The sequence below is a fragment of the Anomaloglossus baeobatrachus genome, chromosome 1 (genome assembly GCF_048569485.1).
Source record: "Anomaloglossus baeobatrachus isolate aAnoBae1 chromosome 1, aAnoBae1.hap1, whole genome shotgun sequence".
NCBI lineage: Eukaryota > Metazoa > Chordata > Amphibia > Anura > Aromobatidae > Anomaloglossus > Anomaloglossus baeobatrachus.
Genome location: NC_134353.1, coordinates 386,344,391 through 386,632,748, shown reverse-complemented (window position 1 = coordinate 386,632,748; position 288,358 = coordinate 386,344,391).

Genomic DNA, 288,358 nt, shown 5'->3' with positions numbered 1-288,358 from the left:
CTTTCCCTGCACCTTGATATTCTCTTTCTGACTACTATGGATTCCCAACAGTAGTCCGCTCCCCGGTGTATGGGTACCGGAAGAGCCCGTTTGCCCGCAGACACTGGCCCTTGGGTCTCTAGCCTTAGGCGGTAGCTGTATACCCTCACGGTGTGGGCTGTTGCCTTCAATCGGGACTTTTGCTGTTGTGAAACCCCTGGGGTTCCCATCACATTCGGATCTGACTATTGTCAGCGGCTCCAAGCCTGGTCGGGGTCCGATGGCCCTGCCTGTGTGTGCTGGCTTCACTTCGCTCCCCGGACGGTACCGGCGGGCCGTCGCCCGTCCCCGGTCCTACGGTTCCACGTTGCTCCACCATTCCTGCAGATGGCCACCACCGTCTGCCAACCTTGCTGTCAGTGCCTGGGCCACAAACCCAGACACCCAAGTGTTCACTCTTCTCACTTCAAACTCCTACATTGAACTACTGTCCCTTTTCCCGCCTCCAGGCCTGTGAACTCCTCAGTGGGTGGAGCCAACCGCTTTGCTCCGCCCCACCTGGTGTGGACATCAGACACTGGATGGACACAAGGATTTTGTGTTTGGCTGGTGTCCCTGTCTAGTGGGGGTGGGGGTGTTTAAATGTTATCTGTGACGCCCTGGCTAGGCCAGGGCGCCACACTTTTTTTAATACATCCCAGAACTCTTAACTGTGCTTGCCATTTTGCAGCTGCATCACACTTTTGACTCATGTGCAGTCTAGAACAGTACAGTATATAGGTAATGCAAAATGCTAGTTATAAAAAAAATGATCAAATAGAAATTAAGATAAAATAAATATAAACATACAGGTAACAGTCTTTATAACCATAGAGATCAATGAGTGGGTATGGAAAAACCAGGCACCCAATTACTAACTACAGATAGCCTCATTGAAATTCTATGGGTGTGTGATGCCCTGGACTAGCCAGGTAGTCACAGATAGCGCCCCGCACAACACCAGTCACACACAAGGTAACACCAGCCAAACCATAACCCCTAGTCACCTCCCGCAGAGCTTGATGGACACACCAGGGGGGCGGAGCCAGGCGGTTGGCCATGCCCACCGAGGAGTTCAGAGAGTCTCAGGCAGGAAACACAGTCAGTTCAGTTGAAAATCAGATTAGTGACAGGAGTGAAAGAGAGTGGAAGCAGGCCTGTAGCAGGTCTTCAGCAGTCTGACAGGTGACGGCTTGGAGCCCGGGCATCTTTGGCTTGGAGGCATACGGTGGCCTAGCCGCAGGAGCCAGGAAGACCGCTCGGTGGAACCGTAGTGGACTGGGACAGGGTAGTGGCCCGACGGTACCGACCCGGGGAACCGACTCAGAAACCGGAGCACACAGGGGGGTACTGAGTTAGTTGACTGATTGCAGTCTGGACTATAGGTCCTTTCCCACCCAAGTCCCGACTGAAGACAACAGCCCACCGAGGGGGGATAGAAAGCCACCGAACAGGCAGAGAGATCCCAAGGGTCAGCGTCTGTGTGCAAACTGGCTCCTCCAACATATACAAAGCCGGGGAGCGGCCGGGGAGCAGACTCCCGTCGCTGAAGCACAGGAAGTCTACACATATACTACACAGTGCAGGAGAGAGGCAAAGACCACCGAACTGGGTGGGGGACCAGACGCAGCCGGCTGCGGGCACCGACCACCATCAACTTTGTTTACCAGAGACTTGTGTGTGTCAATAACAGTGAGTACAACAGTGCCATCCGGCCGCGCACTGCCCTGCACCACCCAGCTACTCTCCCCAACGGGTCCCAGGGCCATCATCCCTGCCCACGGAGGGGTTAACATCTTGCTGCATCACCATCTCCCCCAGGTGCCCAGTAACTGCAGCGGTGGTGTCTACACCTTCACCACATCCCGTGGGTGGCGTCACAAACTCATACACGGCTCTGGCCGTACACCTACCTACCACCCCCCGAAGTAGTTCCAGCACCCTTTCAGAGCGAAGTGACCCCGGGTCAGGAGGCGCTCGAGCCACCCACCAACGAGCCCGGATTTGAGCGGCTTGGCTGCAGCCAAGCACGGGGCGGTACAGGTGGACCCATAGAAGCGCCGATCGGCACAAAATGGCTGTCGTCCGGCTCATTGCTTTTGTTTGTGCCCTCTCTCCCTGGTTCCACGATTATCGTGGCTGCAGTTTTTTCACATACCTGGATTATTAAAAGAAGAAAACTTTCACAATTGAAGTGTGCCGCTGTTCTTCTGTATTCTTGGATTACAGCTTCACCCGTCACTGGGTTTTGACAAGCAGAGCACCTCCAGTCTCATCCAGCAAGTCCTGCAGAGCAGTCAGGATCGCAATGAGTGAAATCCACGGCAGCCTAGTGGTGCCGCATCTGTTGTGCTATTTCTTGTCAGACATTAAAGTGAAAGACTCACCAGTGAAGGAGCACATCACAGTGTATGTAAAGGCAGCGCTGTCCGGATAAGCTATTGGGCTATTACTGCGGTGGCTAGGGGGCATTTAAATAGTGCAACTCATAACGTCACTACTGGGAGTAGTGCGTTAGTGATGTAATAAAAGGGGGGGAAGGCAGGATGCCTGGCAGGACGGGAGTGCCAGCATCATTTCCCGTGTTAACATGGAAATGGCATCCCTGGATGGTAAACTCTGTTCATTTTGCTGTCTATGAAATTTTTTTTTTAATGTTTTATATTTTTCTTTTACTAAGATTTCCTCATCTGTGTTACTTTTACCTTATGTTCAATTTCCTTTATGTATTTTTATCCTATTTACCGTTTTATTTAATACAATTTTATGTATATTCCCCTTTTTTCCTTTGTTGTTTTATTATTTCTTTTGTTGCCTTTTTACTGTACATTTGAAAAAGGTCATCGACCGAAACATCACAAACATACACAGATGCTACATAACTATGAATACAGCCTTTTGTTTCCCCTTTTTAAATGCCGGATTTCTTCAATTTTCTATTTTTGACTACCAGTGCTCATAAACCAGCAGCTGTGGGCTGCAACCCTGAGCTGTCAGCTTTACCTTGGCTGGTTATTAAAAGTAGAGGGAATCCCACACCAATTTGTTTTAACTATTTAAACAAATAATTTGAAAAATGGTGTGGGCTCTGCCCTATTTTGATAACCAGCCAAGGTAAAGCAGAAAACTGGGTGCTAATGTCACGCCCTGGCCTAGCCAGGTAGTCACAGAAGAGTGCATCCTCCTTGGTAATTCCACACACACCCCCACATGGTGCATATGAGCAAACGCCCCCCCCCCCCAATCGATGGGAGGATGGGAAGAGAGCAGGAGGGGAGGAGTTGAGTTCAGTTGTAGGAGAGGGGCAGAGCAGAGAGGAGTGTGTCTCCTGGGCTGCTGGAGAGAAAGAAAAAGAGCAAGCTGGGTGCCGAAGGAGTCTGCAAAGAAAGGAGCAGAGCGGTCAGGGGTTGGAGCCCCTGGACTGTTAACCCCTACCCACGGAGGGGTTAACATCCACAACAGCAGCAGTGGTACCACATGCCGTGGGTGGCGTCACAGACAATCTCCCTTGTAAATATCCCCTTTTTCACTTGTGGGCGGCGGACTGCTGCTCGAGCCCAGGTTCGGTTCCCACTCGAGCCACAGAAAAGCCCCAGATCCGAGCAGCCACTTAGCTGCGGTCTGGCTCCCGCCTGCAACAATTTGGCATCACGAACAGGATTGTAACCCATCTACCTGCCTGGTGGAAGTGCGCTTTGATCTGGACTGTCAGCGGTGCTCCGCTGCAAAAATTTTGAAAAGCAACCATTTTGCCGCCATTTTGGGCGGGAAAAAACGACAACGACAAATCTTCCCCGAGAAAGGGCGCGAAGCTGAAGCCCCGCGCCCTGGGAACAGAGTCGGAAGGAAGTGACTCCTGAGGCCAAAAAGGAAACTAGAGAGCTGCGAGAGGAGACTGCTCGCGACAAACCAGGGGGGTGGGTGGAGAGACTGCAGCATGTCACCAGAACTGTAAAATGCAGGGACGCCAGGACTCTGCAAAATTCCGTTCCTGGACCCAAGAGTGGCAAGATGTCACAGCAGGCTGCAACCCCGATGACATCCCATCCGGCCCCGGCAGTCCGCCCGGCAGCAACAGAAATGACGTTGGCTCCGGCAGTCCGCCCGGCCGCAACGGTGATGACGTTGGCTCCGGCAGTCCGCCCGGCCACAACGAAGACAGCACCCATCCTGAAATCTCCCCCAGCTGCAGCACCAGCCACTCCCAAGTGTCCCGTGCCAGCTGTGGAGCAGCCGGAGTGCACCTGCGGGGCAGCAGAGCAGGCCACTGACCATTGGGGCTGTCGGAAATTAGCGAGGCCGGTTGTAGCCGGCGCCGAGGGCATCCGAGTGGGCCTGGCTCCTGAGCAGGAGGCGGAGCACGAAACCCATGCCCCGTATTGTGAGCGGCAGCAGTTGTAAAAAAATGTTGTTTTATGGACTGGCAGGAAGGACTCTTTGCAATGTTAAAAAAAATGTTTTACATGTTTTACTTGTTATGTTTTCCAATTTGCAGAAGCAGTTAAAAATTAAAAAAAGTCGGTGCCTGGACAGCCCGCTGACAGGCTGTGTTCAACCAAGGGGGAATGTGATGCCAGGTAGTCACAGAAGAGTACATCCTCCTTGGTAATTCCACCCCCCCCCACATGGTGCATATGAGCAGCCGCCCGTCCCCATCCCCCGAGGGGAGGAAGTGAAGAGAGCAGGAGGGGAGGAGTTGAGTTCAGTTGTAGGAGAGAGGAAGAGCAGTGAGGAGTGTGTCTCCTGGGCTGCTGGAGAGAAAGAAAAAAAGCAAGCTCTGTGCCACGGAGTCTGGAGAGAAAGGAGCAGAGCGGTCAGGGGTTGGAGCCCCTGGACTGTGGGAACAAGTCAGACATTAGGAGGGGACCCGAAGTGGAAAGGGGCAGGGTAGTGGCCCGCCGGCATCGTGAACGGGAACCCAGACTAGTGCAGAGGAGTGGACTCCCTGTTCCAACCAGAGGAGCTAAGCAGACTACGAAGTGCAGTGCAACAAAGAGGGCCCCTGCTCATCGCATGTGTGAAACCCGGACACTACTTGCACATGGGTCCCGGACACCGGCAGTTTGGTTTACAAAAGAACTCTGTGTCTACTGACCCTCCACATCAGTATAGCCTCATCCAGCACCACGACTACCAACTGTAAGTTCCCTATTTCCTGCCTCCTAAAGACTGCTCCCTGCAAACCCCCAAACCCCACAGAGACACTGGGCCCTGGGGCATCCATCCCTACCCACGGAGAGGTTAACATCCAGCTGCCATCCCATCGCCCCCGGGTGCCCCACAACAACAGCGGTGGTGCCACACCTCACCAAACACCGTGGGTGGCGTCACAAACAATCTCCCTTGTAAATATCCCCTTTTTCACTTGTGGGCGGCGGACCGCAACCCCTTAGCTACGGTCTGGCCCCCGCCCACAACACTGGTATTATCAGGGGGGAGGACCATGGTAAATTGGCCCCTTCCAGCGTGAAAATAACAGCTCATAGCCTCCCCAGAAGTGAAGCATCTATTAGACATGTAGACATTCCAAATCTGGCACTTTTTCTGGCTCCTCCTGATTTCCCTGTTGCAGTGGCAATTGGAGTAATACTTTTGGGATTGATGTCAGCTGTGAATTGACAGCTGGCATCAAGCATTTGAGTTAATAATGGAAAGACATGTATCATAGACTCCCATTACTAACCCAGCAAGTTTAGCTTTAAAATTAAGCATACACAGAAATAAAAGGTTATTTGAATAAACAATCCCCCACACTCCCTCGTTCACCAATTTATTAATAAATTAAATCCTGAAAAGTTTCAATGTAATGTCCCATGAAGCCCATCAATTCCTATGTAGCTGTGTTCTAGAAACTATTTCAGAATGCAGCTCTATTGGTTGCTGCTGGTCAGCGGCAGCCCGGACTTTCTTGCAATCTTGAGAAATTGTATACCTACCACTGACTGGCAGTAACCCCTATGCAGCCTCATTCTGAGAACCTTCTCAGAACAAGGTTACTGCCGGTCAGCAGCAGCCCGGAATTTCTCTAGCAGTGATGTCACTCACGGTCAATATTTTGTCCTGATCAACATCATTGTTCATCGCTTTGTAGCACATACCGTATATAACAGATACTGAACCAACATTTCAAGCGGGGCAATTGCGGTGTCTGTCAGCATGCTTAGATTGTACTATGACAGCAAATTCAACAGCAATGAGGCATTCACAATCATAATTAATATACTGTATATGGATATATGAATGTTCAGCATAAAATATCTAATTCAATAAACCTGGAGCATCAAGTTGAAAAATAAATACATAAAAAAATTGTCAAAATAGTATGGGATGAAATTTTTCTCACCAATTGTTCAGATAGAAGGTTTACATATTTGTCCTGTGTGTTAACAGGAATTTTGCTGTTTGGTACAGTACGTGTTTATTGCTATTCTTTGCAATACTTTATTCTTGATAACTTTTTTTGCCCTGATAATAAATCCCGACTTAACGTTTTTTTTACCTCTGTCTTTTAAAAGGAATCTTTTACCTCCAAAAATTATACTTACCAACAAATACAGTATGTTAATAATATACAAGTAAATCGTGTTTTAACCATGTTTTGCTGTGCTACTATGTTACTGAAATATTGGCTACATGGATTAATGTCCCCCAAACCAAAATAATGTTTCCCATACTGGTACCATCTTGTAATAATGTCCCCATCCTGTAATAATTTCCTTAATCCTGGCCTCTATCCTTTAATAAGGTCTCCCATCCTCTTCCATTGTCCCCCAATTTGGCCCACATTTTGTAATAATGTCCTCCATTCTGTAATAGTGTTCCCTATCCTTGCCCTACCTATAGTAATGTCCTCCATTCATAAATTAGGTCCCTCATCCTGTAATAATGACTCCCATTGTGCAATAATATTCCCTGTCCTCTTCTCCAACACATTTTAAAAAAGAAAAGAAATGATTCTTTTGACCTGTTTTTGCTCTCACAATGCACAGTGACCTCTTCATCCTCCATCGCCGACACATGATTGCAGGTGGCGCATGGCACCTACGTTTGCTGCTGACCTTGATTGGCTGGTGGCCTGTATAAAATTTGCAGTGCAGGAAGCCGTTGGCTTTTCAGCTGAATGTACGACTAAGGATGCATTGGCGGGTTCCTTCTTCCATGGACCTGGTGTCAGTTACACTCTCTGTGACCGCGATCGTTATACCCCTGTTGCAGAGTGATTACAGTGTGTACACTGTGTAGAGGGCATTAAATTTAACAGGTCCTTGCACTGTCCTAATGACTGAAGCGCGTGGCTGCAAAAAGGATATTGTTTCATTTTTTTCCTTATAGCTCAATTTTCAGTAGCACAGCAAAACATAGTTAAGATGCAGATTACCACTATATCTGCAGGTAAATTTAATTTTTGGAGGGGATTGGTTCCCTTTAAACTCCATTATCAATATTATAGCTGTGTCTAAGAAATTTCAATCAATTGGGTGGAGACTTTTCATTATAAGAAAGAAAAATAATCCAAGGAAACACCCTGATGTTCACCCGATGATCAGAATGATATCATGCTATAAAGCTTTGTTTATGTTGCTGCTAAAATTAGTGACATCACTTGCATAACTAACTTTCATCAATAAGTTGTTGGTATGAAATTAGTTGTTTGTACTTCACTAAGTTGTAGCAACCTGCGCCTCCAGGATCTGAGGCTTTTGTTGTTTTATTGTACTGTCATGGTTATGTTGATTCAAGACACGACAAAGCAACAGTTTGAAAGTCAAACATTGCCAGAAAACATAAGTACGCAAGTGTCTCTGAACTGACGTACAGGAGAGAATGAGAAATGTCAGCCAATTATTGTAATAGAAAAGAAGGAATAGAAAATCAGTTATGCTTTACGTCATTTTTTTACTTATTGGTGAAAATAATATCATTATACAGTATATGTATTTTCTGATAGAGGTGGAGCTAAGCTATTTCCTTTCTTTGATAGATTGCAAAGCTAAAATACGGTTACCCAAAAAACATACAGTAGGCTAGGACTACACAATAAAGTGTCTCATGATTTCCCAAGTTGCCATTTTGCAACTTGTGACTGTAACACATCTCGGGGCAGTAGCCATGGGCGAAGCGTTCATTTTCCATGTCCCAGCACACTACAGAAGAATGGGGGTCCTTGGTGTGTGTATGTGGTGGTAGTGTTGTTACTGTGAACACCTTCAGGTTCAGCCCACCACTATCTGAGTGATGCCAGAACCCTTTAACCCCAGGATGAGGAAGCCAGAAGTTTTTCCTGACAGCAGAACCCCGGCTCAAACAGCCAGGAATGGTACTTGAGCCATCCCTGGCTGTGCAACCCTCTAAATGCCGCAAACAATATCGATCACAGCATTTAGGGGTCTGGGATAGGGATCACAATACCTCTTCCCTCCGATTGATGCCCCCGTGATGTGATCACGTGTGCTGATTGTTAGCATAATGACCCGAGGTCATCGTGATGACTTCTAGGTCAAAAAGCCTCTGGAATTGTGTCAGGAGCATGATTCCAGAGGCTTTTGTGAGGGCAGCACTGACAGATCTAATGTATTGCAATGCTCATGTATTGAAATACATTAGATCAGCGATCAGGGCAATAAAAGGTAATGTCCTATATAGGGACTAAGTAAACAAAGTTAAAAAAATAGTCGAAAAAAATTATAAAAATATTTTTATAAAGATCAACAAAAATAGAAAAACAAAATATTCCAATAAATATGTATAATTATGTTAAAAAAAACCCCAAAAAACTACATATACTTGGTATCGCCACATCCGCAGCAAGCCAATTTATAAAACTGAAACACTAGTTAACCCTTTTAGTAAACATTGTAAAAATAATAAATAAAAGAGTAGGAAAAACTATGTCTTTGCATCATACAGCTGTCAAAAAGTGAAATAGAACACAATTAAAAAGTCACATGTAACTAAAAATGGAATCACTGAAAACGTTACCTTTTGTTTCTATAAAACTGTTTTTATGGTGTAAAAAATTTGAAGCATAAAAAAACAATAGAAATTTGGAAAAGCTGCAATCATATTCACCTGCAGACAGTGCCAGAAGTGAGGGCCTGTCAGGGACAGAGGCATCCTCCCATGTCTCAAAACCTCACCCTGAGGAGGGGCTATAGAGCGTCCTGAGATGGGTGGGACGTCGGATTATAAAGACAGCCGGCGGGACCCTGAATTGGTCGGGAGCTGCTACGTAATCAGAGGGCCTTAGTGAGACATGGTAGCCTCTAGGAAAGGTCCTGGGGGAGGAAGCATTTATTGGACTCAGCTGCTGGAATACAGTAACCCAGGGTGAGTGCTGGCAAGGTAGAAAATCCCCGAAAGAGCAGCGGCAGCACTAGCAGCCCTGTACTGTATGTCAGAAATTAGGATGAAGTAGTGATCTCCAATAAACCGGTTCCTGAATGGTTTTACAAGAGACTTGTGTGCGAATTGTGCGACTCTCCATGTCTACAACGAGGATCAACAGCTGAGCAGGAAAGAATATTGGACGTTATCGTGAGTGTTGCACTCCCCATCAGAAGCACATAAATTGAGTGAAGCAGAGGCGTGCACAACCCTCGGCCGGACCCGCAGTGAAGATGGAGATTACAGTGGACATTGCTATGAGTGCCGCACGCCCCAAAGAGAGCATCTTACGGACATAAACATTGAATGAAGCATGGAAGCCGGTGACCCTTGGCCGGGATAGGGTTCCCCGCTTCATTAATATGCTTACTGTATCCCTAGATAAATGCATTGAGGAGTGTAGTTTACAAAATGGGGCTACTTATGGGAAGAGATCTGCTGTTCTGGCACCTCAGGGCATCTGCCAATGGGACATGGCACCCGTAAACCTTTCCAGCAAAATTTTTACTGTAATATGGGGCTCCTTCCCTTGTGAGCTTTGTACTGTGTCTGAAAAATCATTTCTAGCCATATGGGTTATTGGCATACTCAGGAGAATTGACATGAATTTTGTGGTTCATTTCACCTAATAGCCCTTTTTAAAATTAAACATTTTCGGCTAAATTTACATTTTAGTGGAAAGAATTAAATATATCATTTCCATAACCCAATGTTACACAATTTTAAGGATAACCTTTGGGTTTAAAATGCTCACTACACCCTTAGATGAGGTGCGTAGTTTCCAAAATGGTGTCACCTGTGGAAGTTTCTGCTGTTTTGGCACCTTATGAGCTATGATGTCCTCTCCTAATATGACATGGTGTTCGCAAACTATTTTAGCAAAATGGCACTGCACAACTAGAAAGGTCAAAACAAGAATAGCAGAACATGTTGCTGACATAAAAAAAAACAAGAACAAAAAACATTAATACGTTTGGTTCTGCCAAACATGTTAACGAACATATATGAAGGTAATTTGAATCATTTTTCTTTCTTTGGTATAATCAAAGTATGCAAGCCCTGTAAAGCAGGGGATTAAAAAAGTTTTACTAAAGGAGGCAATGTGGATCATGAAATTAAATACAAGAAATCCTCTTGGTTGAAATTATAGAAATGATTTAATGATTTAATGTATATTTATTAGGAACCATCTGTTTTTTTAAAATTTTATATTTAATGATGTCAATGGTATCCATTTTTAGAGGTTTACAATAAGTCTTTCCATTAACACGTTTGTAATACAATTAAGTAAATGTTGTCACGGAGAGATGGAATTTATCATGTTTTTAAATGAGGTTTAGTATGTTGGATGTCAGTTACGATTAAGACTCATAGAGTTAAAACGCGTCAACGTCTGACCTGCATGTGACAACCTCTTTTATGGATTGAAATAAATAACTTTATTTTACTGACGGACCCAGTATTTGCACTTTCTTGAATGGACTATAGTCAGCCATGAGCTGGTGGGTCTAACTGTATTTCCTCCACTTTATTCACGGCTGATAATTATGCTTTTTGGTTGCGTGTGAATGTTTCTTTTGGACTTTATGCTCATCACACCCCTAGATAAATTCCTTGAACATTGCAGTTTCTAAAATCAGGTTTGGGTTTCCGCTTTTTTGGTACCTCGGGGCTTTTGAAAATGTGACGTGGTGACTTCAGTCTATTCCAGACAAATTTGCACTCCAAAAATGAAATAGCACTCATTCCCCTTTGAGTTCTGTACACTCCTGCCATGCCATGTTCCCAAATACTAGATTCTGACCTCACATGCAGTATCAGTGCACTCAGGAGAAATTAAGTAACTCATTTTGTGGTCCATTTTCTACTTTTACCCCTGTGAATATTTGACATTTTGAGCTAGTACAACATTTTTGTTGAAAAAGCATCATTTTTCATTTTCACAACTCAATCTTATAAAATTCTGCAAATTGCCTGCTCGATTAAAATGTTCACTATGCCCTGTAGGAAAGAAAGTGGTAAATTCCTGGACAGTAGGTATGTGTCACTGAGGTGACTAGGTTGGCAGTCTGGTTGCTAATCCAATGGAGACAGGAGCAAGGCCTCTGTCACTCTAAGGGTGAGAGATCATGTGCTTAATTTGCCTGTTTTGTTTCCCTTTGTCACTTTCTTTGAATAAAGTGAAGGTTTATGACATTTAATAAACCTCACCTTGTTTGACAAGAATTTGCTTTCCTGTGTTTTCCTAATTTGACTGTTTTGTTTTCCTTTGTCACTTTCGTTTGAATACTGTGAAAGTTTATGACATTTAACAAACCTCACCTTGTTTGACAAGAATCTGGTGCTTGTGTATACCTGAAGTGCTGTCAAAAAGCAAAGGGTCTCTTACAATCCCTAGATAAATTCCTTTAGTCATGCAGTTGTTTCCAAAATGGTGTAACTTATTATCTGCTCCAACATTCAAATCCTTCCCTTCTTAGTCTTGCTGCTGTGTTCCCAAACAGTAGTTTCTGACCACATGTGCGGTATCGTATTTAGGAGAAAGTGAGCTACACATTCTATTGTGAAATTTCTTATTGTACTCTTGTCAAAAAGAGAAATCTTGGACAAAAGCAACATTTTTATGTAAAAATGTATTATCTAATTATTACAACAGAATATTATACATTTCTGCAAAACTTCTATAGGTTCAAATGGCCATCACACTAATCTATGAATTTCTTGAGGGGTGTAGTTTCCAAAATGTAATCACTTTGGGGGGGGGGGGTCTCCTATTTAGCACTTCAGGGGCTCTGCAAATGTAACATGGTGACTGCAATATATTCCAGCCACATTAATGCTACAAAAATGGAATAGCGCTCCTTCTCTTCTGAGCCTTGCTGTGTCTCACTACATATGCTATGTTGGTGAGGTCAAGAGAAATTGAATAACAAATTGTTTTGTTCCTTTTCTCCTTTATCTCATGTTAAAATGAAAAGTTGTAGGACTAAACCAACATTTTAGTTAAAAAGAAAAAATGTAATTTTTCATTTGTTTTTTCAGTCTGCATTTATTGCTATGAAGCATCTAAAGAGTTAAACTTATGTGAGGGCTGCAGATTTTAAAGTGAGGTATTGTTTGTAATTTATCTGATATATATACCCCTCAAAGTCACTTCAAAAATGAAGTATTCCCTAAAAATATAGGCTTTGTAAATTTGATTGTAACAAAACATTGGTGATAAACTTTTAACCCTTCTAACAATCCAACAAAAAAAAAATACTTTCCCGAATAATGCTTATGTAAAGCAAATATTAATTATTAATGCTATATTAGAGAGAGTAATATATTAACTGATAACCAGCATAGATTCATGAAAGATAAGTCGTGTCTAACCAACCTGTTTGGGTTCTATGAGGAGGTAAGTGCAAACATAGATATTGGTAATGCAGCTGATGTGATTTATTTGATACTGTGCCACATAACATTCTTGTAATGAAGCTCCAGAAGCAAGGACTGGGGGAAACTATAAGCAGATGGGTAAGGAATTGGCTAAATGATAGGAAACAAAAAGTAGTCATAAATGGTACATTCTCTAAATGGGCTATAGTCAGCAGTGGGGTGCCGCAGGGATCTGTGCTAGGACCAATTCTTTTTAATCTCTTTATTAATGACCTTGTGGATGGGATTGATAGTAAAGTGTCAGTCTTTGCCGATGACACCAAACTATGTAGGATATTAAAAACTAACCTTGATAGTACAATATTCAAAACAATCTGAATAAAATGTCAGAATGGGCAGATACTTAGCAAATGAGATTTATTGTTGAGAAACGTAAAATAAAGGCACCTAGGACAGAGTAATCTTATAGCTGTGTATACATTAAATGGAAGTAAACTCGGGACTACAGAACAGAAGAAGGATGGGTATTCTGGTTACAAGTCAGCTAAGCAGCAGCACTCAATGTCAGGCAGCAGCTGCTAAAGCAAACAAGATATTAGGGTATATTAAAAGAGAGATTAGATCCTGTGATCCCAACGTATTGTTACCCCTCTATAAATCACTTGTAAGGCCACATCTGGAATATGGGATCCAGAGATTGAAAAAGTTGGATTTGTTTAGCTTAGAAAAACACTTCTCAGAGAAGATCTCATTTATATGTATAAATACATGTGTGGCCAATACAAAGGACTGGCTTATGACTTATTCCTTCCAAAGACAATACTAAGGGCAGGGGGCAGAGGGCACTCACTGTGAGTGGAAGAAAAGCTATTCCGGCAGCTAAATAGGAAAGGGTTCTTTACAGTTAGAGCGGTCAGACTGTGGAATGCCCTGCCACAAGAGGTAATAATTGCTGACACTATAACAACTTTTAAAAAAGGGCTGGATGATTTCCTCAGTACACACAACATTGTCGGTTATAAATATATATATATATATATATATATTTAGTGACAAAATGTATAATTGGTGGAGGAAGTTTAAACTAGATAGGTCTTTTTCAACCTATGAAATAATCCAGCACCAGAAAGATGACTTCATCAAAAAATAAAATTTAACTTTTATTGGATCCCATATTAAAATCCATAGACAGGCATATTAAAAATTCTGTAAACATGACATGTTTCGGATCTCACAAATTTGATCCTTACAGTACAGTACAGTATGTTGCCATATAAATTGGAGCTGGTCAGATTTGAAAAAATTGGCCTGGTCAGGAAGTGAGAACTCACTTTGGTGTTAAGGGGTTAAAATTACTCCAATAGTCTAATATTAGAAGCATAAACACGGTAACTGAACACAGCAGCTTGTTACACTTGCCTGCTTTCTAGATTTCCTGATCACATTCCATTTGGTAAAAGACACATGGACTTTTTTTCTATTATTTGATTTTTGTTGTTTTAGAGAAGAAACAATGTAACCTTGAAACTTAGTCCCTTAACTGTAGCGCCTGGTCCCACCAGATTCCGAGGGGGGCGCTCTTCCTCTCACCTTCCCAGCCCCAGCATGGCTCCCACACGCACTCCCGCTCCCAGCTTCCGGCAACGACGTCCTTCCTCTTACCTGTCCCATGGCTCTGCAGGCTCTGCTCCTGATTCAGGTCCTGCTGTGCTTCCTACTCACTCCCGGGTCATGCACTCTGCTCCAAAGGCTGCTGCAGCCTCTTCCTGCCTCCCGGCCACACACAGATCTGCAGTAAGGGATCTTAGGCTGCGTGTGAGGCCACGCCCCTTTCTTAAAGTGGTAGCATCCCATTATTGGGAAGTGACCTCAGAGGTCACCTGTTACCAAAAGGGTATTTAAGTTCGCCTTCCCTGACAGAAGGCGCCCGAGCAACGCTCCTAATTGTGCGTTGCTAGTATCTAGGCCCCTGTGTACTATTGTTTGTATCTGTGCACCAGCTACTAGTTTCTAACCCTTTGTCGCGCCATAGTGCTACTGTACCATACCTGTTGTGGACGTCACCTGTACCATACCTGCTGTGGACGTCACCTGTACCATACCTGCTGTGGATGCCACCTGTGCCATACCTGTTGTGGACGCCACCTGTGCCATACCTGTTGTGGACGTCACCTGTGCCATACCTGCTGTGGACGTCACCTGTGCCATACCTGCTGTGGACGTCACCTGTACCATACCTGCTGTTGAGGTCCCTTGTGCCATACCTGTTGTGGATGCCACCTGTGCCATCCCTGCTGTGGACATCACCGGTGCCATACCCGTGTGCAGCCTGCTGTGGACGTCACACCTGTGCTATACCTGGCCTTAAAGAGACTATTGCTACCGGTTCCTGGCTGCCGTGCATTAAGGCCCTTTGGGGAGGCACCACACAGTCCCTGTACAGGGGTTCTCTGCTGGACGCTTTCTCAAGGGAGTCCGGTGCACGGTCCAGTGGGGCCACCCCCAGACGCTCGCCGCCCCTCGGTGAGCGTAACATTATATATATTATATATATATACCTATTAGGTTTTTGGACCGTGAGGAAGGCGGACAACACCACCGAGACGCGTAGTCCTATCTGCGTTTAGTTCCTGCTAATACTCTTTGTACCTGAGTCCATTGGACCCTTGTATTTTAAGAATTTTCTAATAAAACTGAAGAATTTTTAATCAGCACCCTTATGTGCTGACATCTCTGCTGGATCCATTTCTTATGTTGCTCATACCTGTATGGATGGACTCCCAATCCTGATCCGGGCAGGACTAAGGTAATCAGCAAAGCTGTGGATCCAGGTGACTCATTGATGTGAGCTGGTCTGCATTCCGTTTGTTTCTTTATGTATGTATATACATATATATATATATATATATACAGTACAGATCAAAAGTTTGGACACACCTTCTCATTCAAAGAGTTTTCTTTATATTAATGACTGAAAATTGTAGATTCACATTGAAGGCATCAAAACTATGAATTAACACATGTGAAATGAAATACTTACCAAAAAAGTGTGAAACAACTGAAAATATGTCATACTCTAGGTTCCTCAAAGTAGCCACCTTTTGCTTTGATTACTGCTTTGCATACTCTTGGCATTCTCTTGATGAGCTTCAAGAGGTAGTCACCGGAAATGGTTTTCACTTCACAGGTGTGCCTTGTCAGGTTTAATAAGTATGATTTCTTGCCTTATAAATGGGGTTGGGACCATCATCTGTGCTGTGCAGAAGTCTGGTGGATACACAGCTGATAGTCCTACTGAATAGACTGTTAGAATTTGTAATATTGCAAGAAAAAAGCAGCTAAGTAAAGAAAAACGAGTGGCCATCATTACTTTAAGAAATGAAGGTCAGTCAGTCCGAAAAATTGGAAAAACTTTGAAAGTGTCCCCAAGTGCAGTGGCAAAAACCACAAAGAAAACTGTCTCACATGAGGACCGCCCAAGACAGGAAGACCAAGAGTCACCTCTGCTGCAGAGGATAGGTTTATCCGAGTCACCAGCCTCAGAATTCGCAGGTTAACAGCAGCTCAGATTAGAGACCAGGTCAATGCCACACAGAGTTCTAGCAGCAGACACATCTCTAGAACAACTATTAAGAGGAGGCTTTGTGCAGCAGGCCTTCATTGTAAAATAGCTGCTAGGAAACCACTCCTAAGGACAGGCAACAAGCAGAAGAGACTTGTTTGGGAGAAAGAATACAAGGAATGGACATTAGACCAGTGGAAATCTGTGCTTTGATGAGTCCAAATTTGAGATCTTTGGATCCAACCACCGTGTCTGTGTGACACAGAAAAGGTGAATGAATGGACTCTACATGCCTGGTGGAGGCAGGTGTGATGGTGTGGGGGTGCTTTGCTGGTGACACTGTTGGGGATTTTTTTCAAAATTGAAGGCATACTGAACCAGCATGGCTACCACAGCATCTTGCAGCAGCATGCTATTCCATCCGGTTTGCGTTTAGTTAAACCATCATTTATTTTTCACCAGGATAATGACCCAAAACACACCTCCAGGCTGTGTAAGGGCTATTTGACTAAGAAGGAGAATGATGGGGTGCTATGCCAGATGACCTGGCCTCCACAGTCACCAGATGTGAACCCAATCGAGATGGTTTGGGGTGAGCTAGACCGCAGAGTGAAGGCAAAAGGGCCAACAAGTGTTAAGCATCTCTGGGAACTCCTGCAAGACTGTTGAAAGACCATTTCTGGTGACTACCTCTTGAAGCTCATCAAGACAATGCCAAGAGTGTGCAAAGCAGTAATCATAGCAAAAGGTGGTTACTTTGAAGAACCTAGAATATAAGACATATTTTCAGTTGTTTCACGCTTGTTTGTTAAGTATTTCATTCCACGTGTGTTAATTCATAGTTTTGATGCCTTCAATGTGAATCTACAATTTTCAGAGTCATGAAAATAAAGAAAACTCTTTGAATGAGAATGCGTGTCCAAACGTTTGGTCTGTACTGTATATACATACAGGTGCATCTTAATAAATTATATTATCAAAAATTTTGTTTATTTCAGTAATTCAATACAAAAAGGAAATGCATATATTATATAGAGTCATTACACACAGAGTGATCCACTTCAAGTGTTTATTTCTTTTAATGTTGATGATTATGGCTTACAGCCAATGAACCCAAAAGTCATTATCTCAGAAAATTAGAATAATTACCACAAAATGCCTGCAAAGGCTTTCTAAGCATATAAAATGGTCCCTTGGTCTGGTTCAGTAGGCTACACAACCATGGGGAATACTGCTGACTTGACAGAAGTCTAGAAGGCAATCATTAACACACTCCACAAGGATGGTAAGCCACAAAAGGTCATTGCTAAAGAAGCTGGCTGTTCATAGAGTGCTGTTTCCATATTAATGGCATGTTGAGTGGAAGGAAAAAGTGTGGTAGAAAAAGGTGCACAGCAACTGGGATAACCGCAGTTAAGAAAAGGCCATTCAAACATTTCGGGGAGATTCACAAGGAGTGGACTGCTGCTGAAGTCAGTGCTTCAATAGCCACAAACATATCCAGAATATGGGCTACAACTGTCGCATTTCTTGTGTTAAGAAACTCATAACGAATTGATAATGCCAGAAGCACCTTACTTGGGCCAAGGAGAAAAAGAACTGGACTGTTGCTCAGTGATCCAAAGTATTGTTTTCAGATAAAAGTAAATTTTACATTTCATTTGGAAAAAAAGGTCCCAGAGTCTGGAGGAAGAGTGGAGAGACACACAATTCAAGCTGCTTGAAGTGAAGCACCCCAAGGGGCTGGGGTTTCTTTACTCATCACCGGGCCAGTGATGAAGGGAGGTTTTGGGGATGTCATGGAGGCCTGGCCCGGCTTCGTGGCCCCGAGGTGTCAACGAAGGGATGAAGGGGAAGATGGTGGGGATGTTAATGATGAAGGGGTTGAGGATGTTGGGAGTAGTTGTCTCGTGACACCACCTGTGGTATACGGCCAGGGATTAGCCGCCACTGCAGGTGATGTCCTCTGGGACAGATGGTAATGCAGCTCGGATGGTTCAGCTCCCCACAGGTTGAGCTAGGCCCCAGGGAAGATGATGGGGTTGGTAGTGGCCAGTGACGGCAGAGTGCGGGGCGACGCCGCCGGCAATGATGGTCTGACACAGTGGATGCGGTTCAAGGTCTTTTACTCACTGTTAAGTCGTCATTCTCAAAATGCCGGTTTCCGCCGTGATGGTCCCCAGCCGATCCCGGACAGCTTGGATACCACCACCGGTGTTGTGGAGTGTGAGACCTTCCTTTCTGCGCTCTTTAGTGTGGATCCCTGTGACTTGAAGTTACTTAGGGACCACAGTTCTGTGTTTAAGCTTCAATCCCGTTTGTAGGTAGCGCAAATCCTTTGTTGGGCCTGACCGTGATCACGACTCCGGACTCTATATGCCACTGTGCTCCGGGATCTTGTGGTGGCCAGAGGGATATGAAATCCCCCTGTCCGGAAGATGCTGATGGCACAATGTGAAGTGTATTCCACCCTAGGGCTCTGCACCCTGAACTGCGCCGATTTCAAGGTAGCAATTAAGCTCTCCCCTCAGCAACCATGATTGCTCCTGTGTCCCACAGCTCCCCTGGTAATTTCCTAATATTCTCCTCTCTCCCTAAAGGAGCTTTTAAGCACTCCTTTCAGCTAGTCCCGATAGAGCTCTTAAACACTCCTCTCGGTGACCGTGTCTGTAACTGTTCTCCCCTAAATGTCTGTGTGTTCTCTTACTTCCCCAATGCTGCCCCCACCGTCCTGATGACTCACTAGTGGTTGGGAAAGTCCCTTTGCTATGGTGACCACCTCTAGCCCAGTTCCAGTTGGAAAGTACCTAAAGTGTGTGTGTTGTGTAAGTGATAAACACCAGTGGTTAACCTCTTCCTTACCCAGGATGAGTACTGCACCTAAAGTGAGATGCAATACCCTGTGGTGACTGAAGCCTCAGGGGCACCACAGAAGTCTAGTGTGAAGTTTTCACAATCAGTAATAGTTTGGGGAGCCATGTCATCTGTTGGTGTAGATTCACTGTGTTTTATGAAGACCAAAGTCAGTGCAGCCAGGAAATTTTAGATCACTTCATGCTTTCCTCTGACGACAAGCATTTTGTAGATGGATATTTAATTTTCCAGCAGGACTTGACACCTGTCCACACTGCCAAAAGTACCTATAACTGGTTTAATAACCACAGTATCACTCTGCTTGATTGGCCAGCAAACTCACCTTACCTAAGTCCCATAGAGACTATATGGGGCATTGTCAAGAGGAAGATGAGAGACACCAGACCCAACAATTCAGACGAGCTGAAGGCTGCTTCTAAAGCATCTTGGACTTCCATAACAACTCAGCAGTGCCACAGGCTGATCGCCTCCATGCCACTCTGCATTGATGCAGTAATTCATACAAAAGGAGCCCCGACCAAGTATTGAGTGCATTTACTGAACAAACTTTTTAGTTGGCAAACTTTTCTGAGTTTAAAATAATTTTTTCCAGTTGGTCTTATTTAATATTCTAATTTTCTGAGATAATGACTTATGGGTTTTCATTGGCTGTAAGGCATAATCATCAACATTAACAGAAATAAACCACTATGTGTGTAATGACTATATATAATATATGTGTCTCCCTTTTGTATTCAATTACTGAAATAAATTAACATTTTGATGTTCTATTGAGATGCACCTGTATATACTGTATACTGTATATATATATATATATATATATATATCTATACATATACACACATATATATATATATATATATATACACACACACACACACATCCTAGGTCGCTTCCCTCCCTTTGATGTGAGCTCAGAAGGCAATCGCACATCTTTCCCAGCACATGTCTGCTGATCTGATCAGTTAACATGTGCAGCTAACAGGCATGTGTGGATTGGAGATCCACCCACGCCTGTTAACACCTTAGATTGAGCTGTCAAACACTGACAGTGCAATTTATTGCACTCCGGTGGGGATCTCACTTTATTCAGCCGCCACTGGCCGATGGGTTGTCATGACAATGTGGGATCAGGAGATGACCACTGTCGTTGTTATGACTCACTTCATGTGAATGGCGGCAGAGTGTTGGCACTCACAAGAGAACAGTACTTCTGCTTATCAAAGCTATGCTGAAGCAGTGCAATTATAAAGTAGTAGTAGTAATAGTAGTAGTAAAATCAATAAAAAATATTTTTAAAAAAATAAAAATTTTGAAACTATGAAAAAAAAAAGGAGAGGAGAGACTCACATTAAATTCTGTGATAATGTAAAAAATATATATCTTATCTGCCAACCAACCAACAACCGTTTGCTACTGTTCTGCCTTCAAGAGTATTGTCTTTCACCCCCCTGATAAGCTTGGTCTGGGGTATGAGCATTTTTGTTGTGCTCATGCAGCAGGCACAGTTTCACTGCCTAACTATCTTGACCTGTGCATACGGCATAAGAAGCACGTCCACTTCTCAATCCCCTACCAAATGACAAAAGCATATTAAATTAGGGAGGTAGCTAACAGCGGTATTAATAGGTTAACTTACAAAGTATCTGCAGTCAGTAAGGACTAAAATGACCAGGATGCATGGCAATACAGCCAGCATTAGACGTACTATCACGCAGTGACTACCAGGGTTCCACAAGGAATAAGGAAACCATTGGCATCTGCCACAACAAGATCAGGAACATGAAAAAAAGGAGAGCCATAGCACTATGGAGAGAATGTGTCACCTCCTACACTCACCTGAGGCTGATCCCTGTACTCCCTAATGTCCCTATATGAGTCTTTCTGCTCGTCGACGATTACATGCCTAGCCCATTGTTTGCCTTGACCTCACCCCGGCTAGTGATAAGGCATATGAGAGCACTAATCTCAACACTAAAATAATACAAGACAAGGGTAGGGAGACAGATAGGGGGAAAATAGACACAAACAGGAAAACACTTCAACCTCTTCTAATGCAGCCAACATCACACCTACAATTGTCATGACACCTCAGGTTCTTCTAGAGACTGGCTCCTTCCAAATGGACAGCAAAGGAATGAAAATGTTATAACCGGCATCAGATGGTAAGACACGTGACTATTTACAGCGAAAGGGAGTGGTCACAAAGAGCTGCACCTGAAATTAAGGCTCCAAAGGATCATCAGATACAGCATCAAAACAAAGCAGATTCGTTTAACCACAAGCTGCAGACCTGCAAATAATAAGGAATTGTGATCTTCTAGTCCCAGACTCACCATTGGTCTCCCCAGAGAGGGGCATACCCGTGACACGTACAGAAGACACTGATCCCAGTTTGCGCTCAATTTTGAAAGTACTGTTAATTCTTGACTCTCAAACTGCCAAATGATATGGAGACCGTGAGAGGCCTAACTAAAATGGGTAGAAGAAATTGTAATACAGCCGGCAATAGACATACAGAAAACACTCTGATCCCAATTTAGCATTAATTTTGAAAAAAACTGTTGTATTTTGACTCTCAGATGGCAAAGGAGATGCAAACAGTGTAATGCCTATCCAAAATGACCAGGAGGCATAGCAATGCAGCCAGCAACAGACTTAGAGGATAGATATATTTTGACTCTCAAACTGGCAAAGGATATGCAGACAGTGCAAGTGTTTGAGTAAAGCCCACTTTACACGTTGCAATTAGTTGTACAATCGCATTTGCGATGTGACACGCCCAGGTTGCATACGGGATCTATGAGATTTCACGTTGGTCGTTCATTTGCTGTCACACGAGCGTTAGTAGTCTATGTTAAATTGGTCAATTTTGTGTGCGATCCTTTAGATCATGTGTTCTGTGACGTATGCATTGAGCACCTTTTTTTTTTTTTTATTTATTGACTTGCCAAGCGTGTGTAATGTGTAGGGATGCGTTTTTACTATGTCATCTGCCATTCAGCTCTGCTACATGGCCGCTAACAGCAGACACAGACAGCCATGTAGCAGAGCTGAATGGCAGATGACAGCAGACACAGACAGAGCCGCACTGTCAGAATGAACTCGGGTGAACTTCACCCGACTTCATTGTGATGCTGCGGCTCTGTCTGTGTCGCGTCCTGATTAGCGGTCACCAGTGAAGACTCACCGGTGACCGCTAATCTCCTGAGTAACTGAAGTTAGCAGCCCTCTCTCATATACTCACCAATCCCCGATCCCCGACGCTGCACGGCATTCACACTGCTCCGGCGGCTTTTACTGTTTTGAAAAAGCCGGCCGCCCATTAAACAATTTCGTATTCCCTGCTTTCCCCGCCCACCAGCGCCTATGATTGGTTACAGTGAGACACGCCCCCACTCTGAGTGACAGGTGTCACACTGCACCCAATCACAGCAGCCGGTGGGCGTGTCTATACTGTGTAGGGAAATAAATAATTAAATAATTAAAAAAAACGGCGTGCGGTTCCCCCCATTTTTAAAACCAGCCAGATAAAGCCATACGGCTGAAGGCTGGTATTCTCAGGATGGGGAGCTCCACGTTATGGGGAGCCCCCCACCCTAACAATATCAGCCAACAGCCGCCCAGAATTGCCGCATACATTAGATGCGACAGTTCTGGGACTGTACCCGGCTCTTCCCGATTTGCCCTGGTGCGTTGGCAAATCGGGGTAATAAGGAGTTATTGGCAGCCCATAGCTGCCAATAAGTCCTAGATTAATCATGTCAGGCGTCTATGAGACACCCTCCATGATTAATCTGTAAGTTACAGTAAATAAACACACACCCGAAAAAATCCTTTATTAGAAATAAAAACACACACATATACCCTGGTTCACCACTTTAATCAGCCCCAAAAAGCCCTCCTTGTCCGGCGTACTCCAGGATGATGCAGCGTCGCTTCCACCGCAGCTGCATGGAGGTGACCGGAGCCGCAGCAGACACAGCCGCTCCGGTCACCTCCACACAGCAAATGAACACAGCCGCGCGATCAGCTGCTGTCACTGAGGTTACCCGCGGCCACCGCTGCATCCACCGGTGGCCGCGGGTAACCTCAGTGACAGCAACTGATCGCGCGGCTGTCTTCATTTGCTGTGTGGAGGTGACCGGAGCGGCTGTGTCTGCTGCGGCTCCGGTCACCTCCATGCAGCTGCGGTGGAAGCGACGCTGCATCATCCTGGAGTACGCCGGACATGGAGGGCTTTTTGGGGCTGATTAAAGTGGTGAACCAGGGTATATGTGTGTGTTTTTATTTCTAATAAAGGATTTTTTCTGGTGTGTGTGTGTTTATTTACTGTAACTTACATATTAATCATGGAGGGTGTCTCATAGACGCCTGACATGATTAATCTAGGACTTATTGGCAGCTATGGGCTGCCAATAACTCCTTATTACCCCGATTTGCCAACGCACCAGGGCAAATCGGGAAGAGCCGGGTACAGTCCCAGAACTGTCGCATATAATGTATGCGGCAATTCTGGGCGGCTGTTGGCTGATATTGTTAGGGTGGGGGGCTCCCCATAACGTGGAGCTCCCCATCCTGAGAATACCAGCCTTCAGCCGTATGGCTTTATCTGGCTGGTTTTAAAAATGGGGGGAACCGCACGCCGTTTTTTTTAATTATTTAATTATTTATTTCACTACACCGTATAGACACGCCCCCCCGGCTGCTGTGATTGGGTGCAGTGTGACACCTGTCACTTAGAGTGGGGGCGTGTCTCACTGTAACCAATCATAGGCGCTGGTGGGCGGGGAAAGCAGGGAATACGAAATTGTTTAATGGGCGGCCGGCTTTTTCAAAACAGTAAAAGCCACCGGAGCAGTGTGAATGCCGTGCAGCGCCGGGGATCGGGGATTGGTGAGTATATGAGAGAGGGGGATAGACTGACATGGACAGAGAGTGAGGGACAGAGATAGTGACGGACTGACAGAGATTAGTGCATGACAGACATTGTGAGGCGCTTCAGAACGCAGCTTTTCAGCTGCGCTCTGAAGCAGACCTTTTTTAAGCTGCGGTGCAGAGCGCACACCTGCGCACATAGCATCAGACAACAAAATCGTATGAGGGATGTCACACGTTTCAATTGACTAGGTTCGTGCAACAAAACGCTCAATTCTAGAGAATGATACGATGTGTTTGCGATCAACGGTTTTGCGTTCAATCCTGATCGCATGTAGCTGTCACACGCAGATACCTCACAAACGATGCCGGATGTGCGTCACTTACAACTTGACCCCAACGACGGATTGTGAGATATATTGAAGTGTGTGTAGCGGGCTTAAGAGAGGGATAGCACACCAGGAGAAATATTCATTGCTTGTGACCGAGTACCGAGGAACAGCTTCTATCAGGTTGCGGAAAGCCTCACAAGCCTAAATAGAAGCATGTCCAAGGCAAGCTGTTTGGAAATATGGCCATTTAGTGTTTAGGCCTGTGGGTGGCTGAGTATTCCCGCTTGCATTCCAAGCACTATGGTATAGACAGCTGAACGCTGCGCTGGGACAAGAAAACATACATGCTCTCTGATGGTATTTGCAAATATTGCAAAGACAGCTTGAGGGTGGAAGGCATCTGAGCCTGCATCATGGACAGGGAATTGACTGGCATGTAACACAGGGGACAAGGCAGTTGGGTCACCTGCAGACAATGATCGTGGACCCAAGCATTCGGCTCACCTAGTTGGGTATTTGGATAACATGTGCCTGAGCATTCTGGTGGTTGTCAGGATGGTAGTCTGGCTCCTATTGTGCTTTGTATGGCACAGATTGCAAATGACTGTTTTCTTGTCATGCCTCTTGAAATGTGCACATTGAGAGACAAGAAAAAACCATAAATGGAAAGGCAAAGAGCTCTTCAGAGTGTCCAAGTGTGGGGTCACTTGTCTCTTAAGGGTGCGTACCTGCAATCAGGGTTTGCAGTGTTTTTGGACGCAGCATGCTTCAGCTGCATCCAAAACGCTGCGTTGTACAGTACAAGCATAGTGGATGGTATTTCTGTGCTTTTTTTTTCCGCAGCAAACACTGACCTGCAGTGCGTCTTTCAAGTCTGCAGCATGTCAGTTATTTGCTGCAGAATTCCATGCATCCTCCGTAGGGAGAACACAAGTGAGAGAATGCAGCGCACTGAACCCAGATCATGGGTATGATCAGCTGCGGTCTCCTGCGTTCTCCTGCGGAGGAGATCCATGGCCCCACAGGTCAGGACCCGCTGCGTCCAGGATGCAGTGAGTCCTGATTGTGGACACATACCCTTAGGGGCACTTTGCACACTACGATATCGCAAGCCGATGCTTGCGATGCCGAGCGCGATAGTCTCCGCCCCCGTCGCAGCTGCGATATCATTGTGATAGCTGTGATATCACCATTGTGATAGCACTTCACGTGCACTCACCTGCCCTGCGATGTCACTCTGGCCGGCGAACCGCCTCCTTATTAAGGGGGCGGGTCGTGCGGCGTTAATGCGACGTCACACGGCAGGCGGCAAATAGCAGCGGAGGGGCGGAGCAGAGCGGGACTTAAACATCCCACCCACCTCCTTCCTTCAGCATAGTCGGCATGAACTGCGGTTAGTAGGTAAAGGGATGTTCCTCGCTCCAACGGCTTCACACACAGCGATGTGTGCTGCCGAAGGAGCGAGGAACAACATCGTACCGTCGCAGCAGCGTAATTATGGAATTCCCCGACACTACACCGATGATACGATTACGACGATTTTGCACTTGTTAATCGTATCATCTAGGATTTACACACTACGATGTCGAGAGCGACGCCGGAAGTGCGTCACTTTCGACATGACCCCACCGACATCGCACCTGCCATGTCGTAGTGTGCAAAGTGCCCCTTAGGCTTACTAAAGTAAGAGGAAGTAGCATCAGAGTGAAGATTATGTGGTTCTGACACCACTAATCAGACTGGACCATGTGAAAGACAGGGTTGTGGTGGCAAACAGACTTGAAGCATTATCTGTCATTCAGCCTGCAACCTGAAGCAGTGGTGTCTCATGCCCTCCTTCAAAGTGAGGCAGGAACCGAGATCTGGATGATGTGTCTTTGCTGAGCTCCTGCAGCATGCCTAGTTTGTCCTGTCTCATGGCCATGTGTGGCGCCCCTAAAGCCTGCTTTACACGTTGCAATTTCACATACGATTTCGTATACGATTTGCAACGCCCCCATCGTATGTGCGGCACGTTCAATTTGTTGAACGTGCCGCACATACGATTAACCCCCGTCACACATACTTACCTTCCATACGACCTCGATGTGGGCGGCGAACGTCCACTTCCTGGAGTGGGAGGGACGTTCGGCGTCACATCGATGTCACGCGGCAGCCGGCCAATAGAAGCGGAGGGACAGAGCTGAGCGGGACGTAAACATCCCGCCCACCTCCTTCCTTCCACATTACCGGCCGGGAGACGCAGGAGGCAGGTGAGATCTGTTCATCGTTCCCGGGGTGTCTCACGCTGCGATGTGTGCTACCCTGGGTACGATGAACAATCTGACGTGCAATTCTAGAGACAGGTACGATGTGTATGCGATGAACGTTTTACAGTTCAATCGCAATCACACGTACCTGTCACACACTGCAATGTACCTTACCATGCCGGATGTGCGTCACTTACGACGTGACCCCGCCGACACATTGTAAGATACATTGCAGCGGGTAAAGCAGGCTTAAGGCTCCAGTCGCCACAGAGTATTGCACCTTATTTAAGTTGCGATATTCGCCTCGGGTAAGGAGGGGGTTAATCACCGGTTTTCCACATTCACACTTTACATACAGCTTAGGAGCCTTCTCACTAGGGGATGGCTCAAGGTAGATAGGGGGTGGCCATCACGATGCATGGAACTTCCCCGGTCACTGAAGCCAGCCACCTGGGGGGCAGGTTCCACTTGGGGTAGAAGTAGGAGCAACACACAATCTTCAGTCAGTCTACCTGGGACATCAGTTCTGGGACACGATAGCACCATCTTGTCTTCATCTTTTTCTTTCACGGGGCCTAGGCTTGGAGCGGGATGCTCAGACCAGGTTCCTCATTGCTGGAGGGGCAACTCTTACAAAGAACATTTTCCAAACACCGGAGGCTTCTTCCAACTTATCCGAGGTCGACGGGGTCCATCACAGTGACCAGTGCTTCTGCAGTAGCAACCGGGCTACTAAAAGAACTGTGAGTAAAGACACCTCTAGAATTGCAGCAGCCGACTTGGACTCTTATTACCGGCGCCAATGCGCCCATGGCCACCACTACTAATACTCCCTCATCATCCTCTCTGGTGCCCGCTCCACCTGTGGGGAGTGACACCATCTCTGCTGCTATTACCATCCGTCCCGAAGGACAGCGAGAGCAGCGACGGCTAATCCCTGGCCGCGTACCACGGGTGGCATCACCACAAACTTCCACCTCATCATCTCCCTGTTTATTGTGGACACCTTTGGGCACGAAACCGGGCAGACCACCGCGACATCTCAGACCTCCACACTGGTCAGCCCGGCGACCAGTAAGGTTAACCCCCTGCCCCCTGGGTGCTACACATGGCCTTTATGTGAACCACCATCTGCAGGACATCCACTTCCAATTCCCTTACCACAGGCTTAGCACATTTTAAATTATGTATGCAGCTAAGAGCAGTATAATTAGAGAATAGAATGTATTTTTAGCTAGAAGCAGCATGCTGTGTAAGCCTTCAGTCCCTTACTAGATGACTGTAATACACAATGCTTACTTCAGAATGTCAACCAACACAAATTGCAAACTAAGAGCGGAATTATTAGTGATTAGAATTGATTTTTTTAACTAGCAGGAACAGCAGTTTGTAAGGTTATAATCCCTCCCTTCATGCCTCTAATACACCTCCCCTACTCCAGAAGATTTCCCTACACTAAATGCAGCTAAGAGTGGTATTATTAGAGAATAGAATATATTTTTGAGCTATCAGCAGCACGGTCTGTAAGGCTAGAATCACTGCCTACATACCTGCAATGCTCTAACCCTACTCCAGAAGTTTTTCCTACAATAAATGCACCTAAGAGTGATTTTGAGAATAGATTACATATTGTACGTATCAGCAGCACAGCCTGTAAAATGAGAGTCATTGCCTACAGGCATGTGTGACACCCTGGCAAAACCAGGTAGTCACAAACAGTACACATCCTCCTTGTCACCACCTCAAACCCACACTTAGGCATAACACACAGCCATTAAACCCTAGCCACCCCTTCATGATAATAGGGACACACCAGTGGGCGGGATCAGGACCCCACCTAGGGGTCCTGAGGTGTCAGAGGAGGGAACACGACAGTCGAGTTCCAGTTGAAGTGTGGAGAGCTGATGTGGCGCCCTGGACAAGCCAGGACGTCACAAGTACTGCAACAACACACCCCACACCCCGGCTAGGCACATCAAAGTCAGACAAAAATCCTTGTTGCCTCCCTCCAGGGGCTGATGTGCACACCAGGGGGTGGAGCCAGGCAGTTGGCCCCACCCACCGAGGAGTTCACAGTCCTGAAGGCGGAAAAAGGAAGTCAGAGTAGTGCAGAGTTGAGTTGAAGAGTGAAGTGGTAGTGGAGCAGACTGACCGTGTCCGGGTGCATGGCCCGGGCACATACAGCAAGGTTGGCAGACGGTGGTGACCGTCTGCAGGAGGGGCTGATTGACATGAACCGTAAGGACCGGGGACGGGCGGTGGCCCGCCGATACCGGATCGGGGAGCGAAGAGAAGGCAACCGCTCAAACCGTGAAGGGAAATACAGTCACCGCCAAGGCTACAGTTCCCAGGGCCAGAGCCTGCGGGCAAAAGGGGCTCCCTCAGCATCCATTCAAGCTGGGGAGTGGGTTACCGGTGGGAAGCCATCGGAACCGAGAACATAACACAGGTGCAGGGAAAGGCAGTCACCGCCAACCTACCGAGACAAGAACCACCGCAGCCATCTGTGGGACCCGTCCATCCAGCCGTTTGTTTTACCGGAGACTTTGCATTCATCATTGGCTGAGTGAGTACCACCGTGCCGTGCGGCACCGCGCTGCCCCCGCGACCCTGCACCTCACCAGGCCCCGTAACCCACCTGCCATTTCTCCCTCACCGGGCCCCGGGACAACCAACCCCCCTACCCACAGAGGGGAAAAACAACATCTAAGCTGCTCCCTGTCATTGCTCCCGGGATCCCCGTCCAGAGCAGCGGTGGTGTCACAACCTCACCACAACCGTGAGTGGCGTCACGGACAATAAATCCCCAAAACCATTCCCCTTTTCACTCACAGGCGAGGAGCGCCGCTCGAGTCCCCGGATCCGGCCCACCGCTCGAGCCACCAAGCAGAAAGCGAAGCAGCAGCAGTGCCGGACCCGAGCGTGGTGAGCGCAGCGTCCCCTCCCCGCCCGCGACACTGACAGCAGTGTAGTCAGGGGTCGTAGCCCCTGGATTACCTTGCTAGGTGGCAGATGGTGAGCAGAGCCCCAGGCGGTGGAAATCCGGTCGTGGGAGACCTAAAGTGGACAGGGGCAGGGTTGCAGCCCACCGGTACCGACAGCAGGAATCCGGTCCGGAGGCCGTGCACAGGCGGGGTATCTGGACCCTAGGGCGAGGAAGGTTGCAAGCCTCTCTCCAATTAACCAGCTGGGGACAAGGTTCCAGACGTTGTCCCAATTTACTGCCCAGATAGAGCGAAACGGAAGGCCAATGCGGGGGATAGGGTGTCCACCAAGAACCCACTGAAATCCCAAGGGTCAGCTTTCGCGGGCCACAGCTCCTAACACAAATAGAACCGTGAGTGGACTTCTCCGCTACATGCGAAGTCGTCCAAAAGAGAAGGAAACACAAAGTGCAGGAGGAAGGGATAGCTGCTTATCAACCTGGGTGCGGGATCTGAATGCACCCACCAAAGGCAGCCGGCCACTGGCAACTTGGTTTACTACTGGACTTTGTGTGAAATTATTGAACTGTGAGTACACCACTGTCCCCCGGTCCGGCGCAGCCATCACTCCCGTGTTTTATCCTCGGGCCCCGGGAGTACACCTCCCCTACCCATGGAGGGGATCTTACCTTGCTCCCCCGCTCCATCAGCCCCGGGCGCCCCATCAACAGGCAGCGGTGGTGCCACCATCCCTCACCGCAACCCATGGGTGGCGTCAGAGACACAACAACTCCCTTGTAAATATCCCCTTTCCGATGGTTGTGAGGACGGACGGCCGTGCGAGCCCGGGTCCGGTTACCACTCGAGCCGCAGCAGTAACCCGGATCCGAGCAGCCCCAGAAGTGGCAGCGGCTCCCGCCCGCAACACATGTAATACACGGTTCCTACTCCACCAGCTAGTACTACACTAGATACAGCTAAGAGTGGTATTATTAGAGAATAGATAACATTTTTGAGGTATCAGTAGCTTGGTCTGTAAGGCTAGAATCATTGCCTACATGCCTCTAGTACACTACCCTTACTCCAGAAGCTGCCCTAAACTAAATGCACCTAAGAGTGATATTATTAGAGAATTAATTCCATTTTTTAGGTATCCGCATTAAGCAGCACGCTATGTAAGGCTAGAATTACTGTCTACAGGCAGGGCCGTATTTACCATTAGGCACCCGTGGTCCGGTGCCTGGGGCGGCGGGTTTCGGGGGGGCGGCACCCTCTGGCTGCAAAAAAAATAATTTTATTTTACACCCCCCCTTCGTTAGACAGTCATTAAATGCACTGTGTTTTCAAAGGGGGGGTGGGGTGGGGTGAGAGGCGCACCTCCATCTATTTGTATCTGCGTCTTTAAGATGTGCATACAAATAGACTGCAGGCGCCGTACACAGGGGGCTGATTGACCCCGGAAGTGCCGGCGCCTGCACTTCCGTGGTCAGAGGCGCGCCAATCAGCTCCGTGCTGTGGCGGCCAAAGGTGTAGATGCCGCGGAGGAAGAGAACTCACCGGAGCCAGCAGCAGGAGGAGGATGACGGACACCGGAGGAGGAGCTGCAGCTCCAGCAAGAGGAGGAGGCAGGCGGCGGCACAGAAGTAGGTAATCACTCACAAAGTTCCTAATGCTGTGAAGTGAGCGGAGGGGGGGAGGCAGGCAGAGGCTATAAAGTTAGGATTGTGGGGGAGGGGAGGAAGGAACTATAAAGTTAGGATTGCGGGGGAGGGGCAGCAGAGGCTATAGTCTGTGGATTGCGGAGAGGGGCCGGCAGAGGCTATAGACTGGGGATTAGGAGGCCTATTTATTGTAGTCTGGAGGTTAGGGGGCCTATGACTCGACAGTGTTTAGGGGGGCTGGGGCTATTAGTATAGTCTTAGAGTTAGGGGGCCTATTAAAGAACATGGTGGTCTATTGCTGTAGAGGGGAAGGTTTAGGAAGCCTGTTGCTGTAGGAGGCGGGTGGGGGTTAATGGAGTCTGTTGCTGTTAGAGGGGGTTAATGGAGCCTGTTGCTGTAGGAAGGGGTTAATGGAGCCTGTTGCTGTAGGAGGAGGGTTAATAGAGCCTGTTGCTGTAGGAGGAGGGTTAATGGAGCCTGTTGCTGTTGGGGGGGTTAATGGAGCCTGTTGCTGTTGGGGGGGTAATGGAGCCTGTTTCTGTTGGGGGGGGTTAATGGAGCCTGTTGCTGTTGTGGGGGGGCTAATGGAGCCTGTTGCTGTTTTGGAGGGGGGGGGTTAATGGAGCCTGTTGCTGTTGGGGGGGTTAATGGAGCCTGTTTCTGTTGGGGGGGGTTAATGGAGCCTGTTGCTGTTGTGGGGGGGTAATGGAGCCTGTTGCTGTTGGGGGGGGTTAATGGAGCCTGTTGCTGTTGGGGGGGTTAATGGAGCCTGTTGCTGTAGGAGGGGGGGTTTAGGGGGCCTTTTGCTGTAGGAGGGGGGATTTAGAGGGACCTTTTGCTGTAGGAGGAGGGGTTTAGGGGGACCTTTTGCTGTAGGAGGGGGGGTTCAGGGGCACCTTTTGCTGTAGGAGGGGGGTTTAGGGGGACCTTTTGCTGTAGGAGGGGCGGTTTTAGCGGGACCTTTTGCTGTAGGAGGGGGGTTTAGGGGGACCTTTTGCTGTAGGAGGGGGGTGTTTAGGGAGACCTTTTGCTGTAGGAGGTGGGGTTTAGGGGGACCTTTTGCTGTAGGAGGGGGGTTTAGGGGGACCTTTTGCTTTAGGAGGGGGGTTTAGGGGGACCTTTTGCTGTAGGAAGGGGGTTATGGGGACCTTTTGCTGTAGGAAGGGGGGTTATGGGGACCTTTTGCTGTAGGAGAGGGGTTTAGGGAGACCTTTTGATGTGGGAGGGGGGTTTAGGGGACCTTTTGCTGTAGGAGGGGGGGTTTAGGGGGCCTATTGCTGTAGGAGGGGGGGTTTATGGGGCCTATTGCTGTAGGAGGGGGGGTTTAGGGGACCTATTGCTGTAGTGGGCCTAATGCTGTAGATGGGGGGTTTAGGGGGGCTTACAGTGGGAGAGCTAGTGCAAGGGACAAAATCGATGAGGAAAAGTATAAGGACTCGGTATGTTGGGGTCTCAGTATGGAGAAGGGTTGATGTAGAAACTTGGCACCCAAGATCAATGTGAGCAGTGGTTTTTATTGTGAAGAACTTGTACGACCAGCACAAGTGCAGATGTTTCGGTCAAAAGACCTTGATCAGTGCGTGCAGAGGGTCCTCAGAAGGTATAGTAGCGTGGTGGGCGGTGTAGCTGGGAATGACGTGGTGTCCTCCGCTGTCTATGTGGTAATGCTGTGCTTGTGCTGCTCCTACAAGTTCTTCACAATAAAAACCACTATTCACATTGATCGAGCACCAAGTTTCTACATCTACTTGAGGCGGTTTTGTCCCCTCCTTGTGCACCCCCCCAGAAGTGCCGAGTATCAATTCACTAAGTATGGAGGGGGAAGCATTGGGAGCTCATTAAGGAAAAGGGGTAGCATGGGGGTTCAGTATGGGGGGGGGGGTCATTATGGGGGGTTCAATATGGACAAGGGCAGTCTGAGGGCTCAGTATGGAGTGGAGCAATGTAGGGGATTCAGTATGAAATGTGAGGTAGTGTGGGAGGGGGCTCAGTATTAGATGTTAGGTAGCGCGGTGGTCTCTGTATGCTAAATGGGTCAGCATGGTGGTCTCTGTATGCTGAGTGGAGATAAGGTATGCACACCAATGACTATGTAAGGGGAATACATGAAATAGCAGAAACTGCTGTGTGAATACTGACTTGAAAAATCCAATAGCTATATGAAGAGTGAAAATGTGAAAAATGGAATCTGCATTACTGCCATGAACATATGAATCAAGAGAAATTTAGCTACTGAATTGATCAATGCAATAGAGCCCCAACACTACGCCAAAGTATTTCTCTACGTTGGGGTCCCTAGCTTGTGTGTGTCCTCTCATGCAGTTAAAAAAACTTACCGTGTATGGGAAGCTGAGACCCAGGCTATTTATGCGTATTGTATGGATTGGCAATAGGTGTGGTGGGGAGGGTTCACAAACGAAAAACTACTAACAATAACGAATAACGTTTGGAACACCATTCTAAGTCCGAACTGGGTGCAAAAACCTAAAAAAAATCACTATATGGAGATAAGGTATGCAACACCAGTGACTATGTAAGGGGAATACATGGAATAGCAGAAACTGCTGTGTGAATACTGACTTGAAAAATCCAATAGCTATAGGTTTTTGCACCCAGGTCAGACTTAGAATGGTGTTCCAAACGTTATTCCTTATTTGTATGCTGAGTGGGTCAGCATGGTGGTCTTTGTATGCTGAGTGGGGCAGCATGGTGGTCTCTGTATGCTGAGTGGGGCAGTATGGTTGTCTCTGTATGCTGAGTGGGGCAGCATGGTGGTCTCTGTATGCTGAGTGGGGCAGCATGGTGGTCTCTGTATGCTGAGTGGGGCAGCATGGTGGTCTCTGTATGCTGAGCTTGGCAGCATGGTGGTGTCTGTATGCTGAGCGGGGCAGCATGGTGGTGTCTGTATGCTGAGCGGGGCAGCATGGTGGTGTCTGTATGCTGAGCGGGGCCTGATGGTGGTGTCTGTATGTTGAGTGGGGCAGCATGGTGTTGTCTGTATGCTGAGTGGGGCAGCATGGTGGTGTCTGTATGATGAGTTGGGCAGCATGGTGGTCTCTGTATGCTGAGTGGGGCAGCATGGTGGTGTCTGTATGCTGAGCTGGGCAGCATGGTGGTGTCTGTATGCTGAGCTGGGCAGCATGGTGGTGTCTGTATGCTGAGCGGGGCCTGATGGTGGTGTCTGTATGTTGAGTGGGGCAGCATGGTGTTGTCTGTATGCTGAGTGGGGCAGCATGGTGGTGTCTGTATGATGAGTTGGGCAGCATGGTGGTCTCTGTATGCTGAGTGGGGCAGCATGGTGGTCTCTGTATGATGAGTGGGGCAGCATGGTGATGTCTGTATGCTGAGTGGGGCAGCATAATGGTGTCTGTATGCTGAGTGGGGGCAAAATGGTGTTGTCTGTATGCTGAGTGGGGCAGCATGGTGGTTTCTATATGATGAGTGGGGCAGCAGGGTGGTGTCTGTATGCTGAGTGGGGCAGCATGGTGGTGTCTGTATGCTGAGTGGGGCAGCATGGTCGTGTCTGTATGCTGAGTGGGGCAGCATGGTGGTGTCTGTATGCTGAGTGGGGAAGCATGGTGGTCTCATTATGGAAAAGGGGCAGGCAGCATTTGGAGTACATTAAAAAGGGGCAGCATGAGAGGCTCAGTATGGAGAGGGGCAGAATTATTTTTTTCACAGCATAGGGCTTATTTATAGCACAGCGTTTGTGGTTATTGTTATTCAGGAACGTTATAATGACATTATTTTTTACAGGGCACCATGGTGAGATGTGCTGCAGAAGACCAGAGAATAGGGAAGTTTGCAGAGATGAGCTGTGGATGTGAAGTCATTATGGAGTCGGGGACATGAGAAAACAGCGATCGGTGAGTGAATTATCACAGACCGTAAACTACACTAACATTTACACAGGTTTAGGGGAAAAAATGACCGGAGTGCTTCTTTAAAGTGAACCGGTCACCAGATTTGGTGACTATAAGTGACTCGCCCACCCCAGGGCTATGGGACACCCGGTGCCGGGCCGGACTAGTCCGGAGGTAGTCAGTGGTGGTGGGGCCCGACTCCGTGGCCTCCGGGGGGATGATATGGCAGCAATGGTTGTACTGCTCCCCACAGGTGGAGCGGTGCCCCGGGGACACTGTTGGTGCTCGTGAGAGTCTATGGTGTTGTGTGGAAAACACAGTGCAGGGCCGACAGGCAGACAGGCATGAAAGAAACAGGCACAAACAACAGTCTCTTTACCTTCTCCTCTTTTTCTCCACAAACGGTTAGTCCTGGGAGACCGTTACAGGTGGTAGAGGGCTCCGGCCGGCCTGGAAGTAACTGAGATGTCGTTTTGGCCAGATGAGTATAAGGCCTACTCCTGTTCCTTTTCTTTTCTGTGATAGGACCCTGCTCTCTGAACTTAGCAATGGCCCTCTTGCTGCTGGGACCGGTGGTACGTCCCTTTCCCTCTGTGGTAGGCTGCACAGGCCCTCTCTGGTGCTTCTCTGCTGGAGTCCACACCGGGCCCTGATGATGCAGCTGTACCTTCGGGCTGTTTATGGGCCAGGTGCTTGCAGCTCTCCTGCCCTCCGGATTCGGCTACCAGGGAGTATTTTAGGCCCTGGTGGCCACAGACTCCGATGTCCGAATCTCTTCTGTGCCTCTCTGCTCCCCCTGCTTCACTGGGCCAAGCTGTTCCAGCTCTAGGCCCCAGTTCCACAGGACAGCACACTCTGCGTCTGCTTACTATCACTTCTCTCTACAGACTGACTACTACTTCCTCCCTCAGGTCAGACTTAAGTAATGTTCCCTGCAATTCCAGGTACAGAGCTCCCCCTGCTGGCCGGAGGGAGAACTGCGTTGGTTGTTAAACTTACTGGCCAATAGACCTCCCAATTACCTCCAGGCTCAGCATTAACCCTTTGGGAGGGCAATGCTGTTGTGGCGACCAGGTCCTGGGGCGCCACACTCCCCCTTAGTTAAATTCAGTACTCCCAGACTGTAGAAACAAACATAACATGTTAGAACATTTCATCCCATTATAGGAGGCGCATTACTTAAACGTTACAAACTTAAACACTACTACAAGAGTCCAGTGTGGCTCCCTGCCGGGTGTCCATTACACTGCTCCATGGGGGACCCGCCGCGATCAAACCCCCAATGTAGGCTCTGGGCGTGCGTCAGAGCATTGCTGACCCCACTCTATTCTCGCCGGACGGGTTTTTCTTCAGGGGTGTTTAGCACACTGGTGCTAACTATGAACAATTAAAGTGTTGGCCACTCATAGTCCAGTGACCCAATTGTCCATTTACTTAGTCATAAAAAAAAAAAACCATTTTATACACAACATTACAGACATTTCACATAACTATTTACATTCTAATAAGTACTCTTTCTTTTTACTCTCTATACCTTGGAGGGGGCTGTCCCCGAGTGCTGCGTTGAGACCTGCGTAGCTCTGGTGTTTGTCCCTGACTGCTTGGGGTGTCTTCTACCTCAGCACTACAGGTAGGCCTAACCCTGATAGGTATGCGTGATGATCGCCTATGTGGTCTGAGATTCGCCAAGGGTATGACAGGTTCACCACTGACAGGGGGATGATTCTCCTGTTCCACTGCTGGCGTGTCATCTTGTGTTGGGGCGGACAGTTCCTTCGGTGGATCTGGAACCTCTTCTGTCTCTGGCTCGACCAACTGCGGGAACGTCAAGACTGGTACCACTATGGCATTATTTATTCGGGTCCAAGTTTTGGGGAATTTGCCAAGTATTGTTTGTATCATCTCTAGAGATGAGCGAACCGGTCCCGGTTCGGCTCGAGGCCGGTTCGCCGAACGGAGGTCCGGTTCGAGTTCGGCTCGTCGAACGTTCGACAAACCGAACTCGAACTGCATAGGAAACAATGGCAGGCAATCACAAACACAGAAAAACACCTAGAAAACACCCTCAAAGGTGTCCAAAAGGTGACAAACAACTCACAACACATGGGAAAGTGACAAGGACATATACTCATGCGAAAACAAAAGAGCTGGACAAGGAAAAAGAGGAGGACACACAGATATATGAGTATATGCAAGGAAACATCGATTCCATTATTGTGCAACTTGAGCCCTGCTCATTTTAGGCTTCCAATCTTGATAAATTGCCTGAGCTCGCCACGTACGCCTTGGGGATCTTGTCGTGTCCTGCAGCCAGCGTTCTCTCGGAACCTGTCTTCAGTGCTGCTGGGGGTCTGCTGGCAGATAAGCACACGTGTCTGTCCACTGACAATGTGGACATGGCTCTCAGAGGACTTTTCTTCCCCTGGGTCAGCCAGGGGACGTGAAAGGCACGCGTATTTTTGAGAGTGCTTCATGCAAAGCATCTTTTTCTTTTTCAAAAGGGGGGTCAACCGATGCCAGTCAAGTGGGGTGTGTGTGGCACAGTTAGTGTAAACGAGGGAGACTGTGGTTGGAGTCCCCTCGCTGTGTTTCTAAAAGAACCAAAATGAACAAATCATGGCTCTCAGAGGACTTTTCTTCCCCTGGGTCAGCCAGGGGACGTGAAAGGCACGCGCATTTTTGAGAGTGCTTCATGCAAAGCATCTTTTTCTTTTTCAAAAGGGGGGTCAACCGATGCCAGTCAAGTGGGGTGTGTGTATGTAGAAGAGAAAAAGAAGTAGGCAAAAAGCACTCAACTCACTGAATACTATACAAAATATAACATGGATTTTATTGAGGAAAAATACAGTGCAAACACCATAAAAACATGTAAAAACAGCAAGACACTCCTCCCATGGACCACAATTAAAGTGCTGAGGCAATATACAATACAGTGCAGATATATCAATATGGGAACCAAATATAGAAACTGACTGAGACACTATATATCAGTATACAAACCAAGATTGTCAGTCTAAATAGAACCAACAACAGTAGTGGCCCCAAAGGTACTGATACACCAATGCAAATATAACAGTGCAAGAAAGCAATGAGCACTGATAGCAGCAAGAAAAGGCCTGCAAGGAACCCAGAAAGGTTAGTCTAGGTAACCTAGAGGTAAAACAGGCATGATACCAAGTAAGGGAATAGTCACCCAGAGGGTCCAGGGAGATAACACCCGAGTCAGGGAACCATGTATGAGTGTCAGGGAGAGACACCGACCCGACGCGTGTCGCTCAAAGGAGCTTCATCAGGGGAGGGTAGTGAGGTGGAAAAACAGCACACATATAAATACAAAATCAAATCAATAAATTAAATACTGGTGTGGCAGTAATTCAGACCGTATGCTTTCGGCGTCCGGAAATGAAGGAGACCAGGAAGTAGATAGTTGTGCACCCATGAAGGGCTTCCCCCAGAACGCAGAGACCTAAGCGCAGCTGCGCATGCGCGAGTAACGGCAAATCCAGGCGCAACTGCAAAAGGTTTCCCCCAGCAAAACAGGGATAACGGACGCATATGCGCATGCGCGGTGGCCACCATGCGAAAAGAAAGGTGGAATGTCATACTGCGCAAGCGTCAAGATATTCACAGCGCAACCAAGCATATAAGGCGTCTGGACATTAGTATAATGCTGGAAATGCATCAATATAGCGGAGCACAGTTATTAATATCAAGGGCATAGAGTATTGTTTATTTAAATGGCTAAAACAAAGCCATATCCCCTTAATACCCTAGTGTCTATATAGGACATTTATAGACATGCAATAGTTATGGAATATATGTCTGAAAAATATTCTGATGATTTTGGAGCAATGTAAAATGTTAACATTAGGCGACAGGATGGATGGGAGAAAAGAGCATTGACATTGTCATTAGTCAAAAAAGGGGAGACAACAGTTTACAAAGAGCATCAATAATCTATATACAGAGGGGAAATAGTTCACACAATAGGCATAGAGGACCAAAAAGGTCACTACCCTCCCCTGAAAAAATATACACAGACGGGGTGGCACCCAGGAATGAGGCACAAAACCCACCAATAATTGCAAATGCCCACCAAATAGAGCGATAGATATTAATATAAAATATTTCAAACAACCATCTGATGTAAAAACGGATAATGCTGCACCAAATACAGCTCAAAAGAGCATGAAATATAAAAGAATATACAGGTACAGTATAATAGTCAAGAGGGCCAAGACACATCAATATATTACAGGAAAAAGTCCAATAAGGAAGATCACAAATAATCCAAAGAGAAGGGGTCCATCCATGAACGATACTTCCATATGTTCAAGAGAGGCCAGAAGAGACCATGGACACAGGATTCTTCCCTTCTTCTTTTCACATGAGAAGCCAGGTAACCTTGGAAAAGGTGAGGAGAAATCCAAAAAGCCTTCCGTTGGTCCCCAGCCGCCAAGTTGATAGTTGACACATGCTTTTGTATTCTTTTTCTGAGTTCCTGGGTGGTCTCTCCTACATAAAGCCAATTTATCGCTGAGACTTGGCGCCCTTTTGGCTGTGATTAAAGGTTTATCTCCGATCAGATCAGAGATCCTAGGATCAATTTTTAAGATACTCCAATGGCCTGATATTATTCTGCCAAATCCCTCCCACTGGTTGTGGAAATTGGTGGTCAGTCGAATTTGATGATCCTCAGGTCTCAATCTGCGTGTCAATAAGGAGTCTTGGGTCTGCAGACTAGCTCGCTTCAATGCTCTAGATAAGGGTTTTTTGGGGTATCCCCTTTGTATAAACCGTGTTGTGAGGTCTTCTGCCTGTGTCCGGAAATCTCCATCATTCGTGCAATTTCTCCTGACCCTCAAGTATTGACCGACAGGTATTCCTCGTTTAAGGTGTTGGGGATGAAAACTGGAAAATTGCAGAAGTCCATTTGTTGCAGTGGGCTTACGATAAAGATTGGTATGTAGATGTTGATCCACCACGGAAAGAGACAAATCCAGGAAGATACCGCCTGAGACAATAGGGCGTCCCGGCGGCTGGTGCAGGTTCTTATGAACTTTGGGCAATAGATAGAATGTTGCCACAGTAGGCTTAGGTACCCAAATGAAATCTTTCTCCTTTTTGGTTATAATGTTCAAGTCCAGGGCAGATCCAAGTAGACGGTCCAATTTGCTCAGAAAGATGGATGTAGGGTCCGAGGGCAGTCTACAGTAGATTCAGATTCATTTAATAAATCAAGAAGGTCCTGGAACACCTGTCGATCAGTGTCGTTGAGGGAATCAAACATGGCAGGTCTCCTATAGATGGCACGAAAGAGGAGTCTCCTGTAGAGTACCCAGTATGTTGGATGATGTAGTTGTTGCCAAGTCCAGTGTTGCATCTGGTGAGGAGGAAACACTTATTTGCGTCGAGATGGCCCCTTGTTGGCATCCCTCCAGACCGCATTCCTGTAACCCATTCCTGGTCTTTTTGGGTTTCTTCTGACCCCTCCTGGTGCGGTATCGCCGTCGCTGTTTTCGGACGTTAAAAAATCACTATCGCTAGTGCTATCTCCATTCCGAATGTTAGAGGAGCCACCTCCAGGTATGGGAATCCTAGTGTTCCCTCTGTGTCTCCACCTAAACATCGTCTGACTAGAAAAATCATTCCTGTCTCTAGCAAATTTCTTCTTTTTGCCCTCAATAATATTGCGTTCATATTTATCCAAATCAGTCCCTAAGCGTTCCTGAAATGGACGGACAAGAGTATCCATATCAAACCCAGAAAGTTTGGACTCAAGCAGCCTGATGTTAGCCTTAGTGCTTGCAAATAGAGTTTTGTCATGTTCAATTAGCATAGAAATGAGGATTTTAGAACATTGCAATAAGCCTTTCTCCCAAGTGGCCTTAAATTCACCCTGTGCTTCCCATGCCGGAAATATCTCCCATCCATCCTGTCGCCTAATGTTAACATTTTACATTGCTCCAAAATCATCAGAATATTTTTCAGACATATATTCCATAACTATTGCATGTCTATAAATGTCCTATATAGACACTAGGGTATTAAGGGGATATGGCTTTGTTTTAGCCATTTAAATAAACAATACTCTATGCCCTTGATATTAATAACTGTGCTCCGCTATATTGATGCATTTCCAGCATTATACTAATGTCCAGACGCCTTATATGCTTGGTTGCGCTGTGAATATCTTGACGCTTGCGCAGTATGACATTCCACCTTTCTTTTCGCATGGTGGCCACCGCGCATGCGCATATGCGTCCGTTATCCCTGTTTTGCTGGGGGAAACCTTTTGCAGTTGCGCCTGGATTTGCCGTTACTCGCGCATGCGCAGCTGCGCTTAGGTCTCTGCGTTCTGGGGGAAGCCCTTCATGGGTGCACAACTATCTACTTCCTGGTCTCCTTCATTTCCGGACGCCGAAAGCATACGGTCTGAATTACTGCCACACCAGTATTTAATTTATTGATTTGATTTTGTATTTATATGTGTGCTGTTTTTCCACCTCACTACCCTCCCCTGATGAAGCTCCTTTGAGCGACACGCGTCGGGTCGGTGTCTCTCCCTGACACTCATACATGGTTCCCTGACTCGGGTGTTATCTCCCTGGACCCTCTGGGTGACTATTCCCTTACTTGGTATCATGCCTGTTTTACCTCTAGGTTACCTAGACTAACCTTTCTGGGTTCCTTGCAGGCCTTTTCTTGCTGCTATCAGTGCTCATTGCTTTCTTGCACTGTTATATTTGCATTGGTGTATCAGTACCTTTGGGGCCACTACTGTTGTTGGTTCTATTTAGACTGACAATCTTGGTTTGTATACTGATATATAGTGTCTCAGTCAGTTTCTATATTTGGTTCCCATATTGATATATCTGCACTGTATTGTATATTGCCTCAGCACTTTAATTGTGGTCCATGGGAGGAGTGTCTTGCTGTTTTTACATGTTTTTATGGTGTTTGCACTGTATTTTTCCTCAATAAAATCCATGTTATATTTTGTATAGTATTCAGTGAGTTGAGTGCTTTTTGCCTACTTCTTTTTCTCTTCTACATATACAGTTTGGTAGGCTTGCACCCTCACTTTTTGTATATTTTTGTTATTATAGCTGTGCAGCTCTGTCTCTTGTTTAGTAAGTGGGGTGTGTGTGGCACAGTTAGTGTAAACGAGGGAGACTGTGGTTGGAGTCCCCTCGCTGTGTTTCTAAAAGAACCAAAATGAACAAATCATGGCTCTCAGAGGACTTTTCTTCCCCTGAGTCAGCCAGGGGACGTGAAAGGCACGCGTATTTTTGAGAGTGCTTCATGCAAAGCATCTTTTTCTTTTTCAAAAGGGGGGTCAACCGATGCCAGTCAAGTGGGGTGTGTGTGGCACAGTTAGTGTAAACGAGGGAGACTGTGGTTGGAGTCCCCTCGCTGTGTTTTACATGCTTTTAGAAGGGCATGACATGGCTTGGAGGTTGACTTTCAGCATCTGCAAACTGTTGCCTACCAAAATGCTGCCTTTCCAACACCTGTGGTTATAGACAATGAGGAACATACTGATGAAGATGAGACGCAGATACCCGATTGGGATGACAACTTAAATATTCGGTCAGGGCAAGAAGAGGCTCGGTCTGAGGGGGAGGGGAGTGCAAACACAACAATTGATGATGAAGTTCTAGATCCCACCTACTGTCAACCCACAGTCAGACACTCGAGGAGGTCAACAGAGGCGGTGGAGGAGAATGCAACCGACGACGAAGTTACCTTGCGCCTTCCTGGACACAGTCGGAGCACTGGTAGCACGTCTACAACTGCATCCTCAGCCACCACTCTGCCTCTGAGCATTATTCGGGGTGGATCAACAGGTCGCATGGCCTCTAAGCCTTGCCTAGCCTGGTCCTTTTTTTACATAGAAAAAGATCAACCAAATTATGTGATCTGTAAAATTTGTCATGGTTCTCTTAGTAGAGGTCAAAACCTCAGCAGTTTGACAACTTCTTCCATGAATCGTCACATGAATAAATATCATATGGCCCGGTGGGAAGCTTACCGTGCTGCAATGCGGGCGAGCGGAGCGAACCATCCACCGCCTGCCCCTTCCAGTGCATCCGCGCGCTCGTCATCTTCTAGGACTGTGGGGACAGCTGTCACACCTGTTTTTCCACCCACAACTTCCACCACTGTAACCGCAACAGGCAGTTTGCTTGGTAGGTCGTCAGTTGGTTTGGAAGGGGAAACAAGCAAGTGAGTGTGTACAGCTCTCTCAGACATCGATAGCACCAACGTTGGATGAAGGCAACATCATGTCTCCGCCTGCACTTTCCTCACAAACCTGCATTTTTCCAGGGACACCCTACTCAACACCGTCTACACACAGAAGCCAGATCTCTGTCCCTCAGATGTGGTCAAATAAAAGGCCACTTCCTGCGACCCATGACAAAGCGAAGAGGTTGACTCTATCCCTGTGTAAGCTGTTGGCTACCGAAATGCTGCCTTTCCACCTGGTGGACACACAGGATTTTAGAGACCTTATGTCTGTTGCTGTTATCCAGTACAAGATGCCCAATCACCACTGCTTCTCCAAGAACAGCATGCCCACGCTACACCAGCATGTCGCACACAACATCACCACTTCCTTGAGAAACTCTGTGTGCGACAGGGTGCATTTCAACACAGATACTTGGACCAGTAAGCATAGACAGGGTCATTACATGTCACTGACTGGGCACTGGCAAACTATGGTGAGAGATGGAGAAGGGTCTGCTGTCCAAGTCTTGCCGTCCCCACGAGTTTTTTCAATCCTTCTTCTGTATGTAGAAGTTAATACACTGCTTCGGCCTCTTCAACCTCGTGTGGGTCCTCCACCTTGGCGCAAACCCTGTGTGGTCAGGCCACCCTTCCTTGTAACTGCGCACAAGCACTACCACACACCTCCTTACTATGCTGGCAGCAGAGCTCAATGCCATCAGGTGGTCAAAGTTTTACTTTGAAATGTATGGGAAATGTGAGAAGTTGTGGACGGTTAGCTCTGGATACCGAGTTTCATCAATGGTTGTCTCCACTCAACCAGCAGCCAGGGAAGGCCGGGTGCGACAATGATGCAAACATGGGTGCGGGCCTTCGCTGTGACAATGTGACACACATGGCTTGTGTGTTTCACGTGTTGAACCTGGTTGTCCAGCAATTTTTAAAGCACTATCCTGGACCACATGGCCTTCTGCAGAGAGCACGGTGTAACGCCTTCCTTGATCCACACACTCAGATGGGCTGTTAATGATAGGCTAGAGGGAAGCCACTCACCAAGCAGGACCCCTAGAACCCTGAAACCCTTTAACCCCTATACAGGGATTAGGAATTGCACAGGGCCCAAGGTGATTAATACCTGTGGAAGGCTGCAGTTCCAGAGAATAGTAGTCAGGCAGGGTCAAAACATTAATTGAGGAACAGGAACAGAATGGGACGGCCAGGACTTAATCAGAAAACAAGCAGAGGTGAAATGCGGATCGGCCAACAAGGTACATAAACAGCAAGCAGGAAAAGTAGTCAGGTAACAAGCACACAAAATCATAAAACTGAACTGGGGGTAAAAGTAACCAGAGGTCATAGCTATGTCTGGCAGTGGTCTGCAGACAGGATGGGCATAAAAAAGGGTGTGGTGTCTTCCCATTGGTTGTAGCTGAATGATGGTATTTCATCTGTGAGATACCCACCAGCTACATTCAGCCAGAGATTCTGCATCTGTCAAGGTAATGCAGCCCAGTGGGTGAGCATAACCTGCGTCCACCTGCGCCGCTGGCATCGACTCCTCTCCCATCATCAGCACTATTCATGAAAGGAACACGTTGTCACCTGGCGACCGGAGTACAAATTGACGGAGCGGACTCCGTTGGTGACTTAACAGCCGTGTGCGGCAATGATGCAAACCTGGCTGCGGGCCATCCTCAGGGCAATGTGACACACGTGCCTTGTATGGCTCACGTGTTGAACCGAATTCTCCAGCAATTTTTAAAACACCAACACGGCCTACATGGCCTTGTGCAGCGGGCACGCTCGCTATGTGCTCACTTCCATCATGCGCACACAGCAGCTCAACAACTTTCATCACTCCGGAAGTCTTAGGGTCTGGCAGTTAAACGCCGGAAATGCGATGTTCCGACACGCAGGAATTGGAATCTGCACATGTTGCAGCGTGTGTGGCAGCACCGCAGAGCCCTGCTGAAATACGGTATGACATATAGCCTGGGATAACTTGATCAAGAGGTGGTGCAGATCACGCTGCTGGAGTGGTGTCAGATCAAGGACCTATGCACCCTGCTACACAGTTTACAAATGTCGACGAAGATGTTTAGCACTGGCAATGTCATTCTCAGCGTGACAATTCTGGTCATCTACATGATGGAGCACACTGTAATTATTATTCGGAGTCAGGTGTTGGGACAAGAGGAAGGGGAGGAAGTACAGGAGGAGTCATATGCGGAAGGGATAACAAGATCTACGAGGTCCAGATGGTCAGCGGCACCTATGCGGCATTCATGGTGAGGGAGAGGGATTAACAAGAGTGCATAATATCAGCAAAAAGTGTTGATGAAAGTGCAGGAGCCCATGAAGAAATGGAGGACGAACTGGCGATGGGCATGGAAGACTCAGCAGATGAGTGAGAGCTTGCTCACATTTCGGTTGTGCGAGGTTGTGGGGAGAGGGCAGAGGAAGGATGCACGATTCTCACCTCTCTGCCACCAACACACCAAGGACTTGGTCCTCCTGGATGCACAAGACACATGAGCGCCTTCTTGCTGCACTACCTACATTACCCTCGGATTGTATGAATTTGAAGTAATCCTGAATACTGGGTTGCCACACTGTTAGATCCCCGGTACAAGACAAAATTTGGCGAACTAATTCCTGCCATAGAAATGGACGCACGTATACAGGAGTATCTGCAGAATGTGGTACGCAATCTTAGATCTACTTTTCCACTAAACACCAGTGCTGCACAGAGTGAATCTCAACGCTTTGTCATGGATAGGAGGAAATGGTCTTTTACTTGTCCACATCTGAGGGACCGAGGGATGGCTGCTGTGCTGAGATGGCGTTGAGTACGGTGTCCCTGCACAGTTGCACTTTTGGTCATATACCAAAATGAGTTGAAAAAGGACAGATGCTGTTGGAAAGGGGAACAGGTGTGTTGGAAAGGGGAAAAAAGTTTTGGTCCGTGGATTTGGTGGTTAAGCAACTGTAACATTTGCTGAAGAAACACCATCTGTTACAGTGGGACTGGCAGATTTGGATAAAGTGGTATATAATCTGTGACCGCTATATAACGAAAATTAATAAGAAAAGAAAGAGAAAGGTATATATCCCCATCAGCAGTCAGTGTCCACCGTGCTCCCAGTTGGAAAAGGAGAGGTTGGCAACTGGAAGGTTTGGTGGAGGATACAGAGCTGTGTGGCTATGAAACTAATAGTAGCCTGAACCGAGTTAGACGCCATTCGGATCTGGAGACTGTGAGCCCTGTTAGCGTCACAGGGTCCACATGCCCACCCAGCCCAGGAACTCCCTGTTAACAACACAGGGGCCATTGAGTACGCTGACCGTGTGCGTAGGGGCACACCTGTGGACAGCAGGCGCATCAGCAGCAGCAGGCCTGTTAATGCCACTGGGCTGCACAAGCAGGACTGGTAGGAAAGGAGCTGGTCTTAACCGTTCTGCGTTACCAACTGTGGTGGTGGCCTGCATCGACACCCTATCCCTGCCTACCTCTGGCCTAAAGCTGCAATGGGTTCAACACATGGAGGTGTGCTCTTTCGGAGCATAATAGAAGACTGCGCACCTCCTTGTTGGCTCCAGCCCCTTTTATAACCTGGGTCCGCCCCAAACCAGGGTGAACCACAATGCACCTCCTGGAGACAAAAGTAGAGTGACACGTCATGAGTGGCATAACTAGCGTCCTATTTGGAACCGCAACTTCAATGATGACCTCATGGCTGCCATGACCCAAACACCTCACCAGTCATCGTCTGACCATCAATAATGCGGTGACAAGTCATAGGTGTGGGCCTCTGCAAGCCATTTGGGAGTACACCTGATGCCCTGTGGTCTATATGGGACCCCCACATCAGGGCCAGGGCCAAAGAGTTAATTACCGGACCTAGTCTCTGATGCAGGAAGTGCCTGAGCATGCTCAGTAGCATGAAATACAGTCTCTGAAAAAAGACTATCAGCTTTAGCATGGTGTCTAGGCACAAAACAGGACTTAGACCCGGCACGGAATGCAAGCACCTGTGCAAAGAGGCTTTTGACACTTAGTGTGGGAACATGCGCTGTATCCCGAAAAGAAGACTTAGCGTCAGGAATAACACAGTCAGGCTGAGCATACTCACTAGGCGAAACACTGTAATTATGCTGCAGCTGGGGTAAATCGGCACACGCATGCGCACTAGCTGCCTCTCCACACTTAGACGTGGAGGGGAAATTGATCTTGGAGATGCTGTCTATAAACAGAAGGAAAAGCTAAAGGAAGCCTGACTTTCTATCCCTCCGAATTATGAAATGCAGCAATGAATTCCATGAGTTTGCTATAACATTAGCGTAGCAAAATGTGCATGAGGGTGTCATGTAGAGGTGCTAGAAATAGCTTGTCACCAGTGGGGCACTAATGGAATACAACAGCCAGTTCTATGATGCCACTAAATGGCAGTATTTTGTGCTATAATTATAGCTTATTAAAAACAGAGCAGGAGGGTGTCATGCAGAGGTGCTGCACATAGATTTGCAGTAGTGTGAATAGACAAAAGTCCAATAGCCACGTTTAGGATGCCACTAGGTACACTGACTGTTTGCTAGTATAATGGCTTAGTTTAAAAAAGTTGGAGTGTGCAATGCAGGCACACGTGCTGCAAATATCTTTACAATAGTGTGAATAGACAAAAGTATAATAGCCACGTTTAGGATGCCACTAGGTACACTGAGTGTTTGCTAGTATAATGGCTTAGTTTAAAAAAGTTGGAGTGTGCAATGCAGGCAGACGTGCTGCAAATATCTTTACAATAGTGTGAATAGACAAAAGTACAATAGCCACGTTTAGGATGCCACTAGGTACACTGACTGTTTGCTAGTATAATGGCTTAGTTTAAAAAAGTTGGAGTGTGCAATGCAGGCAGACGTGCAGCAAATATCTTTACAATAGTGTGAATAGACAAAAGTACAATAGCCACGTTTAGGATGGCACTAGGTACACTGAGTGTTTGCTAGTATAATGGCTTAGTTTAAAAAAGTTGGAGTGTGCAATGCAGGCAGACGTGCTGCAAATATCTTTACAATAGTGTGAATAGACAAAAGTACAATAGCCACGTTTAGGATGCCACTAGGTACACTGAGTGTTTGCTAGTATAATGGCTTAGTTTAAAAAAGTTGGAGTGTGCAATGCAGGCAGACGTGCTGCAAATATCTTTACAATAGTGTGAATAGACAAAGGTACAATAGCCACGTTTAGGATGCCACTAGGTACACTGAGTGTTTGCTAGTATAATGGCTTAGTTTAAAAAAGTTGGAGTGTGCAATGCAGGCAGACGTGCTGCAAATATCTTTACAATAGTGTGAATAGACAAAAGTACAATAGCCACGTTTAGGATGGCACTAGGTACACTGAGTGTTTGCTATTATAATGGCTTAGTTTAAAAAAGTTGGAGTGTGCAATGCAGGCAGACGTGCTGCAAATATCTTTACAATAGTGTGAATAGACAAAAGTACAATAGCCACGTTTAGGATGCCACTAGGTACAATGAGTGTTTGCTAGTATAATGGCTTAGTTTAAAAAAGTTTGAGTGTACAATGCAGGCAGACGTGCTGCAAATATCTTTACAATAGTGTGAATAGACAAAAGTACAATAGCCACGTTTAGGATGCCACTAGGTACACTGAGTGTTTGCTAGTATAATGGCTTAGTTTAAAAAAGTTGGAGTGTGCAATGCAGGCAGACGTGCTGCAAATATCTTTACAATAGTGTGAATAGACAAAAGTCCAATAGCCACGTTTAGGATGCCACTAGGTACACTGAGTGTTTGCTAGTATAATGGCTTAGTTATAATGAGTTGGAGTGTGCAATGCATGCAGACGTGCTGCAAATATCTTTACAATAGTGTGAATAGACAAAAGTACAATAGCCACGTTTAGGATGCCACTAGGTTCACTGAGTGTTTGCTAGTATAATGGCTTAGTTATAATGAGTTGGAGTGTGCAATGCAGGCAGACGCGCTCTGCAAATGTCTTTGCACTAGTGGGACTATAGCAAAGTCCAATAGCCACGTTTAGGATGCCACTAGGTACACTGAGTGTTTGCTAGTATAATGGCTTAGTTATAATGAGTTGGAGTGTGCAATGCAGGCAGACGCGCTCTGCAAATGTCTTTGCACTAGTGGGACTATAGCAAAGTCCAATAGCCACGTTTAGGATGCCACTAGGTACACTGAGTGTTTGCTAGTATAATGGCTTAGTTTAAAAAAGTTGGAGTGTGCAATGCAGGCAGACGTGCTGCAAATATCTTTACAATAGTGTGACTAGACAAATGTACAATAGCCACGTTTAGGATGCCACTAGGTACACTGACTGTTTGCTAGTATAATGGCTTAGTTAAAAAGAGTTGTAGTGTGCAATGCAGGCAGACGTGCTCTGCAAATGTCTTTGCACTAGTGGGACAATAGCAAAGTCCAATAGCCACGTTTAGGATGCCACTATGTACACTGAGTGTTTGCTAGTATAATGGCTTAGTTATAATGAGTTGGAGTGTGCAATGCAGGCAGACGCGCTCTGCAAATGTCTTTGCACTAGTGGGACTATAGCAAAGTACAATAGCCACGTTTAGGATGCCACTAGGTACACTGAGTGTTTGCTAGTATAATGGCTTAGTTTAAAAAAGTTGGAGTGTGCAATGCAGGCAGACATGCTGCAAATATCTTTACAATAGTGTGAATAGACAAAAGTACAATAGCCACGTTTAGGATGCCACTAGGTACACTGAGTGTTTGCTAGTATAATGGCTTAGTTTAAAAAAGTTGGAGTGTGCAATGCAGGCAGACGTGCTGCAAATATCTTTACAATAGTGTGAATAGACAAAAGTACAATAGCCACGTTTAGGATGGCACTAGGTACACTGAGTGTTTGCTAGTATAATGGCTTAGTTTAAAAAAGTTGGAGTGTGCAATGCAGGCAGACGTGCTGCAAATATCTTTACAATAGTGTGAATAGACAAAAGTACAATAGCCTTGTTTAGGATGCCACTAGGTACACTGACTGTTTGCTAGTATAATGGCTTAGTTTAAAAAAGTTGGAGTGTGCAATGCAGGCAGACGTGCTGCAAATATCTTTACAATAGTGTGAATAGACAAAAGTACAATAGCCACGTTTAGGATGGCACTAGGTACACTGAGTGTTTGCTAGTATAATGGCTTAGTTTAAAAAAGTTGGAGTGTGCAATGCAGGCAGACGTGCTGCAAATATCTTTACAATAGTGTGAATAGACAAAAGTACAATAGCCACGTTTAGGATGCCACTAGGTACAATGAGTGTTTGCTAGTATAATGGCTTAGTTTAAAAAAGTTTGAGTGTACAATGCAGGCAGACGTGCTGCAAATATCTTTACAATAGTGTGAATAGACAAAAGTACAATAGCCACGTTTAGGATGCCACTAGGTACACTGACTGTTTGATAGTATAATGGCTTAGTTTAAAAAAGTTTGAGTGTGCAATGCAGGCAGACGTGCTGCAAATATCTTTACAATAGTGTGAATAGACAAAAGTACAATAGCCACGTTTAGGATGCCACTAGGTACACTGAGTGTTTGCTAGTATAATGGCTTAGTTTAAAAAAGTTGGAGTGTGCAATGCAGGCAGACGTGCTGCAAATATCTTTACAATAGTGTGAATAGACAAAAGTACAATAGCCACGTTTAGGATGGCACTAGGTACACTGAGTGTTTGCTAGTATAATGGCTTAGTTTAAAAAAGTTGGAGTGTGCAATGCAGGCAGACGTGCTGCAAATATCTTTACAATAGTGTGAATAGACAAAGGTACAATAGCCACGTTTAGGATGCCACTAGGTACACTGAGTGTTTGCTAGTATAATGGCTTAGTTTAAAAAAGTTGGAGTGTGCAATGCAGGCAGACGTGCTGCAAATATCTTTACAATAGTGTGAATAGACAAAAGTACAATAGCCACGTTTAGGATGGCACTAGGTACACTGAGTGTTTGCTAGTATAATGGCTTAGTTTAAAAAAGTTGGAGTGTGCAATGCAGGCAGACGTGCTGCAAATATCTTTACAATAGTGTGAATAGACAAAAGTACAATAGCCACGTTTAGGATGCCACTAGGTACAATGAGTGTTTGCTAGTATAATGGCTTAGTTTAAAAAAGTTTGAGTGTACAATGCAGGCAGACGTGCTGCAAATATCTTTACAATAGTGTGAATAGACAAAAGTACAATAGCCACGTTTAGGATGCCACTAGGTACACTGAGTGTTTGCTAGTATAATGGCTTAGTTTAAAAAAGTTGGAGTGTGCAATGCAGGCAGACGTGCTGCAAATATCTTTACAATAGTGTGAATAGACAAAAGTACAATAGCCACGTTTAGGATGCCACTAGGTACACTGAGTGTTTGCTAGTATAATGGCTTAGTTTAAAAAAGTTGGAGTGTGCAATGCAGGCAGACGTGCTGCAAATATCTTTACAATAGTGTGAATAGACAAAAGTCCAATAGCCACGTTTAGGATGCCACTAGGTACACTGACTGTTTGCTAGTATAATGGCTTAGTTAAAAAGAGTTGTAGTGTGCAATGCAGGCAGACGTGCTCTGCAAATGTCTTTGCACTAGTGGGACTATAGCAAAGTCCAATAGCCACGTATAGGATGCCACTAGGTACACTGAGTGTTTGCTAGTATAATGGCTTAGTTATAATGAGTTGGAGTGTGCAATGCATGCAGACGTGCTGCAAATATCTTTACAATAGTGTGAATAGACAAAAGTACAATAGCCACGTTTAGGATGCCACTAGGTTCACTGAGTGTTTGCTAGTATAATGGCTTAGTTATAATGAGTTGGAGTGTGCAATGCAGGCAGACGCGCTCTGCAAATGTCTTTGCACTAGTGGGACTATAGCAAAGTACAATAGCCACGTTTAGGATGCCACTAGGTACACTGAGTGTTTGCTAGTATAATGGCTTAGTTTAAAAAAGTTGGAGTGTGCAATGCAGGCAGACGTGCTGCAAATATCTTTACAATAGTGTGAATAGACAAAAGTACAATAGCCACGTTTAGGATGCCACTAGGTACACTGAGTGTTTGCTAGTATAATGGCTTAGTTTAAAAAAGTTGGAGTGTGCAATGCAGGCAGACGTGCTGCAAATATCTTTACAATAGTGTGAATAGACAAAAGTACAATAGCCACGTTTAGGATGCCACTAGGTACAATGAGTGTTTGCTAGTATAATGGCTTAGTTTAAAAAAGTTTGAGTGTACAATGCAGGCAGACGTGCTGCAAATATCTTTACAATAGTGTGAATAGACAAAAGTACAATAGCCACGTTTAGGATGCCACTAGGTACACTGAGTGTTTGCTAGTATAATGGCTTAGTTTAAAAAAGTTGGAGTGTGCAATGCAGGCAGACGTGCTGCAAATATCTTTACAATAGTGTGAATAGACAAAAGTACAATAGCCACGTTTAGGATGCCACTAGGTACACTGAGTGTTTGCTAGTATAATGGCTTAGTTTAAAAAAGTTGGAGTGTGCAATGCAGGCAGACGTGCTGCAAATATCTTTACAATAGTGTGAATAGACAAAAGTCCAATAGCCACGTTTAGGATGCCACTAGGTACACTGACTGTTTTCTAGTATAATGGCTTAGTTAAAAAGAGTTGTAGTGTGCAATGCAGGCAGACGTGCTCTGCAAATGTCTTTGCACTAGTGGGACTATAGCAAAGTCCAATAGCCACGTATAGGATGCCACTAGGTACACTGAGTGTTTGCTAGTATAATGGCTTAGTTATAATGAGTTGGAGTGTGCAATGCATGCAGACGTGCTGCAAATATCTTTACAATAGTGTGAATAGACAAAAGTACAATAGCCACGTTTAGGATGCCACTAGGTTCACTGAGTGTTTGCTAGTATAATGGCTTAGTTATAATGAGTTGGAGTGTGCAATGCAGGCAGACGCGCTCTGCAAATGTCTTTGCACTAGTGGGACTATAGCAAAGTCCAATAGCCACGTTTAGGATGCCACTAGGTACACTGAGTGTTTGCTAGTATAATGGCTTAGTTATAATGAGTTGGAGTGTGCAATGCAGGCAGACGCGCTCTGCAAATGTCTTTGCACTAGTGGGACTATAGCAAAGTCCAATAGCCACGTTTAGGATGCCACTAGGTACACTGAGTGTTTGCTAGTATAATGGCTTAGTTTAAAAAAGTTGGAGTGTGCAATGCAGGCAGACGTGCTGCAAATATCTTTACAATAGTGTGACTAGACAAATGTACAATAGCCACGTTTAGGATGCCACTAGGTACACTGACTGTTTGCTAGTATAATGGCTTAGTTAAAAAGAGTTGTAGTGTGCAATGCAGGCAGACGTGCTCTGCAAATGTCTTTGCACTAGTGGGACTATAGCAAAGTCCAATAGCCACGTTTAGGATGCCACTATGTACACTGAGTGTTTGCTAGTATAATGGCTTAGTTATAATGAGTTGGAGTGTGCAGAGGACAGGAGGGTACAGTGCCAGGATTGTGGGTATGGGTAGAGGAATGGAAGCCTGCCTTTCTATTCCCTCCTAATGGTGAAATGCAGGGAGGAAATCCCTGACCTTTGCTACACAGACGCTGTTGCGGTTTTCAGGACCTGTCACCTATGGCTCTCTGACCCTGCCGGTTTGAGCCCTTAAAAGGACTGCTAGAAAGTGCTCTCCCTAAGCTGTCTAACGCTGTGTATGCAGCGCATACAGCTGTATCGGCGATAGGACTCAGGAGGACAGAGCTGCGACAGTGATGTCTGACACCAAAGACGCAGAAGAGATAATGGCGTCCTGGAGGAAAATGTCCGGTTTTATAATGCAGGGACATGTGACATGGACATCCTATCACACATGCCGTTGCTTCTCTGGCTAAAAGTCCACTTAGCTGTGTGTGTGTCTGGGATTGGCTGACATGCTGGCCCGCCCCACTACACGCGCGCGCTTAGGGAAGGAAGACAAGGGAAAAAAAAAAAATGGCGATCGCCATTATAGAAACAGCAGTGATCTGAAGGCGCTGTTCACGCACACTATACACTGAAATGTCATAATAGTGTGATTCACAGAGTGACTTACACTATTACAGCAGAAACCAAGCTAGGATTTAGCTGTTTTTTTGCTGCTAGAACCGTTCTCGAACGTTTCTAGAACTATCGAGCTTTTGCAAAAAGCTCGAGTTCTAGTTCGATCTAGAACAGGCCCCAAAATCACTCGAGCCTAGAACTGGAGAACCTCGAACCACGAACCGCGCTCAACTCTAATCATCTCTTCCTCTTTTTCTTGAATTTCTTCCACTTCTTTTTGGATCTTGCACCGCTCAGGGCACGCTTTCAGGTGGTCTCTAGAAACTGTTTGATAGGTCTTGCCTTCATCTTTGCTTATGAGGCATACCTTACTATTGTCAAAGTTGGAGGGAATAATGGTGTAGGGTTCATTCTCCCACTGATCATCTAATTTATGCGCCCTCCGCTTTTTCTTGAGGACCTGTTCTCCAGGTGCTAAGGGAGTTGCTGGGGCCGTTTGATTGTAGTTCTGCTCTTGTCTCGTTCTTGCTTGGGACAGGCTCTTTTCTACGCATTCCTGGACTTTGCAGTACTGCTGTTGTCGCTCTGTATCCCAATCTTCTATCTCTTGAACTGCTTCAGGTGACACAGTTCCCATCTCAAAGTCTACAGGTAACTTGCCAGGTCTTGCTCGCATCAGGTAAGCAGGGCTGCAGTTGGTCGAGTTTACTGGGATATGGTTATACAGGTCTACCAGATCTGGTAACTTCTCTGGCCATTGGTTTCTTTCTTCCAGAGGCAAAGTCTTGAGCATATCAATAACCACATGGTTCATCTTCTCGCACAATCCATTGGTTTGGGGGTGGTACGGTGTTGTTCTGATTTTCTTACAACCGTACATGTTACAGAACTCTCGGAACACCTCTGCCTCGAATGCAGGACCTTGATCAGTCAGTACCCTTTCCGGATAACCGTGAGGTCGACAAAAGTATGCTTGAAATGCTCTAGCTGCTGTTCTGGCTGTCTGGTCTTTCACCGGCACTACTACCAGGAAACGAGAGTAATGGTCCACAATGGTGAGTGCGTACACATAGCCTGACCGGCTTGGTGTTAACTTCACGTGGTCCAGGGCCACCAACTCCAGGGGCTGCTTTGTGACAATTGGCTGTAGGGGAGACCTCTGGCTGGCACCATCTTTCTGCCTCAGGTTACACGGACCACAGTCTCGGCACCACTTCTCAACTGTCTTTCTCATGTGCATCCAGTAGAACCGATCACGGAGTAGGGTCTCCAACTTCTTCCACCCGGAGTGTCCTGCGTTATCATGGTAAGCTGCTAGGACCATTGGAGCATCCCTCTGTGGGACCACAATCTGCCAGACGAGTTCATACGTTCGCCAGTTGACATATCTCTTGCAGAGCTTGCCTTGGTAGGTGAACAGTCGTCCCCTCTCCTTCCACAACTGCTGGGCTTCTTCTGGAGCATCTGGGCCAAGATGGGTCTCAGCTTGTGCTAGCTTTTCTTTGACCAATTGCATGGCCGGGTCACCGTTCTGTGTCTCTTCCCAATTATGTTGGAGTATTGGGTTGACCGAGACCTCGTGCTGGCTCGAGCGCTTCTCTCCTACAGCATGCTCACACTGGGAAACACCTTGGTGATGGAAAGCCGATAACTCTATCTCTTCGAGTTCATCCAGGTCTTCTCCAGACTCGGGTAAGTGAGGCATTCTGGACAGCGCATCAGCATTGTTATTCTTCTTGCCAGCCCGGTACTTGATGGTAAAGTCAAAGTTAGACAGCCGGGCCATCCATCGCTGCTCCAACGCACCTAGCTTGGCTGTTGCCAGATGTGTCAACGGATTGTTGTCCGTGAAGATGGTGAACTTGGCCGACGCCAGATAGTGCTTGAAGCGTTCAGTCACTGCCCAAACAATAGCGAGGAACTCCAGCTTGAAGGAACTGTAGTTTTCTGGATTCCTTTCTGTGGGACGAAGCTTCCTGATGGCGCAAGCTATCACCTTCTCTCTGCCTCCCTGCACCTGGGACAGAACTGCTCCCAGGCCCACATTGCTGGCGTCTGTGTACAGTACAAACGGCTGGCTGTAGTCAGGGTAGGCCAGAATTTCTTCTCCCGTGAGAGCCCCTTTCAGCCGGACAAAAGACGTTTCTATTTGGCTGTTCCATTCAAATGGAGGGCTTTGCTTCTTAGCCTTCTTTGGCTGGCCCACCAGGAGATCTTGAAGAGGCGCTGCTATCTTGGTGAAAACATCAATGAATCTTCGGTAGTAGCCCACCAGCCCAAGGAACTGCCGCACCTCCTTTACCGTGGTGGGTCTCGGCCAGTCCTTGATCACTGTGACTTTCTCTGGATCAGGTGCCACGCCTTCTGCGCTGACCACATGACCCAAGTACTGTACCTTTGGCTTCAAGAGGTGACATTTGGACGGCTTTATCTTCAGGCCATACTCCGACAGGGACTCGAACACCTCTGCTAAGTGCCTCAGGTGGTCTTCATAAGTCTTGGCGTAGACTATGACGTCATCCAGGTACAACAGCACAGTTTCAAAGTTGTGATGGCCCAAACAGCACTCCATCAACCTTTGGAATGTCCCTGGGGCGTTGCAGAGCCCGAATGGCATACAGTTGAACTCGCAGAGGCCCCTTGGTGTCGTGAAGGCAGTCTTCTCCTTGTCCGCCTCTGTCACGGGAACCTGCCAATACCCACTGGTGAGATCCAGGGTGGAGAAATAGTTAGCTGATTTTAAGGCTGTTAGTGACTCTTCTATTCTGGGTAATGGATAAGCATCTTTATGTGTAATGCGGTTAATTTGTCTGTAATCTACGCACATTCTCATTGTATCATCTTTTTTCTTTACGAGCACTAGTGGAGCTGCCCAGGGGCTACAACTATCTCTGATAACCCCAGCCTCCTTCATTTCCTGTAACATTTCTTTGGCACGCTGATACTGTGCTGGGGGTACAGGGCGGTATCTCTCTTTAATAGGATGATGATCACCCGTGGGGATTTGATGTTTAACCCCTTTTACCTGCCCAAAATCTAGGGGGTGTACTCCTGTACCACTCGGTAAACCCCATGCTTTTGGTGTGAGGGGGTGGAGTCGGTGCCCACATGTAATTTTTGGCACCAGTCTTCCAGCTGTCCCTTGGAGCCATTGTCTTCCGCCTGGTGGGACGGGATCAAGGGTTCCACTGCTTTGATGGTATTGTTACTGAAAGTGTACAATTTTGCTACAGTGGCGTACCGGGGCAATTTGGCTTCCTCCTCCCCACAATTCAGGACCCGGACGGGCACTCTTCCCTTGCGGACGTCTGCTAAACCTCTGGCTATCAGGACTCCACGCCTGCTGTCTGAATACACCGGTTCTACCAAGGCCTGGTAATCCTGACCCTTGAGGCCTATTGCTGCCCGACACCATATCAACATTTCACTTCTTGGGGGTATTGCAATGGGGAGAGGGTCACTTACCCTTACACTGCCAATTTCTCCTCCGGCCAGCTCTACCTGCTGCCTCCTCATCAGGGCTCTGATCTCCCTCTGTAGGGCACGCCGCTGCCCGGAGCTGGCAGTTTCAGACTCCTGCTGCAACAAAATTATCACTTCGGCAAGACAATTTTCCATCACATTTGTACCAATGGTTAGCAGTGGGTTAGATTCTTTGCGATCAATATCTACAATTATCATCCCCTGACATGGCAATTCTACCCGCCCCACTTTAATGGTTACTTCCTTGTACCCAATTTGAGGCAAGGGCTGACCATTACTGGCCACAATTGTTAAATCATCATCTGGGCCATGGTCAATGTCTGAATCAGCCCAATATCTTTTGTACAGTTTATAAGGGATGGTTGTTACCTGGGACCCCGTATCCAGGAGGGCGTTCAAAGGGATCCCATCCAGCACAATAGGAAGGACCGGTCGTCCTCCCACATACTTGCTGCGGCTGGGGGTTGAGCCGGGCTTCTTTACACCTGGGGGTTGACTCCTGGCCCCAGGCTCAGCCCATTTAAAGGACAGTGCCTTGCAATGTGGCCCGCCTGGCTGCAGCGGCGGCAGATCGGTTGTCCAGTTGAATCATACCGGTCTGTGTCTTTTCCTCGGGTCGGCGGAATCCTCCTCTGTCGCATCCATGGGACGTCATCTGGGCTGGAGGCCAACTCGATTCTTGCAGGCGATGGGGTCACTTGTAGAGACTGCACGGTCTTGGCAAGGGCAGCTACAGACTTGGTCAGCTCCTGGACCTGCTGTCTGAGCTCTGCAGCGGGATCCTTATCCAGGGACTGCGCCTCAGCCCCTGCAGCGGCTCGTGTTACAGGCACCACCCCGGGGTACGTGATAGCAAGAGGCCGGAGGGGTACTGGGTCATTCGGTGTAGATTCTCTCAGTACCCGGATGGCCTGGTCCAGAGCAGTGTTCTGCAGGACCATGATACGCAGCTGTGTCCTGTGGGCATCTGACAGGAGCCCCTCTATGAACTGCTCAATTAGGAGTTTATCTTCTTCACGTACACTCTCTGGGTCCACCTGTTTAATTGCTCCCAGGGCCTCCTGCAGGTTTAAGGCATAGTCCTGTATGCTGTCTGTGGCCCGTTGTTTGCACCCAAAGAATCTCATCTTTATCTCTGCTGCGGTGCGGGTGTCAAAAGTACTCTTTAACTTGGCCAGTATCTGGGTTGCTGTCCCTTTATCTGTATCAGGCCAGGACTTCACTTCACGCTGGGCCGCGCCGGCTAGCTGCCTCATTAATATGCCCACCTTCTGGCTCTCAGTCAGAGGATACACTCTAAACAAGCTGTGCAGCCTTTCTCTGAAGTCGCTCAGGGTATGTGACTCCCCGGAGTACTGCGGCAGCCATTCTGCTCCCGGGATGTACGGCACTGTGATCGGCATTACCGGCGCTACAGCGGGGGCTGGGGCGACGGCGACTGGGATTACATCGGCCGGTGCTGCTGCGTCTTGAGCTGCTACAGCCACCTGCTCTCCCTCTGTGTCGGACATCTTCCTCCCCCTTAGTGAACCTCACCAGGCTCCGTTCACTTTTCAAATTCCCTTCTGGGTCGCGCGGGGTTAACGGCGCTCTGCTCTGATGGCGCGCTCCCTTCGCGCTCTTTGTCAAGCACACCCCCCTTCTTCCTGCGCTCAGCGAGGCTAATGGCGGCAGTTTGCAAACAGTAACACAGTCTTTTAAGCACAGTTTCTGCAGGCGCACAGTACCCGGTGGGACCGGGCACGAAATCCTGTTCGTGACGCCAAAGTTGACTCGCCCACCCCAGGGCTATGGGACACCCGGTGCCGGGCCGGACTAGTCCGGAGGTAGTCAGTGGTGGCGGGGCCCGACTCCGTGGCCCTGGTGGGTGTCAGTTAAATATGTGGCTGATGACTTGGTGATGAATAAAGTTTGTGACGCCACCTGTGGTATGCGGCTATTAAGCCGCCGCTGCTGTGTGAGGCCTCCGGGGTGATGATATGGCAGCAATGGTTGTACTGCTCCCCACAGGTGGAGCGGTGCCCCGGGGACACTGTTGGTGCTCGTGAGAGTCTATGGTGTTGTGTGGAAAACACAGTGCAGGGCCGACAGGCATGAAAGAAACAGGCACAAACAACAGTCTCTTTACCTTCTCCTCTTTTACTCCACAAACGGTTAGTCCTGGGAGACCGTTACAGGTGGTAGAGGGCTCCGACCGGCCTGGAAGTAACTGAGATGTCGTTTTGGCCAGATGAGTATGAGGCCTACTCCTGTTCCTTTTCTTTTCTGTGATAGGACCCTGCTCTCTGAACTTAGCAATGGCCCTCTTGCTGCTGGGACTGGTGGTACGTCCCTTTCCCTCTGTGGTAGGCTGCACAGGCCCTCTCTGGTGCTTCTCTGCTGGAGTCCACACCGGGCCCTGATGATGCAGCTGTACCTTCGGGCTGTTTATGGGCCAGGTGCTTGCAGCTCTCCTGCCCTCCGGATTCGGCTACCAGGGAGTATTTTAGGCCCTGGTGGCCACAGACTCCGATGTCCGAGTCTCTTCTGTGCCTCTCTGCTCCCCCTGCTTCACTGGGCCAAGCTGTTCCAGCTCTAGGCACCAGTTCCACAGGACAGCACACTCTGCGTCTGCTTGCTATCACTTCTCTCTACAGACTGACTACTACTTACTCCCTCAGGTCAGACTTAAGGAATGCTCCCTGCAATTCCAGGTTCAGAGCTCCCCCTGCTGGCCGGAGGGAGAACTGCATTGGTTGTTAAACTTACTGGCCAATAGACCTCCCAATTACCTCCAGGCTCAGCATTAACCCTTTGGAAAGGCAATGCTGTTGTGGCGACCAGGTCCTGGGGCGCCACATAAGCTGCGGCCACCACCAGTGGGCTCTTATATACAGCATTCTAACATACTGTATATAAGAGCCCAGGCTGCTGTGTAGAACATAAAAATCACTTTATACTCACCTAAAGGGCGTTGCGGTGCAGACTGGTCGGATGGGTGTCTCTGTTCTCCGGTACTGGCACCTCCTCTTTCGGCCATCTTTGTCCTTCTTCTTCTGAAGCGTGGCTTCATGACGTGTTCTACGTCATCCACACTAGCCGACATTGAGCTCCTGCACAGGTGCACTACAATGCATTCAGGGCAGATCAAAGTGCGACTGCACAGGACCACAATGCCGGCGAGTGTGGATGACGTAGGACTCGTCATGCACCCAGGCTTCAGAAGAAGGAGGACAAAGATGTTTGAAGGAGGGGGCGCCGGTACCGGAGAACGGAGACACACATTCGACCAGTCTGCACCGCCCCGCCCCCTAGGTGAGTAATATAAAGGGATTTTTATGTTCTACACAGTGTCCTGGGCTCTTGTATACAGCATGTTAGAATGCCATATATAAGAGCTCAGTGGTGGTGGCCGCAGCATATAGACTGAAAAACTGGTGACAGGTTCCCTTTAATATTTGCAGAAAAATCTACTTTTATTTAATATGCAAATGAGGGCGTTTTGGTGCACCATGGGTGTGGTCTTTGCTTTAGTGCACCAATGGGCTAGTTTTTGCTTTGGTGCACCGTTGGTGTGGTCTTTGTGTGGGTGCACTGTTGGTGTGGTCTTTGCTTTGGTGCACCGTTGGTGTGGTCTTTGTTGGGGTGGTGTTTACTTTGGTGCACCTTGGTGTGGTCTTTGTTGGGGTGGTGTTTACTTTGGTCTACACTTGGGGTGGTGTTTGCTTTGGTGCACCGTTGGGGTGGGCTTTGTGTCGGTGTACCGTTGGGGTGGGCTTTGCTTTGATGCACCATTGGGGTGGGCTTTGTCTCGGTGCACCGTTACGCTCCCATATTTGTATTTTAAAGTCTTTTGTATTTATTGACAGCGCTCCAATAGTAAAAGTGAGTGCTGTCTAATATCAGCTTGTATGTCTGATTTTTATTGCTCTTACTAAGTGAGCGCTGTCAATCAACACAAGGGACTGGCTTTCATATGCAAATATGAGTGCACCAAGGCATAGTCCACGCCAAGGGTGCACCGAAGCCCCTTATTTGCATTTTAAAAAATAGATTTTGAAGCAAATATTAAAAGGGTTGTCCAGTCTAGAATGACAAGTCTGCAGTCCCTCTGTGTGTCACTCTGTATGACTGCAGATTTGGGAATCCTCCGAGTGCACTCACTGTGCACTACGAGGATTCTCCGATGTCTGCAACGAGAACGAAAGTCAAGTATGCGATATGCAGAGTCCCAGCTAGAATCCGTCTAGGGGACGCCACCTCGCTCAATACAAGTGCATTATGCGAGGCCGTACCCACTAGACGAGTTCTCTCTAGGAGTCTGCATATCGCATACTTGACCATTGTGAGTGCGCTGGAGGATTCACAAGTCTGCAGTCATAGAGTAACACATAGACGCACTGCAGACTTATCATTCTAGATCGGACAACCCCTTTAAAACTAAACTGTGTGTGATTTTTGTAGAGGAATCGTCCCTTATATCAATCTTTATTTATGTAAATGGAAAAATCACTTCACCAAACAAACCTTTTGCTTGTGCATCGGGTGATCTGACAGCCGGTTTAGATAGATCAATCGGTTTCTGATTATTGGCAGCAGTGTAAATGCACCTCAAAGAGTAACTGCACTTTTTGTTTTTTTTTATATTTTATGCCCAATAATTCTGAGCAGATTGGTGAGAAATCTGGTCCGGAGACTCTCAACTACAACTGAAAAGCTCTTTTAGAAGAGGACACACAGCACAGAGCGGATCCTATAGAAAATCATTGTCCTGTCTCCTGAGCTGTGCACTTCTAAGAGGTCTTTTGAACAATTTACGGGGGTCTCCGGACCCAGACCCACACCAATGTGCTCAGAATTAATGGACCTAAAATATAGAAGATATATCCCAAAAAATAAGGTATTTTTTAAATGTTTAATATCTGCAGGTACAAAGTCCCATGGGCACATAGCCTAAAAGGCCCGTTACACGCTACGATGTATTTAACGATATGTCGTCGGGGTCACGTCGTTAGTGACGCACATTCGGCACCGTTTGACATATCGTAGAGTGTGACAGCTACGAGCGACTGTGATCGTGCAAAAATACCTTATCGTTGCTCGTTGACACGTTGTTCATTTTTTAAAAATGGAACGTCCTTCTGCGCGCTGGTTGTTCATTGTTCCCGAGGCAGCACTCATCTCTCCGTGTTAAAAACCCCGGGGACGATGAACTGCAGCTTACCTGGGTCCCGCCGGCAATGCGCAAAGAAGGAGGTGGGCGGGATGTTATGTCCTGCTCATCTCCGCCTCTCCGCTTCTATTGGGTGGCCGCTGCACGACGTCGCGGTGACGCCGAACGTCCCTCCCCCTTCAGAAAGTTGATGTTCGCCGCCCACAGCAAGGTCATTTGGGAGGTATGTGTGACGGGGGTTATCGACTTTGTCTGACACGGGCAACAAATTACCCGTGCCGCACAAACGATGGGGGCAGGTGCGATCGCACATGCGATCCCACGAGAAATCATAGCGTGTAAAGCAGCCTTTAGTGTCTTTGAAAATCTGAAGCTGTTACAATAAGCTAAATAAAACTTAACATGTGTGCAGCAATTGCAGATCTTCATTCTTATAGCGTTCAGCACTTTTTCAAGTGTGTTACAGAGCAGATCCACCTTAAATAGATGTTGTGTGCCCAAAATCATAGTTTTACATTGTCAGTAAGGGGCGCGACCACTTCAAGTGCCTAGGGCAGCACGAAGGCCAAATACAACCCTGACGACGTTAGAAATCCATCACACAGGCCGCAATATATAACTCTAACACAAGAAAAGACTCAGACCAAGTAAAAAAAGTTAAACTAAATTATATGATGAAGCAGTGCCCACAGTGGCAGTATTTACCTGGCGAAACGTACGTTGGAGGTTATAGGGGGCTTTCCTTTATGGGGGGTCTCCCTACCTGGGGAATTGGCTTTGCTTTGTTACCAGCATCTTTTGCAAGCAGCTTTCTGTGCATTGTTTAACAGGGCACTATGCTGATGGCAGGAAACACAGTGGATTCTATATATACATCGTGCTTTTTAGCAGCATGACCATTGTATGTTTGCATTTGGCACTTTATAAATTTTGCATGCTGCTATTTTTTGCACTGAATCCCCTTAAGCACTCAGCACTTTATGATTATTACATGCCGTCATGGTGGTGTTTTGTTCATAACAACAGCTATTCAGGTATATGCACTGATATTCTGTGATCATTTCTATACATGCTGCTGCCGCTGCCCCTGGGGCTATTTTCTATTCTTATATTCCCCCCATTCTATGTATTTTATTGTATTTATATGGCCATTTGTATTCATCCTTTTCCTTGCGTTTTGTTCACCCCCATATATTTGAATAAAAATTGTCACTATTTTTGCACCATTTATTACTCCATGGTTCTTCTGTTTTTGATGTTGTATAGGAGTATGTGCTAGGTACATGTTTTGCCCTACTAAGGGCAATTGTGCCTTATTATTTCTGTGATAGATGATGGTTATGAGGTACAGTTTTCTCATCATTTGGGAGGTATGTGTGACGGGGGTTATCGACTTTGTCTGACACGGGCAACAAATTACCCGTGCCGCACAAACGATGGGGGCAGGTGCGATCGCACATGCGATCCCACGAGAAATCATAGCGTGTAAAGCAGCCTTTAGTGTCTTTGAAAATCTGAAGCTGTTACAATAAGCTAAATAAAACTTAACATGTGTGCAGCAATTGCAGATCTTCATTCTTATAGCGTTCAGCACTTTTTCAAGTGTGTTACAGAGCAGATCCACCTTAAATAGATGTTGTGTGCCCAAAATCATAGTTTTACATTGTCAGTAAGGGGCGCGACCACTTCAAGTGCCTAGGGCAGCACGAAGGCCAAATACAACCCTGACGACGTTAGAAATCCATCACACAGGCCGCAATATATAACTCTAACACAAGAAAAGACTCAGACCAAGTAAAAAAAGTTAAACTAAATTATATTTATTATAGTTTAGTATGTGTTATATGTTTATGTTTGCTACCTCTCATCACTCACGAAGAGCGTACAGCGACACTCAGGTCAGGAAAAACCCCCAGTGGAGGAAACTTGCAGGGAATCCATGGCCCTGTACTGCCCTTCCTCCGGGCATACTAAGGGAGGTTAACACTATAAATCATTCAGTGTGTGTTTGTATGTATGTGCGGTATGTTAGTATTTGTGTATGTATTTTGATGTATTATGTGTGTTTTTCATGTGCATGCGTGCATTATACATTACCCGCTCCTTTTGTTGGTCATCTATCATGGTTTTTTACCTCTCGGGCAGCAGAATCTCCTAGTGAGAAATGAATGTACTAAAGATGTAAGAACCATAACTGTATTTTGTATTTACCTGACATACAGAATACTATTTCACAGTTTAGTTATATCTTTGATTTCCTACTTCTCTATGGCATTAATGATTACTTACCATTGGTGATATTAGTCAAGGATCTCAACTGATGTCCCAGGGTCCACTGTTGTGTCTTTCCGGCTGATGATGTTTCCATTCACTTCCCACTTGCATGGATGCAAAATGATGTTTCTGCAACGGGCACAGGACGGCGGCCTCCTCCATGGGCCATGGACTTCGAGCTCCCATGCATGCCTCTTCTCGTACCCAATAGCCCAGCTGTGATGGATTCGCCGGTTTCTCATCCACACCCAATGGGAAGAGTCTTGTGCCATGGTCTGAAATGACATCTTATATAATGAAATATATATATATATATATATATATATATATACTGTATTTTTCAGATTATAATACGCACTTTTCCTCCAAAAATTTGGGAGGAAAATGAGAGTGGGTGCTGTGCTGGCTGCTGGGCGCTGTTCTGGCTGCGGCGGGGACTGTGCTGGCTGCGGCGAGGACTGTGCTGGCTGCGGTGAGTGCTGTGCTGGCTGAGGTGAGCACTGTGCTGGCTGCTGTGGGGGCTGTGTGGAGCAGGGCGGTGTGGTGAATGAGATGCTCTGTCGGCGGTGCGGGCTTTAAATAATGGCACCCGCAGTTGGCGAGTGCACATATGGCGCTCTTGGCTCAGATCTGATCTGTGCACACGTGTCTTCGGTCCCTTGATCTCTCAGCAGTGGACTTAAGGAAAATAGTGCACGGAGGTGGCGCGTGCACAGATGAGATCTGGGCTTGTCATTGAGCCGAGAGCTCAATCTGTGCACGTGAAAACGCTGGACGCCATTTCTTTGAAACCCTCCAACAGAGCATCTGTGACATCCGCCACACCGCCCTGCTCCACACAGCCAGAACACCCTCCGCAGCCAGCACAGCCCCCACCGCAGCCAGCACAGTGCCCACCGCAGCCAGCACAGTCCCCACCGCAGCCAGCACAGTCTCCACTGAAGCGCCTGCAGCATCGCCTACTCCAGCACCACCCCTGCCTCCTGTGACACTGCTGCGGCCCCCGTCCGGTATGACACCACCGGAGTATAAGACGGATCCCATTTTTTTATTACCTTTTTTATCTTTAAATTTGGGGTTTGTCTTATAATATAGTGTGTCTTATAAAACAAAAAATACGGTATACTTACCAGATCACATGTGGCCCGGTCCACCCAAGCTCTGAAGTCCATCCGGAGGAGCAGCTAGTTGCGTTGGTAATGCAGCTCTTCTTTCCGCTGTTCCCAGGTTCTTCCTAACGCCCACGCATAGATTTCTTCACGGAAGTCAACGTCCTCTTCAAATTGGTTGGCTAAGAAGCTGAAAAAAAGACAAACGTTATGACCCATATATATTGTAAGTGCAAAAGGAAGGGGTGAATATAAATGATACAATGATGTAAAAAAAAACAGTCAATATGGATCCCAAGTAAGTCATAAGGCCGCATAGTATGGTTCTGATCACACGTTTTTCAGCGTTATTTTTTCAGTGTTTTTTCGTGTAAATTAGAAACTGCTTTTTATCAAGCTTTAAGATTTCAGAAATCTCATGCACGTGTTGTCTTTTCTTTTTGAATTTGAGAACTGCGGCATTTTGAAATCTGCAGCATCTCAGTTGTTGAAAAATGGGCATTTTGACCGCAGCAATTTACTTCCCAGAGAGCAGATTTTAGCTGCAGAAAACCCCCACAAGAATCATGTGTTTGAACACAGCCCAAGATATATAGGCTTCCTATTTTCTCTTTGCAGATACAATGATAGAATATTTTTTACTTTCCAATCAGATAATGCCCATAATTGCGTTTCCGTCTATAATTGATAAATCTAATATAAAATACCGGATCCACAATTATTGAGAGTTTTGCTAAAAATATGTTTTCATGAAAACACTTACAGGGATGGAAAGAAGTTCTCTCTATATTCCTCGGTGCTCAGTCCGGCTCTCTTGAAGTACACGAGGACCATGGCCAGGAGATACTAGAGGAAGAAGACAAAAAGTTATATTTTGGAAATGTTTTTACACAGTAGATAACTGTATGTCGCTGTATTTTATGATGAATAATGTCATTCTGTAATCTGAACAGAAAGGTCACAGATTATTGTGCACCTGTAATACCTCTCTACAAGTATGTGGATGTAAAATGTAAATTCCGGTAAAGGGAACCCGTCATCAGGAAACTAGACCTTAGAAAAGGCCTTTCACTGATGATTGCATCAATACTTTGCTTGTAGTGTTTCCTCACTCTTCTCTCAGTGACCATCCTTCCCTAGCTGAGATTCTGCACCAGGTGCCATCATTGCCCACAGCTGTCTCCTCAGAGGCAGTGGCGCATGCGCAGTAAGCTCCTGATGACGTTAGCTAATCTGCACATGCGTCTCCCCATCGGATGAGATGATCGCGGGCAATGATGGCACCTAAGGGGTATAACATCTTGATGACAGGTTCCATGTAAAGACATTGCCTGGCTTATTGTTCTTGTATTTTGTCTTTATAATAATAATAATAATAATAATAATCTTTATTTCTATAGCGCCAACATATTCCGCAGCGCTTTACAATTCAGGAGGAACATATACATATCATATACATAAACATATACAAACAAGTAACAATTATAGAGGCTACAATATTTAAAAGGAAAAATGGCAACCCTGCTCGTGAGAGCTTACAATCTACAATGAGATGGGGGGAGGGGCAAGGTACAAGTGTTTATTTAAAATGACAATCCAGCCAGCTCATGGGGGATAGATGATGGCTTCCTGGACCAGTTGGCAAGAGCCTTGAGATGCATTTGGGTGCCAAGGAGTTTGACGTGGGGTTATGTTCTGAGAAGTTGTAGAGGGATTATGTGAAATTAGTTTGGCTAGGGAGTGTGATAGGCCGCCCTAAAAAGATGCGTTTTTAGGGAGCGTCTGAAGCTGAGTAAGTTGTGATTTGTCCTAACTTCTTGGGGTAGAGCATTCCAGAGGTTTGGTGCAGCTCGGAAGAAGTCTTGGATTCGGGAGTGGGAGGTTCGAATTAGTGTGGATGTTAGTCGAAAGTCATTTGCAGAGCGTAGAGAACGGGTGGGATGATAGACAGAGAGGAGGGTGGAGATGTAGGAGGGTGCTGCACTGTGGAGAGCTTTGTGGGTGAGAACAAGCAGTTTGAATTGGATCCTGTGATATATGGGCAGCCAGTGCAATGACTGGCACAGCGCAGAGGCGTCCGAGTAGCGGTTAGCCAGATAGGTGACCCTAGCTGCTGCATTAAGGATGGACTGTAGAGGGGAGAGTCTAGTTAGGGGGAGACCAATTAATAGAGAGTTACAGTAGTCAAGGCGAGAGTGGATCAGGGCCACGGTGAGGGTTTTTGTCGTTTCCATTGTGAGAAAGGGGCGGATTCTAGAGATGTTCTTAAGGTGCAAGCGGCAGGTGCGGGCAAGAGATTGTATGTGGGAGGTGAAGGAGAGATCAGTGTCAAGTATAACCCCCAGACAGCGGGCCTGCAGCCTAGGACTTATCGCTGTGCCACACACAGAGAGGGAGATGTCAGGTTTAGGAAGGTTGGGAGATGGAGGGAAAAGAAGAAGTTCAGTTTTGGAAAGGTTAAGTTTCAGATAGAGAGCAGACATGATGTTGCAAACTGCAGTCAGGCAGTCACTTGTGTTCTGTAGTACAGCGGGGGTGAGCTCAGGGGATGAGGTGTATAGCTGTGTGTCATCAGCATAAAGATGGTACTGAAAGCCAAATCTGCTGATGGTCTGTCCAATTGGGGCAGTGTAGAGGGAGAACAGAAGAGGGCCAAGGACTGAACCTTGAGGGACCCCAACAGTGAGAGGAAGAGGAGAAGATGTGGAGCCAGCAAATGATACACTGAACGAGCGGCCAGAAAGATAGGAAGAGAACCAGGAAAGCACAGTGTCCTTTAGGCCAATAGAATGGAGCATAGAGAGAAGGAGATGGTGGTCAACAGTGTCGAAGGCTGCAGAAAGGTCAAGAAGAATAAGCAGCGAGTGGTCACCGTTACGTTTTGCTGTCAATAGGTCATTGGTCACTTTGACAAGAGCAGTTTCTGTTGAGTGTAAAGGGCGGAAGCCAGACTGTAAAGGATCTAGAAGAGAGTGAGAGGAGAGGTAGCGGGTGAGACGAGAGTAGACCAGGCGCTCCAAGAGTTTAGAGATGAAGGAGAGATTGGAGACTGGTCTGTAGTTGCTTGTGCAGGACGGATCGAGAGAAGGTTTTTTTAATAATGGAGTAATAATAGAGTGTTTGAGGGAGGAAGGGAAGATACCAGAAGAGAGAGAGAGATTGAAGATTTTAGTTAGGTGAGTGGTGACAACCGGAGAGAGTGTCTGGAGTAGGCGTGAGGGGAAGGGATCAGTAGGGCAAGTGGTAGGATGAGAAGAAGAGAGGAGCCTGGAGACTTCCTCCTCTGTGACTGGGTCAAATGTGGAAAGTGAGCTGGATGGGATGTGGCGAGGGATGGGATTCACAACGCTTAGTGACTGGGAGCTGATCTCTTGGCGGATGTTTTCTATTTTCTCTGTGAAATACGAGGCCAGGTCATCAGCATGAAGGTCTGTGATAGGGGTCTGTGCTTTGGGACTGAGGAGGGAGTGTAAGGTGTCAAAGAGCTTTTTTGGATTGTTGGCTAGTGAGGAGATAAGGGTGGTGAAGTAGGTCTGTTTGGCGAGGTGAAGGGAAGAGTTGTAGGTCCTTAACATGAACTTGTAGTGGATGAAGTTTTCTGGTGTGCGGGATTTCCTCCATAGGCGCTCGGCACTCCTAGAGCATCGCTGGAGAAATCGAGTTTGTGATGTGAGCCAAGGTTGTTTTACTCGGTGTTTGGAGGTTCTGAGGGTGAGAGGTGCTACTTGGTCCAGGGTGCTTCTGAGTGTGTCATTGTAGTGCTTTACAGCCAGATTAGGGCATGAAAGTGAGGAGATAGGGGATAGTGATAAGTGTAGAGAGTCTGCAAGTGTTTGAGAGTCAATGGCCTGTAGGTTTCTGAATGTGTGATAGGTGGGAGTGTGCTGGAGTGGACGACGGTTTGTAAGCTTGAAGGAGAGGATGTTGTGGTCAGAGAGGGGAAGAGGTGAGTTGTCAAAGTGAGAGATTGAGCAGAGGCGGAAAAAGACCAAGTCAAGGGTGTTACCATCTTCATGTGTCTCTGAGGATGAGAGTTGTGAGAGGCCAAGAGAGGTGGTGAGAGATAGAAGCTGGGATGCAGAAGGGGAGGAGGGGCTGTTCATGGGGATGTTAAAGTCTCCTAGGATCAGGGTTGGCAATTCAGAGGACATGAAGTGTGGCAGCCAGGCTGAAAAGTGGTCAACGAACTGGGTGGGTGAGCCTGGGGGACGGTATATGACAGCTACTCTGAGGGGAAGGGGATGGAAGAGCCTGATGGTGTGAACCTCAAAGGATGGGAATGAGAGTGATGGAGCTGGGGGGATGACCTGGAAAGTGCATTGTGGGGACAGGAGTAACCCAACTCCACCACCATGTCTGTTTCCAGGTCTTGGTGAATGGGTAAAGTGTAAACCACCATGAGAGATGGCAGCAGGGAAAGTAGTATCAGAATCCTGAATCCAGGTTTCAGTGAGGGCTAGTAAGTTAAGAGAGTTATTGAGAAAGAGGTTGTGGATGTAAGGAAGCTTGTTACATACAGACCGTGGATTCCATAGAGCACAATTAAAAGAGGGAAGTGAGGGTGTACAGGGAATGTTAATAATATTATCAGGGTTTCTATGGGAGGTGGGGAAGGGGGTAAAGTTAGCATGGGGTGGACCGGGATTAGGAGAGATATCACCTGATAGAAGTAGGAGTAGAAGGAGAAGGGTCAGATGGTTTTTGGACGTGTTTTTGTGTGATACCCTGGAGCATGAAGGATTGAGGTTAATCAGATAGGTGAAAAGGGCCTGGGAACTGTACATAGGAGAGGAGAGGAGAGAGGGACTAATGTGGATGAGTGGTGATGGAGGGGGGACAGGGCGGTGAAAGTGGACAGTAAAGGCACATAGGATGATAGAGAGAGAAATAATAGTCATGGTGGAAACAGAGTGTCAAAGATTAGTTTACCTGACTCCTGCCCTGACTAACTGCCATTGAATTAACTGCCCAGCACTTGGCAACGTTGGCACTTAGCAAAAGATGGCACGCATGCAGGCACCCCGCACGCGTGCACCCCTTAGAACAGCCCCAGATATATAGGGCTGACTAGAGGGGTAGGTGAGGGGGATTATGGGAGCTCAGCTTGTTAAGGAAAATTAACAAATGCTGATCACACCAGGGAATGTCTTTATACAGGTACCTTGTCAGAAATCCTTAAACAGATGTCTTTTGCTAAAAATAGCTGGATATCCTCATCTCCTGGGAGAAAAGTTAAAATAAGATTATTTAGATTTAAAATATTTAATAAATTACACGTCATTAAATCTGATACCTGTAATGTTAACCCCTTCCTAATATATAATGCAATGGTATGTCAGGTCCCAGATTGTGATACATTGTTGTTGATAAATACGGCTCTTCTGCGTGGTAGGTACTCAAGTAGGATCCAGTCCCGTAAGTAGCAAAGAGCAAATACTTGGCACTCAAATAGGTGGATAAACTGGTATTTTATTGAGTAATCTTGACCAGAGACAGCACAGACATTTCGGTATAACACATATCTTCATCAGTGTACAGTGTAGACGATCTGCTCCGCTGGTGAATGATAGTAGCGCTGGTGTAGATCACGGTGTCCTCTGCTGTGTGGCAAAAACGCCTGTGCTGTATCTGGTCAAGATTACTCATTACAATACCAGTTTCTTCAACTATTTGAGAGCCAAATATTTGCAAGTCCTCATATGGCTATGGGGATGGAAAAATTACAAAGTTATGGCTGTTGGAAGAAGGAAACATGAAAAGCCCAAAAACATAAAATCACCATGTTATGAAGAGGTTAATGTTGATGGACTATCCATAGCAGCATCCACTTCAATGGTTACCCAGACAGAACACTACATATACAGGTGTGGCTATACCCGTCCTGTCATCCATAAAGAAGAAGAATGAGACCGCACCAATGCTGATATCTTTTTCCGGAGATTTACCTGGATGCGGCCCCTCACTGTCCGCAGTGAGGGGCCGCATCCAGGTCTCCTCCACCTGCCTACTACTACACACCTTTTAACTTTGTGTATGGAATAAAGAATCTCCGGAAAAAGATATCAGCATTGGTGCGGTCTCATTCTTCTTCTTTATGGATGATTGGAACTGACTGTTTCTATTTGGACCTGCACGCTGATCCGGTTTTTACCAAGGACGACTGGTGCTGTATTCCTTCCCCTCCAGTGAGCCCAGGTGTAACAAGCATATACGGGTAGTGCAGGACTGCGCTCTTCCTTGGATCTATACCCGTCCTGTACTGCTGCTCACTCCTATTCACTTCAATGGGACTCAGATGTAGTGACATGCAATATCAGCCACGGCACAACCGTATGGTGTAAAGCCAAGGTAATCAGCGAAGAGGATATTCCTCTCACTAGATTACTGAATTATCAGCACCAAGCTGATAGATGGGGCTGCAGAAGTCAGATCCCACTAAACACGATAACCCAAGAGTTAGGAAATGTTACCGAGCAGATTAAAGAAAGCAGCCCGTTCTTCTGGACGCAGGTTAAGCTCCTTCATCTTCTTTTGGCAATTTTCTATAATGGTGGTCTGTGAACTGTGATATTACAGTAGATATTTCAATCAGATATTCCATTGTTATAATATACAAATACAGATCGGTATTAATTAATACATTTACAATTAACCCCTTTCATGACATCTGCCATATACACATGAGAGGCATGTTGGGTCCATAAGGGGAGTTAAAAATTATATAAAATTATTAAATAAAGAGAATATTCGAATCACTCCCATTTATGCTATTAAATAAAATTATTTACTGTATATATGTATATATATATATATATACACATATATATATATAGTAGGTGAAATAAGTATTGAACGCACCAAAAAATGTCAGTGTTTGTGTGAAAGAATTGGCCAAAATCACACTTGAGCAATGCATGTTACTAGTTTCATCATGCAGGAGGCGTTTTAAAGCTGATTAAGGCTTTAGCATTAAATTTCAACGAGCGTGTTCAATACTTTTTCCTGTGTGACTTCCCATTATTACACATTACTAAGTATATGGACATCTATGGTCTCTTTGCCTCCATGGGTTGGATGGCTTGTTACCTACATCTGGTGAAAAATTTTATTTTTACAAAAAAATATTTTTTCTGTATGGACTTCAGGTCTATTGCTTAGTGCAGTGTGATTTACACGGCTTTGACACATGAGGACCTGCTGTTCAGGTGTGATTTGAAAATCTACTTATACCATTGCATTGAGACTGATGTAGCTATTCTGCTCTGACATTTGGTCACTTCTAGTTATCTCTTATGGTTTTTGACACCTTAATATACAGTATAAACCCAAGCTGTAGCCTTGTAAATATACTGCCAATTGTTGTATGCAAATTATATATCACTGTTACATGGCATTATATATTTTACCCTAGATGGCCATTATTAATGGTGATTTACTTATTTTTTTGAGTAGTGCAATTCATATTGTCTCTGTTGGTATCATTGAATTTTTTTGTATTTTTCAAGTGGAATAATTTCCTGTTTCTATGTATCAGCAGCTATTTGTAAAAATGCTTTTTATCCTGACTTTAAAATATTTGTAATAAAAATATATTTTTAGGCTCAATATACTCAATGTTTTTGCTTCTTCTATGGATTTATACATATTAGAAAAATAGAAATCTGAAAATGGTGGCGTGCATTTGTAGTTCACTCCCATGTCACTACCTTGTAAGACCACCTTTCACAACAATTATTGCTGTGAGGATTTTGGGGTATGTCTCTTCCACCTTTGCAAATCTAGAGGCTGACATTTTTGTCCATTCTTCTTTTGTAAACTAGCTCTTGCTCAGTGAGATTGGATGGAGAGTGTCTGTGAACACAATTTTTCAAGTCTTGCCTCAGATTCTCAGTGGAATTTAGGTTTGGAGTTTAGGATCATTTTCCTGCTGGAAGGTGAACCCTTCTCCCCAGTCTCAAGTCTTTTTCAACCTGCAAAAGGTTTTCCTGTATTTAGCTCCATCCATCTTCCCATCAACTCTGACTAGCTTCCCTGTGCCTTCTGAAGTTGCTGAAGATGATGCTGCCTTCACCATGTTTGACGGTGAGGATGGTGTTTTCAGGATGACATTCAGTTTCAGTTTTCCACCACACATAGCATTTAGCATTTATCCCAAAAGGTTCTACTTTGGTGTCATTTGACCAGAGCATCCACTTCCACATGATAAGGCCAAGAAGCAAGAAGAAAGGGCAATAGTTTCAGCCTCTAGATGTGCAAAGCTGGCAGAGACATACCTCACAAGACTGGCAGCAGTAATTGCAGTGATAGGTGGTCCTACAAAGTATCAAACCACAAGGGGCTGAATACAAATGCACCTCACAATGTTCAGATTCCTAATTTTAAAATATTTAGAAAAACATATTTCATTTCCTTGACATGTCACAAATACTTGGTAGACTGTGTTGGTAAATCACAAAAAAATCCCAATAAATCACATTAGTGTAACGTGAAAAAAATGTGGAAAGGTTCAAAGGGTATGAATAGTTTTTAAAGGCACTGTAGATATATAAATAAATATGTGGTATTGCTGCATCCTTAAAAGTTGAATTCATCAAAATATAAAATATGTCATATGTAAAGTGAAATCAGTAAATCAAAAAATTTAAACATTGGAAATGTCATTTTTGGTTGTTGCATCTCTGCAAAAAAATGCAAGAAAAACTGATCAAAATATCATAAATCAACAAAACTAGTGTAATTAAAAAATCCATCAGCTTGGCTGCAAATAAGGAAAGAAACAAAACAGACCTCACAAGGCTCCATCCATGGAAAAATTACAAAGAAAATGACAGCAGAAAAAAAAATGTTTGCAAGTTATTGAAAAGTTTTTTACCAATTAAATAATAAAAAAATAATTGACCTTATTCTCTGTAATTGTGCTAAACTTGAGACTCATGTTGCCAGGACACTTTCACTATACAGATAACCGTAACACAAACCCAAAAATAATAGCAGAACTGTGATTACTTTTGTAATTTCCCCGCACTTGGACTTTTATTATACTGATTCTCCAGTACGTTGTAGGGACAAATGAATAAGGTCAATATAATTATATATGCTCCTGGAAAAAAATACGGACAGCGTATTTTCACCTGTGTGGATGGACGGAGAGAAAAACAAAAATGGCTGAATAAAAATTGTCTGCAGTGTGAAAGGGTTTATAAGAAATGACACATTGCAATGTAAGTAAGCTACATGACCCGACCTTAGCGCTGTCATCTTGGAAGAACGGGAAACGGCAATAAAACTTTTGAGTGTTGTGCCATAAATATCATATCAGATAACCTGTAATGAATAAGTTTGGACTCTATATGGGGGGATTATAACATTAATAAATCTCACGTCTCTTCTTCATAAAGAGCAATCAGCTCTCTCTTCCTCTTCTTGCTCATCTTTTCTTCCTGGGAGTCTTAGAGAGAAAAGAATATGACCATGAACATCTTCCAGAGACCTTACAGAGACCTATATTACCATGAGCTTGTAATATAAGAGCTGGACCTCTATTATATCATGGGCACACCTATAGGCAATACACAGGGTTGGTCTCACACCCCGCCCCGATGTCGGAGGGAGCCCAATAGCCACATGAAATGGCTCATGGTGTATGAGGGCCCTGCTACACTTGGTATTGAGGCCCTTGGGCTTCATACCTCAGCATTATAAAGGTATACATTATATTGGCTCATGGTGTATAAGGGCCCTGTTACACATAGTATTGAGGCCCATGGGCTTCATACCTTAGCATTATATAGGCATATATTGGTCTTTTTTGTGGCCTAGTCACTAAGACTAACATTGTGTTCTTAATTCCAGCGTACAGTCGTAATGAAGGGATCCCTGAATGTTGCCCTAAAATCATTAATCATTACACCTGATGTATTTGGCGCATCTCCTAAGTGGTGCGCTCCTCCCAAAAAATGCTGCTCCAATCAGAAACAGGAGTAGCATTCCTGGAGTATGAAACGCCGGCACTTTTGCTTAATTTGATAAGCGGGCACTGCATGCCCACTTTTGCCCTGTCTTCTCCCAGCTCTTCCCATTTTGGCAGGGCTTCTTTAAATCTGCATAAAAATGTGTAAATTCACAACATTATTGTGTAACTTTGTGTTTTTAATGTTTTATGCCAGATTTCTGGTGAAAACACTAAGAAATCTTATCCTTTGTGTTTCCCTATTAAGTAAAAATACATCTTTAGTAATTACACGAGATAATAAAAGTGCTATAATTGTATTTGTTCTGGAAGATCACAGTTCTGCCACCCTGGACCCTGTCATTTCACATAACCCCTATATATGTTCTGTCCCTCTCTAGTCCAATCCCCCCCAAAATGCTAATAACCATGAAATAATAATGAAGACTACCACCAAATTACTGGGTGATTCCCTATTGTCCTACATCTTGGATCCATCCATCAGACAGAATTGGGGAATGTTAATAACCAAAGGGGCGTACATCTTTGATCCTTTTTACATGATCAGCTGTGGTTAGTTTTTTGAAAATAGTTGCAATATGGGCACATGCACTTTATGGATTAGTGAGATATAGGAGTGAATTGTTTAATTCAAGGTAATAAATGATGGTAATTTACCACTGATGACTTGAAGACAGTTGGTGTTATCTTCCAGAAGATGTTGATGTGCAGTAGGGTGTCTTCCTCTTCCAAAAATGTAACAACATTCGCTAAATCACTTCTGAGAACAAAGTGAAGCCTGTGCTATCTCTATAAAAGCAATAGCAGACTGGCACCAACTGACATTTTTTTTCTATTTTTATAAAGAAATTCTGCGATTCTATTGGTTGAAGCTTGCGGCACCCTCCATGATGGTTTATTCTCTAGCAAATTTAAAGAGAAAGTACGATCAGATAATGTACAGTTATGTTGAATTTGCAATATGAGGTGTCCAATTAAGTAAATGAAAAATCTGCAGTTATCTTTATATTTTCAATCCTTCTTTTTATTGCCATTGGTCGGTGCCATGTTGTTATACAGTGGAAACCAGAAGTTTACACTATCTAAAATGACACATCTGCATGTTTTTCTCACTATCTGACATGAAATCAAAATAAACCTTTCCTGTTTTAGGTCAATTAGGAACCCAAATTATATATATTTGCCAAATGCCATAATAATGAGAGAGAGTGAGAATGTTTTAAGGCATTTTTATTACTGCAAAGTCAAATGTTTACATACATTTCATTAGTATTTGGTACAATTGCCCTTAAACAGTATGACTTGGGTCAAACATTTTGGATATCCTTCCACAAGCTTCTCACAAAAGTTGGTAGGATTTTGGGCCCATTCTTCCTGACAGAACTGGTGTAACTGAGCCATGTTTGTAGGTCGCCTTGCTCGCACCTGCCTTTTAAGCTTTGTCCATACATTTTCGATACGATTGAGATCAGGGCTTAATGATGGCAAAGCATTGACTTAATTATCCTTAGCCACTTTGTAACCAGTTTGGCAGTATGCTTTGAGTCATTGTCCATTTGAAAGACCTATTTCCACCCAAGTGTTAAGTTCTTGGCTGATGTCTTGAGATGTTGCTTTAGTATTGCCACATAATCTTCTTTCTTCATGATGCCATCTATTTTGTGAAGTGTACTTGTCCATCTTGAAGCAAAACAACCCCACAACATGATGCTGCCACACCTTTCTTTCACAGTTGGGATGGTGTTCTTAGGCTTCAAAGCTTCTCTCTTTTTCCTCCAAATGTAACTATGGTCATTATGGCCAAATAGTTAATTTTAGTTTTGTCAGACTACAGGACAAGTCTCAAAAGGTGTTTCTTCCTGTGTTTATTTGCAAATATTAATCTAACTTTTTTGTTTATTGTGGAGTAATGACTTCTTCCTGGCAGAATGGCCTTTCAGCCCATGTTGATAAAGTACATGCTTCACTGTGGATAATGATGCCACAATCTTACCAGCTTCCACCAGCATCTTCACAAGGTCTTTTGCTTTTGTTGTTGAGTTGATATGCACATGTCTGACCAAAGCACGTTCATCTCTGGTACACAGAACCAGTCTCCTCTCTGAGCATTATGATGGCTCAACATTCACATCTTGTTTGTACTTGCATACAATTGTTTGTACATTTCAGCGACGCACCTTAAAGTATCTGGAAATTGCCCCCCAAGGATGAACCAGACTTGTGCAGGTCAAAAGCTTCCAAAAACATGACATCATTTTATGTTTTTTCCCATATTTATTTTTTTAGGGTATGTAAACTTTTTACTTTTACGTTTGGCAAACATAAAAAATTTTGGCAATCCAAATTGACCTAAATTGGGAAAGGTTTATTTTGATTTCATGTCAGATAGTGAGAAACATGCAGATATGTCTTTTTAGATTGTGTATGTAAACTTCTGGTTTCAACTATATGTAATTTCTTTGGTTAATGTTCAATCAGCATTTGTATAAAAAGTTTTTGTTCCAAGTTTACCTAATTTGTGCCAGATTCTCAAAGTTGATGTATGGAAATATTAACTTGGTATGAATTAGTTTAGAAGGCCTTACCTGACGTTTGGAGTTGGATTACCAATCCTACATATTCCACTTATGTGGATGATAATTTCTGTGCAACCTCTGTGTTTTTCCACCTCCTCTTAGCCTTATTTTTTTTAAACAACCTCTGTGAGCGGTATGTCAGCATGACTGACAATGAGCAGGGTCTGAAGAGAAGAGCACTCCAGCTTGAACGACAGTATGCAGAGAGCTAGAGAAGAATGACGGCCAATAAGCAGGATCTGAAAAGAAGAGCACCCCATTATGGATGACTGTATGCAGAGAGCCTGAGAAAAAAGAGTTTGGTTGGCTTTGCTTTTATAAAACATATTTTGTTAAAGTATATCTGTTTTATTAAATACTTGTAGTCCATACTAATCTCCTCAACATTGAAATTGCAACACCAAGAAGAAAAAGTAATGGAATTATGGACATCTCAGGATTTATAGACATGATGGTGATTTGGAAATGATAAAAAATAGAAACAAAATATTAAAAATATTTTTTCTCACTATCGAGTATGAGCACCATACGCAAAAATAAATGCACTTGCATGCCTTACCATGCTGTCAGTGAGAGAATTAATAGTCATCTGAGGATTGTTCTACCATGATGAATGCACTAGGGCACACACATCATCACGATCTGCTGCTGGCAGCTCCCTTTGCAATTGCTGACTAATGATATATCAGATGTGCTTGAAAATAGACATGTCCAGAGATGCTACAGGCCATGGTAGCACGTTTAAGCCATGCAAGATGCTCATAAGCTCTTAGTAGAATGAAGAACATGTAGCCTTGCGTTGTCATGTTGAAAAACACTTTGGATAAATGGACTTTCCACCGGTTCCACAACCAGATTTATGTAATGACGAGACGTTATTTACCTGTAATGAAGACTAGACAAAGTTACAATCATAATTTTCAGAAATTCTGGAGCATCTACTTTTAAAACTCCATGTTGTGTTGTTTTTCTGCTATTAATCCTAGAAATGTATTAATGAATTGGGAACTTGGTGTTACCAATTGGGGGGGGGGTGTTCATGCAGAGTCCGTAACTTTCAGTGTCAGTAATATTGATGAAACTGGCCAAAGTCTTAATTCATTTAGACGGAAGCTACAATTTCTAAGCAAGCACGTTCTCCAGAAGAGACAGCCACACGTGTGTGCCCACCTCTCCATTTCTGGGAATGTAGAAAGGGGCCTTATTCTAATACTAAGTGTGAGCCCTGGGGGCAGCATATCCTGACAATATGTCATAAATGTATCGCGGGCGGCGGGGCGCTGCGCTCGCTAACGCTCGGGTCCGGCGCTGCTGCTGCTGCTCGGTGGCTCGAGCGGTGGGCCGGATCCGGGGACTCGAGCGGCGCTCCTCGCCCGTGAGGGAAAAGGGGGTGATTTGGTTGGGGATTTAGTCCGTGATGCCACCCACGGGTTGTGGTGAAGGTGGGCACCACCACTGCTGGTGACGGGGATCCCGGGAGCGATGGTAGGGATCAGCTGGGATGTTGTTTTCCCCTCCGTGGGTAGGGTTTGGTGGTCCCGGGGCCCGGTGGTGTGACAAGAAGGCAGGGTCGGTGAGGTGCAGGGCTGCAGGGACAGCGCGGCGCAGTGCCAGATGGCATGGGTGTACTCACTCAGCAAATGAGGCACAAAGTCTCTGGTAAACCAAACGGCTGGATGGACGGGTCCTGCAGCCGGCTGCTGTATTTCTCCCTGGACAGGTGATGGTGGCTGTCTCTCCCTGCACCTTTGTGTACTGTTTTAACTACTGTGCTTCCCAACGGCAGTCCGCTCCCCGGTGTATGGGTGCCGGAAGAGCCCATTTTGCCTGCAGGCGCTGGCCCTTGGGTCTCTAGCCGTTGGCGGTGGCTGTATACCCTCACTGTGCGGACGGTTGCCTTCAATAGGGACTTCGGCTGTTAGGAAACCCCTGGGGTTCCTGTCACACTCGGATTTGACTGTTGTCAGCGGCTCCAAGCCTGGTTGGGGTCCGATGGCCCTGCCTGTGTGTGCTAGCTTCACTTCGCTCCCCGGTCGGTACCGGCGGGCCACCGTCCAACCCCGGTCCTACGGTTCCGCGTTGATCCACCACTCCTGCAGACGTCCACCACCATCTGCCAACCTTGCTCTCAGTGCCTGGGCCACGAACCCAGACACTCCAGTGATCACTCCTCTCACTTTCACCTCCAAACTAGATCTGTCACTTTTCCCGCCTCCAGGCCTGTGAACTCCTCGGTGGGTGGGGCCAACCGGCTTGGCTCCACCCCACCTGGTGTGGACATCAGACACTGGAGGGAGGTAAAAAGGGTTTTGTGTTTGGCTAATGTAACTGTCCAGGGGTGGGGGTGTGTGTATGTGTTACCTGTGACGACCTGGATAGTCCAGGGCGCCACAGATGTCCCAGATGGAAGAACTCCTTTAGGGTTTCATTTCATGCCTGCATTGTTCAGGTTTAAGAATTTTGCTTGCGGATCTGATTTCAATCAAATATGTAAAACCAATCCAGCAGCCAAACAGAAACAACAGAAATGATTTGTTTCCAATATAAGACCACAATGACATTAAGCAGACCAATATGAACAGGTTGGGGGCCGCTCTGATTCCAGGTTGTTCTGGGCTGTTGGGTGACACAGGCTCCTTTGACATCTTTTTCATTTGGGGCCATTTCTATGACTTAGATGACATGATGATGGCATTGTTTCAAATTAGCCAGAAAAAGCCGGAAGGATCTTGACCTGGCAACTACTGTTTAATGATGACTTGGGAAACTGGACCAGTATTTCTTTATTTTGTAGGCCCTGTGGCTCTCTCCACTGCTGTATCACCTGAGTACCCTATGTTATTTACAAGTACTACTATTTATATCTTTACTTATGCAGGGTATTTGCTCATTGTTATTATTTTGGGGGTTTTTTTTGTTAATGGCCACAGTGTGAATTAGCACCTACACATTGCAATTATACCAACTGGTGTTGGTCCATTTTTTCAGTTTTACAAATATTGTTAGGTTTGTGCTTAACTAACCCTCCAGTGACAGCTGTCGGCACAGATCTTTCACTCTGTGTTTACACGCAATGACAGTTCAAAGCCATGACGTATATAGCACATCATTGTGGGGGAACTGACACACGATCATGATGTGCTATGTCCATCATTTTTCGTTAAGGAGTTAAAGGGGTTGTCAGGTTCTTATGCATTGATGACACTATCCATTGGAAAGGGTCATCAATGTCTAGCATTAGCTAGAAGTGCTCAGTTGTGGAGCCGGATACTCAGGGCCGTATTTGGCATTCATGCTGCCCTAGGCACTTTAAGTTGTAACGCCTCCTACTGGTAAGGCTGCTTTCCCACTTGCGTTGTTTTGCATCCATCACAATCAGTTGTGTGACTTATGCAACGGATGCGTTGCAGATAGTGGCACAACTGATGTGACTGATGCTGCAAAACAACGATCCGTTGGTTTTGTTTTTTTTTTACTGTTTTACCAGTGGCTAGCTATTGTGAACGATCAGTTGATCACCCGGCGGCCGGCCGCTGGGCGATCACCTGATTGTTCACGGTAGCCGAGCGATCAGATGATCGTTCTCAAAAGCCAGCTGATCGATCTCAAAATCCAGCCGCCGGGCAATCAGCTGATCGTTCGGCTGCTGAGAGAGAGAAAGAAACATTGATTTCAATTATTAAACACAAGAGCTGAGCATGCGCAGTAGAAAAAAAAAAAGGATTATGACGCTCAAAAAACGCTACATGCTGCGCTCCTACGTTCGTACATAACTACATCACAAGAACAACCATCAGTACATGAATACATCACCAGAACCACAGTCAGTACATGCCTACATCACCAGAACAATCATCAGCACAGAAATACAGCCCCAGAACCACTGTCAGTACATGACTGCATCACCAGAACAATTGTCAGTACAGAAATACAGCCTGAGAATAACCGTCAACACATCACCGTTATACAGCAATCACTTTCAATGTCAGGTTAGCCCCTATCATATAAACTTGTATACCTTAACAATGGTAAGGAGATGATTGAAATTGTACTTACCAACTATCATCAAACTAGGTACCACAGTACTGATTAGTTGCTAGTAGCTGCACTAGTAAACATTTAAAGAGTAACTTAAAGGTTTGGTCCGAAGGCAAAGTAATTTTCATTCTAAATCCCTATCTATTTAGTGCCAAAATATATTTTTTTTAATATACTTGCATTAATAATTTCCTATCCTACCCCTTGATGACGCTTCATTTCAGGGAGGGGCAGAGGCTGTGGCAATGACTGCAGCCTCCACCCCATGATAATGCTTCTTTTGAGTATCCCAGCATGCACCATGCTCTAGGATTCTCAAAAGAAGGGTCATCAAAAAGGTCCATTAATTCTTAGACTGGTGCACTAATGTGTCCTGAGACCCCCATAGCTGACGTGCATGGCTCAGGAGACAGGACTCTAATTTTCTACTGAATCCGCGCAGCTCTGTCTGCTCTCCTGCACTTTCCTAATAGGTCTTTGGAGCAATTGTGGGGGACTCGGGACCGGGTTCCCCTCAGGTCTGTTCAAAAATAATTACCCTAAAACATATAAAATAATTTCTAAAACATTAAGTCGCTCTTTAAGGTGTGTTTACACTGCTGCGGATTATTGATCTACCTCAACAAACTGTCAATCACCTGATGTAGGAGCAAAATATCTGTCACCCACAAAATGCCGATCACCCGGCACAAATATTCATAATAGGGAACGTCGCCCATAGAAAAATCATAGCAGGTGTATACAGCCCATACAGAAATCACACCAGGTGTATACAGCTCAGACAGAAATCACACCAGGTGTATACAGCTGAATACAGAAATCATACCAGATGTATACAGCCTATACAGAAATCATACCAGGTGTATACAGCCCATACAGAAATCATACCAGGTGTATATAGCCCATACAGAAATCATACCGGGTGTATACAGCCCATACAGAGATGACACCAGGTCTGTACAGCTCATACAGAAATCATAGCAGGTGTACACAGCCCATACAGAAATGACACCAGGAGTACACAGCCCATATAGAAATCATAACAGGTGTACACAGCCCATACAGAAATCACACCAGGTGTATACAGCTCATACAGAAATCACACCAGGTGTATACAGCTCATACAGAAATCACACCAGGTGTACACAGCCCATACAGAAATCACACCAGGTGTACACAGCCCATACAGAAATCACAACAGGTGTCTACAGCTGCATACAGAAATCACACCAGGCATATACAGCTCAACTTAACATTTGATAAAAGATTCACTTTTGTTTATGGCATAGGCCACTCCAAAAGTGCACAATGCCCCCTCACTGCAAAATAAATAAATAAAATAGAAGACTTTTTATTGTTAGGTTACACTGTTTCTACCTGGCATGATTTTTATATGGGCTGTGTTCCCTAAAAAATGTTTGTACAGTTTAATTGGCATTTGGGGGGGTGACAGACGCCTTTAAATATCTTTCTTGGCCGCACATTGTCCTGTGAACACATGCTGCCAAGAACAATGCTATTCTATGTGCACAGGACGATCATGGTAAAGATCGTACTGTGCACATGAAAGTGCGGTCACAGGCTCAGCAGCTGTTAAACTATTGCACATCTGCTGGATATAGATCAGTGATCGCTTAAAACCTGCATTAGCCAATGTGTTTAGCCATCACCTGCATTTATCCAGCCTCAAACCTTGGTACCTCACAGGTCCTGGCGCCATGATGACTTCACATCCACAGCTCGTCTCTGCAGACCTCCATCTTCTCTGTTCTTCTGCAGCACATCATGACACAGTGCCCTTAAAAATAACATGTCATAAAAATAATCAACCATGCTGTTCCCTAAATAAGCCCCCAAAATAAATAACTGTCCCTCACTTTAATCCCTGCACAAAAAAAATGACCCCCACACTGTCTGTATTATGGTGCATGGCTTCCACACTGCCCCCTTTATATACCACACCGTCTCCCCTCATGAGTTACACCCACTACACCCTCCTCACTTATGAGCTATGATCTCCAAACTGTCTGCACCACATGCTGCCCCCTATTCGAACTGTCTCCCACTCATTAGACTTCTACATACTGAGCCATGTTGCCCTTTCTCCATACTGAGCCCACCCCACGCTGCCCCCTTTTCCATACTGAGCCCACCCCACGTTGCCTCCTTTTCCATACTGAGCCCACCCCATGCTTCCCCCTTTTCCACAGTGATTCCACCTCGCAGGCTGCCCCCTGCCCCATACAGATCACACCCCATGCTGTGAGACCACACAGAGCCAACTTCATGCACCCCGTTTATCATACAGAGCGCTCCCTCTGCTACTGCCCCCTGCCCCATACAGATCCCCCTCCTAGCACCCCCTTTTCAAATACAGAGCGCTCCCTATACTGCTGCCCCTGCCCCATAGAGATCCCCCTCCATGCACCCCTTTTTCCCATATAGAGCGCTCCCTATGCTGCTGCCCCTGCCCCATAGAGATCACCCTACATGCACCCCCTTTCCTATACAGAGCGCTCCCTCTGCTACTGCCCCCTGCCCCATAGAGATCCCCCTCCATGCACCCCCTTTCCTATACAGCGCGACCCCTATGGCTGCTGCCCCTGCCCCATAGAGATCCCCCTTTCCTATACAGCGCGCCCCCTATGGCTGCTGCCCCTGTCCCATAGAGATCCCCCTCCATGCATCCCCTTTCCTATATAGAGTGCCCCCTATGGCTGCTGCCCCTCTCCCATAGAGATCCCCCTCCATGCACCCCCTTTCCTATACAGCGGGCCCCCTATGGCTGCTGCCCCTGTCCCATAGAGATCCCCCTCCATGCACCCCCTTTCATATACAGCGGGACCCTTATGGCTGCTGCCCCTGTCCCATAGAGATCCCCCTCCATGCATCCCCTTTCCTATATAGAGCGCCCCCTATGGCTGCTGCCCCTGTCCCATAGATATCCCCCTCCATGCACCCCCTTTCCTATACAGAGCGCCCACTATGGCTGCTGCCCCTGCCCCATAGAGATCCCCCTCCATGCACCTCCTTTTCTATATAGAGCGCCCCCTATGGCTGCTGCTCCTGCCCCATAGAGATCCCCCTCTATGCACCCCCTTTCCTATACAGAGTGCCCCCTATGGCTGCTGCCACTGCCCCACACAGATTACACCCCATGCACCTCCTTTTCCCATAGAGAGCGCTCCATATGGCTGCACGTGTCCCATGCAGATCACACCCCGCCAGCTGCCGCCGCTATCTTCAGCTCTATAGCGCCTACGTCCCGGCTCCGGTGACTTCTCTCCTCAGCGGCACTCAGTCTGCAGAGAGGACGGCAGCGGTGACTCATCGCACTGCCCGTGATGTCATCAGTGAGTGCGCCAGGCCAGGGAGCTAATTGCAGCTCCTGACCCCGGAAGTGCTGGTGCGCAGGAGCAGGTATGGAGGATGATTTGTATTAGCGTTTAAGACGCTAATACAAATTAAAAACGGGACCAACTAACTACCCTCCCACCCCCGCCCGCAAAGACTCCAGTTATAGTAATGAGTCTGGGGAGGAAAATTTAAAATTCTAATTTGATTCTAACAGGAGGCAGATGTGTAGTACCCGGCTGCAGCCACAATACAGTTCATGAAGTTGTGATGTGCAGCTGACCATTTCCGGCCCCCTGCACCACTGAGAACAGCTGATTGTGGGGTAAGTGTGTCCTGCGTGTTACACCCCCACCAATCAGATATTAATGACTTATGCTAAGGATAGGAAATTAATGTAAAAGGCCCTATAATTCTCAACTTTATCAACCGTATACCATACACCCCATAACTATACTGCATGCTGCATTTGTTAACTCCAGATGTTAAGCTACGTGTCGCTACTTCATAACATATCATCTTAGGGTTACGTAACTTACATTGCATTTTTGCTTAACCCCTTTATCCCCTTAACCTGTTTTCACCTTCATGACCAGGCCAATTTTTTCAATTCTGACCAGCGTCAATTTATGAGGTTATAATTCTGGAACGCTTCAACGGATCCCAGGGATTCTGGGAGTGTTTTTCGTGACACACTGTACTTCATGGTAATGGTAGAATTAATACGATAATTTTTGCGTTTATTTGTGAAAAAATCAGAAATTTGACAAAAATTGTAAATATTTTACAATTTTTAAACTTTGAACTTTTATACCATTAAACCAGAGAATTATGTCACACAAAGTAGTCACTAAATAACATTTCCCACATGTCTACTTTACATCAGCACAATTTTGGAAACATTATTTTTTTGTTAGGCATTTAGAAGGGTTAAAAGTTTATCAGAAATTAAAGCAATATAGAAAGGCACACGTGGGGCACACAGAAAGGCTCGGAGTAGAAGGAGAATCATTTAACTTAAGAATTGTCTGGAATCGATAGCGGACGCCATGTCGTGTTTGCAGAGCCCCTGACATGTCTAAACAGTGGAAACCCCCTCATAAGTGATCCCAGTTTGGTAACTGTACCCCTAAAAGAATTTATCTAGATGTTTGATGAAAACCTTGAATCCCCGGGTGCTTCACAGATCTTTATAACAATGAATTGAGAAAAGAGAAAAATTATATATGACATACGTTTCCCCAAAAAATGTTATTTTAGCCCCAAATTTTGCATTTTCACAAGAGTAACAAAAGAATATGCACTTTATAATTTGTTGTGCAATTTCTCCTGAGTACACAGATACACAGCAGGGCTCAGAAGGGAAGGAGCACCATTTGATATAAGGAAAGGAAAATTGACTTGAATTGATAGCGGACGCCATGTCGCATTTACAGAGCCCCTGATGTGCCTATACTGTGGAGCTCCCCCACAAGTTACTGTATTTTGTAAACTAGACTCTTCAAGGAATTTATCTAAACATCTTGAGTCCATCGGTTCTTCACAAAATTTTATAACATTGAGACAAGAAAATAAAAAATATTTTTCCCAACAAAACTGATGTTTTAATCCCAAATTTTGGTAACTGGAGAAAATGCACCATACAATTTATTGTACAATTTCTGCTGATTATGTGAATACTTTATATCTGGTCGGAAACAATTTTTCAGGCACTGTTCAAAGGAAGGAGCGTATATCAAGTGTTGTTTTGGCCTGAACGCTTTGCGGGTGCCATGTCATATTGGCAGAGCTTCTGAGGTGTCAGGACAGCAGAAACACCTATAAGTGACCTCATCTTACAAACTATACGTTTTAATGAAATCATTTAATGGTGCAGAGAGGATATTTATTACAACATATATTTCACAAAATGTTTTACCATTGGGCGGTGAAGAAAAAAATAATTACATTTTTACTACAAAAATGTTGTTTTAGCCACAGATTTTACATTTTCAAAAGGGAAATAGGTGAAAATTACCTCATAATTGTTACTCAACTTCTCATGAACTTGACAATACCCCATATGTGACTGTACAGTACTGTTTTCCACACAGCGATACCCAGGAGGAAAGGAGCACAGTTTGACTTTTGGAGCACAGAGTTTCCTAGAATAGTTTTCAGACTCCATATACAGAGCGCCTGAGTGCCAGAAGAGCAGAAACAATCCTCAGATGACCTAAAGTTGGAGATTATACACCTCTGGGAATTTATCTGTGAGTGTAGTGATGATTTTGATTCCATGACTATTTTCCAGAAACAAGCAGCAATGAATGTTGCAGTTTGAAAATGGAAATCTGTTATTGTAGTGCTCGTACATTATACTGCCCATACATTGTGCCCCGCTGGAGTTTCTGGAGACATGCACCTTGTAAATTAAGCAGGCTCTAGTCTCTCCAGTAATGCCAAACTTGTGGACTTGTGAGTGACTCTGGACCCGACGAAGAACCTGCTAGCGCGATACGGCCGCCGTAGTCTCTAACGTCTCGCACATTCCCCCTGATTCTACATGTCCTATATGTTTTAATAAATTAAGATGTCCATTTTGTAAGTGCCACTCTTTTTTTTCTTCTTTTGCTCCAAACTTGTGGCCGCTAACTATGGCTTAGGCACACTGTGGGGCTGAGAAGAGAGGGGGCATTTGGATTTGGGAGCACAGATTTCGCTGGATTACTTTTTGGGAAGGCCATAGCATTATTCCAGAGCCTTTCTGCTACCAGTAATGCGGAAGCCCCCTACATTTCTGTTAAGAGATGACAAACCTAAGTTGGGAGTTCTTTTTTTGTGTGATGAGTAGCAGCTTTTATTAGTGGCAATTTGGGTCTCACAACATTTTGAATCAGTTTACATGTATTCAGTTCTGTACACTGAACACATATCGGGATTTCCATTTAAATCTACAAAGTTCGTGATTCAGATGAAACCCCCAAGGGATCCATTCACTAATTCACTCATTGCATCACTGGCCAAAGAGAGCCCAAAATGTCTCCATCTACCACATTATAGGGAATCTTCAATTGGGAACTTCCGACCCGAGACTGACGTCACGGGCCGCTCGCGATACTTGGCTGTGAAGGCGGCGGTCATTGAAGTCAGTGACAGGTGCTGTCAGCAGTGCAGGAGATCAGCGCAGGTAATGTACCTCGCTGACAGCAGCACTTGTCATCCCCTGCAGTGACCTGGGCTGACCCATTGATGTTAGCTCAGGTCACTGCACTGCTCTCCCAGCCAATGGGGAACATCCTGCTCTTCATTGACTGGGACAGTGACTATGGTATGGATCGTCATGGGAACCCCTTGGATTACAGCAGACCTGGATTTGTTTTTCTTTCTAATAAATTGGTTAAAGAGGGAATGTATTGGGCAGTGTTTTTTCAAATAAAAATGTGTTTGTCGTCTATTTTTTTTTATTACTGACTGGGTTGGTGATGTCGGGTATCTGATAGACGCCTGACCTCACCAACCCCAGGGCTTGATGCTAGGTGACAATACACATCTGGTATTAACCCCATATATTACCCCGTTTGCCACCGCACCAGGGAACGGGATGAGCTGGGGCGAAGCTCCAGGATTGGCGCATCTAATGGATGCGCCACTTCTGGGGCGGCTGCGGCCTGCTATTTTTAGGCTGGGGAGAGTCCAATAACCATGGACCTCCCTAGTCTGAGAATATCAGACCCCAGCTGTCTGCTTTACCTTGGCTGGTGATCCAATTTTGGGGGGACCCCTACGTGGTTTTTTTTTTAATTATTTATTTAATTTAAAATAACAGCGTGGGGTGCCCTCAGTTTTGGATTACCAGCCAAGGTGAAGCTGCCAGCTGTGGTCTGCTGGCTGCAGCCATCTGCTTTACCCTAGCTGGCTACAAAAATAGGGGGAACCCCACGTCATTTTTTTTTTCATTTTTTTGGCTAAATACAAAGCTAAGCACCCCTTAGTGCCACATGAAAGGCACCAAAGGGTGCAAAATTACAGAATGCAGGAGAGTGGGACATTGTGTCTTTCTGCCATTATAATGACAGAAAAGACTGATATGACGTGTACAAGCACAAGAAAATCACCAGAGCGCTTTACGTTGTGAAAAGCAGTAGAAAATGGCACTGGAGTGAACATGTGACCACCTCATGTATGTTGAAGCTATGGATCCTGGGTAAATTTATGTATTTTCCCTCCTTCAGTTTTTTTGCAGTACGCAAAAAAAAAAACGGAAGGCACATGGATGACAAACAGATGACATACGGACCGTCTACGGAACGGAAACGGATGCCACACGGATGCACCCGTGAAAAAAACGAAGGGAATTTTGTTACTTACCGTAAATTCCTTTTCTTCTAGCTCTTATTGGGAGACCCAGACGATTGGGGTATAGCTACTGCCCTCCGGAGGCCACACAAAGCACTACACTAAAAAGTGCAAGGCCCCTCCCCTTCTGGCTATACCCCCCCGTGGTATCACGGGTTCTCCAGTTTTAGTGCCAAAGCAAGAAGGAGGAAGCCAATAACTGGTTTAAACAAATTAACTCCGAATAACGTCGGAGAACTGAAAAACCGTTCAACATGAACAACATGTGTACCCGCAAACAACAAAAAAATCCCGAAGGACAACAGGGCGGGTGCTGGGTCTCCCAATAAGAGCTAGAAGAAAAGGAATTTACGGTAAGTAACAAAATTCCCTTCTTCTTCAGCGCTCTATTGGGAGACCCAGACGATTGGGACGTCCAAAAGCTGTCCCTGGGTGGGTAAAGAGATACCTTATGTTAGAGCTGCAAAACAGCCCTCCCCTACGGGGATGTCACTGCCGCCTGCAGGACTCTTCTACCTAAGCTGGCATCCGCCGAAGCATAGGTATGCACCTGATAATGTTTGGTGAAAGTGTGCAGACTCGACCAGGTAGCTGCCTGGCACACCTGTTGAGCCGAAAACCTGGTGTCGTAATGCCCAGGACGCACCCACGGCTCTGGTTGAGTGGGCTTTTAGCCCTGAAGGAACCGGAAGCCCCGCAGAACGGTAGGCCTCTAGAATTGGTTCTTTGATCCATCGAGCCAGGGTGGCTTTAGAAGCCTGCAACCCCTTGCGCGGACCAGCGACAAGGACAAAAAGTGCATCGGAACGGCGCATGGGCGCCGTGCGGGAAATGTAGATTCTGAGTGCTCTCACCAGATCCAGCAAACGTAAGTCCTTTTCATACCGGTGAACCGGATGAGGACAAAAGGAAGGCAAGGATATATCCTGATTAAGATGAAACGAGGAGACGACCTTAGGGAGAAACTCCGGAATGGGGCGCAGCACTACCTTGTCCTGGTGGAACACCAGGAAGGGAGCCTTGGATGACAGAGCTGCCAGCTCCGACACTCGCCGAAGCGATGTGATCGCAACAAGAAACGCCACTTTCTGTGACAGGCGAGAAAAGGAAACTTCCTTCAGAGGCTCGAAAGGCGGCTTCTGGAGAGCAACTAGAACCCTGTTCAGATCCCATGGATCTAACGGCCGCTTGTACGGGGGCACAATATGACAGACCCCCTGCAGGAACGTGCGCACCTTAGGAAGACGTGCTAGACGCTTCTGAAAAAACACGGATAGTGCCGATACTTGCCCTTTAAGGGAGCTGAGCGACAAGCCCTTTTCTAACCCCGATTGCAGGAAAGAAAGAAAAGTGGGCAATGCAAATGGCCAGGGAGACACTCCCTGAGCGGAACACCAGGATAAGAAAATCTTCCACGTTCTGTGGTAGATCTTAGCAGAAGTCGACTTTCTAGCCTGTCTCATTGTGGCTACAACTCCTTGGGATAATCCTGCAGACGCTAGGATCCAGGACTCAATGGCCACACAGTCAGGTTCAGGGCCGCAGAATTCTGATGGAAAAACGGCCCTTGGGACAGTAAGTCTGGTCGGTCTGGCAGTGACCACGGTCGACCGACCGTGAGATGCCACAGATCCGGATACCACGATCTCCTCGGCCAGTCTGGGGCGACGAGTATGACGCGGCTGCAATCGGATCTGATCTTGCGTAACACTCTGGGCAAGAGTGCCAGAGGTGGGAAGACGTATGGGAGCCGGAACTGCGACCAATCTTGAACTAATGCGTCTGCCGCCAGAGCTCTTTGATCGCGCGACCTCGCCATGAATGCCGGGACCTTGTTGTTGTGCCGGGACGCCATTAGGTCGACGTCCGGCACTCCCCATCGGCGACAGATTTCCTGAAACACGTCCGGGTGAAGGGACCACTCCCCTGCGTCCATGCCCTGGCGACTGAGGAAGTCTGCTTCCCAATTTTCTACGCCTGGGATGTGAACCGCGGATATGGTGGATGCTGTGTCCTCCACCCACATTAGAATGCGCCGGACTTCTTGGAATGCTTGCCGACTGCGCGTCCCTCCTTGGTGGTTGATGTATGCCACCGCTGTGGAGTTGTCCGACTGGATTCGGATCTGCTTTCCTTCCAGCCACTGTTGGAAGGCCAGTAGGGCAAGATACACTGCCCTGATTTCCAGAACATTGATCTGAAGGGTGGACTCCTGCGGAGTCCACGTCCCCTGGGCCCTGTGGTGGAGAAACACTGCTCCCCACCCTGACAGACTCGCATCTGTCGTGACCACTGCCCAGGATGGGGGCAGGAAGGATCTTCCCTGAGACAATGAGGTGGGAAGGAGCCACCATTGTAGAGAGTCCTTGGCCGTCTGGGAAAGAGAGACTTTCCTGTCCAGGGACGTTGACTTCCCGTCCCATTGGCGGAGAATGTCCCATTGAAGTGGGCGCAGATGAAACTGCGCAAAGGGAACTGCTTCCATGGCTGCCACCATCTTCCCGAGGAAGTGCATGAGGCGCCGTAAGGGGTGCGACTGGCCTTGAAGGAGGGATTGCACCCCTGTCTGTAGGGACCGCTGCTTGTTCAGCGGAAGCTTCACTCTCGCTGCTCGAGTATGAAACTCCATGCCAAGATACGTTAGCGACTGTGACGGTGACAGATTCGACTTTGGAAAGTTGATGATCCATCCGAACGTCTGTAGAGTCTCCAGCGTAGCATGTAGACTGAGTTGGCATGCCTCTTGAGAGGGTGCCTTGACAAGTAGATCGTCTAGGTAAGGGATCACCGAGTGTCCCTGAGAGTGCAAGACTGCTACCACCGCCGCCATGACCTTGGTGAAGACCCGGGGGGCTGTCGCCAGACCGAATGGCAGAGCTACGAACTGAAGATGGTCGTTTCCTATCACAAAACGTAGAAAACGTTGATGTTCTGTAGCAATTGGCACGTGGAGATAAGCATCTTTGATGTCTATTGAGGCAAGGAAGTCTCCTTGAGACATTGAGGCAACGACAGAGCGGAGGGTTTCCATCCGGAACCGTCTGGCGTGCACATGTTTGTTGAGCAGCTTTAGATCCAGAACAGGACGGAACGAGCCGTCCTTTTTTGGAACCACAAAGAGATTGGAGTAAAACCCTCGCCCTTGTTCCTGAGGCGGTACAGGAACCACTACTCCTTCCGCTCTTAGGGAGTCCACCGCCTGCAGCAGGGCATCTGCTCGGTCTGGATGTGGGGAGGTTCTGAAGAACCGAGCTGGAGGACGAGAACTGAACTCGATTCTGTACCCGCGAGACAAAATGTTTGTCACCCACCGGTCTTTGACCTGTGACATCCAAATGTCGGAAAAGCGGGAGAGCCTGCCCCCGACCGGAGATGCGGAGGGGGGAGGCTGGAAGTCATGAGGTAGCCGCTTTGGAAGCGGTTCCTCCATTTGCTTTCTTGGGGCGTGCGTGAGCCCGCCAGGAATCTGAGACTCTTTGCGTCCTCTGAGTCCCTTTGGACGAGGAGAATTGTGTCTTGCCCGAACCTCGAAAGGACTGAAACCTCTGCTGCCATTTTTTCTGCTGAGGTTTGCTTGATCTGGGCTGGGGTAAGGAAGAGTCTTTACCCTTGGACTGTTTAATGATGTCAGCCAATGGCTCGCCAAACAGTCTATCTCTAGATAAAGGCAAGCTGGTTAAACATTTTTTGGAACCAGCATCTGCTTTCCAGTCCTTTAACCACAAGGCTCTGCGCAAAACTACCGAATTGGCGGACGCCATTGAGGTGCGGCTGGTAGATTCTAGGACCGCATTGATAGCGTAAGACGCAAACGCAGACATCTGCGAGGTAAGGGACGCCACTTGCGGCACCGCTGGATGTATGATAGCATCCACTTTTGCTAAACCAGCTGAAATAGCTTGGAGTGCCCATACGGCTGCGAATGCTGGAGCAAACGACGCGCCGATAGCTTCATAGACAGATTTTAACCAAAGGTCCATCTGTCTGTCATTGGCATCCTTAAGTGAAGCGCCATCCTCCACTGCAACTATGGATCTAGCTGCAAGTTTGGAAATCGGGGGGTCTACTTTTGGACACTGGGTCCAGCGCTTGACCACATCAGGGGGGAAAGGAAAACGTGTATCCTTAGAACGTTTAGAGAAACGCCTTTCTGGATGAGCGTCGTGTTTCTGGATTGACTCTGTGAAGTCAGAGTGATCCAACAAAGCACTCAATTTACGCTTGGGATAGAGGAAACGAAACTTCTCCTGCTCTGCAGCTGCCTCCTCTGCAGAAGGAGCTGGGGGAGAAATATCCAACAGTCTATTGATGGCTGAGATAAGCTCGTTTACCATGGCGTCCCCATCCGGGGTATCCAGATTGAGAGGGGTTCCAGGATAAGACTCCTGATCACTCTCTTCAGACGCATCACAGGGCGACTGATTGCGCTGAGACCCTGAGCAGTGTGATGACGTTGAGGGTCTTTCCCAGCGAGCTCGCTTAGGGTGGCTGGGGCTATCATCTGAGTCATAATACTCAGCCTGGGAAGCCGGGGACCCCCTTGCAGTCTGGATTAATTCCAACTGAGGGGGATTAGAGGACAGAGACCTCGCCGTGTCCATAGACTGAGCCCCAGTCATGGATTGCAAAGTTTCAAGGATTTTTGCCATAGTCACAGACATTCCATCAGCAAAAACTGCAAAGTCTGTCCCTGACACCGGGGCAGGACTTACAAGCGTCTCAGCCTGGGTCACTACCCCTCCGGACTCCGGCTGGCGAAGCAGCACCGGATCTGAGCATTGCACACAATGGGGGTCTTTGGAACCTGCTGGTAGAGCAGCCCCACATGCAGCACACGCAGTGTACACAGCCCTAGCCTTGGCAGCCTTGCGTTTTGTGGATGACATGTTGCTGCCTCCTCAGAGCGATCTGGGGTATCCAGCCAGGAAGCGACCTCACAGTGCAAGAAATAAATAAATATATATATCTGGTGACACAGTACACCAATACACACTGAGGCACTAGAGGGGCCAGCTGAAATGCCGCTTACCTCCCGCTTAAGAGCGGGTGTGTGGTCGCCAAAAGCCCCCTAGTCCAGGTCTCCCAGAGCCTTGCGTCCTTCCTCTAGCCAGACTGCATGTAATGGCTGCCGGCGTCCTGAGAGAGGAGGGGGGGCGGGCCCTGGGCGTTCCTGACTAAGAGCGGGAAGCCTGCTTCCCTCTGTGCCTAGTGAGAGGGCTGGAGCATGTAAATCAGGCTCCAGCCCTCGTCGCTGCTGCGAAACAGCGTCTCTCCCCTACCCTGATTGACAGGGTGGGGGCGGGAACGAAGCGGAGCTAGGCCGCAAAAGCCGGGGACTGGATTTATAAACGCCGCCGCCGTAAAAGCGCGGTCGGCGTGTCCCCGGCGCACTACAAGTCACAGCAGCGCCGCCGGTCCAGTGGGGGTCGGCGCTGCGTTCCCACAACACAAAAGTCCCCCAGTAAACTGCAGGAACACCAACTCAATCGTTACGGTCCCCGGCGCACTACAACACCCAGCCAGCCCGGAGTGTGTCTGTGCCTGCCGGGGACACAGAGTACCTGTATGATGCAGGGCCTTGTCCCTGATTGTACTCCTGCTCCGTATCCATCAGGTGCTATGGGTCTGTGGATGGAGCCCGGCGTCAGAGCTTAGAGGCCGGCAGGATCCCACTTCCACAGAGCCCTACAAGGGGATGTGGAAGGAAAACAGCATGTGGGGCTCCAGCCCCTGTACCAGCAATAGGTACCTCAACCTTACAACACCATCCACGGGTGAGAAGGGAGCATGCTGGGGGCCCTATATGGGCCCTCTTTTCTTCCATCCGAAATAGTCAGCAGCTACTGCTGACTAAAATCTGTGGAGCCATGCGTGGATGTCTGACCTCCTTCGCACAAAGCTTGAAAACTGGAGAACCCGTGATACCACGGGGGGGTATAGCCAGAAGGGGAGGGGCCTTGCACTTTTTAGTGTAGTGCTTTGTGTGGCCTCCGGAGGGCAGTAGCTATACCCCAATCGTCTGGGTCTCCCAATAGAGCGCTGAAGAAAGACTGTTTTTTGCAGACCACAAAAATGGATCGGTCGTGTTAATGTAGCCTTATTCTGATCTGCCGTTTATAAACAGCAGGCAAAAATAAGTGAATCGCGCCCCCCAGCGTCAGAAAATCTCTGGGGTTTCAGGGGTAGCTGAGACCCTGAAGATCATGATTCAGGACAGTTTTTCCAGTACCCGCTCACGTGTTCACAGGTATACACCGTATACCGATGATCACGTTATAGTAAATGACAGCGTCGGTAAAAAAATATTTATCTCCCATCTGGCATGAACAAACATGATAAATCTCCTCCCCGGTCCCCTCCGATCCCCCGGTGTCGCCAAAGTGCCCCCCCTAACCCACTCCCAGAAATCCAAGATGGCCGCGTGCACAGCTGCGCGCCAGCCGCATTCACCCTACTCCTCTGATTTCTGTCGCATGTGCTATGACACATGCGACAGAAAACTCCTCCCCGGGCCCTGCCAGGTCACCCCCTATAACGCCACCGGTGTTCTCCGGTGTCCCACGGTACCTGTGCAGCGTTGATCCCCCGCGGCCCTCTCCTTCACAATAGACGCTGCCGCATGCACAGAGCGGCTGTCAGCTCAGCTTCCTGTGTTCAGACACAGTGAGTGGTGGTTATGCACCTGTAAGCTAAATGGGTGGCACGGTGGCTCAGTGGTTAGCAATGCAGTCTTGCAGCGCTGAGGTCCTGGGTTCAATTCCCACCAAGGACACCATCTGCAAGGAGTTTGTATGTTCTCCGTGGGTTTCCTCTGGGTACTCCGGTTTCCTCCCACACTCCAAAGACATACAGATAGGGAATTTAGATTGTGAGCCCCAATGGGGACAGTGTTTCCAATGTATGCAAAGCGCTATGGAATTAATAACGCTATATAAATGAATAAATTATTATTATTACTGCAATGCCCTGCTCATGAGGTAAGGAACATAGTTGATCAGGAGAGCTATATACTACATTTCCAAATGGAGGTATTTGATTTTATAGTTGCCCTGCTGAACGACTACCAAACATGAGAGTCCGTTATACGCCACAAGAAAACACATCTAAATAGCGAGCTCTGTTGTTAAGTATTCATTCAGCTGGATAACTGGACTTAAAGGGGTATTCCATCTCCAAGATCCTATCCCCAATATATAGTAGGTGGAATATCAATAATATCAGCAAATACCAATATTTGGAAATGTAGAATAGTTCTCCTGATTAGGCATGCCCTTACCTCATGAGCAGGGCATTGCAGCTTTGGTAGCAACCGTTATGACATGGACTCTGCTGCTGTGGACCCAGGGAGAGTGAGTGCAGATTCATTGCACCCACACTCCTCACATGAAGGGTCTGCACTCCTAGAAAATGGGGGATACGTTCCCTGAGTGTCTCCCCCCATATTCTAGACGGTCCAGAGTCGTCGTGGGACCCCTTTATTGTTTTTCTTACAATAAATTGGTGAAAGAGGGAATGTTTTGGGGAGTGTTTTTTCAAATAAATTTTTTTTGTCGATTTTTTTTGTTAGTACTGACAGTTTATGATGTTGGGTATCTAATAGACGCCATGACATCACAAACATCTGGGCTTGATGTCAGGTGACTTTACAGCTAGTATCAACCCGATTTATTACCCCGTTTGCCACTGCACCAGGGCACGGGATGAGCTGGGGTGAAGCGCCAGGATTGGCGCATCTAGTGGATGCGCCACGTCTGGGGTGCCTGCGGCCTGCTATTTTTAGGCTGTGAAGGCCCAATAACTATGGACTTTCCCTCCCTGAGAATACCAGACCACAGCTTTCCGCTTTACCTTGGCTGGTGATCCAATTTGGGGGGGACCCTACTTTTTTTTTGTAATTATTAATATTTATAAAATAATTATAAAAAAAGAGCCTGGGGTGACCTCCACATTGGATCCCCAACCACGGTAAAGCTGCCAGATGTGGTTTTCAGGCTACAGCCATCTGCTTTACCCTAGCTGGCTATCAAAAATGGGGGGACCCAACGTCATTTTTTTTTAACTATTTTTTAAATAGAAAAAAATAATGGGCTTCCCTGTATTTTGATTGCCAGCCAAGGTAACGCCAGGCAGATGGGGGTGGCAACCCATAGCTGTCTGCTTTATCTGCGCTGAGAATCAAAAATACCGCGGAGCGCTACGTCATTTTTTTTAAAGATTTATTTTTACAGCACTGTGATGTCCAGCAATCAAAATACAGGGAAGCCCATTTTGTTTTTAGTTATTTAAATACATAATGAAAAACATATATATATATGGGCTCCCGCTGCATTTTTTGTATTGCTAGCTAAGGGTAATCCAAGCAGCTACTGGCTGCTAACCCCCACTGTTTGGTGTTACCTTCACTGGCAATGGAAAATCCAGGGAAGCATTTTTTATTTTTTTTGCCAAAAAAACTACAAAAAAATTGACGTGAGCTTCGCCATATTTTTGTATGCTAGCCAGGTACAGCAGGCAGGTACGGCTGCCCAAAACCCCCAGCTGCCTATTTGTACCCGGCTGGGAACTAAAAATATAGGGAAGCCCTTTTTTTTAATTATTTAATGACTTTCATGAAATAATTAAAAAAAAAAACAACGATGTAGGCTTCACCCCATTTTTGTGTCTAGCCGGGTACAACTAGGCAGCTGGGAATTGGATCCACAGCACAGGTTAGCCCGAGCTTTCTGGGCCCCTCTGCTGCGAATTGCAGTCCGCAGGCGCCCCAGAAAATGGCGCTCTCCTAGAAGCGCCATCATTTGGTGCTGTATTCAACTCTTCCAGCTGCCCTGATACCGGTGGCTCGCTGGGTATTAATGATTTCAGTTAATAATATACAGCTATCCCTAACCCCATTATTACCCAGCGAACCACCCTTCACCAGGTCAGCTGGAAGAGTTGGATACAGCGGCAGAAGATGGCGCTTCTATGAAAGTGCCATTTTCTGAGGCAGCTGCAGACTGCAATTCGCAGCAGAGGGGCCCAGAAAGCTCAGGCCAACCTGTGCTGAGGATTCCAATCCCCAGCTGCCTAGTTGTACCTGGCTGGACACAAAAATATGGCGAAGCCTACGTCATTTGTTTTCTAATTATTTCATGAAATTCATGAAATAACAAAAAAGGCTTCCCTTTATTTTTGTTTCCTAGCCGGGTACAAATAGGCAGTTGGGGGTTGGGGGCAGCCCGTAGCTGCCTGCTGTACCTGGCTAGCATACAAAAATATGGCGAAGCCCACATAATTTTTTCAGGGGGCAAAAAACTCCTGCATACAGTCCTTAATGGAGTATGCTGAGCCTTGTAGTTTTGCAGCTGCTGTCTGTCTGTATGGAGGAGAGCAGACAGCCGCTGCAGAACGACAAGACTCAGCATGCTCCATTCACTAGTGTATGCAGGAGAGCAGACAGCAGCTGCAGAACTACAAGGCTCAGCATACTCCACCCAGGACTGCATGCAGGAGTTTTTTGCCCACCAAAAAAATAACGTGGGCTTCGCCATATTTTTGTATGCTAGCCAGGTACAGCAGGCAGGTTCGGCTGCCCACAACCCCCAGCTGCCTATTTGTACCCGGCTGGGAATCAAAAATATAGGGAAGCACGTTTTTTTAATTATTTCAGTTATTTCATGAAATAATTAAAAAACAAATGATGTGGGCTTCGTCCCATTTTTGTATCCAGCCAGGTACAACTAGGCAGCTGGGTATTGGAATCCGCAGCACAGATTAGCCCGAGGTTTCTGGGCGCCTCTGCTGCGAATTGCAGTCCGCAGCCGCCCCAGAAAATGGCGCTTTCATAGAAGCGCCATCATCTGGCGCTGTATCCAACTCTTCCAACAGCCCTGAAGCCGGGTGGCTGGCTGGGTAATAATGAGTTAATACTAGCTTTGTTTTACTAGCTAGTATTAAGCCAGATTCTTAATGTCAGGCATGTTTGACCCGGCCATTAAGAATCTCCAATAAAGGGTTAAAAAAAGACACCACACAGAGAAAAAATACTTTAATAGAAATAAATACACAGACACATTAGAGACTCCATGTTTATTACTCACTGTCAGCCCTCCACGATCTATGGTCTTCTGTCTTTCTCGTTCACCAAATGCAGCTCTGCTCCATCACTGCTGCATGGGGGAAGACGCTGCTTCCCGTGCAGCCTTCACTCCGTGAGTGATCAGTGCTGCTGGCTGTTAGCGTTAACAGCGGTAACGCTGACAGATGCGTTACCATAGCAACGGTGCTCCGATCATGTGATTTCCGGAGCCGCAGTTAGCAGTGACGTCACCGCTAACTGCGTTGCTATGGCAACGGTGATCTCCGTTAATGACCGGCTGTGTCAGCCGGTCTTTAACGGAACGGGGAATCAGAATGGGGAGTCGACCGTGTACTAGAGCATGTCGCCGGTACACGGCAATACACAAACGTGTACCGGAGAGTGCAATGACAGGACCTAGGACAGGACATGACGTCAAAGCCATGTGACCAGTCTGTATCCAATGAGATAATAGCCACATGACTGGTCACATGGCTATTTTGACGACGTCACGGAAGGTCCTGTCAGTGCTGGTTATCGGGAGGACGCAGCGATCATCGGAAGGAATAGTGACAGGAGACAGAGTGCAGGACGCATCGCGGGCAGCGGTAAGTGTTATGGCAATGTTTATTAACTGTATGTGTACATTTATAATGCGTTTTTATGTGTTTGTGATTGCCTCCCATTGTTTCCTATTGGTTCGAGTGGTTCGCCGAACCGGTTCGCCGAACCAAACTCGAACGGGACCTCGGTTCGGCAAACCGAGCTCGAGCCGAACCGCGGCTTGTTCGCTCATCTCTAGTCAGCACACACCCAGCAGCACTGAAGACACGTTCAGAGACAACGCTGGCAGCTGGACACGACAAGATCTCCAAAGCGTAACTGGAGAGCTCTGGCCATTTTTCAAGATTTGAAGCCCAAAATGAGCAAGGCTCCATTTGCAAACTCATGGCATCGATGTTCATTTGGAGATACTTCTGTATCATCCTCTCCAGCCGTTGACTATGTGTCAGACTTGTTGTCTCTGGTGGCCTTGCAAAGGATGATCTAAAAAAATTATGAAAAGATTCAATAAAATTGCTGTTACCAGCACCAGATACGGTGCTGCTGGTACGGGTAGACTGTTGAAGATGACGAGACCGTCCCATGCTTGTCAAGTTACAACTGGGAGATTCACTCTGGGCACCACGGTTGTTTGGTGGAAAAGCCGAGTTAAGATCGAGTAACAGCTTTTTCTGATACTCCTGCATACGTGCGTCCCTTTCTATGGCTGGAATTATGTCACAAAATTTGGACTTGTACCGGGGATCTAATAGTGTGGCAAGCAAGTAGTCATCATCACTTCTAATTTTGACAATACGAGGGTCATGTTGGAGGTAGTGCAGCAAGAAGGCGCTCATGTGTCTTGCGCAGCCATGCGGACCAAGTCCACGCTGTGTTTGTGGCATAGAGGGGCTAACCGTTCTTTCTTCCTCTGACATCTCCCCCCAACCTCTTTCAACTGAAATTTGACCAAAGTCTCCCTCATCTGCTGAGTCTTCCATGTCCATGGACAGTTTGTCCTCCATTTCATCATGTTCTCCTGCACCTTCCTCAACATTTCGCCTGCTACCATGCGCCCTTGTTGATCCCTGTCCCCCATGGTCCCATGCCTGCCGCCTTGGTGATGATGAACGTCTGGACATTGGTGATGTTGTTGTCCCTTGCGCATTTGAATCCTCCTGTAGTTCCTCCCCTTCCTGTTGTCCCACCTCCTAACTCTGAATAGTGTTTAGCGTGTGCTCCAGCATGTAAATGACTGGAATTGTCATGCTGATAATGGCATTGTCAGCGCTAAACATATTCGTCGCCATGTCGAAACTGTGCAGAAGGGTGCATAGGTCCTTGATCTGATCTGAGACCACTCCATCAGGGTGATCTTCCCCACCTCTGCATCTCGTTGGCCCAGGCTATACGTCATGACATATTGCACCAGAGCTCGGCGGTGCTGCCACAGTCGCTGTAACATGTGGAGAGTCGAATTCCAGCGTGTCGGCACATCGCATTTCAGGCGATGAACTGGCAGGCCGAAAGACTTCTGGAGCGATGCAAGTCGCTCAGCTGCGGCGGTTGAACGGCGGAAGTGAGGAGACAGTTTTCGTGCCCTGTTCAGAAGGCCATCTAGGCCGGGATAGTGTGTTAAAAATTGCTGGACAACAAGGTTCAACACGTGAGCCATACAAGGCACGTGTGTCACCTTGCCCAGGCGAAGGGCCGCACCCAGGTTTGCAGCATTGTCGCACACGGCCTTACCAGGCTGCAGGTTGAGTGGAGACAACCATTTACCAAACTCAGTCTCCAGAGCTGCCCACAACTCAGCCACTGTGTGACTCTTATTTCCAAGACATTTCAAGATAAAGACCGCCTGATGCCATTGCGCTCTGCTGCCAGCATAGTAATGAGGGGTGCGTATTTCCTTCTGCGCAGTTACAACGCTGGTGGCCTGACCAGGCAGGCTTGGGGCGGAGGTGGAGGACCCAGATGAGGTTGAGGAGGCAGAAGCAGTGGAGGAACTTGGACAGACAGAGGATTGACGCCCAAGTCGTGGGGACGGCAAGAATTGTGCAGCAGACCCTTCACCATCTATCACCATAGTTACCCAGTGCCCAGTCAGCGACATGTAACGTCCCTGTCCATGCTTACTGGTCCAAGTATCGGTGGTGAAATGCACCCGTTCACACACAGAGTTTCTCAAGGAAACGGTGATGTTGTGTGCGACATACTTGTGTAGCGCAGGCACACCTTTCTTAGAGAAGTAGTGGCAACTGGGCATCTGGTACTGGGGCACATCGAGAGACATAAGGTCTCTAAAATCCTGTGTGTCCACCAGGCAGAAAGGCAGCATTTCAGTAGCCAAGAGCTTACAGAGGGATAAAGTCAACCTCTTAGCTTTGTCATGGGTCGCAGGACATGGCCTTTTATTTGTCCACATCTGAGGGACAGAGATCTGGCTGCTGTGTGTAGACGTTGGTGCATGCGTTAGTTGAGGTGGCGGAGAGGGCACTTTTTGGACCACTTGAGATCCATTCAAGCATTTTCTTTTTTTGGCCATCATCTACCTTTGTTCCAGTTGTTCGTGTCTGTAAAAAAGGGAGCACATCGGATTGTCCACGGTAAGTAGTAGACATCTTAATTTTGCTGGAAGATGGCCTATATTCAGCAGATGTTAATGGAGCTTTGCCACGTTCCCCACGGACAAACACTTTTTTTCCTTTTCCAACACGCCTGGTCCCCTTTCCACCAGCATCTAACATTTTGCCACTCATTTTGATAGCGACAAGATTGTGCACTTAAAATGTGGTAGTAAAAATTGAGAGGTGGTTAGATTGCGGCGGTGGTCTACCTTTACTGACAGCAGAATAAACAACAATAACTATCCCTGACAATGCAACTATGGCCCTTAAACTGGCAGCACAGTTTGCTATTCTAATAGCTTAGTAAAAATGAGTTTGACGGTGCAATGCAGAGGTGCTGCAAATTGCTTGGCACCAGTGGGACACTAATGAAGTCCAACAGCCACTTTTAGGATGCCACTAAGTTTCCTCAGTGTTTGCTATTATAATGGCTTAGTAACAATGAGCTTGAGGGTGCAATGCAGAGGTGCTGCAAATAGCTTGGCACCAGTGGGACACTAATGAAGTCCAACAGCCACTTTTAGGATGCCACTAAGTTTCCTCAGTGTTTGCTATTATTATGTCTTAGTAACAATAAGCTTGAGGGTGCAATGCAGAGGTGCTGCAAATAGCTTGGCACCTGTGGAACACTAATAAAGTCCAACAGTCACTTTTAGGATGCCACTAAGTTTCCTCAGTGTTTGCTATTATAATGGCTTAGTAACAATGAGCTTGAGGGTGCAATGCAGAGGTGCTGCAAATAGCTTGGCACCAGTGGGACACTAACGAAGTCCAACAGCCACTTTTAGGATGCCACTAACAGGCAGCACTCTGCAATTAAAATGGCTTTGCTAAAAAGGGCAGGAGGGTACAGTGGCCGGGTTGTGGGTCAGTGTAGAGGAAAGGAAGCCTCCCTTTCTATCCCTCCTAATGGTGAAATGCAGCAAGGAAGTCCCTGAGCTTAGCTACACAGACGCTGTTATCTGTAGCTGTTAAAAACTGTTTCCACGGACCTGACTGTCACCTATGGCTCTGAGCCTGCTGTAATTAGCCCTTAAAAGGGCTGAAAGAAACTTCTATCCCTATTCTGTATAGCGCTGTGTGTAGAGCGTACACAGCAGGATCGGCGACAGGAGCTGCGCCAGCGGTGACTGACACCTAGACGCAGAAGGCAGATAATGGCGTCCAGACGGGCAGATACCTGTTTTTATAATGCACGGACATGTGACATGGACAGCCTATGACACATGCCCTTGCTTGTCTGGCAAAAAGTCCACTTAGCTGTGTGTGTGTCTGTGATTGGCTGACATGCTGGCCCATCCCACTACACGCGCGCTTAGGGAAGGAAGAAAAGAAAAAAAAAAATGTCGATCGCCATTATCCCAGCAGCAGTGATCTGAACGCGCAGTCCCCGCACACTATACGCTGAAATTTCATAATACTGTGAGTCACAGAGTGACTTACACTATTACAGCGAAAAGCCAGCTACTAAATAGTTTACCTTTTGGCTGATAGAACCGTTCTCGAATGTAACTCGAGCTAACAAACTTTTAGCAAAAAGCTCGAGTTCTAGTTCTATCTAGAACACCCCCCAAATTCACTCGAACCGCGAACTGGAGAACCACGAACCACGAACCTCGCTCAACTCTAGTTACCATAGCTGGCTAAAAAACATCCCTGGGTTGTCCCATATTGTGACTGAGATAGGTGCTACATATTCGATAGAAATATACTGTCAGTCATCAAAGCTGGCAAAAATACATCCCTGGGTTGTTCCATATGGTGACTGAGATAGGTGATACATATTCGATAGCAATTTACAACGACTGTTGATGAACAACTAATGGCCCTCTGAAAACTTGAATTTAGGGCCACAACTACTACACTAGCCCTATGTAGATAATGTTTGTCATGGGAGGCCCTTGTCAATGGTGTCATCCTACATCTATGACACAGCCCCCAGGAGTAATTTTTAGAAATTCGATGCACATTCTGCACTGGACCAAGTACTAGAGTGTCAAAAAGTCTTCTCTTCCTATATAATCTGGGGAATATTGCCAATTAACATCTCTGAGCCATTTGGAGGAGCTTCTCCAACCCATCCTTTCTCCATTCACTTGCACAAGTGATAAATTTGAGCTCGTCAGCTAGTTGACTAGTGCAGCCAGCGTCGGAATGGCTGCCGGAGGAATTTCCAGTAATGCCAGGCCTTGATTCAGGTATCTGCATTGCACTCCAGAGCTTTCACCTGAGCTCCGTAGTGCAGCCTAGACTATGCCACGAGCGCCGAGTGATTGATTCCCCAGCTATTGCGGTTCAGTTCATGACAGCTGCAGACAAGCCGGGGTGATCTCCGGTGCTCTCCGGAGCTCAGGTTAGAGCACCGGAGTTGCGCACAAGTTTATGCTGATTTTTTTCCTTTTACTTTTGTAAAAAAAAAGCTATCTGGTTGAAGTAACAATTTTGTGGTAAAAATGTATTTTTTTTATTTTCACAGTTCAACATTATAAACTTCTGTGAAGCACCTGGGGGTTCAGGGTACTCACCAAACATCTAGATAAATTCCTTGAGGGGTCTATTTTCCAAAATGTGGCCACATGTTGAGATGCTTTCTGTTTAGGCATCTCAGGGGTTCTCCTAATGCAACATGGCATCCGCTATTGATTCCAGCCAATTTTGCAGTCAAATGGCAATCCTTCCCTTCCGAGCCCTGCCGTGTGCCCAAACAGTTGATTTCCACCACCTATTAAGTATTGCCAAACTCAGGAGAAATTCTACAAAAAATGTTATGCTGAATTTTTTCCTGCTACCCTTGTGAAAAAAAGCTACCTGGTTGAAGTAACAATTTTGTGGTAAAATTTTATTTTTTATTTTCATGGCTCAACTTTATAAACTTCTGTGAAGCACCTGGGGGTTCAGGGTACTCACCAAACATCTAGATAAATTCCTTGAGGGGGTCTATTTTCCAAAATGTGGCCATATGTTGAGGAGCTTCACTGTTTAGACACATCAGGGGCTCTCCTAATGCAACATGGTGCCCGCAATCTATTTCAGCCAAATTTGCTTTCAAAAACTCAAATATTGCTCCTTCTGTTCCGAGCCCTCCCATTTGTCCAAAGAGAGATTTCTGACCACATGTGGGGTATCGGCGCATTCATAAGAAAGTGGGTAACACGTTTTGGGGTCCATTTTGTAGTGTTATTTCTTCTAAAAATGAATAAATTTGGGTTAGAGGAACATTTTTAGGTAAAATTTAATTTTTTGCTTTTTTTCATTCCACATTGCATTAGTTCCTGTGAAGCACCTGAAGGGTTAATAAACTTCTTGAATGTGGTTTTGAGTAATTTGGGGGGTGCAGTTTTTAGAATGGTGTCACTTTTGGGTATTTTCTGTCACCTATGCCTTTTAAAGTCACTTCAAATGTGATGTGGTCCCTAAAAAAATGGTTTTGTAAATTTTGATGTAAAAATGAGAAATTGCTGATAAACTTTGAACTCTTCTAACTTCCTAACAAAAAACAAAAAAAAAATGTTGTTTCCAAAATTGTGCTTATGTAAAGTAGACATGTGGGAAATGTTATTTATTAACTATTTTGTGTCACAGAACTCTCTGGTTTAACGGTATAAAAATTCAAAAGTTGAAAATTGCTACATTTTCAAACGTTTTGCCAAAATTCAATATTTTTCATAAATAAAATATTGTCCAAAATGTGGTACTAACATGAAGTCCAATATGTAACGAAAAAAACAATCTCAGAATCACTGGGATCTGTTGAAGCATTCCAGAGTTATAACCTCATAAAGTGACGCTGGCCAGAATTACAAAATTTGGTCTGGTCATTAAGGTGAAAATTAGCTCCGGCACTAAGAGGTTAAATGTCGCAATCCTTGTTTATTTTTCCTTTCCTGGTATATATGTCCTTCTCCTGATATATATGTCCCCTTCCTCTGCCCCCCCCCCATATGTCTCTATCATGGCTTATTTGTCCTCATCCTGGTATATTTGTCATATCCTTGGCCCCTCTTGGTATATATATCCCCCTCCTGGGCACATTCTTGTATATATGTCCCCATCCTAGTTTTTGTCCCCTTCCTGGTATATATGTCCTCCTCCTGGCATATGTGTCTCCTTCCTAGGCCCCTTCTGGTATATTTGTCTGCCACAAAAAATAAACATTTTACTCACCCTCCCCAGCCCAGCTCCCATGTCACAAGGCATCCTCTCTGAGCTGCAAAGCATTTCAGCTGGATGTGTGCCCTCTGATGCACATCCAGCTGAAACAAGGCGGGGGCTGGGGTTGGTGAGCCCACCACCACCCCCAGCAATCGTCGTGCTCCTGTCTTCAGCTCATGGAGCACTTACATTTCCCTGACGGCTGCTGCATCCTCGCCACCTCCGCATATCTGTGTTGCCTGAAGCAGCGTGATTGAGATCACAGAGTGATGAACTTATCATGCTGCTACACACTGAGCTGCGGGATGATGCGCTGGCACCCTGCTCTGCCCCGCTGACCTTGCCTCCACCACATGGCTAATTTGCATGTGATGCACCTGAAGCGCTTTGCATGCAAATTAGCTATGTGTAGTGGCCAAAGCAACACAGCCAGCCCCCTTCCATGTGGCTGTGACTGGGGCTCGGTGAAGTGGGGGGCCCGCCCCTGGCCAGGGACTTAATAAAACTAATTAATTACCCTGGGCCCTGGCCAATCCCCCCTCTTCACAAAGCCCCATACACCAGTAGTGGTTGTCATGCCCTGATGGCGGCCCTGAGTGACTAATTTGTTAAGTCACACCTGCATGACTGAAACCTGGCAGTTTCCGATAGAAATAAGGTTAATTTTCTCCTGGATGCCAAACTTTCACTACTGCGTCCAAGCACTTTTGTAATGCTCTTAACCTGCAGAGTAAGACAATATCTGCAGGTTAAAAAAGTTGTTGAAACTTATAGATTTTCTTTAAGAAACCTAACAAGTCTGACACTGCAGTGTTATTAAATAACATTTTTTTTCTATAGGGAGTTTTTTTTTCAGCACAGAATGAATGCTCAAACCAAGTACAGGCGTTTCAATGCATGCTTTGCCTGGCCAAACATTGAAGTTCACCTTCTCACTTACTTGTTTCTCACCTATATCTGCCCTTTTCTGGCTATAAAACCAGAAATGTCAAAGGTGGGGGAGGTGGGGTTGTAGGGGTTGAAAATAGAAGAAAAACAAATATGTGGCAAGGTGCACTTAAAGGGGTCGTCCACTACTAAGACATCCCATTCTCAATCCTGATGTTTGCCCCCAGTGAAATGAAAGCAATTCTACTCTTTTCTGGTGCTGGTACCTTTCCAGTGGTATTGTCACTGGCTGTCTTGGGAATGGCAATTGATTGATTCTTTCCAGCTTTGGACAAATCGCTTACATTCAGAGGAAGTGAGAGAGCAGCAGTTCTTACTTCCTGCAGCTGTTTGCTTGTCCAAAGGCATGGAGAGTGAAACAGCAGCTGATTGGCCACAGGGACCACCTAACATACCAATCTCAAGCAATTGTGGTGCCCTGGACAAGCCAGGGGCCACAGAGAACAACACCCACACACCCCACACTCCCAGTCAGGCACACCGAAGTCAGACACAAAACCCTTGTTGCCTTCCTCCAGGGGCTGATGTCCACACCAGGGGGCGGGCCAGGCGGTTGGCCCCGCCCACCAAGGAGTTCACAGTCCTGGAGGCGGGAAAAGTAGGGCAGATGAGTTGAGGAGCGGAGAGAGATTAGAGTGGGAAGTGGAAGTGAGAGGAGAAAAGTGGCAGTTAAGCAGCCTGAAGTTGGTCCGGGTGTGTGGCCCGGACAGATCAGCAAGGTTGGCAGATGGTGGTGACCGTCTGCAAGAGTGGCCTATCGGAGTCTACCATAAAGACCGTGGACGGGCGGTGGCTCGGCGGTACCGGACCGGTACACAAAGAGAAGTCAGCACCAGCTGGCAGGGGCTTATGGACCCCGGCAAGGTTAGGAGTCGCCGTGAATTTGCCAAATCCGTTAGCGAAGGGAACTTCCTGGGTTTCCCAGCAGCCAAGTCCCAACAGAAGGCAACAGTCCAACCGTGAGAGGGAAACACAGCCACCACCAAGGCTACCGTTCCCAGGGCCAGAGCCTGCAGGCAAAAGGGGCTCCTTCGGCTCCCATCCAAGCTGGGGAGCGGGTTACCGGTGGGAACCCATTGGAACCGTTTACAGTACACAGGTGCAGGGAAAGGCAGTCACCATCAACCTGCCGGGAGAAACAACACCGCAGCCGTCTGTGGGACCCGTCCATCCAGCCATGTGTTTTACCGAGAACTGTGTCCTCATCATTGGCTGAGTGAGTATCACTGTGCCGTGCGGCACAGCGCTGCCCCCGCGACCCTGCACCTCACCAGGCCCCGTAACCCGCCTGCCATTCATTCCTACCCCATCACCGGGCCCAGGGACAACCAACCCCCTACCCACGGAGGGGAGAACTAACATCAAAACTGCTCCCTGTCACCGCTCCCGGGATCCCCGTCCAGAGCAGCGGTGGTGTCACCAACTTCACCACAACCGTGGGTGGCGTCACGGACAATCACCAAATCCCCACCATCCAATCAAATCCCCTTTTCACTCACGGGCGAGGAACGCCGCTCAAGTCCCCGGGATCCGGCCCACTGCTCGAGCCACCACCGAGCAGCAGCAGCCGGACCCGAGCAGTGGGAGAGCGCAGCGTCTCCTCCTCCGCCCGCGACAACTTGGCGTCATGAACAGGATCCTACCGTTCTACCAACTGGTGGAAGTGCACCTTGTGTAACCGCCGGAGGTGTCCGGCCAAAAAATTTGTGAAGCCGCCATCTTGGGCGTGAAGAATTCCCGCTCAAGCGTCTCCTCAAGTAGTGGAGGCGCGAAGGCCACAGCCCCGCCCCTGTAGAGGAGGAGCCGGAAAAAAACTAAGGGGGGCTGATGGTGTCTGGCCGCATGTAGCCCGCGGCTATGGAAGCAGGGACGCCAGGACTCTGCGGCCATTTACTGGTTCCTGGAAGAGGCCGCTGCTAAGAATGCTGAGTCCGACCGACAACACCGTGGTCCCCTCGCCTGGCACCGCAGCGTGGGTGGAAGTCCGGACCGTCCAGCTAAGCAGCCGTCTGCAGGTCCGCATGCAGCTCCTCCTGGAGGAGTGGGAGGCCGACATGGCGGAAGTGGTAGCGGCCATACGGAGACGCGAGGTGGAGGGAGTCTTGGAAGGGATGGTAAGTGACCCACGCCCCTGTACCCCTAGTGGGTCGGACATCGCGGCCGAGGGACCCGGTCCATACCCGCTCGCCCTGCTACCTCCCCCGCTACCCGTGTTGACTGCTGCTGCCCCGCCACTAGGCCCGCTACCACCACTACCGGTAGCGGTACCCTGCCAATCCGCCCCGGCGGACCGACCTGCAGCAGAAGCTCGTGACCGCCCTGATCCGCTTCCATGGGAGAAGCCGAAGGCTGAGCCCGTCAGCAAAGATGCACCGGAGGCACGGTGGGGATGCAGCTGCCAGGAGGCAGAGCAGGCCATGTCAAAGCGGGATCCCTCATTACCGAAGGTACCGGTCATAGCCGGCACGGTGGGACTCCGGCTGGGCCCGTCCCCCACACCGCCTGAACGGGAGCAAGCAGAAAGTGCTCCACACCGGGAGCGGCAGCAAAGGCAGCTGCGCCACGGGATTGCTGATTAAGAAAGAAAAGTTAGAACATGGTAGCGGTTCCCGGTTACCTTGCTGTTGGCCCCCATTGGGACTCTGCTGATGTTCCAGACGGCCCTCAAGGCTGAGGAGTCCGGTTGGAGGAGCAGTCGTACCCGCATCATCGGCAGCTGAAAATGGAGTCCTGTGGGACAGTGTCACCCCTGTGTGAGGGTGGCGTTGAGGGCTCGTGCTGTTCGATGGTGGACTGTCAGACCATCCATTTTCTTTGACACATGTTGACATCACTTGGACATTAAGGCTATGTTTACATTAAAGAGATTGTCCGGTCTAAAATAACAAATCTGCAGCACTGAGTGCTGTGAGGATTCTTTAGTATCAGTTGCAGGAATGGTGGTCATATGCAATATGCATACTCCTGGCCAGAATCCGACTAGACTGTTTCTGATCTCGCGCACTTTCATTGAATGCGCTGGAAACAGTCTAGTCAAATTCTGGCCAGGATTATGCATATAGCACACTTGGTACTGACTCCGGAAAATCCTCTTAGTGCTCAGTGTGTGCGATGTGAAGATTCACAAATCTCCAGTCATACAGTTTCACTCACTATGGGGAGATAAGGTATGCACACCAGTGACTATGTAAGGGGAATACATGAAATAGCAGAAACTGCTGTGTGAATACTGACTTGAAAAATCCAATAGCTATATGCAAGAGTGAATATGTGAAAAATGGAATCTGCATTACTGCCATGAACATATGAATCAAGAGAAATTTAGCTACTGAATTGATCAATGCAATAGAGCCCCAACACTACGCCAAAGTATTTCTCTACGTTGGGGTCCCTAGCTTGTGTGTGTCCTCTCATGCAGTTAAAAAACCTACCGTGTATGGGAAGCTGAGACCCAGGCTATTTATGCGTATTATATGAATTGGCAATAGGTGTGGTTGGAGGGTTCACAAACGAAAAAATACTAACAAATAGGAATAACGTTTGGAACACCATTCTAAGTCCGAACTGGGTGCAAAAACCTAAAAAAACATCACTATGGGGAGATAAGGTATGCACACCAGTGACTATGTAAGGGGAATATATGAAATTGCAGAAACTGCTGTGTGAATACTGACTTGAAAAATCCAATAGCTATATGCAAGAGTGAATATGTGAAAAATGGAATCTGCATTACTGCCATGAACATATGAATCAAGAGAAATTTAGCTACTGAATTGATCAATGCAATAGAGCCCCAACACTACGCCAAAGTATTTCTCTACGTTGGGGTCCCTAGCTTGTGTGTGTCCTCTTATGCAGTTAAAAAACCTACCGTGTATGGGAAGCTGAGACCCAGGCTATTTATGCGTATTATATGAATTGGCAATAGGTGTGGTTGGAGGGTTCACAAACGAAAAAATACTAACAAATAGGAATAACGTTTGGAACACCATTCTAAGTCCGAACTGGGTGCAAAAACCTAAAAAAACATCACTATGGGGAGATAAGGTATGCACACCAGTGACTATGTAAGGGGAATATATGAAATAGCAGAAACTGCTGTGTGAATACTGACTTGAAAAATCCAATAGCTATATGCAAGAGTGAATATGTGAAAAATGGAATCTGCATTACTGCCATGAACATATGAATCAAGATAAATTTAGCTACTGAATTGATCAATGCAATAGAGCCCCAACACTACGCCAAAGTATTTCTCTACGTTGGGGTCCCTAGCTTGTGTGTGTCCTCTCATGCAGTTAAAAAACCTACCGTGTATGGGAAGCTGAGACCCAGGCTATTTATGCGTATGATATGGATTGGCAATAGGTGTGGTTGGAGGGTTCACAAACGAAAAAATACTAACAAATAGGAATAACATTTGGAACACCATTCTAAGTCCGAACTGGGTGCAAAAACCTAAAAAAACATCACTATGGGGAGATAAGGTATGCACACCAGTGACTATGTAAGGGGAATACATGAAATAGGAGAAACTGCTGTGTGAATACTGACTTGAAAAATCCAATAGCTATATGCAAGAGTGAATATGTGAAAAATGGAATCTGCATTACTGCCATGAACATATTAGAATGGTGTTCCAAACGTTATTCCTATTTGTTAGTATTTTTTCGTTTGTGAACCCTCCAACCACACCTATTGCCAATCCATATCATAAGCATAAATAGCCTGGGTCTCAGCTTCCCATACATGGTAGGTTTTTTAACTGCATGAGAGGACACACACAAGCTAGGGACCCCAACGTAGAGAAATACTTTGGCGTAGTGTTGGGGCTCTATTGCATTGATCAATTCAGTAGCTAAATTTCTCTTGATTCATATGTTCATGGCAGTAATGCAGATTCCATTTTTCACATATTCACTCTTGCATATAGCTATTGGATTTTTCAAGTCAGTATTCACACAGCAGTTTCTGCTATTTCATGTATTCCCCTTACATAGTCACTGGTGTGCATACCTTATCTCCCCATAGTGATGTTTTTTTAGGTTTTTGCACCCAGTTCGGACTTAGAATGGTGTTCCAAACGTTATTCCTATACAGTTTCACTCAGACCTGTAATTTTAGACAGGACAATCCCTTTAATGTGCTCAAAATGGGTTTAATACAGTCCTAGGAGATCCCTGACTTATTTGCCTACTTTCAGGGCAATTACAGGCTTTGCAGTATTTTGATTTGTGGTGAATTAGTGACTAATCAAATTTTTGGAGGCAACTCAGTGTATCCAACAAGCTCAAAATTCAAACGGTTCTACCATCTCTAATACTGAGTCACTGGTATTACATGATGTGGATCAAGGTATAACCATAAATAATCTAATAAGGAATATCATCTTGCATTTCCACCGGCATAGGAGGCTTTAACACTAGAACTACTGGACTCGTGACACCTATATAGAAATACATGGTGCAAAGTAGTCAAAATGACTACCTCAGTAGTTCTAGTGTTAAGACACCGAAAGCAAATTTGGGAGGTAGCTATTGTGTACCTCTTGTGGCTGAAGGATCTCAGGTGATAAAGAAAAGTGATTCAGATAAACATAGATCCATCATAGTACATTCCTCTGATCATAGTCAGCAAATATTTATTTCAACTGGGCAATTGTTTCGGCAGATAAAAATGACTCAGTCAATGACCTTTTCCAAAATTCTTTACCTTGGACCTCTCAATAGAATGCATAATATGACATACTGTACTTGCTTCAGGCACAGGTGTGTCACTTGCCTTACTCCAAAAAAAAGGTTAACACAGGTGCTTAAGCAACAGCAACTTTTCAATATCATAAGTCTTTGAGGTAGAAAAGGGACACAACAAGGATTATTTTTCACAGCCTCTCATACGAAGCAGGAGGAATGGAGTGGTGCGGCCATGCATTTCCACTTAGACTATGGTGGACAGCTATAATGATGGTTCTTTTCAGCATGCAATTAGGTATGAGCTCAAAAGATTTATTTATCTATTATCTATTATTCATTGTTGAGTATGGATAGAACATATCTGTTTATATTTATATTCAATATCTTTAGAATCTCTGTCAATTTATGAATAGTAAAAAAAAATAATCGTGGTTTTCAATTAATCAGGATATTAGTGTTTAGAAAACGACCTTTTTTTAATAATTGTTATAAATAGGAAAAAATCTATCTTGTCATATCTAGGAAAATTCCTAAATAGTGTTTCTCCAGGATACATTAATGAATATACATTGTTATCTGCATTGGACTTATCCTGTAATATTTTTGTAAGCATTATATTATAATTATATTATTATTATTATATAATTTGCTTTGTTTCATTGTGATGATATTTAATTAGAGCATAAACCACACAAAGCAGTTGTTAGCATAGAGATTTATTTGGTATGATTTTGATGTAGAGGCTACACAAAAAGATATGCTTGCATTTCATTTACGGTACTTTATGAGGAAAACGTTCAATTTGATTTTAAAAAGTGTGTGGTCATTTCTGGACATGTTTTCCGGGCAGGCAATGCACCACATTTGGTTATGTATTGAAATAAAATAGCTTTTAAACAAAAAAAAAAACTAATTATCAATAGCCATGCCAATAATTTTTTGTTAAGTGAACTCAACATTACATTTAAAAAAATAAATAAATATATTAAAAAAAAAAATAAATATATATATATATATATATATATATATATACTACTCAAAAAAATAAAGGGAACACTAAAATGCCATTGTGCTGTTTAAGTGTTCCCTTTATTTTTTTATATATACATATATATATATATATATATATGTATATATATATATACACACACTGTATATATATATATATATATGTATATATAAATACATATGTATATATATATATATATATATATATATATATATATATATATATATATATATACATACATACACACCATATAAATAAATACCAACAACCAACTACACATGGTATATAATATGCTCCTACCCAGTACATAGATAGTACATAGGATTAGTGGATATATATACAAAAACTACCACTGTGCAGATCTGGACTAATAAGGGATAGTCGCAAAATTTAACAGGGTACATAGAGAGGACAAACGACCATATGCCCAGATAATTTCATAGAAAAATTTATATTATTAAAATGCCATTGTGCTGTTTAAGTGTTCCCTTTATTTTTTTATATATACACATATATATATTATATATATATATATATATATATATATGCATATATATATACACAGACACTGTATCTATCTATATATATATATATATAACAATACATATATATGTATATGTATATATATATATATATATATACACATACATACACAGTATATGTATATATATATAGAAATTAGATTGTGTGAATGGTGAGAATCTCTGTACATTGCTTTAGAATATGCTGGTATTGAAAAGCTAAAATAAATAACCTCTATGAAATATGGGCGTTATTCGGTTTCATCGGTAGTATTACTATTTGCTATCTCTTCAGATAATGCAGTTGAAAAATATTCCATTGCCTTGTTGTTGGATACATGCCAAATTCTTGATATGACACAATGTTCATTAAAATAATTGGGGTCCTCCAGAAAATATAATGATACATTAGTTTCCCATGAAATCATCTTTTGTGCGTTAATGTGTTTGTTTCTTAGAAGTATTAGATTGTGACTCTACTAGCAAATTATATGAACGGTGGCAGTCTGTTTATGGGTATCAAAAATTAATTACAGTCTAATAGCATGTGTTACTTATTTACAAATTCTAAAAAAAGAATAGAATATTCTAGTTGAATGACAATTTTTGTAGAGTAAAAATTAGAAAAGCTAATTATACCTATTGTAAAAATAAATTAAAAAAAATCTGTCTAGAAGAAAGTTTTTGAGTCAAATACAATCTTTGTGAGTTAAACAACTGTTATTTTACATGCAAATGGCTCTAGGGCCGGTTTTTGTGAGGCCTTGGGCAAAAGATAAAAGTGGGACCCGAAACACGCACATATTGAGCCATCACACCCAATTAGGATACATTTATATGTGCTAAGTAAAGTTGAGCGAGTACCTAACTATTTGTACTCGCGATACTCATAACGAATGCTGTCTAATATTCGTGTATTCGTTCTGAATAGTGTGTGCAATGCAAGTCAATGAAAAACTCGCAATGTAATGAGTAACCCGAATGCCGTACTATTCGTGCAAGTAGCAAATAGTGCGGAATTTGGGTTACTCGTTACATTACGAGTATTCCCCATTGATTTGCATTGTACACGCTATTCGGAATGAATACGCGAGTATTAGACAGTACTTGTTGAGTATAGCGATTTCGAATAGTTAAGTACTCGCTCAACGTAGCGCTGAGTTCAGACTGTTCAACGAGCACGATCGGCAATTTTCTCGTCTTTCAGTGCTTGTTTCCCTGCCTCTTTACACAATTGATGAAGAATAAGGGCACAGAATATTTAGTAGATCAGTCTGTCCCCTACAGTATCAAGTTATCAGCAGCAGATTTGCAGTTTTCACCGATCGACGTGCTGTTGAAGACAATACAATGGTTTTTGTTCTACCATAAACAATCCAATCACCTGATGAATGAGCAGCATTATGCTCTCTCGTTGGGCAATTGATGACATATTTACACCTATGAACACTTATCTGTTCATTCGGGATTTATAAATGGATCTTACAAGAACACAGTATGTCACGCAAACACGTCATACACAGATGTGTATACACCAAGCACATACACTCACACTTATATGTATCGCAATGCGCTATGAGCGTTATAGGGCGGCATGGCAGTGACATAGACAGAAACAGTCCATATAAAGTAAATGTGAGACTTTTATTTTCAGCCAAAGAATTGCAAACAATAATGCAGCAGAAAATAAACAATAAAAGCTTGCCCGTCTGGGCGCTTACTAACTTCTATTACCCCTGACTCACGCTACCAGGGATGCTTGCAGGGCTTGAATCTCCAGTCACAGGTCTTTCCATTTAGCCTCCAGGTCTAACCTTCAAATGAAGACACCATGTAAGGCTATGTGCGCACTAGGCGTTTTTGCCGCGTTTTTAGCGGCGTTTTTTACCGCGTTTTTGTGCTGAAAACGCAGTGACATTGCTTCCCCAGCAATGTCAATGGGTTTTCAGAAGTGCTGTCCTCACACAGCGTTTTTTTTTAGCTGCGTTTTTGTGGTGACCACAAAAACGCAGCATGTCAATTATTTCTGCGTTTTGCACTGCGTTTTTCACTCATTGAATTCAATGAGATGTTAAAAACGCAATGAATAACGCATATAGCCGCGTTTCTATGACTAAAAACGCAGCTATAAACGCAAGGGGTGGGCACTACAGTGACGTGTACAGGAAGAGGATTCCTTCTGTTGGTAAACACAGAAGCATGAATCCTCCCGGTACCGTCACCGCTGCCTCCACCTCCCGTCCTGTGCATGTCAGCTCCGTGCGGCGCCATGTCTGGGCGGGAGGTGGAGGCAGCGGCGAAAACCAAAGTGAACAGTAGAAAAATAAAAAAATGTCATATACTCACCTGTCCGCAGGGTCCCGGTGCCATGCCCGCTCCCAGCTCCTCCCGGTCCCGCCGCTCTGGCTGTGTGCAGTCTCCCCGGGGCAGGACCTTGCTTGCAGGACCTGGCGGTGGATCACCTGATGCAGTCACCTGACGCATCAGCTGATCGCGGTGTCGCCGGCTTTTTCGCGCCCGGCCGGCTATCAGCTGATCCTGCCGTCAGGGGACTTCATCAGCTGATTACCGGCAGCTCCGGCAGCGATCGTATAGGATCAGACTCCTGTCCAATCGATCGCTCCAGGAGCTGCCGGTAATCACCACAGCACATAAGTGAGTATTATTATTTTTTTTTTTCACTGATGCATCAGCTGATTGTATAATCGTCTTTTATACAATCAGCTGATGTGTGATGGGATTCAGGCACTTGATCCTGACACATCATCTGATCGCTTTGCCTTCCAGCAAACCGATCAGATGATATTGGATCCGGATTGGACGGCGCGGGACCCTAACCCAGGATTACTGCGGAGGGGGGTTTATTTCAATAAAGATGGAGTCACTAATTGTGTTGTGTTTTATTTCTAATAAAAATATTTTTCTGTGTGTTGTGTTTTTTTTTATCATTACTAGAAATTCATGGTGGCCATGTCTAATATTGGCGTGACACCATGAATTTCGGGCTTAGGGCTAGCTGATAATATACAGCTAGCCCTAACTCCATTATTACCTAGCTAGCCACCCGGCATCAGGGCAGCTAGAAGAGTTGGATACAGCGCCAGAAGATGGCGCTTCTATGAAAGCGCCATTTTCTGGGGTGGCTGCGGACTGCAATTCGCAGTGGGGGTGCCCAGAAAGCATGGGCACCCTGCACTGTGGATTCCAATCCCCAGCTGCCTAGTTGTACCCGGCTGGACTCAAAAATTAGGCGAAGCCCACGTCATTTTTTTTTTTTAATTATTTCATGAAATAATTAAAAAAAAGGGCTTCTCTATATTTTTGGTTCCCAGCCGGGTACAAATAGGCAGCTGGGGGTTGGGGGCAGCCCGTACCTGCCTGCTGTACCCGGCTAGCATACAAAAATATGGCGAAGCCCACGTCATTTTTTTTTTTTAATTATTTCATGAAATAATTAAAAAAAAAGGGCTTCTCTATATTTTTGGTTCCCAGCCGGGTACAAATAGGCAGCTGGGGGTTGGGGGCAGCCCGTACCTGCCTGCTGTACCCGGCTAGCATACAAAAATATGGCGAAGCCCATGTCATTTTTTTTTCTTTTTGGGCAAAAAACTGCATACAGTCCTGGATGGAGGCTGCTGAGCCTTGTAGTTCTGCAGCTTCTGTCTGCTCTCCTGCATACACTAGTGAATGGAGGATGCTGAGACTTGTAGTTCTGCAGCTGCTGCCTGCTCTCCTGCATACACTAGTGAATGGAGGATGCTGAGACTTGTAGTTCTGCAGCTGCTGTCTGCTCTCCTGCATACACTAGTGAATGGAGGATGCTGAGACTTGTAGTTCTGCAGCTGCTGTCTGCTCTCCTGCATACACTAGTGAATGGAGGATGCTGAGACTTGTAGTTGTGCAGCTGCTGTCTGCTCTCCTGCATACACTAGTGAATGGAGGATGCTGAGACTTGTAGTTCTACAGCTGCTGTCTGCTCTCCTGCATACACTAGTGAATGGAGGATGCTGAGACTTGTAGTTCTGCAGCTGCTGTCTGCTCTCCTGCATACAATGAACATTTTGAAGAAGGAAATGACATCAGACCTTTTTTTTTTTTTTTTTTCATCAACAAAATGGCATTGTGCACTGATTAAAAACGCAGTGAGCAAAAACGCAGCAAAAAACGCACCAAATCGCGGCAAAAACGCATGCGTTTTTGCCGCGTTTTTTTAGCCGCGGGTGCGTTTTTTAGACAAAGACGCACATAAAAACGCAGCGTGAAAAAAACGCCTAGTGCGCACATAGCCTTACTCACACAGCTCACCGCTCCCGTCTGATTTCTTTAACCTTTTATGTGCCTGTACTGAGGCAACCTTCCTCAGGTGAGATGTCTGAGCTTTCAGTCCCTCTGGACTAAGTGGAGCATCAGTGGTGAGTCCCACCACCAAATCCTACTCAACACTCCAATAAAAACTGGTCCACAATTACCATTAAATAAATAGCTCAGCAACCTAAGCTGCTGAAGAAACCAACACTACCTGGATTTACTATCTCGCCCAACTTTCTGGGAGAGATATACACTCCATCCAATATCTCTTCTGTCAGCCGCCTATAGTATACACTGATTACTTTCAAACAGATTTGTGCATACAAAGAGCAAATACAAGTGCTTCTCAATAAATTAGAATATCATCAAAAAGTTAATTTATTTCAGTAATTCAATACAAACAGGGAAACACATACTGTATATTATACAGTCATTACACACAGACTGATCTATTTCAAGTGTTTATTTCTGTTAATGTTGATGATTATGGCTTACAGCCAATGAAAACCCAAAAGTCATTATCTCAGAAAATTAGAATATTTTATAAGACCAAATGAAAAAATGATTTTACACTCAGAAATGTTGGCCTACTGAAACGTATGTACAGTAAATGCCTCAATACTTGGACGGGACTCCTTTTGCATGAATTACTGTATCAATGCAGCGTGGCATGGAGGCTATCAGCCTGTGGCACTGCTGAGGTGTTATGGAAGCCCAGGTTGCTTTGATAGCAGCCTTCAACTCGTCTGCATTGTTGGGTCTGGTGCCTCTCATCTTCCTTTTGACAGTACTCCATAGATTCTCTATGGGTTTTAGGTCAGGCGAGTTTGCTGGCTTATCAAGCACAGTGATACTGTGGTTATTACACCAGGTATTGGTACTTTTGGCAGTGTGGACTTGATAAAACACAGTGGACCTACACCAGCAGATGACATGGCTCCCCAAACCATCACTGATTGTGGAAACTTCACATTAGAATTCAAGCAGCTTGGATTGTGGTCTCTCCATTCTTACCCCAGACTTTGGGACCTTGATTTCCAAATTAAATGCAACATTTACTTTCATCTGAAAACAACACCTTGGACCACTGAGCAACAGTCCAGTTCTTTTTTTCCTTGGTCCAGGTATGACATTTCTGGTGCCTATTGGTTATGAGTGGCTTGACAGGAGGAATGTGACAGTTGTGGCCCATGTCCTGGGCTACGTCTATGTATGGTGGCTTTTGAAGCACTGACACCAGAAGCAGTTCACGTCTTGTGAATCTCCCCCAAATTTTTGAATGGCCTTTTCTTAACAATCCTATCAAGGCTGTTTATCCATGTTGCTTATGCTCCTTTTTCTACCACACTTATTCATTCCCCTCAACTTTTCATTAATATGCTTGTATACAGCACTCTGTAAACAGCCTGCTTCTTTAGCAATGACCTTTTGGGGCTTACCCTCCTTGTGGAGTGTGTCAGTGACTGCCTTCTGGATATCTGTCAAGTCAGCAGTCTTCCTCATGATTGTGTAGTCTACTGAACCAGACTAAGGGACCATTTTAAACTCTTAGGAAGCCTTTGTAGGTGTTTTGTGGTAATTATTCTAATTTTCTGAGATAATCATTTTGGGTTTTCATTGGCCATAAGCCATAATCATCAACATTAACAGAAGTAAACACTTGAAATAGATCACTCTGTATGTAATGAATCTATATGTGTTTCACTTTTTGCATTGAATTACTGAAATAATTTAACTTTCTGATACTATTCTAATTTATTGAGAAGCATTTGTACATACAGCCAAATATATACCACCAGGAGCCAATACATTCTGATGTCCTCATTAACCCTTCATGATGAGGACAACTTTCTTTTTTGCATTTTCGTTTTTAGTTCTCCCTTCTTCCAAGAGCCATAACATTTTTATTTTTTCTGTCCATATAGCCATACAAGGGCTTGTTTTTTGAGGAACAAGTTATAATTTTGAATGACATCATTTATTTTACCATTTAATATACTGGAAAACAGGGAAAATGCCAATTGGGAATAAATTGTGGAAAAAAAACCCAATTCTGATAGTTTTTTTGGTAATCATTTTTACGGTGTACATTTTTTGTTATAAATAACGAAGCAAAAAGATTCTTATCATCAGTGTGCTTATGGTGATAGCAAACATATGCAGTTTTTTCATTATTTTAGCAGAGAAAAAAAAATTCTGACATTTGCGGTCATTTTTCTTTTCTTCACCATCTTTCAAGACCCGTAATGTTTTCATTTTTCAGTTGATGGAGCTGTGTGATTGCTTATTTTTTGTGTCTAATTGTTTGTTCTATATACAGCAATACCACAGTACATACCACAGCAATGCTGCGTATAGTGAAAATCACAGTCTCCTTTGAAACTCGGCCTCAGGCAGGTTTCAAAGCAGCACTGATATTACGAGCACGAAGGTTTTCAGAAGACCCCCTACTGTTATAGCAAACATGATTACGTCACGGCTGCGCCAATGGGCACTTAGAGCAGCACGCCTCCATGCTGGCGCATGTGAAATGCTGCTGTAACAGGCTGACAGCGAATTTAACAGGTTTACAATTGCAGGTGGAGCGGAGCTCACCTTAGAATGTTAGAGGCAGGTCCGTGTTGTAATACAGAACCATAACCTGACAAATATGGAGCGAGGTCACTCTCTGACCCCGCTTGATAATAGCTGCTTCAAACTTGCACCGTCTTGTGACTATGTACGGCTGATGTTGTGAAGGGGTTAATATATACTGGTAGGACATTTTAGACATATATATTAGTAGGGGCCCATACATTCTAGACAAATGTGTATTTACCAGGTGTGGGGAACCTCCGGCTCGTGGGCCACAAACTTTTCCTGTGGCCCCTAGGCACATTCCCAGGGACCGCAGTGCTTGGGCGGGAGACGCGGTCTTACCGACTGCTGGCCCTTTAAATCCTAATGGTGATGTGAAGACGCGCACGCCACTGCATGCGCATACCATGAGGTGCTTCGCCGCTCAGGGCTTACCTTGTGGGCAGGGTAAGGAGCGCAAGTTGCCCTCCCATCCACAGAAGAACAATAGAAGAAGCAGCTTACCGGCTTCCCTGCTACACATTCATCCTGGACCTGTGAGTGACTCCTCCCCGCTGGGCTGTGAGGCCGCAACCAAGTGCTGTGTACCCCCTAGTAGTGTGTGTGCCAGCCCCCAGTGCTGTGTGCCATCCCCCAGTGCTGTGTGCCAGCCCTCAGTGCTGTGTACCCCCGAGAAGTGCTGTGTGCCAGCTCCCTTCACTGTGTGCCATCCCCCAGTGATGTGTACCCCGAGTAGTGTGTGTGCCAGCCCCCAGTGCTGTGTGCCAGCTCCCAGTGCTGTGTACCCCTGAGTAGTGCAGTGTGCCAGCTCCCAGTGCAGTGTGCCAGCCCCCAGTGCTGTGTGCCAGCTCCCAGTGCTGTGTGCCCCCGAGTAGTGCTGTGTGCCAGGTCCACGGGCAGTATGCCAGCCCCCAGTGCAGTGTGCCAAGTCCCAGTGCTATGTGCCAGATCCCAGTGCTGAGTGTCAGCCCCCATTTCTCCTGAGTACGAGGATACCTCATACGTAATGGAATTCTACTGTTTCGGCGCACGACACAGTTTGTAAAGGAAGGAGCACCATTTGAATTTTAGAGCGCAAAATTGTCTGGACTACATAGAGGACATGTTGCATTTGGAGAGCACCCGATATGCCTAAACAGTGGATCTCCTACACAAGGGACCAAATTTTGGAAACTAAACCCAAATCAAAGAATTTCTCTACATTTGTCCCACAAAACTGTTGCTTTAACACCAATTTTTTAATTTTCAAATGGATAACAGGAGAAAATGCACCATATTGTTGTACAATCATACCTCATATTCGGTAGAAATCAACTGTTTGGGTGCCCAGCAGGGCTAATAAAAGAAGAAGCGCCATTTTTGAACTCAAAATTGTTTGGAATATAGAGGATTCCATATTGCATTTGGAGAGCCCCTGATGTGCCTAAACAGTGGAGCTCCCACACATTTTATAACGTTGAGCAGTGAAAATAAAAAATACATTTTTACTATAAAAATGTTGCTTTAACACCAAATGTTTTATTTTAACAAGCGCAACAGTAGAAAATGCATAATAATATTTGTTGAGCAATTTCTCTTGAGTATGCTGATACCTCTTATGTGGGGGAAATCAACTGTTTGGGTGCACAACAGGGCTAGGGAGGGAAGGAGCGCCTTTTGACTATTTGAATAGAAAATTGTCTGGAATAGATATGTGTCGCCCAGGGCTATGGGGTACTCGTTCCCGGGCCATATATGTACGGGGATACTGTGTCACAGTTGTATTATGGCTGATGCCCGGTTCCGTGACCCTGAGGACGCTTTTTAAAAGGGGTTATACACAGGGGAATGAAAGAGTTTGTATTGTGACGCCACTTGCGGGTTGCTGTTATTGTGATAGAGACACCGCTGCACAGTCTGTTACCTCTGGGGCTCATGATGGTGGTAGCCTGGATGGTAGGCCCTCCGCAAGTAGGACTGGGCCCCAGGGAGTGCTTGGAAGGGTCAATCGCAGAAAGAAGGAGACCACACGATGGGCATGCAGTGCAACTTCTGTTTTTACTCACAGAAGATGGCTGGTTCAGACCCCTGGTCCCTTTTGTCCCAGTTCCAGTGTGGTGACCTGGTAGTCTCTTTCCCCGGTACCTCTCACTTGTTGGTGGGACCCCATAGTCTGGAGCGTTTGTGGGTCCCTTACTGTCTGTCGGCAGTCTTTCGTCCGTACGGAGGGCAGTGCAAACACTGCAGGGTTGGTGTTCTGTTCCAGTCCCTGGCTCAATCTTTACTGCTGGTGCCCCTGGATTCTTGGGTCAGTGAGGTCCGTGAAGGTCCCCTCACTGTGCAGGTATTTTTCAGGTTGCCTGAAGCTGTTGCCTGACCTAAGGCCCTGTGCCCCATCAGTGCTCTGATTCCAGAGGTACTTGGTTTCACCCTCCCTGGCAACCACTCTCCTTGCCACCTCGTTCACCGTTACGTGACCCTGCCTGGAGACACATCCATCCCCTTCAACTTTCACTAACAGACTACATTGTCTGACTGTCTGAGTGTGTCTGTCCGTCCTTTCCCTAGTGGACTAGACTGGCTCCGCCTTTGGGTGGCCATCCATTCGGTCTCGGACAAGTCAGTCATCCCTAATGGGGAGTGGGAACTGGGGATTTTATGTGCTTTGGTAGTACCGGCACTGGTCTTTCAGGTCCCTGGGGGTAGGCCCTGCATCTTTGTCAGGATGCAGTACCTAGTAGTGCACTGAGGGGTTCAGGGGCGCTACAGATATGTCGGATTTGGAAAACCCCTCATGTGCCTAAATAGGGGACCTCCCCCAAAAAGTGACCCCATTTTGGAAACTAAACCCCTCAAGGAATTTTTCTAGATGTTTGGTGAGCACCTTGAACCCACAAGTGCCTCACTGAATTTTATAACGTTGAGTCACGAAAATAAAAAAAAAAAATTTTCCCAGAAAACTGTTGCTTTAACCCCAAATCATTTATTTTTACAAGGGTAACAAGTAGAGATGAGCGAACCGGTCGCGGTTCGGCTCGAGGTCGGTTCGCCGAAGGGAGGTCCCGTTCGAGTTCAGTTCGTCGAACGTTCGACGAACCGAACTCGAACCACATAGGAAACAATGGCAGGCATTCACAAACACATAAAAACACCTAGAAAACACCCTCAAAGGTGTCCAAAAGGTGACAAACAACTCACAACACAACACAAACACATGGGAAAGTGACAAGGACATATACTCATGCGAAAACAAAAGAGCTGGACAAGGAAAATGAGGAGGACACACAGATATAGGCATGGCACGCCCTTCTAAAATCATTTAAAACACCGCAAGGTGACTCCAAGCGGAGTCTTCCTTTTTTTCCAAAAATTGAGCCACACAGACACTCACCCCTTCAGTGGCAGCACTTGTGCCCCAGTTGTACACTCCACAGGTAGATTTGCATCAAGCACATTCAAAAATACGCCATACTTAACCGTCCCCAGGAGGACAGCGGGGTAGGTAGCAAAGTCTTTCCTGATCCCAGATCTGTTCATCTTGGATCATTTTTAAAAACAATGTAAGCAAGGGTTACTCCAAGCGGAGTCTCCCTTTTTTTTCCAAAAATTGTGCCCCCCACACACACCCACCCATTCAGTGGCAGAACTTGTGCCCTAGTTGTACACTTCACAGCTAGATTTGCATCAAGCACATTCAAAAATACGCCATTCTTAAACGTCCCCAGGATGACACCGGGGTAGGTAGCAAAGTCTTTCCTGATCCCAGCTCTGTTCATCTTGGATCATTTTTAAAAAACACAGCAAGCAAGGGTTACTCCAAGCGGAGTCTCCCTTTTTTTTCCAAAAATTGTGCCCCACACACACCCACCCATTCAGTGGCAGCACTTGTGCCCTAGTTGTACACTTCACAGCTAGATTTGCATCAAGCACATTAAAAAATACGCCATTCTTAACCGTCCCCAGGATGACACCGCGGTAGGTAGCAAAGTCTATGCTTAACCATGACTTGTTCATCTTGGCTCCTTTAAAAAACACAGCAAGCAAGGGTTACTCCAAGAGGAGTCTTCCTTTTTCCCAAAAATTGGGCCACACAGACACTCACCCCTTCAGTGGCAGCACTTGTGCCCCATTTGTACACTTCACAGGTAGATTTGCATCAAGCACATTCAAAAATACGCCATACTTAACCGTCCCCAGGATGACCCTGGGGTAGGTAGCAAAGTCTTTGCTGAACCATGACTTGTTCATCTTGGCTCCTTTTAAAAAACACAGCAACCAAGGGTTACTACAAGCGGAGTCTCCCTTTTTTCCAAAAATTGGGCCACACTGACACCCCTCCAGTGGCAGCACTTGTGCCCTAGTTGTACACTTCACAGCTAGATTTGCATCAAGCACATTCAAAAATACGCCATTCTTAACCGTCCCCAGGATGACTCTGGGGTAGTTAGCAAAGTCTTTCCTGATCCCAGCTCTGTTCATCTTGGATCATTTTTAAAAAACACAGCAAGCAAGGGTTACTCCAAGTGGAGTCTCCCTTTTTTTCCAAAAATTGTGCCCCACACACACCCACCCATTCAGTGGCAGCACTTGTGCCCTAGTTGTACACTTCACAGCTAGATTTGCATCAAGCACATTCAAAAATACGCCATTCTTAACCGTCCCCAGGATGACACCGGGGTAGGTAGCAAAGTCTTTGCTGAACCATGACTTGTTCATCTTGGCTCCTTTTAAAAACAATGTCAGCAAGGGTTACTCCAAGCGGAGTCTCCCTTTTTTCAAAAAATTGGGCCACACAGACACCCCATCAGTGGCAGCACTTGTGCCCTAGTTGCAAACAGGATGTTTTGATTTGCATCAAGCACATTCCAAATCCACAAGCATTTACTCTCCCCAGGATGACACAGGGGTAGTAAATTCCTTGTAGATCCATGACTTGTTCATTTTGATGAACGTTAGTCTGTCCACATTGTCACTGGACAGACGCGTGCGCTTATCTGTCAGCACACACCCAGCAGCACTGAAGACACGTTCATAGACAACGCTGGCAGCTGGACACGACAAAATCTCCAAGGCGTAAGTGGAGAGCTCTTGCCCTTTTTCAAGATTTGAAGCCCAAAATGAGCCAGGCTCCATTTGCAAAGTCATTAACTGCATGAGAGGACACACACAAGCTAGGGACCCCAACGTAGAGAAATACTTTGGCGTAGTGTTGGGGCTCTATTGCATTGATCAATTCAGTAGCTAAATTTCTCTTGATTCATATGTTCATGGCAGTAATGCAGATTCCATTTTTCACATATTCACTCTTGCATATAGCTATTGGATTTTTCAAGTCAGTATTCACACAGCAGTTTCTGCTATTTCATGTATTCCCCTTACATAGTCACTGGTGTGCATACCTTATCTCCCCATAGTGATGTTTTTTTAGGTTTTTGCACCCAGTTCGGACTTAGAATGGTGTTCCAAACGTTATTCCTATACAGTTTCACTCAGACCTGTAATTTTAGACAGGACAATCCCTTTAATGTGCTCAAAATGGGTTTAATACAGTCCTAGGAGATCCCTGACTTATTTGCCTACTTTCAGGGCAATTACAGGCTTTGCAGTATTTTGATTTGTGGTGAATTAGTGACTAATCAAATTTTTGGAGGCAACTCAGTGTATCCAACAAGCTCAAAATTCAAACGGTTCTACCATCTCTAATACTGAGTCACTGGTATTACATGATGTGGATCAAGGTATAACCATAAATAATCTAATAAGGAATATCATCTTGCATTTCCACCGGCATAGGAGGCTTTAACACTAGAACTACTGGACTCGTGACACCTATATAGAAATACATGGTGCAAAGTAGTCAAAATGACTACCTCAGTAGTTCTAGTGTTAAGACACCGAAAGCAAATTTGGGAGGTAGCTATTGTGTACCTCTTGTGGCTGAAGGATCTCAGGTGATAAAGAAAAGTGATTCAGATAAACATAGATCCATCATAGTACATTCCTCTGATCATAGTCAGCAAATATTTATTTCAACTGGGCAATTGTTTCGGCAGATAAAAATGACTCAGTCAATGACCTTTTCCAAAATTCTTTACCTTGGACCTCTCAATAGAATGCATAATATGACATACTGTACTTGCTTCAGGCACAGGTGTGTCACTTGCCTTACTCCAAAAAAAAGGTTAACACAGGTGCTTAAGCAACAGCAACTTTTCAATATCATAAGTCTTTGAGGTAGAAAAGGGACACAACAAGGATTATTTTTCACAGCCTCTCATACGAAGCAGGAGGAATGGAGTGGTGCGGCCATGCATTTCCACTTAGACTATGGTGGACAGCTATAATGATGGTTCTTTTCAGCATGCAATTAGGTATGAGCTCAAAAGATTTATTTATCTATTATCTATTATTCATTGTTGAGTATGGATAGAACATATCTGTTTATATTTATATTCAATATCTTTAGAATCTCTGTCAATTTATGAATAGTAAAAAAAAATAATCGTGGTTTTCAATTAATCAGGATATTAGTGTTTAGAAAACGACCTTTTTTTAATAATTGTTATAAATAGGAAAAAATCTATCTTGTCATATCTAGGAAAATTCCTAAATAGTGTTTCTCCAGGATACATTAATGAATATACATTGTTATCTGCATTGGACTTATCCTGTAATATTTTTGTAAGCATTATATTATAATTATATTATTATTATTATTATATAATTTGCTTTGTTTCATTGTGATGATATTTAATTAGAGCATAAACCACACAAAGCAGTTGTTAGCATAGAGATTTATTTGGTATGATTTTGATGTAGAGGCTACACAAAAAGATATGCTTGCATTTCATTTACGGTACTTTATGAGGAAAACGTTCAATTTGATTTTAAAAAGTGTGTGGTCATTTCTGGACATGTTTTCCGGGCAGGCAATGCACCACATTTGGTTATGTATTGAAATAAAATAGCTTTTAAACAAAAAAAAAAAACTAATTATCAATAGCCATGCCAATAATTTTTTGTTAAGTGAACTCAACATTACATTTAAAAAATAAATAAATATATTAAAACAAAAAATAAATATATATATATATATATATATATATATATACTACTCAAAAAAATAAAGGGAACACTAAAATGCCATTGTGCTGTTTAAGTGTTCCCTTTATTTTTTTATATATACATATATATATATATATATATATGTATATATATATATACACACACTGTATATATATATATATATATGTATATATAAATACATATGTATATATATATATATATATATATATATATATATATATATATATATATATATATATATATATACATACATACACACCATATAAATAAATACCAACAACCAACTACACATGGTATATAATATGCTCCTACCCAGTACATAGATAGTACATAGGATTAGTGGATATATATACAAAAACTACCACTGTGCAGATCTGGACTAATAAGGGATAGTCGCAAAATTTAACAGGGTACCATAGAGAGGACAAACGACCATATGCCCAGATAATTTCATAGAAAAATTTATATTATTAAAATGCCATTGTGCTGTTTAAGTGTTCCCTTTATTTTTTTATATATACACATATATATATTATATATATATATATATATATATATATGCATATATATATACACAGACACTGTATCTATCTATATATATATATATATAACAATACATATATATGTATATGTATATATATATATATATATATACACATACATACACAGTATATGTATATATATATAGAAATTAGATTGTGTGAATGGTGAGAATCTCTGTACATTGCTTTAGAATATGCTGGTATTGAAAAGCTAAAATAAATAACCTCTATGAAATATGGGCGTTATTCGGTTTCATCGGTAGTATTACTATTTGCTATCTCTTCAGATAATGCAGTTGAAAAATATTCCATTGCCTTGTTGTTGGATACATGCCAAATTCTTGATATGACACAATGTTCATTAAAATAATTGGGGTCCTCCAGAAAATATAATGATACATTAGTTTCCCATGAAATCATCTTTTGTGCGTTAATGTGTTTGTTTCTTAGAAGTATTAGATTGTGACTCTACTAGCAAATTATATGAACGGTGGCAGTCTGTTTATGGGTATCAAAAATTAATTACAGTCTAATAGCATGTGTTACTTATTTACAAATTCTAAAAAAAGAATAGAATATTCTAGTTGAATGACAATTTTTGTAGAGTAAAAATTAGAAAAGCTAATTATACCTATTGTAAAAATAAATTAAAAAAAATCTGTCTAGAAGAAAGTTTTTGAGTCAAATACAATCTTTGTGAGTTAAACAACTGTTATTTTACATGCAAATGGCTCTAGGGCCGGTTTTTGTGAGGCCTTGGGCAAAAGATAAAAGTGGGACCCGAAACACGCACATATTGAGCCATCACACCCAATTAGGATACATTTATATGTGCTAAGTAAAGTTGAGCGAGTACCTAACTATTTGTACTCGCGATACTCATAACGAATGCTGTCTAATATTCGTGTATTCGTTCTGAATAGTGTGTGCAATGCAAGTCAATGAAAAACTCGCAATGTAATGAGTAACCCGAATGCCGTACTATTCGTGCAAGTAGCAAATAGTGCGGAATTTGGGTTACTCGTTACATTACGAGTATTCCCCATTGATTTGCATTGTACACGCTATTCGGAATGAATACGCGAGTATTAGACAGTACTTGTTGAGTATAGCGATTTCGAATAGTTAAGTACTCGCTCAACGTAGCGCTGAGTTCAGACTGTTCAACGAGCACGATCGGCAATTTTCTCGTCTTTCAGTGCTTGTTTCCCTGCCTCTTTACACAATTGATGAAGAATAAGGGCACAGAATATTTAGTAGATCAGTCTGTCCCCTACAGTATCAAGTTATCAGCAGCAGATTTGCAGTTTTCACCGATCGACGTGCTGTTGAAGACAATACAATGGTTTTTGTTCTACCATAAACAATCCAATCACCTGATGAATGAGCAGCATTATGCTCTCTCGTTGGGCAATTGATGACATATTTACACCTATGAACACTTATCTGTTCATTCGGGATTTATAAATGGATCTTACAAGAACACAGTATGTCACGCAAACACGTCATACACAGATGTGTATACACCAAGCACATACACTCACACTTATATGTATCGCAATGCGCTATGAGCGTTATAGGGCGGCATGGCAGTGACATAGACAGAAACAGTCCATATAAAGTAAATGTGAGACTTTTATTTTCAGCCAAAGAATTGCAAACAATAATGCAGCAGAAAATAAACAATAAAAGCTTGCCCGTCTGGGCGCTTACTAACTTCTATTACCCCTGACTCACGCTACCAGGGATGCTTGCAGGGCTTGAATCTCCAGTCACAGGTCTTTCCATTTAGCCTCCAGGTCTAACCTTCAAATGAAGACACCATGTAAGGCTATGTGCGCACTAGGCGTTTTTGCCGCGTTTTTAGCGGCGTTTTTTACCGCGTTTTTGTGCTGAAAACGCAGTGACATTGCTTCCCCAGCAATGTCAATGGGTTTTCAGAAGTGCTGTCCTCACACAGCGTTTTTTTTTAGCTGCGTTTTTGTGGTGACCACAAAAACGCAGCATGTCAATTATTTCTGCGTTTTGCACTGCGTTTTTCACTCATTGAATTCAATGAGATGTTAAAAACGCAATGAATAACGCATATAGCCGCGTTTCTATGACTAAAAACGCAGCTATAAACGCAAGGGGTGGGCACTACAGTGACGTGTACAGGAAGAGGATTCCTTCTGTTGGTAAACACAGAAGCATGAATCCTCCCGGTACCGTCACCGCTGCCTCCACCTCCCGTCCTGTGCATGTCAGCTCCGTGCGGCGCCATGTCTGGGCGGGAGGTGGAGGCAGCGGCGAAAACCAAAGTGAACAGTAGAAAAATAAAAAAATGTCATATACTCACCTGTCCGCAGGGTCCCGGTGCCATGCCCGCTCCCAGCTCCTCCCGGTCCCGCCGCTCTGGCTGTGTGCAGTCTCCCCGGGGCAGGACCTTGCTTGCAGGACCTGGCGGTGGATCACCTGATGCAGTCACCTGACGCATCAGCTGATCGCGGTGTCGCCGGCTTTTTCGCGCCCGGCCGGCTATCAGCTGATCCTGCCGTCAGGGGACTTCATCAGCTGATTACCGGCAGCTCCGGCAGCGATCGTATAGGATCAGACTCCTGTCCAATCGATCGCTCCAGGAGCTGCCGGTAATCACCACAGCACATAAGTGAGTATTATTATTTTTTTTTTTCACTGATGCATCAGCTGATTGTATAATCGTCTTTTATACAATCAGCTGATGTGTGATGGGATTCAGGCACTTGATCCTGACACATCATCTGATCGCTTTGCCTTCCAGCAAACCGATCAGATGATATTGGATCCGGATTGGACGGCGCGGGACCCTAACCCAGGATTACTGCGGAGGGGGGTTTATTTCAATAAAGATGGAGTCACTAATTGTGTTGTGTTTTATTTCTAATAAAAATATTTTTCTGTGTGTTGTGTTTTTTTTTATCATTACTAGAAATTCATGGTGGCCATGTCTAATATTGGCGTGACACCATGAATTTCGGGCTTAGGGCTAGCTGATAATATACAGCTAGCCCTAACTCCATTATTACCTAGCTAGCCACCCGGCATCAGGGCAGCTAGAAGAGTTGGATACAGCGCCAGAAGATGGCGCTTCTATGAAAGCGCCATTTTCTGGGGTGGCTGCGGACTGCAATTCGCAGTGGGGGTGCCCAGAAAGCATGGGCACCCTGCACTGTGGATTCCAATCCCCAGCTGCCTAGTTGTACCCGGCTGGACTCAAAAATTAGGCGAAGCCCACGTCATTTTTTTTTTTTAATTATTTCATGAAATAATTAAAAAAAAGGGCTTCTCTATATTTTTGGTTCCCAGCCGGGTACAAATAGGCAGCTGGGGGTTGGGGGCAGCCCGTACCTGCCTGCTGTACCCGGCTAGCATACAAAAATATGGCGAAGCCCACGTCATTTTTTTTTTTTAATTATTTCATGAAATAATTAAAAAAAAAGGGCTTCTCTATATTTTTGGTTCCCAGCCGGGTACAAATAGGCAGCTGGGGGTTGGGGGCAGCCCGTACCTGCCTGCTGTACCCGGCTAGCATACAAAAATATGGCGAAGCCCATGTCATTTTTTTTTCTTTTTGGGCAAAAAACTGCATACAGTCCTGGATGGAGGCTGCTGAGCCTTGTAGTTCTGCAGCTTCTGTCTGCTCTCCTGCATACACTAGTGAATGGAGGATGCTGAGACTTGTAGTTCTGCAGCTGCTGCCTGCTCTCCTGCATACACTAGTGAATGGAGGATGCTGAGACTTGTAGTTCTGCAGCTGCTGTCTGCTCTCCTGCATACACTAGTGAATGGAGGATGCTGAGACTTGTAGTTCTGCAGCTGCTGTCTGCTCTCCTGCATACACTAGTGAATGGAGGATGCTGAGACTTGTAGTTGTGCAGCTGCTGTCTGCTCTCCTGCATACACTAGTGAATGGAGGATGCTGAGACTTGTAGTTCTACAGCTGCTGTCTGCTCTCCTGCATACACTAGTGAATGGAGGATGCTGAGACTTGTAGTTCTGCAGCTGCTGTCTGCTCTCCTGCATACAATGAACATTTTGAAGAAGGAAATGACATCAGACCTTTTTTTTTTTTTTTTTCATCAACAAAATGGCATTGTGCACTGATTAAAAACGCAGTGAGCAAAAACGCAGCAAAAAACGCACCAAATCGCGGCAAAAACGCATGCGTTTTTGCCGCGTTTTTTTAGCCGCGGGTGCGTTTTTTAGACAAAGACGCACATAAAAACGCAGCGTGAAAAAAACGCCTAGTGCGCACATAGCCTTACTCACACAGCTCACCGCTCCCGTCTGATTTCTTTAACCTTTTATGTGCCTGTACTGAGGCAACCTTCCTCAGGTGAGATGTCTGAGCTTTCAGTCCCTCTGGACTAAGTGGAGCATCAGTGGTGAGTCCCACCACCAAATCCTACTCAACACTCCAATAAAAACTGGTCCACAATTACCATTAAATAAATAGCTCAGCAACCTAAGCTGCTGAAGAAACCAACACTACCTGGATTTACTATCTCGCCCAACTTTCTGGGAGAGATATACACTCCATCCAATATCTCTTCTGTCAGCCGCCTATAGTATACACTGATTACTTTCAAACAGATTTGTGCATACAAAGAGCAAATACAAGTGCTTCTCAATAAATTAGAATATCATCAAAAAGTTAATTTATTTCAGTAATTCAATACAAACAGGGAAACACATACTGTATATTATACAGTCATTACACACAGACTGATCTATTTCAAGTGTTTATTTCTGTTAATGTTGATGATTATGGCTTACAGCCAATGAAAACCCAAAAGTCATTATCTCAGAAAATTAGAATATTTTATAAGACCAAATGAAAAAATGATTTTACACTCAGAAATGTTGGCCTACTGAAACGTATGTACAGTAAATGCCTCAATACTTGGACGGGACTCCTTTTGCATGAATTACTGTATCAATGCAGCGTGGCATGGAGGCTATCAGCCTGTGGCACTGCTGAGGTGTTATGGAAGCCCAGGTTGCTTTGATAGCAGCCTTCAACTCGTCTGCATTGTTGGGTCTGGTGCCTCTCATCTTCCTTTTGACAGTACTCCATAGATTCTCTATGGGTTTTAGGTCAGGCGAGTTTGCTGGCTTATCAAGCACAGTGATACTGTGGTTATTACACCAGGTATTGGTACTTTTGGCAGTGTGGACTTGATAAAACACAGTGGACCTACACCAGCAGATGACATGGCTCCCCAAACCATCACTGATTGTGGAAACTTCACATTAGAATTCAAGCAGCTTGGATTGTGGTCTCTCCATTCTTACCCCAGACTTTGGGACCTTGATTTCCAAATTAAATGCAACATTTACTTTCATCTGAAAACAACACCTTGGACCACTGAGCAACAGTCCAGTTCTTTTTTTCCTTGGTCCAGGTATGACATTTCTGGTGCCTATTGGTTATGAGTGGCTTGACAGGAGGAATGTGACAGTTGTGGCCCATGTCCTGGGCTACGTCTATGTATGGTGGCTTTTGAAGCACTGACACCAGAAGCAGTTCACGTCTTGTGAATCTCCCCCAAATTTTTGAATGGCCTTTTCTTAACAATCCTATCAAGGCTGTTTATCCATGTTGCTTATGCTCCTTTTTCTACCACACTTATTCATTCCCCTCAACTTTTCATTAATATGCTTGTATACAGCACTCTGTAAACAGCCTGCTTCTTTAGCAATGACCTTTTGGGGCTTACCCTCCTTGTGGAGTGTGTCAGTGACTGCCTTCTGGATATCTGTCAAGTCAGCAGTCTTCCTCATGATTGTGTAGTCTACTGAACCAGACTAAGGGACCATTTTAAACTCTTAGGAAGCCTTTGTAGGTGTTTTGTGGTAATTATTCTAATTTTCTGAGATAATCATTTTGGGTTTTCATTGGCCATAAGCCATAATCATCAACATTAACAGAAGTAAACACTTGAAATAGATCACTCTGTATGTAATGAATCTATATGTGTTTCACTTTTTGCATTGAATTACTGAAATAATTTAACTTTCTGATACTATTCTAATTTATTGAGAAGCATTTGTACATACAGCCAAATATATACCACCAGGAGCCAATACATTCTGATGTCCTCATTAACCCTTCATGATGAGGACAACTTTCTTTTTTGCATTTTCGTTTTTAGTTCTCCCTTCTTCCAAGAGCCATAACATTTTTATTTTTTCTGTCCATATAGCCATACAAGGGCTTGTTTTTTGAGGAACAAGTTATAATTTTGAATGACATCATTTATTTTACCATTTAATATACTGGAAAACAGGGAAAATGCCAATTGGGAATAAATTGTGGAAAAAAACCCCAATTCTGATAGTTTTTTTGGTAATCATTTTTACGGTGTACATTTTTTGTTATAAATAACGAAGCAAAAAGATTCTTATCATCAGTGTGCTTATGGTGATAGCAAACATATGCAGTTTTTTCATTATTTTAGCAGAGAAAAAAAAATTCTGACATTTGCGGTCATTTTTCTTTTCTTCACCATCTTTCAAGACCCGTAATGTTTTCATTTTTCAGTTGATGGAGCTGTGTGATTGCTTATTTTTTGTGTCTAATTGTTTGTTCTATATACAGCAATACCACAGTACATACCACAGCAATGCTGCGTATAGTGAAAATCACAGTCTCCTTTGAAACTCGGCCTCAGGCAGGTTTCAAAGCAGCACTGATATTACGAGCACGAAGGTTTTCAGAAGACCCCCTACTGTTATAGCAAACATGATTACGTCACGGCTGCGCCAATGGGCACTTAGAGCAGCACGCCTCCATGCTGGCGCATGTGAAATGCTGCTGTAACAGGCTGACAGCGAATTTAACAGGTTTACAATTGCAGGTGGAGCGGAGCTCACCTTAGAATGTTAGAGGCAGGTCCGTGTTGTAATACAGAACCATAACCTGACAAATATGGAGCGAGGTCACTCTCTGACCCCGCTTGATAATAGCTGCTTCAAACTTGCACCGTCTTGTGACTATGTACGGCTGATGTTGTGAAGGGGTTAATATATACTGGTAGGACATTTTAGACATATATATTAGTAGGGGCCCATACATTCTAGACAAATGTGTATTTACCAGGTGTGGGGAACCTCCGGCTCGTGGGCCACAAACTTTTCCTGTGGCCCCTAGGCACATTCCCAGGGACCGCAGTGCTTGGGCGGGAGACGCGGTCTTACCGACTGCTGGCCCTTTAAATCCTAATGGTGATGTGAAGACGCGCACGCCACTGCATGCGCATACCATGAGGTGCTTCGCCGCTCAGGGCTTACCTTGTGGGCAGGGTAAGGAGCGCAAGTTGCCCTCCCATCCACAGAAGAACAATAGAAGAAGCAGCTTACCGGCTTCCCTGCTACACATTCATCCTGGACCTGTGAGTGACTCCTCCCCGCTGGGCTGTGAGGCCGCAACCAAGTGCTGTGTACCCCCTAGTAGTGTGTGTGCCAGCCCCCAGTGCTGTGTGCCATCCCCCAGTGCTGTGTGCCAGCCCTCAGTGCTGTGTACCCCCGAGAAGTGCTGTGTGCCAGCTCCCTTCACTGTGTGCCATCCCCCAGTGATGTGTACCCCGAGTAGTGTGTGTGCCAGCCCCCAGTGCTGTGTGCCAGCTCCCAGTGCTGTGTACCCCTGAGTAGTGCAGTGTGCCAGCTCCCAGTGCAGTGTGCCAGCCCCCAGTGCTGTGTGCCAGCTCCCAGTGCTGTGTGCCCCCGAGTAGTGCTGTGTGCCAGGTCCACGGGCAGTATGCCAGCCCCCAGTGCAGTGTGCCAAGTCCCAGTGCTATGTGCCAGATCCCAGTGCTGAGTGTCAGCCCCCATTTCTCCTGAGTACGAGGATACCTCATACGTAATGGAATTCTACTGTTTCGGCGCACGACACAGTTTGTAAAGGAAGGAGCACCATTTGAATTTTAGAGCGCAAAATTGTCTGGACTACATAGAGGACATGTTGCATTTGGAGAGCACCCGATATGCCTAAACAGTGGATCTCCTACACAAGGGACCAAATTTTGGAAACTAAACCCAAATCAAAGAATTTCTCTACATTTGTCCCACAAAACTGTTGCTTTAACACCAATTTTTTAATTTTCAAATGGATAACAGGAGAAAATGCACCATATTGTTGTACAATCATACCTCATATTCGGTAGAAATCAACTGTTTGGGTGCCCAGCAGGGCTAATAAAAGAAGAAGCGCCATTTTTGAACTCAAAATTGTTTGGAATATAGAGGATTCCATATTGCATTTGGAGAGCCCCTGATGTGCCTAAACAGTGGAGCTCCCACACATTTTATAACGTTGAGCAGTGAAAATAAAAAATACATTTTTACTATAAAAATGTTGCTTTAACACCAAATGTTTTATTTTAACAAGCGCAACAGTAGAAAATGCATAATAATATTTGTTGAGCAATTTCTCTTGAGTATGCTGATACCTCTTATGTGGGGGAAATCAACTGTTTGGGTGCACAACAGGGCTAGGGAGGGAAGGAGCGCCTTTTGACTATTTGAATAGAAAATTGTCTGGAATAGATATGTGTCGCCCAGGGCTATGGGGTACTCGTTCCCGGGCCATATATGTACGGGGATACTGTGTCACAGTTGTATTATGGCTGATGCCCGGTTCCGTGACCCTGAGGACGCTTTTTAAAAGGGGTTATACACAGGGGAATGAAAGAGTTTGTATTGTGACGCCACTTGCGGGTTGCTGTTATTGTGATAGAGACGCCGCTGCACAGTCTGTTACCTCTGGGGCTCATGATGGTGGTAGCCTGGATGGTAGGCCCTCCGCAAGTAGGACTGGGCCCCAGGGAGTGCTTGGAAGGGTCAATCGCAGAAAGAAGGAGACCACACGATGGGCATGCAGTGCAACTTCTGTTTTTACTCACAGAAGATGGCTGGTTCAGACCCCTGGTCCCTTTTGTCCCAGTTCCAGTGTGGTGACCTGGTAGTCTCTTTCCCCGGTACCTCTCACTTGTTGGTGGGACCCCATAGTCTGGAGCGTTTGTGGGTCCCTTACTGTCTGTCGGCAGTCTTTCGTCCGTACGGAGGGCAGTGCAAACACTGCAGGGTTGGTGTTCTGTTCCAGTCCCTGGCTCAATCTTTACTGCTGGTGCCCCTGGATTCTTGGGTCAGTGAGGTCCGTGAAGGTCCCCTCACTGTGCAGGTATTTTTCAGGTTGCCTGAAGCTGTTGCCTGACCTAAGGCCCTGTGCCCCATCAGTGCTCTGATTCCAGAGGTACTTGGTTTCACCCTCCCTGGCAACCACTCTCCTTGCCACCTCGTTCACCGTTACGTGACCCTGCCTGGAGACACATCCATCCCCTTCAACTTTCACTAACAGACTACATTGTCTGACTGTCTGAGTGTGTCTGTCCGTCCTTTCCCTAGTGGACTAGACTGGCTCCGCCTTTGGGTGGCCATCCATTCGGTCTCGGACAAGTCAGTCATCCCTAATGGGGAGTGGGAACTGGGGATTTTATGTGCTTTGGTAGTACCGGCACTGGTCTTTCAGGTCCCTGGGGGTAGGCCCTGCATCTTTGTCAGGATGCAGTACCTAGTAGTGCACTGAGGGGTTCAGGGGCGCTACAGATATGTCGGATTTGGAAAACCCCTCATGTGCCTAAATAGGGGACCTCCCCCAAAAAGTGACCCCATTTTGGAAACTAAACCCCTCAAGGAATTTTTCTAGATGTTTGGTGAGCACCTTGAACCCACAAGTGCCTCACTGAATTTTATAACGTTGAGTCACGAAAATAAAAAAAAAAAATTTTCCCAGAAAACTGTTGCTTTAACCCCAAATCATTTATTTTTACAAGGGTAACAAGTAGAGATGAGCGAACCGGTCGCGGTTCGGCTCGAGGTCGGTTCGCCGAAGGGAGGTCCCGTTCGAGTTCAGTTCGTCGAACGTTCGACGAACCGAACTCGAACCACATAGGAAACAATGGCAGGCATTCACAAACACATAAAAACACCTAGAAAACACCCTCAAAGGTGTCCAAAAGGTGACAAACAACTCACAACACAACACAAACACATGGGAAAGTGACAAGGACATATACTCATGCGAAAACAAAAGAGCTGGACAAGGAAAATGAGGAGGACACACAGATATAGGCATGGCACGCCCTTCTAAAATCATTTAAAACACCGCAAGGTGACTCCAAGCGGAGTCTTCCTTTTTTTCCAAAAATTGAGCCACACAGACACTCACCCCTTCAGTGGCAGCACTTGTGCCCCAGTTGTACACTCCACAGGTAGATTTGCATCAAGCACATTCAAAAATACGCCATACTTAACCGTCCCCAGGAGGACAGCGGGGTAGGTAGCAAAGTCTTTCCTGATCCCAGATCTGTTCATCTTGGATCATTTTTAAAAACAATGTAAGCAAGGGTTACTCCAAGCGGAGTCTCCCTTTTTTTTCCAAAAATTGTGCCCCCCACACACACCCACCCATTCAGTGGCAGAACTTGTGCCCTAGTTGTACACTTCACAGCTAGATTTGCATCAAGCACATTCAAAAATACGCCATTCTTAAACGTCCCCAGGATGACACCGGGGTAGGTAGCAAAGTCTTTCCTGATCCCAGCTCTGTTCATCTTGGATCATTTTTAAAAAACACAGCAAGCAAGGGTTACTCCAAGCGGAGTCTCCCTTTTTTTTCCAAAAATTGTGCCCCACACACACCCACCCATTCAGTGGCAGCACTTGTGCCCTAGTTGTACACTTCACAGCTAGATTTGCATCAAGCACATTAAAAAATACGCCATTCTTAACCGTCCCCAGGATGACACCGCGGTAGGTAGCAAAGTCTATGCTTAACCATGACTTGTTCATCTTGGCTCCTTTAAAAAACACAGCAAGCAAGGGTTACTCCAAGAGGAGTCTTCCTTTTTCCCAAAAATTGGGCCACACAGACACTCACCCCTTCAGTGGCAGCACTTGTGCCCCATTTGTACACTTCACAGGTAGATTTGCATCAAGCACATTCAAAAATACGCCATACTTAACCGTCCCCAGGATGACCCTGGGGTAGGTAGCAAAGTCTTTGCTGAACCATGACTTGTTCATCTTGGCTCCTTTTAAAAAACACAGCAACCAAGGGTTACTACAAGCGGAGTCTCCCTTTTTTCAAAAAATTGGGCCACACAGACACCCCATCAGTGGCAGCACTTGTGCCCTAGTTGCAAACAGGATGTTTTGATTTGCATCAAGCACATTCCAAATCCACAAGCATTTACTCTCCCCAGGATGACACAGGGGTAGTAAATTCCTTGTAGATCCATGACTTGTTCATTTTGATGAACGTTAGTCTGTCCACATTGTCACTGGACAGACGCGTGCGCTTATCTGTCAGCACACACCCAGCAGCACTGAAGACACGTTCATAGACAACGCTGGCAGCTGGACACGACAAAATCTCCAAGGCGTAAGTGGAGAGCTCTTGCCCTTTTTCAAGATTTGAAGCCCAAAATGAGCCAGGCTCCATTTGCAAAGTCATGGCATCGATGTTCATTTGGATATACTCCTGTATCATCCTCTCCAGCCGTTGACTATGTGTTAGACTTGTTGTCTCTGTTGGCCTTGCAAAGGAGGGTCTAAAAAAATTATGAAAAGATTCCATAAAATTGCTGTTACCAGCACCAGATACAGTCCTACTGGTACGGGTAGACTGTTAAAGATGACGAGACCGTCACAAGTTTGTCAAGTTACAACTGGGCGATTCACTCCCTGCACCTGCATGGTTGTTTGGTGGAAAAGCCGAGCTAAGATCGAGTAACAGCTTCTGCTGATACTCTTGCATACGTGCGTCCCTTTCTATGGCTGGAATTATGTCACAAAATTTGGACTTGTACTGGGGATCTAATAGTGTGGCAAGCCAGTAGTGATCATCACTTCTAATTTTGACAATACGAGGGTCATGTTGGAGGTAGTGCAGCAAGAAAGCACTCATGTGTCTTGCGCAGCCATGTGGACCAAGTCCACGCTGTGTTTGTGGCATAGAGGTGCTAACCGTCCTTTTTTCCTCTGACATCTTCCCCCAACCTCTTTCAACTGAAGTTTGACCAAGGTCTCCCTCATCCGCTGAGTCTTCCATGTCCATGGACAGTTAGTCCTCCATTTCTTCATGTTCTCCTGCACCTTCCTCAACATTTCGCCTGCTACCATGCGCCCTTGTTGATCCCTGTCCCCCATGGTCCCATGCCTGCCGCGTTGGTGATGATGAACGTCTGGACCTTGGAGATGTTGTTAAGTCTTGCGCATATGAATCCTCCTGTAGTTCCTCCCCTTCCTGTTGTCCCACCCCCTGACTCCGAATAGTGTTTAGCTGTGCTCCAGCATGTAAATGACTGGAATTGTCATGCTGATAATGGCATTGTCAGCGCTAAACATATTCGTCGCCATGTCGAAACTGTGCAGAAGGGTGCATAGGTCCTTGATCTGAGACCACTCCATCAGGGTGATCTGCCCCACCTCGGCATCTCGTTGGCCCAGGCTATACGTCATGACGTATTGCACCAGGGCTCGGCGGTGCTGCCACAGTCACTGTAACATGTGAAGAGTCAAATTCCAGTGTGTCGCCACATCGCATTTCAGGCGATGAACCGGCAGGCCGAAAGACTTCTGAAGCGATGCAAGTCGCTCAGCTGCGGCGCTTGATCAGCGGAAGTGAGCAGACAGTTTTCGTGCCCTGGTCAGAAGGCCATCTAGGCCGGGATAGTGTGTTAAAAATTGCTAGACAACAAGGTTCAACACGTGAGCCATACAAGGTTCGTGTGTCACCTTGCCCAGGCGAAGGGCCGCATCCAGGTTTGCAGCATTGTCGCACATGGCCTTACCAGGCTGCAGGTTGAGTGGAGACAACCATTTATTAAACTCGGACCGCAGAGCTGACCACAACTCCTCAGCTGTGTGACTCTTATTCCCAAGACATGTCAAGCTAAAGACCGCCTGATGACGTTGCGCTCTGCTGCCAGCATAGTAATGAGGGGTGCGTGATTCCTTCTGCGCAGTGAGAACGCTGGTGGCCTGACCAGGCAGGCTTGGGGCGGAGGTGGAGGACACAGATGAGGTGGAGGAGGCAGAAGCAGTGGCGGAACTTGGACAGACAAAGGATTGACACACAAGTCGTGGGGACGGCAAGACTTCTGCAGCAGACCCTTCACCATCTATCACCATAGTTACCCAGTGCCCAGTCAGCGACATATAACGTCCCTGTCCATGCTTACTGGTCCAAGTATCGGTGGTAAAATGCACCCGTTCACACACAGAGTTTCTCAAGGAAGCGGTGATGTTGTGTGCGACATGCTGGTGTAGCGCGGGCACACCTTTCTTAGAGAAGTAGTGGCGACTGGGCATCTGGTACTGGGGCACAGCGACAGACATAAGGTCTCTAAAATCCTGTGTGTCCACCAGGCAGAAAGGCAGCATTTCGGTAGCCAAGAGCTTACAGAGGGATAAAGTCAACCTCTTAGCTTTGTCATGGGTCACAGGAAATGGCCTTTTATTTGTCCACATCTGAGGGACAGAGATCTGGCTGCTGTGTGTAGACGGTGTTGAGTAGGGTGTCCCTGGAAAAATGCAGGTTTGTGAGGAAAGTGCAGGCGGAGACATGATGTTGCCTTCATCCAACGTTGGTGCTATCGATATCTGAGAGAGCTGTACACATGCACTTGTTTCCCCTTCCAAAACAACTGACGACATACCAAGCAAACTGCCTGTTGCGGTTACAGTGGTGGAAGTTCTGAGTGGAAAACAAGGTGTGACAGCTGTCCCCACAGTCCTAGAAGATGAAGAGCGCGCGGATGCACTGGAAGGGGCAGGCCGTGGATGGTTCGCTCCACTAGGCCGCATTGCAGCACGGTGAGCTTCCCACTGGGACCTATGATATTTATTCATGTGACGATTCATGGAAGAAGTTGTCAAACTGCTGAGGTTTTGACCTCTACTAACAGAATCACGACAAATTTTACACATCACATAATTTGGGCTATCTTTTTCTATGTAAAAAAAGGACCAGGTTAGACAAGTCTTAGAGGGCATGCGACCTGCTGAGCCCCGCCGACTAGTGCTCAGAGGCACAGTGGTGGCTGATGATGCAGTTGTAGATGTGCTACCAGTGCTCCGACTCTGTCCAGGAAGGCGCAAGGTAACTTCGTCGTCGGTTGCATCCTCCTCCACCGCCTCTGTTGACCTCCTCGAGTGCCTGACTGTGGGTTGACAGTAGGTGGGATCTAGAACTTCCTCATCAATTGTTGTGTTTGCACTCCCCTCCCCCTCAGACCGAGCCTCTTCTTGCCCTGACCGAATATTTAAGTTGTCATCCCAATCTGGTATCTGCGTCTTATCGTCATCAGTATGTTCCTCATTGTCTATAACCACAGGGTCAACATTATGCCAGAAGCCAGTCCAGGAAGCGGTGAGGAGGAAGCAGGAGCGCCCGGCTGGGAGTCCCACGTAGCAGAGGAGCGCCGGGAGCGGGGAGCTGGACGCATGGAGGCCGCAGGCGGGGAAGAGGAGGCCGGGACCGGAGTGGTAAGCAGGGGACGCCGCCGGGGAGCGGGAAGCGGGCCACGGGGACCGGAGGACGGAACCAGGGGACCGGGAAGCGTGACAGTACCCCCTCCCCCACGCCCCCCCCCCCCCGCAAGCGGGACAGGAAGGCACGAATCAGAGGAGTGCCCACATTCTCCCGGGGCTCCCAGGACCGATCCTCGGGACCATAACCCGCCCAGTCTACCAGGAAGTACTGCCGACCTCGCACGGTCTTCATGGCCACGATATCTCTTACCGCATAGATGTCATCGTCAGCAATAGGAGGGGGAGCAGCACTGACCTCAGCGGAGAAGGGACCAAGGACAACAGGCTTGAGTAAGGAGACATGGAAGGAGTTGGGTATCCGCATCGTGCCTGGGAGTTGCAGCTTGTAGGAGACTGCATTGATCTTGCTGATGATCTTAAATGGCCCGATGTAGCAAGGACCCAACTTGTACGAGGGTAACTTCAATCGGAAATATCTGGATGCAAGCCAGACCAGATCACCTGGGGAGAAACACGGGGGATCCAGGCGCCTCTTGTCCGCATGTCTCTTCATCCGCAATGAAGCACGTTCTAGGGATGACTTGACAGAGTTCCATATAGCTGAAAAGTCCCGAACTAGAGCATCTGCTGTGGGGACGTCGGAAGCCGAGGATACTGGCAACGGGACAGAAGGCTGCAGTCCATACACGATCTGAAAGGGAGAGCTGGAGGTGGACTCACTGATGTGCTGAATATGGGAGAACTCAGCCCAAGGTAGGAGCGTGGACCAATCGTCATGATGGATGTTGACGTAGTGGCGCAGGAAGGTCAGGATCTGATTGACCCGTTCCACTTGGCCATTCGACTGAGGATGGTAGGCCGAAGAAAAGTCCAAGGACACTCCCAGATGTTTGCAGAGAGCCCTCCAGAAGCGCGAGGTAAACTGAGTTCCTCTGTCAGACACTATGTGTGTGGCGAAGCCATGCAATCGGAATATGTGCTGTATGAAGGAGTCAGCTAGCTCCTGGGCAGAGGGCAGTCCAGCCATGGGAACGAAGTGAGCCATCTTTGAGAAACGATCCACCACAACCCATATGACCGTATGTCCGGAGGATAAGGGTAAGTCCGTGATAAAGTCCATTGCGATATGTTGCCACGGAACGGAAGGAATGGGCAGAGGCAGAAGACGTCCATAGGGTAGGTGCTTGGGTGTCTTGTTCCGGGCACAGGATGGACAGGCTGAGACGAAGGTTGCGACGTCTTTACGGAGGGACGGCCACCAGTAGTGACGGACAATCGTGCTCCAAGTTTTCTTCTGACCAGCATGGCCGGCGATCTTAGAAGCATGGCCCCAGTGCAGGACTCTCTGTCTGTCAGTATCTGAGACATAGGTTTTCCCAGGGGGTATCTGAGTTAGAGCGACAGGAGTCACCGGAATGATTTTACTGGGGTTGATGATGGGCTGGTATGTCTCCTCCTCCAACTCCACGGGCACGAAGGATCTGGACAGAGCGTCTGCCCGCACGTTCTTATCCGCAGGCCGAAAATGGAGTTGGAAATCAAATCGAGCAAAGAACAAGGACCAGCGGGCTTGTCGTGGATTTAGTCTTTGGGCAGACCGCAGGTACTCCAGATTCTTGTGGTTCGTGTATATGATTACAGGGTATACAGCTCCTTCCAGGAGGTAGCGCCATTCCTCCAAGGCCAGCTTCACGGCCAGTAGCTCCCGATCCCCAATGGTGTAGTTGCGTTCGGATGCCGAGAAGCTCTTGGAGAAGAATCCACATGTGACCATCTTTCCAGAGGGGGAGTTCTGCATCAACACTGCCCCGGCTCCTGAGGAGGAGGCATCCACCTCTAAAGTGAACTGTCGGTTCAATTCAGGGCGATGGAGAACCGAGGAAGAAGCAAACGCCTGTTTCAAGGAGCAGAACGCGGCATCGGCTGTCAGGGACCAATCCTTAGGATTAGCTCCTTTTTTAGTCAAGGCAGAGAGAGGTGCAGTCAAGGCAGAGAAATGCGGGATGAACTGACGGTAGTAGTTCGCAAAGCCGAGAAAGCGTTGGATAGCCTTCAGTCCGGAAGGAGGAGGCCAGTTGATGATGGCAGACACTTTCTCTGGGTCCATCTGCAGGCCAGTGTCCGAGATTACATAACCCAGGAAGGGAGGAGACGACTTTTCGAAGATGCATTTCTCGTACTTGGCGTACAGACGATTCTCTCTAAGCCTCTGGAGGACTAGCTGCACGTTCTCTCGGTGGGTTTGTAGATCCGTAGAGAAGACCAGGATGTCGTCCAGATACACCACGACACAGACATAGAGGAGATCTCTGAACACGTCATTCACCAGTTCTTGGAAGACGGCCGGAGCGTTACACAGACCAAAGGGCTTGACACAATACTCATAGTGCCCATCCCGAGTGTTGAATGCAGTTTTCCATTCGTCTCCAGAGCGAATGCAAACCAGGTTATAGGCCCCACGAAGGTCCAACTTGGTGAATACACGGGCTCCTCGGAGCCGATCGAATAGTTCGGGGATAAGTGGCAGAGGGTATTTGTTCTTTACGATAATCTGGTTTAATCCCCGGTAGTCAATGCAAGGGCGCAGATCACCTTCCTTCTTCTTGACGAAGAAAAACCCCGCTCCGGCAGGGGACGAGGACCTCCGAATGAACCCCTTAGCTAGGCTCTCGGTGATATAGGCAGACATAGCTCGTGTTTCAGCAGGGGACAAGGGGTATATCCGTCCTCGAGGAGGCGTAGTTCCTGGCAGTAACTCGATAGCACAGTCGTAGGGACGATGAGGCGGTAACACCTCTGACTCCTTTTTATCAAACACGTCCGTGAAGGACCAGTAGGCAGAAGGCAGTCCTGGTAGAGACTCTGGAACCGGAGGGCGACGGACGGGCTGGATGGATTTCAGACATCTCTCGTGACATGAGGAGCCCCATCGGGTGATTTCACCTGTACTCCAGCTGACCGATGGTTCGTGTGTCCGTAACCATGGAAGTCCCAGCAGGATCTGATGAGACATGCGTGGGAGGACGTAGAAGGTGATCTTCTCGGTGTGCAGAGCACCGATCCGTACTTCCACAGGCTTGGTGATCAGGGAGACGGTGTCAGAGAGGGGTTTCCCATCAACAGAGGCGATCACCAGCGGTTTCTCTAGTGGGAGGACAGGCACCTGGTACTTATCCACCGTGGCCTGCTGGATGAAGTTGCCTGCTGCTCCGGAATCGAGATACGCCTCTGCCGTGAACCGGGTCTCTTCTGTAGTGACTTGAATAGTCCAGGTAAGGGAGTCTGAGAGAGTCCCAGCACCTAGGGTGGCCTCTCCTACCAAGCCTAGGCTTTGGAGTTTCCCGGCTTCTCGGGACAAGAGCATAGCAGGTGTGTGCCATCACCGCAGTAGAAGCAGAGACCCTTTGCTAGTCGTTCTGCTCGGCGTTGTTCCGACTGCTTCAGGCGGTCAATCTGCATGGGCTCGGAGGTAGAGACGCCAGGTGACGCCAACTGGGGAGAGATGGACTTCTGTGGTGGGGAGGAGTGCCGTATCGTAAGTGTCTCGCGGGACACTTCTTTGGATCGTTCCTGAAAGCGAAGATCCACTCGAGTCGCTAGGGCAATCAGGGCATCCAGGGTGGAAGGCACGTCACGTCCAGCCAGCTCATCTTTAATACGACCCGAGAGTCCTTCCCAGAAGGCGGCGGTTAGAGCCTCATTGTTCCACCCGAGTTCCGAAGCCAAGGTGCGAAAACGGATGGCATATTGGCCCACCGTCAGAGTCCCCTGATGTAGCCGGAGGAGAGATGAGGCAGACGCGGAGGCGCGTCCGGGCTCGTCAAAGGTGCCACGAAATGCCTGCAGGAATTCCTGGATGTTGGTGGTCACCGGATCCTCCTTCTCCCACAAGGGGTTCATCCAGGCCAGTGCCTCTCCCTCTAGATGGGACATCATGAACGCGACCTTGGCTTGGTCGGAGGCAAACAAGTGCGGCAGCAGCTTGAAATGGAGAGAGCATTGATTGATGAATCCCCTGCAGGTCTTGGGATCTCCGGCGTAGCGGGGTGGTGAGGCCAAACGAAGTCCGGAAGCATCCGAGGAGGCTGCCACGGGAGCTGTGGCCGTGGATCGTACAGTGGAAACCCGAGATGCCGAGGATGTGGCCGTCGCTTGTAGCGTGTTCAGGCGGGTATCCACAGAAGACATGAAGTTCAGCATGCGGGTCTGGGTCTCACGCTGGCGTGTGAGTTTCTGCTGCAAGGCCGCTAGTGCTTCGGCGGGATCCATGGCCTGTTCTAGCTGTTACGTCCGGGTGGTGGAAGCACTGGACCGTACACCGATTTCCCCTGAGAAGGCAGCCAGGCTGGTCACCCCGCCAGAGGGTCCTGATGCATGGCAGCCGGAGCACTATAGGTAGCTGGACAGTCCTTAGAGAAGCAGGAAAGGTGGATGATGCTGAACCCACGGAGTTCTGGACGGTAGTCCGGGTGACGAGGCTCAGGGTCCGAGGCCGGGTTATAGGGTCAGGTGGAATCCGGAACCTGCTGAGCGATGGAACGGGTCACTGAACGGAGCCAGAGACTGGAGACTGGCGGAGCTGCAGAGGTGGTGGGACATCCGCCGAAGTCACCGTCAGGGTCCAGGGATGGACTTGGTTCGGAGCGACTGGCGTGGCAGGATAGGCTCTACGAGACAGGACAGGGTTAATACAAGGCAAAGCACAGGGCAAAGCAATACGGGGACCTGAACACTAGCTTGCTAAACACGTAGAACAGGCCCCGCCCACCAGGAAAGAGAACCCTTATATACCCTGTACCTGTCTATGCAATATCCTGTTTCTGGGTGCTGGCCCTTTAAGAAAGGGTCAATGACCGCGCGCGCGCCCTAATGCGCATGCGCGAGGCCCGTGTGCCAGAAGCCAGTCCAGGAAGCGGTGAGGAGGAAGCAGGAGCGCCCGGCTGGGAGTCCCATGTCGCAGAGGAGCGCCGGGAGCGGGGAGCTGGACGCATGGAGGCCGCAGGCGGGGAAGAGGAGGCCGGGACTGGAGTGGTAAGCAGGGGACGCCGCCGGGGAGCGGGAAGCGGGCAACGGGGACCGGAGGACGGAACCAGGGGAGCGGGAAGCGTGACACAATGCAACTACGGCCCTTAAACTGGCAGCATAAATTGCTAGTATAATGGCTTTGTAACAATGAGCTTGAGTGTGCAATGCAGGCAGAGGTGCTACAAATATCTTTGCACTAGTGGGACTATACAGAAGTCCAATAGCCACGTTTAGGATGCCACTAAGTTCACTCAGTGTTTGCTAGTATAATGGCTTAGTTATAATGAGTTTGAGTGTGCAATGCAGGCAGACGTGCTGCAAATATCTTTGCACTAGTGGGACTATACAGAAGTCCAATAGCCACGTTTAGGATGCCACTAAGTTCACTCAGTGTTTGCTAGTATAATGGCTTAGTTATAATGAGTTTGAGTGTGCAATGCAGGCAGACGTGCTGCAAATATCTTTGCACTAGTGGGACTATACAGAAGTCCAATAGCCACGTTTAGGATGCCACTAAGTTCACTCAGTGTTTGCTAGTATAATGGCTTAGTAACAATGAGTTTGAGTGTGCAATGCAGGCAGAGGTGCTGCAAAAATCTTTGCACTTGTGGGACGATACAGAAGTCCAACAGCCACGTTTAGGATGTCACTAAGTTCACTCAGTGTTTGCTAGTATAATGGCTTAGTTATAATGAGTTTGAGTGTGCAATGCAGGCAGAGGTGCTGCAAATATCTTTGCACTAGTGGGTCTATATAGAAGTCCAATAGCCACGTTTAGGATGCCACTAAGTTCACTCAGTGTTTGCTAGTATAATGGCTTAGTAACAATGAGTTTGAGTGTGCAATGCAGGCAGACGTGCTGCAAATATCTTTGCACTAGTGGGACTATACAGAAGTCCAATAGCCACGTTTAGGATGCCGCTAAGTTCACTCAGTGTTTGCTAGTATAATGGCTTAGTAACAATGAGTTTGAGTGTGCAATGCAGGCAGAGGTGCTGCAAATATCTTTGCACTACTGGGGCAATACAGAAGTCCAACAGCCACGTTTAGGATGCCACTAAGTTCACTCAGTGTTTGCTAGTATAATGGCTTAGTAACAATGAGTTTGAGTGTGCAAAGGGCAGGAGGGTACAGTGGCAGGGTTGTGGGTCTGGGTAGAGGAATGGAAGCCTGCCTTTCTATCCCTCCTAATGGCGAAATGCAGCGAGGAAATCCCTGACCTTAGCTACACAGACGCTGTCATCTTGTGTAGCTGTTAAACTCTGTTTTAAACTCTGTCACCTATGGCTCTGACCCTGCCGGTATGAGCCCTTAAAAGGACTGATAGAAAGTGCTATCCCTAAGCTGTCCAGCGCTGTGTATGGAGCGTACAAAGCAGTATCCGCGATAGGAGCTGCGCCAGTGATGTCTGACACCAAGGACGCAGAAGGCAGATAATGGCGTGCTGGAGGAAAATGTCCGTTTTTATAATGCAGGGACATGTGACATGGACATCCTATCACACATGCCGTTGCTTCTCTGGCTAAAAGTACACTTAGCTGTGTGTGTGTCTGGGATTGGCTGACATGCTAGCCCGCCCCACTACACGCGCGCGCTTAGGGAAGGAAGACAAGGAAAAAAAAAAAAATTATACATACAGCAGTGATCTGAATGTGTTGTTCCCGCACACTATACACTGAAATGTCATAATAGTGTGAGTCACAGAGAGACTTACACTATTACAGCGGAAAGCCAGCTAGGAATTAGCTGTTTTTTTTGTTGCTAGAACCGTTCTCGAACGTATCTAGAACTATCGAGCTTTAGCAAAAAAGCTTGAGTTCTAGTTCGATCTAGAACAGCCCCAAAATCACTCGAGCCACGAACTGGAGAACCTCGAACCTCGAACCGCGCTCAACTCTAGTAACAAGAGAAATCACATAATAATATTTGTTGTGCAATTTCTCCAGAGTACGATAACTGCACCTCTCAATGAATTGATTCAGGGTTGCAGTGAGCATTTTGACACGACAGGTGTGTCACAAAATTTTATACTTTTGGGCGGTGAAAAAAAAAAATACATTTTTAACCACTAAAATGTTGTAAATCGGGAGTTAAAACAATTTTCACATGGAGAACAGGTAAACAAAGCTCCATATTGTCTTACAAAATTTCTACTGAATGTGGCAATACCTCTACATGTAACAGTAGAGTACTGTTTGGCCACACTGTAGGGCTCAGGAGGGAAGGAGCGCCATTTGATTTCTGGAGCACAACTTTTCCTAGAATAGTTTGCAGACTCCATTTGCAGAGCCCCTTAGTGCAAGAGCAACAGAAACCTCCTCAAGTGACCAAATTTTGTATGTAAGCCCCTCTGGGAATTCATCTATGAGTGTAGGGGTGATTTGTCTTTGGAAATCACCCATGGAGTCAAACGCAATGAATGTTGAATTAAAAATTGCAAATAAGCTCTTGTAGTGCCCAGTACAGTGTAGTGCCCGAACATTATGCCCAGCCCGTGCTTCTGTAAACCTGCTCTCCATAAATTAATTGGGCTCCCATCCCTACAATAATGAAAAACATGTGGACGGTAACTTTGGTTCAGGCACATTATGGGGCTCAGAAGGTAATGGGGCATTTGAATTTGGGAGCACAGAGTTTGCTGGATTTCTTTTTTGAGGGGGAGCTACAGTGCTTTTCCAGAGCGTTTGTGCTACCATTAACATGGACGCCCCCTATATTTCCGTCAACAGATGACGGACCTGCGTAGGGACTTCTTTTTTGTGATTTGAGTTAAATGCTATTTGGTGGCAATTTGGGTACAGAACATTTCGTATCAATTCCCGTTTATCCTGTGCTTTAACCTGAGCACTTACATCAGGGTTTCCATATACATCTCTCAAAATACGTGATTCAGGTAAAATTCCTGACGGATCCATTCCCTACAATGAGGCAGCAGAGTTACTCCCAACTCCATTCGCCCTTAGTTCAGCGGTGTCCATCTTTTAAAGGTGAACAACATTGTTAATGACCGCACTTTTGTGACTTTTAAAAAGACGTAAAATAAAAAGATGGCAACCGTCGCACCACAAACCAGACGGGCGGTGAAAGTGACTCCCTCTGCTTCATTACAGTGAATTTTCCGTTGGGAATTTTGGCTGAATCATGTTTTTCAGAATTGTAAACATAATTCCTGGTGTAAGCGCTCAGCAGGGTAAATACGAGCAATGCCATACTGCTATCTTTGGGAGGTAGAATGAACAAATGGACAGCGGTTGAAGAAGTGGCATATATAGTTATTTTTTACCCCTTGTGGTATAACTGATTAGGCAGCATTATTCCTCTGGTCAGTACAATTACAGCGATATCAGGTTTATATATTTTTTTTCTTTCGCTACTATCACACTAAAAATACATTTTTACTAAATACATGGTTTTTGCATCACCGAATGTTGAATACTATAATTTTTTTTATTTTTTTGCCAACAGAGTCATGTGAGGACTTATTTTTTCATGATGAGTTGAAGGTTTTATTGGTATCATTTTGGACCACATAATATTTTTTATTGTTTTCTATTCTACTTTTTGGCAGTATCATGAAAAAAAGCAATTTAGGAATTGTTTTGTTTTTTTGTTTTTTTTTATTATGCTGTTCACTGTTTTGTAAAAGTGATGACAGTTTTATTCTTGGGGTCAGTACAAATACAGTGATACCCCATTTATATAGTTTTTTTTATGTTTTGCCACTTTTACACCATAAAAACAATTTTTAGAAACAAAATAGGCTTCGCATTGCTGTATTCTGAGAGCTATAGCTTTTTTAATTATTCACTGATGGAGCTGTATGGCAGCTTGTATTTTGCAAGACAAGATGATGTTCTTTGCGGTACCATTTTTATTTCTTTCTGACTTTTTGATCCCATTTAATTCCACATTTTTGTCAGCTGTATGATAAAAAGACAGTTTTTGCTGTTTTTTTTTTTTTTTTTTTTACTGTGCTCACTGAAGGGGTTAATTAGTGTGACAGTTTAAAAAAAACAGATTGTTACAGACTCAGCAATACCAAATATTTGTACTTTTTTGTTTATTTTATTTTTATATACATATTTATTGGAATATTTTTTATTCATTATTTTGTTCTTTATTTTGAGATTTTCAAAAAAAATATTTTTTTCATTTTTCTTACCATTTTTTTTACTTTTTTACTTAGTTCCTTTATTGGACATTACGTTTCTTCTCGCCAATCACTCATATAAGCCACTATAATGCACGATCACTGCAGTGGGTTGTGTCAGTGCTGCACTCACAGCTCAGACACTTTGCCATATGCATGGTGTGTGAGGCTTTCCATAGCAGGGTGACCCTAGGTGACCCAGGGTCGTCATGATAATGACCTAGTGTTACCAAGGCAGAGATCAGATCCCTGTGATTCCATTACAGGGACCCGATCACTCAGGAGAGGAACCAGATCCTCTCCCTGCCACCTAAGTTCTGCGATCACTACTGATCGCAGCATTTAAGGGGTTAAACTGCTGATAGGGTCATGGTCACCGCTTCTGGGAGTCAGAGCTGGGTCTCGGCTGCATCATCAGTCAGAAATCCAGTGGCGATCACGGGGTTACAGTGCTTGAACCCCACCATCAACTTGACATACCCCTTACATCATAGATTGGTAATGCACCGACTTCTATGACATACGGGGTATGTCAAGTGTCATTAAGGGGTTAAAGATAAGCAAATTCCTTTGTATTTTAGGGTAGAAAAAAAATATTTTCATGTTTTACATGTTCAATTTAACAACTAAGGAAAATGGGCCGATGCAAAAGTTTGGGTTGCCTGGTTATTATCTAATAGCATCCCCTTTGGCAGGTATCACAGCTTGTATACTCTATTTGTAGCCAGCCAAGAGTCTTTTTATTCTTCTTTTAGGGTTTACATGCATTCTTCCTTGGAAAAGTCTTCCAATTCTGTCAGATTCCTTTGTCGTCTTGCATACACTGCTCTTTTGAGGTCTAGCCACAGATTTTCAATGATCTTCAGATCAGGGGACTGTGAGGGCCATAGTAAAACCTTCAGCTTGCGCCTTTTGAGGTAGTCTATTATGGATTTTGACGTGTGTTTTTCACCATTATCCATTTATAGAAGTAATCTGCTTCTCAACTCAGCATTTTTACACCTGGTGTTTTGTTTGCATATGAATTTGTTGAAGTGTCATTGAATCCATTCTTCCCTCTTTCTATTAAATGTTTCCTGTGCCACTGGCTACAACACACCCCAAAAGCATGATTAATCCACTTCCATACTTAATGGTTGGCAAGATGTTCTTTTCCTGAAACTCTTTGTCCTTTTTTCTCACACATATCTTTGATTATTGTGGCCAAAGAGTTCTACTTTAACATAATTGGTCCATATGACTTGTTTCCAAAATGCTAATATAAAAGACTGAAAAGTACATCCTAAAAGTTTGAACAGGTGCAAGCTGAAAATTCAGTATAATTTTAAAAGTATACAGCAGCACTCTAAAAAACTAAAATATGCAAACATTGAATATGGGAATATTGGAACTGCATTACTACTACTGAAAATGTTTCCAAAAATGAGATATTTAGCTTATAGATTGGCCAATCCATGTGAGCCTTAAGGGGTCTTTACACGCAGCGATATCGCTAGCAATATCGCTAGCGAGCGTACCCGCCTCCGTCGTTTGTGCGTCATGGGCAAATCACTGCCTGTGGCGCATAATATCGTTAGGAGCGGTCACACAGACTTACCTGCCTAGCGACGTCGCTGTGTCTGGCGAACTGCGTCCTTTCTAAGGGTGCGGTTTGTGCGGCGTCACAGCGGCGTCACTAAGCGGCCGCCCAATAGAAGTAGAGGGGCGGAGATGAGTGGCCGTAACATCCCGTCCACCTCCTTCCTTCCTCATTGCCGGCGGTCACAGGAAAGCTGTAGTTCGTCATTCCCGAGGTGTCATACATAGCGATGTGTGCTGCCTCGGGAACGACGAACAACCTAGCGTCCTCAACAATCAACAATTTTTTGAAAAGGAACGACATGTCAACGATGGATGATTTGGTGAGTATTTTCCATCGTTAACAGTCGCTCATTGGTGTCACACGCAACGACGTCGCTAACGATGCCGGATGTGTGTCACAGAATCTGTGACCCCGATGATATATCGTTAATACTTCGTTGCGTGTAACGGGGCCTTTACAGCCAATGACAAAGCATATCTTTTAGTCAGTACCCTATACTATATGCCTCTCTCCGGGTAAAAAAAATATGCATAAGTTATGGGCAGGTAGGATCCAGCTAAATGGAAATGGAAAAGCCATGGCTGAATTATGTGGTGGTCAGTCAAAAAGTAATAGAATACAAATATAAATTACTGACCAGCACATCCTACAAGTGTGAACAGGGCCATACTGAAAATGTAATATAATTACAAAAGTATACTGCAGCTAGGATCCAGATAAATGGAAATGTAGGTTTTCTTGTAGAATGTGCCAGTCAGTCTTTTATATTTCGTTGTCAAAATAGGAGAACAGGAGTCAGAAGGTGCCAATAAAGTAAATGTAATTTTATTAGTTATAATCTGTTAGGGCCAGGTGGACGGGCAGACCCAGGAGGTGGATCCACTGGGCCGAACTCCTTGATGATGGTAAGGGGTCCGGTAGCTGGAGCACTACAGGTAGCAGGACAGTCCGTGCACACGAGTATAATGGAGAAGTCCCTGGGACCACGGAGTCACGGATGGTAGTCCGGGTGACGGAGCTCAGGTTCGGAAGCCGAGATGATGTCAGGCGGAGTCCGGAACCGTTGGAGCGAGATGACGGGTCACCGCAGGGATCAGAGATGGTACGGACTGTCAGGATGGCAGATAGACAGCGTTCGGGGTTCGGGATTCGGCAGGACCGGATGGCAAGGCAGGATCGGCTCTAGAAGAGAGAGAGGTGAGTATCTCACAGGAACACAAGGAGACCTGACTCCTAGCTTGGGAAACACGAAGAACAGGCCCCGCCCACTTGGACACTAAACCCCTTTATACCCTGTACCTGTGTGCTTCATTTCCTGTCAGTGGATGCTGGCCCTTTAAGAAAGGGTCAATGACCGCGCGCGCGCCCTAATGCGCATGCGCGCGGCCCGGGTGCCAGAAGCCAGAGCAGGAAGCGGTGAAGAGGAAGCAGCAGAGCCGGGCTGGGGCTGGGAAGCCGACGGGCGCCGGGAGCGGGGACCAGGAGGCCTGGGAAGCGCGGGCAATGGAGGCTGGAGAGCGGGGAGCGTGGCAGGTGAACCGGGGAGCAGAGCAGGGGACCCGGGGAGCGTGACATAATCATAAATGTGCAAACAGCAAAGAAGAGGATAAAATCACAGAGGGGTGTGAAGATGCATAGTCAGGATCAACAAAGTAAATGATAATAAGGAATGGCCAGTTGTAATAACATGAATAAAGCAGAGGGGGGATATCAAGGCAAGCACAATAGAAAAAATACATATAAAGTGCATGTGCATAGATACATGTAATAGCCTGCTCAGGCACCCCCAATGCATAAATATGACATAGTTCAATCCAATAAATGTTACAATAAATACAGAATAAAGTGGCCAATGCGTATTAAAGTGGCCAGTGCATGATCCTGAGAACGCAAGGAAGAGGCTCCCCCATACCCCACCAACGTACGTTTCGCCTATGTGAGCACCGTGCTCAGATTCGGCTTCCTCAGGGAGGGAGAAGGCAGCGCCATGCTCGTTGCAACCCGGGGGTTTTTGTTATAGAGCGCGCACATGCTTCCGCATACGTCACATCCTCAGGTGACGCGCGCGCACGTCGGCAGCGTCCCGATAGGGGCGGGCCAGCCGTCGGGCGGCAACGCGTGGGAGCAGGGATGCGTCATCCCACTCCCGCGAGAGCGCGGCAACCATAGCGACGGCAAGCACGCCCACAGCAGGAGGAAACAGACGTGCCGCGCGTACGGGGGTAAGTGACCATGTGAACACAGGACCAAAGAGGAATAGACAACCCAGACAATAACAATAACAGTGTAGAGAATAAAAGAACAATACAAGTAACAGATCCGATGTCCTCATATGCTTGATTATCGTTAGGTACAACGTATCCGGGGTGGTAAAAAGGTCCAAGGAGGGGAAGGTAATAGTCCAAAGACGGAATACTGGAAAAATGTACATAAAAAGCATAAAGGTTAATGGACGCATAAGATGCGTGCGCTATATGGTGCAACAAAACTAAGCATAGCATATAGAAGAGAGAAAGGGAAAGCACAACAAGAATAAAAAATGGTTAAAAAATAGAATATAAAAAACACACAAACCCTAAAAGATAAAATTAAGGTAAATCGTGGTGATGAGATGGAAGGTCATGCATGTCAGAGGAAAGGGGCGAAACTCATTGTTTCGTTGAGTCCCTTTGGGACCAGCGTATCCAGGCGGTGGATCCAACGAGCCTCACATTGGGCAAGTGTCTATTTTTTCTATTGTGCTTGCCTTGATATCCCCCCTCTGCTTTATTCATGTTATTACAACTGGCCATTCCTTATTATCATTTACTTTGTTGATCCTGACTATGCATCTTCACGCCCCTCTGTGATTTTATCCTCTTCTTTGCTGTTTGCACATTTATGATTATAACTAATAAAATTACATTTACTTTATTGGCACCTTCTGACTCCTGTTCTCCTATTTTGACATTGTTAGTTTGAGTCTGTGCAATGGTCTTATTGACCAACCTGGGCTAGAGTTTGCCCAGCATGACTTTTCATACTGCTGTATGGGGGTCCCTATATTTAACCAGTCTTTTATATTTGTATTCTATTCCCTTCTGAAATAAGCTTATCTTTGGCTGACAGGCTGACATGGATTGGCCAATCTATAACCTAAAGGCCGCTTTACATGTGTCGATTTATCGTGCGTTCACACGTGCGATCGCACCCACCCCCATCGTTTGAGCGTTACGGGCAATTTGTTGCCCGTGTCGCACAAAGTCGGCAACCCCCTGTCACACGTACTTACCTCCCGAACGACCTCGCTGTGGGAGGCAAACATCCTCTTCCTGAGGGGGAGGGACGTTCGGCGTCACAGCGACGTCACACAGCGGCCACCCAATAGAAGCGGAGGGGTGGAGATGAGCAGGACGTAACATCCCACCCACCTCCTTCCTTCCGCATTGCCGGCGGCCGCATGTAAGCTGCAGTTCATCGTTCCCGGGGTGTCACACGGAGTGATGTGTGCTGCCTCGGAAATGATGAACAACCGGCGCACAGAAGCACGATCGATTTTTTGAAAATGAGCGAAGTGTCAACGAGCAACGATAAGGTGAGTATTTTTGCTCGTTCACAGTCGCTCGTAGCTGTCAGACGCTACGATATGTCAAATGATGCCGGATGTGTGTCACAGAATCCGTGACCCTGACGACATATCATTAGATATATCGTAGCGTGTAAACCGGCCTTTAGTTTCTCATTATTGAAACATAGCTCCAGTAATGCAGTACCTATATTTCCATATTCATTGTTTGCAAATTTTCTCGTTTTATAGTGCTGCTGTATACTTTTGCAACAGGTAGGAGGGTGAAGGCACTACTCGTAGTAAATAGTCCAACATATGATATGTCCCAGGTGGGTGCCGCCGATACTGGAGTGGCTACAGCAAAAGAAGAAATGGAAGAAAAATCTCAGCATGTCCAAAACGGGATGAAAAATTATTTTATTTACAAAACATGAAACCTGACGCATTTCTGGCTTACATAGATGCCCTCAATCACAGCAATACCTATGATTAATCAGAAACAAGAAAGTTCCTGACAGTTTTTTGACGTTTTTCCCAATAAAATAGTTTTTCATTCATCCTGGTTTGTATGTGCCGAGATTTTTCTTCCATTTCTTGTATACATTTGTAATTGTTTCCAAAATGCATCAGTCTTATTTAGATGTTCTTTTGTTGCTGAATTTTATGGTGAGAATGAATGCACAAATATGGCCTTAATGTGCAGGTGTCCTTGAACAGTCGAACAGTGTACCATAACTCCAGAGTCTGCTAAATCTTGAATATTAAATCTCTGAAGGTCTTTTGCAGTCAGCTGGTGGTTCTGATTTGCCTCTCTAGCAATCCTACGAGCAGCTCTCACAGAAATTTTATCTTTAACTCCTTTGTTAACAGCCAATTTTTAATTGCTTTTTGGGCCTCCACCATTTTTATTTTCAGAGTGCTAGAAGAATCCGTGGCTGCTGTTTTTTGGCACAATGTTGATTTTATTGCAGTATATTTCCATACACTATTTCTCACCTATATATATGTTATATATATATATGTTTGCTCTGTTCTGTCAGTATCCAGCACGTGTCTTGCATGTAACCAACCCCGAGTCTGCTGTGTCTACTCTTTCTGGGTCCCTGTAGCAGTCCTGTCTGTGTTCCTGTGTCCTGGTACCAGCCTGTATCCTGCACCTGTGTCCGCTGCACCCGTCTCCGATCTTCTAAACCCAATGTTGTGTGCCGGGTGATCCATGCCTGATGACCTGTACTCTGATGTCCGGAGTGCCTCCTAATGTCCTGTGTCAGATGACTTGTGTCCGATGTCTTGTGCCTGTTGTCCTGTACCTGGTGATCAATGGCTGATGACCTATACCCTGATATCCGGAGTCCCTGTTGATGTCCTGTGCTGGATAACATATGACTGATGACCTGTGCAAGAAGTTCTGAACCTGCTGGTACCGGTGCTCATGTTCCTGTCCAGTCTGTGTTCCTGTTTCTGTCCTGTTTGTCCTGCCAGTGTCCGTGCTGTCTGTGACTATACCCCTGTCCTGCTGTCACCCAGCTCCGCTCAGCTGCCACAGTGTGGGCACAACCCTGGAAGTGGCACCTGGCATCTACTTACTAGGCGCTTAGTCAAGCTCCTCCCACATCAGGGTAAGCTTTGGTCCCCCCTAGTGCTTCAAGCGGTCCACTCCCGCTCACCACCTTACCACCAGCGAATGTTATACTAGGCTTTGCACTGCCTGCATATCCTTTCCCACTTTGATAATCATGACTTAGGAGTGTTATCAAAATTAAACCAAAAATATACATCTGTTGCTGGCTGTATTGTCATGCCTCCTGGTTGAATAGGTGGGCTGAACACCTGGGTTCACAATCGATGTCTGGGAATGACCCCACTGTGTCTTCATACTGCTCAATCTGATGTCCAGGATGCAGGCGCGGATGCCTCCCATCCTAAAACTGTCTTTGCACATTCGCAGTCACCATCAAGAACCACGTACATTTCCTTGTGCCAGCAGAGTGTCCAGCTGTCTCTACCCCAGGCCTTGGAAAACAAGCTAAAATACGCGGCCACCTACTCACAGGTCCAAACACTAAATAGCCACATTTCCACTGCCACTTCCATTGCATATCTTTTCCCACTTTAAGAGTCATAAATTAAGAGTAGTGAGGGGTGGACCAAGACTGTAAAAGTCTGGATCCACTCGGGTTCAAAAGTACCTGAGCATTGACCTAGGCCCAGAGTTCGCAGGCACGTTATAATTTCTGAGTCTCTCGCATGGCTATGCACTGCTTCTGGGCTGCTCATAGTGCTTCTGAGGCAGCTCATGATGCTTCATGCATATAAAATGCTTCCAACGTACAGCGGCAGTCCCTGCATCTCTGGCTGAAGTCAGGCACGCCCCCAACGTGTGTGACAGCGTGTCTGACTGCTTTCAATCAGAGATGCTGTCTGTCTGTCTATATTGCTGTAAAAATAAAAAAATTGGGGTAGGGTACCCCCATGTTATGATACCTAGCACAGATACAGCATACGGCTACAGGCTGCAGCCCAAAGCTATATCAAAATAAGAAGGTCTACATGCGGCTTTATTTTTTAATTAGTTAAATAAATAATTAACAAAATCGTAGTGTGGTGCCCCCCAATTTTAATAAAGCCGACCGCTGAGAGATGGTATACTCAGGCTGGGTAAGACCCATGCTAATTGGGCCCTATAGACTAAAAATAGCAGCCTGAAGCCGCCCAGGATTGTCACGTCCATTACATGCGACAATCCCGGCACTTTACCAGGATCTATGGTGCCCCTGACCTGGTCAGGCACCACTGAGTACTGCACCCATGCTGGGACGGGGCTTACAGGTTATCCTAAAGGCTAGAATGAGGTGTCTACGCATAGACACATAGCAACCAGGTCTCCCACACCTTTAGAGGGGACCCTTGGGTAGTCTCCAGAGGAGGGCTAGCTTTCAAATCTCATCAAGAGGTGAAGCGGAGGGGCTGGGAGCTAAAGTTCAGAGGTTGTAAGGAAAGAGGGGAGAGCCAGTCTGGTAGTGGAGTGCGCCTGTCACCAAGGAGACGCACGCACTGTCACTAGTCAGACCCTGCGCGGTGTAGTGACAGTTGGCGGGGGAGAACGGTCCCAGGTAGTCATGGAAAGAGGTGCTCCTGGTGACTAGGCATACACGGGGTACAGGTCCCTTGAGCAGACTCCAGTGTAACTATCTGCTAAACCTGCCCGTGAGAGGAACTACAAGTACCTCACCAACCTTCAGAGTCCGAGCCTCAGCAGCAACGCAGGGACCCATAAGGAGACAGAGACAGAAGCCATCTCACCTGGTCCACGCTGGCGGCAAACGGTTGAAAAAGGGGAGAAAAGACAGTAGCAACTCCTTGGATAGACCCCCACGGTACTTCAGGTCAGGGGGTTATCCGAAAACAGAAGTGCTAGGAAGGCGAGCTACCTGTTACCCTCAGACTGGCCCAAAGGATACCTGGTTCTACCTGGTTTATTGCAGCATCACCCGGGTGAGCTCACAACAACAGCACAGGGAGTAAAAACCAGTAAAAGACTTTTGGACTCTGCCTGAATTATTCTGAGACCCATTACCTTACACACCCGAGCCCCTGGGGCTAGCCTCACTCACGGGAGTCCAGACCATCTGACTGCAGACCCATCAGCCCCAGACGCTAATTAAAATTGCAGTGGCGGTCACCCAAATCCCTTACCGAAAACCGTGAGTGGCATCACGATAATAAAAACTAACTTACCTGTTGCCAAATATACAGAAGAAGATGCTGTGGCGTCCCTGAAGCTGGAGCGACATCGCTGGGGCGACAAAGATCAACCCGATTGCCCTGGAGTTGTGGCAATCGGGGTAATAAGGGGTTAATAACAGCTCACAGCTGATACTATGCCCTAGATTGCTAATGGGAGGCATCTATGAGACCCCCCCATTAATAAACTGTAAGTGAAAAGAAATAAACACAAACACTGAAAAAATCCTTTATTTGAAATAAAATACAAAAAACCCACCATCTTTCACCCCTTTTTAACCCCCAAAACACCCAGGTCTGACATAATCTACAGGCGGTCCCACGATAATTCCAGCTCGGCTACATCTGAAGTGACAGCGTGCGGGCACAGAACATGACCACCCGCTGTGAGCTTCAGGCAGACACTGAGCCGCAGCGTTATAGACACATACACAGCGCCTCCGATTGAAAGCAGTCAGACACTCTGTCACACAGGATGGGGCGCATCTGACTGCAACCAATCAGAGATGCAGTCATTTATTAACTATTTTCTGTAACATAACTCTCAGATTTAAGATTTGAAAATTGTGAAATTTTAAAAATTTTCAATCATTTTCTGATATTTTCATAAATAAATGAAAAAAAGTATCGTCTTAAATTTACCACTATCATGAAATACAATACATGAGGAAAAAACAGTCTCAGAAACACCAGGATCCGTTGAAGTGTTGCAGAGTTATAACCTGTGAAGGTGACACTGGCCAGAATTGAAAAAAATGGACTGGTCATGAAGGGGAAAACCATGCTCTGGGGAAAAGGGGTTAAAGCTATGTTCACAAATTGTATTTTTTCAGCATTTTTCGCCGGGTTTTTAATGAGTTGATGCAAATAGAAACTGATTTTGCAGTCCCAACAAAAGCGATGAGATTTCATAAAGCTAATCTACAGGATTGTTTGTTCTTCCCGACTGAAATGTCAGACTTGCATTTTTTAAAGAATACTAAGTGTGATATAGCCAAAGGGGTGGAGGAGGTGTTTTTTTTCTCTTTATTAATTTTCCTTATATTCCTTATATACACGTCATTATACAGGAAAGAATGTTTCCTAAAATTTTGTCCTTTAACCCCTTCAGCCCCCAGCCTGTTTTCACCTTAAAAGACCTGACAAATTTTTAAAATTTTTACCAGTGTCACTTTGACAGGTTATAACTCTGCAACGCTTCAACGGATTCTGGCGATTCTGACATTGTTTTTTCGTGACATATTGTACTTTATGTCAGTGGTAAATTTAGGACGATATGGTTTGCGTTTATTTGTGAAAATTTTGTAAATTTGGCGAAAATTTAGCAATTTTCAAAATTTGAAATTTTATGCCCAGAAATCTGAGAGATATGTCACATAAAATAGTTACTAAATAACATTTCCCACTTGTCTACTTTACACCAGTGCAGTTTTTGAAACAGAATTTTTTTTTTCGTTATGAAGTTAGAAGAGTTCAAAGTTCACCAGCAATTTTTCATTTTTCCAACAAAATGTACCCAAAAATTTTTTTAGGTACCACATCACATTTGGAGTGACTTTGAGAGGCCTAAGTGACAGAAAATACCCAAAAGTGACCCCATTCTAAAATCTGCACCTCTCACACTGCTCAAAACTACATCAAAGAAGTTTATTAACCCTTTAGGAGCTTCACAGCAACCAAAGCAATGTGGAAGGAAAAAATGAAAATTTTACTTTTTTACACAAAAACATTACTTTAGCCATAAAATTTATAGAATTTTCACAAGGGTTTCAGGAAAAATGCACCATAAAATTAATTGTGCAATTTCTACTGAGTACACCGATATCTCATATGGGGTGCATCATTTGAATTTTTGAAACCAAAATTGTCTGGAATAATTAGCGGATGCGATGTTGCGTTTGGAGACCCCCTGAGGTGCCTAAACAATAGAGCTCTCCCACAGTGACCTCATTTTGGAAACTAGACCCCTCATGGAATTTATCTAAATGTTTAGTGAGAACTTTGAACCTCTGGGGGCTTCACAAAAGTTAATAACTTTGAGCCGTGAAAATAAAAAAAAAAAATGTTACCACGAAATTGTTACTTTAACCAGGTAGCTTTTTTTTCACAAGGGTATCAAGAAAAATTAGGTGAGATTGGAAAAAGGATGGATGAAGGATGGGAGAGTGCGTGGTGGATGGAGGAGCGGTGGATGGAGGAGCGGCGAAGGATGGGAGAGCGCGCGGCAGATGGAGGAGTGGCGAAGGATGGAAGAGGGCGCAACGGATGCAGGAGCTGCGGAGGATGGGGGGTGGAAGGGGCGTGGGAGGTGAGATTGGGGATAGCTACCTTACAGGATGGATCTAGGCAGCAGGATTGCAGGAGATGGAGGAGGTAGCAGATGGAGGAGGCAGGAGATCTGAGAGGGGGAGAGGTGGGAGAGGGGGCAGCAGATGAAGAGGATGGGAGAGCGTGGGCAGCAGATCAGGGAGGTGCGTAGCGGCTGATGGAGTGCAACGGCAGATGCAGGGGGCAGTGGCAGATGCAGGGGGACAGTGTCAGTCACAGGGGGGCAGTGGCAGATGCATGGGGCAGTGGCTGATGGGGGATGGCGCAGGAGCAGATACAGGAGGAGTGGCGGCAGATGCAGGGGGGTGACTGCAGATGCGGAGGGCGGCGGCAGATTCAGGGGGAGGCGGCGACAAATGCAGGGGAGGCGGCGGCATTTGCAGCGGAGGCGGCGGCAGATGCAGCGGAGGCGGCTGCAGATGCAGGGGGGGGCGGCAGGTGCAGCGGAGGTGGCGGCAGATGCAGCGGAGGCAGCTGCAGATGCAGGGCGGGCGGAGGCAGATGCAGCGGAGGCGGCGGCAGATGCAGGAGGGGACGACAGCAGATGCAGGGGGGCCACAGCAGATGCAAGGGGGGCAGCAGAAGGAGCAGAGCAGCGGCGATGCAGGGGCGGAGCAGAGCAGGAGCAGAGCAGCGGCGAAGCAGATAGAGGGAACGGATGATCTGGGGCAGTGGCTGCGGCGGTGGATGATTGGGAACAGCGGTGGCTCGGGGGCAGTGATTTACCTATAGTCACCTGCAGGGATTGTTCTCCTCAGCTTCCAAAGATGTACAAGCTAAGGAGAGGGATCACCTACAGATCACAGGCCCCAAATCCACGGTGATTTGAGAGATCGGTCACAAGGCCGATCTCTCCAATCAGAGCTGGGGGAGGGTGCAGCAAAGGTCACCCAGCTCCAGCCAATGACCAGTGCTACAGCTGCAATGTTCAAAGCTGGATTTCGATGTTTTAGCCATTTTCAATGGCTAAAACATTACACTGGCTGTGATTGGCTGAGCGTTCGTCAGCCAATCACAGCCTCCGTAGGTCTGGGGAGGAGACACCACCCCTCCTGAGGTAAGGTACAGGTCCTTTCCTTCCCGAATCTACAGTTTTTGAGTACCAATCGCGGTCTCCGGGGCTCCAGGGCCGCGATTTCGCCATGACGGATATATCCGTCATGGGTCTTTAAGTACCAGGGCACCATGATGGATGTATCCGTCAAAGATCGTGAAGGGGTTAAAATCAATTTTATCTTTGGTTTTGTATGTTTTACTGTCAGTCCGTAAAAGTGGCGTAATACTCGGACATTGTTTTCAACGGCGACCTGGGAATCAAAGCTATGTCCATGCATCTTCCTCAGGCTGTTTTCATTTTATTTCAGCAGTTTTTCTATCCATTTTAGTAATTTTCAGGCAACCCCAGACCTCTCGGGTTTTCTGAAAAATGCTTGAGTTTTCCACTGACTTTTATTATGCTCGTTACTAGTGATGGGCGGACCCGGACTGTAAAATTCCGGATTCACGTAGGTCCTGGAGCCCCGGCTCTGTGCCTGGAGTAATTGGTGAACTCCGAGTACCAATCCGGATCCAGCAACTGGGGTAATTAAAAGAATATAAAAAAAAAGAAAGAAAACAAGGAAAAAGCAGGTGTGTCTTTCTCAGGCATATTAAAACAAAATTATGGTCACATTATATAGGGTTACAAACACCTGTTGCACACATGGATCACATTGATTAACCCATTAGCACTTCAAATCATAAATATCTCACAATAAACTGCATGTATGTATACATTTCCTAAAGCCCTGTGCGCACACTCCGTTTTTGCTGCAGTTTTGCTGCGTTTTTCCTGCAGAATTGGTGCAGTTTGTGTTCAAAAACTTCATGCAGTCCTTCCCCAGCAAAGTCTATGGGAAATCCAAAATGCTGTGCACACATTACTTCTTTTTTCCTTACAGGTTTTGCTGCAAATTTTCTGCAGCAAAAAGAAGCAGCATGTCACTTTTTTTCTGCAGGTCCTTACATTTTCCCCTGTGTGTTGCCATTGATAATGTTAAAAAAACGCAGGGACATAATGCAGGGAAAAGCCGCATCAAAAATGCACCATAACCACACCAAACCGCGCAATAAACGCATTTTTTTATGTGATTTTTGGGCAGAGGTGCGTTTTTCTGCCAGAGGGTGCAATTTTCTGCCAGAGGTGTGTTTTTTGCTGAACAAATATAACTTTTGTGTGTGCACAGGGCCTAAAGGTGCACAGAGGGAAAAAAACCTTTTTTCCCGCTGAATGAGAATATCGATGTTTAAACATCCTCCCTACACAATATTTGTCAAAAATACATACATTTTGTACATACAAAAAACACATATAAAACACATGTCACCAGTTATAAAAGAATAAACAAATAAAAAATGTATATGAAAAATATGTAAAATAAGTAAATATAAAAAGGCATCATCCTATCCATTGGTACATTTCTATTTGGAATTCTCAATGCATTCATTCAAACTATCTGGATATGATGTGGGCAATTTAAATATCCAATTGGACTCTCTGTTATTAAGCCTTATCAAGTCTATTTGATACGACTGTTGGAATATGCTCCAAAATTTTAAATTATAGCCATCCAGGATTCTTTTGGTGTATTAGTGTGAAATGCTTTGATAAGCTATGATTCATAATATCGTGTACAATATTTTGTATCTATTCATTCGCACATGTATTTCTGTAATAGTTCTACCCACATACTGTAACCCACACTGACATTGTAGGAGATACACCACAAAAGAATTGTTACAGTTGAAAAAATGTTTCATCTTAAATTATTCATTTGTAACATGAGAGGCAAAGAATGTACTCCACATCAAAATGTTGCCACTACCGTAACTCACAGGGAGGGTGGGAGGGCGGGGGTTCCACTACGTCTCAGTAATCCTTTATTCACTATCCATTTTTCTCTTTTAATTTTGCTGAGAGCAAGAACATTTTTTAGATTTTTGTTTCTCCTATGAATAATTTTGGGTGCAATCTGGCAGTATCTGTGACAAAACAGGGTCAACTTTTAAAATGAACCCCACTTTTTTATATTTTCCATTTATAATCTTATTATGGGCCATATTAAATGTGGTGACACTAAGGGGTACGTTGCAACATCGCTAACGAAATATCGTCGGGGTCACGGTTGTTGTGACTCACATCCGGCGCCGGTAGCGACATCGCAATGTGTAAATCCTAGGAGCGATGATTAATGTGTGTGAAACAGTCAAAAATCGCTGATCTGTGTCACGTCGTTCATTTTCATAATGTCGCTGCTGCTGCAGGTACGATGTTGTTTGTCGCTCCAGTGGCATCACACATCTCTGTGTGTGAAGCCGCTGGAATGACAAATATCTCCTTACCTGCGTCCCGACGGCAATATGGAAGGAAGAAGGTGGGCGGGATGTTACGTCCCGCTCATCTCCGCCCCTCCGCTTCTATTGGCCGGCCGCTTAGTGACGTCACGGTGACGTCGCGGTGACGCCGAACGCACCTCCCCCTTGAAGGAGGGATTGTTCGGCGGTCACCGCGACGTCGCCGACCAGGTATGAGCGGCATCTTGTGTGTAAATGAACACAATCAGGCAGTGCTTAAATTAATATGCATTGGAGAACGCAGTCACACAGCTGCAAAGTTGTGGACCACTATACAGACCCAGTGTTAGGGCCAGGTGGACGGGCAGACCCAGGAGGTGGATCCACTGGGCCGAACTCCTTGATGAAGGCAAGGGGTCCGGTAGCCGGAGCACTACGGGTAGCAGGACAGTCCGTGCACAAGAGTGGAATGGAGAAGTCCCTGGGACCACGGAGTCACTGATGGTAGTCCGGGTGACGGAGCTCAGGTTTGGAGGCCGAGATGTCGTCAGGCAGAGTCCGGAACCGATGGAGCGAGAGGACGGGTCACCACAGGGATCAGAGATGGTACGGACTGACGGGATGGCAGATAGTCAGCGTTCGGGAATCGGCAGGACCGGATGGCGAGGCAGGAGCGGCTCTAGAAGACAGATAGGTAAGTATGGCACAGAGACACAAGGAGACCTGACTCCTAGCTTGGGAAACACGAAGAACAGGCCCTGCCCACTTGGACACTAAACCCCTTTATACCCTGTACCTGTGTGTTCAATTTCCTGTCAGTGGACGCTGGCCCTTTAAGAAAGGGTCAATGACCGCGCGCGCGCCCTAATGCGCATGCGCGAGGCCCGGGTGCCAGAAGCCAGGGCAGGGAGCGGTGAGAAGGACGCAGGAGAGCCGGGCTGGGGCTGAGTAGCCGACGGGCGCCGGGAGCGGGGACCGGGCCGCCTGGAGACCGCAGGCAATGGAGGCTGGAGACCGGGGAGAGAAGCAGGAAAGCCGGGGAGCGTGGCAGGTGAGCCGGGGAGCAGAGCAGGGGACCCGGAGAGCGTGACAGTACCCCCCCCACGCCCCCCTCCCCGCAAACGGGACAGGAAGGCACGGATCAGAGGAGTACCCACATTCTCCCGGGGCTCCCAGGACCTATCCTCAGGACCATACCCTGCCCAGTCGACCAGGAAGAACTGTCGGCCCCGTACGGTTTTCATGGCCACGATATCCCTTACCGCATAGATGTCATCATCGGCAATAGGAGGAGGAGCCGAACTGGCAGCAGCGGAGAAGGGACCAAGGACAACCGGCTTGAGCAGGGAGACGTGGAAGGAGTTGGGTATCCTCATCGTGGCCGGGAGCTGCAGTTTGTAGGAGACCTCATTGATCTTGCTGAGGACTTTAAACGGCCCGATGTAGCGAGGACCCAGCTTGTAGGATGGTAGCTTCAATCGGACGTACTTGGAAGCAAGCCAGACGAGATCTCCTGGAGAGAAACACGGAGGGTCCAGACGCCTCTTGTCTGCGTGTCTCTTCATCCGCAGGGAAGCACGTCCAAGGGACGCCTTGACAGAGTCCCAAATTGTTGCAAAGTCACGGGCTACGGCATCAGCAGCAGGGACATCCGAGGAAGAGGATACAGGTAATGGAACGGAAGGCTGAAGTCCGTAAACGACATGGAAGGGAGAGCTGGAGGAGGACTCACTGACGTGGTGGTTATGGGAGAATTCAGCCCAAGGAAGAAGCGTGGACCAGTCGTCATGATGGGCGTTGACGTAGTGACGTAAGAAGGAGGTCAAGATCTGATTGACTCGTTCCACTTGGCCATTCGACTGAGGATGGTAGGCTGAAGAAAAGTCCAGAGTCACTCCCAGATGTTTGCAGAGGGCCCTCCAGAAGCGGGAGGTGAACTGAGTTCCTCTGTCGGACACAATGTGTGATGGAAAGCCATGCAACCGGAAGATGTGTTGTATATAGGTGTCAGCGAGTTCCTGGGCAGAGGGCAGTCCAGCCATAGGGACGAAATGAGCCATTTTGGAGAACCGATCCACCACGACTCATATGACTGTGTGTCCGGAGGACAGTGGCAAGTCCGTAATAAAGTCCATCGCAATGTGTTGCCACGGAACTGAGGGTATAGGCAGAGGCAGAAGACGGCCATATGGCAGATGTTTGGACGTCTTGTTCCTGGCACAAGAGGAGCAGGCTAAGACAAAAGAAGCGACGTCCGTGCGAAGGGATGGCCACCAGTAATGACGTACGATCGTACTCCATGTTCTCTTCTGACCAGCATGGCCAGCTGTTTTCGAGGCATGGCCCCAGTGCAACACTTTTTGCCTGTCAGTCTCAGAGACATAGGTCTTCCCAGGCGGTATCTGGGCCAGGGTGACAAGGGCCACCGGAATGATCTTACTAGGACAGATGATGGGCTGGGATGTCTCCTCCTCCTGTTCCATGGGCAGGAATGACCTGGACAAAGCATCTGCTCATACATTCTTGTCCGCGGGTCGAAAATGGAGCTGAAAATCGAACCTGGCAAAGAATAAGGACCACCTGGCTTGCCGTGGGTTCAGTCGCTGAGCGGACCGCAGGTATTCCAGGTTCTTGTGGTCCGTGTAAATGATCACGGGGTACACTGCTCCCTCTAGAAGATAGCGCCATTCCTCCAGAGCCAGTTTGACTGCCAATAGCTCTCGGTCACCGATGGTGTAGTTGCGTTCAGGCGCTGAGAAGCTCTTTGAGAAGAAACCGCAAGTCACCATCTTCCCGGAGGAGGACTTCTGCATGAGCACTGCTCCGGCTCCCGAGGAGGAGGCATCCACCTCCAAGGTGAACTGTCAGTTTAACTCCGGACGGTGTAGCACAGGGGGGGAGGCAAATGCCCGCTTCAGAGAGCCAAACACGGCGTCGGCCGCAGGTGACCAGTCCTTTGGATTAGCCCCCTTCTTGGTCAAGGCGGAGAGAGGAGCAGTCAGAGCCGAGAAGTGAGGGATGAACTGGCGGTAATAGTTTGCGAATCCCAGAAAGCGTTGGATTGCCTTCAGTCCAGAAGGAGGGGGCCAGTTGAGAATGGAAGAGACCTTATGCGGATCCATCTGCAGTCCGGTATCGGAGATTACGTAACCCAGGAAGGGCAGAGAAGACTGCTCGAAGACACACTTCTCGTACTTGACGTACAGACGATTTTCCCTCAGTCGTTGTAGTACCAGCTGCACGTTCTCTCTGTGGGTTTGGAGGTCCGGAGAAAAGACCAGGATGTCATCAAGATACACTACCACACAGACGTAGAGAAGGTCCCGGAACACGTCGTTCACCAATTCTTGAAAGACTGCTGGTGCGTTACACAGGCCGAAGGGCATCACACAGTATTCATAGTGCCCATCACGGGTATTGAACGCGGTCTTCCATTCGTCCCCAGAGCAGATGCGGACCAAGTTGTAGGCACCCCGAAGATCCAACTTGGTAAACACACGAGCTCCTCTAAGCCGATCAAACAATTCGGGGATAAGCGGCAGGGGGTATTTATTTTTCACGGTGATTTGGTTCAATCCCCGGTAGTCAATACATGGGCGTAGGTCGCCCTCTTTCTTCTTCATGAAGAAGAAGCCTGCTCCAGCAGGAGAGGATGATCTCCGAATGAATCCCCTTGCCAGGTTCTCTGTGATGTAGGTAGACATGGCCCTTGTTTCAGCAGGAGACAGCGGATATATCCGTCCTCGAGGTGGTGTAGTTCCCGGGAGCAGGTCGATGGCACAATCGTAAGGACGATGTGGCGGCAGTACCTCTGACTCCTTTTTATCAAAGACGTCCGCGAAGGACCAATAGGCTGAGGGCAGTCCCGGTAGGGACTCTGGAACTGGAGGTCGTCGGATGGGTTGTATAGTCGTCAGACAGTTGTCGTGGCAAGAGGAGCCCCATCGGGTGATTTCACCAGTGCCCCAGCTGACTGTGGGTTCGTGTGTCCGTAACCAGAGGAGTCCCAGCAGGATTTGATGGGACATGTGTGGGAGGACATAGAGAGCGATGTTCTCGGTGTGCAGGGCACCGATACGCAGTTCCACCGGCTTGGTGATCCACGAGATGGTGTCAGAGAGGGGTCTCCCATCCACAGAGGCAATCACTAGGGGTTTGTCGAGTGGAGTAACAGGCACCTGGTACTTGTCCACCGTGGCCTGCTGGATGAAATTGCCTGCTGCCCCGGAATCGAGGTATGCCTCGGCCGTGAACCGCGTCTCTCCCGTTGTCACTTGAACTGTCCACGTAACCGGGTCTGAGAGAGTCCCAGCACCTAGGGTGGCCTCTCCTACCAACCCTAGGCTTTGGAGTTTCCCGGCCTCTCTGAACAGGAGCGTAGAAGGTGTGTGCCCTCTCCGCAGTAGAAGCAGAGACCCTTGGCGAGCCGTTCTGCTCGGCGTTGTTCAGACTGCCGCAAACGGTCGATCTGCATGGGCTCGTGGACGGAGACAGCAGATGACGTTGACTGAAGTACGGCAGGCTTCTGCGGAGGAGAGAAATGCCGTATCGGACGTCTCTCACGGGACACCTCTTTGGATCGTTCATGAAAACGAAGATCCACTCGAGTTGCTAGCGTAATCAGGGCATCCAGGGTAGACGGCACGTCACGACCAGCCAGCTCGTCTTTAATTCGACCCGAGAGACCTTCCCAGAAGGCGGCGGTTAGAGCCTCATTGTTCCACCCGAGTTCCGAAGCCAAGGTGCGAAAACGGATGGCATATTGACCCACCGTCAGAGTCCCCTGACGTAACCGGAGGAGAGATGAGGCAGACGCGGAGGCGCGTCCGGGCTCATCAAAGGTGCCACGAAATGCCTGCAGGAACTCCTGGATGTTAGTGGTCACAGAGTCCTCCTTCTCCCACAAGGGGTTCATCCACGCCAGTACCTCACCCTCTAGATGGGACATCATGAACGCGACCTTGGCTTGGTCGGAGGCAAACAAATGCGGCAGTTGCGTGAAATGGAGGGAGCATTGGTTTATGAATCCCCTGCAGGTCTTGGGATCTCCGGCGTACCGGGGTGGTGAGGCCAGACGAAGCCTGGAAGCATCCGAGGAGGCTGCCACGGGAGCTGGGGCCGTGGATCGTCCAGTGGAAGCTCGAGATGCCGAAGATGTAACCGACGCTTGTAGCGTGTTCAGGCGGGCGTCCACGGAAGACATAAAGTTCAGCATACGGGTCTGGGTCTCACGCTGGCGTGTGAGTTCCTCTTGCAAGGCCGCTAGTGCTTCGGCGGGATCCATGGCCTTTTCTTACTGTTAGGGCCAGGTGGATGGGCAGACCCAGGAGGTGGATCCACTGGGCCGAACTCCTTGATGAAGGCAAGGGGTCCGGTAGCCGGAGCACTACGGGTAGCAGGACAGTCCGTGCACAAGAGTGGAATGGAGAAGTCCCTGGGACCACGGAGTCACTGATGGTAGTCCGGGTGACGGAGCTCAGGTTCGGAGGCCGAGATGTCGTCAGGCAGAGTCCGGAACCGATGGAGCGAGAGGACGGGTCACCACAGGGATCAGAGATGGTACGGACTGACGGGATGGCAGATAGTCAGCGTTCGGGAATCGGCAGGACCGGATGGCGAGGCAGGAGCGGCTCTAGAAGAGAGATAGGTAAGTATGGCACAGAGACACAAGGAGACCTGACTCCTAGCTTGGGAAACACGAAGAACAGGCCCCGCCCACTTGGACACTAAACCCCTTTATACCCTGTACCTGTGTGTTCAATTTCCTGTCAGTGGACGCTGGCCCTTTAAGAAAGGGTCAATGACCGCGCGCGCGCCCTAATGCGCATGCGCAAGGCCCGGGTGCCAGAAGCCAGGGCAGGGAGCGGTGAGAAGGATGCAGGAGAGCCAGGCTGGGGCTGAGTAGCCGACGGGCGCCGGGAGCGGGGACCGGGCCGCCTGGAGACCGCAGGCAATGGAGGCTGGAGACCGGGGAGAGAAGCAGGAAAGCCGGGGAGCGTGGCAGGTGAGCCGGGGAGCAGAGCAGGGGACCCGGAGAGCGTGACACCCAGTTTGATCAATGGCTATCTCCACTGAACCTGGAGCCAGGAAAGGACATGTGCGATACTGGTGCAAACCTGGTGGTGTATGGTCTCTGCAACACACAGGATGTGGGCTGACATTTTAATTTAAAAAAATCAAGAAATGCATATGTGAAAGGCGTAGGCTTCTTGCTCCCAGAACCTTGGCAATACAGACAAGACACAACTTGGAGACCTATCTTGTAGTCTTGATATTTAAAAACTTTGAAGACAGCGGGACAGTGACATCAATTCCCCCCATTTATTTCCCAATAGTGTGTTTGCACACCAGGGAAGTATGGTCCATGCAACACACAAGATGTGGGCTGGTATTTTAATTTAACAAAAATCAAGGCTATTGATCAAGCTGGGCCCCTTTATAGTGGTCCACAACTCTGCTGCTGTGTGACTGCATTCTCCATTCTATATTAATTTAAGCACTGCCAGATTGTGTTGACTTACACACAGGATGTGGCCTGGCATTTTCATTTAAAAAAAACAAGTGATGCATGAGTGACTGGCGTAGGCCTCTTGCTTTCAGAACCCTGGCAATACAGACAAATGACAATTTTGGAAACCCATCTTAGAGTCTGGAGATTAAAAACATTGCAGGCAGAAAGCAGGACTGTGACATCAATTTCCCCAATTTCCCTAGTGTGTTTGCACACCAGGGAAGTATGGTCCATGCAATACACAAAATATGGGCTGGCATCTTAATTTTAAAAAATCAAGAGATGCTGAGTGACAGGCTTAGGCCTCTTGCTCCCAGAACCCTGGCAATACAGACAAAAGACAATGTGGAGAGCCATCCTGGAGTCTTGAGTTTAAAAACATTGCAGGCAGACAACAGGACAGTGGCATCAATTGCTCCCACATTTCCTCTTAGTGCTTCCAGGACACAAGATGTGTCGGCGTGCGTGCTAATCAAGGACTCTGCCAGGGTGAAGCCTGCTTATCTCATTAACACTGAACCACCAATTATAGCGACATTGTTATCAAGGCCTCTAAGGCCGAAACGTTATATGTGGGGTTGCATATCCCACAATTGGGGTTTCGGCTTCTATTTCACCCTGTACTACACTTATTTGTCAAGAGATATTAAAGATTGTCACATTTTGCATCTAATATGGGAGTGCAGTATTTTTAATGACTTTTGAATGGGTTGGTTTACCTGACTACTGGCACCCCGAACATGACCAGTGTGCATGCCATTTTTTTCAAAACTTCCATAACAGCTGATGGGCTCTCACTCACCCCAACTGTAGCCGGTAATCAAAGGGAAGTTTTGCGGTCAAAAACCTGTGTGAGAATAGTTTCAATGGTGACGCAGAAGGAGGAAGAAGCAGCAGATGCGGTTGATTTGTTGGCCGGTGGTTGGGTAGGCCCGGTAGTCCACATTATAGCGTAGTAAGATTCCCACAGTTTTGCATGTTGCTTGCGCATGTGCCGGTTCATGTATGTAGCACTCAAATTACTTAACATATTGCCTCTACTGAGTCATTTACAACATTGGTAGATAATGAAAGTTGGGTAATCCTTTATGGTCTCAAAAAAGGCCAAGGCTATGCAACCCTTCCTATGAACTGCAGACCCTAGTGCTACTGGCCAAAGCCACAGTTGTGGCTGAGGATGCAGTGCTTCTCATGGGTGCATCACTACCTTTGTATGGGAATTGCCAATGTAACCTCCCTCCTCATCTGCTGAGCTAAGCTACACAGCTGCATGCCTCTGGGTTCACCTAAAGTGGGATCTACAACTTCGTCAGGCTCTATGTTGTCCCACTCCTCCTCTTCCTGACCTGACATCATATAACAGTGCTCGTGCGCATAAGGTATCTGAGTCTCAGCATTATCACCTCCACCCCCAGGGGTTAAAATTAGTTGATGAGGGTCAGGATCCTGCTCGGACCCTACTTCATCCGGGCCAGAATCCAACTCACAAAGATTTTCCACTTCAGTGCAGATTCTTTCCTTCTCTTGAGTCTGTGAATCTTTGGAGCAGACTTCTGATGCCCATGGGATAAAATGTGTGAATAGCTCGCCCATGTGTGATTACCCACAGGCAGTTTACTGGTTGGAGATTTGTTATGTAGGGGGAAACAAGTGTAATTGGGATGGCACCTCTGAGGAATGAACTGTTTGTGATATTGATGTGCACGAAGAGGAGAGGCCACTTGATGCAGCACTTGCTATCCACTCTAGCACATGTTCATCAGCCTAATTTGTAAATTGAAACAAGTGCAGTTGCCAAAGAAATCTAGTGGAGTAGGCTGTCCAGTAACGGAAGTTGTTCTAATTTCTTTTGGGATAGGATGATTCGGTGTTTGCTCAATAGAACCTTGACTAACAGAATGTCCCACACGTCCACCTAAAACACCCCGCTTATTCACTTTTCCACAACCTCGTCATGATTTACTACTTATGGTTGATGTACTTTTCCACTTTCAAACAGATGTTACACAACCCTACCGCCACACCTGTCAGACACCTGACACAAAAGATAAATTATTTATTTTCTGCCTGAGTTGACAATATAGATAAGGCACTAAAAAGTTCACTAGCAATTTACAGCAGGCAGTACTAACTAACAATACCTACAAATTTGGTTGACTACGTAATTTGGAGCAGACAATGAAAACTGCCAAAACGTCTTTAACTAGTTTACTAAATTTATAGCAGGCAATACTAATTAACAATACCTAGAAAAGTGAATGACTGTGTAATTTTGAGGAGGCAATGAAAACTGACAAGATCTTTTAACCTAGTTCACTAGCAAATTAACAGTAGGTAGTGCTAACAATACCTAGAAATGTGACTTGACTGGCTAATTGGAAGCAAGCAGTAATAAGTAGCAATAGCTATTTAGATCCTTCACTGGCAACTCTTAAGCAGGCACTGACAAGTACCTGTCCCTATTTCTATCATTAAATGCCGATTTTTGGCACACAGCGTTCCCTATACTACATGTCCCTATTCTATAAAATCGCTCTCCTATTTAACTACCTATCATTAAACCTCAAGTTAAGCTGTCTTTCAGCACAGACGGCAGCACCTTCCCTAACTTTTCACATTCACAAAATGGTGCTGACACCACATATCCCCATTGTATATGCAGATGGACATGTACCTTAGCCAGCCAATAATACAAGCCCTTGTGTCTGTTGTTTTCTGCGCCGTGATTGGCTGCAGGAACATCGGCAAATAAAGCTAAAAATATAAAAAATGGCACCGCACATGTCTAACTTCTCCAGAGTTCCCTCCCCCTCCACTCATTAAAAATATCCCCCCATTCATCATACAGCACCACAATCCTATCCAAAAGCATAATATGTTATTAGAAAAGCATTTTTTTCAAACACAATCAGTGATCGAACAAAACCGAACATTGACGACTTTTAGGGAAAGTGCTCTGGTTATCAAGCCCAAACCGAACAGGCTAAGGTTTGTACCGAATTTGAAATTGGTGAACATTTATCGAACAAGTTTGCTCACCTCTACTTGAAATGTGTTGTATCTATCTAATAAAGAAATTTTATACAGACAGCGCTTGCAACATCGCTCCTGTTATTCAATTTGACATGCTTTCAATCACAGACACTGTGTGTATTCTTTATAGTGTAAAAATAAATAGAAAAAAAATTGACATAGGGTCCCCCAATAGTATGATATCTAGCACAGATAAAGCGTATGGTTGCAGGCTACAGCCCCCAGTCATGTGCTGATCTTGGCTGTGTACCAAAATAAGAGGGACTGCATTCACCTTTTTTTTAATTATTTAAGTAATTTTAAAAATCGGCATGTAGTCCCCCCATTTTTCATAAACAGCCATGATAAAGCCTACAGCTTGTGGCTAGTATTCTCAGGCTAGGGAGGACCCATGATTATTGTGCCCCCTAGCCTAAAAATAGCAGCCTGTAGCCACTCAGGTTTGTTGCATCCATTAAATGCAAAAATCCTGAAACTTACAGTTAGGTCCAGAAATATTTGGACAGTGACACAAGTTTTGTTATTTTAGCTGTTTACAAAAACATGTTCAGAAATACAATTATATATATAATATGGGCTGAAAGTGCACACTCACAGCTGCAATATGAGAGTTTTCACATCCAAATCGGAGAAAGGGTTTAGGAATCATAGCTCTGTAATGCATAGCCTCCTCTTTTTCAAGGGACCAAAAGTAATTGGACAAGGGACTCTAAGGGCTGCAATTAACTCTGAAGGCGTCTCCCTCGTTAACCTGTAATCAATGAAGTAGTTAAAAGGTCTGGGGTTGATTACAGGTGTGTGGTTTTGCATTTGGAAGCTGTTACTGTGACCAGACAACATGCGGTCTAAGGAACTCTCAATTGAGGTGAAGCAGAACATCCTGAGGCTGAAAAAAAAGAAAAAATCCAGCAGAGAGATAGCAGACATGCTTGGAGTAGCAAAATCAACAGTCGGGAACATTCTGAGAAAAAAGGAATTGACTGGTGAGCTTGGGAACTCAAAAAGGCCTGGGCATCCACGGATGACAACAGTGGTGGATGATCCCCGCATACTTTCTTTGGTGAAGAAGAACCCGTTCACAACATCAACTGAAGTCCAGAACACTCTCAGTGAAGTAGGTGTATCTGTCTCTAAGTCAACAGTAAAGAGAAGACTCCATGAAAGTAAATACAAAGGGTTCACATCTAGATGCAAACTATTCATCAATTCCAAAAATAGACAGGCCAGAGTTAAATTTGCTGAAAAACACCTCATGAAGCCAGCTCAGTTCCGGAAATGTATTCTATGGACAGATGAGACAAAGATCAACCTGTACCAGAATGATGGGAAGAAAAAAGTTTGGAGAAGAAAGGGAACGGCACATGATCCAAGGCACACCACATCCTCTGTAAAACATGGTGGAGGCAACGTGATGGCATGGGCATGCATGGCTTTCAATGGCACTGGGTCACTTGTGTTTATTGATGACATAACAGCAGACAAGAGTAGCCGGATGAATTCTGAAGTGTACCGGGATATACTTTCAGCCCAGATTCAGCCAAATGCCGCAAAGTTGATCGGACGGCGCTTCATAGTACAGATGGACAATGACCCCAAGCATACAGCCAAAGCTACCCAGGAGTTCATGACTGCAAAAAAGTGGAACATTCTGCAATGGCCAAGTCAATCACCAGATCTTAACCCAATTGAGCATGCATTTCACTTGCTCAAATCCAGACTTAAGACGGAAAGACCCAAAAACAAGCAAGACCTGAAGGCTGCGGCTTTAAAGGCCTGGCAAAGCATTAAGAAGGAGGAAACCCAGCATTTGGTAATGTCCATGGGTTCCAGACTTAAGGCAGTGATTGCCTCCAAAGGATTCGCAACAAAATATTGAAAATAAAAATATTTTGTTTGGGTTTGGTTTGTTTGTCCAATTACTTTTGACCTCCTAAAATGTGGAGTGTTTGTAAAGAAATGTGTATAATTCCTACAATTTCTATCAGATATTTTTGTTCAAATCTTCAAATTAAACTTTACAATCTGCACTTGAATTCTGTTGTAGAGGTTTCATTTCAAATCCAATGTGGTGGCATGCAGAGCCCAACTCGCGAAAATTGTGTCACTGTCCAAATATTTCTGGACCTAACTGTATACCAGCTCATCCAGATTGCCCTGCTGTAGTGGTAATTGAGGCTCAGCTGCGATTAAGCCCTGGATTAGTAATGGGAGGTGTCTATGAAATCCCCCATTACTAATCTGTAAGTGAAAAGAAATAAACACAAACACCCCAAAATCCTTTATTTGAAATAAAATACAAAAAAACAAGATCTTTCACACCTTTATTATAACTTAAAAAACACCCAGTTCCGACATAATCCACACAAGGTCCCAGGACAATTCCAGCTCTGCTTCATTACTGAAGGAACAGAGTGCAGGCACAGAGCTTGTCTTCATGCTGTGGGGTTCAGGCAGAGACTGAGCCACAGCAATGATCTGTGACTTCACTGAGTTTATTTGCGGTCATAGCTAGTGTTGAGCCACCCCCCTAGTGCTCGAGTTCGGTTTGGATCGTGGAACGGCGGCTTAGTTCGGAGAACGTTCGACGAATGTTCGACGAACACCTTCGAACCCCATTGAAAACAATGGCATGCAAACACAAACACATAAAAGCACATTATACATGTACACATACAGTTAATAAACATTGCCATTACACTTACAGGTCCCCGCGACGTGTCCTGCACTCTGTCTCCCGTTGCTCTTCCTTCCGATCATCGCTGTGCCCTCCCGGTAACCAGCAATGATTATAGGACCTTCCATGACGTTGTCATAGCATGTGACCAGTCACGTGTGTATTATCTCATTGGCTACAGACTAGTCACATGGCTAGACATCATGTTAGGTCCTGTCAGTGCATCTCTCCAATACGCGGTGCTCGTTTGAGCATCTCCGTGTACCGGCGAGATGCTTGGGCACATGCTTGGCTCCCCGTTCCTGCATGTGGGCGCTCTTTACAGAGTCAGCCCACATGCAAGGACTGGATGCCACAGCCGGTGAATAACGGAGATCACCATTGCTATAGTAACCCGCCTTTCAGATTATTATTTCAACGGTGGCAGCGGTGACGTCACCGCTTACAACCTGTAGCCTCTGCTCACTCACTGAGTGATTAGACTGCACGAGAGCAGCAGCATCTTCCTCCCATGCAGTGCTGTCTGATGTAGCAGAGCTGCATGGGTTGAAGGAGAAAGAAGACGGAATACCAGGATCGTAGAGGGGTGAAAGGGAGTAATAAACATGGAGTCTCTAAGTGTGTCTGTGTATTTATTTCTATTAAAGTATTTTTTCTCTGTGTTTTGTCTATTTTTTTTAACCCTTTATTGGAGATTCTTAATGGTCTGGTCAAACTTGCCTGAAATTAAGAATCTCTGGCTTAGCTAGTAAAACAAAGCTAGTATTAACCCATTATTACCCAGTGAGCCACTCGTCACCAGGGCAGCTGGAAGAATTGGATACAGCGCCAGATGATGGCACTTCTATGAAAGCGTCATTTTCTGGGGCGACTGCGGACTGCAATTCGCAGCAGAGGGGCCCAGAAAGCTCGGGCCAACCTGTGCTGCAGATTCCAATCCCCAGCTGCCTAATTGTACCTGGCTGGACACAAAAATGGGGCGAAGCCCATGTCATTTTTTTTTTAATTATTTCATGAAATTCATTAAATAATTAAAAAAAGGGCATCCCTATATTTTTAGTTCCCAGCAGGTTGGCAGCCTTAGAAATAAAACACAACACAATTAGTGACTCCATCTTTATTGAAATAAAGAATCCCCCTCCGCAGTAATCCTGGGTCAAGGGTCCCGAACCATCCAATCCGGATCCAATATCATCAGATTGGTTTGCTGGAAGGCAGAGCGATCAGAGGATGTGTCAGGATCAAGGGCCTGAATCACATGACACAGCAGCTGATTGTATAAACGGCTTTTATACAATCAGCTGATGCATCAGTGCAAAAAAACCCAAAAAACTACATACTTCTGTGCAGACTCCTGTCCGACAGCAGCAGCTGATAGTTTAGCCGGCTGGGCGGTAAAAAGCCGGCCTCACCGCTCGACTTACAGTGTCAGCTGATTCCGTCAGGTGACCGCATCAGCTGATCATCGCCAGGTCTGAGAGAGAGAAAAGAGAGAGAAAAGAGAGAGAGAGTGAGGGGAGAGAAGGGAGGAGACAAGAGAGAAAAGAGAGAGAGGAGAGAAAGAGAGAGAAGACAGAGAAGACAGAGAGGAGAGAGAGGAGAGAGAGAGAGAGGAGAGAGGAGAGAGAGGAGAGAGAAGAGAGAGAAAAGAGAGAGGAGAGAGAGAAGAAAGAGAAGAGAGGAGAGAGAAGAGGAGAGGAGAGAGAGAGAGAGAAGAGAGAGAGGAGAGAGAGAGAGAAGAGAGAGAAGAGAGAGAGGAGAGAGAAGAGAGAGAGAAAAAAGAGAGAGAGGGAGAAAGAGAGAAAAAGAGAGACTGAGGAAAAGAGGGAGAGAAAAAGAGAGAAAAAGAGAGAAACAGAGCGAGAAAAAGAGAGAGAGAGAAAAAGAGAGAGAGAAAAAGAGAGAGAGAGAAAAAGAGAGAGAAAAAGAGAGAAAAAAAGAGAGAGAGAAAAAGAGAGAGAGAGAAAGAGAGAAAAAGAGAGAGAGAAAGAGAGAGAAAACGAGAGAGAGAAAAAGAGAGAGAGATAAAGAAAAAAGAGAGCGAGAAAAGAGAGAAAAAGAGAGAGCAAGAGAAAGAGAGAAAGAGAGAAAGAGAAAAAGAGAGGGAAAAAGAGAGAAAGAGAGAAAAGAGAGAAAAAGAGAGAGAAAAAGAGAGAGAGAGAAAAAATGAGAGAAAGGGAGACAGAGGGAAAAAGGGAGAGAGATAAAAAGAGAGAAAAAGAGAGAGAGAAAAAGAGAAAAAGAGAGAGAAAGAGAGACGGATAGAGAGAAAAAGAGAGAGAAAGAGAAAGAGAGAGAGAAAAAGAGAAAGAGAGCACTACCGCCCCATCATCCTCATCCTCGCACACACAAGCACTACCGCACTCATCATCCTCATCCTTGCACACACGCAGTCACTACCTGGGTGAAGTCTCTGGTGACAGAGCGGCTCACTTCAGTTGCTGCGTGGATCTGACACAGAGAGCTTGTGTTCTAAGGCGCTCCCTGTCAGCTTCATGTAGCAGAGCTGGATGCGTCGCGGGACCTCGTGGATTACGCCAGACCTGGAGGGGTATTTGGGCATTTTAATAAAGTGGTGAAAGAGGGGTTTTTTTTATTCCAAATAAATTATTTTTTCGCGTGTATGTGTTTATTTACTTTCACTTACAGGTTAATCATGGAAGGTATCTCGGGGAGAGGCCTGTCATGATTAACAAAATCTTATTACCCCGATTGCCACCGCACCAGGGCAATTCGGGATGAGCCGGGTAGAGTCCCGGGACTGTCGCATCTAATGGATGCGGCAATTCCAGACGAGTGCTGACTGATATTGTTGGGGTGGTGGGCTCCCCATAACATGGTGCTCCCCATCCTTACAATACCAGCCTCCAGCCGTGTGGCTTTATCTTGGCTGGTATCAAAATTGGGGGGAACCGCATGATAAAGACCTGCCCGCCGGCGGCTGTCATTGGTTGCAGTGAGACAGCTGTCACTCATCGTGGGGGCGTGTCTGACTGCAACCAATCATGGGCGCCGGTGGGCAGGGAAAGCAGGGAATACCAGATTGAATAATGAGCGGCAGCCATTTTCAAAAGAGGAAAAGCCGCCGGAGCTTTGTGACAGCCGTGCAGCGCCACGCCAGGGATTGGTGAGTAGGAAAGAGAGAGGGATTGTGCTGGGATGCAGGACGCATGCAAATACACAACGTGCGCACATAGCCTTACTGTGAAAAGCCACGCTTTTGGTAATCAAACCATTATCAAACGGTAACTCGAACGGCCAAACTTGAAGCAAATTGTTCGAGTTCTTCGAATGACTCGAATACCGCCCAAAATCACTCGAATTTGAAATTGGCAAATGGTTCGATTCGAACATCGCTCATCTCTAGTCATAGCTGAAGGTTCCCAAGTAAACGAAACTCAGGTGACCTCATTAAACTCAGTGGCCTCACCTGAGGTGAGGTCACACTGAGTTCACAGACCTCCATCTTCTGGCACAAAACTGCTGGCAGAAAACTGCACCAAAATAGCATCAAAACCATTTTTCTTCATTTGTTTTTGCCAAGAGATACAGATTTGGTGTAGGAATATGTTGTATAAATTTCAGCACCAAATCTGCATCTCTCGGCAAAAAAAATGAACAAAAATGGTTTTGATGCCACTTTGGTACGGTTTTCTACGAGGAGGTGCAAATTTGATGCTGAAATCTGGTCCAAACATTTGTGCACCAAATTTGCACCGCCTGGCAGAAAACTATGGTTTTCCGCCAGGAGATGCAGGTCTGTGAACTCAGTGACCACATCTAATTAATGAGGTCACATGTGGTCAGTTTATCTGCGGTCAATGCTGGAGAACCATAGGAACCTGCAGCTGTGACCACAAAAAAACGGATTGATGTCACCACTGATTGCTGCAGCTCAGTCATTCTCTGCTTGAAGCCCACAGATTACAGACATGTTATGTGTCCGCACGCTGTGCCTTCAGTAATGCAGTAGAGATAGAATCATTGTAGGACCTTATGAAGATTACATCGGAACTAGGTGTTTTGGGGATTAATAAATGGGAGAAAGAGGGTGTTTTTTTGCACTTTATTTTAAATTAAGTATTTTTTTTTGTTTTATGTTTTATATCTTTTCACTTACAAACTAGTAATAGGGGTCTAATAGATGCCCCCAATTACCAATTTGACTAATCTAGGGCTTAGTGGCAGCTGTGAGCTCTCATTAACCCTGTATTACCCTGATTGCCACTGCACCAGGGCAATCAGAATGAACAGGGTATTCTGGGATTGTCGCATAATGGATGCAACACTCCTGGGCAGCTGCAGGCTAATATTTTTAGGTTTGGGAGCCCAAAAACCCTAGGTCCTCTCCAGCCTGAGAAGACCAGCCTTCAGCTGTTGGCTTTATCATGGCTAAGTATAAAAATTGGGGGAGACCACAAACCAATTTTTAACATTATTTACTGAATTAATTTTTAAAAAAGCCACATGCAGTCCTTCTTATGTGGATACACAGCCAAGATAAGCACATGGATGGGGGCAGCAGCTTGTAGCCATAGATTTTATCTGTCCTGGGTATTATAATATGGGGGACCTACAGCAATTTTTTTATTTATTTTTACACCAGGATAGGGACACACAGTGTCTGTCATTAGTTGTAGAGACACACTGTCACACATGATGGGGGCGCATTTGACTGCAACCAATCAGAGACACTGTGACTTCCAGTGGGTGGGGTAAGCAGTGAATATGCATGAGTGATAATTAGCAGACCCCAAAGTAGAGTTACAGCCATGCAGGAGACTTGGTAAGTGTAATATGCTTGCTCTAATCCACCTATCCCTTCTACCACCATTTTAAAGCACCAGATTCCAGTCCCAATAAAGTTATATGGGCACTGGCATGCGGACAGATATACAGGATCAATTCCAGGCCGGAACAATTTTTTTTTTTAATTAAACTAGATTGGACCCACCGATCATGGTTATCGGCAGATCCACCCATCATTAATTGTTACTCATGACAAGCACCTGAACATTAGATATTGCTTAGCTTAAGTAACAAGCACCCAGGCATTTTAGTGCTCGCTTATGATTACTAATTATCAGCAACGAGTATATCTTTCATCTGTTCGCTACTGTTAGTTGCACATGTTGGCTGATCAGATCAGCCAACATAGTTACATAGTAGTTAGTTACATAGTTACTGTACATAGGTTGAAAAAACAAACCAAATCAACCTTCCTCCACCAATTCTACATTTTGTCCCTAAGTCACTTATAACTAGAGATGAGCGAACCGGTCCCGGTTCGGCTCGAGGTCGGTTCGCCGAACGGAGGTCCCGTTCGAGTTCGGCTCGTCGAACGTTCGACGAACCGAACTCGAACTGCATAGGAAACAATGGCAGGCATTCACAAACACAGAAAAACACCTAGAAAACACCCTCAAAGGTGTCCAAAAGGTGACAAACAACTCACAACACAACACAAATACATGGGAAAGTGACAAGGACAAATTCTCATGTGAAAACAAAACAGTGTTACGAGGAAAAAGAGGATGAGACACAGATATAGGCATGGCATGCCCTTCTAAAATCATGTAAAACACCGCAAGGTGACTCCAAGCGGAGTCTCCCTTTTTTTCCAAAAATGGTGCCCCACACACACCCACCCATTCAGTGGCAGCACTTGTGCCCTAGTTGTACACTTCACAGCTAGATTTGCATCCAGCACATTCCAAAATACGCCATTCTTATCCGTCCCCAGGATGACACCGGGGTAGGTAGCAAAGTCTTTCCTGATCCCAGCTCTGTTCATCTTGGCTTCTTTTAAAAACACATCAAGCAAGGGTTACTCCAAGCGGAGCCTCCCTTTTTTCCAAAAATTGTGCCCCACACACCCACCCATTCAGTGGCAGCACTTGTGCCCTAGTTGTACACTTCACAGCTAGATTTGCATCAAGCACATTCAAAAATACGCTATTCTTAACCGTCCCCAGGATGACACCGGGGTAGGTAGCAAAGTCTTTGCTGAACCATGACTTGTTCATCTTGGCTTCTTTTAAAAACAATGTAAGCAAGGGTTACTCCAAGCGAAGTCTCCCTTTTTTCCAAAAATTGTGCCCCACACACACCCACCCATTCAGTGGCAGCACTTGTGCCCTAGTTGTACACTTCACAGCTAGATTTGCATCAAGCACATTCAAAAATACGCCATAATTACCATCCCCAGGATGACACCGGGGAAGGTAGCAAAGTCTTTCCTGATCCCAGCTCTGTTCATCTTGGCTTCTTTGAAAAACACATCAAGCAAGGGTTACTCCAAGCGGAGCCTCCCTTTTTCCAAAAATTGTGCCCCACACACACCCACCCATTCAGTGGCAGCACTTGTGCCCTAGTTGTACACTTCACAGCTAGATTTGCATCAAGCACATTCCAAAATACGCCATTCTTATCCGTCCCCAGGATGACACCGGGGTAGGTAGCAAAGTCTTTCCTGATCCCAGCTCTGTTCATCTTGGCTACTTTTAAAAACACATCAAGCAAGGGATACTCCAAGCGGAGCCTCCCTTTTTTCCAAAAATTGTGCCCCACACACACCCACCCCTTCAGTGGCAGCACTTGTGCCCCAGTTGCAAACAGGATGTTTTGATTTGCATCAAGCACATTCAAAAATACGCCATAATTAACCGTCCCCAGGATGACACCGGGGTAGGTAGCAAAGTCTTTGCTGAACCATGACTTGTTCATCTTGGCTTCTTTTAAAAACAATGTAAGCAAGGGTTACTCCAAGCGAAGTCTCCCTTTTTTCCAAAAATTGTGCCCCACACACACCCACCCATTCAGTGGCAGCACTTGTGCCCTAGTTGTACACTTCACAGCTAGATTTGCATCAAGCACATTCCAAAATACGCCATTCTTATCCGTCCCCAGGATGACACCGGGGTAGGTAGCAAAGTCTTTCCTGATCCCAGCTCTGTTCATCTTGGCTTCTTTGAAAAACACATCAAGCAAGGGTTACTCCAAGCGGAGCCTCCCTTTTTCCAAAAATTGTGCCCCACACACACCCACCCATTCAGTGGCAGCACTTGTGCCCTAGTTGTACACTTGACAGCTAGATTTGCATCAAGCACATTCCAAAATACGCCATTCTTATCCGTCCCCAGGATGACACCGGGGTAGGTAGCAAAGTCTTTCCTGATCCCAGCTCTGTTCATCTTGGCTACTTTTAAAAACACATCAAGCAAGGGTTACTCCAAGCGGAGCCTCCCTTTTTTCCAAAAATTGTGCCCCACACACACCCACCCCTTCAGTGGCAGCACTTGTGCCCCAGTTGCAAACAGGATGTTTTGATTTGCATCAAGCACATTCAAAAATACGCCATAATTAACCGTCCCCAGGATGACAACAGGATAGGTAGCAAAGTCTTTGCTGAACCATGACTTGTTCATCTTGGCTTCTTTTAAAAACAATGTAAGCAAGGGTTACTCCAAGCGGAGTCTCCCTTTTTTCCAAAAATTGTGTCCCACACACACCCACCCATTCAGTGGCAGCACTTGTGCCCTAGTTGTACACTTCACAGCTAGATTTGCATCAAGCACATTCCAAAATACGCCATTCTTATCCGTCCCCAGGATGACACCGGGGTAGGTAGCAAAGTCTTTGCTGAACCATGACTTGTTCATCTTGGCTTCTTTGAAAAACAATGTAAGCAAGGTTTACTCCAAGCGGAGTCTCCCTTTTTTCAAAAAATTGGGCCACACAGACACCCCATCAGTGGCAGCACTTGTGCCCTAGTTGCAAACAGGATGTTTTGATTTGCATCAAGCACATTCAAAAATACGCCATAATTAACCGTCCCCAGGATGACACTGGTGTAGGTAGCAAAGTCTTTGCTGAACCATGACTTGTTCATCTTGGCTCCTTTTAAAAACAATGTAAGCAAGGGTTACTCCAAGCGGAGCCTCCCTTTTTTCCAAAAATTGTGCCCCACACACACCCACCCATTCAGTGGCAGCACTTGTGCCCTAGTTGTACACTTCACAGCTAAATTTGCATCAAGCACATTCCAAATCCACAAGCATTTACTCTCCCCAGGATGACACAGGGGTAGTAAATTCCTTCTGGATCCATGACTTGTTCATTTTGATGAACGTCAGTCTGTCCACATTGTCACTGGACAGACGCGTGCGCTTATCTGTCAGCACACACCCAGCAGCACTGAAGACACGTTCAGAGACAACGCTGGCAGCTGGACACGACAAAATCTCCAAGGCGTAACTGGATAGCTCTGGCCATTTTTCTAGATTTGAAGCCCAAAAGGAGCAAGGCTCCATTTGCAAAGTCATGGCATCGATGTTCATTTGTAGATACTCCTGTATCATCCTCTCCAGCCGTTGACTATGTGTCAGACTTGTTGTCTCTGGTGGCCTTGCAAAGGAGGGTCTAAAAAAATTATGAAAAGATTCCATAAAATTGCTGTTACCAGCACCAGATACGGTCCTACTGGTACGTGTAGACTGTTGAAGATGACGAGACCGTCCCATGTTTGTCAAGTTACAACTGGGAGATTCACTCCCTGCACCTGCACGGTTGTTTGGTGGAAAAGCGGATCTAAGATCGAGTAACAGCTTCTGCTGATACTCCTGCATACGTGCGTCCCTTTCTATGGCTGGAATTATGTCACAAAATTTGGACTTGTACCGGGGATCTAATAGTGTGGCAAGCCAGTAGTCATCATCACTTCTAATTTTGACAATACGAGGGTCATGTTGGAGGTAGTGCAACAAGAAGGCACTCATGTGTCTTGCGCAGCCATGCGGACCAAGTCCACGCTGTGTTTGTGGCATAGAGGTGCTAACCGTTCTTTCTTCCTCTGACAACTTTTCTTTCAACTGAAATTTGACCAAGGTCTCCCTCATCTGCTGAGTCTTCCATGTCCATGGACAGTTCGTCCTCCATTTCTTCATGTCCTCCTGCACCTTCCTCAACATCTCGCCTGCTACCATGCGCCCTTGTTGATCCCTGTCCCCCATGCTCCCATGCCTGGCGCCTTGGTGATGATGAACGTCTGGACCTTGGTGATGTTGTTGTGTCTTGCGCATATGAATCCTCCTGTAGTTCATCCCCTTCCTGTTCTCCCACCCCCTGACTCCGAATAGTGTTTAGCGTGTGCTCCAGCATGTAAATGACTGGAATCGTCATGCTGATAATGGCATTGTCAGCGCTAAACATATTCGTCGCCATGTCGAAACTGTGCAGAAGGGTGCATAGGTCCTTGATCTGAGACCACTCCATCAGGGTGATCTTCCCCACCTCTGCATCTCGTTGGCCCAGGCTATACGTCATGACGTATTGCACCAGGGCACGGCGGTGCTGCCACAGTCGCTGTAACATGTGGAGAGTTGAATTCCAGCGTGTCGCCATATCGCATTTCAGGCGATGAACCGGCAGGCCGAAAGACTTCTGGAGCGATGCAAGTCGCTCAGCTGCGGCGCTTGAACGGCGGAAGTGAGCAGACAGTTTTCGTGCCCTGTTCAGAAGGCCATCTAGGCCGGGATAGTGTGTTAAAAATTGCTGCACGACAAGGTTCAACACATGAGCCATACAAGGTACGTGTGTAACCTTGCCCAGGCGAAGGGCCGCACCCAGGTTTGCAGCATTGTCGCACACGGCCTTACCAGGCTGCAGATTGAGTGGAGACAACCATTTATTAAACTCGGACCGCAGAGCTGACCACAACTCCTCAGCTGTGTGACTCTTATTCCCAAGACATGTCAAGCTAAAGACCGCCTGATGCCGTTGCGCTCTGCTGCCAGCATAGTAATGAGGGGTGCGTGATTCCTTCTGCGCAGTGAGAACGCTGGTGGCCTGACCAGGCAGGCTTGGGGCGGAGGTGGAGGACACAGATGAGGTGGAGGATGCAGAAGCAGTGGCTGAACTTGGACAGACAGAGGATTGACACACAAGTCGTGGGGACGGCAAGACTTGTGCAGCAGACCCTTCACCATCTATCACCATAGTTACCCAGTGCCCAGTCAGCGACATGTAACGTCCCTGTCCATGCTTACTGGTCCAAGTATCGGTGGTGAAATGCACCCGTTCACACACAGAGTTTCTCAAGGAAGCGGTGATGTTGTGTGCGACATGCTGGTGTAGCGCGGGCACACCTTTCTTAGAGAAGTAGTGGCGACTAGGCATCTGGTACTGGGGCACAGCGACAGACATAAGGTCTCTTAAATCCTGTGTGTCCACTAGGCGGAAAGGCAGCATTTCTGTAGCCAACAGCTTACAGAGGGATAGAGTCAACCTCTTAGCTTTGTCATGGGTCGCAGGAAATGGCCTTTTATTTGTCCATATCTGAGGGACAGAGATCTGGCTGCTGTGTGTAGACGGTGTTGAGTAGGGTGTCCCTGGAAAAATGCAGGTTTGTGAGGAAAGTGCAGGCGGAGACATGATGTTGCCTTCATCCAAAGTTGTTGCTATCGATGTCTGAGAGAGCTGTACACACTCACTTGTTTCCCCTTCCAAAACAACTGACGACCTACCAAGCAAACTGCCTGTTGCGGTTACAGTGGTGAAAGTTGTGGGTGGAAAAACAGGTGTGACAGCTGTCCCCACAGTCCTAGAAGATGACGAGCGCACGGATGCACTGGAAGGGGCAGGCGGTGGATGGTTCGCTCCGCTAGGCCGCATTGCAGCACGGTGAGCTTCCCACCGGGCCATATGATATTTATTCATGTGACGATTCATGGAAGAAGTTGTCAAACTGCTGAGGTTTTGACCTCTACTAAGAGAACCATGACAAATTTTACAGATCACATAATTTGGGCGATCTTTTTCTATGTCAAAAAAGGACCAGGCTAGGCAAGGCTTAGAGGCCATGCGACCTGTTGATCCACCCCGAATAATGCTCAGAGGCAGAGTGGTGGCTGAGGATGCAGTTGTAGACGTGCTACCAGTACTCCGACTCTGTCCAGGAAGGCGCAAGGTAACTTCGTCATCAGTTGCATCCTCCTCCACCACCTCTATTGACCTCCTCGAGTGCCTGACTGTGGGTTGACAGTAGGTGGGATCTAGAACTTCATCATCAATTGTTGTGTTTGCACTCCCCTCCCCCTCAGACCGAGCCTCTTCTTGCCCTGACCGAATATTTAATTGTCATCCCAATCGGGTATCTGAGTCTCATCTTCAGCAGTATGTTCCTCATTGTCTATAACCACAGGTGTTACAGTTTGTGACAAAGGGTCAACATTATGCTCCGAAACTTGGTCCTCACGGCCTGAATCAGAGTCACAAAGTTTCTGGGCATCACTGCAGACCATTTCCTGTTCTGTACTCACTGTAGCTTGGGAGCAGACCTCTGATTCCCAGGCTATAGTGTGACTGAACAGCTCTGCAGACTCAGCCATCTCAGTTCCACCATACTGTGCAGGGCTGATGGAGACTTCAGAGCTGGGAGAAAGCAAGTTTGATTGGGATGACAACTCAGAGGACTGGTGTTTTTTGGATGCGGTACTTGAAGTGGCTGAGAGGGCACTTGTTGGACCACTTGAGATCCATTCAAGCATTTTCCTTTTTTGGCCATCATCTACCTTTGTTCCTGTTGTTCGTGTCCGTAAAAAAGGGAGCACATCGGATTGTCCACGGTAAGTAGTAGACATCTTACTTTTGCTGGTAGATGGTCTATCTTCAGCAGATGATAATGGAGCTTCGCCACCTTCCCCACGGACAAAACCTTTTTTGCCTTTTCCACCACGCCTCTTCCCCTTTCCACCAGCATCTGTCATTTTGCCACTCACGTTGATTGTGACAAGATTGTGGACTGAAAATGTGGTAGTAAAAATTGAGAGGTGGTGTAGATTGCAGTGGTGGTCTAGCTTTATTAACAGCAGAATAATAAAGAATAAATATCCCTGACAATGCAACTACGGCCCTTAAACTGGCAGCAAAAATTGCTAGTATAATGGATTAGTTATAATGAGTTGGAGTGTGCAATGCAGGCAGAGGTGCTGCAAATGTCTTTGCACTAGTGGGACTATAGCAAAGTCCAATAGCCACGTTTAGGATGCCACTAGGTACACTGAGTGTTTGCTAGTATAATGGCTTAGTTATAATGAGTTGGAGTGTGCAATGCAGGCAGAGGTGCTGCAAATGTCTTTGCACTAGTGGGACTATAGCAAAGTCCAATAGCCACGTTTAGGATGCCACTAGGTACACTGAGTGTTTGCTAGTATAATGGCTTAGTTATAATGAGTTGGAGTGTGCAATGCAGGCAGAGGTGCTGCAAATGTCTTTGCACTAGTGGGACTATAGCAAAGTCCAATAGCCACGTTTAGGATGCCACTAGGTACACTGAGTGTTTGCTAGTATAATGGCTTAGTTATAATGAGTTGGAGTGTGCAATGCAGGCAGAGGTGCTGCAAATGTCTTTGCACTAGTGGGACTATAGCAAAGTCCAATAGCCACGTTTAGGATGCCACTAGGTACACTGAGTGTTTGCTAGTATAATGGCTTAGTTATAATGAGTTGTAGTGTGCAATGCAGGCAGAGGTGCTGCAAATGTCTTTGCACTAGTGGGACTATAGCAAAGTCCAATAGCCACGTTTAGGATGCCACTAGGTACACTGAGTGTTTGCTAGTATAATGGCTTAGTTATAATGAGTTGGAGTGTGCAATGCAGGCAGAGGTGCTGCAAATGTCTTTGCACTAGTGGGACTATAGCAAAGTCCAATAGCCACGTTTAGGATGGCACTAGGTACACTGAGTGTTTGCTAGTATAATGGCTTAGTTATAATGAGTTGGAGTGTGCAGAGGACAGGAGGGTACAGTGCCAGGATTGTGGGGCTCTGGGTAGAGGAAAGGAAGCCTGCCTTTCTATTCCCTCCTAATAGGGAAATGCAGGGAGGAAATCCCTGACCTTTGCTACACAGACGCTGTTGCTGTTTTCAGGACCTGTCACCTATGGCTCTCTGACCCTACCGGTTTGAGCCCTTAAAAGGACTGATAGAAAGTGCTATCCCTATGCTGTCCAGCGCTGTGTATGGAGAGCATACAGCTGTATCGGCGATAGGACTCAGGACGGAGCTGCGACAGTGATGTCTGACACCAAAGACGCAGAAGAGATAATGGCGTCCTGGAGGAAAATGTCCGGTTTTATAATGCAGGGACATGTGACATGGACATCCTATCACACTTGCCGTTGCTTCTCTGGCTAAAAGTCCACTTAGCTGTGTGTGTGTCTGGGATTGGCTGACATGCTGGCCCGCCCCACTACACGCGCGCGCTTAGGGAAGGAAGACAAGGAAAAAAAAAAAAAATGGCGATCGCCATTATAGAAACAGCAGTGATCTGAAGGCGCTGTTCACGCACACTATACACTGAAATGTCATAATAGTGTGATTCACAGAGTGACTTACACTATTACAGCGGAAACCAAGCTAGGAATTAGCTGTTTTTTTGCTGCTAGAACTGTTCTCGAACGTTTCTAGAACTATCGAGCTTTTGCAAAAAGCTCGAGTTCTAGTTCGATCTAGAACAGGCCCCAAAATCACTCGAGCCTAGAACTGGCGAACCTCGAACCGCGAACCGCGCTCAACTCTACTTATAACCAACAATGTTGTGTGTACTGAGGAAATCATCCAGCCAGTTTTTAAAAGCTGTTATAGTGTCTGCCATTACTACATCTTGTGGTAGGGCATTCTACAGCCTGACTGCTCTAACTGTAAAGAACCCTTTCCTATTTAGCTGCCGGAATCGCTTTTCTTCCATTCGCAGTGTATGCCCGCTGGTCCTCGGTACTGTCTTTTGAAGAAATAAGTCATGTGCCAGTCCTTTATATTGACCACACATTTGTTTATACATATAAATGAGATCTCCTCTGAGATGTCTTTTTTCTAAGCTAACCATATCTAACTTTTTCAACCTCTCATCATATGGGAGACCTTCCATTCCTTGTAGTAGTCTAACATGTGCAAGTAAAGATAAAAGCTCACTTTGCTAACGTGCTTCAAAGGAAAGTAAACGACTTATGACATACCAGTACATCATAGGTCATGAAGGGGTTAAATATCACTGTCAGATAATAACAGCAGCTTTAAAATTTAAACAGTAGTGGGCAGAGCTCAGCTCCAATCTCTGCTGTGTCGGGGCCACACGGGGCACTAGTGCGATCTTCGAATGACACCAGGCTCACGCTGGCAGCACAGCAGGAGCCGAGTGTCATGCGAGTGTCGCTGTGACTGAGGTCCAACTGTACGAGTGGACCTCAGCTGCGGGGGGCAGGCCAGCTCTGTGGAGGGGCGGGCCGATGCTGCGGAGGGGAGGGAGGGATTTCTCTGGCTCTCTCCTCCATAGCCGGCTATTGGCATTCTCACCCTGCACACGCAGTACACCGGTGTACCGCGCGTGCAGTGCGATTTTTCTCTCACCCCATAGGCTTGAATGGGTGCGAGAGAAAGAGTCTCGCATTACAATCGCAGCAAGCTGCGGTTGTTTTCTCGGTCCGATTAGGGCTGAGAAAATAATCGCTCATGGGTGCTGACACACAGGCTAAAATTGGTCTGAGTGGAATGCAATGTTTTATCGCACTCCACTCGCACCGTTTTTCTCGCCGTGTGGCTTAGGCCTTAGTGGCAGATGTTGGCTGAATAACGCACAGTTTCTGTCAGCAATAATGTAAAGTAAGTTAGCTTTGGAGATCCATCAAAATGGAAATAAGGCATATGATGTAATAGTCCCTAATATGTCAGGAAGAAATTTTAAATATAATTTTTTAAATGTATATATTACAGTGGAACCTTGGTTTAAAGTGAACCTGTCATCAGAAATTTAGCTATAAACCTAAAAGTTTCCCCCTCTGCAGCTCCTGTGCTGCATTCTAGGAAGCTTCCTATAGTTTTTGTGGCCCCTTTTATTCCAAAATAAATACTTTACAAACTTGTACCTTTTCGTATGCAAATTTCTTAAATTTTCCATGGGGGCGGGCTGCCTGATGTAAGTTGCTGTCCTTCTGCCGATTTACGCCGCCCCCGAACGCTGAATTTCAAACCTCAGGACGCCGCCCCTGGGCGCCCGTGGTCCCGCGCATGCGCTGTGCTACTGTAGCGGTGCCATGCACTGTGTGCACGTGTGACCGCTAGTGACGCTTTGCGCGGGCATGAGGTTATGGGCGGCGCTGTGAGTGTCATCAGCAAGTGCCGCCCATAACCTTGTGACCGCACTTTCGCCTATTCCTCCAGCGTTCTGCGCAAACGCTCGCTGGCCAGATGACCGGACGTCACCTCCTTCCCATCCTGCTCAGCAGCAGGAAATAGATGGGAGGAGCGGACGGAGCAGTCGGTGCCCGCGCAAAAGCGTCACCAGCGGTCACACGTGCACGCAGTGCATGGCACCACTACAGTAGCACAGCGCATGCGCGGGACCACGGGTGCACAGGGGCGGCGTCCTGAGGTTTGAAATTCAGCGTTCGGGGGCGGCGTAAATCGGCAGGAGGACAGCAACGTACATCAGGCAGCCCGCCCCCATGGAAGATTTAGGAAATTTGCATACGAAAAGGTACAAGTTTGTAAAGTATTTATTTTGGAATAAAAGAGGCCACAAAAACTATAGGAAGCTTCCTAGAATGCAGCCCAGGAGCTGCAGAGGGGGAAACTTTTAGGTTTATAGCTAAATTTCTGATGACAGGTTCCCTTTAAGAGTAACTTGGTTTGAGAGTGTTTTGCAAGAGAAGCAAAGCTTTTTACAAATGTATAACTTGGTTTAAGAGCAATGCTTTGCAAGAAGAGCAAGAATATGCACCGTGCACACTTCTAGTTCTGTCCTGTCACTGCGCTCTGACCGGCTCTGGATGTAACTTTCTGTACATATGTATTGTATACAGTATACCATTGTACAGTACAGTATATACTATAAAGCATATCTATCAATTTGCATTTATGGATACAGTATTGTACTTTCTTTCTGATAACCAGTACAGCACATTGCTTGTACTTTACCTCTCGCACACCAACGATTCTATTGTAAGCTAAAGTGCAGTTTAATTTGTTTTTATGTTTTTTACTGCACTGTATAGTATTTTGTATTAGTGTACTGTAATAATTTTATATCAATACAGGTATTTTGTATTACTGCATTAAGTCTGTATAAATACAGTAAATATTTTTGAGTTTTGGAACAAAATGTCTGCGTTTCAATTATTTCCTATGGGAAAATTCGCTTTGATATAGGAGTAACTTGGTTTAAGAGCACACTCCCGGAACCAATTATGCTGTAATCCAAGGTTGCACTGTATATGAAATATAAGAAATTTTAAAATAAAGAACAGTACTTATCATAAAGCAATGCCATACTAAAGTGAAACTTATATCACATTCTAAAAATGAGAATGAGAATCTAAAAAAAAACAAAGTAGAAAGATGAATGTCTGCTTTAAAAATGCTATAAAAATATAAACATATTTATAACAAATTTTTACTTGTTTCCAAAAGCATCAAAGGCACAAACGGCGATGACTGAAACCACAGCTTATCTATCAACTGAATCAGAAACTACCATATCTACAAAAGGTTTAACAAGCACAAATACAGAAGCTATTACAACAGAAAAAGAAACAACAAATGAGGTGCTATTAACTTCTTCAGAGACTACACAATCAACTACACTGGAAACCACCTCAGCAATAGTTTCAACCACAGTTCAAGAAACAACACTTTCTACAACTGAACCAACAACTTCAATTACTACTTCATCAACAAATGGAGAGACCACAACCTCCCTCTCAGAAACATCTACAATAGGCCAGACAAGCTTGCCACTTCTTTCTTCCACCACAGTGACCACAGCTGAAAGTTCAACAACGGAAGGTTTAACAACTTCACAAGAAATTTCTCTAACTAGCTCACCCATAATAACGACACCATCAATAACCACCTTATCACAAGAAATAACTACAACATCAACAATAGGCCAAACAACTGATTGGTCTGAGTCCTCCACTACTGATGCCATAACTACAAGTTCTGAAGCTGCTACAACAGGAACAGAAACAAGTACAACCTTACCAACAACCACTGAGGTGCCATTAACTTCTTCAGAGACTATACAATCTACTACACTGGAAACCACCTCTGAAGCACTAGTTTCAACTACTGTTAAAGAAACAACACTTTCTACAACCGAACCAACAACTTCAATTACTACTTCATCAACAAATGGAGAGACCACAACCTCCCTCTCAGAAACATCTACAATAGGCCAGACAAGCTTGCCACTTCTTTCTACCACCACAGTGACAACAGCTGAAAGTTCAACAACGGAAGGTTTAACAACTTCACAAGAAATTTCTCTAACTAGCTCACCCATAATAACGACACCATTAATAACCACCTTATCACAAGAAATAACTACAACATCAACAATAGGCCAAACAACTGTTTTTTCTGAGTCCTCCACTACTGATGCCATAACTACAAGTTCTGAAGCTGCTACAACAGGAACAGAAACAAGTACAACCTTACCAACAACAATTGAGGTGCCATTAACTTCTTCAGAGACTACACAATCTACTACACTGGAAACCACCTCTGAAGCACTAGTTTCAACTACTGTTCAAGAAACAACACTTTCTACAACCGAATCAACAACTTCAATTACTACTTCATCAACAAATGGAGAGACCACAACCTCCCTCTCAGATACATCTACAATAGGACAGACAAGCTTGCCACTTCTTTCTACCACCACAGTGACCACAGCTGAAAGTTCAACAACGGAAGGTTTAACAACTTCACAAGAAATTTCTCTAACTAGCTCACCCATAATAATGACACCATTAATAACCACCTTATCACAAGAAATAACTACAACATCAACAATAGGCCAAACAACTGTTTTGTCTGAGTCCTCCACTACTGATGCCATAACTACAAGTTCTGAAGCTGCTACAACAGGAACAGAAACAAGTACAACCTTACCAACAACCGTTGAGGTGCCATTAACTTCTTCAGAGACTACACAATCTACTACACTGGAAACCACCTCTGAAGCACTAGTTTCAACTACTGTTCAAGAAACAACACTTTCTACAACCGAATCAACTACTTCAATTACTACTTCATCAACAAATGGAGAGACCACAACCTCCCTCTCAGAAACATCTACAATAGGCCAGACAAGCTTGCCACTTCTTTCTACCACCACAGTGACCACAGCTGAAAGTTCAACAACGGAAGGTTTAACAACTTCACAAGAAATTTCTCTAACTAGCTCACCCATAATAACGACATCATCAATAACCACCTTATCACAAGAAATAACTACAACATCAACTATAGGCCAAACAACTGTTTTGTCTGAGTCCTCCACTACTGATGCCATAACTACAAGTTCTGAAGCTGCTACAACAGGAACAGAAACAAGTACAACCTTACCAACAACCATTGAGGTGCCATTAACTTCTTCAGAGACTACACAATCTACTACACTGGAAACCACCTCTGAAGCACTAGTTTCAACTACTGTTCAAGAAACAACACTTTCTACAACCGAATCAATTACTTCAATTACTACTTCATCAACAAATGGAGAGACAACAACCTCCCTCTCAGAAACATCTACAATAGGCCAGACAAGCTTGCCACTTCTTTCTACCACCACAGTGACCACAGCTGAAAGTTCAACAACGGAAGGTTTAACAACTTCAAAAGAAATTTCTCTAACTAGCTCACCCATAATAACGACACCATCAATAACCACCTTATCACAAGAAATAACTACAACATCAACAATAGGCCAAACAACTGTTTTGTCTGAGTCCTCCACTACTGATGCCATAACTACAAGTTCTGAAGCTGCTACAACAGGAACAGAAACAAGTTCAACCTTACCAACAACCACTGAAGGGCCATTAACTTCTTCAGAGACTACACAATCTACTACACTGGAAACCACCTCTGAAGCACTAGTTTCAACTACTGTTCAAGAAACAACACTTTCTACAACCGAATCGACAACTTCAATTACTACTTCATCAACAAATGGTGAGACCACAACCTCCCTCTCAGAACCATCTACAATACGCCAGACAAGCTTGCCACTTCTTTCTACCACCACAGTGACCACAGCTGAAAGTTCAACAATGGAAGGTTTAACAACTTCACAAGAAATTTCTCTAACTAGCTCACCCATAATAACGACACCCCCAATAACCACCTTATCACAAGAAACAATTACAACATCAACAATAGGCCAAACAACTGTTTTGTCTGAGTCCTCCACTACTGATGCCATAACTACAAGTTCTGAAGCTGCTACAACAGGAACAGAAACAAGTACAACCTTACCAACAACCAATGAGGTGCCATTAACTTCTTCAGAGACTACACAATCTACTACACTGGAAACCACCTCTGTAGCACTATTTTCAACTACTGTTCAAGAAACAACACTTTCTACAATTGAATCAACTACTTCAATTACTACTTCATCAACAAATGGAGAGACCACAACCTCCCTCTCAGAAACATCTACAATAGGCCAGACAAGCTTGCCACTTCTTTCTACCACCACAGTGACCACAGCTGAAAGTTCAACAACGGAAGGTTTAACAACTTCACAAGAAATTTCTCTAACTAGCTCACCCATAATAACGACACCATTAATAACCACCTTATCACAAGAAATAACTACAACATCAACAATAGGCCAAACAACTGTTTTGTCTGAGTCCTCCACTACTGATAACATAACTACAAGTTCTGAAGCTGCTACAACAGGAACAGAAACAAGTACAACCTTACCAACAACCATTGAGGTGCAATTAACTTCTTCAAAGACTACACAATCTACTACACTGGAAACCACCTCTGAAGCACTAGTTTCAACTACTGTTCAAGAAACAACACTTTTTACAACTGAATCAACAACTTTAATTACTACTTCATCAACAAATGGAGAAACCACAACCTTCCTCTCAGAAACATCTACAATAGGACAGACAAGCTTGTCACTTCTTTCTACCACCACAGTGACCACAGCTGAAAGTTCAACAACGGAAGGTTTAACAACTTCACAAGAAATTTCTCTAACTAGCTCACCCATAATAACGACACCATTAATAACCACCTTATCACAAGAAATAACTACAACATCAACAATAGGCCAAACAACTGTTTTGTCTGAGTCCTCCACTACTGATGCCATAACTACAAGTTCTGAAGCTGCTACAACAGGAACAGAAACAAGTACAACCTTACCAACAACCGTTGAGGTGCCATTAACTTCTTCAGAGACTACACAATCTACTACACTGGAAACCACCTCTGAAGCACTAGTTTCAACTACTGTTCAAGAAACAACACTTTCTACAACCGAATCAACTACTTCAATTACTACTTCATCAACAAATGGAGAGACAACAACCTCCCTCTCAGAAACATCTACAATAGGCCAGACAAGCTTGCCACTTCTTTCTACCACCACAGTGACCACAGCTGAAAGTTCAACAACGGAAGGTTTAACAACTTCAAAAGAAATTTCTCTAACTAGCTCACCCATAATAACGACACCATCAATAACCACCTTATCACAAGAAATAACTACAACATCAACAATAGGCCAAACAACTGTTTTGTCTGAGTCCTCCACTACTGATGCCATAACTACAAGTTCTGAAGCTGCTACAACAGGAACAGAAACAAGTTCAACCTTACCAAAAACCACTGAAGGGCCATTAACTTCTTCAGAGACTACACAATCTACTACACTGGAAACCACCTCTGAAGCACTAGTTTCAACTACTGTTCAAGAAACAACACTTTCTACAACCGATTTGACAACTTCAATTACTACTTCATCAACAAATGGTGAGACCACAACCTCCCTCTCAGAACCATCTACAATACGCCAGACAAGCTTGCCACTTCTTTCTACCACCACAGTGACTACAGCTGAAAGTTCAACCATGGAAGGTTTAACAACTTCACAAGAAATTTCTCTAACTAGCTCACCCATAATAACGACACCATCAATAATCACCTTATCACAAGAAATAACTACAACATCAACAATAGGCCAAACAACTGTTTTGTCTAAGTCCTCCACTACTGATGCCATAACTACAAGTTCTGAAGCTGCTACAACAGGAACAGAAACAAGTACAACCTTACCAACAACCAATGAGGTGCCATTAACTTCTTCAGAGACTACACAATCAACTACACTGGAAACCACCTCTGTAGCACTATTTTCAACTACTGTTCAAGAAACAACACTTTCTACAATTGAATCAACTACTTCAATTACTACTTCATCAACAAATGGAGAGACCACAACCTCCCTCTCAGAAACATCTACAATAGGCCAGACAAGCTTGCCACTTCTTTCTACCACCACAGTGACCACAGCTGAAAGTTTAACAATGGAAGGTTTAACAACTTCACAAGAAATTTCTCTAACTAGCTCACCCATAATAACGACACCATCAATAATCACCTTATCACAAGAAATAACTACATCAACAATAGGCCAAACAACTGTTTTGTCTGAGTCCTCCACTATTGATGCCATAACTACAAGTTCTGAAGCTGCTACAACAGGAACAGAAACAAGTACAAACTTACCAACAACCACTGAGGTGCCATTAACTTCTTCAGAGACTACACAATCTACTACACTGGAAACCACCTCTGAAGCACTAGTTTCAATTACTGTTCAAGAAACAACACTTTCTACAACCGAATCAACAACTTCAATTACTACTTCATCAGCAAATGGAGAGACCACAACCTCCCTCTCAGAAACATCTACAATAGGCCAGACAAGCTTGCCACTTCTTTCTACCACCACAGTGACCACAGCTGAAAGTTCAACAACGGAAGGTTTAACAACTTCACAAGAAATTTCTCTAACTAGCTCACCCATAATAACGACATCATCAATAACCACCTTATCACAAGAAATAACTACAACATCAACTATAGGCCAAACAACTGTTTTGTCTGAGTCCTCCACTACTGATGCCATAACTACAAGTTCTGAAGCTGCTACAACAGGAACAGAAACAATTACAACCTTACCAACAACCACTGAGGTACCATTAACTTCTTCAGAGACTACACAATCTACTACACTGGAAACCACCTCTGAAACACTAGTTTCAACTACTGTTCAAGAAACAAAACTTTCTACAACCGAATCAACAACTTCAATTACTACTTCATCAACAAATGGAGAGACCACAACCTCCCTCTCAGAAACATCTACAATAGGCCAGACAAGCTTGCCACTTCTTTCTACCACTACAGTGACCACAGCTGAAAGTTCAACAACGGAAGGTTTAACAACTTCACAAGAAATTTCTCTAACTAGCTCACCCATAATAACAACACCATCAATAACCACCTTATCACAAGAAATAACTACAACATCAACAATAGGCCAAACAACTGTTTTTTCTGAGTCCTCCACTACTGATGCCATAACTACAAGTTCTGAAGCTGCTACAACAGGAACAGAAACAAGTACAACCTTACCAACAACCATTGAGGTGCCATTAACTTCTTCAGAGACTACACAATCTACTACACTGTTAACCACCTCTGAAGCACTAGTTTCAACTACTGTTCAAGAAACAACACTTTCTACAACCGAATCAATTACTTCAATTACTACTTCATCAACAAATGGAGAGACAACAACCTCCCTCTCAGAAACATCTACAATAGGCCAGACAAGCTTGCCACTTCTTTCTACCACCACAGTGACCACAGCTGAAAGTTCAACAACGGAAGGTTTAACAACTTCAAAAGAAATTTCTCTAACTAGCTCACCCATAATAACGACACCATCAATAACCACCTTATCACAAGAAATAACTACAACATCAACAATAGGCCAAACAACTGTTTTGTCTGAGTCCTCCACTACTGATGCCATAACTACAAGTTCTGAAGCTGCTACAACAGGAACAGAAACAAGTTCAACCTTACCAACAACCACTGAAGGGCCATTAACTTCTTCAGAGACTACACAATCTACTACACTGGAAACCACCTCTGAAGCACTAGTTTCAACTACTGTTCAAGAAACAACACTTTCTACAACCGAATTGACAACTTCAATTACTACTTCATCAACAAATGGTGAGACCACAACCTCCCTCTCAGAACCATCTACAATACGCCAGACAAGCTTGCCACTTCTTTCTACCACCACAGTGACCACAGCTGAAAGTTCAACAATGGAAGGTTTAACAACTTCACAAGAAATTTCTCTAACTAGCTCACCCATAATAACGACACCCCCGATAACCACCTTATCACAAGAAACAATTACAACATCAACAATAGGCCAAACAACTGTTTTGTCTGAGTCCTCCACTACTGATGCCATAACTACAAGTTCTGAAGCTGCTACAACAGGAACAGAAACAAGTACAACCTTACCAACAACCAATGAGGTGCCATTAACTTCTTCAGAGACTACACAATCTACTACACTGGAAACCACCTCTGTAGCACTATTTTCAACTACTGTTCAAGAAACAACACTTTCTACAATTGAATCAACTACTTCAATTACTACTTCATCAACAAATGGAGAGACCACAACCTCCCTCTCAGAAACATCTACAATAGGCCAGACAAGCTTGCCACTTCTTTCTACCACCACAGTGACCACAGCTGAAAGTTCAACAACGGAAGGTTTAACAACTTCACAAGAAATTTCTCTAACTAGCTCACCCATAATAACGACACCATTAATAACCACCTTATCACAAGAAATAACTACAACATCAACAATAGGCCAAACAACTGTTTTGTCTGAGTCCTCCACTACTGATAACATAACTACAAGTTCTGAAGCTGCTACAACAGGAACAGAAACAAGTACAACCTTACCAACAACCATTGAGGTGCAATTAACTTCTTCAAAGACTACACAATCTACTACACTGGAAACCACCTCTGAAGCACTAGTTTCAACTACTGTTCAAGAAACAACACTTTCTACAACTGAATCAACAACTTTAATTACTACTTCATCAACAAATGGAGAAACCACAACCTTCCTCTCAGAAACATCTACAATAGGACAGACAAGCTTGTCACTTCTTTCTACCACCACAGTGACCACAGCTGAAAGTTCAACAACGGAAGGTTTAACAACTTCACAAGAAATTTCTCTAACTAGCTCACCCATAATAACGACACCATTAATAACCACCTTATCACAAGAAATAACTACAACATCAACAATAGGCCAAACAACTGTTTTGTCTGAGTCCTCCACTACTGATGCCATAACTACAAGTTCTGAAGCTGCTACAACAGGAACAGAAACAAGTTCAACCTTACCAAAAACCACTGAAGGGCCATTAACTTCTTCAGAGACTACACAATCTACTACACTGGAAACCACCTCTGAAGCACTAGTTTCAACTACTGTTCAAGAAACAACACTTTCTACAACCGATTTGACAACTTCAATTACTACTTCATCAACAAATGGTGAGACCACAACCTCCCTCTCAGAACCATCTACAATACGCCAGACAAGCTTGCCACTTCTTTCTACCACCACAGTGACTACAGCTGAAAGTTCAACCATGGAAGGTTTAACAACTTCACAAGAAATTTCTCTAACTAGCTCACCCATAATAACGACACCATCAATAATCACCTTATCACAAGAAATAACTACAACATCAACAATAGGCCAAACAACTGTTTTGTCTAAGTCCTCCACTACTGATGCCATAACTACAAGTTCTGAAGCTGCTACAACAGGAACAGAAACAAGTACAACCTTACCAACAACCAATGAGGTGCCATTAACTTCTTCAGAGACTACACAATCAACTACACTGGAAACCACCTCTGTAGCACTATTTTCAACTACTGTTCAAGAAACAACACTTTCTACAATTGAATCAACTACTTCAATTACTACTTCATCAACAAATGGAGAGACCACAACCTCCCTCTCAGAAACATCTACAATAGGCCAGACAAGCTTGCCACTTCTTTCTACCACCACAGTGACCACAGCTGAAAGTTTAACAATGGAAGGTTTAACAACTTCACAAGAAATTTCTCTAACTAGCTCACCCATAATAACGACACCATCAATAATCACCTTATCACAAGAAATAACTACATCAACAATAGGCCAAACAACTGTTTTGTCTGAGTCCTCCACTATTGATGCCATAACTACAAGTTCTGAAGCTGCTACAACAGGAACAGAAACAAGTACAAACTTACCAACAACCACTGAGGTGCCATTAACTTCTTCAGAGACTACACAATCTACTACACTGGAAACCACCTCTGAAGCACTAGTTTCAATTACTGTTCAAGAAACAACACTTTCTACAACCGAATCAACAACTTCAATTACTACTTCATCAGCAAATGGAGAGACCACAACCTCCCTCTCAGAAACATCTACAATAGGCCAGACAAGCTTGCCACTTCTTTCTACCACCACAGTGACCACAGCTGAAAGTTCAACAACGGAAGGTTTAACAACTTCACAAGAAATTTCTCTAACTAGCTCACCCATAATAACGACATCATCAATAACCACCTTATCACAAGAAATAACTACAACATCAACTATAGGCCAAACAACTGTTTTGTCTGAGTCCTCCACTACTGATGCCATAACTACAAGTTCTGAAGCTGCTACAACAGGAACAGAAACAATTACAACCTTACCAACAACCACTGAGGTACCATTAACTTCTTCAGAGACTACACAATCTACTACACTGGAAACCACCTCTGAAACACTAGTTTCAACTACTGTTCAAGAAACAAAACTTTCTACAACCGAATCAACAACTTCAATTACTACTTCATCAACAAATGGAGAGACCACAACCTCCCTCTCAGAAACATCTACAATAGGCCAGACAAGCTTGCCACTTCTTTCTACCACTACAGTGACCACAGCTGAAAGTTCAACAACGGAAGGTTTAACAACTTCACAAGAAATTTCTCTAACTAGCTCACCCATAATAACAACACCATCAATAACCACCTTATCACAAGAAATAACTACAACATCAACAATAGGCCAAACAACTGTTTTTTCTGAGTCCTCCACTACTGATGCCATAACTACAAGTTCTGAAGCTGCTACAACAGGAACAGAAACAAGTACAACCTTACCAACAACCATTGAGGTGCCATTAACTTCTTCAGAGACTACACAATCTACTACACTGTTAACCACCTCTGAAGCACTAGTTTCAACTACTGTTCAAGAAACAACACTTTCTACAACCGAATCAATTACTTCAATTACTACTTCATCAACAAATGGAGAGACAACAACCTCCCTCTCAGAAACATCTACAATAGGCCAGACAAGCTTGCCACTTCTTTCTACCACCACAGTGACCACAGCTGAAAGTTCAACAACGGAAGGTTTAACAACTTCAAAAGAAATTTCTCTAACTAGCTCACCCATAATAACGACACCATCAATAACCACCTTATCACAAGAAATAACTACAACATCAACAATAGGCCAAACAACTGTTTTGTCTGAGTCCTCCACTACTGATGCCATAACTACAAGTTCTGAAGCTGCTACAACAGGAACAGAAACAAGTTCAACCTTACCAACAACCACTGAAGGGCCATTAACTTCTTCAGAGACTACACAATCTACTACACTGGAAACCACCTCTGAAGCACTAGTTTCAACTACTGTTCAAGAAACAACACTTTCTACAACCGAATTGACAACTTCAATTACTACTTCATCAACAAATGGTGAGACCACAACCTCCCTCTCAGAACCATCTACAATACGCCAGACAAGCTTGCCACTTCTTTCTACCACCACAGTGACCACAGCTGAAAGTTCAACAATGGAAGGTTTAACAACTTCACAGGAAATTTCTCTAACTAGCTCACCCATAATAACGACACCCCCAATAACCACCTTATCACAAGAAACAATTACAACATCAACAATAGGCCAAACAACTGTTTTGTCTGAGTCCTCCACTACTGATGCCATAACTACAAGTTCTGAAGCTGCTACAACAGGAACAGAAACAAGTACAACCTTACCAACAACCAATGAGGTGCCATTAACTTCTTCAGAGACTACACAATCTACTACACTGGAAACCACCTCTGTAGCACTATTTTCAACTACTGTTCAAGAAACAACACTTTCTACAATTGAATCAACTACTTCAATTACTACTTCATCAACAAATGGAGAGACCACAACCTCCCTCTCAGAAACATCTACAATAGGCCAGACAAGCTTGCCACTTCTTTCTACCACCACAGTGACCACAGCTGAAAGTTCAACAACGGAAGGTTTAACAACTTCACAAGAAATTTCTCTAACTAGCTCACCCATAATAACGACACCATTAATAACCACCTTATCACAAGAAATAACTACAACATCAACAATAGGCCAAACAACTGTTTTGTCTGAGTCCTCCACTACTGATAACATAACTACAAGTTCTGAAGCTGCTACAACAGGAACAGAAACAAGTACAACCTTACCAACAACCATTGAGGTGCAATTAACTTCTTCAAAGACTACACAATCTACTACACTGGAAACCACCTCTGAAGCACTAGTTTCAACTACTGTTCAAGAAACAACACTTTCTACAACTGAATCAACAACTTTAATTACTACTTCATCAACAAATGGAGAAACCACAACCTTCCTCTCAGAAACATCTACAATAGGACAGACAAGCTTGTCACTTCTTTCTACCACCACAGTGACCACAGCTGTAAGTTCAACAACGGAAGGTTTAACAACTTCACAAGAAATTTCTCTAACTAGCTCACCCATAATAACGACACCATTAATAACCACCTTATCACAAGAAATAACTACAACATCAACAATAGGCCAAACAACTGTTTTGTCTGAGTCCTCCACTACTGATGCCATAACTACAAGTTCTGAAGCTGCTACAACAGGAACAGAAACAAGTACAACCTTACCAACAACCGTTGAGGTGCCATTAACTTCTTCAGAGACTACACAATCTACTACACTGGAAACCACCTCTGAAGCACTAGTTTCAACTACTGTTCAAGAAACAACACTTTCTACAACCGAATCAACTACTTCAATTACTACTTCATCAACAAATGGAGAGACAACAACCTCCCTCTCAGAAACATCTACAATAGGCCAGACAAGCTTGCCACTTCTTTCTACCACCACAGTGACCACAGCTGAAAGTTCAACAACGGAAGGTTTAACAACTTCAAAAGAAATTTCCCTAACTAGCTCACCCATAATAACGACACCATCAATAACCACCTTATCACAAGAAATAACTACAACATCAACAATAGGCCAAACAACTGTTTTGTCTGAGTCCTCCACTACTGATGCCATAACTACAAGTTCTGAAGCTGCTACAACAGGAACAGAAACAAGTTCAACCTTACCAAAAACCACTGAAGGGCCATTAACTTCTTCAGAGACTACACAATCTACTACACTGGAAACCACCTCTGAAGCACTAGTTTCAACTACTGTTCAAGAAACAACACTTTCTACAACCGAATTGACAACTTCAATTACTACTTCATCAACAAATGGTGAGACCACAACCTCCCTCTCAGAACCATCTACAATACGCCAGACAAGCTTGCCACTTCTTTCTACCACCACAGTGACCACAGCTGAAAGTTCAACAATGGAAGGTTTAACAACTTCACAAGAAATTTCTCTAACTAGCTCACCCATAATAACGACACCCCCAATAACCACCTTATCACAAGAAACAATTACAACATCAACAATAGGCCAAACAACTGTTTTGTCTGAGTCCTCCACTACTGATGCCATAACTACAAGTTCTGAAGCTGCTACAACAGGAACAGAAACAAGTACAACCTTACCAACAACCAATGAGGTGCCATTAACTTCTTCAGAGACTACACAATCTACTACACTGGAAACCACCTCTGTAGCACTATTTTCAACTACTGTTCAAGAAACAACACTTTCTACAATTGAATCAACTACTTCAATTACTACTTCATCAACAAATGGAGAGACCACAACCTCCCTCTCAGAAACATCTACAATAGGCCAGACAAGCTTGCCACTTCTTTCTACCACCACAGTGACCACAGCTGAAAGTTCAACAACGGAAGGTTTAACAACTTCACAAGAAATTTCTCTAACTAGCTCACCCATAATAACGACACCATTAATAACCACCTTATCACAAGAAATAACTACAACATCAACAATAGGCCAAACAACTGTTTTGTCTGAGTCCTCCACTACTGATGCCATAACTACAAGTTCTGAAGCTGCTACAACAGGAACAGAAACAAGTACAACCTTACCAACAACCGTTGAGGTGCCATTAACTTCTTCAGAGACTACACAATCTACTACACTGGAAACCACCTCTGAAGCACTAGTTTCAACTACTGTTCAAGAAACAACACTTTCTACAACCGAATCAACTACTTCAATTACTACTTCATCAACAAATGGAGAGACAACAACCTCCCTCTCAGAAACATCTACAATAGGCCAGACAAGCTTGCCACTTCTTTCTACCACCACAGTGACCACAGCTGAAAGTTCAACAACGGAAGGTTTAACAACTTCAAAAGAAATTTCTCTAACTAGCTCACCCATAATAACGACACCATCAATAACCACCTTATCACAAGAAATAACTACAACATCAACAATAGGCCAAACAACTGTTTTGTCTGAGTCCTCCACTACTGATGCCATAACTACAAGTTCTGAAGCTGCTACAACAGGAACAGAAACAAGTTCAACCTTACCAAAAACCACTGAAGGGCCATTAACTTCTTCAGAGACTACACAATCTACTACACTGGAAACCACCTCTGAAGCACTAGTTTCAACTACTGTTCAAGAAACAACACTTTCTACAACCGATTTGACAACTTCAATTACTACTTCATCAACAAATGGTGAGACCACAACCTCCCTCTCAGAACCATCTACAATACGCCAGACAAGCTTGCCACTTCTTTCTACCACCACAGTGACTACAGCTGAAAGTTCAACCATGGAAGGTTTAACAACTTCACAAGAAATTTCTCTAACTAGCTCACCCATAATAACGACACCATCAATAATCACCTTATCACAAGAAATAACTACAACATCAACAATAGGCCAAACAACTGTTTTGTCTGAGTCCTCCACTATTGATGCCATAACTACAAGTTCTGAAGCTGCTACAACAGGAACAGAAACAAGTACAAACTTACCAACAACCACTGAGGTGCCATTAACTTCTTCAGAGACTACACAATCTACTACACTGGAAACCACCTCTGAAGCACTAGTTTCAATTACTGTTCAAGAAACAACACTTTCTACAACCGAATCAACAACTTCAATTACTACTTCATCAGCAAATGGAGAGACCACAACCTCCCTCTCAGAAACATCTACAATAGGCCAGACAAGCTTGCCACTTCTTTCTACCACCACAGTGACCACAGCTGAAAGTTCAACAACGGAAGGTTTAACAACTTCACAAGAAATCTCTCTAACTAGCTCACCCATAATAACGACACCATCAATAACCACCTTATCACAAGAAATAACTACAACATCAACAATAGGCCAAACAACTGTTTTGTCTGAGTCCTCCACTACTGATGCCATAACTACAAATTCTGAAGCTGCTACAACAGGAACAGAAACAAGTACAACCTTACCAACAACCACTGAGGTGCCATTAACTTCTTCAGAGACTACACAATCAACTACACTGGAAACCACCTCTGAAGCACTAGTTTCAACTACTGTTCAAGAAACAACACTTTCTACAACCGAATCAACAACTTCAATTACTACATCATCAACAAATGGAGAGACCACAACCTCCCTCTCAGAAACATCTACAATAGGCCAGACAAGCTTGCCACTTCTTTCTACCACCACAGTGACCACAGCTGAAAGTTCAACAACGGAAGGTTTAACAACTTCACAAGAAATCTCTCTAACTAGCTCACCCATAATAACGACACCATCAATAACCACCTTATCACAAGAAATAACTACAACATCAACAATAGGCCAAACAACTGTTTTGTCTGAGTCCTCCACTACTGATGCCAAAACTACAAATTCTGAAGCTGCTACAACAGGAACAGAAACAAGTACAACCTTACCAACAACCACTGAGGTGCCATTAACTTCTTCAGAGACTACACAATCAACTACACTGGAAACCACCTCTGAAGCACTAGTTTCAACTACTGTTCAAGAAACAACACTTTCTACAACCGAATCAACAACTTCAATTACTACATCATCAACAAATGGAGAGACCACAACCTCCCTCTCAGAAACATCTACAATAGGCCAGACAAGCTTGCCACTTCTTTCTACCACCACAGTGACCACAGCTGAAAGTTCAACAACGGAAGGTTTAACAACTTCACAAGAAATCTCTCTAACTAGCTCACCCATAATAACGACACCATCAATAACCACCTTATCACAAGAAATAACTACAACATCAACAATAGGCCAAACAACTGTTTTGTCTGAGTCCTCCACTACTGATGCCATAACTACAAGTTCTGAAGCTGCTACAACAGGAACAGAAACAAGTACAACCTTACCAACAACCACTGAGGTGCCATTAACTTCTTCAGAGACTACACAATCTACTACACTGGAAACCACCTCTGAAGCACTAGTTTCAACTACTGTTCAAGAAACAACACTTTCTACAACCGAATCAACAACTTTAATTACTACTTCATCAACAAATGGAGAGACCACAACCTCCCTCTCAGAAACATCTACAATAGGCCAGACAAGCTTGCCACTTCTTTCTACCACCACAGTGACCACAGCTGAAAGTTCAACAACAGAAGGTTTAACAACTTCACAAGAAATTTCTCTAACTAGCTCACCCATAATAACGACACCATTAATAACCACCTTATCACAAGAAATAACTACAACATCAACAATAGGCCAAACAACTGTTTTGTCTGAGTCCTCCACTACTGATGCCATAACTACAAGTTCGGAAGCTGCCACAACAGGAACAGAAACAAGTACAACCTTACCAACAACCACTGAGGTGCCATTAACTTCTTTAGAGACTACACAATCATCTACACTGGAAACCACCTCTGAAGCGCTAGTTTCAACCACTGTTCAAGAAACAACACTTTCTACAACCGAATCAACAACCTCAATTACTACTTCATCAACAAATGGAGAGACCACAACCTCCCTCTCAGAAACATCTACAATAGGCCAGACAAGCTTGCCACTTCTTTCTACCACCACAGTGACCACAGCTGAAAGTTCAACAACGGAAGGTTTAACAACTTCACAAGAAATTTCTCTAACTAGCTCACCCATAATAACGACACTATCAATAACCACCTTATCACAAGAAATAACTACAACATCAACAATAGGCCAAACAACTGTTTTGTCTGAGTCCTCCACTACTGATGCCACAACTACAAGTTCTGAAGCTACTACAACAGGAACAGAAACAAGTACAACCTTACCAACAACCACTGAAGTGCCATTAACTTCTTCAGAGACTACACAATCTACTACACTGGAAACCACCTCTGAAGCACTAGTTTCAACTACTGTTCAAGAAACAACACTTTCTACAACCGAATCAACAACTTCAATTACTACATCATCAACAAATGGAGAGACCACAACCTTCCTCTCAGAAACATCTACAATAGGCCAGACAAGCTTGCCACTTCTTTCTACCACCACAGTGACCACAGCTGAAAGTTCAACAATGGAAGGTTTAACAACTTCACAAGAAATCTCTCTAACTAGCTCACCCATAATAATGACACCATCAATAACCACCTTATCACAAGAAATAACTACAACATCAACAATAGGCCAAACAACTGTTTTGTCTGAGTCCTCCACTACTGATGCCATAACTACAAGTTCTGAAGCTGCTACAACAGGAACAGAAACAAGTACAACCTTACCAACAACCACTGAGGTGCCATTAACTTCTTCAGAGACTACACAATCAACTACACTGGAAACCACCTCCGAAGCACTAGTTTCAACCACTGTTCAAGAAACAACACTTTCTACAACCGAATCAACAACTTCAATTACTACTTCATCAACAAATGGAGAGACCACAACCTCCCTCTCAGAAACATCCACAATAGGCCAGACAAGCTTGCCACTTCTTTCTACCACCACAGTGACCACAGCTGAAAGTTCAACAACGGAAGGTTTAACAACTTCACCAGAAATTTTACCAACTACCTCACACATAATAACGACACCCCCAATAACCACCTTATCACAAGAAACAACTACATCATCATTAATAGGCCAAACACCTGTTTTGTCTGAGTCCTCCACTACTGATGCCATAACTACAAGTTCGGAAGCTGCTACAAAAGGAACAGAAACAAGTACAACCTTACCAACAACCACTGAGGTGCCATTAACTTCTTCAGAGACTACACAATCAACTACACTGGAAACCACCTCTGAAGCACAGGTTTTAACCACTGTTCAAGAAACAACACTTTCTACAACCGAATCAACAACTTCAATTACTACTTCATCAAGAAATGGAGAGACCACAACCTCCCTCTCAGAAACTTCTACAATAGGCCAGACAAGCTTGCCACTTCTTTCTACCACCACAGTGACTACAGCTGAAAGTTCAACAACAGAAGGTTTAACAACTTCACAAGATTTTTCACCAACTAGCTCACCCCTAATGACGACACCCCCAATGACCACCTTATCACAAGAACCAACTACAACATCAACAATAGCCCAAACAACTGTTTTGTTTAAGTCCTCCACTACTAATGCCATAACTACAAGTTCTGAAGCTGCTACAACAGGAACAGAAACAAGTACAACCTTACCAACAACCACTGAGGTGCCATTAACGTCTTCAGAGACTACACAATCATCTACACTGGAATCAGCTTTTGAAGCAATAGTTTCAACCCCTGTTCAAGAAACAACAATTTCTACAATTGAATTAACAACTTCAACAACAACCGTTTTGCCAATTTTCACTGAATCGTTCACAGTCAGAACTCCATTATTAACAGGTAAGTTGAAGTGATGATGCCAAATAAATAAGCCCTTATTACTCTTTGTAAACTACTTGTACATTATCATAATGTTGCATGGCTCCTTTCTACCATAACCCCATATAGGATCTTCAGTGTAGACCTTTTACAAAAAAGATTCCTCACTGATACCATACATACGGTACTTGTATAATGCTCACATTCTCATATTTTGTGAGGATCCTAAACTGTCTAATCACAACCAATCCATATATGCTTATAGCACTACAGAATGGCTCCACTCCAGAGAATGAGACTGAGTGCTGTTTTCTGGTTTGTGAGGTAGCACTCTCCGATCTTCAGCTTTCTTATTCCAATGACCTGTGGATGTGGTTGTATTTTACCATAATTTTCTATGATGGACTATTAAAGTTTTTATAAGGAAAGAAAAGTTTTTCTTTGTTTTTTTTTATTTCCAGAAAACAGGATGAAATTGTGCAAATGTAACAAAATATGAAAAATATACATAGGTGTTATCTCTACAATCCTATTAAATTGCAAATAAAAGTTAAAGGGTTTACTCAGAACTTTGCCATTTTATTGGTATGGGGCTAAGATCTTTCTGGAAGGTAATTGCAAACTACCCTGTTTCCCCAAAAATAAGCTAGGGGCTTATATTCTTTTTTGCTTTGAAAAATGCGCTAGCGTTTATTTTCAGGGTGTGTCTTAATTGAGCATGCCAATGCCTGCTGTATTAGTGCCCGAGGATTGTCACACAATCCTCAGTATCTCTCCTGAGCTGACAGTGACAGCTGTGTATTAGTACATGCTGTCACTCTCAGATTAGGAATGACGCTCAGGATTGCAGTGAGAACAGCTAATTAAGTGAATGCATATTCAACGTCATCCCCCGTGATCTCACCCTGTGCTCTGAACCGTGCACCCACACTCTAAGCCTGCTTTACCGTATCACTGCCTGTGGATCGCACCACCATCCTGGGTATCTTCCTTACACTGACAGTGATTTCGACATAGAAATACACGCTGTCAACCTCAAATCAGAATTGCCGCTGTGAATTGCAGTGAGGACATGCCAGATAATTAAGTGCAGTGGGTGGGGTTGAAAGGATGAGACTGAATAGTCATTTACTTAATTAGCCGGTGTGTCCTCACTTCAGTCCTCGGCGACACTCCTGATCAGAGAGTGACAGCGTGTATTTCTATGCAGCTGTCATTGTTAGCTCAGAAGAGATACTGAGGATTGTGGTGCGATCCTCAGGCAGTGATACAGTACCGCATGCATAAAGTGTGAGTGTCGTGCTGGGTTCAGAGCGGTGGGAGAGATTCTGGCTGTGGAAGAGGGTGCATATTCAATCATTTTATTAGGCGGGGCTTAGAGCAACACAAGGGGACAATAAAAGTTACGTTTCCTGAAATAGGGCTGCACAAGTCCTATTTCAGGATACTGTTAGTTTCAGTATGTAATTAGGGCCTATTTTTGGAGTAGGGCTTAAATTTCAAAAAGCCAAAAAATCCTGCTAGGGCTTATTTTCAGAGAAAAACGGTACCTGTGTTTTCTGCTTGGCATTGATTTTTGTCTGCTCAGTGCAGTCACAGACTGATCCTTCCAACAATTATCCCTCTTCCGGTTATGTCACGTCAATAGTGCAGCTTCATCTCTTTCACTCTGCTCTGTTGACAGGATGTAACAGTTGATTTCATACTTATTGAATGCTTAATCCCTGCTGCATTCTTGCTAATGAGAAAGAACTGATCCTTTGACATGATGTCAAAGGAAGCAGAAGATTCACCACCTAACCAGTATAGATTTTTGCAGGCAGAACAGGCAGATAGTTAGTATCTACATGCCGGTAAGTTCTTAGCCCCATGGAAAAAATAACTAGATTGGCAAAATACAAAAAGTTGTATTGCCCAGTATACTGTTTTAAAAAGCACCATAAATTATATGTACACAAATATTGAACCATTAAGAAATTTACCCCATGCTGCAAATAAAGAAATCATCATAGGTTTATGTTTATGAGAAGAGGGCTGTGGCTCTTGAATTACGGTGATAAACAATTATCAACGCAAATCCTGAAAGGCTAAATTAAGCCATTTACTTTAGGTGTTCAACAGAAAACTGAAAATATGAGGAATAAGAAGATGCAAAACCTGTTTTTCTGCTTTCACAGCCTTACCTATCAATATTGAGGCCCCATTTACACATGGGCTTGGTTGTTAAGTTTCAAGCAGATTTTTTTTGCAGAGCCCTGGTTGTCATAGTATGAAAGAATTTTTCCCTAAATGTATAAGCACTGGGGGGCTGATTAATAGGACCCTTAACATTATGATTGAGTCTGCAAGTTCTCCTCTGTCAGCCCCATAAACAGTTAATTAAGCAGTAGATGCATATGCATAATACCCTTCCATTCTTGTGAATTCTCCCAAATCTTGGAGACCCAGCTATTATACATTTGCCATAAATCTTGTGGATGGGTAATTAATGCTATTTATGAGGAAAAAAATATATAAAGTGTATTTTGTGAAGAAATATGCAATGTTTTTGGGCAATAAAGGACTACCTTGAGTTACAATCATTAGTATCACCATCTTCATATAAAACTACTTCGTAGACTACTGATGCATCATCTGCGCACAGAAAGAATATGTTTGCTCGTGGACACACTATGTCCGTTGTGGGCATTGTTTCTTAAAGACCACTGTGTGGAATTAAACAGTGGCATTTGGATGTGCAGTGTCTGATTGACACAGGCTCCCCTGACGAATTTGAAGTGAAGGAAACGTGTTGGGAGTTCTCACGATATCTACTTGGAGGATGGAGGGGAGTTCTCACGATATCTGCTTGGAGGATGGAGGGGAGTTCTCACGATATCTGCTTGGAGGATGGAGTAATGAGATAGCCAGAGGAGGTCTATCAGTAATATCCCCACATCTTATGAAATTGATAATTTTGAATAAGTCCGTCGCATGGTGAGACTATTCCAATTTTTTTCATAATGGTCATTCATGGTAAGAAAATGACATATGTATAAAGAAAAATAAATGGTATTGAGTTTCACCAATTTTCCTCGTATAATTGTTTGAACTTAAGGATAGATTGTGGAGGGCAGTACCCTGTAATATTCTATCTTTGAGAAGGATAAGGCAGTGTGGCTGAGAACCTGACCTTATAGAGGAAGTCTATTTGTGCGCCATACCCAGGTTGTTCTGGTCCGTTTGAGCTTAGTGACCTACAACTGGGTAATACATTTTAAATCCACGATTTTATTGATTATATCATTTTAACTAGTATTATTAAAGGTTATATTTTAATATGTAAATATTTTTTCATGTCATAACATGAATGGTCCACTTCTGCTATAAAATCTAATTGACATTTGAAGGGGTAAGTAATAAGTTTTTCTCAAAGTATCATGCTAAAATAACTAATCATCCAGTTACACTAGAATGATTTTCATTCCCCCATACACATTAGTTTTAAAGTTGATGCAAATGAATGATTTCAACCAAGACTATTGCTATTCAGGTAAGACTCGCATTTCAGCAGACCAAACACAGACCATCGCCATAAGGGTTTGCCCATATCTGGCCGCTTATATGGCCACGTATATCTCACGACACACGCCAAGGCCAATCAATGGGTACACGGAGATTCATATGAACTGTGATTTTAACATCATATTTTACATAATATAATAACTCTATGTAATTTATGTTAAAAATGCATTTCATACGGATTGCATTGAGGAAAAAACGCACACTCTTATAGCGCTCCGATGACATACAGACACTATTTTATATACGTAGATGTGAGCGCCCCTTAGACATTTATTAGGCTCTATTTTATTTTGGGGGGCTATTAGTGGAAGGATAGATATTTTCTTTAACCCTTTCATGATGGGGTCAATTTCCATCTTTGCGGTTTCTTTTTTCCTCCCCTTCTTCCCAGAGCCATAACTTTTTTACTTTTCTGTCCATATAGACATATGAAAGCTTGTTTTTAGAGGGACGAGTTGCACTTTTGAATGGGCGTCATTGTTTTTACCACATAGCGTACTGGAAAACGGGCAAAAAATTCCACATGGGGAGACATTATGAAACAACACAGTTTTGACATTTTTGGGGGGGACTGTTGTTATGGTATATATTATTTGTGTTAAAACTCACCATGCAATATTCTCCTCATCAGTATAAGTACTGTGATATTAAACATGAGCAGTTTTTGTTATTATTTTATTGATGAAAAAAAATCTGAAGTTTGCGAAAATAATTTTCGTGTTTGTGTCTCCATTTTCCAAGACCTGTTTTCACTCGATGAAGCTGTGTGATGGCTTTTTTTTGTGAGACAACATTTTTATTGACACCATTTTGGGATAGATATTACGTTTTTATCGCTTGTTACAGCATTTTTTGTGGTATTGCAGAGAGCAAACAAACTTAATTTTGTCATTCTTTAATTTTTTTTTGTTTACATTTTTCAGGTTAATTATTTTTAGATTTTGATAGATAAGACTTTTCTGAATGTGGTGATGCCACATGTGTATTTTTAGTTTTTTATTGTCTTTATTTTTAATGGGGAAAAAGGAGAGAGATTTGAATTTTTTTTTTCATTTTTTTGAATATTTTTTAAGGTATGAATGGGCGACTGCAGCTAAAATAATTTTAGCCTCTCTTGTACATACTGTACCTGTAGGCTCCAAAACATTTTAGTAACATAACTAAATATTATTTGTTGTATTATTTGCTAAGCATTTTATTTTACAGAATCTGAACCACCCATCCAAAAGGTTACTGTGAATCCAGCAAACCAGGCTCCAGTAAACACATCAACAATACCAACTATACAGAGCTCTAAAGGCAAGTTTAAAGGTCGCTCATACACTTTAGATAGCAGTCCTCTGACAGATCATTTAGCATACAGCTATCTCACCCTACTGCTCCATACAAAAGCATGCTCATCCAGGCCGAGCATTTCTGTGTTCTCTATTGGAAAAGCATTACCAAAGTCTTTTGGCAACAGCTCATCTTCCCACCAACCAAAATGTTTCCCTTTTGAAATTCCAATGGCTGTATCCTTCTCTTCCCTGACATCATTTGAGTATGTACCTATACTCTCTAGACTGTTGGCCAATCCCACCAGTGTCATAGAGTTTGGCTGACTTCACTGTCAATAGGGTTTTAGTTACTATGTGTCATATGTGATATGCACATAAGTATTCCAATATGGGAAAATAAAGCTTAAAGGAGTTGTCCGACATTAGCTTACCAAACATTTTTGAGTTTAGTTGTGCTGTATTGACATATAAATCACCCCTAAGTTGTTATTTTTTGTTTTCTAACTTTTGTTCCTCTTGAATTATGACTTTATTCTCTGCAGCTCCTTGTTTACATTCAGCTCCAGCAAACATGATAACTTCCTGTGCTAAACCTCACAGTCAGAGCTGGCTCCGCACGGCCTCAGTGTCCAGGCTCGCCTCCTGCCCGCCCTCACTGTGCAGCCTCGCCCTCTGCCCGCCCCCTGCACACACATTCCCTGTCAGTATTCTGCCCCAGCACCTGACCTGTTATCACTCTAGCATTGCAAATAACAGCCCACATCGGGCTCTGTGCCTGACACACACATCGGGCTCTGCGCCCCCCACACACATCGGGCTCTGCGCCCCCCACACATATCGGGCTCTGCAACCCCCCCCCACACACACACACACACACACAAGCGGCGGTCTGTACCAACCCCCCCACCATCATTCTGTACCGACCCCTACCCCCATAGGGAACACATGTAGGCTACATTCACATGACCGTTCTGTTTTTGCGGTCCGCAAAAAAAGGTCAGTTTTTTTCATGGATGCATCCGTGTCATCCGTGAGCCTTCCGTTTTTTTGCGGACTGTAAAAAACGGAAGCAGCAAGAAAGATAAATAGATGAGTAGATACAGAGATGGATAGATAGATATAGAGATAGAGGGATGAATGAATGAATGAATGAATGAATGGATGAATGAATGAACCGAGGGATAGATAGATATAGAGACAGAGAGATAGACGGATGAATGCATGGGATAGATAGCTAGATAGATAGATAGATAGATAGATGAGAAAGACTTATATAATGTCCTACCCCCCTGCATATTCTAAGCTGGCACCCTTTAGTGACTTTCATGTGGCATTAAAGGGTGCTTAGCCTTGTACTTAGCCAAAAAATAAATAATTAAAAAAAAACGATGTGGGGTCCCCACCATCTTTTGTAGCCAGCTACGGTAAAGCAGACGGCTGCAGCCTACAAACCACAGCTGGCAGCTTCACCTTGGCTGGTAATCCAAAACAGAGGGCACCTCACGCTGTTATTTTAAATTAAATAAATAATTTAAAACAAAAAACGTGTGGTCCCCCCCAAATTGGATCACCAGCCAAGGTAAATCGGACAGCTGCGGTCTGGTATTCTCAGACTAGGGAGGTCCACTGTTATTGGACACTCCCCAGCCTAAAAATAGCAGGCCACAGCCGCCCCAGAAGTGGCGCATCCATTAGATGTGCCAATCCTGGTGCTTCGCCCCAACTCATCCCGTGCCCTGGTGCGGTGGCAAACGGGGCAATATACGGGGTTGATGCCAGATGTGTAATGTCACCTGGCATCAAGCCCAGCAGTTGGTAATGTCACGCGTCTATCAGATACCCGACATCACTAACCCAGTCAGTAATAAAAAAAAAAAAATAGACAACAAAAAAAGTTTTATTTGAAAAAACAGTCCCCAAAACATTCCCTTTTTCACCAATTTATTGAAAAGAACAATAAAATCAGGGTCTGGCGTAATCCAATAAGGGGGTCCCACGACATCCATACCATAGTCAATGTCCCAGTCAATGAAGAACAGAATGTTCCCCATTGTCTGGGAGACCAGTGCAGTGACCTGAGCTAACATCAATAGGTCAGCCCAGCTCACTGCATGCAGGGCATGAAAAGCGCTGCCATCAGGAGGTTAGATGAGATCAGTACCTGCATTGACGATCTCCTGCTCTCCTGATGTCACTGCCTTCTATGCCCGCCGCGTTCTCAGCAGTATCGCGAGAGCCCGTGACGTCACCGCTAGTGACAGTCTCCGGCCGCCCACGAGAAGTGACGTGAGAACGCGGTGGGCATAGAAGGCAGTGACAGCGGTGACGTCGGCAGAGGAGGAGATCGTCACAGTAGGTAATGATCTCATCTAACCTCCTGACGGCAGTGCTCGTTATCCCCGTGGCTGAACGCACTGTGAGAAGCTGCTGATACACTGCAGTGCGAGCAGCCACAGGGCTGGCAGGGAGCGGGACACAGACTGCATGGGCACTCCTGCTATCCTAAGCACTGTAAGCAGGGGGCCCGATGCTGGCGGTGACACCGTGGGCGGGGAGAGTACGGGGTGCAGGAGAATGTGTGGGAGGGTGCAGGGAAGGGGGGTGGGGACTCACGCACTGTACCCGCCCAGCAGGGCGACAACAAGCTGTTCCCAGGTTTGCATGTCAACATGATCCTGCCCATGTTGACATGAAATGACCGGAAGCAGCAAAATTGCAGCAGGAGCGGTCATATGACCGCTCTGAGCCGGGGGAGAGGGGCTTACAGCAGGGCAGGTAAGTGCTCACTATCTACTTACCTGCCCCAATGTAGCCCAATAGGGTAATAATTAAAAAAAAGTCAAAATAAGCCGGATAACCCCTTTAACTCAATGCAACCGCACCTGCACCCTACTGGTTCCTGTAAAGACTAGTATCCCTAGCTGCACTACCCCTAATGGCTCCAGCACAGGCTAGAATATCCTTAGCCACGACACTAGAAATCAACAACTTGGACCTGTCTATCTAAAAGGCCGTTGAGTTGTTCCTCAAACCTCCTTAGTAACCAGAGGAGCGGTTGCTAAGCACTATAAACCAAGAAAGGAAAAGCGTGTAAAGATAGGTAGAGACCCAAGGTGAGGAAATATAAAACACATGCACAGATGGACAAAGGAGAAATTATAAATGCAAGCAAGGGTAAACTTCTAACAACCTAAGGGGTACTTCTCACATAGCGAGATCGCTAGCGAGATCGCTGCTGAGTCATGGTTTTTGTGACGCACCAGTGACCTCATTAGCGATCTCACTGTGTGTGACACTGAGCTGCGATCTGGCCCCTGCTGCGAAATCGCTGCTCGTTACACACAGTGCTGGTTCATTTTTTGGACATTGCTCTCCCACTGTGAAGCACACATCGCTGTGTTTGACAGCTAGAGAGCAACGATCTGAATGTGCAGGGAGCAGGGAGCCAGCTTCTGACAGCTGCGGACGCTGGTAACCAAGGTATATATCGGGTAACCAAGCGAAGGGCTTTGCTTGGTTATCCGATATTTACCTTGGTTACTAGCATCCGCCGCTCTCAGGCTGCCGGTGCCGGCTCCCTGCTCCCTGCACACATAGCCAAAGAACACATCGGGTAAATAAGGATAAGGAACACACAGAGAAAACAAACACTAGTCTCTGTCTAAACCCCTTAGTTGCAGGGCTGGAACTCATTAGCAGTAATCCAAATAGAAATATAGCCAACAGAGAAGGATAGTATCAGTAAAGTATAAATAGCCCAACTTGGGATGTGATAGGACAGAGAAAATGAGCAAATGAGAACAACTGATAACTAAAACCAAAATGATAAAAGCACAGGTTAAACACAATCAGCATTTGGACTGAGACGGACCAGGCTGTGTCTCAGCAGGGAAAGAAACTGACTACACAACACAAGGTCACAGGATTGTCCTGAACCAGAGGAATAACAAATTGTTGATACATTGATGTCTGTTTGGATTAATTCTATGTATAGAATGTCTGCACACACTGCTTGAGCATGTTTATATGTTATATGTTACAGTTATGGAAGAAGCAAGTCAATCAGTTACAGCAAAACTAATAAGCCAGTCTCCAATTCCAACTACATTAATGACTACACAAAGTTCCACAGGTAACATTTACAGTCTGTAAAATATTGTTACATTTGTATTTAAAAATTACAACAGCAGATAAATCACTAAGTTATTAGAGGATGATTATTATAAATATATATTATGAGCAGTAGCATATATAAAAGTTATTTCATATGAAAATAAAAAAAATAATTCTTTATGGAGTTAGATTTTAAAAGCATTATATGGGACTATTTTATTTTTTCTAATAGGGCTCCCTTATCTGCCTAATCATAGACCAATTATAATGGTGATTCTGCGGTTTCAATTTTATCTCACGTCAACAGAGCAGCTCTTCGAAGCTACTCTGTGTACCTCATCCTGATTGACAGCTGGCTCCCTGCAGTTAGGCAGCTGGGAGCTGGCTGTCATTCAGAATGACATCAACAGTAATGCCCCATCAACCGGGCAGAGCAGAAGAGAAGCAGCTGCTTTGATTATGTGAGTTGTGACATCACCAGAAGCTGCTGAATCACTGTCAGGAGCGGTCTGTACTCGATATGAGTCAGCAAAAATCGGCATCAGGGAGAACAGATGGTAATTACCAACTACATGCCTGTAAGGTCTTAGGCCCATGAAAAAAAGATAAAATAGTCCCAAATAATCCCTTTAAATGTATCCAAATAGTTTGATGCATCATCAATAAGCAGAATCTGTCCAAATGTAAATGCAGCATATACGAAACAGTAGAACTTCATTGATCTCAATAGAAATGCAGTAACCCATGGTAAAAAGGTATAACGCTATAATCAAGGCATAAAACCTGGATTAAAAATATCAAAAAACTGACCAGTACCGCCAAACAGAATAACACAAGTGTCAACAGGTGCAAGCTGAGGCAACTATTCAATGTAATCAAGAAAATACAGCTGCACTCTGAAATGCTATAAATGCTAGAATAAACTGAATAAACTAATTTTGAACTGCATTACAGCTACAGAAACTATGTGAAAAATTAGGTACATAGCACACAAATTGGTCAATTGAGAACTCAACAACCAGCGACAAGGCACACCCCTTGGGACCTTAACGTTAGATGCCTCTACCAGGGCAGAAAGCCTAAAAATTCATGGGCAAGCAGGATTCAGCTCTAAATAAAAAAGCCTTAACCTGAAGTGATGAGTATTCAGTCAGAAAGAAGTGTACTACAAATTAAAAAAACTGACCAACATCTTCAAACAGCATAAGACAAATGTGAACAGGTGCAAGCCGACACAACTCTCAATATTATATTCAGCTCCAAATTAATTTATTCATTGTTTACATATAATAGCATTTCAGAGTGCAGCTATATTTTCTTGGTTATATAAAAAAATGGATTAAACCATATGTTCTAAATATAATTGTACCCACTTCATTAGGCAATTATGTTTAATTCACACTAATGAACCATACTACAAGAATTGCTGCTTGATTGATAGATAATGGAAAAGTAAGCATTTTCCCAATTGGAAATGTTATAAAACATATTGCTATACAGAGATAAACTGATATTGCCCATGATGTGGCTTGCGGAGTGGCTTGTAATAACCATTTAGAGGTGCTTTAGCTATTGATAACTACTGATCAGCATTTACTGTTTGCACTGATACAACAAAGGGAAAAGATGAATAATCTCTACTGATGGCTCTGAGATGAGCTATTATATGCTCAAGTCATTAGTAGCAATAAGTAGCAATGATATGGTGCTGTAGCAGAAGACTTTTGAGCTCACCTCATTAAATCACACAAATTTGGTCAACAAGCCCAGTAGATAGACATATTCAGTGCAGTGTTATTTCAGTTTACATGTTCAGCCACTAAGCTTGCTATATAATACAATGGTGTGACTTTTTGAGGTGAGATCAAAAATTCTCCTTCTGCTATAGCACATACCATTGCTATTTAAAGAAGCACTCCCATCACAATTTGTATCCTCTTAATGTACTGCAATCATAATATTATATAGCACTATGTACATACAATTGCTTATTTTGCCTTTCTACCCAGTTTATTCTTCTCCTTTCTCTGCTCTATGTTAAACCAGGAAATCGATTTTCCCTGCATGAGTTGTTTCCTCTTCAACTCCTCACACAGCTGCTCTGCTCCCCCCCAAACCCCCCGCTATTGACTTTTTCAGTGATGCAGGGAAAATAGACTTCCTGTCTCTATACAGTTGTTACAAGGATTCAGCTAGTCTGTATTTATCATGTGATGTCATAGACTTAATGGAAAAAAGATAAATGAAATGGGTAGATATTCAAAATGAGCAACTGTAAGTACACAGTGCTTTCTAACATGATGACTGCAATATATTAAGAACATAAAAAATTTGAATGGAGTGCTTCTTTTATGCACCACTCGAGCATTTTGTATTTTTTTCACCACTGGATTGATATTTTTAATTTACAGTCCCTGCCCACCGTTATAAACACACCCTCTGGTGTTTTTACCCTTTATCAATGCCGCACCAGTCCCTTGGCACCATCTTGTAACTACAACTTCTTACTGGCTAGAAGTGAGAAGTTACATCACAAGGTCTCAATGCACGTCCAATAGAGCAAGAAAAATGAAAAAAGTTGATTTAATGAATAGGCTGCTATTCCATATAGACGCTCTGCAATGGATAAATGGCAGGAGCTCTTACCAGCAATTGATATAAAGGAAGGATAGATCCACAAGCCTGGTTCGCTGGATCTATCCTTCCTTTAGAGCAAGAAAAAAGGTTCTCATAGACTTGCATTCAAAAGTGACCTCCGGCTCACTTCACTAAACACTGGAGCAAACCAGAAGGTCACAAACTGCCACAAACCGACAGGAGTAGTGGAGATAGAAGATGAAGACAGTGGAAGGTGAATATAAGACTAAGTTCAGGGACCTTAGATTATTAGCACCAATACACGGTAAAATAATAAAAATTGCAGTAGTAGTGCTGTAATTGAAAGGAACAGGCAGGGTGGAGTAATAACTTAGCCCCTTGGTGCACTATCAGTAGAGAATATTCCCTTATACTCCTTTTTGAGACCATTAAAAAGATGCAGCAAGAGCACCATTATCAGATTATCCCTGCATGGCAATATTATTTTTAAACACTTACATTTGAGAATATGCTTACATTTGCAATATCTATATATTAGACAGCACTTTTCCTTGTAGGATAACCCCTATAGGAACTAAAATGAGAAATCCTCCACAATCATAAAAGTCCACACAGGAATAACATTTTCAGACAGCATGTGAATGCTTCTGATTATCAGCAGCTGATGACTGGCGGCAGCAGTCATGTGAAGAACCTCACCCCCTCACACCCCAGATGTTAATGGCAGTCAACCGTCACTCAAACTGGTTTGGTAGGTGAGTATATTTTTTTTTCTTTTCACAGCAGTGGGTTAAATAAGCTTAAATATTATAGTAGTGGTGAACTGCTTACATATAATTTCCAAGCACAGCTGCATCAGTCACAATTACAGAATTTCTGAGATCATCTATAATGCTTATCCCCCAAAAAAACAAAGTTTACTTATTTCAGTCACAAAAGACCGACGGTGAAGGGATAAGAAAAAAAAAAGAAGTAAAATTACATATCTAACAAAGATTACAATGAGCTCAGAAAACCCAAAACTATGATATCATAGGACAAAAAAGAGTAATCAACAACTAAATTGATCAAAGCTTGCCACTTCTTTCTTCTACCATAGTGCCAACAACTGAAAGTTCAACAGTAAAAGATTTATCAACCTCAGTAAAAACTTTGTCTGCTACACTACTATTAATAACAAGCCCAGAAATGTCCTTCTCACAAGACACAACTACATCATCAGCAACAATCCAAACAACTCTTTCTTCTCAATCTTCTACTTCTAATTTGATAACCACAAGCGCTGAAGATACTGGAAGAACAAAGACAAGTGCAGCCTCAGCTACAACAGTGATACCATTAACTACTTTAGAGACAACACAAGCAAATAACCTCATGCTAACTGGAACTGCAACTTCTGAAGCAAACGTATTAACAACCATTGAAGAAACAACAGTTTCCACAACAAATGAATCAGGAATTATAACTACTAATGTGTTAGTAAATGCAGAAACAACTACACCTGAGACAGACATATCAACATTAAGCCAAACAAGCTTGCCTCTTCCTTCTTCTACCACAGTGAGAATAACTGAAAGTTCACCAAAAATAGATCTAACAACTTCACTAAAAACTTCACCAACTACATTAATGTTAATAGCTACAACTCCACGAATGACCTTATCTGAAGACACAACTACATCTTCAACAATGATCCAAACAACTCTTTTTTCTCAGTCTTCTACTTCTGACTTGATAACATCAAATGCTGACACTACTACAGAAATAAAAACAATTTCAACCATAACAAAAACAGTGGCACCATTAACTACTTTAGAAACTACACAATCAACAAAACAAGTGGTAACTGGAATTGACACTTCTGAAGCAATAGGATCAACAACTGTTAAAGAAACAACTGTCTCTACAGCAACTGAACCCAGAACTACAGCTACTACTTTATTAACAAATGGAGACACTGCTACACCTTTGACAGACATATCAACATTAAACCAAAAAAGCGAGCCACATCTTTCTTCTACCACAGTGACGGAGACTGAAAGTTCAACAACGGAAGGTTTAACAACTTCACAACAAATTTCACCAACTAGCTCACCCATAATAACAACACCCCCAATAATCACCTTATTACAAGAACCAACTACAACATCAACAATAGGCCAAACAACTGTTTTGTCTGAGTCCTCCACTACTGATGCCATAACTACAAGTTCTGAAGCTGCTACAACAGGAACAGAAAAAAGTACAACCTTACCAACAACCAATGAGGTGCCATTAACTTCTTCAGAGACTACACAATCAACTACACTGGAAACCACCTCAGAAGTAATAGTTTCAACGACTGTTCAAGAAACAACACTTTCTCCAACTCAATCAATAACTTCAATTACTACTTCATCAACAAATGGAGAGACTACAACCTCCCTCTCAGAAACATCTACAATCGGCCAGACAAGCTTGCCACTTCTTTCTTCCACCACAGTGACCACAGCTGAAAGTTCAACAACGGAAGGTTTAACAACTTCACAACAAATTTCACCAACTAGCTCACCCATAATAACGACACCCCAAATAACCACCTTATCACAAGAACCAACTACAACATCAACAATGGGTCAAACAACTGTTTTGCCTGAGTCCTCTACTACTGATGCCATATTTACAAGTTCTGAACCTGCTACAACAGGAACAGAAACAAGTACAACCTTACCAACAACCACTGAGGTGCCATTAACTTCTTCAGAGACTGCACAATCAACTACGCTGGAAACAAGTTCTGAAGCAAGAGTTTCAACCAGTGTTCCTGAAACAACACTTTCTACAACTGAATCAACAACTTCAGATACTACTTCATCAACAAATGGAGAGACCACATCCTCCCTCTCAGAAACATCTACACTAGGCAAAACAAGCTTGCCACTTCTTTCTACCACCACAGGGACCACAGCTAAAAGTTCAACAACAGGAACAAGTTCACAACAAATTTCACTAACTAGCTATCTCATAATAACGACACCCACAATAACCACCTTATCACAAGAACCAACTACAACATCAACAATTGACCAAACAACTGTTTTGCCTGAGTCCTCTACTACTGATGCAATATTTACAAGTTCTGAACCTGCTACAACAGGAACAGAAACAAGTACAACCTTACCAACAACAACTGAGGTGCCATTAACTTCTTCTGAGACTACACAATCAACTACACTGGAAACAACTTCTGAAGCAATAGTTCCTACCAGTGTTCATGAAACAACACTTTCTACAACTGAATCAACAACTTCAGATACTACTTCATCAACAAATGGAGAGACCACATCCTCCCTCTCAGAAACATCTACACTAGGCAAAACAAGCTTGCCACTTCTTTCTACCACCACAGTGACCACAGCTAAAAGTTCAACAACAGGAACAAGTTCACAACAAATTTCACTAACTAGCTCACTCATAATAACGACACCCACAATAACCACCTTATCACAAAAACCAACTACAACATCAACAATAGGCCAAGCAAATGTTTTGCCTGAGTCCTCTACTACTGATGCCATAATTACAAGTTCTGAACCTGCTACAACAGAAACAATTACAACCTTACCAACAACCACTGAGGTGCCATTAAGTTCTTTAGAGACTACACAATCAACTACACTGGAAACCACCTCAGAAGTAATAGTTTCAACGACTGTTCAAGAAACAACACTTTCTCCAACTCAATCAATAACTTCAATTACTACTTCATCAACAAATGGAGAGACCACAACCTCGCTCTCAGAAACATCTACAAAAGGCCAGACAAGCTTGCCACTTCTTTCTTCCACCACAGTGACCACAGCTGAAAGTTCAACAACAGGAACAAGTTCACAACAAATTTCACCAACTAGTTCACTCATAATAACGACACCCACAATAACCACCTTATCACAAAAACCAACTACAACATCAACAATTGACCAAACAACTGTTTTGCCTGAGTCCTCTACTACTGATGCCATAATTACAAGTTCTGAACCTGCTACAACAGAAACAATTACAACCTTACCAACAACCACTGAGGTGCCATTAAGTTCTTTAGAGACTACACAATCAACTACACTGGAAACCACCTCAGAAGTAATAGTTTCAACGACTGTTCAAGAAACAACACTTTCTCCAACTCAATCAATAACTTCAATTACTACTTCATCAACAAATGGAGAAACCACAACCTCGCTCTCAGAAAAATCTACAAAAGGCCAGACAAGCTTTCCACTTCTTTCTTCCACCACAGTGACCACAGCTGAAAGTTCAACAACAGGAACAAGTTCACAACAAATTTCACCAACTAGCTCACTCATAATACCGACACCCTCAATAACCACCTTATCACAAAAACCAACTACAACATCAACAATTGACCAAACAACTGTTTTGCATGAGTCCTCTACTACTGATGCCATAATTACAAGTTCTGAACCTGCTACAACAGAAACAAGTACAACCATACCAACAACCACTGAGGTGCCATTAACTTCTTTAGAGACTACCCAATCAACTACACTGGAAACAACTTCTGAAGCAATAGTTTCAACCAGTGTTCCTGAAACAACACTTTCTACAACTGAATCAACAACTTCAATTACTACTTCATCAACAAATGGAGAGACCATAACCTCCCTCTCAGAAACATCTACACTAGGCCAAACAAGCTTGCTACTTCTTTCTTCCACCACAGTGACCACAGCTGAAAGTTCAAAAACAGAAGGTTTAACAACCTCACAACAAATTTCACCAACTAGCTCACTCATAATAACAACACCCACAATAACCACCTTATCACAAGAAACAATTACAACATCAACAATAGGCCAAACAACTGTTTTGTCTGAGTCCTCCACTACTGATGCCCTAACTACAAGTTCTGAAGCTGTTACAACAGGAGCAGAAACAAGTACAACCTTACGAACAACCACTGAGGTGCCATTAACGTCTTTAAAGACTACACAATCAACTACACTGGAAACAACTTCTGAAGCAATAGTTCCTACCAGTGTTCATGAAACAACACTTTCTACAACTGAATCAACAACTTCAAATACTACTTCATTAACAAATGGAAAGACCACAACCTCCCTCTCAGAAACATCTACACTAGGCCAAACAAGCTTGCCACTTCTTTCTACCACCACAGTGACCACAGCTGAAAGTTCAACAACAGGAACAAGTTCACAACAAATTTCAACAACTAGCTCACTCATTATAACGACACCCACAATAACCACCTTATCACAAAAACCAACTACAACATCAACAATAGGCCAAGCAACTGTTTTGTCTGAGTCCTCTACTACTAATGCCATAATTACAAGTTCTGAACCTGCTACAACAGAAACAAGTACAACCTTACCAACAGCCACTGAGGTGCCATTAACTTCTTCAGAGACTACACAACCAACTACACTGGAAACAACTTCTGAAGCTATAGTTTCAACCAGTGTTCCTGAAACAACACTTTCTACAACTGAATCAACAACTTCAATTACTACTTCATCAACAAATGGAGAGACCATAACCTCCCTCTCAGAAACATCTACACTAGGCCAAACAAGCTTGCTACTTCTTTCTTCCACCACAGTGACCACAGCTGAAAGTTCAAAAACAGAAGGTTTAACAACCTCACAACAAATTTCACCAACTAGCTCACTCATAATAACAACACCCACAATAACCACCTTATCACAAGAAACAACTACAACATCAACAATAGGCCAAACAACTGTTTTGTCTGAGTCCTCCACTACTGATGCCCTAACTACAAGTTCTGAAGCTGTTACAACAGGAGAAGAAACAAGTACAACCTTACGAACAACCACTGAGGTGCCATTAACTTCTTTAGAGACTACACAATCAACTACACTGGAAACAACTTCTGAAGCAATAGTTCCTACCAGTGTTCATGAAACAACACTTTCTACAACTGAATCAACAACTTCAAATACTACTTCATTAACAAATGGAGAGACCACAACCTCCCTCTCAGAAACATCTACACTAGGCCAAACAAGCTTGCCACTTCTTTCTACCACCACAGTGACCACAGCTGAAAGTTCAACAACAGGAACAAGTTCACAACAAATTTCAACAACTAGCTCACTCATTATAACTACACCCACAATAACCACCTTATCACAAAAACCAACTACAACATCAACAATAGGCCAAGCAACTGTTTTGTCTGAGTCCTCTACTACTGATGCCATAATTACAAGTTCTGAACCTGCTACAACAGAAACAAGTACAACCTTACCAACAACCACTGAGGTGCCATTAACTTCTTCAGAGACTACACAATCAACTACACTGGAAACAACTTCTGAAGCTATAGTTTCAAGCAGTGTTCAAGAAACAACACTTTCTACAACTGAATCAACAACTTCAATTACTGCTTCATCAACAAATGGAGAGAGCACAACCTCCCTCTCAGAAACATCTACACTAGGCCAAACAAGCTTGCTACTTCTTTCTTCCACCACAGTGACCACAGCTGAAAGTTCAAAAACAGAAGGTTTAACAACCTCACAACAAATTTCACCAACTAGCTCACTCATAATAACAACACCCACAATAACCACCTTATCACAAGAAACAACTACAACATCAACAATAGGCCAAACAACTGTTTTGTCTCAGTCCTCCACTACTGATGCCCTAACTACAAGTTCTGAAGCTTTTACAACAGGAGCAGAAACAAGTACAACCTTACGAACAACCACTGAGGTGCCATTAACTTCTTTAGAGACTACACAATCAACTACACTGGAAACAACTTCTGAAGCAATAGTTCCTACCAGTGTTCATGAAACAACACTTTCTACAACTGAATCAACAACTTCAAATACTACTTCATTAACAAATGGAGAGACCACAACCTCCCTCTCAGAAACATCTACACTAGGCCAAACAAGCTTGCCACTTCTTTCTACCACCACAGTGACCACAGCTGAAAGTTCAACAACAGGAACAAGTTCACAACAAATTTCAACAACTAGCTCACTCATTATAACGACACCCACAATAACCACCTTATCACAAAAACCAACTACAACATCAACAATAGGCCAAACAACTGTTTTGTCTGAGTCCTCTACTACTGATGCCATAATTACAAGTTCTGAACCTGCTACAACAGAAACAAGTACAACCTTACCAACAACCACTCTGGTGCCATTAACTTCTTCAGAGACTACACAATCAACTACACTGGAAACAACTTCTGAAGCTATAGTTTCAAGCAGTGTTCAAGAAACAACACTTTCTACAACTGAATCAACAACTTCAATTACTGCTTCATCAACAAATGGAGAGAGCACAACTTTCCTCTCAGAAACATCTACACTAGGCCAAACAAGCTTTCCACTTCTTTCTTCTTCACTAAAAACGACAACAGCAGCATCACTGTTATCAACAATTCAAGAAACAACTTTATTACAAGACACAACAACATCTTCAACAACAATCCATACAACTCTTTATTCTCAATTTTCTACTTCTGACTTGATAACTAGAAATGCTGAAGCTACTACAGAAATAAACACAAGTGCAACTTCATCAACAAGAGTGGCACCATTAACTACATCAGAAACTACAGAATCAACTGCAACAGACACTTCTGAATCAAAAGTATCATCAACTGGTGAAAAAACATCAGTTTATGCAACAAATGAATCAGGAACTATAACTACTACTTTATTAACAAACGGTGAAACTACATCTTTTACAGATATAGCAACCACAAGCCAAACAAGCTTGCCGCATCCCTCTTCTACCTTAGTGACAACAACTGAAAGTTTAACAGTAGAAGATATAACAACTTCTTTAAAAACTTCGCCAGCAGCATCACTGATAGCAACAACCCCAGAAACAACCTTGTCACAAGACACAACTACATCTTCAACTATAATACAAACAATGCTTTCTTCTCAGTCTTCTACTTCTGATTTGATAACCACAAATGTTGAAACCACTACAGGAATAACAACAGGTACAACTTCAACAACAACAATGGTACCTTTCGCGACTTCAGAAACTACAGAATCAACTAAACCAGTGGTAGCTGGAAGTAACACTTCTGAAGCACAAGTATCAACAACTGATGAAGAAATGACAGTTTCTACAACAAATGAACCTGGAACTACAACTACTACTTTATTAACAAATGGGGAAACTACAACTTTTACAGATATATCAACAGGAAACCAAACAAGCTTGCCACTCCTTTCTTCTACCATAGTAACAATATCTGAAAGTTCCACAGCAGAAGATTTAACAACTTCACTAACAAGTTCAACAGCAGCATTACTGTTAACAACAACCCCAGAAACAACTGTACCACTAAACACAACCACATCTTCAACAATGATCCAAACATCTCTTACTTCTCAATCTTCTACATTTGACTTCATAAACACAAATGCAGAAGTTACTACAATAGGTAGAGATACAGTTAGAAGTTCAACAACAACAGTGATGCCATTAACAACTTTAGAGGCTGCATTGTCAACTAAATTGGGATCAACTGCGACTGCAACCACTAAAGTAATAGCATCTACAACCATTGGAGAAACAACAGTTTCGGCAACAACTGAATCAGTTATTACTGCTACTTCTACTTCAACAACAAATGGGGAAACTGCATCTTTTACAGATGTATCTACAAACTTAGATGAAATGAGCTTGCCGTTTCATTCTTTAACCACAGTGGAACCAACTGAAAGCAAGTCAACAGATGTTTCATCAACTTCACTAACCACATTACTGTTATCGGCAACCACCCTAGGAAAAACTTTATCACAAGACTCTACTTCTTTACCATTGAGCCACACAACTGTTTCCTTTGAATCTTTAACTGATGAAAGTATTACAACAAGAACAGAAGAAATAGCAGACTCCAAAACTTCAGCTGTGGTTCCAATGACTACGTCAGAGAGTTCACTGTTAACTAAACTAACATCCACAGGAATTACAACCACTGAAGCAACAGTGTCAACAGCCATGGAAGAAATAATAGCTACAACAACACCTGTAACAGGAACTACATCTACCTTTTTATCACCAAATGGAGAAAAAACTACAACAACTCTTTCATCAACAAATAGAAAATCCACAACCATGGCAGAAATATTAACAACATTAAGCCAAATAAGCTTGCCTGCAGTGAGTATGACTGAAAGTTCAAAAACTGTAGAAACAACTACATCTTCAACTGTAAGGACATCTCCAACATTGATAGGTAAGTTGCTACAGAAAATATGTCCTTACAGCTATTCCACCAAATAGAGTTATGATATAAAGTAAAATCTTAAAATTTTTATGGCATATAACGGAAAGAATGGACCAAAATCTGGCACAGTAACCATTTTTAATTATTTGATATTCTGAAAAAATAGATTAACAAGATGATATGTAATAGTGATGTTCAGTCTTAAAGGGTTTGTACACTTCTTAAGTATATAAAATTGCAAATTTCTTGCAAAAACAAGCAATTAACTTTGCAATTTACTTTTTATTAAAAATCCTCTCCATTTTCCTGAACAGAGGGATTTTTAATGTTTATGGTGTACCGCTCGTTGCTTTGGTTATCAACCACCTTGTCTGTCTATTAAAGGTGGTGGGTGTTTTGAAAAAGGAGTGCACCGTTTACAGGCTTTTTGCTATAGAACCTGGAAGTGCTACTATGGAGTTTCTCTGTGTCCTCCAATGCTGCAAAAGAAAAGCTACCATTGGAGCATCAAAGAGAACTGCGTTACTGAGTCTCCGAGAGACTCAATAATGCTACTTGTCCAAACTGCCAATCATCAGGAGTTCACTGCCTCAGCAGCAGGAAGCTGGAAGGCAAAGGAGATGCGTGCTCCTGTAATCAGATTGTGAGATAACCCTTTTAACCAGGAAACATAATAACACAGGTCTGCAAGAGTAAAAGTGTTTGAAAAGTAAGAAGTAATTTTTACATACTTTCAGTCTCTGAACTCAACAAAAATATCAAAAAATTGCATCACGTACAGTTTTTTTCACAAACACTGACTCCCTAAACTTTATAGATTTGGACGTTCCAAAACATTTTGAGGAACGTTTAGTCTCTAGACTAAAGGAAAAGAACCTGCTAGCTCCTGGAACCTTTTTAAGGTACAGTAGCAGAGAAAAGGATTTCTTCAATACTTTTCTCAAGACAGTGCTCTAGTGTATTGCTCTGATGTTCCTGGGCTGATGGAAAAATGTAGCTTTGAGTACAGTCAGCGAGCAGAGACTCTTTATTCATTCATCAAAAAAAAGTCTGAAAGCTGTACTACTGCACAATGGTAGTAAGTATGATTTAAGGGCCTGTATAGTATTCTGTGCACTTGAAGGAAAGCTATGATAATTCAAATTTTATTCTCAAGAAATTTAACTACGAGGATCAAAGATGGTCAATATGTGGTGATCTGAAAGCTCTCTTTTTGCTCCTTTGGTGGTAAGGAGAATACATGAAGTACCCAAGCTTTTTGTGTAAATGGAACAGCCAGGATAGGACTACTCACTGGAGCCAGAAAGTTGGCAAATGAAAACATCTTTTCAATCTGGACTTAAGAACATAGTCACAGAAAGTTTAGTTGATCCCACTAAAGTTATCCTACCAGCACTCCACATTAAGCTTGGACTAATGAGGCAGATTTTGAAAGCTCTACTGAAAGGATAGAATTCTCAGTACCTGTGTGCCAAGTTTCAGTGACTGTCTGAAGCAGAACTGAGGGAAGGAATTTTTGTGGGGATGGATATTCAGAAACTCATGAAGGACAACATGCTAGAAAGAAAATGAAAGCTGTTGAGAAAAAAGCTTGGGATTCTTTTAAAGAAACCATGAAGAAATTCCTAGGCAACAACAAAGATCCAAATTTTAAGTCCATTCTGGAGAACATGCTGAAATATTTTGTCTGATGAGGTTGAAGTTACATTTTTTACATTCCCACTTGGACTACTTTCCTAAAAGCCTTGGTGCTGTTAGCGAAGAGCACGGAGAAAGATTTCATCAGAATATCAAGGAGATAGAATGACGATACCAAGGTAGATGGAACATGAACATGATGGGGGATGACTGCTATATACTTCACAGAGAAGATCTGCAGGGCTTCTATAACCAAAAAGGTATCAAGAGAAGCTTTGAAGAGAAAAGGAAAAGGCGCAATAATTAATTTCCAATAAAGTTGCAGAATGAATGTTCAATACATTTTTTGATATATAGTATTGTGTACATTTTTTGGCTATAATAAAGATTTTTCTTGTACATAATTTCATAGATAATAAACAAAAGGATTAAATGTGTTTAATCTGTGCTGCTGTTGAAGACTTCAGTATAGAAGAATCCAGGACACACCCGTGGCAAAGATGCAGTTTATTCAACGCATTTCAAAGTTATCCAGTTCTTCCTAGGGATAGGAACCACAATAAAGGTGTTGTGACAGATAGCTTTATAAATGTTTGCTGTTTTTATTAGGGCACCAAACAGGCAAATGACATGTCAAAGTTCATATTCCAATCATATAGAATGCATAATAAATACGAGTGAAAATAACAACAATAAAGAATTTGAGCCATGTAATAATGTGTCCTCCTATCATGTTATTAAGTTGAAAATATCTGGAAAAAATCCTTTGTGGTAAAATAGAATAAATGCAATAAAAACTTATGGGTCTCATAAGTCTTTTCATCCAACATTACTCCTCAACGTCTCATATGGCTCACAGCCCAACAGTTTCCTTCACTCATTTCCATTTTCTAAATCATGAGTTTGATCCCATTTTTATTGCATTCATTCTATTTTACCGAAGAGGTTTCTTTCCCAATATTGTCAACTTAATAACATGACAGGACACATTAATACATGGCTCAAATTCTTTATGGTTGTTATTTTCCCTTGTCTTCATTGTTCAGTCTATATAACTTATATATCATGTGCCCTAATTCAAATGCCAAACATTTCTATAGCTATCTGTCACTACACCTTTATTATGGTTCCGATCCTAAGGAAGAACCTGGATAGCTTTGAATCTCGTTGAATAAATGGCATCTTTGTTACCGGTAAGTCCTGGATTCTTCTTCACTTCAACAGCATTGCAGGTAAAACTCACTTATTCCTTTTGTCTATGTTTAACAGAAGCATAGGAATCATATTGTTGTTATTCATGGTCATCCTAAACTGATCCCCTCCAGAGGTAACTCTAGCATAGCTCCATTTAAGAGAAGGAGGCTGACTGCAGGCTCTTTATTGGCCAGATAGCAGAGAGTACCACTATTCAGAGTTTTATACAAAGATTTTTATACAGAACCCATGGGAGTAATATAAGTAAGTTTCACATTTATTATTATTATTGTTAATAATAATAATAATAATAATAATAATAATAATAATAATAATAATAATAATAATAATAATAATAATAAAAATATCCTAGCAATATTCCATCACTTTTTATTCTGGGCATTCACCTTTGCTTAGCTTTTATGGCTCTCGGATATCAGCAACACAAAAAGAATTATGTTTTCTATAAGACATTATGATATAGTGCAAATCTAGCAATATGTAAAACATATTCATATTTAGTATCCATGCATTCATAATGAACTGCAAAATAAAGTTAACATGTTAAATTGCATTGTAAACAGTATGAAGTGTAAAAAACAAAAATAGAATAAAAGTTATGCAATAAATTTTATACATGCCAAAATGTTATTATTAAACAATACAACTCATTGGTGCAAAAAATGAAGCCCTTATAAACATATATTGATGTGAAAAAGATTATGTCTCTTGGAATATGGTAATAAACAAACAAACGTTGAGTTCTGAAAATCCGAATTTGGGCATGTCCTTTAGGAGTTTTACTATATTCACAGCACTACCAATGGTTTGGTTGATGAGGTCTAAGTAGAACATTTTTTCTAAAGCCTTGTTTTTCAGAATTGATTTTCAGAATGTTTTCCAAACGTGACTAATTTTAGTATACCTCTGGCACTTTTCTGTTTGAATACCTAGTTTTGAATGTATTTTAAAATGGGGACTTTGGAAAAAAGTAGGACATGACAAACAAAAGCTGTCCGATGTTTGATCATGTCTGAGGACACCATAGCATGGAGGGGAGATGCTGATTTTTGGGCATACATTGATTTTGACTTTGAAGTTCACTCCTATTGCTGTTGTGAGAGGCAAAAGCCAAAATGTGTAGAGCTTGCCTAGCTCTTTATCCGTCTCCATACATGTACAGGAGATGTTGGAAGGCTTACAGAGTTATTCCCATCTGATAATACAATTGCATATCACTAGGACAGGTAATATCCTCCTTGTGATTATTTTGGGTTAAACTCTAGGACACCACTTATCCTATAAATAAAGGATTCATTTAGTAGAGCCTCCAACTCATGGTGTCCAGGGAACTGCATCAAATCTCCCTGCAAACAGAAAAAGAGATGTAAAAGTAAGATACAACTGTGGAAATTCAATGAAGGTCTCAAAGGTTGTACGTGATAGCATATCCAAACTATATAGGCCTCTATACATATTAGATTTACCCATGTCAACCAAAACAAAAAAAGTATGTTGTATTTACTGTATCTGCAGGTTTGCAATAGATATTAGTGATACGAGTGAATATTTTTGGTTGTAATATGTGTTTTTCATTTACAGTAACAGAACCACCAATACAACAGGTTACTGTAAATCCAGCCAATCAGGCTCCAATAAACACAACAACAATTCCAACTTCACCGAGCTCCACCGGTAAGGTTTACCTAATGGCTGTTGAGAAATTCATGTCCTTTTGGATTAAGCTATATATAGAATGTCTGAAGACACTACCTGAGGGTGACTATTACTGTTCTGCACAAAACAGATATCACATAACACTACAACCTTTGAATGTTTTCCAAATTCATCTTGTAGGGCACCATTTTCAACTTACAGGGTCTCTTTGAAGTTTGAGGTTTTGTCTTAACAATACGTTGTTTATGTTGCTTATATGTTATTATGTTACACATTACAGTTATGAAAGAACCAGTTCAAACACTTATTAAATCAGTCTATAATTCCAAATACATTATAATCACACAATGTTCCATAAGTAGGTAACATTATACTAGGCAGAATATTATTGGATTGGGTTTCAAATGAAAGTTCCATAATTTAAAATTGCAAATGTCTTTCTTTAAAAAGTTATATCTTACACAAATAAAAAGGATCAGGCTTTACCACATCTATCCAAATAGTAAATTTCACCGAATTCCAAATTATTACGCAAATGCTAATTTTCTCTGATTTTCCTAAATGGTTGATGCAAAAAAAGTCAGAATATTGTTCATATCGTCAACTGTTAGAATATAAATCGCATTTCATCTGACAAACCTCTCATTGATAACTGTTTTTCAAAACTAATACAAAACTGAACATGCTCTGTTCTAAATTATTATGCACAACAGAGTTTCCAAACATATTATAGCTTCTAAAGAACTGAATATGGTCATTTATTGAATTTGCAGCATTAGGAGAGATCACAATAACTGAAATTGAAAGCTTTTCTAATCCAAAACATCTTAACAGGTGAAGTTACATGGTAACATAAAACCCCTGCTTTGGTTGAACTTGTTAGTTTTTGGATAGTTTCTGCTTCAATTTTTTTTGAAGGATGTCACAACAGCCTCCCAGAGCTGCTATGTTGATGTGAACGGCCTTCCACCCTCATAACCTTTTTCACTGAATACACTCCAGAGGTTCACTAGGTTCACTAGGTTCAATAGGGCTGAAGCCAGGGGAGGTTGGTGGCCGCACCACACCATGAGTTTCTTTCCTTTTATGTGCATGGCAGCCAATGGCTCAGAGGTATCTGAGGGACGATAAAGGGGCCTACCAGCTATTTCCTTATGATTTCAACCCAAAGATGACTCCCTTTTTCTCTTGTAGCAGTGTTGATGAGACATGATAGCCATCCACCAATTATCCACTACTCCATCCAACCGGACCATCAAGGGTTTTAAGGCTCTCATCAATAAAGAAGGCTGTTTTAAAATTTGCCTTCATGTATGCATGGGCCCACTACAACCATTTTTGCTTTTTAGTACTGTATAGGGGTGGCCGATCAGCAGGTTAATGGACAACTGCAAACCTCTGAGGATCCTCCACCTTGAGGTTGACAGGACTCCAGAGGCACCAGCAGTTAAAATTCCTGTTTGCTGCTTTGTAATAGTGTTTTAACAGCTGCTTTCTTAATCCCATGAATATGTCTGGCAGAAACCTTAATAATTATGCCTTAATCTGCACAAACCCATCTGTGCTGTATATCTGCCACAAATGTCTTTACAGTGCGATAATCCCATTTATCTTTTTGGGAAATATTTCATCTTTTCATACCTTGTCAGAGGCATTGCACTATAGGATGCTACTTGGCAGCAGATAAATTTTCTTTTTCTCTTGTTAATTGCTTTATACCGGTAGCTGGCATAATAATGTGGAAAGTCCTTCTTAGGCCTCTTTCACACGTCAGTGAAAAATACACACATTTTTCACTGACGTGATAAAGGTGCATATATCCCTCAGTGTACCATGATTTTGGCACATGTGTGATCTCCGTGTGCTATCCCTGATAATATACCAAGATCAGGAACTTATACTCACCTGTCCATGCTCCTGCTGTCCGTGGTGCTGAAGTCTCCTGGATGCTGTGTCTGGCCACCGCTGTCTCCCCTCTGCTGCTACTTCCAGGTCGACCGTGCAGTGCATAAATGCATATGTATGAGCATAGTCAGCTGACCTGTTTCACAGATCACACCATAGTGTGGTCCGTGGATCATCAGTGATTCCAGAAAAAAATTGACTTGTCTCTGTGCAGAACACACGGACACGCGTGTACGCCGCTAGGAAACATGTCAGTGAGAAATCACTGATGTGTACACAGACCCATTATTTTTAAAGGGTCCGCATATGTCGGGATTCTGGTACGTATAAAAACTGTCACATACATACCAGAATCACTGACGTGCGAAGGGGGCCTTAGGTAGTTCTCCCTTAATTGGGCTCACCTTGCAAACTAATTACCACAGGGATTTGAGATTGATTTTAGTGATCCAAAGAACCAGGAGACACAATGACATGCATGAGTTTGTTTGAGAAGCAACATTTTGAATGTTTATGACACAAATACAATTTGCATAATTTCTTGGAATGTGGCATATCAATTAACGCAAGATATGAAGTCATTTCAGAACGTATACCATTAATAATGTTAGTGTGCAAATAATACTGTAATAATACTCACAGTACAAATCACTACATTCCCAAAGCATCTTTGCTCTCAATAAAGAGAGATATAAAGCATAAAGCCATAATCAAGAAATACAAGCTAGAGTTTTCAAAAACCGTAAAATCCTTAAATCTGTCCTTACTTGCTCTATTCCCATGAGAACAGAAAATAAAACATATTTTAAAAATTAGCAAAATGCATGTAATGTTCAGAACTGCAAAGTCCATCGAAGTTTGGTTAGTTTATGAGTAGCCGCTGATCGACTGCAGCTAGCAAGCGGCAACTCTCCTTTGTCAAGTCAGATGTTGGTGGATGGAGATCGGCAGTGAGCACAGTACAGAGCTCAGGGACACAACAGTATGACCGCATAAAATCCCTGGAGAACGTCATCTGTGCGTGAAACATTCTGGGAGCTAAACTACCTAATAGGGTAGGATATCAAGTTACCCAATAGAGAAATATAGTAATCAATTTGATTTTATCTCACTACCTACGATGGTTGTTATTTTTTTGCATTTTTTTTAAATTTTGTTTGTGCTCTTTTGTTAAGTTTTAAAAATGCAGCCTCATCTATGTGATGTAAAGAGAATCAATGGCATTCTGCAGGTGCAATACTATTTTGTGATTGTCTGGTATTTTTATCTTGATGGACTATCTTTAGGAAAGCTCATCACTATCAGATCAGGGAGGATGCAACACCTAGCCCTCCTGTCAATCAAGTATTCTTGGTGCCAATAGCAGCATTATGTGATCAGTTGTGGAACGGCACTGTTCCTTCAACTGTATAGTGGCCACAATAATGTACTAGAGATCCCCCATTATTCTTTTGGACTGGACTGAACCCCTTTATTTATAAGATTATATAGAGATCCAGAAAAGTGGTAGTACTGCATGTGTTTCAGACATTGTTCAGTATAATAAGATAAGAAATAATAAATGAAAATCAATAATAGTATGGGATGGATTTTGGTATGGGAAATCAGGAATTAAGTTACTTATGGGCAAATTGGAAGATTCCCTTTAAATTTGCTCATTTTATTTCTGCAAGTGGAAGAAACTCCTACTTGTAACTTCAGCTAATACTACCCCACCTCTATGCCATGTAATAAATCTTCAGTCCTTATTTAGGCTGCACAATCTGGTTGGCAGGACGTGTGGACGCAGGAGATGTGACATCATCACATCTGCCCTTCTATGGTGCTGTCTGCTTATGATTGGTCAGTGTAATATAGGAAGCAGAAGTACACATCCCAGTGAAAACTGTCTGATAACACCCACTTGGACTTAAAGGATTATTCCCACCTCCAAGATGTTATCCCAATATCTAGTAGGTGTAATGATGATAATAATATTAGCAAGTATCTCCAATTAGAAATAGTATAGCCCTCCTGATTAGCTACATCTCCTACCTCATGTGCAAGGCATTGCAGCTTTGGTATCCATGGTTACGTTTACTCACATAGTGACAGTTAAGGGGGCTTTACACGGTAGCGATATCGCTACGATATCGAGCGTGTAAGTACCTGCCCCCGTCGCGCATGCGATTGTTTGTGATAGCTGCCGTAGCGAACATTATCGCTACGGCAGTGTCACACGTACTTACCTGGTCGGCGTCGTCGCTGTGACTGCCGAACAATCCCTCCTTCAAGGGGGAAGGACGTTCGGCATCACAGCGACGTCACCGCAATGTCACTAAGCGGCTGGCCAATCAAAGCGGAGGGGCGGAGATGAGCAGGACGTAACATCCCGCCCACCTCATTCCTTCCGCATTGGGGCCGGCGGCAGGTAAGGAGACATTCCTCGCTCATGCGCTGTCACACATAGCGATGTGTGCTGCCGCATGAGCGATGAACAACATGGATAAAAAACCCTTACCGATTTTTGAGTTTGGGACGACCTCTCCATGGTGAATGATTTTCACCATTTTTGAGGTCGCTTAAGGTCGCTGGTCAGTGTCACACGCTGCGATATCGTTAATGACGCCGGATGTGCGTCACTAACAACGTGACCCCGACGATAAAACATTAATGATATCGTAGCGTGTAAAGCCCCCTTTAGTTTGTTAGTTGTAGTCGTAACCACAGATACATAAGCTGCAATGCCCTGCACATGAGGTAAGAGACATGGCTAGATCAGGAAAACTATACTACATTTTTAATTGGAGGTATTTTCTAATATTATTATTATTATTATTATTATTATACCTACTTCAGATTGGGATGGGATCTTGGAGACGTGAATACCCCTATAACTAAAGTTAACTCATTAGGTGACACATATTTGATTGCTAATATCTCCACAATGGAGAGAGGAGATGAAGAAAAAGAAGAAAAACGTTTTATCTGCTCTGAAGCCACTATTAAATGTTGTGTCCAGTTCAACATGAAAATATTGGTAAATGGTCCTCTTTAAAAGCTGTGCGGAAATCAAGCATATACACTTAATTAAAATCAACCATTGAAAGTAGTTTGGGTGATATATAGATCATTTTCTTGGCATTGGTTAGTTATATTATAATTGTTCACATTTATTACCATTACAATAGGTTGCACAAGTGACAGTCTGTGATAGATACAGAAACTGACAGTTATAATTACATTGCTTAGCCACTACAGACTGGGTTTGGCAAGTTAAAATATCTACCCTTGCAGAACAACATTTCTTAAATTACTTATTAAAAACTTGATCTTAGGGATGTTTTCTAGGAGTTCACATGTTTCAAGTACTATGTCATAGTAGCTAAGCAAGTTAAGCAATTGGTGATTCTTAAAAAAGCTCAGTGATGAATTTAGCGATATGGACTAAGCACCTCTTGTACGTCCTAAAATCTGGCAAAACCCTGCTAAACCTGAACTTCCATGGGTCCGCTTATCTCTAATTATATTGTCACATCTTGAGCTAGTGGATAGATGATTCATAAATAGTGTAGGGAAGAGCATCTGTCCAGTGTCCGATCATTGTGGGATTATCAGACACAATTTTTCCTAATACAAGAGAGAGGGATCTGAATTTATAACTGAAAAAAGCCTCCTTACGAGATTATAAATTGTAGAGGAACTAGAGAAAGTGATTTGTGACCCAGCGTGTTTGGCTGGTAATCGTCATTTCAGCATATTACTGCTATTACGTTTAGTCTATTTAAAAAGTTAGCGTCATTTTAATTATTATTTCATAAATCCATAGTACCCATAAAAATAATAAACATTGTAATATATCTTATCAGGGAAATCTGCATCTCTCCACCAGGGAAGGCAGATTTTTACATTACTGAGATAGAAGATGGCAGTTTCTAAATAGATAAGAAGGGAATGAGGAGGGAGGAGATCTGCCTCTACCTAATCTTTCTCCAGACTACATAGTATCTTATCAGTAGTAACTGCCATCTCCTATCTCAATAACGTAAACATTTGTATTCACTGAACATAGATTTTTCCTGTGAATTAGGGTACCGTCACACTTTAGCGACGCAGCAGCGATCCCACCAGCGATCTGACCTGGTCAGGATCGCTGCTGCGTCGCTACATGGTCGCTAGTGAGCTGTCAAACAGGCAGATCTCACCAGCGACCAGTGACCAGCCCCCAGCCAGCAAAGACGTGCAAGCGACGCTGCGCTTGCACGGAGCCGGCGTCTGGAAGCTGCGGACACTGGTAACTAAGGTAAACATCGGGTATGGTTACCCGATGTTTACCTTAGTTACCAGTGCACACCGCTTAACTTAGCGTGTGCAGGGAGCAGAAGCCGGCACTGGCAGCGTGAGAGCTGCGGAGGCTGGTAACGAAGGTAAATATCGGGTAACCACCTTGGTTACCCGATGTTTACCTTAGTTACAGCTTACCGCAGGCTGTCAGATGCCGGCTCCTGCTCCCTTCACATTCAGGATTGTTGGTCTCTCGCTGTCACACACAGCGATGTGTGCTTATCAGCGGGAGAGCAACAATAAAAAAATGAACCAGGGCTGTGTGTAACGAGCAGCGATCTCACAGCAGGTGCCAGATCGCTGCTCAGTGTCACACACAGCGAGATCGCTAATGAGGTCACTGCTGCGTCACAAAAAACGTGACTCAGCAGCGATCTCAGTAGCGATCTCGCTGTGTGTGAAGTACCCCTTAGGAACATTGAAAATGAAAGATCAGCCCTTACAGAGATATAGGCAGATTGCTCAGATAAGATATATTACAAAGTTTCTTATTTTCCTCTGTACTATTCATTTATAAAGTAAAAATAGAAAAGATGGATACACTGTAACCATGGAAGTATACTGGTGAATGAATTTTGAAAACATTTTCCGCAATCTATGTGGTTTCAGCATGGCCGTCGACTTTCTATTTAGTCGACAAAACCGGGGATTCCCAGCCAGTCTCGCACACTGGTACTTGCCAGGTCTCAAACTAAGTAACATCTGTGATCCGACAAGGGCAGGCACAATGAGTTCGGCATGGCCGTTGACTATTTAATCGACAGAACCGGGGATTCCCAGCCAGTCTCACACATTGGTACTTACCAGATCTCAAACTAAGTAACATCTGTAATTCAACAAGGGCAGGCACAATGAGTTCAGCATGGCCGTTGTCTATTTAGTTGACAGAACCGAAGATTCCCAGCCAGAGTCCCACGCTGGTACTTGCCAGGCCTCAAACTAAGTAACATTTGCGATCCGTCAAGGGCAGGCACAATGTTTTTAGCATGGTCATCAACTATTTATCAACAGAACCGGGGATTCCCAGCCAGTATCCCACACTGGTACTTACTAGGTCTCAAACGTAACGTCTGCCACTCAACAAGAGCACACACAATGAGTTCAGCATGGCCGTCGACTATTTAATCAACAAGTGATTCCCAACCAGTCTCCCATGCTGGTACTTGCTAGGCCTCAAACTAAGTAACGTCTGTGATCTGACGAGGGCAGTCACAATGAGTTCAGATCTATCTGGATTGTAGAATCACAAGAACAATTACATTCAGTATCTTAAATTTATGTCTAAAAACAACATTTGTATTATGATATAGAATTATAAATTGATAATATCACCCATTATTGGGCTGTATAAAAATATATGAATTATATTTACATTCTCTTCTTAGCTACTTCAGAACGTAAGCAAATAGATCAGGCACATCTAGCAAAAACATTTAAAAAACATCATAAAGATATGATCTGAAAAAGTAAAGAATAATCTAAGATTATTTCTACAGAGAATCAGTCACCAAATAATATAAAAATAATAAACAAAAATGTCAATTTTTACTCATATTTTATTCTCACTGCTCCCCTGAGTATTCAGTTTTTGTTTTTTATTGTAAATTCACTAAATTGAACAAGAGATAACAGATTTTTATCTGGTGCTAATTTTTATGGTCTCTACCAAGGGGAATGGTCACAGGATTCTCTGCAGATGTGGCTCACAATGTAATTATGCAGAACAATGTGAAGACACGGCCCTATAGAATCCTGTGAGACACGCCCCCTTGGTAGAGACCAATTAAAAAGGGCCATATGTCTAAAAAAATATGGCCCAATAAAAAAGCACAGAATTATCAGGTGAGCAGAGTGAGTAAAATAAAAGCAGAAACTGTTCACTTTGACCTAGTCACAAATCCTCCTAAAGACAGCAAATGACACACATGGCTAAAAATGATCATCTTTCTTAATTATAAAAAAATACATAAAAACATCATATACAGTCATATGAAAAAGTTTAGGCACCCCTATTAATGTTAACCTTTTTTCTTTATAACAATTTGGGTTTTTGCAGCAGCTATTTCAGTTTCATATATCTAATAACTGATGGACTCAGTAATATTTCTGGATTGAAATGAGGTTTATTGTACTAACAGAAAATGTGCAATCCGCATTTAAACAAAATTTGACCGATGCAAAAGTATGGGCACCCTTATCAATTTCTTGATTTGAACACTCCTAACTACTTTTTACTGACTTACTAAAACACTAAATTGGTTTTGTAACCTCATTGAGCTTTGAACTTCATAGGCAGGTGTATCCAATCATGAGAAAAGGTATTTAAGGTGGCCACTTGCAAGTTGTTCTCCTATTTGAATCTCCTATGAAGAGTGGCATCATTGGCTCCTCAAAACAACTCTCAAATGATCTGAAAATAAAGATTATTCAACATAGTTGTTCAGGGGAAGGTTACAAAAAGTTGTCTCAGAGATTTAAACTGTCAGTTTCCACTGTGAGGAACATAGTAAGGAAATGGAAGAACACAGGTACAGTTTTTGTTAAGCCCAGAAGTAGCAGGCCAAGAAAAATATCAGAAAGGCAGAGAAAAAGAATGGTGAGAACAGTCAAGGACAATCCACAGACCACCTCCAAAGACCTGCAGCATCATCTTGCTGCAGATGGTGTCAATGTGCATCGGTCAACAATACAGCGCACTTTGCACAAGGAGAAGCTGTGTGGGAGAGTGATGCGAAAGAAGCTGTTTCTGCAAGCACGCCACAAACAGAGTCGCCTGAGGTATGCAAAAGAAAATTTGGTCAAGCCAGTTACATTTTGGAAGAAGGTCCTGTGGACTGATGAAACAAATATTGAGTTGTTTGGTCATACAAAAAGGCGTTATGCATGGAGGCAAAAAAACACAGAATTCCAAGAAAAGCACTTGCTACCCACAGTAAAATTTGGTGGAGGTTCCATCATGCTTTGGGGCTGTGTGGCCAATGCCGGCACCGGGAATCTTGTTAAAGTTGAGGGTCGCATGGATTCAACTCAGTATCAGCAGATTCTTGACAATAATGTGCAAGAATCAGTGACGAAGTTGAAGTTACGCAGGGGATGGATATTTCAGCAAGACAATGATCCAAAACACCGCTCCAAATCTACTCAGGCATTCATGCAGAGGAACAATTACAATGTTCTGGAATGGCCATCCCAGTCCCCAGACCTGAATATCATTGAACATCTGTGGGATGATTTGAAGTGTGCTGTCCATGCTTGGCGACCATCAAGCTTAACTGAACTGGAATTGTTTTGTAAACAGGAATGGTCAAATATACCTTCATCCAGGATCCAGGAACTCATTAAAAGCTACAGGAAGCGACTAAAGGCTGTTATTTTTGCAAAAGGAGGACCTACAAAATATTAATGTCACTTTTAAGTTGAGGTAGCCATACTTTTGCAGCGGTCAAATTTTGTTAAAATGCGGATTGCACATTTTCTGTTAGTATAATAAACCTCATTTCAATCCAGAAATATTACTCAGTCCATCAGTTATTAGATATATGAAACTGAAATAGCTGTTGCAAAAACCCAAATTGTTATAAAGAAAAAAGGTTAACATTAATAGGGGTGCCCAAACTTTTTCATGTGACTGTATTGTAGGACACAAAAGGTAAGGAACCAGAAGGAAAGAGAGGTGGCCAGCTACCTGATCACTTGGATAGTATAAAAATAGAATAAAGTTCCCATGCTAGATGTCAATACATCGTGAATTAAAAGGTTTAGTACAATAACTGAGATTAATAAAAAAGAATCAATACAAAGTACAAGGGAAACATGAAACACACAAGTAGACATCAAGAACAAACAATAAAAGTTAGACTAAAAAATGCAGGTAGCCACCCTCACCCGAAGCACATGTAATTTACATTGTTTAGCCACTGCAGACTGGGTTTGGCAAGTTCAAATATAACCCTTGCCGGACAACATTTCATACATTTCTAATAGAAAACTTGATCTTGAGGATGACCTTGAAGACTCAAACATTTTCTATTAGTGACTAAGAAAGTGAAGAAATCAGTGATTCCTTCCAAAGCTGACTAATATTTTCAGCAATATGGACTATGCACCTCCTATACGTCCTTATGGTTTGGTCCATGCTCCTTACATAACTACGTGAAGACATATAGTTCACCATAAGCTTTCCTTTTTCTTCACATCTTCCAACTCTGATAATTAATCAATTCCAAAGGTGTAGTTTCTGTTAGAGGGGCTATAAAATTAAAAATAAATTTAAAAGGGTGTTCTGTTATTGACCTTTATACTGATTAGCATGTGCAAAAATATAAGGATGAATTTGATGGACTGAACCCTCTATATATACAGTAACTATATACAAATCACAGAGCAGGAGGAAAATATAGATCTAACAAAATTAACCTATTTTTACTTTTACATAAAGCAAAAATGGCACCGTACAGAGACTGTACTGTTTATGTAAGTATAGGACGCACACATATGAGCATATTGAGTCCTGGCATTACCATAATAATTAGTGCCAAGGACACTTATTTTATAGCATTGCAAAATACATTCACAATGTCATAACTCCAATCACGTTATGCAATGACAATAATAAAGATCTCTGTGATTAATACATATGTTCTTTCCTTAGTTGAGAATCCTATTGTTCCTGTAACTAATGCGCCTGTGCAGCAGCCCAATGGAGCCAACACAACAGTAGCACCAGGCACAAGTGAGCTTTCCAAATTCTGTCATATATTTGTCGCGGGCGGAGGGGTTGGGAATGCCGCTCGCCTGGGAATCGCTGGCGCTAGGGTCCGGTGCTTCTGCTCCTCGGTGGCTCGAGCATGGGGCCGGACCCGGGGGCTCGAGCAGCACCTCCTCGCCCACGAGTGAAAAGGGGAGGTTTGGCGGTGGGATGTCGGTTGTGACGCTACCCACGGGGTTGTGGTGATGGTGGGCACCACCGCTGCTGGTGACAGGGTTCCCGGGAGCGATGGCGGGGAGCAGCTGAGGTGTTGGCCCCTCCGTGAGTAGGGGCTGTTGGTCCCGGAGCCCCGGTTGGGGTTGGTGATTAGCGGATAGGTGCAGGTGCCGATGCGGGGAGGCAGCGCGGAAGCGGGGCAGCGATACAGTGCAGCGCTGTGCCAGATGGCACTGGTGTACTCAATCAGGTAGTCAACAACAGGGTCTCTGGTAAACAAAACGGCTGGATGGACGGGGCCCGCAGTCAGCTGCGGCGTCTTCACTCTCCCCGGACGGATTGGTGGCAGCTGTCTTTCCCTGCACCTGTGTGTAAGTGTTTGACCCCTATGGATTCCCATGGGTGGTCCGCTCTTCGGCTTGCATGTGTCGGGAGAGCCCGTTTTTCCCTGCAGGCGCTGGCCCTTGGATCTCTGGCCGTTGGCGGTGGCTCTTATCCGGACGGTTGGGCTGTTGCCTTCTGAGGGGACTTGGGTGGGAATGAACCCCTGAGGTCCAGCCCGCAATCAGAGAATTTGACCGTTACGGCGGCTTCCGAGCCTAGTCGGGGTCTGAGTACCCTGCCTTGGTGCTTAGCTTCACTCCGCTCCCCGGATCGGTACCGGCGGGCCACCAACCAACCTCGGTCCTACAGTTCTGCAGACGTCCACTTACTCCAGCAGATGGCCACCACCGTCTGCCAACCTTGCGGATGGTGTCTGGGCTCCGACCCAGACACACACAGTCGCTCCACTTCCACCTCCAACTTCACTACTCAACACTCCAAACTCAACTAAACTAAACTGCCTACTTTTCCCCGCCTCCAGGCCTGTAAACTCCTCGGTGGGTGGGGCCAACCGCCTGGCTCTGCCCCCCCTGGTGGGGACATCAGACCCTGGAGGAGGCAACAAGGGTTTTGTTTGACGGGTGTTCCCTACCAGGGGAAGGGGTGTGTGTATGTGTTGTAATTCTGTGACCCCTGGGGTCCAGGGCGTCACATATTCACTTATCTGTAACTCTGAACGGCACTTGGGAAGTAACATTTCATGTTTTATCTCATCAATAGAAGTGAGTCCAACAGTCCTTAGTACTGGACCAGTCCAGACAGAGAGCAAGGCTTTCACCTCTACCAATGTGCCCACCTCTACAGTATCTCCTACAGATACCACTTCATTACCATCTACCACAGGTATGCTGCCTCTAGGAGCAACTCAGATTGTCTGGAAACTATCATGGAGAAGCTGTTGACGGATCTGTAATTATTATTGGACGTCCCTATCTAGTCATTCAATGGAATATTGTCCCTGTTGTTAACAGATTATAGCTCAGATTTCTTCATTACTACTGCTGATGATATATCTTTTCTCTTAGCTCCAGTTCCATCAACAGTAGCCACAGAGAGTCCAACAGTCCATAGTACTGGACCAGTCCAGACAGAGAGCAAGGCTTTTACCTCTCCCAATGTACCCACCTCTACAGGATCTCCCATAGATGCCACTTCAATTCTATCTACCACAGGTATGCTAGAAGAAACCCCACACATATCTGTAACCCATCATGGAGGAGATGGATTAAATCTTATACACATGAGCAGATTGCAGTCCTGACATTACCATAATAATTAGTGTTAAGGACAAGATCCAATCCTATTGTCTCTGCTGCCATGATCTCTGTGATTAATAGATACGTTTTTTCCTTAGTTGAGAATCCTATTGTTCCTGTAACTAATGAGCATGTGCAGCAGCCCAATGGAGCCAACACAACAGTAGCACCAGGCACAGGTGAGCTTTCCAAATTCAGTCATGTATTCACTTATTTGTAACTATGATCAGCTCTTGGGAAGTAACATTTCTTGTTTTATCTCATCAATAGAAGTGAGTCCAACAGTCCTTAGTACTGGACCAGTCCAGACAGAGAGCAAGGCTTTCACTCCTACCAATGTGCCCACCTCTACAGTATCTCCTACAGATTCCACTTCATTACCATCTACCACAGGTATGCTGCCTCTAGGAGCAACTCAGATTGTCTGGAAACTATCAGGGAGAAGCTGTTGACGGATCTGTAATTGTTACTGGATGTCTCTATCTAGTTATAGTCATTCAATGGAATATTGTCCCTGTAGTTAACAGATTATAGCTCAGATTTCTTCATTACTACCGCTGATGATACAGTATATCTTTTCTCTTAGCTCCAGTTCCATCCACAAGAGCCACAGAGAGTCCAACAGTCCTTAGTACTGGACCAGTCCAGACAGAGAGCAAGGCTTTTACCCCTACCAATGTGCCCACCTCTACAGTGTCTCCTACAGATACCACTTCATTACCATCTACCACAGGTATGCTGCCTCTAGGAGCAACTCAGATTGTCAGGGAACTATCAGGGAGAAGCTGTTGACGGATCTGTAATTATTTTTGGACGTCCCTATCTAGTCATTCAATGGAATATTGTCCCTGTTGTTAACAGATTATAGCTTAGATTTCTTCATTACTACGGCTGATCATACAGTGTATATTTTCTCTTAGCTCCAGTTCCATCAACAGGAGCCACAGAGGGTCCAACAGTCCTTAGTACTGGACCAGTCCAGACAGAGAGCACGGCTTTCACCCCTACCAATGTGCCCACCTCTACAGTATCTCCTACAGATACCACTTCATTACCATCTACCACAGGTATGCAGCCTCTAGGAGCCACTCAGATTGTCTGGAAACTATCATGGAGAAGCTGTTGACGGATCTGTAATTATTATTGGACGTCCCTATCTAGTCATTCAATGGAATATTGTCCCTGTTGTTAACAGATTATAGCTCAGATTTCTTCATTACTACTGCTGATGATATATCTTTTCTCTTAGCTCCAGTTCCATCAACAGCAGCCACAGAGAGTCCAACAGTCCATAGTACTGGACCAGTCCAGACACAGAGCAAGGCTTTTACCTCTCCCAATGTACCCACCTCTACAGGATCTCCTACAGATGCCACTTCATTACCATCTACCACAGGTATGTGTGACGCCCTGAACTATTCGGGTCGTCAAAGGGTTCTGCACGCTCTTTTTCTTAGTGCAGGATTCAAGCCCCCATGGTTCTGGCTCTCCATCCTGCAGTACTGCCTCCACCAGCATTCACAAATCCTAGATACACTTTGCACCACACCTGTCAAGTACACCAGTGGGCTGCTTAAGCAGGAATAGGGCCGCCCACTTAGGGGTCAGGAAGGGAGGTGGGAGGTGCCAAGTCAGTTCAGTGATAGCCCTTGAGCTGTGAGGACCGCTGAGGAAGTTGGGAGTTAAAACTCCCAGGGGAGAAGTAAACTAGGTCGCAGACGGTGGTTTGGACCAAGAGGAGTCGGACCCCTGGTCGCAGAGGATTGAGGCTAGGTGCTTGGAACCCATCAAGAAGGAAGTCAGCAGCCTGGTCCTATCACTGGTCCGGACCCGAAGGCACGTCGGGGTACACGGACCCTAGGTCGGGGAGAAGCTTCAGGCAACCCGGCAATTACCTGCGGAGGACAGTGCTTTTATGGACTGTTCCCATCCAGCTCAGAGATTGGGCGCACTAGCGCAACAAGGGGGATAGGGTTTTCCTAGCAAGCGGCCAACTGAAATCCCAAGCGTGAGCTCCTGAGAGCAGGCTCCTTTTGTCAGTGTCTCCTTTATTGCTGAATGAGAACCTGACTGACCCCTGCACTGCGTCCCCACATCACCATCCAGAGTCCCAGGGCCTACCCCTACCCGTGGAGAGTAACGTCATCTAGCTGCCCCACTCCATCACCCCGGGTACTCCCAACGGCAGCGGCGGTACTCCCAATTACCGTACACCACTGATGGCGTCATGAACTATACCAAATTCCCTGTGAATACTATCTTTTCTTTTTGAGTGTGGCCCCTAGCCCCCGGGTCTGGAGACCCTCGAGCCATGAGTAATCACCACTCCCAGATCCGAGTGGTTCGATCCGCTGCAGGGGCGGCACATATGCTTCCTATAGGAGCAACTCAGATATTCTGGAAACTATCAGGGAGAAGCTGTTGATGGATCTGTAATTATTACTGAACGTCCCTATCTAGTCATTCAATGGAATGTTGTCCCTGTTGTTAACAGATTATACCTCAGATTTCTTCATTACTGCCGCTGATGATATATCTCTTCTCTTAGCTCCAGTTCCATCAACAGGAGCCACAGAGAGTCCAACAGTGCTTAGTACTGGACCAGTCAAGACAGAGAGCAAGGCTTTCACCCCTACCAATGAGCCCACATCTACAGTATCTCCTACAGATACTTCAATACCATCTACAACAGGTATGCTAGAAGAAACCCCACACATATCTGGAACCCATCATGGAGGAGATGGTTTAGGTCTCATACACATGAGCAAATTGCAGTCCTGACATGACGTTGGCATAGTGGAGTCCCGGTTGCCCCTTATACTGCTACCATACCCCCACCCCCAATAGCTTAAACCCTTTATTGAAATGACCAAAGACACATAAATGGATGAAATGGCCACAGCAGCCTTTATTTAAACATAACTTACAATAACATTTATAAAAACAGGGGGTTTTGGTCCTCAAAGCTCAAGCAATCTCGTCATCACCCAATACTCCGCTCTTACCTTCCCCCTAAACCTTATTACTCCCAGCCGCAACCACCAACTCAGGAGCACCAAACAAATATGAGGGGGAAAGGTTAAACCACCAAACACGGGAATCGACACCACCTAGCTGATGTTCCCCCATGATCACCAGACCACTCCCCAAACCAGTAAATTAACGGGGGGGTTCCACCTCCATTGGGACCCCCCAATACAATTTTCACCAACTTCGAGGACCCCACCCCAACCGCCACACCGAGAGCGCTTTGACAGTCCAACAGTCCTTAGTACTGGACCAGTCCAGACAGAGAGCAAGGCTTTTACCCCTACCAATGTGCCCACCTCTACAGTGTCTCCTACAGATACCACTTCATTACCATCTACCACAGGTATGCTGCCTCTAGGAGCAACTCAGATTGTCAGGAAACTATCAGGGAGAAGCTGTTGACGGATCTGTAATTATTTTTGGACGTCCCTATCTAGTCATTCAATGGATTATTGTCCCTGTTGTTAACAGATTATAGCTCAGTTTTCTTCATTACTACCGCAGATGATACAGTGTATATTTTCTCTTAGCTCCAGTTCTATCAACAGGAGCCACAGAGGGTCCAACAGTCCTTAGTACTGGGCCAGTCCAGATGGAGAGCAAGGCTTTCACCCCTACCAATGCGCCCACCTCTACAGTATTTCCTACAGATACCACTTCATTACCATCTACCACAGGTATGCTGCCTCTAGGAGCAACTCAGATTGTCTGGAAACTATCAGGGAAAAGCTGTTCACAGATCTGTAATTATTACTGGACGTCCCTCTCTAGCCTTTAAATGGAATATTGTCCCTTTTAACAGATTATAACTCAGATTTCTTCATTAATATCGCTGATGATACAGTATATCTCTTCTCTTAACTTCAGTTCCATCAACAGGAGCCACAAAGAGTTCAACAGTCCTTAGTACTGGATCAGTCCAGACAGAGAGCACGGCTTTCACCCCTACCAATGTGCCCACCTCTACAGGATCTCCTACAGATGCCACTTCATTACCATCTACCACAGGTATGTGTGACGCCCTGGACTATTCGGGTCGTCAGTCGTCACAGGTTTCTGCACGCTCTTTTTCTTAGTGCAGGATTCAACCCCCCATGGTTCTGGCTCTCCATCCTGCAGTACTGCCTCCACCAGCATTCACAAATCCTAGATACACTTTGCACCACACCTGTCAGGTACACCAGTGGGCTGCTTAAGCAGGAATAGGGCCGCCCACTTAGGGGTCAGGCAGGAAGGTGGGAGGTGCCAAGTCAGTTCAGTGGTAGCGCTCGAGCTGTGAGGACCACTGAGGAAGTTGGGAGTTAAAGCTCCCAGGGGAGAAGTAAACTAAGTCGCAGACGGTGGTTTGGACCAAGAGGAGTCGGACCCCTGGTCGCAGGTGATTGAGGCTATGTGTGTTACGAACCGGCGCCGCCATAGCCGCAAGCAGCCTGCTGCGGTTCCTGTTGCGCCCAGGCGCCGGCTGCCGTTCTTGGCCGTGCCTCGGGTCGTCCAGTTGGCTGTTCCTTCCACCACGTCTAAGTGTGGCGAGGCGGCTAGTGCGCATGCGTGCGCCGATTTACCACAACCAGAGTTTAAGCCCGGTGTTTTGCCTAGTGAGCATGCTCAGCCTGATTGTGTTATGTCTGAGACTAAGTCCTCAGTTCAGGCTACTGAGCATGCTCCCACAATTAACCCTAACAGCCTCTTTGCAAAGGTACTTGGACTTCGTGCTGTGTCTAAGTGCTGGGATGTGCCTATTGAGCATGCTCAAACTGATAGTCTGCTTTCTGAGCCTGTTGCTCAGGCTACTGGGCATGCTCAGGCACTTAGTGCATCAGAGGCTAGGTCCGGTAAGGACCTCACTGAGCATGTTCGTGAGGTGGCAGGCCCTGATAGGGCAGAGGGTGTCAGGTGTCCTGATGACGTGGCAACTCCGGACTGGCTCGCAGAGGCCCGCCCCTATGATCTGGCACCTCAGTATTGGTCGTCAGACGATGACTGGTGAAGTGTTTGGGGCGTGGCTGCCATGAGGTCATCAATGACGTGGCGGTTCCGGATAGGTCGCATGTGACGTCACTGATGACATGGCACTCTGCTATTGGACCTTGGTGGTTCCACCCTGGGTTTGGGGCGGACCCAGGTTATAAAAGGGGCTGGGGACAACATGGAGGTGCGCAGTCTTCACTTTTGCTCAGTGAGAGCACACCTCCATGTTAGAGCCTCATTGCGACATAAGCCTATGTTGGGAAGCGGTAGGTAGGGTTAGGCGAACGGTGCCTGTCACGCCAAGATTCGTGGCTCGGCACATCAGGGTCAGGCGCCGTGCTTCCCTCCTGCCGTTCCAGTCTTGCTATATCAGCCCAGTGGCGTTAACTGGGCTGCGGCTTCTGTGCTTCCTGTCCGATTGTGCCCCCTACGCACACGGACAACGCACCTGCTGCGCCACCTGTCCGATTGTGCCTCCTACGCACACGGACAACGCACCTGCTGCGCCACCTGTCCGATTGTGCTCCCTACGCACACGGACAACGCACCTGCTGCGCCACCTGTCCGGTTGTGCCCCCTACGCGCACGGACAGCGTACCCCAGGACCCCTGTGGAGTTAACAGGGTGTTCCTTATCCTCCTCGGCTACCCGGTCAACGCTACTGGTGTACCCATCTGGCCTGACGTGTCCTACACACACGTGGCCAGTCGAGAGGTGGCCAGAAACGCTAATCGGAGGACCGCTCGGCCTGACGTGTCCTACACACGTGGCCGACAGGGCGCTTTCATGGCGGTCTTCCGGTCAACGCTACCTGGTTACCACCCGGCCTGACGTGTTTCCTGCACATGTGGTTGGTGTAGCGCTAGGTGCACTAAAACGCTAATCGGGTTGTCGTCCGGTCTGACGTGTCCCAACACACGTGACCGGTTCCCAGAGTTACTGGGTTATCTCAGAGCCATCCAGCTCTATAGTCTCCGCCTAACCCTCAGGTGCCAGCAGCTCCTTTGTCATCTGGAGCACGGTGGGCCCCGACTGGCGATTAGGATATATACCCCCTGGTCCTAATCTGCCGGTTCCCCCGTAACAATGTGCCTGGAACCCGTCAAGAAGGAAGTCAGCAGTCGAGTCCTATCACTGGTCTGGGCCCGAAGGCATGTCGGGGTACACGGACGCTAGGTCGGGGAGAAGCTTCAGGCGACCCGGCAATTACCTGCGGAGGACAGGGCTTTTATGGACTCTTCCCACCCAGCTCAGAGATCGGGCGCACTAGCGCAACGAGGGGGATAGGGCTTTCCTAGCAAGCGGCCAACTGAAATCCCAAGCGTGAGCTCCTGAGAGCAGGCTCCTTTTGTCATTGTCTGCTTCATTGCTGAATGAGTACCCGACTGACCCCTGCACTGAGTCCCCACATCACCATCCAGAGTCCTGGGGCCTACCCCTACCCGTGGAGAGTAACGTCATCTAGCTGCCCCAGTCCATCACCCCGGGTACTCCCAACGGCAGCGGCGGTACTCCCAATTACCGTACACCACTGATGGCGTCATGAACTATACCAAATCCCCTGTGAATACTATCTTTTCTATTTGAGTGTGGTCCCTAGCCCCCGGGTCCGGAGACCCTCGAGCCATGAGTAATCACCACTCCCAGATCCGAGCGGTTCGATCCGCTGCAGGGGCGGCACATATGCTGCCTATAGGAGCACTATAGGAGCAACTCAGATTGTCTGGAAACTATCAGGGAGAAGCTGTTGATGGATCTGTAATTATTACTGAACGTCCCTATCTAGTCATTCAATGGAATATTCTCCCTGTTAACAGAGCGAGTACTAAAAAGCTCGGGTGCTCGAGGCTCGGGCCGAGCATCCCAAGATACTCGTGTACTCGGCCCGAGCACCGAGCCCAATGTTATCCTATGGGAGACCCGAGAAATTTTTATGAAATGACCCCCGGCAGCATGTAGAAACTAGAGTTGAGCGCGGTTCGTGGTTCGTGGTTCTCCAGTTCTAGGCTCGAGTGATTTTGGGGCATGTTCTAGATCGAACTAGAACTCGAGCTTTTTGCAAAAGCTCGATAGTTCTAGAAACGTTCGAGAACGGTTCTAGCAGCCAAAAAACAGCTAAATCATAGCTTGGTTTCTGCTGTAATAGTGTAAGTCACTCTGTGAATCAAACTATTATCACATTTCAGTGTATAGTGTGCGTGAACAGCGCCTTCAGATCACTGCTGTTTCTATAATGGCGATCGCCATTTTTTTTTTTTTTTTCTTGTCTTCCTTCCCTAAGCGCGCGCGTCTTGTGGGGCGGGCCAGCATGTCAGCCAATCACAGACACACACACAGCTAAGTGGACTTTGAGCCAGAGAAGCAACGGCATGTGTGATAGGATCTGCATGTCACATGTCCCTGCATTATAAAACCGGACATTTTCTTCACGGACGCCATTATCTGCCTTCTGCGTCTTTGGTGTCAGACATCACTGTCGCAGCTCCGTCTTGAGTCCTATCGCTGATACAGCTGTATGCGCTGCATACACAGCGTTAGACAGCATAGGGAGAGCACTTTATAGCAGTCCTTTTAAGGGCTCAAACCGGCAGGGTCAGAGTTAAGGTGACAGGTCCTGAAAACAGCGCCAGCGTCTGTGCAGCCAAGGTCAGGGATTTCCTCCCTGCATTTCACCATTAGGAGGGAATAGAAAGGCAGGCTTCAATTCCTCTACCCAGAGCCCCACAATCCTGCCACTGTACCCTCCTGTCCTCTGCACACTCCAACTCATTATAACTAAGCCATTATACTAGCAAACAGTCAGTGTACCTAGTGGCATCCTATCTGTGGCTATTGGACTTTGCTATAGTCCCACTAGTGCAAAGACATTTGCAGAGCACGTCTGCCTGCATTGCACACTACAACTAATTATAACTAAGCCATTATACTAGCAAACACTCAGTGTACCTAGTGGCATCCTATACGTGGCTATTGGACTTTGCTATAGTCCCACTAGTGCCAAGACATTTGCAGAGCGCATCTGCCTGCGTTGCACACTCCAACTAATTATAACTAAGCCATTATACTAGCAAACACTTAGTGTACCTAGTGGCATCCTATACGTGGCTATTGGACTTTGCTATAGTCCCACTAGTGCCAAGACATTTGCAGAGCGCATCTGCCTGCGTTGCACACTCCAACTAATTATAACTAAGCCATTATACTAGCACACACTCAGTGTACCTAGTGGCATCCTATACGTGGCTATTGGACTTTGCTATAGTCCCACTAGTGCCAAGACATTTGCAGAGCGCATCTGCCTGCGTTGCACACTCCAACTAATTATAACTAAGCTATTATACTAGCACACACTCAGTGTACCTAGTGGCATCCTATACGTGGCTATTGGACTTTGCTATAGTCCCACTAGTGCCAAGACATTTGCAGAGCGCATCTGCCTGCGTTGCACACTCCAACTAATTATAACTAAGCCATTATACTAGCAAACACTTAGTGTACCTAGTGGCATCCTATACGTGGCTATTGGACTTTGCTATAGTCCCACTAGTGCCAAGACATTTGCAGAGCGCATCTGCCTGCGTTGCACACTCCAACTAATTATAACTAAGCCATTATACTAGCACACACTCAGTGTACCTAGTGGCATCCTATACGTGGCTATTGGACTTTGCTATAGTCCCACTAGTGCCAAGACATTTGCAGAGCGCATCTGCCTGCGTTGCACACTCCAACTAATTATAACTAAGCCATTATACTAGCAAACACTTAGTGTACCTAGTGGCATCCTATACGTGGCTATTGGACTTTGCTATAGTCCCACTAGTGCCAAGACATTTGCAGAGCGCATCTGCCTGCGTTGCACACTCCAACTAATTATAACTAAGCCATTATACTAGCACACACTCAGTGTACCTAGTGGCATCCTATACGTGGCTATTGGACTTTGCTATAGTCCCACTAGTGCCAAGACATTTGCAGAGCGCATCTGCCTGCGTTGCACACTCCAACTAATTATAACTAAGCCATTATACTAGCAAACACTTAGTGTACCTAGTGGCATCCTATACGTGGCTATTGGACTTTGCTATAGTCCCACTAGTGCCAAGACATTTGCAGAGCGCATCTGCCTGCGTTGCACACTCCAACTAATTATAACTAAGCCATTATACTAGCACACACTCAGTGTACCTAGTGGCATCCTATACGTGGCTATTGGACTTTGCTATAGTCCCACTAGTGCCAAGACGTTTGCAGAGCGCATCTGCCTGCGTTGCACACTCCAACTAATTATAACTAAGCCATTATACTAGCAAACACTTAGTGTACCTAGTGGCATCCTATACGTGGCTATTGGACTTTGCTATAGTCCCACTAGTGCCAAGACATTTGCAGAGCGCATCTGCCTGCGTTGCACACTCCAACTAATTATAACTAAGCCATTATACTAGCACACACTCAGTGTACCTAGTGGCATCCTATACGTGGCTATTGGACTTTGCTATAGTCCCACTAGTGCCAAGACATTTGCAGAGCGCATCTGCCTGCGTTGCACACTCCAACTAATTATAACTAAGCCATTATACTAGCACACACTCAGTGTACCTAGTGGCATCCTATACGTGGCTATTGGACTTTGCTATAGTCCCACTAGTGCCAAGACATTTGCAGAGCGCATTTGCCTGCGTTGCACACTCCAACTAATTATAACTAAGCCATTATACTAGCACACACTCAGTGTACCTAGTGGCATCCTATACGTGGCTATTGGACTTTGCTATAGTCCCACTAGTGCCAAGACATTTGCAGAGCGCATCTGCCTGCGTTGCACACTCCAACTAATTATAACTAAGCCATTATACTAGCAAACACTTAGTGTACCTAGTGGCATCCTATACGTGGCTATTGGACTTTGCTATAGTCCCACTAGTGCCAAGACATTTGCAGAGCGCATCTGCCTGCGTTGCACACTCCAACTAATTATAACTAAGCCATTATACTAGCACACACTCAGTGTACCTAGTGGCATCCTATACGTGGCTATTGGACTTTGCTATAGTCCCACTAGTGCCAAGACATTTGCAGAGCGCATCTGCCTGCGTTGCACACTCCAACTAATTATAACTAAGCCATTATACTAGCAAACACTTAGTGTACCTAGTGGCATCCTATACGTGGCTATTGGACTTTGCTATAGTCCCACTAGTGCCAAGACATTTGCAGAGCGCATCTGCCTGCGTTGCACACTCCAACTAATTATAACTAAGCCATTATACTAGCACACACTCAGTGTACCTAGTGGCATCCTATACGTGGCTATTGGACTTTGCTATAGTCCCACTAGTGCCAAGACATTTGCAGAGCGCATCTGCCTGCGTTGCACACTCCAACTAATTATAACTAAGCCATTATACTAGCACACACTCAGTGTACATGGTGGCATCCTATTCGTGGCTATTGGACTTTTGCTATAGTCCCACTAGTGCCAAGACATTTGCAGAGCGCATCTGCCTGCGTTGCACACTCCAACTAATTATAACTAAGCCATTATACTAGCAAACACTTAGTGTACCTAGTGGCATCCTATACGTGGCTATTGGACTTTGCTATAGTCCCACTAGTGCCAAGACATTTGCAGAGCGCATCTGCCTGCGTTGCACACTCCAACTAATTATAACTAAGCCATTATACTAGCACACACTCAGTGTACCTAGTGGCATCCTATACGTGGCTATTGGACTTTGCTATAGTCCCACTAGTGCCAAGACATTTGCAGAGCGCATCTGCCTGCGTTGCACACTCCAACTAATTATAACTAAGCCATTATACTAGCAAACACTTAGTGTACCTAGTGGCATCCTATACGTGGCTATTGGACTTTGCTATAGTCCCACTAGTGCCAAGACATTTGCAGAGCGCATCTGCCTGCGTTGCACACTCCAACTAATTATAACTAAGCCATTATACTAGCACACACTCAGTGTACCTAGTGGCATCCTATACGTGGCTATTGGACTTTGCTATAGTCCCACTAGTGCCAAGACATTTGCAGAGCGCATCTGCCTGCGTTGCACACTCCAACTAATTATAACTAAGCCATTATACTAGCAAACACTTAGTGTACCTAGTGGCATCCTATACGTGGCTATTGGACTTTGCTATAGTCCCACTAGTGCCAAGACATTTGCAGAGCGCATCTGCCTGCGTTGCACACTCCAACTAATTATAACTAAGCCATTATACTAGCACACACTCAGTGTACCTAGTGGCATCCTATACGTGGCTATTGGACTTTGCTATAGTCCCACTAGTGCCAAGACATTTGCAGAGCGCATCTGCCTGCGTTGCACACTCCAACTAATTATAACTAAGCCATTATACTAGCACACACTCAGTGTACCTAGTGGCATCCTATACGTGGCTATTGGACTTTGCTATAGTCCCACTAGTGCCAAGACATATGCAGAGCGCATTTGCCTGCGTTGCACACTCCAACTAATTATAACTAAGCCATTATACTAGCACACACTCAGTGTACCTAGTGGCATCCTATACGTGGCTATTGGACTTTGCTATAGTCCCACTAGTGCCAAGACATTTGCAGAGCGCATCTGCCTGCGTTGCACACTCCAACTAATTATAACTAAGCCATTATACTAGCAAACACTTAGTGTACCTAGTGGCATCCTATACGTGGCTATTGGACTTTGCTATAGTCCCACTAGTGCCAAGACATTTGCAGAGCGCATCTGCCTGCGTTGCACACTCCAACTAATTATAACTAAGCCATTATACTAGCACACACTCAGTGTACCTAGTGGCATCCTATACGTGGCTATTGGACTTTGCTATAGTCCCACTAGTGCCAAGACATTTGCAGAGCGCATCTGCCTGCGTTGCACACTCCAACTAATTATAACTAAGCCATTATACTAGCAAACACTTAGTGTACCTAGTGGCATCCTATACGTGGCTATTGGACTTTGCTATAGTCCCACTAGTGCCAAGACATTTGCAGAGCGCATCTGCCTGCGTTGCACACTCCAACTAATTATAACTAAGCCATTATACTAGCACACACTCAGTGTACCTAGTGGCATCCTATACGTGGCTATTGGACTTTGCTATAGTCCCACTAGTGCCAAGACATTTGCAGAGCGCATCTGCCTGCGTTGCACACTCCAACTAATTATAACTAAGCCATTATACTAGCACACACTCAGTGTACCTAGTGGCATCCTATTCGTGGCTATTGGACTTTTGCTATAGTCCCACTAGTGCCAAGACATTTGCAGAGCGCATCTGCCTGCGTTGCACACTCCAACTAATTATAACTAAGCCATTATACTAGCAAACACTTAGTGTACCTAGTGGCATCCTATACGTGGCTATTGGACTTTGCTATAGTCCCACTAGTGCCAAGACATTTGCAGAGCGCATCTGCCTGCGTTGCACACTCCAACTAATTATAACTAAGCCATTATACTAGCACACACTCAGTGTACCTAGTGGCATCCTATACGTGGCTATTGGACTTTGCTATAGTCCCACTAGTGCCAAGACATTTGCAGAGCGCATCTGCCTGCGTTGCACACTCCAACTAATTATAACTCAGCCATTATACTAGCAAACACTTAGTGTACCTAGTGGCATCCTATACGTGGCTATTGGACTTTGCTATAGTCCCACTAGTGCCAAGACATTTGCAGAGCGCATCTGCCTGCGTTGCACACTCCAACTAATTATAACTAAGCCATTATACTAGCACACACTCAGTGTACCTAGTGGCATCCTATACGTGGCTATTGGACTTTGCTATAGTCCCACTAGTGCCAAGACATTTGCAGAGCGCATCTGCCTGCGTTGCACACTCCAACTAATTATAACTAAGCCATTATACTAGCACACACTCAGTGTACCTAGTGGCATCCTATACGTGGCTATTGGACTTTGCTATAGTCCCACTAGTGCCAAGACATTTGCAGAGCGCATCTGCCTGCGTTGCACACTCCAACTAATTATAACTAAGCCATTATACTAGCACACACTCAGTGTACCTAGTGGCATCCTATACGTGGCTATTGGACTTTGCTATAGTCCCACTAGTGCCAAGACATTTGCAGAGCGCATCTGCCTGCGTTGCACACTCCAACTAATTATAACTAAGCCATTATACTAGCAAACACTTAGTGTACCTAGTGGCATCCTATACGTGGCTATTGGACTTTGCTATAGTCTCACTAGTGCCAAGACATTTGCAGAGCGCATCTGCCTGCGTTGCACACTCCAACTAATTATAACTAAGCCATTATACTAGCACACACTCAGTGTACCTAGTGGCATCCTATACGTGGCTATTGGACTTTGCTATAGTCCCACTAGTGCCAAGACATTTGCAGAGCGCATCTGCCTGCGTTGCACACTCCAACTAATTATAACTAAGCCATTATACTAGCAAACACTTAGTGTACCTAGTGGCATCCTATACGTGGCTATTGGACTTTGCTATAGTCCCACTAGTGCCAAGACATTTGCAGAGCGCATCTGCCTGCGTTGCACACTCCAACTAATTATAACTAAGCCATTATACTAGCACACACTCAGTGTACCTAGTGGCATCCTATACGTGGCTATTGGACTTTGCTATAGTCCCACTAGTGCCAAGACATTTGCAGAGCGCATCTGCCTGCGTTGCACACTCCAACTAATTATAACTAAGCCATTATACTAGCACACACTCAGTGTACCTAGTGGCATCCTATACGTGGCTATTGGACTTTGCTATAGTCCCACTAGTGCCAAGACATTTGCAGAGCGCATCTGCCTGCGTTGCACACTCCAACTAATTATAACTAAGCCATTATACTAGCACACACTCAGTGTACCTAGTGGCATCCTATACGTGGCTATTGGACTTTGCTATAGTCCCACTAGTGCCAAGACATTTGCAGAGCGCATCTGCCTGCGTTGCACACTCCAACTAATTATAACTAAGCCATTATACTAGCAAACACTTAGTGTACCTAGTGGCATCCTATACGTGGCTATTGGACTTTGCTATAGTCCCACTAGTGCCAAGACATTTGCAGAGCGCATCTGCCTGCGTTGCACACTCCAACTAATTATAACTAAGCCATTATACTAGCACACACTCAGTGTACCTAGTGGCATCCTATACGTGGCTATTGGACTTTGCTATAGTCCCACTAGTGCCAAGACATTTGCAGAGCGCATCTGCCTGCGTTGCACACTCCAACTAATTATAACTAAGCCATTATACTAGCACACACTCAGTGTACCTAGTGGCATCCTATACGTGGCTATTGGACTTTGCTATAGTCCCACTAGTGCCAAGACATTTGCAGAGCGCATCTGCCTGCGTTGCACACTCCAACTAATTATAACTAAGCCATTATACTAGCACACACTCAGTGTACCTAGTGGCATCCTATACGTGGCTATTGGACTTTGCTATAGTCCCACTAGTGCCAAGACATTTGCAGAGCGCATCTGCCTGCGTTGCACACTCCAACTAATTATAACTAAGCCATTATACTAGCAAACACTTAGTGTACCTAGTGGCATCCTATACGTGGCTATTGGACTTTGCTATAGTCCCACTAGTGCCAAGACATTTGCAGAGCGCATCTGTCTGCGTTGCACACTCCAACTAATTATAACTAAGCCATTATACTAGCACACACTCAGTGTACCTAGTGGCATCCTATACGTGGCTTTTGGACTTTGCTATAGTCCCACTAGTGCCAAGACATTTGCAGAGCGCATCTGCCTGCGTTGCACACTCCAACTAATTATAACTAAGCCATTATACTAGCACACACTCAGTGTACCTAGTGGCATCCTATACGTGGCTATTGGACTTTGCTATAGTCCCACTAGTGCCAAGACATTTGCAGAGCGCATCTGCCTGCGTTGCACACTCCAACTAATTATAACTAAGCCATTATACTAGCACACACTCAGTGTACCTAGTGGCATCCTATACGTGGCTATTGGACTTTGCTATAGTCCCACTAGTGCCAAGACATTTGCAGAGCGCATCTGCCTGCGTTGCACACTCCAACTAATTATAACTAAGCCATTATACTAGCAAACACTTAGTGTACCTAGTGGCATCCTATACGTGGCTATTGGACTTTGCTATAGTCCCACTAGTGCCAAGACATTTGCAGAGCGCATCTGCCTGCGTTGCACACTCCAACTAATTATAACTAAGCCATTATACTAGCACACACTCAGTGTACCTAGTGGCATCCTATACGTGGCTATTGGACTTTGCTATAGTCCCACTAGTGCCAAGACATTTGCAGAGCGCATCTGCCTGCGTTGCACACTCCAACTAATTATAACTAGTCCATTATACTAGCAAACACTTAGTGTACCTAGTGGCATCCTATTCGTGGCTATTGGACTTTGCTATAGTCCCACTAGTGCCAAGACATTTGCAGAGCGCATCTGCCTGCGTTGCACACTCCAACTAATTATAACTAAGCCATTATACTAGCACACACTCAGTGTACCTAGTGGTATCCTATACGTGGCTATTGGACTTTGCTATAGTCCCACTAGTGCCAAGACATTTGCAGAGCGCATCTGCCTGCGTTGCACACTCCAACTAATTATAACTAAGCCATTATACTAGCAAACACTTAGTGTACCTAGTGGCATCCTATACGTGGCTATTGGACTTTGCTATAGTCCCACTAGTGCCAAGACATTTGCAGAGCGCATCTGCCTGCGTTGCACACTCCAACTAATTATAACTAAGCCATTATACTAGCACACACTCAGTGTACCTAGTGGCATCCTATACGTGGCTATTGGACTTTGCTATAGTCCCACTAGTGCCAAGACATTTGCAGAGCGCATCTGCCTGCGTTGCACACTCCAACTAATTATAACTAAGCCATTATACTAGCAAACACTTAGTGTACCTAGTGGCATCCTATACGTGGCTATTGGATTTGCTATAGTCCCACTAGTGCCAAGACATTTGCAGAGCGCATCTGCCTGCGTTGCACACTCCAACTAATTATAACTAAGCCATTATACTAGCACACACTCAGTGTACCTAGTGGCATCCTATACGTGGCTATTGGACTTTGCTATAGTCCCACTAGTGCCAAGACATTTGCAGAGCGCATCTGCCTGCGTTGCACACTCCAACTAATTATAACTAAGCCATTATACTAGCACACACTCAGTGTACCTAGTGGCATCCTATACGTGGCTATTGGACTTTGCTATAGTCCCACTAGTGCCAAGACATTTGCAGAGCGCATCTGCCTGCGTTGCACACTCCAACTAATTATAACTAAGCCATTATACTAGCACACACTCAGTGTACCTAGTGGCATCCTATACGTGGCTATTGGACTTTGCTATAGTCCCACTAGTGCCAAGACATTTGCAGAGCGCATCTGCCTGCGTTGCACACTCCAACTAATTATAACTAAGCCATTATACTAGCAAACACTTAGTGTACCTAGTGGCATCCTATACGTGGCTATTGGACTTTGCTATAGTCCCACTAGTGCCAAGACATTTGCAGAGCGCATCTGCCTGCGTTGCACACTCCAACTAATTATAACTAAGCCATTATACTAGCACACACTCAGTGTACCTAGTGGCATCCTATACGTGGCTATTGGACTTTGCTATAGTCCCACTAGTGCCAAGACATTTGCAGAGCGCATCTGCCTGCGTTGCACACTCCAACTAATTATAACTAAGCCATTATACTAGCAAACACTTAGTGTACCTAGTGGCATCCTATACGTGGCTATTGGACTTTGCTATAGTCCCACTAGTGCCAAGACATTTGCAGAGCGCATCTGCCTGCGTTGCACACTCCAACTCATTATAACTAAGCCATTATACTAGCACACACTCAGTGTACCTAGTGGCATCCTATACGTGGCTATTGGACTTTGCTATAGTCCCACTAGTGCCAAGACATTTGCAGAGCGCATCTGCCTGCGTTGCACACTCCAACTAATTATAACTAAGCCATTATACTAGCACACACTCAGTGTACCTAGTGGCATCCTATACGTGGCTATTGGACTTTGCTATAGTCCCACTAGTGCCAAGACATTTGCAGAGCGCATCTGCCTGCGTTGCACACTCCAACTAATTATAACTAAGCCATTATACTAGCAAACACTTAGTGTACCTAGTGGCATCCTATACGTGGCTATTGGACTTTGCTATAGTCCCACTAGTGCCAAGACATTTGCAGAGCGCATCTGCCTGCGTTGCACACTCCAACTAATTATAACTAAGCCATTATACTAGCACACACTCAGTGTACCTAGTGGCATCCTATACGTGGCTATTGGACTTTGCTATAGTCCCACTAGTGCCAAGACATTTGCAGAGCGCATCTGCCTGCGTTGCACACTCCAACTAATTATAACTAAGCCATTATACTAGCAAACACTTAGTGTACCTAGTGGCATCCTATACGTGGCTATTGGACTTTGCTATAGTCCCACTAGTGCCAAGACATTTGCAGAGCGCATCTGCCTGCGTTGCACACTCCAACTAATTATAACTAAGCCATTATACTAGCAAACACTCAGTGTACCTAGTGGCATCCTATACGTGGCTATTGGACTTTGCTTTAGTCCCACTAGTGCCAAGACATTTGCAGCACGTCTGCCTGCGTTGCACACTCCAACTAATTATAACTAAGTTACATTGTCAGGGATATTTATTCTTTATTATTCTGCTGTTAATAAAGCTAGACCACCACTGCAATCTTCACCACCTCTCAATTTTTACTACCACATTTTCAGTCCACAATCTTGTCGCAATCAACATGAGTGGCAAAATGACAGATGCTGGTGGAAAGGGGAAGAGGCGTGGTGGAAAAGGAAAAAAAGGTTTTGTCAGTGGGGAAGGTGGCAAAGCTCCATTATCATCTGCTGCAGATAGACCATCTACTAGCAAAAGTAAGATGTCTACTACTTATTGTGGACAATCCGATGTGCTCCCTTTTTTACGGACACGAACAAGAGGAACAAAGGTAGATGATGGGCAAAAAAGGAAAATGCTTGAATGGATCTCAAGTGGTCCAACAAGTGCCCTCTCAGCCACTTCAAGTACCGCATCCAAAAAACACCAGTCCTCTGAGTTGTCATCCCAATCACACTTGATTTCTCCCAGCTCTGAAGTCTCCATCAGCCCTGCACAGTATGGTGGAACTGAGATGGCTGAGTCTGCAGAGCTGTTCAGTCACACTATAGCCTGGGAATCAGAAGTCTGCTCCCAAGCTACAGTGAGTACAGAACAGGAAATGGTCTGCAGTGATGCCCAGAACCTTTGTGACTCTGATTCAGGCCGTGAGGACCAAGTTTCTGAGCATAATGTTGACCCTTTGTCACAAACTGTAACACCTGTGGTTATAGACAATGAGGAACATACTGATGAAGATGAGACGCAGATACCCGATTGGGATGACAACTTAAATATTCGGTCAGGGCAAGAAGAGGCTCGGTCTGAGGGGGAGGGGAGTGCAAACACAACAATTGATGATGACGTTCTAGATCCCACCTACTGTCAACCCCCAGTCAGGCACTCGAGGAGGTCAACAGAGGCGGTGGAGGAGGATGCAACCGACGACGAAGTTACCTTGCGCCTTCCTGGACAGAGTCGGAGCACTGGTAGCACGTCTACAACTGCATCCTCAGCCACCACTCTGCCTATGAGCATTATTCGGGGTGGATCAACAGGTCGCATGGCCTCTAAGCCTTGCCTAGCCTGGTCCTTTTTTCACATCGAAAAAGATCGCCCAACTCATGTGATATGTAACATTTGTCATGATTCTGTTAGTAGAGGTCAAAACCTCAGCAGTTTGACAACTTCTTCCATGAATCGTCACATGACTAAATATCATAAGTCCCGGTGGGAAGCTCACCGTGCTGCAATGCGGCCTAGCGGAGCGAACCATCCACCGCCCGCCCCTTCCAGTGCATCCGCGCACTCTTCATCTTCTAGGACTGTGGGGACAGCTGTCACACCTGTTTTTCCACGCAAAACTTCCACCACTGTAACCGCAACAGGCAGTTTGCTTGTAAGGTCGTCAGTTGGTTTGGAAGGGGAAACAAGTGAGTGTGTACAGCTCTCTCAGACATCGATAGCACCAACGTTGGATGAAGGCAACATCATGTCTCCGCCTGCACTTTCCTCACAAACCTGCATTTTTCCAGGGACACCCTACTCAACACCGTCTACACACAGCAGCCAGATCTCTGTCCCTCAGATTTGGTCAAATAAAAGGCCACTTCCTCCGACCCATGACAAAGCTAAGAGGTTGACTCTATCCCTCTGTAAGCTGTTGGCTACCGAAATGCTGCCTTTCCGCCTAGTGGACACACAGGATTTTAGAGACCTTATGTCTGTCGCTGTGCCCCAGTACCAGATGCCTAGTCGCCACTACTTCTCTAAGAAAGGTGTGCCCGCGCTACACCAGCATGTCGCACACAACATCACCGCTTCCTTGAGAAACTCTGTGTGTGAACGGGTGCATTTCACCACCGATACTTGGACCAGTAAGCATGGACAGGGACGTTACATGTCGCTGACTGGGCACTGGGTAACTATGGTGATAGATGGTGAAGGGTCTGCTGCACAAGTCTTGCCGTCCCCACGACTTGTGTGTCAATCCTCTGTCTGTCCAAGTTCCGCCACTGCTTCTGCATCCTCCACCTCATCTGGGTCCTCCACCTCCGCCCCAAGCCTGCCTGGTCAGGCCACCAGCGTTCTCACTGCGCAGAAGGAATCACGCACCCCTCATTACTATGCTGGCAGCAGAGCGCAACGGCATCAGGCGGTCTTTAGCTTGACATGTCTTGGTAATAAGAGTCACACAGCTGAGGAGTTGTGGTCAGCTCTGCGGTCCGAGTTTAATAAATGGTTGTCTCCACTCAACCTGCAGCCTGGTAAGGCCGTGTGCGACAATGCTGCAAACCTGGGTGCGGCCCTTCGCCTGGGCAAGGTGACACACGTACCTTGTATGGCTCACGTGTTGAACCTTGTCGTGCAGCAATTTTTAACACACTATCCCGGCCTAGATGGCCTTCTGAACAGGGCACGAAAACTGTCTGCTCACTTCCGCCGTTCAAGCGCCGCAGCTGAGCGACTTGCATCGCTCCAGAAGTCTTTCGGCCTGCCGGTTCATCGCCTGAAATGCGATGTGGCGACACGCTGGAATTCAACTCTCCACATGTTACAGCGACTGTGGCAGCACCGCAGAGCCCTGGTGCAATACGTCATGACGTATAGCCTGGGCCAACGAGATGCAGAGGTGGGGCAGATCACCCTGATGGAGTGGTCTCAGATCAAGGACCTATGCACCCTTCTGCACAGTTTCGACATGGCGACGAATATGTTTAGCGCTGACAATGCCATTATCAGCATGACGATTCCAGTCATTTACATGCTGGAGCACACGCTAAACACTATTCAGAGTCAGGGGGTGGGACAACATGAAGGGGAGGAACTACAGGAGGATTCATATGCGCAAGGGACAACAACATCACCAAGGTCCAGACGTTCATCATCACCAACGCAGCAGGCATGGGACCAAGGGGGACAGGGATCGACAAGGGCGCATAGTAGCAGGCGAAATGTTGAGCAAGGTGCAGGAGAACATGAAGAAATGGAGGACGAACTGTCCATGGACATGGGAGACTCAGCGGATGAGGGAGACCTTGGTCAAATTTCAGTTGAAAGAGGTTGGGGTCAGATGTCAGAGGAAGAAAGAACGGGTAGCACCTCTATGCCACAAACACAGCGTGGACTTGGTCCGCATGGCTGCGCAAGACACATGAGTGCCTTTTTGTTGCACTACCTCCAACATGACAGTCGTATTGTCAAAATTAGAAGTGATGATGACTACTGGCTTGCCACACTATTAGATCCCCGGTACAAGTCCAAATTTTGTGACATAATTCCAGCCATAGAAAGGGACGCACGTATGCAGGAGTATCAGCAGAAGCTGTTACTAGATCTTAGCTCGGCTTTTCCACCAAACAACCGTGCAGGTGCAGGGAGTGAATCTCCCAGTTGTAACTTGACAAACATGGGACGGTCTCGTCATCTTCAACAGTCTACCCGTACCAGTAGGACCGTATCTGGTGCCGGTAACAGCAATTTTATGGAATCTTTTCATAATTTTTTTAGACCCTCTTTTGCAAGGCCACCAGAGACAACAAGTCTGACACATAGTCAACGGCTGGAGAGGATGATACAGGAGTATCTCCAAATGAACATCGATGCCATGACTGTGCAACTGGAGCCTTGCTCCTTTTGGGCTTCAAACCTAGAAAAATGGCCAGAGCTCGCAACTTACGCCTTGGAGATTTTGTCGTGTCCAGCTGCCAGCGTTGTCTCTGAACGTGTATTCAGTGCTGCTGGGTGTGTGCTGACAGATAAGCGCACGCGTCTGTCCAGTGACAATGTGGACAGACTGACGTTCATCAAAATGAACAAGTCATGGATCCAGAAGGAATTTACTACCCCTGTGTCATCCTGGGGAGAGTAAATGCTTGTTGATTTGGAATGTGCTTGATGCAAATCAAAACATCCTGTTTGCAACTAGGGCACAAGTGCTGCCACTGAATGGGTGGGTGTGTGGGGCCCAATTTTTGGAAAAAAAGGGAGACTCCGCTTGGAGTAACCCTTGCTTACATTGTTTTTAAAAGAAGCCAAGATGAACAGAGCTGGGATCAGGAAAGACTTTGCTACCTACCCCGGTGTCATCCTGGGGACGGATAAGAATGACGTATTTTTGAATGTGCTTGATGCAAATCTAGCTGTGAAGTGTACAACTGGGGCACAACTGCTGCCACTGAATGGGTGGGTGTGTGGGGCCCAATTTTTGGAAAAAAAGGGAGACTCCGCTTGGAGTAACCCTTGCTTGCTGTGTTTTTAAAAGAAGCCAAGATGAACAGAGCTGGGATCAGGAAAGACTTTGCTACCTACCCCGGTGTCATCCTGGGGATGGATAAGAATGACGTATTTTTGAATGTGCTTGATGCAAATCTAGCTGTGAAGTGTACAACTGGGGCACAACTGCTGCCACTGAATGGGTGGGTGTGTGGGGCCCAATTTTTGGAAAAAAAGGGAGACTCCGCTTGGAGTAACCCTTGCTTGCTGTGTTTTTAAAAGAAGCCAAGATGAACAGAGCTGGGATCAGCAAAGACTTTGCTACCTACCCCGGTGTCATCCTGGGGATGGATAAGAATGGCGTATTTTTGAATGTGCTTGATGCAAATGTAGCTGTGAAGTGTACAACTAGGGCACAACTGCTGCCACTGAAGGGGTGGGTGTGTGTGGGGCCCAATTTTTGGAAAAAAGGGAGACTCCGCTTGGAGTAACCCTTGCTTGCTGTGTTTTTAAAAGAAGCCAAGATGAACAGAGGTGGGATCAGGAAAGACTTTGCTACCTACCCCGGTGTCATCCTGGGGACGGATAAGAATGACGTATTTTTGAATGTGCTTGATGCAAATCTAGCTGTGAAGTGTACAACTGGGGCACAACTGCTGCCACTGAATGGGTGGGTGTGTGGGGCCCAATTTTTGGAAAAAAAGGGAGACTCCGCTTGGAGTAACCCTTGCTTGCTGTGTTTTTAAAAGAAGCCAAGATGAACAGAGCTGGGATCAGGAAAGACTTTGCTACCTACCCCGGTGTCATCCTGGGGACGGATAAGAATGACGTATTTTTGAATGTGCTTGATGCAAATCTAGCTGTGAAGTGTACAACTGGGGCACAACTGCTGCCACTGAATGGGTGGGTGTGTGGGGCCCAATTTTTGGAAAAAAAGGGAGACTCCGCTTGGAGTAACCCTTGCTTGATGTGTTTTTAAAAGAAGCCAAGATGAACAGAGCTGGGATCAGGAAAGACTTTGCTACCTACCCCGGTGTCATCCTGGGGACGGATAAGAATGGCGTATTTTTGAATGTGCTTGATGCAAATGTAGCTGTGAAGTGTACAACTAGGGCACAACTGCTGCCACTGAAGGGGTGGGTGTGTGTGGGGCCCAATTTTTGGAAAAAAGGGAGACTCCGCTTGGAGTAACCCTTGCTTACATTGTTTTTAAAAGAAGCCAAGATGAACAAGTCATGGGTCAGTAAAGACTTTGCTACCTACCCCGGTGTCATCCTGGGGATGGATAAGAATGGCGTATTTTTGAATGTGCTTGATGCAAATGTAGCTGTGAAGTGTACAACTAGGGCACAACTGCTGCCACTGAAGGGGTGGGTGTGTGTGGGGCCCAATTTTTGGAAAAAAGGGAGACTCCGCTTGGAGTAACCCTTGCTTGATGTGTTTTTAAAAGAAGCCAAGATGAACAGAGCTGGGATCAGGAAAGACTTTGCTACCTACCCCGGTGTCATCCTGGGGACGGATAAGAATGGCGTATTTTTGAATGTGCTTGATGCAAATGTAGCTGTGAAGTGTACAACTAGGGCACAACTGCTGCCACTGAAGGGGTGGGTGTGTGTGGGGCCCAATTTTTGGAAAAAAGGGAGACTCCGCTTGGAGTAACCCTTGCTTACATTGTTTTTAAAAGAAGCCAAGATGAACAAGTCATGGGTCAGCAAAGACTTTGCTACCTACCCCGGTGTCATCCTGGGGATGGATAAGAATGGCGTATTTTTGAATGTGCTTGATGCAAATGTAGCTGTGAAGTGTACAACTAGGGCACAACTGCTGCCACTGAAGGGGTGGGTGTGTGTGGGGCCCAATTTTTGGAAAAAAGGGAGACTCCGCTTGGAGTAACCCTTGCTTGATGTGTTTTTAAAAGAAGCCAAGATGAACAGAGCTGGGATCAGGAAAGACTTTGCTACCTACCCCGGTGTCATCCTGGGGACGGATAAGAATGACGTATTTTTGAATGTGCTTGATGCAAATCTAGCTGTGAAGTGTACAACTGGGGCACAACTGCTGCCACTGAATGGGTGGGTGTGTGGGGCCCAATTTTTGGAAAAAAAGGGAGACTCCGCTTGGAGTAACCCTTGCTTGATGTGTTTTTAAAAGAAGCCAAGATGAACAGAGCTGGGATCAGGAAAGACTTTGCTACCTACCCCGGTGTCATCCTGGGGACGGATAAGAATGGCGTATTTTTGAATGTGCTTGATGCAAATGTAGCTGTGAAGTGTACAACTAGGGCACAACTGCTGCCACTGAAAGGGTGGGTGTGTGTGGGGCCCAATTTTTGGAAAAAAGGGAGACTCCGCTTGGAGTAACCCTTGCTTACATTGTTTTTAAAAGAAGCCAAGATGAACAAGTCATGGGTCAGCAAAGACTTTGCTACCTACCCCGGTGTCATCCTGGGGATGGATAAGAATGGCGTATTTTTGAATGTGCTTGATGCAAATGTAGCTGTGAAGTGTACAACTAGGGCACAACTGCTGCCACTGAAGGGGTGGGTGTGTGTGGGGCCCAATTTTTGGAAAAAAGGGAGACTCCGCTTGGAGTAACCCTTGCTTGCTGTGTTTTTAAAAGAAGCCAAGATGAACAGAGCTGGGATCAGGAAAGACTTTGCTACCTACCCCGGTGTCATCCTGGGGATGGATAAGAATGACGTATTTTTGAATGTGCTTGATGCAAATCTAGCTGTGAAGTGTACAACTGGGGCACAACTGCTGCCACTGAATGGGTGGGTGTGTGGGGCCCAATTTTTGGAAAAAAAGGGAGACTCCGCTTGGAGTAACCCTTGCTTGCTGTGTTTTTAAAAGAAGCCAAGATGAACAGAGCTGGGATCAGCAAAGACTTTGCTACCTACCCCGGTGTCATCCTGGGGATGGATAAGAATGGCGTATTTTTGAATGTGCTTGATGCAAATGTAGCTGTGAAGTGTACAACTAGGGCACAACTGCTGCCACTGAAGGGGTGGGTGTGTGTGGGGCCCAATTTTTGGAAAAAAGGGAGACTCCGCTTGGAGTAACCCTTGCTTGCTGTGTTTTTAAAAGAAGCCAAGATGAACAGAGGTGGGATCAGGAAAGACTTTGCTACCTACCCCGGTGTCATCCTGGGGACGGATAAGAATGACGTATTTTTGAATGTGCTTGATGCAAATCTAGCTGTGAAGTGTACAACTGGGGCACAACTGCTGCCACTGAATGGGTGGGTGTGTGGGGCCCAATTTTTGGAAAAAAAGGGAGACTCCGCTTGGAGTAACCCTTGCTTGCTGTGTTTTTAAAAGAAGCCAAGATGAACAGAGCTGGGATCAGGAAAGACTTTGCTACCTACCCCGGTGTCATCCTGGGGACGGATAAGAATGACGTATTTTTGAATGTGCTTGATGCAAATCTAGCTGTGAAGTGTACAACTGGGGCACAACTGCTGCCACTGAATGGGTGGGTGTGTGGGGCCCAATTTTTGGAAAAAAAGGGAGACTCCGCTTGGAGTAACCCTTGCTTGATGTGTTTTTAAAAGAAGCCAAGATGAACAGAGCTGGGATCAGGAAAGACTTTGCTACCTACCCCGGTGTCATCCTGGGGACGGATAAGAATGGCGTATTTTTGAATGTGCTTGATGCAAATGTAGCTGTGAAGTGTACAACTAGGGCACAACTGCTGCCACTGAAGGGGTGGGTGTGTGTGGGGCCCAATTTTTGGAAAAAAGGGAGACTCCGCTTGGAGTAACCCTTGCTTACATTGTTTTTAAAAGAAGCCAAGATGAACAAGTCATGGGTCAGTAAAGACTTTGCTACCTACCCCGGTGTCATCCTGGGGATGGATAAGAATGGCGTATTTTTGAATGTGCTTGATGCAAATGTAGCTGTGAAGTGTACAACTAGGGCACAACTGCTGCCACTGAAGGGGTGGGTGTGTGTGGGGCCCAATTTTTGGAAAAAAGGGAGACTCCGCTTGGAGTAACCCTTGCTTGATGTGTTTTTAAAAGAAGCCAAGATGAACAGAGCTGGGATCAGGAAAGACTTTGCTACCTACCCCGGTGTCATCCTGGGGACGGATAAGAATGGCGTATTTTTGAATGTGCTTGATGCAAATGTAGCTGTGAAGTGTACAACTAGGGCACAACTGCTGCCACTGAAGGGGTGGGTGTGTGTGGGGCCCAATTTTTGGAAAAAAGGGAGACTCCGCTTGGAGTAACCCTTGCTTACATTGTTTTTAAAAGAAGCCAAGATGAACAAGTCATGGGTCAGCAAAGACTTTGCTACCTACCCCGGTGTCATCCTGGGGATGGATAAGAATGGCGTATTTTTGAATGTGCTTGATGCAAATGTAGCTGTGAAGTGTACAACTAGGGCACAACTGCTGCCACTGAAGGGGTGGGTGTGTGTGGGGCCCAATTTTTGGAAAAAAGGGAGACTCCGCTTGGAGTAACCCTTGCTTGATGTGTTTTTAAAAGAAGCCAAGATGAACAGAGCTGGGATCAGGAAAGACTTTGCTACCTACCCCGGTGTCATCCTGGGGACGGATAAGAATGACGTATTTTTGAATGTGCTTGATGCAAATCTAGCTGTGAAGTGTACAACTGGGGCACAACTGCTGCCACTGAATGGGTGGGTGTGTGGGGCCCAATTTTTGGAAAAAAAGGGAGACTCCGCTTGGAGTAACCCTTGCTTGATGTGTTTTTAAAAGAAGCCAAGATGAACAGAGCTGGGATCAGGAAAGACTTTGCTACCTACCCCGGTGTCATCCTGGGGACGGATAAGAATGGCGTATTTTTGAATGTGCTTGATGCAAATGTAGCTGTGAAGTGTACAACTAGGGCACAACTGCTGCCACTGAAAGGGTGGGTGTGTGTGGGGCCCAATTTTTGGAAAAAAGGGAGACTCCGCTTGGAGTAACCCTTGCTTACATTGTTTTTAAAAGAAGCCAAGATGAACAAGTCATGGGTCAGCAAAGACTTTGCTACCTACCCCGGTGTCATCCTGGGGATGGATAAGAATGGCGTATTTTTGAATGTGCTTGATGCAAATGTAGCTGTGAAGTGTACAACTAGGGCACAACTGCTGCCACTGAAGGGGTGGGTGTGTGTGGGGCCCAATTTTTGGAAAAAAGGGAGACTCCGCTTGGAGTAACCCTTGCTTGATGTGTTTTTAAAAGAAGCCAAGATGAACAGAGCTGGGATCAGGAAAGACTTTGCTACCTACCCCGGTGTCATCCTGGGGACGGATAAGAATGACGTATTTTTGAATGTGCTTGATGCAAATCTAGCTGTGAAGTGTACAACTAGGGCACAACTGCTGCCACTGAAGGGGTGGGTGTGTGTGGGGCCCAATTTTTGGAAAAAAGGGAGACTCCGCTTGGAGTAACCCTTGCTTACATTGTTTTTAAAAGAAGCCAAGATGAACAGAGCTGGGATCAGGAAAGACTTTGCTACCTACCCCGGTGTCATCCTGGGGACGGATAAGAATGGCGTATTTTTGAATGTGCTTGATGCAAATGTAGCTGTGAAGTGTACAACTAGGGCACAGCTGCTGCCACTGAAGGGGTGGGTGTGTGTGGGGCCCAATTTTTGGAAAAAAGGGAGACTCCGCTTGGAGTAACCCTTGATTGCTGTGTTTTTTATAAATGATCCAAGCTGCACAGAGCTGGGATCAGGAAAGACTTAGCTACCTACCCTGGTGTCATCCTGGGGACGGTTAATTATGGCGTATTTTTGAATGTGCTTGATGCAAATCTAGCTGTGAAGTGTGCAACTGGGGCACAAGTGCTACCACTGAAGGGGTGGGTGTGTGTGTGGCCCAATTTTTGGAAAAAAGGGAGACTCCGCTTGGAGTCACCTTGCGGTGTTTTACATGATTTTAGAAGGGCGTGCCATGCCTATATCTGTGTGTCCTCCTCTTTTTCCTTGTCCAGCTGTTTTGTTTTCGCATGAGTATATGTCCTTGTCACTTTCCAATGTGTTTGAGTTGTTTGTCACCTTTAGGACACCTTTGAGGGTGTTTTCTAGGTGTTTTTCTGTGTTTGTGATTGCCTGCCATTGTTTCCTATGCAGTTCGAGTTCGGTTCGTCGAACGTTCGACGAACCGAACTCGAACGGGAGGTCCGTTCGGCGAACCAACCTCGAGCCGAACCGCGACCGGTTCGCTCATCTCTAGTAGAAACCCTAAAAATGTCACAAAAGTCTCAGAAGAGTGCTCAAATGACATGGCAACAGCATGGGGAAGACCCCTTGAAGCATTTATCACTCAAAAGTCACAGCTGTGAACAATTTTGTCCGCGTTTTACGCCATTTTTACGGACTCACCAGAAAACCTTCAAAAATGACACCAAAATGAATTTTCATGGCAGAAATGTTAAGGGCACATACCCAATAGTGAGATAGAGCTGGTGTATGTTACTTTTTGAGATTAATACATGAAAGATTTTACGTAAAACATTGTGTGGCACTCCGATGTCCCTGAGAAGAGACGTACATGAAGGCCTCTTGAGTCTAATGTGCCCATTTTGAGGAAGTGAGTCTTTGTAGTATTTTCTTTTGCCAGGGCAGTCCAAAATTGGGAGGTTCACCAATGCCCCTGCATACAGACGTGCATGAGGGCCTGTAAACCTGAAGTGCCCATTGTAAGGAAGTGGGTCTATTGTAGTATAGCCCTTAGGCAGGGCAGCCAAAAATTGGGAGGCTCCACATTGTCCCTGGATAGAAACGTGCATGAGGGCCTGTAAACCTGAAGTGTCCATTGTCAGGAAGTGGGTCTATTGTAGTATAGCCCTTAGGCAGGGCAGCCAAAAATTGGGAGGCTCCACATTGTCCCTGGATAGAGACGTGCATGAGGGCCTCAAAACATTGTTCCCATTGCAAAGGAGCGGGTCTCCTTTCATTGTAATGTCCATTCTGAAAGAATGGGCGAAAAAATGTACCACTGGGGGTATACCTGAAACAACGGCCTAACTATTGTAACGGTCATCACGGTGGCGCATGAGGAGAAGGAGGAGCAGTCCATTATCCAAAGTCCAGAAGTGTGTACCCATGGGTGAGTGGAGGTACATGGCAAATTCCCGTTACAAACTTTAAATTCCGCTCTCATTTGCTGGTGGTGTGGTGAAGTCTGGCCCAATCCAACCCTTGTTCATCTTGATCAGAGTCAGCCTGTCAGCATTTTCAGTTGACAGGCGGGTGCGTTTATCTGTAATGATTCCACCTGCGGCACTAAAAACACGCTCTGACAAAACGCTAGCGGCAGGGCAGGCAAGGACTTCCAAGGCGTAGAGAGCCAATTCATGCCACGTGTCCACCTTGGATACCCAATAATTGTAAGGCACAGAGGAATGTCGGAGTACAGTTGTTCGATCTGCAAGGTACTCCTTGAGCATCTGGGCAAACTTAGGATTTCTTGTGGCACTATCCCGCACCTCAGGGGCTGTGGTACGTGAGGGGCTGAGAAAACTGTCCCACATCTTAAAGACTGTTCCCCTACCTCTGGTGGATTGGACTTGTGCCTCTCTCGGCTGTACGCCTTGGTTGTCCACTGATTCCTGACCTATGCCGCTAGCGTTTTGTGAGGGGAATGCTTTGCCTACTTCCGTGACTATGGCCTTCCGGAACTGCTGCATTTTGGTTGACCTCTCCGCCTCGGGAATAAGAGACATAAAGTTCTCCTTGTAGCGTGGGTCTAACAGTGTTACCAACCAGTAATGATTGTCGGCCAAGATGTTCTTAACGCGAGGGTCACGAGACAGGCAGCTTACCATAAAGTCAGCCATGTGCGCCAGACTCTTAACAGCCAGTAGTTCAGTATCCTGACCAACACGATGACTGAACATGCTGTCCTCCTCCTCCTCATCTACCCTGTCCTCTGGCCAGCCACGCTGAACCGAGGATATGACTGGTGTGCATGTCATATCCTCAATTTGGCCGGAGAGTTGCTCCATGTCTTCATCCTCCTCCTCGTCATAGTCCTCCACTGCACGTTGTGATGAGACCCGCTACTGTTTCTTGCTGCAACTCATCGCGCTCCGCCTGCAATGCATCATGTTTGTTTTTGAGCAGAGACCGTTTTAGAAGGCAGAGAAGCGGTATGGTGATGCTAATAATGGCGTCATCACCACTCACCATCTTGGTGGAGACCTCAAAGTTTTGGAGGATGGTACATAGGTCGGACATCCATCTCCACTCCTCAGGTGTTATGTGTGGAGTTTGACCCATTTCCCGACGGCTTAGGTGATGCAGGTACTCAACAACTGCCCTCTTCTGCTCACATATCCTGACCAACATGTGCAGAGTTGAATTCCAACGCGTGGGGACATCACACACCAGTCTGTGAGCCGGAAGATGCAAACGGCGCTGAAAACCGGCAAGGCCGGCTGAAGCAGTAGGTGACTTTCGAAAATGTGCAGACATGCGGCGAACTTTTACCAGCAGATCAGACAGCTCTGGGTATGACTTTAGAAACCGCTGAACCACGAGGTTGAGCACATGGGCCACGCATGGAACATGTGTCAGCTGGCCTCGCCTCAAAGCCGCCACCAGGTTCCGGCCATTGTCACACACGACCTTTCCTGGCTTTAGGTTCAGAGGTGTGAGCCAGTGATCTGCCTGCTGTTTCAGAGCTGTCCACACCTCTTCTGCATTGTGGGGTTTGTCACCTATGCAGATTAGCTTCAGCACAGCCTGTTGCCGCTTCGCCGAGGCAGTGCTGCAGTGCTTCCAGCTTGGGACTGGTGTGGAGGGTAAAGTGGATGAGGATGCACGGAGGAGGAGGAGGCTGAAGAGCATGACATTCCGGAGCTGTAGAGTGTGGGTGAAACCCTGACTGAGGTAGGGCCTGCAAACCTTGGTGTGGGAAGGACGTGTTCCGTCCCTCGCTCAGACTGGGTCCCAGCTTCCACAATATTAACCCAGTGTGCCGTCAACGAGATGTAGCGGCCTTGCCCACAAGCACTTGTCCACGTGTCTGTGGTTAGGTGGACTTTAGGTGAAACAGCGTTGTTCAGGGCACGTGTGATGTTTTGTGACACGTGGTTATGCAACGCGTTGACGGCACACCGGGAGAAATAGTGGCGGCTGGGGACCGAGTAACGTGGGACAGCTGCCGCCATCAGGTCGCGGAATGCTTCTGTCTCCACCAGCCTAAAAGGCAACATTTCCAGCGCAAGCAGTCGCGAAATGTTAGCATTTAGAACTGTGGCATGTGGGGCGTTGGCAGTGTATTTGCGCCTGCGTTCAAAGGTTTGCTGAATGGATAACTGAACGCTGCGCTGGGACAAGGACGTGCTTGATGATGGTGTTATTTCTGCATAGGCAACTGCAGGTGCAGGACCGGAGGAGGCTTGTTCGCAGGCAGCATGGACAGGGGATTGGCTCGCATGCACAACAAGCGAAGACGTAGCAGTGACATCAGCAAGCACTGCTCCTCGACTCTGTTGTACTTCCCACAAAGTCGGGTGCTTGGCTGACATGTGCCTGATCATGCTGGTGGTGGTCAGGCTGCTAGTTTTGGTACCCCTGCTGATGCTGGCACGGCAGGTTTTTGCAAATGGCCTTTTTAGGATCATCTGGAGCCAACTTAAAAAACTGCCAGACTCGGGAAGACCTAACATTTGTACAGGCACCTTGTGTCGTGTTGTTGTTCCGGGGAACGGTTGCCTGACTTCTGCCTGGAGCCACCACCCTGCTTCTTACTGCCTGTTGGGAGGCTACGCCTCCCTCCCCCTGTGCACTGCTGTCCTCGCTCTGCATATCCTCCTGCCAGGTTGGGTCAGTTACTGGATCATCCACCATGTCGTCTTCCTCTTCCGCACCCTGCTCCTCCTCCTGACTTCCTGACAATTGTGTCTCATCATCGTCCACCCCTTGTTGAGACACGTTGCCAACTTCGTGAGAACGTGGCTGCTCAAATATTTGGGCATCTGTACATACGATCTCCTCATGACCCACTTCAACATGAGCTGGCGAGAGGCCAGAATGTGCGAATGGAAACGTGAACTGCTCTTCCGAGTGTCCAAGTGTGGGATCAGTAATGTCCGAGGACGTGTACTCAGCCTTGTGGTAGGAAGGAGGATCAGGTTCTGAAATGTGCGGTGCAGTATCACGGCTACTGACACTTGACCGTGTGGAAGACAGAGTGTTTGTGGTGGTGCCAATCTGACTGGAAGCATTATCCGCTATCCAACTAACAACCTGTTGACACTGGTCTTGGTTCAAGAGCGGTGTACTGCTGCGGTCCCCAAGAAATTGGGACAGGACGTGCGAGCGACTAGAGTGGCCCTTTGTTGTGGCGAAATTAGAGCTTGCCCACGACCTCGGCCTCTGCCTGCACCACCATCACGTCCACTTCCTTGTTGCTTGCCAACGCCCTTGCGCATTTGCAATGCTGTGCTGACGTGTATTCACTAGACTTGTGCGTTATATCCAAGTTTGTGCAAATCGTGCACCTGTACGCTGCCACCGACAGGCACACACGTGCGGTTTTTAAATGCAAGCACGGACGCACTAAGAACCTAACAGGTTTTTAGGAGTGACAATTACTGAGAAGTCTGACACTATCAGACACTGCTGACTGACGTGTATTATACACTAGATTTGTGCGTTATATAATAGTTTGTGCAAATCGTGCACCTGTACGCTGCCACCGACAGGCACACACGTGCGGTTTTTAAATGCAAGCACGGACGCACTAAGAACCTAACAGGTTTTTAGGAGCGACAATTACTGAGAAGTCTGACACTATCAGCCACTGCTGACTGACGTGTATTATACACTACACTTGTGCGTTATATAATAGTTTGTGAAAAATGCACACAAGTGCACCTGTACGCTGCCACCGACAGGCCCACACGTGCGGTTTTTATATTCAAGCACGGACGCACTAAGAACCTAACAGGTTTTTAGGAGCGACAATTACTGAGAAGTCTGACACTATCAGACACTGCTGACTGATGTGTATTATACACTAGACTTGTGCGTTATATAATAGTTTGTGCAAATCGTGCACCTGTACGCTGCCACCGACAGGCACACACGTGCGGTTTTTAAATGCAAGCACGGACACACTAAGAACCTAACAGGTTTTTAGGAGCGACAATTACTGAGAAGTCTGACACTATCTGGACTGTTTTAGGCCCCCTTCACACGTCCGTGATACACGTGCGTGTTTGGTCCGTTTCCGTATATACCGGAGACACGGCCAAACGTGCACCAATGTTAATCTATGATTGTGGTCACACGTCCGTTATTTCATTATGTCCGTGTGTGCGTGTCCGTGATCCGTATGTGTTTGCGTTTTGCACGGATGCATGTCCGTTATCTGCACGGAGCACGCACACGTGGACACAATGAAAGTCTATGGGTATGTGCACACACATTAGTAAACACGTATGCATCTACCTATAGTCCGTGTCCGTTTGGTGTTTTTATTTCTAGTGATGTCGGCTATTCTTTCTATTTCTGTGTATGTCGGTCAATCTCCCTGAGTCCGTCGGTCGGTCTCTCTGTCTCTCTGTTGGTCTCTCTGTCTGTCTGTCCCTCTCTCACAGTCTGTCGGTCAGTTTCCCCCCCTCTCTCATACTTACCGTTCCCCGATCTCCGGCGCAGCGCTGCACGGCATTCACACTGCTGCGGCGGCTTTTACTATTTTGAAAAAGCCGGCCGCTCATTAAACAATCTCCTATTCCCTGCTTTCCCCGCCCACCGGCACCTATGATTGGTTGCAGTGAGACACGCCCCCACGCTGAGTGACAGGTGTCACACTGCACCCAATCACAGCAGCCGGTGGGCGTGTCTATACTGTGCAGTAAAATAAATAAATAAATAATTAAAAAAAAACGGCGTGTGGTTCCCCCCAATTTTAATGCCAGCCAGATAAAGCCATACGGCTGAAGACTGGTATTCTCAGGATGGGGAGCTCCACGTTATGGGGAGCCCCCCACCCTAACAATGTCAGTCAGCAGCCGCCCAGAATTGCCGCATACATTATATAATAATAATAATAATAATTTTATTCATTTATATAGCGCTATTAATTCCATAGCGCTTTACATACATTGGCAATACTGTCCCCATTGGGGCTCACAATCTAGAGTCCCTATCTGTATGTTTTTGGAGTGTGGGAGGAAACCGGAGAACCCGGAGGAAACCCACGCAAACACGGGGAGAACATACAAACTCCTTGCAGATGGTGTCCTTGGTGGGATTTGAACCCAGGACCCCAGCGCTGCAAGACTGCAGTGCTAACCACTGAGCCACCGTGCCGCCCATTATATGCGACAGTTCTGGGGCTGTACCCGGCTCTTCCCGATTTGCCCTGGTGCTTTGGCAAATCGGGGTAATAAGGAGTTATTGACAGCCCATAGCTGCCAATAAGTCCTAGATTAATCATGTCAGGCGTCTATGAGACACCCTCCATGATTAATCTGTAAATTACAGTAAATAAACACACACACACCAGAAAAAATCCTTTATTAGAAATAAAAAACACACACATATACCCTGGTTCACCACTTTAATCAGCCCCAAAAAGCCCTCCATGTCCGGCGTCATCCAGGATGGTCCAGCGTCGCATCCAGCGCTGCTGCATGGAGGTGACAGGAGCTGCAGAAGACACAGCCGCTCCGGTCACCTCCACACAGCAAATGAAGACAGCCGCGCGATCAGCTGCTGTCACTGAGGTTACCCGCTGTCACTGGATCCAGTGACAGCGGGTAACCTCAGTCCATTATCCCCGTATCAGCAGCAGATACACTCCTCAATTTGCCATCCTCCGGTTTGGACGCAGTCAAAGTGCCATGGTGCAAATTCAAATGGGGAAGAAAAGATGCCCGCACATTGCTCACCTATATATAACAACCCAAACACCTTCTCACCTGTGATACGGCCAATGATTAACCCTTTCTGGCTCACTCATGGACGCATATGCTAAGGCGGGTTGCACACATTCTGTACCCAGTACTTCCGCCCCTCCACGTGCCGCGGTCACGTGA